This window comes from Aquarana catesbeiana, linkage group LG07, assembly GCF_042186555.1.
Source record: "Aquarana catesbeiana isolate 2022-GZ linkage group LG07, ASM4218655v1, whole genome shotgun sequence".
NCBI lineage: Eukaryota > Metazoa > Chordata > Amphibia > Anura > Ranidae > Aquarana > Aquarana catesbeiana.
In genome coordinates, this window is record NC_133330.1 from 259050798 (window position 1) to 259339155 (window position 288358).

Here is a 288358-nt window from a genome sequence, read left to right on the forward strand (position 1 = left end):
AGCTGGTGTGCTTGGGGGACAGGAGCCACACTGGGGCAGAGGTTCTGTCAGCTCTGCAGGGGCAGGTTCAGAGGTGGTTGACGCCACGACAACTTAAGGCAGGAATGGTGGTTTGTGACAATGGCACCAACCTCCTCTCTGCCCTCCGACAGGGACAATTGACCCATGTGCCCTGTTTGGCTCACGTCACGTCACGTCCTTGGTGGTGCAGCGGTTCTTGGGCAGGTACCCAGGCTTACAGGATGTCCTGAGGCAGGCCAGGAAAGTCTGTGTGCATTTCCGCCGGTCATATAATGCCAGTGCTCGGCTGACGGACCTCCAAAAGGAGTTTAACCTGCCCAAGAACCACCTAATCTGTGACATGCCCACGAGGTGGAACTCAACGTTGGCCATGCTGCAGTGGCTGCACACTTAGCAGAGGGCCATCAATGAGTACCTCTGCGACTATGGCACCAGGACAGGGTCAGGGGAGCTTGTTTTTTTTTCCCCACGCCATGATCAGGGATGCATGCACTGTCCTGTCATGATTTGAGGAGGCCACGAGGATGGTGAGCAGTGACAGTGCATGCATCAGTGACACTGTCCCCCTTGTCCACCTGTTGGAGCACACGCTGCGTGGAATAATGGACAGGGCACTTGAGGCAGAACAGAGGCAGGACGAGGAGGACTTCCTTAGCTCTCAAGGCCCCCTTTTCCCAGACAGTGTTCCTGCGTGCCCGCCGATCACACAGGAAGAGGAGGAGGAGGAGGAGGAGGAGGAAGATTGTGTCAGTATGGAGGTGGAGCCTGGCACTCAGCATCAGCAGCAGTCTTTAAGGGATCAGTCCCAAGAAACACATGGACTTGTACGTGGCTGGGAGGAGGTGGCTGCGGACCATGTCGTCCTTAGTGACCCAGAGGACTCCGGACCGAATGCCTCAGCAAACCTACGTTGCATGGCCTCCCTGATCCTGCAAAGCCTGCGTAAGGATCCTCGTATTCGTGGTATCAAGGAGAAGGACCAATACTGGCTGGCAACCCTCCTTGATCCACGTTACAAGGGTAAGGTTGCGGACCTTATCTTGCCATCGCAGAGGGAGCAGAGGATGAAACATCTTCGGGAGGCCTTGCAGAAAGGTCTGTGCAACGCGTTCCCAGAGACTGGGAGGTTACAAACTCCTGTTTCTGGACAACGTGTTGCTGAGGCTTCGGTCAGTCAAAGAAGGAGCGGTGGAGAAGGTGGCCGTCTGACCGATGCGTTCAAACAATTTTTTGGTCCGCAGCCCCAAGGTATGATCGGTTCCAGCAACCATCGCCAGCGTCTGTTTTACATGGTGCAGGAATACCTAGGGGCAAGATCTGACTTGGACACCTTTCCCACCGAAAATCCTCTGGGTTACTGGGTCTTGAGGATGGATCACTGGCCAGAGCTTGCACAGTATGCAATTGAGCTACTGGCCTGTCCTGCATCCAGCGTTCTTTCAGAACGCACATTCAGTGCTGCTGGAGGCTTTGTAACCGATCACAGGGTGCGTCTGTCCACCAACTCGGTCGATCGACTGACCTTCATAAAAATGAATCAGTCTTGGATCACCACCAGCTACCAAGCACCTGATGCTGATGTAACCGAATAATTTTTTTTGAAATCTCAGATCCCTTCAAAGACTGCCTATGCTGATGCTGAGTGACTATCCCTGAGTAATTATCCTCTTCCTCCTCAATCATCACGCTGATAGCTTGTAAGAACATTTTTGGTTCTGGGCACCACCACCAGTGCCTAAGGCCCAATTTTTCAGCCCCTGTTTAACAGGGGCGTGTAATTACAATTTTTGATGAAATACTTTGTAGCAGGGCTCATTTCTGCGTTCCAACTAGAGTATCTGTGAGAGGTTGCAGTGTTGTGTAATTTTTCAGCCCCTGTTCAACAGGGGCATGTAATTACAATTCTTGATCTAATATTTCACAGCAGGGCCCATTTCTGCACCCACCAAGAGCGAGTGAGGACTTATAGTGTTGTGGCACCACCACCACCAAAGGCCCAATTTTTCTCCCCTTGTTCAACAGGGGCATGTAATTACAATTCTTGATCTAATATTTCACAGCAGGGCCCTGTGAGGGCTTACAGTGTTGTGGCCACAACAACACCTAAGGCCCAAATTTCTGCTGAGTATATAGGGCAGACCCCTACTTTCAAATATCTAACTTACAAACGACTCCTACTTGCAAACGGAAGGAGACAACAGGAAGTGAGATGAAATCTACCCCTAGGAAGGGAAATTCTCTCCTGTAAGAGTTAATATGGGAAAAACATTTCTCCTTTCCACTGATGCTTTCCAATCCTTGTTCCACAAAAAAACCCAATTTTTCAAAAAACATTTGTCATTGGGACAAAAAGTGAGGTGAAATCTTCTGAAGAGGAGGAAAGACAGCAAAACAAATGTCACAGGGGTGATAACCCTTCCCTATGTTTTCCAAAAAGCTTAAAAAAGATTTTTTGGCTGGAGCTATACACGTTAAAAATGTACCCGTTAAAAATTACAAACAGATTCTACTTAACAACAAACCTACAGTCCCTGTCTTGTTTGCACCGCCTGTATACTGCTGTTCAGAGTATATAGGGCCTGGTGGCCCCACACCTTTCCTTATTTTAATTTGGGTGCGGGGTTCCCCTTAATATCCATACAAGACCCAAAGGGCCTGGTAATGGTCTGGGGGATACCCATGCTGTTTGTCTCACTGATTTTCATCCATATTGCCAGGACCTGACATTACATTAAACCCGCAAGCAGTTTTAAATGAGATTTTTTCCTTTAAAAATGACATTTTGTGCAGGGACTGTTCTAAACACGGGAAACACGTGCCACTTTACAGGCATACTGTAGACACACCCCAGGTACGATATTTAAAGGAATATTTCACTTTTTTTTTTTTTACTTTAAGCATCATTAAAATCACTGCTCCCGAAAAAACGGCCGTTTTTAAAAGTTTTTTTTGCATCGATACAAGTCCCCTGGGGTCGGACCCGGGTCCCCAAACCCTTTTTAGGACAATATCATGCAAATTAGCCTTTAAAATGAGCAGTTTTGATTTCGAACGTTCGAGTCCCATAGACGTCAATGGGGTTCTAATGTTCGTGCGAATTCGCAGGTTCTGGTGCGAACCGAACCGGGGGGTGTTCGGCTCATCCGTACTCCTGGAGCAGAGGGGCAGGTGAAGCTATCGGTATGCATAGTCCAGTCAAAATTCCTCATCAAGGACACAGGGCTGTTGGAAGGTCGATGAGTGTTACCACAGTGGGGCTGGAGGTGCCAAGGGCTGGAAGTGCCAAATTGTCTGTGAGGGAACTCTGCTAGTACACGGTCACTAGCGGAGTCTTCATCAAACACACGATGGATGATGGGGAGTCCTGAATCAGGAAAGAGACTGTGGGGATCTGTGTCAAGTTAATGCAGCCTGCGGGCTCATGATTTGCAAGTTGGGCTGGCTGGGAACAGTAGTCCATATTTCCTAGAAGATATGCTTTTAACCCACTAGGCCTCCGGGGAGAGGTTCTGCAGGCCTCAGGCCTAGTGGCAGCGAGCAACCAGAGCCACAGGAGGGAGGCTTATTCAGAGTAGGCCCCAACTATTCAATAGAAGAGAATGTGTCATATTTCAAGTAGTAACTTCAAGTTTGTGCAGGAGGAACCAAGTGTACAGGAGGAAACAAGTTATGGACAGGAGGTGAATGGAATTTAAGACCATCATTTGGACATGGTCCCAAGTGATGTCTCCCTCAAACACACGATGATTGGTAGAGAACTCTTAGAGACAGTAGTCTACGGGGGTTGAGCTGCAGGAGGAGCAACAGTCTGCATGGAGATGCAGGAGGAAACTAATACTAAATCCTATATGCACATTAGATCTTCTGGCTCTAACTTTATTCAAAGTGTACTCAAATCCTCACAAAAGACTGTTCATTGTGTCTGGAAAGGATGTATGAAGTCTGGCAGTGGGGTGATTTGGTGGATTGTTTGTTACTAGCTGGAACACCATGGCTACAATAGGAAGAGAAATGTATTACTGTGCTGTTTCTCCTTTTATTGTCCAGGGAAAGAGGGTTGCATAATGTTGGCCATCAGACTGCCGACATCTGGTGACAGAATCTGGCAGGATCACCATGCTACATTTACACACAACAATATGAAAACACAGAAATACACTTTAAGGTCAGTATTAAATGATATTCAAAAATTTTATTATCATCATATTTTAAAATTGGATTTATAAGTAAATATATTCTTAACACTAATGCAGCGTACACACGATCGGACATTCCGACAACAAAATCCTGGATTTATTTCCGACGGATGTTGGCTCAAACTTGTCTTGCATACACACGGTCGCACAAATGTTGTTGGAAATTCCGAACGTCAAGAACGCGGTGATGTACAACGCGTACGATGAGCCGAGAAAAATTATGTTCAATAGCCAGTGCGGCTCTTCTGCTTGATTCCGAGCATGCGTGGAACTTTGTGCGTCGGAATTGTGTACACACGATCGGAATTTCCGACAACGGATTTTGTTGTCGGAAAATTTGGGAACCAGCTCTCAAATCTTTGTTGTCGGAAATTCGGACAACAAATGTCCGATGGAGCCTACACACGGTGGGAATTTCCAACAACCAGCTCACATCGAACATTTGTTGTCGGAAATTCCGACCGTGTGTACGCGGCATAAGGTTCTCCTTAAAGGAGTTGTAAACCCTCAAGCTTTTTCACCTTAATGCATTCTATGCATTAAGGTGAAAAACCTCCTACCTTCTGTGATGCAGCATCCCCCCTTACTTACCTGAGCCTGGTCTTTCCAGTGATGGGGACGAGCACACTAGCTCCAGCTGGTGTCTCGGGTTCTGATTGGATAGATTGATAACAGTGGAGCCATTGGTTCCTGCTGCTGTCAATCAAATCCAAATGACGCGGGGGCGAGGCCGAGTCCTACTGTCTGTGTAAATGGACAGCAGGATAAGCGCTTCTCCGTCGGGGTACTTGATGCGGGAAGGAGCCAGGAGCGCCGCTGGGGGACCACAGAAGAGGAGGATCGGGTTTTAGACCAGCTAGAAAACAGCCATAGTAAATTAGAACACTTGCAGAATTGAGCGATAGTGAATTGTGGGGAAATTTATTTTATTATTATTCTTTATAATTATTTATTTATTATATTATAATTTATGATTTTGTGTTTCAAACTTCATCATACCCGGGATATCTCCTAGATTCTTGTTTGGACAGATTTAAGTGTGTTATTGCTAAGAATTACAGGCCTACAATATAAAACGCCAAAGTTCTATGCAAATAATTGCAGAGCTTTGAGACACAAAAATCTGACTTAATCATACCGCCAGGGAGGTTAAGCAAATCAGGTTTATTTTAATACAGTTTAATACAGTAGAATTTGTAAACTAATTGTACAAAATATGGACAACACATGGTACAAAAAGTTCACTCAATCTTGCATAGCTTGACATTATTAGAAAGCCTTAGTGGTAAATACAGTTAAGCATATTTGCATTTTGGCATTATGTGTGCATTGATTTAAAATGGATGGAATTGTTTTGCCATATTCAAATATAAATTTGAATGGAACTCATGTCTGTGCATAAACATTTAGCACTTACAGCGCTTTCAGCACCTGGGCGTCGGCGGTAAAGCAGCGTTATTTTTACTGCCGTTTTACTGTAGTTTTAGCGGCGCTATTCGGCCTATTGTCACTAAAGTGCAACAACTTTATCTTAAAAAAATTAGGTATAGAATGTTTTAATGATATCATCTCAACAATCCTGTAACTGGTGAAATGATCATGTGGAGCCAATCAAGTCCATTACTAACAGATTTCTGATCTAGGAAGAAACCAATGAAAAAAGGAGAGTGGTATAATATGGACTCCTCTTTCCCTCTGGTATATTCCGAGGAACCCCATCACTATCAGTATGAGGAAGAGGACAAACATGACACAAAATTTGAAAAGAAAAAAAAATCTGAAAAAAAGTCAGATTACAAAATATACACATAAGTTGCACATGCTAAACAAAACATTTAATTAAAATATCCTGTATGTATTCTATAGTGCTATTAGCAATATAATTGTTTGGCAGTCAAAATAAAAATGACTGACAGCTAAATGCAAACTCCTGGGGGCTTGCTTTAATAACTATTTCTGTTTTACAGGACTTAAAGGATTGAAAGATTTGCTTAAGAATCAGAATGAAAACAATAATATACAATATGCTATCAATCAGACATAAAAGTGGCAAGAGATTAAAAAATAGTACAACAATAATAATCCTTTTATTTTGTGTACATAGCCAAAGCTAAGAACAGAGCAAGAATACACAGTGCCCCCAGGCCATAAACTATTGACAATGATTCCTTTTCATGGGTCCCAACCACACGGGTCCTAGTAGGTTTTAGTACCCGATCAAATGTAGTCATAATTTGCTTCCTGGCCATTGGCCATTTCCCTGGTCCTCTCAAGCGGTACTGTGCTGACGTGCATGGTCCAAAGAACATTTTTAAAGCTAGAACAGGATCTGTCACAAGCAGTCCTAGAATATTAGGCTTACAGCCTATTTCTTTGGCTATTTCATCCAGATATTCAATGTAATCCAGCGAAAGACTATAGTCTTTACCAAACCTGTAATAAGCAAAAATTTACAAGATCACAAATTATATATTCATTTCACAGAATATTTCGGACAAAGTGAGCACAATACAACTTTTTGGTAAACTTGAATTTGTGAATAGCAGGGCAATCATATACATACAGTGCCTTGAAAAAGTATTCATACCCCTTGAAATTTTCCACATTTTGTCATGTTACAACCAAAACTGTAAATGTATTTTATTGGGGTTTTATGTGATAGACCAACACTAAGTGGCACATAATTGTGAAGTGGAAGGAAAATGATACATGTTTTTCAGATTTTTTTACAAATAAATATGTGAAAAGTGTGGCGTGCATTTGTATTCAGCCCCCCTGAGTCAATACTTTGTAGAACCACCTTTCAGTGCAATTACAGCTGCAAGTCTTTTTGGGGATGTCTCTACCAGCTTTGCACATCTAAAGAGTGACATTTTTTGCCCATTCATCTTTGCAAATGGAGATGGAGAGCTTCTGTGTATAGCAATTTTCAAGTCTTGCCACAGATTCTCAATTGGATTTAGGTCTGGACTTTGACTGGGCCATTCTAGCACATGAATATGCTTTGATCTAAACCATTATATTGTAGCTCTGGCTGTATGTTTAGGGTCATTGTCCTGCTTGAAGGTGAACCTCCGCCCCAGTCTCATGTCTTTTGCAGGCTCTAATGCCACGTACACACGAGCGGAATGTCCGACAGAAGCTTTTCATCGTATATACCGATCGTGTGTAGGCCTCATCGGACTTTTCTTTTCTAAAAATCTGACGGACCTAGAAATGGAACATGTTCTAAATCTTTCCGAAGGACTCAATTCCTATCGGGAAAACCGATCATCTGTATGTTGGTCCGACGGACCAAAAAAGACGCATGCTCTGAAGCAAGTACGAGACGGAAGCTATAGGCTACTGGCTATTGAACTTCCTTTTTCTAGTCCCGTCGTAAGTGTTGTACGCTTTCTGGACGGTCGGACTTTGGGTTGACTGTGTGTAGCAATATAAAAGAAAAGATATCCAGCGCTAATCCAAGAGGACACAGATAAAAAACTGCAAGCAGACACTAAAGGCTAATTCAAAAACAAAACCATAGATAAGCATAAATAAATAAAGTGCTGCGCAATTTCAGAGTCCAAATAACATATAGCATAAGATCACAGTAGTGCAGGTGTGGATGCAGCTAGGAGCCAATATGGTGCAGGTGACACACATAAGAAAACGGTCTATAATAGGTGCCAGTGATCCCTCCACCTAAATAGGATGGCCTCTCACCTCAACGACTCGACCTGAAACAGGTCACAGAGCGAGAGTCAGTAACAGCTGACAAACCAATCCAGGCAAACCGCTCCAGGATCCGTCCCAGTCAGTGTTAAAAGTGGCGTATGGAAAGAGATAAGAAGGCAATCTAGTGATCTCTGTATAACAGCTTTTATTTAGAATAAGAAAATAATGTATTGCACTTACATCAAGAGACACTCAGATCCGAGTGTCGGCAAACAGGCATGTAGGATAACAAACAAACAAGATGGCCGCGGGTGACGTCACTGCCATCTCGTTTTTTATCCTACATGCCTGTTTCAGGTCGAGTCGTTGAGGTGAGAGGCCATCCTATTTAGGTGGAGGGATCACTGGCACCTATTAGAGACCGTTTTCTTATGTGTGTCACCTGCACCATATTGGCTCCTAGCTGCAGCCACACCTGCACTACTGTGATCTTATGCTATATGTTAACTTGGACTCTGAAATTGCGCAGCACTTTATTTATTTATATTGACCGTGTATAGGCAAGACCGCTTGAATGGAATGAAGTTCCGTTGGATAATCCGAGTTTATTACGATGGCTAAACCAGTTGTGTGTACACGGAATTACATGTTTTCTTCTAAGATTGCCCTGTATTTGGCTCCATCCATCTTTCCATCAACTCTGACCAGCTTCCCGTTACCTCCTCCTGTAGAAAAGCATCCCCACAACATGATACTTGGTAGGTTTGCAGTTGTGCCATACTCTTTCCATTTTAGGATGATGGATTGAACAGTGCTCCGTGAGATGTTCAAAGCTTGGGATATTTTTTTATAACCTAACCCTGTTTTAAACGTATCCACAACTTTATCCCTGACTTGTCTGGTGTGTTCCTTGGCCTTCATGATGCTGTTTGTTCTCTAACAAACCTTTGAGGGCTTCACAGAACAGCTATATTTATACTAAGATAAAATTACACACAGGTGGACTCTATTTACCAATTAGGTGACTTCTGAAGGTAGTTGGTTTCACTAGATTTTAGTTAGGGGTATCAGAGTAAAGGGGGCTGAAAACAAATGCACGTCACACTTTTCAGATATTTATTTGTAAAAATATTTGAAAACCATTTATTATTTTCCTTTCACGTCACAATAATGTGCCACTTTGTGATGGACTATCACATTAAAAATGTCAAAGTGTATGAAGACTTTTTCAAGGCACTGTAGGCCTGTCATTATCTAAGACAATGAAATGTTTGCATAGACACAACATTGCTTACAGATCACAGTGAGGTTCATTTACTAAGACTGGGACATTCAAAATCGGCGCAGCTCTGCGTAGAAACCAATCAGCTTTGAGGTGTTTTGGTCAAAGTTTAATTGAACAAACTGAAGTTAGAAGCTGATTGGCTTGCCACATGGCTGCATCCACCCTCCTCTCCCCTCCACCTGGTTGCTCCCACCCTGCCCTTCCCTCCACCTGGCTGCTCCCACCCTGTTCTCCCATCCACCTGGCTGCTCCCACCCTGTCCTCCCCTCCACCTGGCTGCTCCCACCCTGTCTTCCCCTCCACCTGGCTGCTCCCACCCTGTCATCCCCTCCACTTAGCTGCATCCACCTTGTCCTCCCCTCCACCTGGCTGCTCCCACCCTGTCCTCCCCTCCACCTGGCTGCTCCCACCCTGTCCTCCCTCCACCTGGCTGCTCCCACTCTGTCCTCCCTTCCACCTGGCTGCTCTCTCTCTGTGCTCCCCTCCACCTGGCTGTATCCACTCTGTCCCCCATGTGCCCCCCTAAATATGAAAGCTGGAGATGCCACTGTCTCCCTGCATTTCTGCATCTGAAAGAAGACTGCCATTACTGTGCAGGCATGGGCAGCAGAGAGATGACATCATCTCTCACTGCCCGCCCTCACTCTGGGACAACAGGGACACTGTCACTGGCCACTGGCAAGTGACAATCCGCATCTGGTGGCAGGCGACGATGGCAAGTGACAAGCTGCATCTGGTGACAGGCGACGTAACAAGTGACAATCCCCATCTGGTTGCAGGTGACGGTGGCAAGTGACATGCTCAGGGCTCCCAATGATTCTGCATTATGGTGAGTTGTACTATTTCATTATACATTACAATGTAATAATAGAAATAATGCGCTTCAATCATCCTGACATCATAACAACCACGGTGCCATGATTATTGAAGCGTCAACACCAGCCATTGCCCCGACAAATCGCCCGCAAAAATTTTGGCAGTGCCCCTCCTAAGATTAGACTCTGGATCCACTCCTGCACCCACATACCTTTTCCAAGGGTCTTTTGCTGGACTAATTACTTTATGGATCCTTCTTCTTATCTCTGGAGGCAGTGGGACGTTCTTACTCCTGAACTGAACAACTCTCACATAATGATGAGAGAGCATTGTTCAGTGCAATAATTTTAATAGCCCAATCTGAGGGTTGTTGCTTTCCCAAGCAATGGGTCCAAGACAGTTTGTGGTTTAAAGAAAGTGGGTTAAATGAAGCTGACCATGATTCAAGAAGATTGAGGACATCTAGTGGCAGAAGGATTTACTCTGGGGACATCTGAATATGAAGACAGGCATTGCAACAAAAGTTCCTATTTAAAAAAAAGGATGTATACCTTTTCAAACTGACTTTCTGTGATAGTTCAATGTCCTTCTGGATTCCATCTTGTGACGGCAATTTGCACAAACCTAAAAATTATTAACATTAACAACATAAAACATTTCAAAACATTAGGACATAAATTACATTCTCCATTATTTGTTGTAGTCTTTAATCGTTGTTTTCTAATATAGATGTATCTTGCATTAGGGCTTGTTCACACCACTGCACTGCAGTAACACTAGTTATACGCGTTGGTGCAATTCAATACCATTCATTCTGAATGTATTCCTAACACACTTGTGTTGTACTACAGTGTAGCCAGTGACACTAATGTGCATTGAAGTGCGCCGATCTGCCAGAAATTCCCCATATCAGATTTTTGGTCTGTTGTGATGTGTTATAAAGCCCATTCAAATGAATGAGCTGCCCTAACACAACAGTTCAATGCTTAGCGCAAAGCAGTGGATTGGGATGATGAGGCATACGTCACCTTTACTAGCCACCTTTCAAGGATGCCTAATGTGTGCGCACTGGTACTTTGATGCCCCCAGAAACATAAGTGCAGAAATATTTGATCTTAACAGGTCGTCACTATTTGGCAAGGGTGAGCTAGGAATGGGGAAGTAATCAATGTAAGTAGCCAATTATCATTGTAGTAGAAAATCAAAGCCAATAATCTCAAATCAGCAAGATCAAAGATTAAAGGTTTAGGCAAATGGGGTCTAGAGCAGTGATCATCAACCCTGTCCTCAGGGCCCGCTAACAGGCTAGGTTTGCAAGATAACTGAAATACATCACAGGTGATATAATTTGCTGCTCAGTGATTGCAGTATTCTAGTCTGCATCTCCCCAAGGTAATACATAAAACCTGGCCTGTTAGTGGGCCCTGAGGACAGGGTTGATGACCACTGGTCTAGAGGGCAGAGAAAAAACAGGATTCAAACAAGCAAGGAGATTAAGGAAAATATACAGGAACGTGGAGACCCAAGAATACCTAGAAAACTCTGAGGACATAATAAAGCCTGGTACAAACTATTTGTTTTTTTCCGTTCAACCCAGCGGGTTAATAAAAAAAAAAAAACGTCAGCAGCTACACTAACTACGCAAATTTAGTCCAGCGATCTCCCACTGAGCTGTTGTGTTCTGACAGGGGGACAAGCCCCCCGCTAGAAAACTCTGATCAGCACTCTCTGCCATTGGCTGAGAGCACTGATTAGGAGTCAGTGGGCTGCTGGTTTTCCAGCATGCACATCCGACAGAAGCCGGCTTCTGTCGGACAGACCGACATACACACAGTTCAAATGTCAGACTTTTTTTTAACCGGCAAATGTCTCCCGACATTTGGCCCGTGTGTACCCGGGTTAAGGATTGCATAACAGTCTAAAACAGAATTACAGGAAAACAGGAGGACACACACACCCTGGTGACAGCAATTTGAGTGCTGCAACAGGAAACTATAGCATAGACTCTGGTGACCTTTTAGGAAAGTATGGACCAATAAAGATGCGATTAAGTGACCACCTAAATAATAAATGACAAGTGGGTTTCAGAAGGGAAAAACAAAAATGGTACGTGCAGTTATATAAAAATAAGCTTACAAAGCAGTGTACCAAGACTTTAATACCATTTGTGAAAATACTGGTCTATAACCTACCAACCTATAGCATTGTCATCACCTAATAACTTAATTAATGATGTTTCCACTCACTTGGAGCAGACAGCTATGATTGGAACATGGTAGTCAGTAATACTTTACCTCATTCACTAAGCTCTGTAAAAAGTTATTTTGCAAAGTGCAACTTCACTTGCAAACTGAAACGATTATTTGCCTTTTGTAAATCATCCCCTATATGTGCAGTGAAAGAAAAAGCCTGGAAGTAGAGTACATGGTCATACGTATGTGCAGGACATACAGACCTGGGAGAAAAACTAACATTAATGCTGTGTACACAAGATCGGGATTTTCCAACAACAAATGTTCGATGGGAGCTTGTTGTCGGAAATTCCGACTGTGTGTAGGCTCCATCGGACATTGTTTGTCGGAACCTCCGACAACAAAAATTTAACAGGTGGTTCTAAAATTTTCCAACAACAAAATCCATTGTCGGAAATTCTGATCGTGTGCACACAGTTCCAACGCACAAAATTCCACGCATGCTCGGAATCAAGCAGAAGAGCCGCATTGGCTATTGAACTTAATTTTTCTCAGCTCTTTGTATGTGTTGTACGTCACCGCGTTCTTGACGTTCGGAATTTCCGACAACATTTGTGTGACCGTGTGTATGCAAGACAAGTTTGAGCCAACATCCGTCGGAAATAAATCCAGGATTTTGTTGTCGGAATGTCCAATCGTGTGTACACAGCATAACAGTAATCTTGTATGCATAAAAATGTAGGTGCTGGTTTTGGCCCAGAGCACTTGAAATCTTTACCCAATTAGGAAGTACCCAGAAATACAAGCATATCAGTACTATCTACTAAAGGTGTTCTTTCATTTTTGTTGCTTGTTCATAGATCAGGACCTTCATGAAGCACAAAATGATATTTCTACAAAAGGTTAAATGTTTAGTTTGTTGTATGCATTACCTATACCTAAAAGTGAAAATCATGGGGACAGACCTGGCTTAGTACTTTTTCAACACATTTATACAGTCTTACCTTTGAAGACTCTTGTTATCCATCTAGCCTGCATTTCTGAAACTGTCATGATTCCACCAATAGGCTGAATAAGACCAATGACACCCAGTGTGGCCTTTTCCAAGTTTTTAGGGAAGACACTTTTGTACAAATGTACTTTGTCATCAACCTTTATAATGGATTCATCAAGGAATGGAAATGAGTAGTTATATCCCGTAGCAAAGACAACAACATCAATGTTTTCCTCAATGCTCCCATCATCGAATATCGCAGACGTTTCAGTGAACTCTGTCAGCATGGGCTTTACCACCACATATCCACAGATGATACGACTCGGCAGTTCATCATTAACAAAAGGTTCTTTAAAGTGATTACTTTGAAAAAATGCAACCAATAGATGATTAGTAAAAAAATCAAAAGAGATGAGACACTTTTTTTTTCTGCAGTTCAGGACCCCCATGAACACTCATCACAATTAAGTCACCTATCGCTTTGTAATCTGACCAAAATGAATCATTGATTTTCATAGCTAGAAATACTTTGCTGTACTGTGGGCCATAAAACTAACCACAGGGAAATAAAATATATTCAACAGGGCGATTACCAAGTTCTGTTGGTTCTAAAGGCGAGACATTCTTACATTAAAGCATTCTCTGCATTAAGGGTAAAAATGTCACAGTAAGTGCATCACCCCCTTAGCTCCCCTAATACCCATCACTGCTCTTGCTCCCTTTTCACACAGGCACAGAGGCAGCAGTGGAAGCCGTTGTCTCCTGATTCTGTCAATCAAATCCTGTAAGGAGGGACTGATGCCAAGCTATGCTGTTTGTGTCTATAGATGCACACACTGCTCAGCTCAGCACATGGGGGCCATATACACTCAGATTCCAGTTGTAGAAACAGAACTATATTGAAATAGAAGTTTAGTAATGACCAACAAGCCTGGGGGTGGGAGAGACCGGGCACACTCACAGGATGTACAGCAATGAATAGTAGCAATAGATCTGAGGTGTACTGACAGTGTCTGTCTTGAGGGGCGGAATGTGGCCTGGCCGGTCCATACCCAGGTGGGGAGGCTTCTAGGATGGATAGCGTGTCCCTGCACTTTCCCTACTCATTCAGAACCTCTACTTGATGCTAAGCACTGCCCCTGACAGATGGGGGACCTCTAGGACACCGCTAACGGAAATGCACGCCAAAGCCAGGGTCTTAAATAGACTCTGCCTGACCCAAGATGGCCACCAAAGTCACATGGGATGCCAGCATCCAATTGGATGCTGCCTCTTTGTGATCAAGGAGACCCTGGAGCAGTGATGGCTAACCTTGGCACCCCAGATGTTTTGGAACTACATTTCCCATGATGCTCAACTACTCTGCAGAGTGCATGGCCATCATGGGAAATATAGTTCCAAAACATCTGGGGTGCCAAGGTTCGCTATCACTGCCCTAGAGGATCTAAGTTCCTCTCAACTTCCTCCTTCACCTCCTTTGTCACTGCGGATGAGCGCCACCTGCAGTGGAGAAAATAGACTGCAGCTGCCTGCAGCCTACATTACATGTGAATTTCACATCTGCATGTAAAATATTTTGTGCACACTCCTGTTTTGCTATGTTAATATGTAAGGAAAATGTATAAGATATCTTTGTTTTGCATTAATACTTTTCTTTTCATGTCTATGCTTAGGTTTCCTTGCTGACTCAAACAGGCAAAAGCACTGAGAAATATAAAATAATAAAATTGTCCATAGAAATCTGTAATATAAATCAAATATAGTTTCAGGGCCTTAAAGTGGTATTAAACCCCAAACCAAAAATGTAATATATTGCAGCTTACCAAGCCTTAAATATGGCAGCTACATTCGTTTTTCTTTTTGTTTAGGTAAAAAGAAAGCCTAAAAAAGAAAACAAATTCAGCCATCACATTTAAGAATTGGTAAGCTACAATATAATAAATGTTTGCTTTTGGGTTCAATATTGCTTTAATAAATCAACCAGTAAAATAAACATAACTAGCAAAATGATACCTGTCTCTAAGCTGAAGACCATAGTGAGCATGGTTAAACCATTCATTGATTTTCTTCTCAGTCATCCATAAAGCAGTAGAAGTTGGCAGTTTATTCCTCAACAGAGTCTGAAACCGTGTGTCATAACAGATATCCCATGGATAACCTTGATCAAATACACGGCTCATAACCCAGCAGCCTCTCCGAGTGCTAAGATATACCTGCAAAGAGTAAAATACTGATATCTACGGTTTTAGATTATTTTATACCAAATCTACTTGTGTCCTAAAATGACCATCATGTGCAAAAAGAAAACAGATAGACTTTATGTTAAAGGGAATTCCGCCGGAAAAAAAATTAAAAGTCATCAGCTACAAATACTGCAGCTGCAGACTTTTAAAATAAGGACTCTTACCTGTCCAGGGCGCCCACAATGTCCTCACCCGAAGCCGACCCATCCCTCGGCTCTGGGTGTAGGCGCCAACATCTTCAGTAAGGGAATCAGGAAGTGAAGCCTTGCGGCTTCACAGCCTGGTTCCCTACTGCGCATGCGCAAGTTGTGCTGTGTGTTCTGACTGGTCCCTGCTGTCTTCTGGGACCTGTGTGTCTCCCAGAAGACAGCGGGGGATGGAGGAGGGGCCGGACAGGACGTAAATCGCTACGGATTCTGCAGCAACCTTTCCCCAGAAGTGGGAGCAAATACCTGTATTAGACATGTATCTGCTCCCCCCCTGAAAGGTGCCAAATGTGACAACAGAGGGGGGGGGGGGGGGGACCGGATAAGCGGAAGTTCCATTTTTGGGTGGAACTCCGTTTTGAGATATTTCAGGGACATGAACAAATAAGTGAAGGAGAGTGTACACTTAATGACTCATATTTTAAACAAAATCTTTCCTCGATATTTCCAGGCTTGCAATACTAGGAAAAGATATTCTTATAGAGTGTGATATGGGTTTTGTACTCTCTGCACTGGTAAAACCATTACTTTCTGAGAGAAAATCATTCACTAACAAATCTTAGTCGGCCGGCTTCTGTTCCTTACATTTCAAGATTTAACATTCCTGACACTGGTTTTGGAGATATTTGTTTCCTGGGTCCAACTCCTGTATAGTGCCTCCGTGGCCTCCATTAGAGAGGGGGGTAGGATTTCACAGTCATTTAGTCTAGGTAGGGGGACTAGACAGGGGTACCCTCTATCCCCATTACTCTTTGCCCTCGCTATTGAGCCCCTGGCAGCTATAGTACGGGAGAATGATAGGAATGTTGGTTTTGATTATGGAGAGCTCTGTGAAAAAATAACCCTTTATGCAGATGATATGTTTTTCTGGGGGACACAGATACTTCCCTTAGAGAGGTTATGGAGGTAATAAATACTTTCGGATCATATTCAGGTTTAACGATCAACTGGGCCAACTCTGCTCATCTTCCTATTGACGTAGAAGTCTCCCCGACTTTATCCACATTCTGTCCTGTTCCTGTAGTCCAAATGTTCAAATAATTGGGCATACATATCTCACCTACCATAACAGATTACTGCACACTTAAAGCGGTTGTATACCAGCTGAAATTTTTTTTTCTTTTACCCCTGTAAAGCAAAAGGCATAATGAGCTAGTATGCACCGCATACTAGCTCATTATGAAATACTTACCTTAGAACGAGGCATCGGTATCTTACCTGGTCCACGCCGAGGTAGCTGACATGTTGCCTCGGCGTGTCTTCCGGGTATCGCGGTTCCAGCGCTGTGAGTGGCTGGAGCCGCAATGTCATCACTCCTGTGCATGCGCGCGGGAGATTTCTTTCCCGGCAAGGTCTGGCAGTTGCCGGGCCTTCAGCCGAGAATCCCCTGTGCGCATGCGCTGCTGCAGTCAGCGGCTCATAGCAAGGGGAATATCTCCTAAACTGTACAGGCTTAGGAGATATTTTTTTTACCTACAGGTAAGCCTTATTATAGGCTTACCTGTAGGTAAAAGTTAAAAAAAAGACTATACAACCGCTTTAACATTGTCCCTATTCTACATAGGTTCAAAGCTAAGATTACCATTTGGAATAAATTGTGGCTTTCTCTGATAGGGAGAGCTAATCTTATCAAGATGATCCTTATGCCCCAGCTTCTTTACTTACTGCATGATTCCCCAGTAGTGATCCCCCTCTATATTTTTCGGCTAGTCAACACTATTTTTCGTGCTCTGCTTTGGAAAGATAAGTCCCTGAGAATTAAATTGGAGCAGCTTCAGCGACCTAAAGACCGGGGTGGAGTTGCACTTCCTAACCCGTGGTTGTATTATTTGGCATCCCAAATGCAGCACCTCATTGGGGCCTTCACGAATGGACCAAATTCCACTAGCTCATTATCCTCATCTGCACACTCCATCATGAGACACCATATGAAAGTTCAGGACATACCCGGGGGCTTGGAAGCCCCCTGCTTTGCTTCCTCATATAGGCTTTATCCTACTTACTCTTTGATCCAAAAAATCTGGTCCAAGGTACGTTCCTTGCAGGGTGTTATGGGTTTTATGGAGTATAGTCCACTCTGGGGAAATTCTGCATATGACGAATTGATTACGTTGCCCTGCGCAGGGATGTGGAAGAGATCGGGTATCACTCATTTAAGGCGGGTCTTTCAGAATGGCAATTTTTGCTCAATCGAAGATCTGCAATCCACCTTCCACCTCCCCCCCAGGATGCAATTTTACTACTTGAAACGCCGACATGCTGCTCACGCTCAGGCCACTGATTGGACTCTATCCCCTACACCCGTGTATAGGTACAGTCAGGTCCATAAATATAGAGACATCAACACAATTCTAATCTTTTTGGCTCTATACACCACCACAATGGATTTGAAATGAAATGAACAAGATGTGCTTTAACTGCAGACTTTCAGCTTTAATTTGAGGGTTTTTTTCATCCAAATCAGGTGTAGGAATTACAACAGTTTGTATATGTGCCTCCCACTTTTTAAAGGACCAAAGGTAATGGGACAGATTAACAATCATCCATCAAACTTTCACTTTTTAATATTTGTTTGCAAATTCTTTGCAGTCAATTACAGCCTGAAGTCTGGAACGCATAGACATCACCAGACGTTGGGTTCCATCCCTGGTGATGCTCTGCCAGGCCTCTACTGCAACTGTCTTCAGTTCCTGCTTGTTCTTGGGGCATTTTCCCTTCAGTTTTGTCTTCAGCAAGTGAAATGCATGCTCAATCAGATTCAGGTCAGGTGATTGACTTGGCCATTGCATAACATTCCACTTCTTTCCCTTCAAAAACTCTTTGGTTGCTTTCGCAGTATGCTTTGGGTCATTGTCCACCTGCACTGTGAAGCGCCGTCCAATGAGTTCTGAAGCATTTTGCTGAATATGAGCAGATAATATTACCCGAAACACTTCAGAATTCATCCTGCTGCTTTTGTCAGCAGTCACATCATCAATAAATACAAGAGAACCAGTTCCATTGGCAGCCATACATGCCCACCCCATGACACTACCACCACCATGCTTTACTGATGAGGTGGTAGCTCTAACGAGCAGGGCCCTCTGATCCCTCCTGTATTGATTTGTATTGTAAGTGTACTGTCTGCCCCATGTTGTAAAGCGCTGCACAAACTGTTGACGCTATATAAATCCTGTATAATAATAATAATAATCATGAGCAGTTCCTTCTCCATACTCTTCTCTTCCCATCACCCTGGTACAAGTTGATCTTGATCTCATCTGTCCATAGGATGTTGTTGTGAAGGCTTTTTTAGATGTTGTTTGGCAAACTCTAATCTGGCCTTCCTGTTTGTGAGGCTCACCAATGGTTTACATCTTGTGGTGAACCCTCTGTATTCACTCTGGTGAAGTCTTCTCTTTATTGTTGACTTTGACACACATACACCTACCTCCTGGAGAGTGTTCTTGATCTGGCCAACTATTGAGAAGTGTGTTTTCTTCACCAGGGAAAGAATTCTTCGGTCATCCACCACAGTTGTTTTCCGTGGTCTTCCGGGTCTTTTGGTGTTGCTGAGCTCACTGGTGCGTTCTTTCTTTTTAAGGATGTTCCAAACAGTTGATTTGGCCACACCTAATGTTTTTGCTATCTCTCTGATGGGTTTGTTTTGTTTTTCCAGCCTAATGATGGCTTGCTTCACTGATAGTGACAGCTCTTTGGATCTCATATTGCGAGTTGACAGCGACAGATTGCAAATGCAAATAGCACACTTGAAATGAACTCTGGACCTTTTATCTGCTCCTTGTAAATGGGATAATGAGGGAATAACACACACCTGGCCATGGAACAGCTGAGCAGCCAATTGTCCCATTACTTTTGGCCCCTTAAAAAGTGGGAGGCACATATACAAACTGTTGTAATACCTACACCGTTCACCTGATTTGGATGTAAATACACTGTAATTAAAGCTGAAAGTCTGCAGTTAAAGCACATCTTGTTCGTTTCATTTCAAATCCATTGTGGTAGTGTATAGAGCCAAAAAGATTAGAATTGTGTCGATGTCCCAATATTTATGGACCTGACTGTATATTCATTCTTTGGTGGACACAAAGTGTTTTATATCAGACTGTTATGGTATGCTACTACCCTCCTATTTGGAAGGTTACCCATGTAATGCCAAAAACAAGTGGGAGCAAGATGTGGGCCCCTTGGTGGATGAGCTCTGGGACAACGCCCTAGACCAGTGATGGCGAACCTTGGCACCCCAGATGTTTTGGAACTACATTTCCCATGATGCTCATGCACTCTGCAGTGTAGTTGAGCATAATGGGAAATGTAGTTCCAAAACATCTGGGGTGCCAAGGTTCGCTATCACTGCCCTAGACTCTGTCCTGCATATCTCTCCTAATGCTGCCCAGAGACTCTCACAACTTGATATTGTGCTTCAAGCTTATTGTGCTCCTTTATGGCTGCATGGGTATTCTACAAAACCCACTCTGTGCTAGGTGTACCACTGTGACTGGGGACCTTATCCATCTACTGTGGAGATGCCCCAAGCTGCATCACTACTAGGCAGCTTTGATAAACACTATAAATTTGGTATTTCACATTACAGTTCCTCTTGAACCTACCAGGTGTGTTTTGTTGAAATCTGCAAGGACCCCCACCCACAAAGAATAGATCCTTAAAGTGGGGTTCCACCCAGGGGGTCCATTCAAAAAACAAAAAATTAAAAGTCAGCAGCTACAAATACTGCAGCTGCTGACTTTTAATTGGACACTTATCTCTCCCAGGGTCCAGCGATGCGGGGGATCGAAGCCCCGCTCGTCCCCCCCCTCCGCTCGTTGGCGCCGACATTTCAACTGTGGGCGCCGGGCTGTGGCTTCACAGCCTGGCACCCAATGCGCATGCGCGAGCGGCGCCACACGCCGTGATTGGCCGCTCAATCACCTGGGACCTGTAATGGGTCCCAGATGATTGACAGGAGGGAGGGAGCAGAGCCGAGCCCTTCCTATGCCGAGGGGGAAGTGATGTCACCAGCCCAGGCAAAGGAAGAGGCAGACTACGAGGGACCACCTAGCAACAGACATTTAGAGGTAAGTGAAAAAAAAAATATCCACATTTTTTTGGGGTTTTTTTTTAGAATTTTTTAGGTATTTTTGTTTTTTTGGGTGGAACCCCACTTTAATATGGGTTATACCCCCCAACTGCAAAAAATAATTTTCCAGCACAGAGGGAGGACTAAATTCAACAGGTTATGGGGTGACTGGTTCGCAGTGCCAGGACTTGCCCCTGGTGAGTTGGTGCCAGATAGGATCCTGGGCTAATTTTTATTTTATTATGTTCCAAGAGGTATCTTTCACTCTTTGCAACAAGTTTCCATCTATTTTTCTTCTTTCTACGTGTTATATGGATGTGCCTATTGTGTGGGTATGGGTTTGGGGAGAGCTTATTGTATTGTAGTTGTAATGCACTTGACTCACTTGGAATCTTATTGTTGATATGAAGTTTGGTTGTACATGCTTTGTTTGCTTTTTAAAGCTTAATAAACATTATCTCCGATTTAAAAAAAAAAACATTGACATTCCTTATGGCACTAGCATTAGTAAATAGATAGCAAAATATATGATATTTACTTGTTTAAACATTTTTTTTTTTTTTTTTTTTTACATTTCTTCAGTTACTTCCTGGTTTCTTTCTTCAGGAGGGGAGGAGGGGCTTTCTCAGCTAAGCACAACCTCCTGCCTGCATGTCTGACCTAATGGCAAATGGATTCCAGGAAGTAAATGCTACATGAATCCTCTGCCCTTACTCAAGATGGCCACAGCCATAGCTGCTAGGGGGTGTTTTTCAAAGTGATTTTTCAAAAATATAAAACATGGAGATATGGATGGATGGGGAGTTTGCTCTAAACTATTAATAATGAATTAACCACTCAACTGCGTTAATTTAACTGTCAATTAAATAAATAAAATTGATGTCCTTTTTTTCCCCACAAATAGCTCTTTCTTTTGGTGGTATTTGATCACCTCTGCGGTCTTTATTTTTTGCTCTTTAAACAAAAAAAGACCGACAAAAAAAAACAAAACATTTTTTACTTTCTGCTATAAAACATATCTAATAAAAAAATGTAAAAAAAATCTAAATTTCTTCATAAATTTAGCCAATATGTATTCTGCTACATATTTTTGGTAAAAAAAATCCCAATAAGCATATATTATTTGGTTTGCGCAAAAGTTATAGCGTCTACAAACTATGGGATATACAGTGCCTTAAAAAGTATTCATACCCCTTGACATTTTCAACATTTTGTCATGTTACAACCAAAACCGTAAATGTATTTTATTGGGATTTTATGTGATAGACCAATACAAAGTGGTACATAATTGTGAAGTGGAAGGAAAATGATAAATGATTTTCCAAATTGTACAAATATGTGAAAAGTGTGGCGTGCATTTGTATTCAGTTCCCTTTACTCTTAGACCCCTTTCACACTGGGGCGGTGCAGGCGTCGGCGGTAAAGCGGCGCTATATTTAGCGGCGCTTTACCATCGTTTTAGCGGCGGTATTCGGCCGCTAGCAGGGCGGTTATAACCCCCCGCTAGCGGCCGAAAAAGGGTTAAAACCGCCTGCAAAGCATGGCTGCAGCAGCACTATGCCGGCGGTATAGCCGCGCTGCCCCAGTGATTTCAATGGGCAGGAGCGGTGAAGGAGCGGTGTATACACTGCTCCTTCACCACTCCAAAGATGCTGCTAGCAGGATTTTTCTCAGCATCCTGCCAGCGCACCGCTCCAGTGTGAAAGCCCTCGGGGCTTTCACATTGGAGAGACTGCAGCGGTTGTTTCAGGGCGCTTTGCAATCGCTATTTTTAGCGTGTAGTGCTTGCAAAGCGCCCCAGTGTGAAAGGGGTCTAATACCCCTAACTAAAATCTAGTGGGACCAATTGCCTTTAGGAGTCACCTAATTAGTAAATAGAGTCCACCTGTGTGTAATTTAAACTCAGTATAACTATGAGTCGTGCACGCCACAAATCTGGCCTTTATGGAAGAGTGGCAATCTTAAGCCCCATACAATCTTAAGCCCCATACACACTATTAGATTATTGGGCAGATTTTTGTCTTCAGAATCACCAAAACCATATAATATGAGGTCAAACCTCAATTTCAATTTGTATGCAATCAGACAGGCTCTTGCACTACATGGTTAGGGTAAATCTGAAGGCAAAAATCTGCAGAAAATCGAATAGTGTGTATGGGGTCTTAGAAGAAAACCTGTTAGAGTCTGCAAAAGACTTGAGACTGGGGCGGAGGTTTACCTTCAAGCAGGACAACAACCCTAAAGATACAGCCAGAGCTATAATGGAATGGTTTAGATCAAAGCGTATTCATGTGTTAGAATGGCCAGGTCAAAGTCCAGACCTAAATCCAATTGAGAATCTGTGGCAAGACTTGAAAATTGCTGTTCAGACGCTCTCCATCCAATCTGACAGAGCGTGAGCTCTTTTGCAAAGAAGAATGGGCAAAAATGTCACTCTATAGGATGTGCAAAGCTGGTAGACACATACCCAAAAAGACTTACAATTGTAAGTGAAGCGAAAGGTGGTTCTACAAAGTATTGACTCAGGGGGCTGAATACAAATGCACACCACACTTCACATATTTCTTAGGAAAAAATTTGAAAACCATTTATCATTTTCCTTCCACTTCACAATTATGTGCCACTTTGTCTTGGTCTAGCACATAAAATCCCAATAAAATACATTTACATTTTTGGTTGTAACATGACAAAATATGGAAAATTTCAAGGGGTGTGAATACTTTTTCAAGGCGCTGTGTTTATGGAATTTGTATTTATTTTTTACTAGTAATGGCAGTGATCTGTGACTTATAGTGGGACTGCAATATTGCGGCGCACAAATTGGACACTAGGATACTTTTGGCACTTTTTGGGGACCAGTGACATTAATACAGTGATCAGTGCTAAAAATATGCACTGTCACTGAACTAATGAAACTGGCTGGGAATGGGTTAACATCAGGGGCAATCAAAGGGTTAACTGTGTGCCTAACAATGTTTTTTCTCACTGTGGGGGAGGTGTTTTTACTATGGGAAGGCAGTGATCCATGTTCCTGCTTTGCAGGAACACAGGATCAATGCCTTACCTACTGACAGAATGGCAATCTGCCTTGTTTACAGAGGCAGATCACTGTTCTGGCTCTCTGCCTAATAAACGGCGGGTGCCAGCGGACATCGAGTTTGTGGTACCCGCAGATCACCTCCTGCTGTGTCCAATAGAAGCATGCGTGCCCAAGACCCAAAAGTGCAGAATTAGGTACTAAGTACATGATTCTGCACAGGAGAGCCGCCTTGCCACCGTATATATGTACAGTATACAGTCAGCAAGCGGTTAACATTTTTTTTTGGTTTGTGGTGCTCAGATGCAGTGTAGTTCCACTTAAAAAAAAATAGATGGACAGGGAGTGGGTTGAGGGCTAGTAATTTTTTTTCCATAACTGGAGTTCAGCTACATGCACACAGATGTTTACAGGCATAAAATATGCCTATTGTAAAATTCATAGCGTTTTCCCAAAGTGTTGCAGGTGGGAAGTACAGACAACCATAGAAGTGGATGGCTACATCAGTGCCGGGACAAGGTCATCTAGAGCCCAGGGTGAAAATGGCAAGTTGCGCCCCCCTCCCCCCCAAGATGTATGATAATTATGTGTCAGCAAATCCCCCCCCAGAAAAAGTAAAAATCAAGCACTAATCTGCAAGCTTACTCCCTAACCGTAAATTCCCCCTCCTCCCAATACAAATCCGCCTCCTACTGAAATCCCCTAGCACAAATCTTTGCACCCCAGCTCAAATCCTCTCATTCTCCATATGCCCCCAGGACAAATCCACTCCCCAACCCCGAAAAAAAATTCCCCCTCCTAGTACAAATCCTCTACCCCTCAAATTTCCCCTCTGAGCACAAATCCTCTCCCCCCACCCCAGCGCAAATTCTGCCCAATCCCCCATCGTAGCACAAATCTCCCCCAAATTTCCCCTCCTAGCACAAATACCCCCAATCATCCCCTTCCCCCCACCATATTACCTTTTCTAGCACATCTCCCCAAATTTCCACTCCTAGAACAATTCTTATCCCGTGCCGCCCCTAAATTCCCCCTCCCAACACAAATCCCCCCCCCAACCTTCTTGTGGTGCACCTCCACCTTGCATGATACCACAGTGCCCAGGGCACTTTCCCCTCCTGCCCACCCCTTGTCCTGGCCTTGAGCTACATGCCCCTATACTTGTGTAAATGCCAATGCCCCTGTGTGTCAGTGTTTCCTGTGCATGCACAAGATATTTTCCATATGCAGAAGTTTCTCATTTACATGAGTACAGGGGCATAGAGCGATTGACTTCTATGGTCGGCTGTATGCCCCACGTACAGTCCTGGGAAAATGGTGAGAATTTTATGTTAGGCAAGTGTTATGCTTGCAAATGTCCATGTGCAAGAGGCCTTATGTATATACAAGGTTCGTGAAAGAAACTAATGCAAACAACAAATACAAGTATAACATTTTTGACTTTATTTCATTTGATTCATAGAAAATATTTGATCCTACCTGAGATGCAGTACGACTAAGCTCCACAGCTATATCTGCTCCTGAATTTCCCAATCCTACAACAAGAATCCGTTTTCCTTTAAAACCGTTGGATGTTTTATACTCTCTACTGTGGAAGTATTTTCCTTTAAATGTATTTATTCCTACAAGATAAACAACTTGACAATGTTAACTTAAAACCAAATATTTGTCTATTAAATCTGGCAAATGACAAGGGGGAGATTTATTAAAACTGATGCACTCAGAATCTGGTGCAGCTGTGCATAGTAACCAATCAGCTTCTAACTTCAGCTTGTTCAATTAAGCTTTCACAATAGAAGCTGATTGGTTTCTATACACAGCTGCACCAGATTCTATGTGCACAAAATTTAGTATGTGTTTTTGCTTTTTTTTTATGTCTTTTGTAGTGACTCACTATGGGGGTCTATGTATTAAATGTTCGTTGTGTGGATGTGACAAACATTCACACGATCAGACTGAAAATTGATGTGGCTCCTATATCATCAGTACCATCTAATACAAACGTTGCACAGAGGAAAATTGTCTTAAGCCTCGTACACACTATCAGATTTTCCGCTGGGAATTGTGTGTTAACAGACTGTTGGCCTAAAATCCGACCGTTTTAAGCCAATTGTTGGAGATTTTCCACGGAAAAATGTTGGATGGCAGGCTTAGAAATTTTCCGTTGTCTGTTGTCAGATGTTCCGAGCGTGTGTACACAAGTCCGTCAGACAAAAGTCCAAAGTACAAACACGCATGCTCGGAATCAATGCTCACCAAACACAACATTAGCATCAGGTGCCCAAAGGGTGGCACTAAAGAGCTGAAGAACCACATAGTACGTCACTACGTTCGTGTTTGTTGGCCGACAGTTGTGTGCCGTTTGTATGCAAGACAAGTTCCTGGCGAACGCCCTGTGGACAAAAGTCTGACGTTTTGTCTGCGGAAAATTCGATCATGTGTACGAGGCTTTAGACTAGGGTTGCCACCTCATCCCTTTAAACCCGAACACATATGAATTACACAGGTTCTGAGACTAATTTAGTGCAGATAAGGCACCAAGTGAGTTTAATTACCACCTTAATCAGCCACAGAACTTGTGTAATCAATATGTGTTCAGGTTTAAAGGGATGAGGTGGCAACTCTACTTTAGACATGATGTCATCACACAAATTGCAGGCGTGAGTCCGGCATTGTGGAACAGCCTGGTCTGATTTATGACATAGTAGGCGAGCAGGAATTGCAACTATATATATGTGCACTTTATGTTGGAATCAAAGTTTTTAAACTACTACACTATCACTTGCATTCGTCACCTCTTTTTTGATTGCCGGCCATTAATGGCATTGATGGAGGAGCCGTGGTCCTGAGTGCCTATTGGTAGTGCATATTTAAAACGCTGTTCACTGTTTTTAACTACTTCAGCCCCTGAAGGATTTGCCCCCTTAAACCAGGCCATTTTTTGCAATATGTCACTGCATCCCTTTAACTGACAATTGCGCGGTCGTGCGACGCTATACCCAAACAAAACTCTTTTTACCCACAAATAGAGCTTTCTTTTGGTGGTATTTGATCACCTCTGCGTTTTTTATGTTTTACTGGGAACAGTAGATCTCTGTCATGTCATCTGGCACAACAGGGAATCGCCTTGTTTACATAGACAGTTCCCCGTTCTGCCTCTCCTCACTGTGATTGCGGGTCCCGCGCGAGTGCCCGCTATCCTTCTTGCACAGACCGATGTACAGGTACGTCGGTTCGAGCAGGAGAGCCGACCTGCCGCAATATATCTGCGTAAGCTGGTCGCCAAGTGGTTAAACCAAATTGTTCACATCATCTGTGATCTCACTAATCACATGGTGTTGTCACTTATGTTGGAATATATTGCTACGCTGGATGGTGGATGATCACATTTAAAGTTTAAAAAGTGCCAATGACCATTTATGTTGTGAATGATCCACACTGTCTGGTAAGAGGCTCATGTTTGCTTTACATGATGTCAGGGCTGGGCTCAGCCCTTCCTTCTCTGAGCTGGCTGCTCAGCTGTCGGCTAATTGCCAGCTCCTATCTCCCCACGGTGACTCGCCTGTTGATGATATCCTGCTCGTCAGTCCTGCCTACTTAAGCCGTCCAGCCCAGATGATCTCTGCCTTCTCCTTAGTCACATCTCTAGAGATGCTCTTTTGTGTTCCAGTTAAAGACTTGCTTGGCTGACATTCCTTCTGGCTCCAGATCCTGCTTGCTGTTCTACTATGCTCATCTCTGGCTCCCTGACGTTTTGGCTTGTCTGACTATCCCTTCCGGTTCCTGAACTCTGCCTATGTTTTGACTACGTTTACTCTGTTTACCTTTATTATTATTATTAAAACAAGTGTGATTCAACTGTACTTCTGTCTCAGTCTGATTCATGATTTCTGACAGTAGGCGAAGACCATGAATTCAGAAGATGCAGTCAATCCACTTGTTGGTAATATCCACTTGTTGGTAATATTTTAGCAGGATCACCGCATGGATCAGTTTGCCATGGCATTACAAATGCTCCTGAGTCGCATGGCTCACCTGGAATCTCCCACTGTGGCTGCTCCGGTACAACCTGTGTTGCAGGCCTTCCCTGCTGCTGCTCCAGTCTCTGTGCAGGCACCCACCTTGAGTATTACCTCTATAAGAGGTATGTCTGGTTCTGCTCCGCTTTTCCATTGATTTGGGGGCGATCCAGTCCAATGCAGAGGGTTTCTCAACCAAGTTGAGATATACTTTGAGATGCTGCCCCAGGCGTTTCCCACGGACAGAAGCAAAGTAGGTTTCGTGATATCTTTGCTTTCTGAGAGAGACTTGGCCTGGGCAAACCCTCTATGGGAGATGCAAAAACCTGTTGTCTTGAGTTACCCTGAGTTTTTGGCTTCCTTTAAAAGGGTATTTGACATTCCCGCATGCTCCGCTTCTACTGCCAAGTGCCTCATGTTCAAACAGAGTACGAGAACTGTTGCTGATTACGCCAATGAATTCCGTACTCTGGCAGCAGAGGTTGCTTGAAACAATGAGGCTCTTGTGGCTGCTTTTTCTCATGGTCTCTCGGATACCATCAAGGATGAGATAGCAGCCCGAGATATACCCACTGAGCTGGAGAAGTTGATCAGGTTTGCCATCCTCATTGACTTCAGACTCAGAGAAAGACTCTCTTTTAAGGATCGTTTGCGGAAGCCTCCTGTATATTTGTCTCCGAGCTTTGCAGTCCCACCCTTGCCTCTCTCACCTCCCATGCCTCCTTGTACCGAGTCGGTCAGTGAAGATGATCCCATGCACTTGGGCTTCATGCGTCTCTCTGCAGATGAGAGAACCCATAGGGGGAGGGAGAGATTGTGCCTTTATTGTGGCCAGGCAGGTCACTTTTTGAAGTCTTGTTCTACCCGTCCAGGGAACGCCCGAACCTTGAGGTCCTGTCACGGACAATGCAGTAAGACATGCTTCCAGTAGGTAGCCAAGGTCCTGTGCACTTCTTCTCTCTCCTCCCTGCCAGAGGAGTACCGCGATTTTAGCGATATCTTTGACAAAGTTCAAGCCAGTAGTTTGCCTCCACACCGGTCGTATAATTGCACAATTGACCTTTGCGCAATTGACCTTCAACCTGGTGCCATACCCCCTCTTGGCCAGGTTTACCCTTCGTCGGTCTTGGAGGATAAGGCCATGGAGGAGTATGTTGCAGATGCACTTTCTCGAGGTTTCATCCGCAAATCCTAGTCTCCTGCTGGTGCCCGTTTCTTCTTTGTAAAGAAGAAGAGTGGTGTATTGATTATAGAATCTAGAAAAAGAGAGAGACCATCCAGCTAAACCATGAAGGTTGCCACATCCCTGGGATCAGGAAATAAAAATTGTACAAAATATTGAACCATTAAGAACAGTGATATGAAATGGTAGTGATGCTTGTAGAGTCTTCAACACGGCCCTACACGTTTCAGGACTTGGTAAGGCGTCCCTTCATCGGGGGCAGTTTGTGGAGAAGAATCACACTATATAATGAAGTCAAATTGAAAAAAATGAGTATATCAATAACTCTTACATAAACAGTATTATACAGTTGCTATTGCGTTACAGAACAAGTGGCATAGTAATCACACAGAGGGAACACGTACCAAAACATATAAAAATTGGAGTCCCACTGCCAGAATCGTGGCGACAACTACGCCGGGAAGAACATCACCCCAATGTCCAAACGGAGACTGAGGTGAACAACTGGTCCCACCTTATCCACACTGGTCCACCCAAATAGCACCGAACAGGAAGCCTTCCAGGGGTGGTCACACCCCCAAAATATAGATCACATATAAATCTAGGGAATGGTAGAAAAATAGCACATGGTTAGGCAAAGCCTTTTTGTATTCCCATAAATAGTATCCCAAAGGTTTCAGTGTATAAACCACAACACCCAAAAAAATCAAATACCCCCCATAACCTCCTACCTCAAAGGGGTTGAGGCCAGGAAAGGAAGAGGCGGCCAAGCCGGAGGTGCAAGATATAGGGTGTAGGGTGTATAGGAAGGCTGTTCCTGACTGTTATACTGCCAACAAAGCTTTCCACATGGATAGATTCTGTAAACAAAAATAGAATAAGGTGTCTAAGACTACGGGCTTACTCAACAGTATAATCCTGCAGGGAACCTGGAATGTAACTCACTATCGTTGGGGGTCCATCTATAACATAGAACCGTCCTGTCGTACGCCGTCCCATGCAGTGACAGGATCCCGCATCGCATCGGGCTTTAAGACGGCTGAGGGCGGTGTCATATGACGCGGCGCCGCTCAATGTGCGGCGTCATCGCTTCACCACGTCACCGCCCAAGAACGAAAAGGCACCGCCCGCATCGCCCACAGCAGCTGTGACATAGCGCCACTATGCCAGCGGCGTGCTCACGTCATCACATAGCGGGGAAAGGACAAGAGGCGCAGCATGGGAAAGAGAACACCCCGCCCAGACATGCGCAGGTCGATGACAACACGTCAGGCCCAAATACAGAAAAACCCGGAAGTAAGTGGTGACAGCTGGCCAGGAAAGGTTGCGACTAGTTCCCATCCCGCAGATTCACCTAGTCAATTCTGAGGATGGGAACTAGCTTGCTCAATGTGAACTGGCTAGTTCCCATCCCACAGAATAACCTTTTTGCCCCCTAGTGGTCAGGTCATGTATAAGGATGGGAACTAGACAGTTCACTATGAATGAGCTAGTTCCCATCCCGCAGATTCACCTAGTCAATTTTGAGGATGGGATCTAGCTTGCTCAATGTGAACTGGCTAGTTCCTATCTCACAGAATAACCTGTTTGCCCCTAGTGGTCAGGTCATGTAGAAGGATGGGAACTAGACAGTTCACTATGAAGGAGCTAGTTCCCATCCTGCTAAATGACCTTTCTTCATTATTACCATACAGGTATCATAGAGGGATGGGAACTAGACAGTTCACTATGAAGAAGCTAGTTCCCATCCTGCTAAATTACCTTTCTTCATTATTACCATACAGGTCATATAGAGGGATGGGAACTAGACAGTTCACTATGAAGGAGCTAGTTCCCATCCTGCTAAATTACCTTTCTTCATTATTTTTTTTTTAAATCAGAAAATTCTTTATTGAGCCACAAAAGACAAGTTACATAGTAGACAGTCAAGCATTAAATATGACATCATATATGTTGTGAACTCAGATCATTCAATGCTTTCTTGACCATGTGTATTCAATGTAAATAAAGATTGTTACAGCAGTGGCATCAAATAGGTTTTACCTTTATATAACAACAAACCGTATTGCGTAAGAGAACAAATACTCTCCCACCCAACACAGCTACCAGATGACAAACTGGTCATCTAACCATAAACCTTGCTCCTGGTCTGCACAATTAGGTTCAGTCTCCCGGATACACAGCATAAATACACCAATTACCGCCTCTGTCAAACAAGCAGTATACACTTAAACTTGAAATATTCTGTGCATAATTAATTGTGGGGGTGCCAATCCCGGGGAGTCCAACCAAGGTCGCCATATAGAGTTAAATTTTCGAGATGCATTTCTATGCTGATATGTTAGATGTTCTCTGATAAGGATATAATTTACCTGTTCTATCCATTGTTTTTTGGTTGGAACATTTACAGATAGCCAGAATCTGGCCACCAACTTACGGGCCAGATATAATAATCTGATTATTGCTATATTATTAGGAGGGGGGTATCTTTCTTCATCAATTGCTCCCAAAATACATATCAGGGGATCCAAGGGGACCCTAATTTGGAATACTGATGAAATTGTATCGGTAACATCGCCCCAATAACGGTGTAACTTGGGGCAGCGCCACATCAAATGAATCAGTGACCCCTCTTCTCCACACCTTTTAGGGCACAAGGGAGAATCCCTTCTGCCCCATCTATGTAATTGTATTGGCGTACGATAAGCTCTATGTAGCAAGAATAAATGCGAAAGTCTATGTGTTTGTGATACTGAAGTTAATGGCCCTGTCTGAAGGCATGTGTCCCAGATATCCTCGTTCACCTCTCCCAGGTCCTCTATCCATCCACGTCTGCATGGTAAATTTGCAGTGTCTTGTATAGCAGAGAGCAAATGTGAGTAAATGTGAGATATAAGACCATTTTTTTCCCGACCATAGAAAATGTCATTTATTAGGGGATGGGTAACAAGTACAAGAGCAGCTGACCGGCTTTGAATCTGAAGGGCATGGCGTAACTGAAGATATCGGTAAAATTGATGTCTGGGAAGCCCAAATTCAGATTGCAACTCCATAAAAGGTTTTAAGATATTTTGGTGAAATAATTGGGAAATATTATGAATTCCGGCATTCCTCCACAATTGGAAACCCTCCAGTTTATAGACTTCTGCTAGGTTCGGATTGTTCCATAGAGGGGTCTCTGCTAGGAAGCCCAGAACTTGTAATTTAGATTTGACCGTAGACCATAATTTTTTGAGAAGAACTATGGTGGGGGCCGTTTGTGGCAGGTGTAACAGTCCCGCCTCCAAAATTGCCAGCACCGATGTATTTAATGTTCCAATTCGCAGCATGCATTCAACCGAGTCAAAATCGTTTAGCAATCCAAGACCACTCAAATGTTGCAATTGAGAGGCATAAAAATATAGTTTAGGGTTGGGAACCGCAGCTCCACCCCGATCTTTACCATACTGCAAGGTGGAAAGACTTATTCTAGCAACTTTTTTCCTCCAAATTAGGGATCTAAACAATGTCTCAATACGATTAAACCACTGACGGGGTATCCATTGTGGAGAATTGTGCATAATGTATAGAAGCTGAGGTCCCCAGACCATTTTGATTAAATTTATTCTACCAATTACTGATAAGGGGAGCTTACACCAAGTATTGCATGTCATTTGAAGTCTTTTGAAAAGAGGTAGTAAATTATCTTCTAAGTATTTTTTTGGGTTGACTGACACATGTATTCCTAGATATTTAAATGAAGAGACCACTTTAAGCGGTCTTGCACTAACCGGCAGATCAACCATTGGCTCATCTACCGGAAGAATGACGGATTTACTCCAATTAATGGAGAATCCCGACAATGAACCAAAATGTTGTATTATCTCCATCACATTCGTAAGTGAAGCCTCCACATCCCCTAAGTAAAGTAAAGTGTCGTCCGCATAAAGAGAGATCTTATCAGAAATTGGGCCTCTGACAAAGCCCACAATAGACTGTGAGGATCTTACCACCTCTGCCAGTGGTTCAAGGGCCAGTGCGAATAGCAGGGGTGAGAGTGGGCACCCCTGCCTCGTACCTCTAAAAAGAGGAAATGAATCTGAGAGATCACCATTTACGCGGATCCTGGCTGTGGGGGCCGAATATAGCAGCTTAACCCATTGAATAAAATTATCTCCTAAGCCAAAACGCTTCAAGGTTTCCCATAGGTACGGCCATTCAACGCTGTCGAAAGCCTTGGCAGCATCCAATGATAGTATTGCTCTTTTGCCAGGATTGTCGACAGGGATCTGGAGATTAAGAAAAAGTCTTCTTATATTGAGGGCTGTGGATCTCGACGGGATAAACCCGGATTGGTCCCTATGTACCACTTTGTGTATGACTTTAGCAAGTCTTGTGGCCAGCACCCTTGCCAACAATTTAACATCAGTTGTCAATAAAGATATGGGCCTATACGAGTCAGGTAGATGGGCCTCTTTACCAGGTTTAAGGAGAAGAACAATAATTGCTTCATTCATGGATTGGGGTAAACTTCCTATTTTTTTGGCATCTTCAAATACTTCCTTTAGGTGTACCATTAGGGTTTCAGAGTAGCGCTTATAGACCTCCACCGGCAAGCCATCCGATCCTGGAGACTTACCAGGAGAGGAAAGCGTCAACGCCTCCAGGAGCTCCTCAACCCCAAGGGGAGCGTTCAACTGTGCTACGTCCTGAGGCGGGAGCTGCGGTAATTGGCAGTGATCTAGAAAAGAATTAATTTCCAACAGGGTAGGATTGACTTTCGTGGAGTACACATCAGCATAGAAATCCCTGAACGTGGATAATATCTCAATATGGGAAGAAACCAGAGTGCCCGATGAGCTCATGATTGATTCTATGTGGGATGATCCCTTTTGGGAGCGTATCATCATAGCAAGCATATGCCCTGTGGTTTCTCCCTCCTCAAAATATTTTTGTTGAAGAAAAAACCTTTTCTTTTCCGCAGTGGTTAATATCAAATGGTTGGCCATATGCTGAGCCTCAAGAAAAGACCTCTCGGTGCTCTCCGAGGGGGATTCGATAAAAGCCGATTCAGTCCTCTTAACCTCTTTCAACACAGTTTGTTCCCAGTTCTTGGTCTCGGTCTTAATGGTGTTAATAGATCTGATAAATTGGCCTCTCAGAAATGCTTTTAATGTATCCCAAAAAATACCCGGGCTAGATGAAGGTTTGTTAAACCTAATGAAAGATTCTAAGTTATCAAAAATGGGGTCAGGCGCAGGAAACAATGACAACCAAAAAGGTTTGAGTTTCCAGTAGTTCCTCTTTAGAACACCCGATGTGGAAATCTCTATGCATAGGGGAGAATGATCAGAGACAGTTCGTGCTTCATATTTTGTAAAAGTTACTAATGGGAGCATCAACTCATTACCCAGACCGAGATCAATCCTGGAGAGACCTTTATGTGTAGCAGAGAAACATGAATAACATTTTGTCTGCGCATGACTCATCCTCCATACATCCCTCAATCCTAGTTCCGCAATGAGGCGGGCAAAGGACGTTTGTCCTCCCCTCACCCCACCCAAAGGGATCTTTGCGGTCATTTTGTCCAGCTCTGCATCTAAATAGTTGTTAAAATCCCCAACAATAATTGCTGGTATCCCTGGGTGTTGTGAGAGGAAGGAGGCCAACGTCTTAACAACCTCTATCGAAAAGGGAGGTGGTATATATATATTTCCAATAATACATTGTAACCCATCTAATGAACATACCAGAAAAACATAGCGACCGTGAGGGTCAACAATCGATAATGTATGAGTAAAACTTATATTTTTGCCTATCAGAATACTGACACCTCTAGCATATGAAGAGAAGACAGAATGAAACTGAGCGGTAAATAATTTTGTAGAGAATGGAGATTCCTGAGCAGGTAACATATGTGTCTCCTGAAGACACACTACTGAGGATTCCATGCGTTGAAGCATATGCAATACAGCTAGGCGTTTCACTCTGTCTCCCAGGCCCCTAACATTCCAACTAGTAAGCATTATCTGTTTAGCCATAAAGCATTAAAACGTAAATAGATGAGGGTGAGTTATATAGGACACACAGAGAATGCTCCAGAGAGCCGCCATTATTATGTCGAACAAGACCATAGAAATTAGACAGTCTTTGGTGTAGCTTCCTCAGGCCAGGTAAAAATCGTTGAGGCAGTACCAGGACCAATGAAGTAACTGTGTCCCTGGGGACAGAAATCAAAAAGAAAACAACAGAATAAAACAGAAACTGTAGCGTCCACGAAGGACCCGCAACTGGGGGGCTAAATTCAGTAGCCAGCTTTAAAGAGCCAAAAGGCAACAGGCCTTGATTTACTTGCGTAGATTTAGCTACCTTCAGTAAACTGTCCGTGCGGTATCCTCCGCCTTGAAGCAAATATTGCCATCTTGTGACTAGAACTATTATGAACGGATAATAATTGCACCATCATTGCTTTACTAAAAGAAATTTTCCTCTCAGATTATAGGGAAGGGTATTGATCTTCAGGTAATTCTGCGTCTTCTGCCCAGATCTTCTCGTAAGGATTTTTCCTCTCTGTCCAGCCATTGCACCGCCATCGCGGGCCTCTCAAAAAAATGCACCTCGTCCCTGGCTACTACACGAAGACGAGCCGGATAAAGCATAGAATATTGTAATTCCAGAGAGCGGAGTCTCTTTTTAATATCATTGAACTGAGCCCTCTGCTTTTGTACATCAGCCGAGAAGTCTGGAAACAGTGATATTTTGGAATTTTCAATCACCAGGGCATCTCCTAGAGTGCGGGCTTTTGATAGAATTATGTCTCTGTCTCTGTAATGAAGCATTTTGAAAAGAAATGCTCTAGGAGGATTGCCTGGGGGCAAGGGCCTAGATGGAACCCTATGCGCCCGCTCCACTGCAAACATGGGGGAGAACGAGTCTTTCCCAAATTTATCCAGCAGCCATTTTTCAATAAAATCGACCGGGTTCCTGCCCTCCATTTTTTCAGGAATGCCAATAGCTCTGACGTTATTTCTGCGTAGCCTGTTTTCTAAATCATCAAGTTTCGCAGCATGTTTAGCTACCATTATTTGTTGAGCATGTGTGTCCCTTTGCATGGGGGCCCAGTCGTCCTCTATGATGCTAATACGTCCCTCAATAGCAGAGGTCCGATCCCTTAATTTTTGCATATCCTGACGCAGGAAAGACATCTCTGTCTTCATCCCCTTAACCTCTGATGCAAGTGCCGTGATAGAGAGATTACATGAAGTGACAGCGGAGAAGATATCTCTCAATGTGGGTTCCTGTTCAGGCGAACTCGCGGTTTGGGCCTTGTGTGATCTTTGGGGCATAGGTACATTACTCACAGTGTCCCAGGGCAGCAGAGCAGCATGCGGATCCTCCAGGGGAACAGTATCATCTGCCTCCGATTGCGAGCCGCTTCGGCTCTCCGCTCCATTGCCGTTCGTTTCTGGTAAGTCCCATGCTTCAGACAGAGGGAAAAGCTTCTGCACGGCCTCCCTGTGTTTCGCTGCAGCCGACTTGAATGCCGCGCCGCCATCTTGGGCCTCGTGGTCCGGAGCGGAGCGGACTGTAGAGCCGCGTCTGGGGTGTTTAGCAGCCATGCTGGTATATCTCTGTGAGCGGGCGATCGTGGCTGGTGTACCGGGGAGTAGTCTGGTGCAAGGTTCGGTCTGTCAGCAAAGATTTGCAGGATTTTTGTGCGGATTTTCGGCGGAGCTCACAAGATGTGCGACTGACTACATCCGCTGCCAAGCCACGCCCCCCACCTTTCTTTATTATTACCATACAGGTCATATAGAGGGATGGGAACTAGACAGTTCACTATGAAGGAGCTAATTCCCATCCTGCTAAATTACCTTTCTTCATTATTACCATACAGGTCATATAGAGGGATGGGAATTAGACAGTTCACTTTGAAGGAGCTAGTTCCCATCCTGCTAAATTACCTTTCTTCATTATTACCATACAGGTCATTAGGGATGAGCCGAACACCCCCCGGTTCGGTTCGCACCAGAACCCGCGAACAGACCGAAAGTTCGCACGAACGTTAGAACCCCATTGACGTCTATGGGACTCGAACGTTCGAAATCAAAAGTGCTCATTTTAAAGGCTAATTTGCATGGTATTGTCCTAAAAAGGGTTTGGGGACCCGGGTCCTACCCCAGGGGACATGTATCAATGCAAAAAAAACTTTTAAAAACGGCCGTTTTTTCGGGAGCAGTGATTTTAATGATGCTTAAAGTAAAAAAAAAAAAAGTGAAATATTCCTTTAAATATCGTACCTGGGGGGTGTCTATAGTATGCCTGTAAAGTGACGCGTGTTTCCCATGTTTAGAACAGTCCCTGCACCAAATGTCATTTTTAAAGGAAAAAATCTCATTTAAAACTGCTTGCGGGTTTAATGTCATGTCGGGTCATGGCAATATGGATGAAAATCAGTGAGACAAACGGCATGGGTACCCCCCAGTCCATTACCAGGCCCTTTGGGTCTTGTATGGATATTAAGGGGAACCCCGCACCCAAATTAAAATAAGGAAAGGTGTGGGGTCACCAGGCCCTATATACTCTGAACAGCAGTATACAGGCGGTGCAAACAAGACAGGGACTGTAGGTTTGTTGTTAAGTAGAATCTGTTTGTAATTTTGAACATTTTTAACGTGTTTAGCTCCAGCCAAAAAATCTTTTCTAAGCTTTTTGGAAAACATAGGGAAGGGTTATCACCCCTGTGACATTTGTTTTGCTGTCTTTCCTCCTCTTCAGAAGATTTCACCTCACTTTTTTGTCCCAATGAAAAATGTTTTTTGAAAATTTGGGTTTTTTTGTGGAACAAGGATTGGAAAGCATCAGTGGAAAGGAGAAATTGTTTTCCCATATTAACTCTTACAGGAGAGAATTTCCCTTCCTAGGGGTAGATTTCATCTCACTTCCTGTTGTCTCCTTCCGTTTGCAAGTAGGAGTCGTTTGTAAGTTAGATGTTTGAAAGTAGGGTCCTGCCCTATATACTCAGCAGAAATTTGGGCCTTAGGTGTTGCTGTGGCCACAACACTGTAAGCCCTCACAGGGCCCTGCTGTGAAATATTAGATCAAGAATTGTAATTACATGCCCCTGTTGAACAGGAGCTGAAAAATTAGGCCTTAGGCACTGGTGCTGGTGCCACAACACTGCAACCCCTCACAGACACTCTAGTTGGAACGCAGGAACGAGCCCTGCTGCAAAGTATTGCTTCAAAAATTGTAATTACACGCCCCTGTTAGACAGGGGCAGAAAAATTGGGCCTTAGGCACTGGTGCTGGTGCCACAACACTGCAACCCCTCACAGACACTCTAGTTGGAACGCAGGAACGAGCCCTGCTGCAAAGTATTGCATCAAAAATTGTAATTACACGCCCCTGTTAGACAGGGGCAGAAAAATTGGGCCTTAGGCACTGGTGCTGGTGCCACAACACTGCAACCCCTCACAGACACTCTAGTTGGAACGCAGGAACGAGCCCTGCTGCAAAGTATTGCATCAAAAATTGTAATTACACGCCCCTGTTAGACAGGGGCAGAAAAATTGGGCCCTAGGCACTGGTGCTGGTGCCACAACACTGCAACCCCTCACAGACACTCTAGTTGGAATGCAGGAACGAGCCCTGCTGCAAAGTATTACATCAAAAATTGTAATTACACGCCCCTGTTAAACAGGGGCTGAAAAATTGTGCCTTAGGCACTGGTGGTGGCGCCCAGAACCAAAAATGTTCTTACAAGCTATCAGCGTGATGATTGAGGAGGAAGAGGATAATTACTCAGGGATAGTCACTCAGCATCAGCATAGGCAGTCTTTGAAGGGATCTGAGATTTCAAAAAAAATTATTCGGTTACATCAGCACCAGGTGCTTGGTAGCTGGTGGTAATCCAAGACTCATTCATTTTTATGAAGGTCAGCCGATCAACCGAGTCGGTGGACAGACGCACCCTGTGATCGGTTACCACGCCTCCAGCAGCACTGAATGTGCGTTCCGAAAGAACGCTGGATGCAGGACAGGCCAGTAGCTCAATTGCATACTGTGCAAGCTCTGGCCAGTGATCCATCCTCAAGACCCAGTAATCCAGAGGATTTTCGGTGGGAAAGGTGTCCAAGTCTGATCTTGCCCCTAGGTATTCCTGCACCATGTAAAACAGACGCTGGCGATGGTTGCTGGAACCGATCATACCTTGGGGCTGCGGACCAAAAAATTGTCTGAACGCATCGGTCAGACGGCCACCTTCTCCACCGCTCCTTCTTTGACTGACCGAAGCCTCAGCAACACGTTGTCCAGAAACAGGAGTTTGTAACCTCCCAGTCTCTGGGAACGCGTTGCACAGACCTTTCTGCAAGGCCTCCCGAAGATGTTTCATCCTCTGCTCCCTCTGCGATGGTAAGATAAGGTCCGCAACCTTACCCTTGTAACGTGGATCAAGGAGGGTTGCCAGCCAGTATTGGTCCTTCTCCTTGATACCACGAATACGAGGATCCTTACGCAGGCTTTGCAGGATCAGGGAGGCCATGCAGCGTAGGTTTGCTGAGGCATTCGGTCCGGAGTCCTCTGGGTCACTAAGAACGACATGGTCCGCAGCCACCTCCTCCCAGCCACGTACAAGTCCATGTGTTTCTTGGGACTGATCCCTTAAAGACTGCTGCTGATGCTGAGTGCCAGGCTCCACCTCCATACTGACACAATCTTCCTCCTCCTCCTCTTCCTCCTCGTCCTCTTCCTGTGTGATCGGCGGGCACGCAGGAACACTGTCTGGATAAAGGGGGCCTTGAGAGCTAAGGAAGTCCTCCTCTTCCTGCCTCTGTTCTGCCTCAAGTGCCCTGTCCATTATTCCACGCAGCGTGTGCTCCAACAGGTGGACAAGGGGGACAGTGTCACTGATGCATGCACTGTCACTGCTCACCATCCTCGTGGCCTCCTCGAATGGTGACAGGACAGTGCATGCATCCCTGATCATGGCCCACTGGCGTGGGGAAAAAAAACCAAGCTCCCCTGACCCTGTCCTGGTGCCATAGTCGCACAGGTACTCATTGATGGCCCTCTGCTGCGTGTGCAGCCGCTGCAGCATGGCCAACGTTGAGTTCCACCTGGTGGGCATGTCACAGATTAGGCGGTTCTTGGGCAGGTTAAACTCCTTTTGGAGGTCCGTCAGCCGAGCACTGGCATTATATGACCGGCGGAAATGCACACAGACTTTCCTGGCCTGCCTCAGGACATCCTGTAAGCCCGGGTACCTGCCCAAGAACCGCTGCACCACCAAGTTAAGGACGTGAGCCAAACAGGGCACATGGGTCATTTGTCCCTGTCGGAGGGCAGAGAGGAGGTTGGTGCCATTGTCGCAAACCACCATTCCTGCCTTAAGTTGGCGTGGCGTCAACCACCTCTGAACCTGCCCCTGCAGAGCTGACAGAACCTCTGCCCCAGTGTGGCTCCTGTCCCCCAAGCACACCAGCTCAAGCACCGCATGGCATCTTTTGGCCTGCGTACTTGCGTAGCCCCTTGAACGCCTACGGAGCACCGCTGGTTCCGAGGAAGAGGCCATGGAGGAAGAAGAAGAGGAGGGGGTGGAGGAGAGAGGTGTGTCACAATCAGCATTTTGGAGGCGTGGTGGTGGAACAACCTCCAACACTACTGCACCTTGTCCTGCATCCTTCCCAGCTGCCAGCAGAGTCACCCAATGCGCCGTGAAACTTAGGTAACGTCCCTGTCCATGCCTGCTGGACCATGAGTCAGTGGTAATATGCACCTTACCGCTGACCGCCCTGTCCAGCGAGGCATGGACATTGCCTTCCACATGCCGGTAGAGAGCCGGAATCGCCTTCCGTGAGAAAAAGTGGCGTTTGGGTACCTGCCACTGAGGAACCGCACATTCCACAAACTCACGGAAGGGGGCAGAGTCTACCAACTGAAAAGGCAGCAGTTGAAGTGCTAGCAATTTTGCCAAGCTAGCATTTAACCGCTGGGCATGTGGATGACTGGGAGCAAACTTCTTTCGGCGGTGCAGCAGCTGGGGCAGGGAAATTTGCCTGGTACAATCTGACGTCGGTGTACCAAAAGCAGATTGCCCACAAGTACTTGGCTGTGACACACCTAATTCTACACCTTCATTCCTCTCACTGCAGGTCTCAGAGAGGACTGAAGGTCTAGTGGGGTTGGAAATCTCAGCTGATGAGGAGCAAGGAGAGATCCTCTTTGTTCTTTGGTGTGGGTCTTTTAGATACGCTTGCCAACGAACTGCATGGCAGGTCAACATATGTCTGGTCAAGCATGTGGTACCCAAGCGGGAGATGTTTTGGCCACGCGAGATACGCTTGAGACATATGTTGCAAATAGCAGCGGTGCGATCTGATGCACTCGTCTCAAAAAAGGCCCACACCAAAGAACTTTTTGAATAACGCGCAGAGACTGCAGCGCCCTGCACATGTGGAGCTTTGGGGTGTGATGCAGTCAATGTGCTGCCCTTAGGCTGGCCCCTGGAGGGCATCCTGCCTCGTTGGTGATGTGCCACCGCCTCCTCCTCCTCCTCCTCCTCCTCCTCCTCCTCTCTCCTATCAGGCACCCACGTTGAGTCAGTGACCTCATCATCCCCTCCCTCCTCATCACTGGAGCAAACCTGGCAGTATACTGCAGCAGGGGGAGCATGACTGCCAGATTGCTGTCCTTCTTGGGCACCCCCTCTGTCCGTGCTCATGTTACTGCCTTCATCGAGCTCAGTATCGTCATCAGAGCCTTCCAAACGCTGGGCATCCTCCTGGAGCATGTACCCAACACTGTGGTCAAACAGTTCGAGGGAATCCTCATGAGGACATGGTGGAGCTAGGGAAGGAGTCACTGATGACATTGAGCTGAGGGAAGAGGCCGCTGCTTTGCCAGACAAAGCACCCTGGGCATGGGTGAGAGAGGATGAGGAGGATGAGGACGGCTTGGTCATCCACTCGACCAAGTCTTCCGCATGTTGCGGCTCAACACGGCCAGCTGCCGAAAAAAAGGCCAAGCGTGTCCCATGGCCACGTGCTGATGAGGATGCACCGTCTCCACGACCAGCACTAGACACAGAGCCTGCTTGCCCTCTCTTATTGGCTTGTGACTGTCTGCCTCTCCTTCTTGGCCTTCCAGACATACTAATGGCCTGTAGCTGCACTAAGCTGGGATAGAACACCTGTAATTTTCTTCAAGTAGCTTTATATACTGTAACCAGACAAGTGTCAGTAGGAAGATAACAGGAACGGATCTAGCTGAACACTGTGAGCAGGACGCACTGTACTAAATGTAAATAGTCTAGCTGCCTGACCGTGGTACTAATAGGATCAAATAGAACACCTGTAATTTTCTTCAGGTAGCTTTATATACTGTAACCAGACAAGCCTGCCTGTCAGTAGGAAGATAACAGGAACGGATCTAGCTGTACACTGTGAGCAGGACGCACTGTACTAAATGTAAATAGTCTAGCTGCCTGACCGTGGTACTAATAGGATCAAATAGAACACCTGTAATTTTCTTCAAGTAGCTTTATATACTGTAACCAGACAAGCCTGCCTGTCAGTAGGAAGATAACAGGAACGGATCTAGCTGAACACGGTGAGCAGGACGCACTGTACTAAATGTAAATAGTCTAGCTGCCTGACCGTGGTACTAATAGGATCAAAAAGAACACCTGTAATTTTCTTCAGGTAGCTTTATATACTGTAACCAGACAAGCCTGCCTGTCAGTAGGAAGATAACAGGAACGGATCTAGCTGTACACTGTGAGCAGGACGCACTGTACTAAATGTAAATAGTCTAGCTGCCTGACCGTGGTACTAATAGGATCAAATAGAACACCTGTAATTTTCTTCAAGTAGCTTTATATACTGTAACCAGACAAGCCTGCCTGTCAGTAGGAAGATAACAGGAACGGATCTAGCTGAACACTGTGAGCAGGACGCACTGTACTAAATGTAAATAGTCTAGCTGCCTGACCGTGGTACTAATAGGATCAAATAGAACACCTGTAATTTTCTTCAGGTAGCTTTATATACTGTAACCAGACAAGCCTGCCTGTCAGTAGGAAGATAACAGGAACGGATCTAGCTGAACACTGTGAGCAGGACGCACTGTACTAAATGTAAATAGTCTAGCTGCCTGACCGTGGTACTAATAGGATCAAATAGAACACCTGTAATTTTCTTCAGGTAGCTTTATATACTGTAACCAGACAAGCCTGCCTGTCAGTAGGAATTTAACAGGAACGGATCTAGCTGAACACTGTGAGCAGGACGCACTGCACTAAATGTAAATAGTCTAGAAGATAACAGGAACGGATCTAGCTGAACACTGTGAGCAGGACGCACTGCACTAAATGTAAATAGTCTAGAAGATAACAGGAACGGATCTAGCTGAACACTGTGAGCAGGACGCACTGCACTAAATGTAAATAGCAGGAACGGATCTAGCTGAACACTGTGAGCAGGACGCACTGCACTAAATGTAAATAGTCTAGAAGATAACAGGAACGGATCTAGCTGAACACTGTGAGCAGGACGCACTGCACTAAATGTAAATAGTCTAGAAGATAACAGGAACGGATCTAGCTGAACACTGTGAGCAGGACGCACTGCACTAAATGTAAATAGCAGGAACGGATCTAGCTGAACACTGTGAGCAGGACGCACTGCACTAAATGTAAATAGTCTAGAAGATAACAGGAATGGATCTAGCTGAACACTGTGAGCAGGACGCACTGCACTAAATGTAAATAGCAGGAACGGCTCTAGCTGAACACTGTGAGCAGGACGCACTGCATCAAATGTAAATAGCAGGAACGGATCTAGCTGAACACTGTGAGCAGGACGCACTGCACTAAATGTAAATAGCAGGAACGGATCTAGCTGAACACTGTGAGCAGGACGCACTGCACTAAATGTAAATAGCAGGAACGGATCTAGCTGAACACTGTGAGCAGGACGCACTGCACTAAATGTAAATAGCAGGAACGGATCTAGCTGAACACTGTGAGCAGGACGCACTGCACTAAATGTAAATAGCAGGAACGGATCTAGCTGAACACTGTGAGCAGGACGCACTGCACTAAATGTAAATAGCAGGAATGGATCTAGCTGAACACTGTGAGCAGGACGCACTGCACTAAATGTAAATTGCAGGAACGGATCTAGCTGAACACTGTGAGCAGGACGCACTGCACTAAATGTAAATAGTCTAGAAGATAACAGGAACGGATCTAGCTGAACACTGTGAGCAGGACGCACTGCACTAAATGTAAATAGCAGGAACGGATCTAGCTGAACACTGTGAGCAGGACGCACTGCATTAAATGTAAATAGTCTAGATAGAAGATAACAGGAACGGATCTAGCTAAACTGAATACAGTGTATATATATATATGCAACACCTGGGATGCATATATATACACAATACACTGTAAGTGCAGCTAACTGACTGACTGTTCTGCCTAATTTATCTAACTCAAATCAAATGACACTGTCTCTCTCTCTCTCTCTATCTCTCAGCACACCGGAACACACACTACACAGGGCCGCCGTGCAGGCGGCCTTATATAGTGTGGGGTGTGTACTAAATCCTCTGAGCCATAATTGGCCAAAGCCACCCTGGCTTTGGCCAATTACAGCTCTCTCTACTGACGGCGCTGTGATTGGCCAAGCATGCGGGTCATAGTGCATGCTTGGCCAATCATCAGCCAGCAATGCACTGCGATGCCGCAGTGAATTATGGGCCGTGACGCGCCACACGAATTTAGCGCGAACGGCCCATAACGTTCGCAATTCGGCGAACGATCGAACAGCCGATGTTCGAGTCGAACATGGGTTCGACTCGAACACGAAGCTCATCCCTACAGGTCATATAGAGGGATGGGAACTAGACAGTTCACTATGAAGGAGCTAGTTCCCATCCTGCTAAATGACCTTTCTCATTCGTTCATTGACAGACACAGCCCTTCCTTATTCAGAACCTTAGGGTTATATCGCCCCCTACAAGAGTAGGACACTAGGCAGAAAAACAGGGAGGTATACAGAGAAGGGTATACAGGGAGGTATACAGAGAGGGGTATACAGGGAGATATACAGAGAGGGGTATACAGGGAGATATACAGAGAGGGGTATACAGGGAGATATACAGAGAGGGGTATACAGGGAGATATACAGAGAGGGGTATACAGGGAGATATACAGAGAGAGGTGGAAAGGTATACAGGGAGATATACAGAGAGAGGTGGAAAGGTATACAGGGAGATATACAGAGAGAGGTGGAAAGGTATACAGGGAGATATACAGAGAGAGAGGTAGAAAGGTATACAGGGAGATATACAGAGAGAGGTGGAAAGGTATACAGGGAGATATACAGAGAGAGGTAGAAAGGTATACAGGGAGATATACAGAGAGAGGTGGAAAGGTATACAGGGAGATATACAGAGAGAGGTGGAAAGGTATACAGGGAGATATACAGAGAGAGGTGGAAAGGTATACAGGGAGATATACAGAGAGAGGTGGAAAGGTATACAGGGAGATATACAGAGAGGGAGATGCAGAGAAGATATAATATAAAAGAAGATGGATGGACAGAGAGAGGGAGGGAGAGACCTTCAGGGTGAAAATGTGTGCTCTCTGCTCTACTCTGCTTGCAGCCTCCTATTCACTTCTATTCAATTCACGTTCCCGCCCTCGATTTCCTGCTTCCTGGTCACATGTTTCCTGTGACATCACAAGGTTAATCTGCAGGATGGGAACTAGCCACTACCGGCCAGGAAATGATAAAAATAAAAATGTAAGGTGTAAATTTCCAAAAATGAAAACAAAAACTTTCTTTTGAAAAGCGAGTCAGTGGGATATCTGATACATCCAAGGGAAGAGGGGAGAGGAACAATATCATGTCCTCTATCCCCAAGGGGGGGGCTACAACATGAACACACAAAAAGGGAGGGCCCTGAGTCCTCACTGCACAGCGCCCACCACAGCGCAAGGAAAAACCCTGTAGGGAGCGTCATGCAGCGGGGCCCACCGACGCAGGAAAGCGACCGTGCAAGCGGGCACAGGATGGGTTTACACCTAGGCCACCCAGCGCAATGACCACCCATAGCAGGCCGCAAAAAACAAGGCCCCCCCGGGATAGGAAATCCAGAGGGGCCCACCTGCGCCGGGCGGGACCAGGGTGGACCAGTATAGGTGTCACACCGGACATCAGCCGCCAACCACGACCGCAGCAAGGGGAACTCCAAAAGCAGGGAACAAAAAAAAGGGGGGAGACAGGTGGAATACAAATCTTGGAGAATTGAGATCAAACAAATCATGGAATATAGGTGGCAGAGCGGTATTACACAAAAGGAAACATACATATTGGTTAGATAATAGATGCTGCGTAATAAAGGTAAAGGCAGACATCATAAATAGGATAGCAAGCAAAAGCAACATATGTCCAAAACCCAAAAACAAGAGAGGGTAAAGAGAGAAAGAAAAACTACTACTCCTTCTCACATCCTCCCGATGAGGACCCCTCCAAAAAGGGTCTGTAGCTGAGCTGCTCATTGAGTCCGGGGGGTGAGGTCGCACCAAGGCCCGCAATCCAGCGGGTCTCCCGCTGTAAAAGGACCTTGTTCCAATCCCCACCCCGCTGACTCGGATGAATCCTGTCTAGGATCAAAAACTCAATCCCTGGAAATTTGCCATGATGCTCATTAGCAACATGCCTCCCAAGAGGGAGATCTGGATTGGCTTTCTTCATAGACGTAATGTGTCTCGAAGCCCGTAGATGAAATTTCAACTTGGTCTTGCTGACATAAAATTGTTGACACTGACAGGAAAGGAGGTATACCACCCCCTCAGTTTTGCAATTGAAAAAGTGGTGGGGTCTATATGGTCGTCCATTGGGAGGAATGGTATCAAGTATAGTATTCATATACCGACATATAGGGCATCCACCACAAGTAAACATTCCCCTTCTCTTACAAGGATCGCCTCGAAAATCGCCCCTAAATTCACTTTGGACCAACTGGTCCTTTAGTGAACTAGCACGCCGATAAGTGATCATCGGGTGCTCAGATAAGTAAGGGCGCGATGTGGAATCTGCATATAACAGGTGCCAGAATTTGTTGAAAATAGACTTAACTGATTGATGTTGATTACTGAATCTTGTAATCATCCTGACCACTGGAGAATCATCAGTTCTCCCTCGATGACCGAATAATAACTCACGTCTTGTCTGCGTTGGCTCGCTTAAATGCTTTTTTTAAAATTGAGAGAGAATAACCTCTCAATAGGAGTCAATCTCTGAGGGCAGCAGCTTCCTGTAAAAAGGACTCTTGGTTTGAGCAGTTGCGTTTTAGCCTCAAATATTGGCTATATGGGATAGCACGAATGAGAGGCTGAGGGTGTGCGCTGGAGGCGGGCAGTATTGTGTTTCCTGCTGTGGACTTTTGAAAAAGTCCACTGGAAAGACTGCCATCCTGATTTTTGGTTATAATGGAGCCGTCTTAAAGCCCGATGTGATGTGATCCTGTCACTGCATGGGACGGCGTACGAAGGGACGGTTCGATGTTCTAGATGGATCCCCAGCGATAGTGAGTTACATTCCAGGTTCCCTGCAGGATTATACTGTTGAGTAAGCCCGTAGTCTTAGACACCTTATTCTATTTTTGTTTACAGAATCTATCCATGTGGAAAGCTTTGTTGGCAGTATAACAGTCAGGAACAGCCTTTCTATACACCCTACACCCTATATCTTGCACCTCCGGCTTGGCCGCCTCTTACTCTTCTGGCCTCAACCCCTTTGAGGTAGGAGGTTATGGGGGGTATTTGATGTTTTTGGGTGTTGTGGTTTATACACTGAAACCTTTGGGATACTATTTATGGGAATACAAAAAGGCTTTGCCTAACCATGTGCTATTTTTCTACCATTCCCTAGATTAATATGTGATCTATATTTTGGGGGTGTGTCCACCCCTGGGAGGCTTCCTGTTCGGTGCTATTTGGGTGGACCAGTGTGGATAAGGTGGGACCAGTTGTTCACCTCAGTCTCCGTTTGGACATTGGGGTGATGTTCTTCCCAGCATAGTTGTTGCCACAATTCTGGCAGTGGGAATCCAATTTTTATATGTTTTGGTACGTGTTCCCTCTGTGTGATTACTATGCCACTTGTTCTGTAACGCAATAGCAACTGTATAATACTGTTTATGTAAGAGTTATTGATATACTCCTTTTTTTCAATTTGACTTCATTATATAGTGTGATTCTTCTCCACAAACTGCCCCTGATGAAGGGACGCCTTACCAAGTCCTGAAACGCATAGGGCTGTGTTGAAGACTCTACAAGCATCACTACCATTTCATATCATTGTTCTTAATGGTTCAATATTTTGTACAATTTATTGTCTTCTATATATATTGCTTTTTCTGTATAGTTTTGTCAATAAATTTGCTTTTATAAAATTCTTAGCGTTGCCTTTAAAATCCCATTGACCTTTGGGGGTATTTTTAATTCTTGTATTGATTAAAGAGGTCTCAATCGTTTCATGATTAAAAATGCCTATCCGATTGATTATGGAGTTATTTGACCGCCTCAAGGAAGCAAGCTTGATTTGAGAGGGGCATACAATCTCGTGAGGATTAAAGAGGGCGACGAGTGGAAAACTGTGTTTAATACCAGAACAGGCCATTATGAGTACCTCGTAATGCCCTTTGGCCTTTGTAAAGCCCCAGCAGTTTTCCGGGAATTTATTAACAATGTCCTCCGAGATTTGTTGCAGTTATGTGTGGTGGTTTATCTCGATGATATCCTCATATTTTCCAAGTCCCTGGAGAGCCACCACACAGATGTCTGTCGTGTGCTTTAGAAACTAAGAGAGAACAATCTCTATTGTAAATTGGAATTCCATCGTGAACAGGTTAAATTCCTGGGTTATGTAATTTCCACTGCTGGTTTTTCAATGGACCAAGAGAAACTTTCAGAAGTCCTACAGTGGCCCCAACCCATGGGTTTACAACCTCTGTAGCGTTTTCTTGGCTTTGCCAACTATTATCGGAAGTTTTTTCGTAGCTTCTTGTCTCTGGTCAAGCCCCTGACTGAATGGAGACATCTGCTTGAAGGTACCACTGTGCCGGTTCTCATTCTTACTGACCATAAGAATCTCACATTCTTGTCTGAGGCTAAACGCCTCTCTCCCAGAAGGGCACGATGGGCTCTTTTCTTGTCTAGTTTCAATTACATTGTCTCATTCTTATCGGTACTAAGAATGTAAGGGCTGACGCTTTGTCATGACAATTTTCCTCCACTTCCAAGATGGAGTTGATTCCAGTTCCTGTGATTCCTCCTGATCGTATTCTGGCTACGGTTCGTGCTAGTCTCACTTCTTCTTTGGGTGACAAAATTCTTGCTGCTCAGGTTCATGCTCCTCCTGAGAAACCTTGTGACTGCTGCTTTGTCCCAGAGAGTCTCCGTACTGTCGTGCTCCAGACTTACCATTCTCCCAAGGCTGCTGGCCACCTTGGGAAGAATCATCTCTTTTGGGCCATTTCCCAACAATTCTGGTGGCCTAGTCTACGTGCTGATGTAACTGCCTTCGTAGCTGCCTGTTCCTTGTGTGCTCAGAGTAAGTGTCAGAGAGCGTACCTTGGCAGGCAGGGTGCTCGCGGTGGTGTGCGTCGGGGCGCGTCGGCGGGCGTTGACTCGGCGTTCCTGCGGGTCCCGCAGCGCGCGTTCCTCACAGTGCTGGCATTCGTGTCCCGGTCAGGTCTGTTGTGTGTACCGGTGTGCGAGGGCACGCGCGCGGCCGTGGGCGGGTGTGCGCGCCTGTGCGCGCCGGTGCACGCACGTGCACGTCGTTTGGCGCCAAACGCCCCATTTAAGCCGGCTTCCCTCTGTGATCAGTGCTGCCTGATCAACAGCTCTGCCGTCCTTAGTGCCTGACCCTTGTACCTGTATTGTTCCTGATCTCCTGACGACCCGGCTTGTTACCTGTACCTCCCTCTGAACTCTGCCTACACCCGACCTCTGCCTGTCTGACCATCCGTTTGCCTGCTCCACTGTACCTCAACTGCCTGCCTGTTGCCGAACCCAGCCTGTCTCCTGACCATCCTGCTCAGTCTTGTTGCCTGTGTTCCAGCCAGCACCAGCCATCATAGCCTGCTCTTCCATCTGTATCTGGACTCCTGCATACAGGCTCTCATACCACTCCGCACTCCTGTGCCTCCTGTTCACCTTACCAGGGGCCGCGAGTCGGAAGCGTAAGGGAGCCTACCTTCTGCCCAAGCGGACTCATCGGTCTGGTAAGTAGGAGCGGGATTAACCCAAGCGGTGAAAAGTTTACAAGAGGGCTATACCAGACTGGAAGAGCGTGTTCAGGCCCTGTCTGCACCCACTAGTCCCCAGGGGGCCTCAGCCGCAACCGCAGCACCCTCCATAGTCATGCTCCCTCCAGAGCCCAAAGTACCTATACCAGAAAGGTTCTCCAGAGACCGTAGCAAGTATCGTGCATTCCAGAATGCATGTGGACTCTATTTCACTTTACAGCCTCGCACCTTCTCCCTACAGGCCACTAAGGTGGGTTTCGTCATTTCCTTGTTATCCGGTGAACCACAAACCTGGGCCCACCGACTCTTGGAGCAAAAGTCTGATGACTTGGAGAGTCTGATTGCCTTCTTCTTGGCAATGTCACAACTTTACGAAGACCCTCAGCTAACTGCCACTGCCAAAGCTACCCTGCACTCCCTCCATCAAGGCTGTAAAGCGGCAGAGTACTACACTGTCGAATTCAGGCGTTGGAGCTCAGATACAGCGTGGAACGACGCAGCCTTGCGCCACCAGTTTAGGATGGGCTTGTCCGACCCACTCAAGGATGAGCTGGCACGGGTGGGGGTGCCTCAAACTTTGGAAGAGTTGATTAACCTGTCAATTCAGATTGACCATCGGCTGAGAGAACGACGCACCGAAAGATCTACCAGTACCTTTCGGCCCACCTGGATGCTTCCACAAGTTCCCAGTCCTCCCAGTAGGCCCTCCGCTCCACCACCTGCTCCAGCTTTTGACGTCCCAGAACCCATGCAGCTTGGCCTGCTCCGTCCCTTCTTGACTCCTGAAGAGAAGTTACGCAGACGTGCCCATAATCTGTCTCTACTGTGGGGAACCTGGGCACTACGCCAGCGTCTGCCCCAACAAGACGTGTAAGTGTCGTTCCACTGTTCGTACATGTGCAACTATCATGCCAAAACCAAGTACGCATCTAACTATCTCTGTCACTTTGCAGCTTCCCGGAAAGGCTATCCAAGTCCCATTCATCATTGCCTCCGGAGCCTGCAGCTGCTTCGTCGACTTGACCTTTGCAGCTCAGCATGACATACCCCTTCGACCCAAGACGCAAAGCCTGGCAGTTCATCTTGCAGACGGTTCCGCCCTCCGTTCCGGCCCGGTCATTCAAGAGACCGTTCCCTTAGAAGCTATTATGGACTCCCAGCACCGGGACTACCTCTGTTTGGATGTCATCTCCTCTCCCCTTTTTCCAGTCATTCTTGGAATGCCATGGCTGCAGGTTCACAGTTCCCAAATCAACTGGGCTTCCGGAAGAGTAGAGTTTCTTTCAGAGTACTGTTAGCAACACTGTCTGCAACGAGACAACCATGAGCTTCCCCAGCTTCTCTGCTTACATCCTGATGCCAACTTGCTCCAAACTATCCCAGAACCCTACCGAGACTTCTCGGACGTATTCAGCAAGAAAGGTGCAGGGATACTACCCCCATACAGGCCCTATGATTGTCCTATAGAGCTGCTACCCGGAACCGAGGTACCTTTCGGCAGGATCTTCCCGTTGACTGAGCAGGAACTGGACACGTTAAAACAATACCTTGATGAGAATCTAAAGAAAAAGTTTATCCGCCCGTCCACATCTCCGGCCGGTGCCGGCCTATTCTTCGTAGAGAAAAATGCATCGATTATCGAGACTTGAACAGGATAACGATTAAAAATTGCTACCACTGGTGCCTGAGTTATTCCAGAGGCTGGGAACTGCAAGGGTCTTCACGAAATTGGATCTTCGCGAAGCCTATAACCTAATCCGCATCAGAGAGGGAGACGAGTGGAAGACTGCTTTTCGTACTCATTTTGGGTATTTCGAGTATCTCGTTATGCCCTTCGGTCTTTGTAGCGCCCCAGCCACATTCCAACATTTTGTGAATGACATTTTCCGGGAACTCTTAGATCTCTACGTCATCATTTACCTTGATGACATCCTCATTTTTTCCTCTTCCTTGGCTGATCATCGCAGGCACGTTCGGAATGTCCTTGCTCGGCTCAGGCAACACGGACTGTACGCTAAACTCGACAAATGAGAGTTTGAACTTCAATGCATCCAATTCCTGGGGCTCATCATTTCAGTTGAAGGTATTAAGATGGACCCTCAAAAGGTGTCCGCCATCTTGGAGTGGCCCGCACCTACAGACAGAAAAGGGGTCCAACGCTTCGTAAGATTTTCCAATTTTTACAGGAAATTCATCAGAGACTTCTCTAAAATCATTGCTCCCATTACAGAACTAACAAAGCAGGGAACCCGATTCTGCTGGACGTCCAGGGCACAATCGGCCTTTGAAAAATTAAAGAGTCTATTCACTTCAGCCTCTATCCTCAAACACCCTAACCCTGCCCTGCCTTTTGTGCTAGAGGTCGATGCCTCGGAAATCGCAGTAGGGGCAGTACTCTCTCAACGCCAGGGCCCCAAGTCTCTTCTGTTTCCAATAGCGTTCTTCTCTCGCAAACTCTCTGTGTCTGAAAGGAACTACGATGTGGGAGACCGGGAGCTTTTGGCCAACAAGACGGCTCTGGAGGAGTGGCGCTATCTTCTGGAGGGTGCTGTACATCCTATTCTAATCTATACGGACCACAAAAACTTGGAATATCTGAGATCTGCCAAGAGACTAAAACCATGTCAGGCCAGATGGGCACTCTTCTTCTCCCGCTTCTTATTTCACATCACTTACAGACCTGGCTCTAAAAATGTAAAACCAGATGCACTGTCACGAATGTTCCATGACTCCAAAGAAACCGCCCCTCCGGACACTATCCTGCCTACGGGAAATTTTTTACTTCTTCAGGGAGATTTAATCTCCAGAATAAGGCAAGCCTCCTCATAAATTTCCCAGCCTACTGGGACCAGCCTAAGCGATGGGTTGCTTTGGCACGAAGGCAAGATCATGGTTCCTGAGAAACTTAGGGTGCCGGTACTGGAGCTGTGCCATGACCACAAGCTGGCAGGTCATTTCGGGGCCCGGAAGACAACCGAACTGGTGCAGCGCACCTCTTGGTGGCCACAATTGGCCGAAGACTGTAGGAATTATGTCAGTTCCTGCCACACTTGTGCCCGAAGCAAGAGTAACCGGACGAAGACCTGGGGCTTATTGAAACCCTTGCCCATTCCTGACAGGCCCTGGAAGATGATCTCGATGGATTTCATCGTGGAACTATCCCCATCCGAAGGCTTTTCTACTATCTTTGTTATAATTGATAGACTGTCTAAAATGGCACATTTCCTTCCCATGAAAGGTACACCCTCAGCCGTAGAAACGGCGAAGATCTTTGTTAAGGAAATCGTGAGACTACATGGGGTGCCCTCTAATATTGTGTCGGATCGTGGTGTCCAGTTCACCTCCCGGTTCTGGAAAGCACTGTGCGGTTCTCTTGAAATTGAACTAGCGTTCTCTTCGGCCTATCACCCCCCAGACAAACGGCCAGACGGAGAGAACCAACCAAACTTTGGAGCAATACCTCCGCTGCTTCTCGCCCTTTTCCCAAGATGACTGGGTTTCCCTGTTACCAGTCGCAGAATTCTCATATAATAACTCTCTGCACTCAGCCATCAACCAAACGCCATTCTTTGCCAACTATGGATTCAATCCCTCCTTCCTACCCAGCTCTATACCGGAATGTGTCCTCCCTGCAGTGACCGAAACAATGGAGTTCTTCTCTACCAATTGTAAGCTTCTGCAGGAGACCATGGCCAAGTCCCAGACATCTTATAAAAGGATGTTTGACAAGAAGAGACGTGGGGAACTCATCCTAGAGCCTGGCAACCAAGTGTGGTTATCCACAACTAATTTGAAGATGGCTTGTCCCTCTAGGAAACTGGGGCCTAAGTTTATGGGTCCTTTCCCGGTAAAAAGGAAAGTAAATGACGTCGCGTATGAACTGAACCTGCCGGATTCCTTTAGAATACACCCGGTTTTCCATGTGTCCCTACTGAAACCAGTCGTTCCTAATTCTTTCTCTGACCGCAATGCCAAGCCTCCTGAGCCTGTTATGATTAATAACGAGGAGGAATTTGAAATTGAGGCAATCCTGGATTGCAGAAAAAGGCGTAATCAAATCCAGTACCTCATCAAGTGGAGGGGGTATGGACCCGAGGATAACTCCTGGGAGCCGGAAAGTAATCTTCATGCTGAGGAACTGTTACAAGCCTTTAAAGATTCCCACACAACCAGGTTGGCCCAGCTGGGCATCCGGAGGCTGCCCTTGAGGAGGGGGCACTGTCAGAGAGCGTACCTCGGCGGGCAGAGTGCTCGCGGTGGTGTGCATTGGGGCGCGTCGGCGTGCGCGTTCCTGCGGGTCCCGCTGCGCGCGTTCCTTGCAGTGCTGGCATTCGTGTCCCGGTCAGGACTGTTGTGTGTGCAGGGGCGCGCGCGCGGCCATGGGCGGGTGTGCGCGCCTGTGCGCGCACGTGCACGTCGTTTGGCGCCAAACGCCCCATTTAAGCCGGCTTCCCTCTGTGATCAGTGCTGCCTGATCAACAGCTCTGCCGTCCTTAGTGCCTGACCCTTGTACCTGTATTGTTCCTGATCTCCTGACGACCCGGCTTGTTACCTGTACCTCCCTCTGAACTCTGCCTGCACCCGACCTCTGCCTGTCTGACCATCCGTTTGCCTGCTCCACTGTACCTCGACTGCCTGCCTGTTGCCAAACCCAGCCTGTCTCCTGACCATCCTGCTCAGTCTTATTGCCTGTGTTCCAGCCAGCACCAGCCATCATAGCCTGCTCTTCCATCTGTATCTGGACTCCTGCATACAGGCTCTCATACCACTCCGCACTCCTGTGCCTCCTGTTCACCTTACCAGGGGCCGCTAGTCGGACGCATAAGGGAGCCTACCTTCTGCCCAAGCGGACTCATCGGTCTGGTAAGTAGGAGCTTGATAGTAAGACTCCACGACACCTTCCAGTAGGCCTCCTACAACCCATTCCCAATGCTGAGAGGCCCTGGACCCACCTGTCTATGGATTTCATTGTGAAGCTACCCAACTCCCAGGGAACACAGTTATCTTTATGGTGGTTGACCGGTTCTCGAAAATGTCTCATTATATTCCACTTAAGAAGTTGCCCGCTTCTAAGGAACTGGCTTCCGTTTTTGCTCGGGAGATCTTTCGCTTACATGGGCTACCCAAGGCGATTGTCTCGGACGGGGTAGTCAGTTTGTGTCCCGGTTCTGGCGAGCCTTTTGTGCACAGTTGTGGGAATTCAGCTTGCTTTCTGCTCTGCGTATCAACCGCAGTCTAATGGGGCCGCAGAATGAGCCAATCAGTTCTTGGAGCAATTCCTATGTTGCTATATTTCTGACCATCACAACAACTGGTCAGACCTATTACCGTGGGCAGAGTTTGCTCACAACAATGCCTTGAATTCTGCTTTCTGATTGTCCCTGTTTATGGCAAACTATGGTTTCCAACCTTCCATGTTGCCTGACTCATTTGTTCCGCAGAGTATTCATGCGTTAGAGGAGCATCTCAGTGGTCTTCGTTCCACTTGGTTACAAGTCCAGGAGGCTTTGCGACATGCTAATGATAGGTACTGACTCCATGCTGATGCCTTCCTACCAGGTTGGGGACAGGTTCTGGCTGTTATCTCGCAACCTCCAACTTGGTGTTCCCTCTCTGAATTTCGCACCTCGGTTTATTGGGCCTTTCCGTATTCTTCGTAGGATTAACCCAGTGGCTTGCGCATTAGACCTTCTTTCTAATATGCGTATCTCAAATGTATTTCACGTCTCCTTATTAAAACCTTTGGTCTGCAACCGCTTTACCACCTCGGTGCCTCGTCCTCACTCTGTACAGGTGGAGAACCATGAGGAGTATGAAGTACAGTCCATTGTTGACACCCGTAGGTTCCGTGGGCGCATACAGTACCAGGTGCATTGTAAAGGGTACGGTCCGGAGGAACGCTCTAGGGGTCTCATCCTCGGACGTACATGCCCCTGTCTTTCTCCGTGATTTCCATAGACGTTTTCCCCTCAAGTCTCGTGGTCCTCCGAGGGGGAGGGGTCATTGAGGAGGGGGTACTGTCAGCTCAGCCCTTCCTTCTCTGATCTGGCTGCTCAGCTGTCGGCTAATTGCCAGCTCCTATCTCTGCACAGTAACTCACCTGTTGATGATATCATGCTTGTCAGTCCTGCCTACTTAAGCTGTCCAGCCCAGATGATCTCTGCCTTCACCTTGGTCACATCTCTAGACACGCTCTCCTGTGTTCCTGTTAAAGACTTGCTTGGCTAACATTCCTTCTGGCTCCAGATCCTGCTTGCTTTTCTACTACGCTCATCTCTGGTTCCCTGATGTTTTTGGCTTGTCTGACTATCCGTTCTGGTTCCTGAACTCTGGCTATGTTTTGACTACGTTTACTCTGTTTACCGTTTTTTTATTATTATTAAACAAGTGAGATTTAACTGTACTTCTGTCTCAGTCTGATTCATGGTTTGTGACACTTGCATGATGAAATGAAACATGCATACTGTATGTGGTGAAACTTCCATATTCGGAAGAGGCTTTATAACATTGAAAAGATTTACTGTATATTTCTGTGACACACACACACATTATATATATATATATATATATATATATATATATATATATATATATATATATATATATATATATAAAATAAAAGTGGTGCATGAGGTACCCCAGGAATTTCAAACAGACCCTTAAAGTGGTTGTAAATGCTGAAGTTTTTTTTTTTATCTTATTATCTTATTATATGCATTAAGATAAAAAGCCTTCTGTGTGTAGCAGCCCCCCTCAGCCCCCCTAATACTTACCCGAGGACCCTCTAATCCAGCCATGTTGCAAGAGTCTTGACCGTCCAGGAATCTCCCTCCTCATTGGCTGAGACAGCAGAGCGACGCCATTGCCTCCCGTTGCTGTCAAAGTCAGTCAGCCAATGAGGAGAGAAAGGGGCAGGGCCGGGCCACGGCTCCATGTCTGAATGGACACAGGGAGCTGTGGCTTGGCTCGGGTGCCCCCATAGCAAGCTGCTTGCTGTGGTGGCACTCAACAGGAGGGAGGGGCCAGAAGCACTGAAAGAGGGACCTGAGAAGAAGAGGATCCAGGCTGCTCTGTGCAAAACCACTGCACAGAGCAGGTAAGTATAACATGTTTGTTATTTTAACTTAACTAAAAACAAGACTAATCCAAATATGCAGCCTGGCTGCACAGGAAAGGGCCCTGGTCCTGAACCATACCGGGCCACTTCCCTCAACATGGGGGTGCCTGTGTTAATGAGGACAAGAGTCTCTTTCCTACAACCCTGGCTGGTGGTTGTAGGGGTCTGGGGGCATATCAGAATCTGGAAGCCCTCTTTAATATTAAGGGGCCCCCAGATACCGACCCCACCACCCTACAGGATTGAGTATGGAGTACTCATTCACAAACTCACACATACACCTCACACAGGCAAATAACTCACATACACCAATTGCACAGGTTGGACTGGATAGACTAGTGTCTTTATTCAATCTTACCAACTATGAAACTCATTCACAAAAAAAAAAATAAAAAATGGTAACCTAGTAATAAAGACACCCAAATGTCCTTTATTAAAAAAAAAAAAAAAAAAAAGAATGTAAATCCCCATAAAAATCTTCCCAATGTAAATCCTTCATCAATCACAATGCCCATTGCCTCTTAAAAAAAAAAAAAAACAGACGACCTTCCCGCACACAACCTTTTCCATTGCTACACAAAGCTGAGTGACAGCTTCTCAAGACATCATCAGTTATATAAAGGAAGAGGCAGGAATAGTGATGACATCATTGCTCAAATTTAGATGACAATGTAACCCACTTCATTCCCCACCCATGCTTATGTGACCAGGGATACACGGCCATATACTGTATGTACAGTGGGGACTGAAAGTATTCAGACCCCCTTAAATTTTTCACTCTTTGTTATATTGCAGCCATTTGCTAAAATCATTTAATTTAAGTCTCTCCAGAGATGCTCAATTGGGTTTAAGTCAGGGCTCTGGCTGGGCCATTCAAGAACAGGCCCGGAGTTGTTGTGAAGCCACTCCTTCGTTATCTTTCCCTCAATTGCAACCAGTCGTCCTATCCCTGCAGCTAAAAAACACCCCCACAGCATGATGCTGCCACCACCATGCTTCACTGTTGGGACTGTATTGCCTGGTTTTCTCCACACATACTGCTTAGAATTAAGGCCAAAAAAGTTCTCTCTTGGTCTCATCAGACCAAAGAATCTTATTTCTCACTTTCTACAACTTCCTCCCATCTCCCGACTGCATCTCTGGAGCTTAGCCACAGTGATCTTTGGGTTCTTCTTTACCTCTCTCACCAAGGCTCTTCTCCCCAGATAGCTCAGTTTGGCCGGACGGCCAGCTTTAGGAAGGGTTCTGGTTGTCCCAAACGTCTTCCATTTAAGGATTATGGAGGCCACTGTGCTCTTAGGAACCTTAAGTGCAGTATTATTTTGTAACCTTGGCCAGATCTGTGCCTTGCCACAATTCTGTCTCTGAGCTCTTTAGGCAGTTCCTGACATGTACTGTGAGCTGTAAGGTCTTATATAGACAGGTGTGTGGCTTTCCTAATCAAGTCCAATCAGTATAATCAAACACATATATATATTGAAGTGCATGCAAACAATCTTATTTGCTCCTTTTAATCCGTTAAACATACAATCAAAAGCATGTTCTAATATCTGTTGAATAAGTGCAAAAAACTTATCTGCTGATTTTGCCACAAATCCATTGAGCTCCAAACCTCCCATCACTCTGCAGTGTCATCTCAGGTAGTGCTATCAGCTCTGCTCAGGTCACCTCTAAACTACAGAACACCTCCCTGTTCTGTTATAATACGTGACCTTTATTCGACCCTTACTTGTGCTGGATGACATAGTCCAGAGAGTCTAAAATTATTTCAAGGGTCTTTCATATTGGTGAAAAAGTGGAGCTTCTAGTGGATTATAGAAGCGCTGTTCCTATTTGTATACATTTATTTTATTGCAGATGGGAATATTGCATGTCTCTTATGCAATAAAGAGCCTCCCTGCTCACAGTTTTGTTACTGGAGACTAGGGTAGCCGATATTAAGCATTTGCACAAGTACTTGTACTCATGCAAATTCCCCGATACCTGAAACCGATTTGAGTCCAATTGAGTCGATACAAAATGAATAGGCTCATGTCGCACTGCAAAGAATCGCATGTGATTTAAACAGGAATGCAGTGCGATTCCTGTCCGAATCACATGTGGTTTTCTCCACCACTTCTGTGTGAACCTAGGTTTGTTATAGTGACTTCAGCCTGGGTTCCCACAGGAGTGGTGCAGGAAACCACATACAATTCTGACAGGAATCGCACTGCATTCCTGTTCAAATCACATACGATTCTTTGCAGTGCAATTTGAGCCAATTCATTTTGTATGGGCTCAAATCGCACCACAGAGATATTGTACTCCATATTGGGCGAGTACTTGACCGAAAGTATTAGTACTTGTACTCGCTGGCAAAATCCCATATTGGTGCAACCCTACTGGAGATTTTGGTTCTACTATAAAGCCTCGTACACACGATCGGATTGTTGGCCAACAAAACCGTGGACTTTTGTCAGAAGGGCGTTGGCCCAAACTTGTCTTGCATACAAACATCACACAATTGTTGGCCAACAAATACGAACGTAGTGACGTACTATGTTGTTTTTCAGCTCTTTAGCGCCACCCTTTGCGAATTTCGTGTTAGTAGAAGTTTGGCGAGTGTTGATTCACGCTTTTCATTTCGCACTTTTGATTTCGCACTTTTCATTTCACGCTTTTCATTTCACGCTTTTCAGTTCATTTCTGAATGGCTGTTCGTCAACCAGCCATGTTTTGGAATCGGAGGAGATAATGTGTTATTTATTATTGGCCTTGGAGTTATTGCTTTGACCCAAGTCCAGTCCAGAAACAGGAGGAGGAGGAGTTCTTGGACCAAAAATTGGTTGCTTTATTATTGGTGACCAATTATGTCATATGCCTTTGCTACGGGAGCTCCAGGAGAATAATCCAGATGTTTTTCGGAATTATCTCCGCATGACAGACCCCTGCTTTCACCAACTCTTGGCATTGTTGACCCCCTATATTAAGAAGCAGGACACATGCATGAGGCTTTTATTTTATTTTTTGGTTGAAGAATAATAATTTGATTTGGTATATTTTCTATATTTTTGGATGCATAGAATGCACTTTTTGGTTAAGTTCTATTGCCAGATAGCATGTCTAATTTTGTTTTCTTTTTTTAAATGCACAATTAAAAAATTGTGGAGAATAATACTTGGCTATGTATTTTACTTCAAATGACAGTTTGGGAGTAGGCAGTTACCTTTACAAAAATACAATGTAAAATTGACAAGGGACACCATCATAGTTGTAACTTTGATCTTAAAAACTACGGGATAATGGTGTTATGGTAACTTGCTCAAATAAAAAAAATAAAAACGCATAATAATATTATTCTTGATATCACTAGAAAAAAAAGCCTTTGGAAATTAGTTTGCAATAACTCCATCAGTATCACCAGCAAAGCAGCTTCATAATTATCCCATTAAAGAAGAAGAGAATTGTGTGCTGCATTTCGAGATTTCATAATTTGCCACATCACGAATGTTAATTCTCCAGTACGAACGCTAGTTTACAAGACCGACCGCTTCTGGCTCGTCCTTGCTTCTGAGCATGCGTGTTTGTACTTTGGACTTTTGTCCGACGGACTTGTGTACACACCCTTGGAAAATCCAACAACAGACATTTGTCCACGGAAAATTTTAAAACCTGCTATTCAACATTTGTCCGCAAAAAATCCGACAACAATTGTCCGATGGAGCATACAAACGGTCGGATTTTCCGCCAACAGCCTGTCATCACACATTTCCCGTCAGAAAATCCGATCGTGTGTACGAGGCTTAAGGATTCAATGGATAGCCTGCTGAAATGATTGAATTATCTGTTTCTCAGAATACATATATTATACATCTGTGTAAGTTACCAATGCAGACATTTGTGTTGATCTACTCATCTGTATTTTATAGGTTCAGACCTTAACTCTTCCTTCTCATAAAAAATAAATGATAACATTTTTGAACTTGAAGGATTGCCCAGTAGTTCTTAAAGTAGGACTGATAGAAATATTGCTCACCAGGATAAACTTCCAATGGATAGTGTGGGTCTGTATGGTGTCCAATGCAGACCATGATGGCCTCAAAAGTGCTTGTCTGTTTCTTTCCATCTTTTTCGGTCACAACTTCCCACTGACCAGTCCTGGGAAAATCAGGATGTTTTTTCACACTGCAAACCAATGTCTAAAAACATAATCAAAACACGGTACTGTAGGATTTAGTAAGAAAACTAGTAACATTTGATCAATTTTATGTTAGGCTGGGTTCACACTAGTTCAAATTGGATGTGGGTTTCCTTGCATTCCAATTCGAAATACAGGAGATTGTGTTTGCATTACAACAGATTGTGACCAGCTCTCAATGGAGCCGGTTCACACATCTCCGTGGCGGCTGCGGAGCGAATTGCACAGGTGGCCTGTGCATCTTTTGGCTATGTTTCAGGTCTGATTTCAGGCAACAAAGGAACATGTAGAGCTATGGTCTGATTAGATAAGCTGTGTGCTGAGCTCTCCTCCCCAACATAAATTTATCTCATATGTCAGGAAAACTTCTCAGAAGTGACTCTGCTGATAACAGAGGAACAAAGTACCAGAAACAACATTTAGAGCTTTGGAGACAAATAAACACTAATTGTGAGTATAGCCTCAAATAATAAGGGTAATAAAATTTAAACCGTACCATCATCCAAATTAATATGTACAAGGAAAAGAGAGTGGGACATAGGGGACAGTGGCTGATGTTGGCCCCATAATGTTCACACCCTAAAATGGCTGGACTATACCGGTACAGGTAAACGATGATAGACAGAATGTATAAAAGGAATTTATTACAAACAGTAAATACATGGTACACAGATTAAAATGCAAAAACAGAAATTCAAAGATCACCAAAGAATATCTGTAAATTACAAAATATTGACTGGTCTGGTTCTCGACTAGTTTCGCGATATTATCGCTTCCTCAGGAGGACCAATCTATAAGACAAATAATATGATGCAATACAAGCAAAAACAATGTACAGTACACTACAAGTAGTGATCTTAAAAACAGCATGTAGAAAGGGGAAAGAATAAAACATGATTACTAGTTCGGCTTACCCTATAATTGGGTGATCGTGTGCGGCACCGGGCCACCCAAACCACTCTCCCCCGCGGCGGACAAGGGGGATAGTTTAGAGCCCTCTAAGTAAAAAGCATAGCGTAAGTGGGGGGTTACAAAGATAGCTGGTGAAAGAATACAATGGATTTAGCCAACCACATATTGAGGGAGCGGAAAGAGAGGGGAGGGAGGGCCAAGGGAAAAGGGGGAAGGAAACTGGGGGGAAGGGGAAGGGGAGGGGGGGAAGGGGAGGGGGGGAAAAGGAGGGAGAAAGGGGGAGCGGGAAGGAAGGAGGGAAGGAGGGTAAGGGTAATGGAACATGGGAAGGGGAAGGGGGGAGAGGAGAAAGGGGGGGGGGGAGGGGGGGGGGGACTGGGAGGGACACCAGGGGAGGGGGGTAGTGGAGGGAAGGGCAAAAAAGGGGGGAGGGGGGGTAGGGGACAGGGTGAGGAGGAGCAGACAATGCACAGGAACAGGGAGGGTAGAAGGAGGAAGGGAAGGGGAACAAAACAAAAGGGATTACACTGGGCTAATAAACAATAGAAGCGTGTGATGTGGCTTACCATAATGGTTGGGACGAAGGGTAATACATATGCTAGCCACGAAAAGACTTGCGATGGCGTGGGGGTCGGGTGGCCCGTAATGAGCAGGAGAACCAACCAATTCCAAGCACTGGGGCATCATGAAGGGTACAATGTGTGGAGGTCCACCACTAAGGGTAGATAACCACAGGGTTGCATGGCAGTCTGTCAATAGATAGTATCAAATGTAACATGAGATACAGGATAAAATCCAAGTGGAGGTATCTAAAATAGATAGCGTCGGGTAGAGGATAGTATCCAAGGTAAAAGAACATAACGTACCTATAGATGTACACCAGTGAGGTGTTGAAGGCCTCCGTTCCATCCCAGCCCCACGTCAGCAGTCTATCATGGGGAGAGCTCAGATGTTCACTCACAGGCCCGAGGGCCCATTAAGTGAGCTCCCCAACCCGGAGACGCCCACGACGCCGCCAGCCGGCAAGCGTCTGACGTCACCGGGTCAGTTTCTCCGCACTGCGCAGGTGCGCGGACCGCGCTACTGCGCAAGCGCGTTCAAGGCGAGCCCGTGGGTAGGGAACCCTGGGCTCCGCAAGGACAAGCAGGAGACGAACACCAGGGCGCTGTGCATTGTCTGCTCCTCCTCACCCTGTCCCCTACCCCCCCTCCCCCCCTTTTTTGCCCTTCCCTCCACTACCCCCTCCCCTGGTGTCCCTCCCAGTCCCCCCCCCTCCCCCCCCCTTTCTCCTCTCCCCCCTTCCCCTTCCCATGTTCCATTACCCTTACCCTCCTTCCCTCCTTCCTTCCCGCTCCCCCTTTCTCCCTCCTTTTCCCCCCCTCCCCTTCCCCCCTCCCCTTCCCCTTCCCCCCAGTTTCCTTCCCCCTTTTCCCTTGGCCCTCCCTCCCCTCTCTTTCCGCTCCCTCAATATGTGGTTGGCTAAATCCATTGTATTCTTTCACCAGCTATCTTTGTAGCCCCCCACTTACGCTATGCTTTTTACTTAGAGGGCTCTAAACTATCCCCCTTGTCCGCCGCGGGGGAGAGTTGTTTGGGTGGCCCGGTGCCGCACACGATCACCCAATTATAGGGTAAGCCGAACTAGTAATCATGTTTTATTCTTTCCCCTTTCTACATGCTGTTTTTAAGATCACTACTTGTAGTGTACTGTACATTGTTTTTGCTTGTATTGCATCATATTATTTGTCTTATAGATTGGTCCTCCTGAGGAAGCGATAATATCGCGAAACTAGTCGAGAACCAGACCAGTCAATATTTTGTAATTTACAGATATTCTTTGGTGATCTTTGAATTTCTGTTTTTGCATTTTAATCTGTGTACCATGTATTTACTGTTTGTAATAAATTCCTTTTATACATTCTGTCTATCATCGTTTACCTGTACCGGTATAGTCCAGCCATTTTAGGGTGTGAACATTATGGGGCCAACATCAGCCACTGTCCCCTATGTCCCACTCTCTTTTCCTTGTACAAATAAACACTACAGATATATGTGCTTTGTTCAGATTTCATGACTGGGGTTTACAACCACTTTAACTCTAAAGCCGGCCATATGTGCAGCAATTCCAGTCAATTTCAATCACTTTCTATCCACCTGTAATCACAAATACAATTGTAAGTTATCGTCAAAAACAAAACAGTCTACCACTCACAAGTTTGATCAACCACCAAATTTCAGGCTCACTTGTGATAATGACACCGAGCAGTAAATGAACTTCTTTAAAGGTTATTGAGGTAAAAGCTATGGCAATGTCTTTAAAAGCAAATATTTTTCTCTACTGGGTTAGATCAGAGCACTTTCAATCTTATCTCCTTGTGGTTGACTAAAGTCACTATTTTATGTCTTCTCAAATTTGACAGAAAAAAGGAATTGAAAGTTTGATTGCTTCATTCAATAAATTATCTCATGTACTGTATGTCCAGCTTTAATTTCAAGATAACCCACAAATCTAGACCTTGCATTTGACCTAGTCCCTCACAAGAACCCTAAAACTCAGGTGAATTGTATACTATCAAGTGACTATATTTTCATTGTAATAAATGCTGTCATGATAATACTGGCAAAAAAATCATATCATACCAAAAATGCCTTGCGTTGAAAGTTTAACAGCTATTTACAATGCCCAAATTATTTGCATTAAAATAAACCTGTACCAAAATCCAACAGACTGCATTGCAAGTGGTAAGAGAAGCTCCCCCACCCATTATGTTTGGACCATGAGCAAAAAAAAATTTCCAATTACAGCTTGCAGTGAAAACCCCAGTTCATTAAAATATGCAAAAGGAAAATTGACTTAGTAGTAATTTACATAACATGTAATGATAGTAGTTGTGCTTTTACAGCAAGGCTTTTGGGGTGCACATAGCAATAGACTGACCACGGAGGGTCAGCGGAGTGATTTAGGGGAAACTGATATTGCTAAGCACCCTTGGAATTCCACCAAAAACACCTTAATATTTCAGCTTACTGACTGTCTTCAATTCAATTTCTGACAAAAATAAACACAGGCAGTGTTTCTACAGAAAAGAAAAATTACAACAAAATGTAAAATCATTCCTAACCTATCCATACACATTTCAAGTATTATTCTACCAGGGAAATGGACCTTGTGTCCAGCTCCACAAAATATTTATATATTTTATATATATATATATCTGTCACAAAACCTCACAAAACCTCCGGTAGCACTGAATGCCCGTTCGGAAAGCACGCTGGATGCAGGACAGCTCAGCAGCTCAATTGCACACTGGGCAAATTCTGGCCAGTGGTCTATTCTCATGACCCAGTAACCCAGTGGATCATCTACTGGAAAGCTCACCATGTCGATTTTATCCCCTAGATAATCTCCCACAGTTTGAAGCAGATGCTGCCGATGGGATTTGGACGCTGACAGCCCTGAGTGCCAAGGATTAAAAATGTTTTAGATGCATCACTTAGGCAGCCCCCTTCTTCACCGCTCCTCCTTTAACCAACAGAAGCCTCAAAACTACCTTTTCCATAAGCCTGTAACCTACCAAAGTCTGGAAAGGTGTTACATAAACTCCTCTTTAAGGTGTCCTCAAGATATTTCATCTTATGCTCCCTCTGTGAGGGCAGGATGAGTTCAGAGACTTTCCCCTTGTAACGGTGGTCAAGAAAAGTTGCCAACCAATATTGATCCTTCTCCTTGATGCTGCAAATTCTCGGGTCCTTTTACAGGCTTTGAAGAATAAAGGATCCCATGCACCGCAAATTTGTGGAGGTATGAGAATCGGAGCCCTTGGGGCCACTGAGGAGTACATTATCTGGAACTGCCTCCTCCCAGCCACGTACTACTCCCAAGAGGTCTGGGGACTGAAAACCCTCTCCTGAGGTTTGACATATGTCTTCCTCTGCCTCCATGCCTCTAAAACTGTCATAATACTCCTCCTCCTCCTCCCCCTCTCCTCTTGTGTGTTCTGTGGCGTCGCAAGAATGGGGTCTGCATAAAGTGGGCTTTGAGAGTAAAGGAAGTCCTCCTCTTCCTCCCACTGCTCTGCCTTGAGTGCCCTGTCCATAATGCCATGCAGAGTATGCTCCAGCAGGAACAGAAGAGGGATAGTGTCATGCATTGTCACGACTCACCATCCTTGTCACCTCCTTAAATGGTGACATTACCATGCATGCATCCTTTATCAGCAGGCATTGGCTTAGGGAAAAAAAAGCCAAGCTCCCCTGAGCCTGCCCTTGTGCCCTACTCACACAGGTACTCGTTGATGGCCCTCTGCTGCATACGCAGCCACTGCAACATTGCCAAAGTTGAGTTCCACTTGGTGGGGCATGTCACGAATCAAGCAATTTGCGGGCAGGTGGAATTCCCGCTGAATTTCAGCACCGAACACTGGCTGTGTATGACCGCCTGAAATGGCTACAGACTCTACTGGCCTGCCTTGGAAGATCTTGCAAACCTGGGTACCAGCTTGAGAAACACTGCACCACCAAATTGAGGACATGTGCCAGGCATGGCACATGTGTCAACTTTCCCTGTCGAAGGGCGGACAGAAGGTTAGTGCCATTATCGCACCAAGGCGACCTCAGTCGGAAGTTTGTCTCCCCTCCTCTTTCCCCCCGCTGGGCCTTACACAAAGCGCAGCACGCTTGCATGCGCAATAGTGAACTGACTGTGAACCTGCAAGGCTTCCATGCTGGTTTCCAGCAGCACCACCGAGAACCGATTAAAAAAAATCGGCTCTGGTGAAGACACTGCTGGATTTGTGGATAGGTAGGTGTCATAATATTAAAAGTCAGCAGCTACAGTATTTGTAGCTGCTGACTTTTCTGTTTCAATATATTTATTGGATTTTTGGGAAACAAACAAGAGGTTAATAAACAAGCTTGTCAATCGCCTGTGCAGGGGCTAGAAAATGGGTAAACAATACCAAGGAACAATAATGTTCATAATTATACTTAACCAAAGTGAGTATAGGGGATATTGCCAGAAGGATAAACAAAGTAGAAAATGCCATGTCCCAAAACTCTACTGTACATACAGTATCGTCACCAGAGGGGAGGCTCTTCACCTGCAACCTTCCCTCCCCGTAGGAGGCAATGGTGTGTACAGAAATTGTGAGAAACTAGAGAGAAGGCAAGGAAAGCAAAAAAGCAGCAAGAAAGGGTCGTAGGTAAGAAAGAGGGAGAAAAGGGGGGAGAAGGAGGAGGGGGGGATAACCGGACTCGGGAGCCCCACAGGTAGAAATCAGACATGACCCAAACAGGATGATTAGAGTGTGGGAAACTCATAAGAGATCCATGGTTCCAAAACTTTGAGAAATTTAACGTGCGAGTCATTCACAATACTGGACATTCGTTCCTGAAGCATCATAGTGGTCATTCCTGTCTTCACCCCTTGGAAAGCCACACGTAGGGTCTTCCAGGCTTGAGCTATGGTCCGCTTAGCTGCAATGAAGAGGTATGTGGCTAGTTTTTGCTGTGGAGCATATAACCCAGGTTTTGCACAATGTAATAGGGCTAAATTAGCGTGCCTATGGACGGTGAGATGGAAAAGGGTCTGAAGTAAGCCAAAAACCCTGGACCAGAACCCCGCTAGTCTTGGGCAAGACTACCAGGTATGTATGACATCCCCCCGCAGTCCACAGTTGCGGAAACAACTGTCACTATTCCCCTGGAAGGTGGGGGCTGTACGAGCCGGGACCCAATACCATCGGAATAGGACCTTATATGCTGCTTCTAGTGTATTTATATTAAAGGAGCATTGGGCCACTATTTTCCAGACCTTACTCCAGTCTTCTAGGTCTATTGGAGAATGGAGGTCCCTTTCCCATTGAGCCATGTAGGAGAGAGATGCTGATGTCGGGCGTCCATTCAGAAATGTATAAATAGCTGAGATGAGGCCAGGGGCCTCGGGATCCTGACATGCATGCTCAAAAAAAGTATTTTGAAATGGGTAAGTGGATGTGTGGCGCAGGGCAACAATCCAGCGTTTCAATTGAAGGAAGCGGTAGTGTTCATTGAACGGTGCATCATGTGTTTCCCGAATGGCCTCCCAGGATAGGAAGGAAAGAGAGGAGAAAAAGTTTTGAATGGTGAGAAAGCCACCAAGAGGATGCCTGAGGCTCTTCAAGGCCTGGGAGAAAAAAAGGATTGTGAGTAATAGGAAGTATCGGCAAAAAGGAGGACATCAAATTCCCAGAATATTGGACGGAATCCCATATCTGCAGACCATGCAGCAGCACGTGGCTCAGTAATGGGGGATGCAACTTATGAGGGAGACAGACTAGAGCTTGAAGTGATGACGGATTGCAGTTGGGTACTTCAAGTAACACCCAAAGAAGGACATCCATAGAAAAGTGAAGCAAAGTCAACGGGGAAATCTGCGCCGCTATATAATACTTAAAGACATTGGGGACCCTCAGACCTCCCTGTAGCCTATGGGTATAAAGAGTAGATCTAGGGACTCTAGGACGTTTCTGCGCCCAGATAAATTGGAGAATTCGGTTTTGCAAAAGTCGAAGAAAAAAAGGAGGGTACTCTAACTGTAGTGTGCGAAAGAAATTGAGGGCTTTAGGTAAGATTGTCATTTTGACTGCAAAGATCGTTCCTATCCACGAAAGGGTGGGAAATTGCCAAGAGTGCATAAGGGAGGTCAAGGCGCGCAATAAGGGGTAGTAGTTGGCGGAAAACAAAGAGGAATAGGAAGGCGTCAATTTTATACCTTAGTATTCAATTGATTGAGACGCCCAACGATATGGAATATGTTCTTGTAAATGCTCCACCACTTCAGCAGGGAGGTTGACGTTCGGGGCTGTGGTATTAAGGGGTTCATTTGAAGGCTGGAGAAGGCTGAAAATTGATCTAATACGAGTTGCAAATTTGGAAGGGAGATAAGTGGTTTTGTCAAAATCAAAAGAGCGTTGCCTCCAAAAAATATGGCTTTGTACTGGGCTCCAGCATACGACAATCCTGAAATGTCAATGTTGGCCCTAATCGCCGCTGCCAATGGCTCCAGTGCGCAACCCCATCAAGTACCCCGAAATATAGGAAACAGGTCGGAAAAAAAGCCTGCATATTTTACCGAGGAGATGAATATAGGGCTTGTAGCCATGATAAGAAGTGTGCCCCAAATCCCCACGTTTAAGAACATATAGGAAGTAATCCCAAGAGAGCGAATCGATTACTTTGTAAGTAGCTGCTGACTTTTAATTTTTTTCTGAAGGGGCCTGGAGCTCCGCTTTAAGTCCAATGAGATTTAAAAATTACAGTCACATGACTAAAATAAAGATACTTATTCTTGTGTTCCTATATCAATAGGAGCTGAGCCACTGCCTCTGCAAGATTTGTACAAGCTTGTTGATGATGGCAGGGAGCAATAAAAGTTGTTTCTCACTAGAGGAACAAGGTAAAATTAAAAAAAATAATAATGCTGGGACATGATATAGAGGGGGAGAAAGAGGGTTGGGGGTAAATTTGAAAACTGTTTGGACATATGCTTTAACTTACAGGGTTGCCATAACCCAATCTCTTTTTGCAGACCAAAAACTAAACACTTTGGTCTGCCATCAAAACATTTGCAATATTTTGTAAGGTAGAAATACACCTTCCATAGGCCGCGGTCAATAATAATATATGCTATCTACAGACAAACCAGTTTCAGCAAGATTTAAGAGAGTGAAATAGCTCCAACTATTTAGAACAGACACACCTTTTGAATAATAAATCCCTATTTGCACAGTTATTAGGAAATATACTGTAGTAGTGCCAATAGGCAATTTCACCACCAGACTAGTTCTTCCAATGCCTTCCACATATGATTTAATTTAAATCTTTACCACAAACAGTTCCCAAACTGTCTTTAGAGAATGGCAGGCTAGAAATAAGCGCCATGGTAAAAGTAGCTCACATCAGCTTTATACAGAATTTTAAGTTACTATAAAGCCTGACAACTAATTTCATTTGTTTGGTCCTTTTTGTCCTGGCAAATATAGCATTAAAAGTATTTTGGCATATTTGTTTGACAAGTGAAAGAAAAACTTGTTGATCTACTCAATTATCTTGTCAGCTTATAACTTCCTGTGCTCTTGGTACGTGCTGCAATCCTTTTGGTTATATTCTTCCTAGTAACATTTAGGGACTACAGAACCTTGCCCCTCTATATTATGACAAAAAGGATAGGCTTCTATAGTCTTTTCCAGGATAACAATGCTGCTTCTCTCCATAAATACAGTAGGGTGAGTGTATTCATTTCAGGACTGGTATTGGCAGAATCATTAGGTGAAAAATTAGGAAAAAAAGAAACTTGTAAAAAGGAAGTTAATGCGGCCATGACATCTAAGGACTAGCTGCAACACTTTAAATGTCATTCTTGGCTTCAAATCGGGACTAACATTTTCCCCAGCCCATTTTTTTCAACCTTTCCAACCAACTCTATTCTTGAAAGTAACCTGCAACAAAAGTGGTTGCTAGACTCATTTAACATCTGTTCTAGGCAACAATAGGTAAGAAGACATGGAGACTTATTTACTAAAACTGGAGCATGCAAAATCAGGCTCACTTCTGCAAAAACAAACAATCAGCTTCCAGGTTTTATTGCCAAAGCTTAATTGAACAAGCTGAGGTTAGAAGCTGATTGGCTACCATGCAAAAGCTGCACCAGCTGCTGGTTACACCATCTTTAGTAAATCCATGTAATGGTGTTTTAATTGGTGCAATGGATCCTAATTGGTGCGTTAGATTAGCTAATTTTAACTATCCTAGACCTGTTCATATGTTAAAAAAGGGGCCACACATTATCTGGAGATGTGAGATTAGATATTCAAAAACAGAAGAACCCCAACTCTACCCTTTCATGCAAATGGACAAAAAAAAAGAAAAAAAAAAGTCTCTTATTGTAACAATTATTTTTATCAGTTTTGCCTTTTTTTTTATAAGAAATCCATTTTGAAAATACAGTGACAGCTGTCCTTGACATGGCTTCATTTATAAAAAAAAAAGCCAATTACTGCTCATCAACAATGCTACGCGATCATCTTACAGGGCAGACATAGTAATTAATGGCTTTGGTGATCATCAAAACATGTAATCTCTATCTTAGCACAGACATGGTGACCACAGGGCTTTGTTGCTAAACAAATATGTGCTCATATGATCAAGGAAGTGTGCTCAGGCACAACTTTGGATTGGCGGAATGTTTCATTGTTAAGACATTGGAAGGCAGCAAGGGTGAAAATGGAAACTTATTTCTGCTTTATGTAAGGAGGGTGAGCAATATATGGGAATAACAATTAAAATCCACATTATGCGGCATAATATCAGACATATTTTAATTAACTCTCTGAAAAAGAGAAATTATTTTAAGGGGCATAACAAAAGTAGATAGTAATTGGCTTTGAAATTGCATTTGGTTTTATGTTATATGAATTTGTATACAATGTATATTACTTACATACCTTGAATTGTATGTATTTTAGTAGGCCAAACCTCTCAGCATATTGTCTGTGGTACGCCACCACCTTAGTGTTGTGCAAAAAGTTGGGATAATCTTCTGGGAAGGGAAAATCACTGTAACACATCATCTCTTTACTGGTGTTGGTAACAACAGACTCATAAATGCTGGCTCTGCCATCTTCCACCTCTGGCTAAAGTAAAATAAATGACAACATTGAACTCTCCAGTAATAGATATAGATAAGTAGAACTCTGGGCACATCTTAGAATCAAACAGTGAAAATGAAACAATTGCATATACTTTTACATAATATTCTTTCCTGTCACATCATGGCAGCATACACTTTGGGTTGTGACTCCGCGCCCACAACCTGATAGGATTGAATAGCTATAAATCTTAGAGAGGACCCCACTGCAGTATTCTTTTTTTCCTCACCTGTCCAGGACCGAATGGATCAGCACCCCTTACTGCTCTCGCCACAGCCAGGTTCAAGCCTCTCCTGGGTGGAAGTCCTTGCCTGTACAGCCTCTAAATGAGCTAGATGGAAGGAACCCCACTTTGGTGGTCTCAGGGGTATGTTGCCTGGTATTGCACAAGCCTTAAACAGGCTTAGTTTATCCACAGCTGCCTTCATTTTCATTTCTGCACACTGTTTCTTTCTTTCACAGGTCCTCTGAGCCCTGTAGTCCCACAGCAGCTTGTTACCCTCAGCAAAATGGCACCCGAGCGTTCGGACGCATCTGTGCATGCGTGGGTGGTAGTGGTGCCACCGAAAGCTTGTTATGCCAGTCTCCAAGATGGCGCCAGTCTCCTCACCACGTGAGTGTGCATGCACAGACGTGACGTCATCTCCGCCGTGACGGCGGTAGATTTAAAAAGCTGGCACATTCTCCATTCATATACTGTGTCAGCAGAGTGCACATCTGCACTCTATTTCCCTCACGATCCTTGCTATCGGCTCCTCCTCTGCCTGCACTTCCCTATACTGCTCTTCTCCACTAAGGTAAGCAGATCTCTCTTCTGGAGCTATTCTTGGGTATTAACTTACTATCTGCATGTGACCTGCTTTCACCATACACTTTCAGGTGGAAGTTTTCTATCACTACTCATGGAGGCCGCTGCCCCAGCAGACCATCCACAGCCTAATAGGCAAGGGGACGGATTGGTAGGTAGAGAAGGTAGAAAAAGAGAGCCTGCCACTAATGCTGCCTTATTGGACAGCCCTATTAGGTCCACGAGGTCTTCAAACTCAAGACGCAGAGAACGATCATTCAGAAAAAGCCACTCAGGTCATAGATAAAGCCGCTCAGATTGCAGAAGAAGCCACTCGGGCCACATAGGGAGCCGCTCAAGTCGCAGAAGAAGTAGCTCAAAATCAACCTCATTCCTACCATAGGAGATCCTTCATACACAGGCCATCATCGCCCAGCCATCGTTCGCGTCCAACCGCAAATTACTGCTGGGTCTGCGGCGCCATAGCGCTACCAGAAAAATTGGCCTGCTGTACCTTCTTTGAGGAAGCTACTAGGGAAGGGAGAAAGAGACGGACACCAGGGAAGTGACAGACATAATCAGAGAATCTGTCAGAGAATCGATCATGCAAGTATCAGTAACTGAAACAGATAAGCCTGTTCAGAGTACTTCGCAAGCTGCACCCAACACATCAAAGAAGTCAGAGGCCCCATCTGACAGCGAAGACTGGGAGGTTTCAGCAGGATTTGACTTTGCGCTGATAGAACCATTCGTAAAATCAGTGAAGGAAGCAATCAGATGGGGGGAGCCTAAAGAAGCTCCATGGAAAATGAAAAAATACTTTCCAAACCTCAAAAAGGACCCAGAAGCATTTCCGTTTATTGATGAATTGGAAGACCTGATCAAAGAAGAGTGGCAAAAACCAGAGAAAAAGACCAGTCTTAACTATAGACTAGCAAAGCTATACCCACTTAAAGAACCTAACGTGAATCCGTTAGTGTCACCTCCAGTGGTAGACGCATCGCTAATGCGTTTGGCCAGGCACATAGCACTACCTATCGAGGATGCAGTAACATTCAGAGATGTGTTAGACAGGAAAATCGATCTTGATTTAAAAAGAGCTTATTTGGCCGCAGGCGGTGCTTGTAGACCAGCCGTTGCACTAGCAGCGGTAGGGAAGGTAATCTCCAGCTGGACATCCAATATTGAAAAGCTAATTCTAGAAGCGGCAGAACAAGAGAAGGTAATCACAGCCCTTCGGGAACTTAGTCTCACCGGAGATTTTGTTGCGGAGGCTTCAGTGGATACAATCAGATCTTCCTCAAGAGCAATGCTGGCTTCCTAATCGCCAGAAGAGCCTTATGGCTTAATCCCTGGGCAGTGGATGCTACTTTGAAGACCAACTGGTGTAAAATTCCATATAACGGAACAAACCTTTTTGGGGCAAAATTGGACACAGCCATATCAAAAGTTACCGGTGGAAAATCAGGGCTTATCCCCTCAGACGAGATCAAAACAACAAAAACCAACTCCAATCAGACGTAATTTTCTAGAAAGATATAGGGAAGCAAAGTCCTATAGACCTAGGAAGGAGTATAGGAGAAACTGGAGGAACACCCGGACATCCTTCTTCCATCAACAGAAGTCTTTTTGAAGGTGTGCCCGTCCAGCCTGCTTTGGTAGGAGCTAGACATGTGCACACTGAAATATTTTGTTTCGGAATTTCGTTTTCGTCCGAAAAATAAATTTATTTAGTTACTCCCGAAATTCGTTTTTATTTATTTCGTTTTTCGTTAAAAATTGCATTTGTCCGAAAATCCAAATTAAGGTCGAATCTGTCATTGAAGGCTTATGGTGTCTGTCGAATGTGCAAAGAAGATTCGACGGAGCAGCTAAACTGTACGACGCCGTATAGTTTACCTGCTCCGTCGAATCTTCTTAGAACTTTCAACAGACACTAGGCATGTGCAATTTGTTTCGCTCCGAATTCGTTTTTTAACGAATTTCGACAAATTCGTTAATTCGGGAATATCTGAATTAACGAAAACTTGTTTTTAAGGAATTTTTTCAGAATATTCGTAAATTCGATAAAATTGGACATTCGTAAATTCGGGCATTTGTACATTCGTAATTTACGAATGTACATTCATACATCCGTACATTAGTAAATTAGTGAATTTGTAAATTTGTAAATTCGAAAATTCGGAAATCTGAAATAATAGTTAACTAATAATAACTTAACTATTAGTAATTACTAGTAACTTTTAAATTATAGGTATTGTAATTTCCTTTAAAATTTGGCTGTTAGTGAACGTAACACATACAAATTTATCCGAAGTTATGAATGATCCGAAAAAATGGAATGGAACATAATGAATTAATAATAATAAATAACAATAATAATAATAACAACGTTTTATTATTATTATTTATTATTAATTTGTTCAGTTCCAATTGTTTAGATGCAGCATTCGTTTTGGATAATTCGTAACTTCGGATAAATTCGTATTTGTTACGTTCACTGACAGTCAAAATTAAAAGGAAATTACAATACCTATAATTTAATAGTTAGTTACTATTTCAGATTTTTGAATTTTCGGGTTTTTGGATTTTCAAACTTCGAATTTACAAATTTCCAAATTTTCTAATTTACAAATGTACGATTTTACGAATTTACGAATGTATGAATTTACAAATGAACAAATGTAAAAATGTACGAATGAACGAATGTTCGAATTTACGAATGTACGAATGTACGAACGAACGCATTTACGAATTTATGAAATGAACGAATTTACAAATCGCGATCATAACGAATTACCCGAAAAACGAAAAAAAAAAAAATAAACGAATGAAACGAAAACGAAAATGAACGAATTTTTTGGCTGTGCACATGTCTAACAGACACCATAAGCCAAAGTACGTGTGTACTTAGTTATTTTGGCTATTTTACTGCTCCTCCTCTTTGGTTACAATCAGCCAATAACATTCATCATCATTATTATTTTTATTTATCTTTTCTCCCCTATGTCGAATCTTTTCTCCCTTACGTCAAATCTTTTCTCCTCTACATCGAATCTTTTCTCCCCTACGTCGAATCTTTTCTCTCCATGTAGAATAATCTTGGACTAATAGAGTTAAGGTTAGGCACATTCGACCACAGGTTTGATGGACACAGATTGTTATTGTCATCATCATGTCGAATCTCCTATCTATATCGAACTGTTGTAGCAACGAAAACGAAAATAAAGCATTTGTTTATGTCGGATCTTTCGTTTTTCGGATTCTGCACTTTCGTTATCGTTTGTTAAAACGATAATGAAAATGCCTGAAATTCGGACGAAAATGCATTCGGACGAAAATGAATGCACATGTCTAGTAGGAGCCAGACTCAAGAAATTCATGCAGGTTTGGGTGGAAAGCATAAAAGATCCTTGGGCGATGGCCACCGTCCAATTTGGTCACAGGTGAAAATTCAAAAATCTAATTCCGAGGGACCAGTTTCATGCAACCAGGTTACCAGCATTGGTGAGAATTAGTAAAATACGTCCAGGATCTACTTCAGAAATGGGCAATAGTGGAAGTACCATTGCTCCAGAGAGGGAAAGGCTTCTACTCCCCACTATTTTTGGTAAAGAAAAAAACGGGGGATTTGCGTCCAGTATTAGACCTAAAAAATCTCAACAAGAGAATTCTGGTAGAAACATTCAAGAGGGAAAGTTTACAGTCAATCCTTCGTGTGATAAATCTAGGAGACTGGATGCTACCTATAGATTTGTCAGACGCATACCTTCATTTCCCCATACACGTTACGTTTCAGAAGTTTCTTCAGTTTACAGTAAACTGTCAGCATTTTCAGATCCAAAGTCTTCCATTCGGAATTTCCACCGCCCCCAGAACATTCACGAAAGTCCTGTTACCAGTGATAGCCTTTCTAAGGGAGAGGGGTCTAAGAGTCCATCACTACCTGGACGACATCCTCCTACTATCAGACAGCCAGAAATCCCTTATTTATCATCGGAAGACGCTGATTTCAACTCAGCAGCATTTCGGTTGGCTGATAAATTGGAGACAGAGCAATCTCCAAATCACACAAAGAATGATCTTCCTGGGAGCAGAGCTGGACACCCGGATGAACACAACAGAACTTCCTCAAGAAAAGATAGCCCCTTTAATCCAAAAAATGCTGAAAGTTTTACTAGCAGTGGTGCTACCGGCCAGAGCATGCCTCAGCACTCTGAGGTTAATGTCGGCAATCATTCCAATGGTTCAATGGGCACAGTGGCACACAAGGGCATTTCAGAACTCATTTCTGGGACAGTGGGACAGAGTGTCTATGCTTCAACCAATTCTTATCACCAAAGAAGTCAAACGGTCAATACGGTGGTGGACTCGGGTGCAAAATCTAAAGAAATTCAGGCACATAGTTCCCCCTCTACAGGAAGTGGTCTTAACAGGAATATAGTTCCCCCTCTACAGGAATATTCTTAACAAGCAGTAAAAAAAGGTTGCCTTCACATCTGTAACCACTGGTACTTTAAAAAAAGTAATCATCAAAGTTAACAGCAGAGGCATAGAGGAATGAAGAATTCCTGCACTCGGGGGATAAATAACTGAAGGCCTATTATCCGCTCGATACAGCGTCCAGCTGCATCAAGCTGCCATGTACTATATTTCAGCCTGTCATAGGCTTTAAAACTTGCCAGCAGTGGAACTGGATGCTGCATCTGTGCTCCCTGGGGCTCCCATGATTGTCAGGATTGAATGCCGACAAGCCAAACTGTCCATGTACATGTGGCCTTAGTCTCTGTTGTGATCTTGAGGATGAACTACTCCATTATACCTGCAGCTACAGAGGTCAGTGATGGCTTGTTGTGATTTTTTTACTGCTTGTAAAGAGTATGTAAATACTTTAATGTTCATAATCTAGGTACAGGTGCACTATAAAAAAGAAAATGTGTTTGTTCAGTTGAAAAACAGAAGAAGGATTAGAACCAGTGTTGGGTTTTTACAGCTATCCGGTGCTCTGTTAGAGAAATTTACCTTTGTATATTCTTATTGTATCAAACAAAGTGTGGGTACATTTCTAATAACAGCCCAGACAGAAAAATTGATATTTTTTTGTAGAATAAGAGATGGCTAGAACTCCTTTCAGCTTTTAATTGATGCTTGTGTCTCTGTTGCAGATGTTCCCTTAATTCTTGCTTGGTGAATTCATTGTCACAAAGGGGTTGATTCACTAAAACTGGAGAGTGCAAAATCTGGTGCAGCTCAGCATAGAAACCAATCAGCTTCCATTTTTTTTTTTTGGTCAAAGCATAATTGAACAAACTGAAGTTAAAAGCTGATTGGTTACCATGCATAGATGCTCCAGATTTCGCACTCTCTAGTTTTAGTAAATCAACAAAACATTGCATAGCTCAACTCACCAACCAGTCTGCCAACCGACCAAATTAACCTGTCCAACAATCTGCGTAAAAAACAGGGGTTTAGTTGAGCCACAGAATGTTCTGTTATTTGTCTTTCATGCGTTTGCCCTTCCATGTGCTCCTTGCTGTGAAGGCCTGTTATAGGTGTGGGCAGGGGCCATTTGTTTGTTTTTAGTAAAGTGAGGGGAAGATCTCTCTAATTAAGCCCTTCATAGCAGAAAAACTAAACACTTTAAAAGCCCAAAAAAGTTTAAGTTACTCTTTTTTTTCAATAAAAAATCTCTTGTGTTTAACCTCTAATTATTCTCTTGTTATCCCTGCCAAGCCTTAAGTAACTACTCCCTCTCTCTGCTCTCCTTGGCAACAAGTGTAAAACAAGTGTTTATATGAAAAAAAGGTTTATGTATTTATTAGTATTTGTTGTTCTATTGCATTATTAATATTCTGGAAACAAATGTAAAATGAAAAAAAAAACAAAAAAACACACAACAGAGCACCTTACAGTCAGTGATCACTATCACTAATCACAGGCTTGAATATGATCATGGCTACCAATGAAAAACTTCTCAACATTTGCGCTGTGTTTAAGAATCACAAGCATGTGTATTCCAGGATCACTCGATTACCATCAAAAGGAAGAGAGGTGCTATAGATGAAGCACGGAAGCAATTATCATTTGAAAAATGCTACTACTCTATTGTCACTTTAAAGTGCAAGTAACATATTTTATCCTAAAATCCTTTTCATATTAAATCTAGAACTTACTGTGTATCTCCAAAGTCCACCAATGTCATCACTTCTTTCAAAACAAACAGGTTCCAGTTCTTCATCTAAGCAGCATTTGATGGATGCAAGACCACTGGTCCCTGCTCCAATCACAGCAACCTTCATGTTAATGGTTACCTGTAAAAGACATTTGGCTCCACATTTCTCTTATATTAAAGGTCAATGGCAAGACATCAAACTACCAAACTGGGGTTGATTTACTAAAGGCAAACAGACTGTACACTTTCCAAGTGCAATTGCACACTGCAAGAGTATTTGCTCCAGGGCTTAAAAAATGAGGGGTGTTGTGCTTGTAGGCAGGTGCAGTTCATCCTCCCCGCTGTAGGTGGCGCTATTCAGCTGGCCGCTGTGCAGAGGGAATGGCAGTTGAGAGGAGCTTTGTTCCATCATCCAATCATGCCCAAGCAAAAATGCTGTTTTCAGTGGTGTATTTTCGTTTTGTGCTGCCCCAGGCAAGACTAAAATCGGCACCCCTCTCAAGCAGTGGTTGAGGGGGGAGGGGGGGTTGTGACAGTGGTGGAGGTAGTGGTGGTGGGACGGGATGAGTGGCAGCAGTGGCGGAGTGGTGCAATCAGTGGCAGGGGTGGTGGTGGGGGATGAGATGAGTGGCAGCAGAGGTGGGGGGAATGGGATGGGATGAGAGGCAGTGGCGGTGGGGATGGGATCAGTGGCAGCTGTGGTGGTGGGGGGGTTGGGGGTGGGATTAGTGACAGAGGGATGGTGTTGGGGGGAATGGGATGGCATACCTCCCAACTTTCTGAGATGGGAATGAGGGACACCTATTAGCAAAAGTATGCAGGCATAGGACACACCTCCTGCCACGCTCCCCATAAAGGAGAATTGTACTAAAGAATGATTGGCTAAACCCACAAGTGATTTTTTACCACTACTATTCCTTTATATTGGCTTTTGAAATTTACAAATGCAGCAATTTAGACCCTAAATGAAAAGTTTAGCACTCTGAAACACTTTTTGATAGATAGTGCATTTTATATACAACTATATAGATCAGACCAAAATGAGGGACAAATGAGGAGGAAAGAGGGACAGAGGGACATTCTTCAGAATGAGGGACAGTCCCTCGAAATCAGGGACAGTTGGGAGCTATGGGATGGTAACACTGGCACTCACTTGCTATGAGTGTCAGTCGATTCCCCCTCCTTGCTCAGTGCTCTCTCAGTCTGGCTTCATGAGCCTCCAGAAACTTCTCTCCTGACATGGAGTCTCTGTCTCCGTGTCTCCTCACAAAGGGGACATCTGTCCTCCTTCATTCTACTGGGCCACCAGCTAATCAGCGGACTTTCACATAAACTCCAGTTTCCTCCTCCCGACATGACATCTGCTTGCAGAAATGAGCGGAGAGGATAGGCTGACGGTGCGCTGTGCCAGTGAGTGAGTGCTCAGCAACAGTGTACTACTATGTTGTGACTCCGATGAGCGGAGGCGGCTGCGGCAGAGCACCCCCCCATCCCACAGTGTACTGCTATATTTAGATCATTGCCTCTAACTAGAATTGGTGGGCGGGCCCCCTTCTAACAAGAACCGGAACAAAGTCGTGGTGACCCTTCTCTCTGGAGGCAGCACTGTCCCCCTGAAAAATGCAGCCCAAGGCAAATACCTTTCTTTGCCTCGTGGTAGATATGCCCATGGCTGTTTTTTATTTTCCTTGCACGTTACGTAGTATTCTTTGCAAAGTGAAGCTTCAAATACCGTACTGGTGACCCCACAATTGGGATAAAACTTTTTCGCAGAAGAGAGTTTAACAAGACTCGTGGCCACTCATTAAAATTAGAAGAAAAGAGGTTTAACCTTAAACTACGTAGAGGGTTCTTCACTGTAAGAGCGGCAAGGATGTGGAATTCCCTTTCACAGGCGGTGGTCTCAGTGGGGAACATTGATAGCTTCAAGAAACTATTAGATAAGCACCTGAATGACCGCAACATACAGGGATATATAATGTAATACTGACACATAATCACATACATAGGTTGGACTTGATGGACTTGTGTCTTTTTTCAAACTCACCTACTATGTAACTATGTAACTCATTAATTAAGCTCTGGAGCAAATGCCTTTATGGAGTGCATCTGCATGTCTATTTGAATTTAGTAAACAAACCCCTATGACCCCAGTTTTCTAAAAGGAGTACAGCATATTAACTTTGCAAAGTGAGCTTGCAGTTATCCTAGTGAATGGAATTAAAAATTCACTTTGCAAAGAATACCCAATCATTTGTAGGAAAAAGTCTGAATAGATTATTGCTCGCACATTTTTGGATGTTTCAAGTCAGCAGACATTTCATTCACATTTCATTTATTCAACCCCATTCACTAAGCTAGGTGCAATTAACTTATCTTGAAGTAAAGCTGTGATTTTAATCATCCAATCACAAGCAAGTAAACATCCTGTTTTTTTCTACACATGATTGCTTATTTGGGTATTTTTTACAAAGTACATTTTCACTTCCTTTCATCGTATTCACTAAGTCAAAATTAACTTTGTAAAATGAATGGTATCACCCTTAATCCAAACGTCTACTTTGCAAATTGAAAATCCACTTTGAAAAGTGAGTATGTTCTATGTCTTTAGTAAATCAACTCCAGCATTTGCACACACATATACAAACAGATAAAGGGTGTAAAAAACAAATATGCAATTCTTAAAATATTTCCAAAACAAAATAAAATCATGCAAACATCCTTTCTATACTTATTTATAGAATATATATATATATATATATATATATATATATATATATATATATATATATATATATATATATATATATATATATATATATATATATATATATATATATATATATATATATATATATACACTATACTTGAATAAAACAAATAAAATGTATACATTTGTCAACTATATAAGCAGACCCAGTTTTGCTACCCACTAAGCTATTTTCTATATTCTGATTTTCAGTATTACAATTCCCAATATGGCTGTTTTGTAATATACAAAGAATTACTGATATAGTGTAACTAAAAGTGATTTATATAAAGACAACATGATGTAGTCAGTAGCATAAAATAGTAAAGCTGTAGAAGTCATCAGAGCATTTGTAAAAAGTATAGAATTCTAAATGTGAAATGTACATAGCACTATAGTAATTAAGTAGCCTCAAATTTTGTTTTCTAAAACATCTGATCCAGAGAGCTGTTACACAATGTACTTACTTCAAACACTCAATCGCATACACTCAAGTGAAGCTTACGGATCCTCTTTTAAAAGTTACATCATGCTCCAGCTCCTCCCTTTAAAATTGAAAGTCTTTAGATCTGGGTGTGTTGAGAACAAGAAAAAAGAATCATGTGGTTTCATAGTGCTATTTTTTCTTACTATACGACTTTTCCCAAGCAAGGAGATGAAGCTGAAGATGAACATAAAAAACACAACTAAAAGCAGTTGTGTAATGTTTTAGAAACAATTTAATGCATCTTCACATACAACTATCACAGGTACCTGAATTGATCTTAATAGCAAAGGGAAACATTTGGTATTCCTACAGTGCAAGAAAGAGGAAAAAGAACGTTGAAAACAAAGTTGCAGCAGCATACCCAACAAGTCCAGTAACAAAATGGGAAAATAAATTTCCATCAGTGCTTGTAAAAATGCATAAATGTTTGTAAACCTAAAAAAAAAAATAAAAAAAAAAAAAACATGTTCCTGTCTCTTCAAGGCAGGATAAACTATATTGTGATCTTGCAATGTTTTGTTTTCAATCTTGTACAATGCCTGAATGATCCTGCCTGTTCCTATCTATAAGCTGACCACACTCATCATGACTGCCGATCCATGATAGTGTGGTCAGTTTACGTCCCTCCATCATCGGCATCTCTGTACAGTGTCTGTATTTCTCCCTCCCTCATTGCTTCCTGTCATTTCTCTTTTGTGCTCTGTCTAGAGAGCCCCTCTTCTCCCTTCCAAGCTTGAATGACTGAGCATTTTTGCATGCATGCGTGTATCTATACATGAGTTTATGTGTGTGTGTACATGTCCATGCTTGTATGTATCCATGCATGTATGTGTTTATGTGTATGTGTGTTTGCATGTATGTATGTGCATGTGTGTATGTATATGTGCATTTATGTGTGCATGCATGTTTGTATCCGTGTGTATGTGTACATGTATGTATCTATGAATGCATGTTTGTATGTGTGTATGCATTTATGCACATGCGTGTATGTATGCGTACATGTGTACATGTGTGTATGTGCATCTATGCATGTCTGTATGTGTGTATGCATGTATGTGTTTATGTACGTGTGTGTGCATGCATGTATGTATGTGTGTATGTATGGGTGCATGTCCATGCGTGTATGTATATATGCATTTATGTGTGAAACGACAGGTTGAAAATAAGTAGGGAGCTTCAAATAGTGGCTGCTGGTTACATAGTGAAGCCATTGAGGGGTTAATAGTTATCCTTCTGCTCGCCTCCCTCCCCAGCAGCTGTGGGGTTAAATTTGTGTGTTGTCTTGATGGTGCTGTTGATAACAATGACTGTAAAAGTCCTATGCCCCCCTCCTCTTCCCCTCTTATTAGAGATAAGCACCACCTGTTGGTAATGATTTCTCTGTATTGATTTCTGTCAGACAGTTACTCCTGCATAGGCTCCCTCCTGCCTATGAAATGCTGCATCCCTTACGCCTCAAATGCTACTCGGCAGTTGCCTGCTTTTGCGTTCTATACAGGCTGGAGCTCATGATGCAGAATCTCCTGCTATATCGGCATCGGTGTTAATTTCGTAGACAAAAAAAATTCCGTTCTAAGTTTCATCAGTGGCATGCTTCCAGTGATGAGAACGAAATTAAAGTATCCCACATTTTCGTCAATTGACAAAAACTATGATGAAAATCAATTCCATTTTTGTCAGCAAACGAAAATGAGACGAAAATGTGAGGGAGGGACGTTTACCCATGTGGACTTCTGGTTTCCTTGGAGCTTCACCTGTACAGCCCGTGAGTGCTTAGCACTGTGCACCATTACAGGTCTTCTCAGATGACTGTCCAGAGCATTGTGCATTACAGGCCTCCTCAGATCGCCCACAGCACTGTGCACATTACAGGCTTCCCCTCAGACCACCATCCAGAGCACTGTGCAGCATTACAGGCCTCTCAGATCACCATCCAGTCTAGAGCACTGACTGTGCAGCATTTACAGGCCTCTCAGACCACTGTCCCAGAGCACTGTGCATTCCAGGCCTCCTCAGACCACCCAGAGCACTGTAAGTGTGTACATTTCAGGCCTCCTCTCAGACCACCATCCAGAGTACTGTGCACAGTACTGTCACTACTCCCCCATCTGCAGCACTATCTGCTTGGAGCACTGCAATTGTCACAAAGATCCTGCCAGTAACCGGCGTCCCAGGTGCACGGGAACCCGGCCACGGGTCCCATTGCGCATGCGCGCGCGTTCACGGGTGCGGTCACGCACGGGCACGCGCGCACCCCCGCTGGTGTCAGGCGGGCTATTTAAACCTGCCTGTCACACTCCATCCCCGCTGTCTGCTCTACAGCGTTCTGTGAGTGTTACCTGATCTGATCTGTGTTTCCTGTTATCTGACCCGGCTTCCTGTTTGACGATCCTGCTATCTGCCTGCACCAGACCCTCTTGGCTTGCCTGACCATCCCTCTGCATTACCCCTGGTACCTCTGCTGTCCGAACGTTACTGACCACCGGCTTGTTGACCCTCCGCTGTGTTCATCAGCTTCCAGTCTGCTATTACCTGCTGTTGTTCCTGGTTCCAGTCCAGCTTCCAGTTTTCTATTACCTGCTGTTGTTCCTGGTTCCAGTCCAGCGTTCCAGGCTACCTTCTGCTGGTTCCAGTCCAGCGTTCCAGGCTACCTTCTGCTGTGTTCCAGCCCAGCGTTCCAGGCTATCTTCTGCTGTGTTCCAGTCCAGCGTTCCAGTCTATTACCTGCTGTTGTTCCTGGTTTCAGTCCAGCGTTCCAGGCTACCTTCTGCTGTGTTCCAGCCCAGCGTTCCAGGCTATCTTCTGCTGTGTTCCAGTCCAGCGTTCCAGTCTATTACCTGCTGTTGTTCCTGGTTCCAGTCCAGCGTTCCAGGCTACCTTCTGCTGTGTTCCAGCCCAGCGTTCCAGGCTATCTTCTGCTGTGTTCCAGTCCAGCGTTCCAGTCTATTACCTGCTGTTGTTCCTGGTTCCAGTCCAGTGTTCCAGGCTATCTTCTGCTGTTGTTCCAATCCAGCTTCCAGTCTGCTATTACCTGCTGTTGTTCCTGGTTCCAGTCCTGCATTGCAGTCTCTGTCCTCAGTCTACTCCTCAGACTACTGACTCCAGAGGGTGCCACCACTACTGGACTTTCAGCAACTGTTGATCCTGCCAGGCACCCATACCACTCTTCACTCCTGGCCCTCTGTCTCCATTCCAGGGGAACGGGAGTGGGAGCTGTAAGGGAGGTCTTTTCCTGCACTTCAGGCTCACAACCTACCAGGTACGTGACAGTAGCAGACAGCCATGTCTGAGCCTGAGCAGGGAACGTCTCCCATGGAGGAACTCGGTGCACACCTGGCAGGATTGACTGAAGCAGTCAAAAATCTGCAGCAAGGATACACCAGACTGGAGGAACGAGTGTTAACCCTGTCTAACCCCATTGGGGCCCAGGGAGCTTCCTGTGCTCCTGCTCCTTCAGTTGGGCTTTCCTCAACGGTGGTGATGCTCCCTCCGGAACCTAAGGTTCCCACACCTGAACGTTTCTTTGGAAATCGCCATAAGTTCAGAGCCTTCCGCAACTCCTGCGAACTATTTTTTGCTCTTCAGCCACGTACCTTTTCCCTGGAGGCTACAAAGGTGGGCTACGTGATTTCTCTACTCTCTGGTGACCCCCAAACCTGGGCCCATCGCCTCTTAGAGCAAAAGGACATATCTCTGACCAACCTCTCCACTTTCTTTGACGCACTAGGCCAGTTATATGATGACCCCCAGCTATCTGTAACTGCAGAGGCGGCTCTACACTCCCTTCAACAAGGTCGCAGAGCAGCAGAGGATTATGTGGCTGAATTCAGGAAGTGGAGTGCGGATACTAACTGGAACGATGCGGCTCTCCGTTATCAATTTCGGTTGGGACTTTCTGATCCTCTGAAGGATGAACTGGCCAGGGTGGGTACACCACAGACTTTAAATGCTTTAATCGATCTAGCTATCCAGATCGATCGATGCCTACGAGAGGGCAGGTCTGAGAGAGCTATGGGGTCTTCTCGTCCAACTTGGGTTACCCCTAAGGTTCCCCATCACCCATCATCAACACCACCTACCTCCACGCTTAACTTACCTGAGCCAATGCAATTAGGAGTCCTGCGGCCTTCACTCACCCCAGAGGAACGACAACGTCGTCGAGCAAATAACTTGTGCCTGTATTGTGGGGAACCCAGGCACTATGTCAGGAACTGTCCCCTCAAACTCCGTAAGTGTTTATCCCTATCTAATGACTATGTGACATCTCTGGTTAAAAATACCACTCACCTTGCTCTTCCTCTTCTGCTACAGCTTCCAGGGAAGGATCTACAAATCACCGCCATTATTGACTCAGGAGCTTGCAGCTGTTTCATGGATTCTCGTTTTGCCATCCAACACCAAATACCCTTGTCACCTAAAGCCCATGGACTTTCTATCCATCTAGCTGATGGAACCGCTATCAAGTCTGGACCTGTCACCCAAGAGACTATGCCAATACCCGTTTTCGTTTCCAACGTCCATCAGGAACAGCTGCGCCTGGACATTATCGCTTTACCCCTGTTCCCCATAATACTTGGCATGCCATGGTTACAGGCCCATAATCCGGACATAAATTGGATCACGGGTGAGGTGACCTTTCCCTCTCCTTACTGCCAACAGTTTTGCAGAACCCAGAACATCCAGGAGAACTCTACTCTGTTATGCCTAGATACAGATCCTAGTGTACTTCAATCCATTCCTTCCGCCTATCATGATTTCCTGGACGTATTTAGTAAACAGTGGGCAGAGGTGTTACCCCCTCACCGGGCCTATGACTGTCCCATTGAGTTACTTCCTGGTGCTGAAATTCCTTTTGGAAGAATATTTCCCCTGACTGAGGTGGAGCAAGTGGCATTGAAGGAATACATTGACGAAAACCTCAAAAGAGGCTTCATTCGTCCATCCACGTCCCCCGCAGGTGCAGGCATCTTCTTCGTGCAGAAAAAAGATAAAACCCTCAGGCCGTGTGTGGATTACCGCGAACTAAACAAAATTACTGTGAAGAATCGGTACCCTCTCCCCTTAGTACCAGAGTTGTTTCAGAGACTGGGGACGGCTACCATATTCACCAAACTTGATCTCCGTGGGGCCTACAATTTAGTTCGTATCAGGGATGGAGATGAATGGAAGACCGCTTTTCGTACACGTTATGGACATTTTCAGTACCTCGTGATGCCTTTCGGCCTGTGTAATGCCCCTGCCACATTTCAATACTTTATTAATAATGTGTTACGTGACTTTCTAGACCTGTTTATCATCGTCTATTTAGACGACATATTGATTTTCTCTTGTTCCCTTGAATCCCATCGCAGGCACGTCAGAAGTGTATTGGGCCGACTTCGACAACACGGTCTATATGCAAAGGCTGAAAAATGTGAATTCGAACAGGAAAGTATTCCATTTTTAGGGTTAGTCATCTCCAGTAAGGGCATTAAAATGGACCCCCAGAAGGTCATGGCTGTTCTAGATTGGCCAGTCCCGACTGATAAGAAAGGAATCCAGCGATTCGTTGGATTCGCTAATTTTTACCGCAAATTTATTAAAGGGTTCTCAGCCATCATTGCACCCATCACACAGCTTACCAAACAGGGTACACGCTTCCATTGGTCGGCCGAGGCTCAAAAGGCTTTTGAGACTCTCAAGGGCCTTTTTACCTGCGCCTCTGTACTGAAGCATCCAGATTCCTCTCTGCCATTTATTCTAGAAGTGGATGCATCTGAAATTGCTGTAGGAGCAGTATTATCCCAAAGACAGGGAACCAAAGCCCTGCTGCATCCTGTGGCTTTCTTTTCTCGTAAATTATCCACGGCAGAGAGAAATTATGATGTAGGTGACAGAGAGTTGTTGGCAATCAAGTCAGCATTGGAGGAGTGGCGCTATCTGTTGGAGGGTGCCGCTCATCCAGTTTTAATCTTTACAGATCATAAGAACCTGGAGTATTTGAGGTCTGCAAAGAGGTTGAAACCACGTCAGGCCAGGTGGGCTCTCTTTTTCTCCAGGTTCTCCTTCCATGTCACTTACCGTCCTGGCTCCAAGAATACCAAACCTGACGCCCTGTCTAGGATGTTTCACAAACCTCAAGAGATTTCCCCTCCAGACACCATTTTGTCTCCAGGGAACTTTCTTCTACTTCAGGGAAACCTGCTTTCCCAGATTAAACAGGCCTCCGCAGAAATAGAATCTTCCATTAAGACAGAGCTCCAGGTTAAGGATGGGTTATTGTGGCATGAGAGTAGGATCTTTATACCTGAAACACTACGAGTTCCAGTACTAGAGCTTTGTCACGATCATGCGCTGGCTGGGCATTTCGGTGTGGCTAAGACCACTGATTTGGTTCAGCGCACCTTCTGGTGGCCTCAGTTTCGCAAAGATTGTAAAGAGTTTGTAGAGTCCTGTACCACCTGCCTTAGGAACAAAGGGCACAAAACAAAGGCATGGGGTCTACTAAAACCCTTGCCTGTCCCAGATAGACCCTGGAAAATGCTCTCAATAGATTTTATTGTAGAACTACCCCCGGCCGGGGGCTTCACTTCAATCTTTGTCATAGTGGACCGGTTGTGGAAGATGGCGCACTTTGTCCCAATGAAGGGTACCCCTTCAGCTACAGAAACAGCACAAGCATTCATTAAAGAGGTCGTCAGGCTCCATGGGGTACCAGTTAACATCGTTTCAGATCGAGGGGTACAATTTACCTCTCGATTCTGGAGGGCTTTGTGTAAAACCTTGGACATTGAACTCTCATTTTCATCGGCTTATCACCCCCAGACTAATGGGCAAACAGAAAGAACAAACCAGACCCTTGAACAATATTTGCGCTGTTTTTCTTCCTTTGCCCAAGATAATTGGATTGCTGTTTTACCATTGGCCGAATTCACTTATAACAATTCTATTCATTCTGCTATCAAGCAAACTCCGTTTTTTGCGAAATATGGTTTCCACCCCTCATTTTTACCAAACTCTCTTCCAGAATGCACAGTACCCGCAGTCCAGGAGAAATTGGATTTCTTTACCTCTAACAACCAAGTTCTACAGGACACCATGACCAGAACCCAGGAGTACAACAAAGCAACCTTCAATAAAAAGAGGCGAGGTGAGCTCTTACTTGCACCTGGGGATCAGGTATGGTTGTCCACCATAAACCTCAGGTTGGCCTGCCCTTCCAAGAAATTGGGTCCCAAATTTCTTGGACCATTCCCTGTTAAACGGAGAATTAATGAAGTTGCATATGAACTTGAACTCCCGGATTCACTAAAGGTCCATCCAGTTTTTCATGTGTCCTTGCTTAAACCATCTATTACTAACCCATTTCCAGGTCGAAGTACGGATCCTCCTGGTAGATGGGGAAGAGGAATTCGAGGTGGAGGCTATCATGGACCACAGGAAAAGAGGTAACCAAAATCAATTCTTAATAAAGTGGAAGGGGTTTGGCCCAGAGGAGAATTCTTGGGAACCAGAGGATAATATCCATGCTGAAGACCTGTTACAAGCCTTTAAGACAGCTCATCCAGAGAAATTTTTTCAAAGGGGCATCCGGAGGCTGCCCCTTGGGGGGGCAATGTCACGAAGATCCTGCCAGTAACCGGCGTCCCAGGCGCACGGGAACCCGGCCACGGGTCCCATTGCGCATGCGCGCGCGTTCACGGGTGCGGTCACGCACGGGCACGCGCGCGCGCACTCCCGCTGGTGTCAGGCGGGCTATTTAAACCTGCCTGTCACACTCCATCCCCGCTGTCTGCTCTACAGCGTTCTGTGAGTGTTACCTGATCTGATCTGTGTTTCCTGTTATCTGACCCGGCTTCCTGTTTGACGATCCTGCTATCTGCCTGCACCAGACCCTCTTGGCTTGCCTGACCATCCCTCTGCATTACCCCTGGTACCTCTGCTGTCCGAACGTTACTGACCACCGGCTTGTTGAATCTCCGCTGTGTTCATCAGCTTCCAGTCTGCTATTACCTGCTGTTGTTCCTGGTTCCAGTCCAGCTTCCAGTTGGCTATTACCTGCTGTTGTTCCTGGTTCCAGTCCAGCGTTCCAGGCTACCTTCTGCTGGTTCCAGTCCAGCGTTCCAGGCTACCTTCTGCTGTGTTCCAGCCCAGCATTCCAGGCTATCTTCTGCTGTGTTCCAGTCCAGCGTTCCAGTCTATTACCTGCTGTTATTCCTGGTTCCAGTCCAGTGTTCCAGGCTATCTTCTGCTGTTGTTCCAGTCCAGCTTCCAGTCTGCTATTACCTGCTGTTGTTCCTGGTTCCAGTCCTGCATTCCAGTCTCTGTCCTCAGTCTACTCCTCAGACTACTGACTCCAGAGGGTGCCACCACTACTGGACTTTCAGCAACTGTTGATCCTGCCAGGCACCCATACCACTCTTCACTCCTGGCCCTCTGTCTCCATTCCAGGGGAACGGGAGTGGGAGCTGTAAGGGAGGTCTTTTCCTGCACTTCAGGCTCACAACCTACCAGGTACGTGACAGTAATTGCTTGCAGGATTCCAATGAATGGCCACTACTCCAGTCCAACCTAATTCAATGCTTGCTGATCCAGTCCAGTCTGATCCGATGCCTGCTGCTCCAACCAGCCTGTTGAGCATTTCATGTGATTACTGCCGGTGGCTATAGCCGATAGCAATAATCACTGTTGGGTTTATTTACTAAAGCTAGAGAGTGCAAAATCAGGCTTACTTCTGCATAGAAACCAATCAGCTTCTATTTTTTTTGCCAAAGTTTAAAGTGATTGTAAAGGCTCGTTTTTTTTTGTTTTTTAAAAATAACAAACATGTTATACTTACCTCCTCTATGCAGTTGGTTTTGCACAGAGCAGCCTGGATCCTCCTCTTCTCGGGTCCCTCTTCGCTGCTCCTGGCCCCTCCCTCCTCTAAGTGCCCCTCAGCCAGCAGCTTGCTACAGCTGAGCAAGCTGAGTCAGAGCTCCCTGTATCCATCCAGACACGGAGCCCGCCCTGGCCCCGCCCCCTCTCCACTGATTTAATTAGGGGGGTACTGCTACACACAGAAGTTTTTTATCTTAATGCATTAAGATAAGAAAACTTTCTACCTTTACAGATCCTTTAATTACACAAGCTGAAGTTAAAAGCTGATTGGCTACCATGCACAGCTACCACTGTGTGTTCTCCTGGCCAAAAAAGCACCCCCACTGGGGTAACACCCATGGTTACAGGAAAGAAAATTTTACCATCTATGGGCAGCTTTACTTATTCGGTGTGTAGCATTTTAAAAAGATGATGCATAAGCTGCCTATTACCAGGGCATTTTGGCACCAGTCAACTTGCTGTGTGAGAGCGAGGTGTGGTGCGGCCGTGCGGATAATTGTTGGATCGTGTGGGTAGGTAACCTGTCCTCCCCAGCCTCCTGTTAACTGTTGTGTGATGTGGAGACAGCTTTTTAGTTTTCTGGTGACAATGCTGCTGAATGGAATGTGCTGTGCCTGCTAAAACTGTTTCCTTGATGCACTGGGCTGTCTCTCTGTTGCACTTGGTTGTCTTTTTGATGCACTGGGCTCCTTTTGCTGGACTGGGCTGTCTCTTTGCTGTATTTGGATTGTGGAGTACTTGCAACACCATCTGAGCTAGTTGGCAGAATGACACCACCGCTAGAGATATCATTCATGCTGAAATTTTTTAACCTCTATGTAAGTTTATCTATATAATTTTTTCAATAAAATTGCCTGATTTACACTATGAAGCTTCTTCCTTTTCATATATGATCTTTAAACATATGGAGCTCATCCCTGCAAGTGTATCAAGACATGCGATCATTCCGTCACAAGCTTCCTTAATCTCTGTAATGCCCTGTACACATGACCGGTTTTGCCGTCCGAATAAACTCTGAAGGTTTATACAACGGAGTTCCGACGGAATTCCACTCAAGCTGTCTTGCATACACACAGTCACACCAAATTCCGACCGTCCAGAACACGGTGACATACAACACGTACCACGGGGCTAGAAAACGGAAGTTCAATAGCCAGTAGCCAATAGCTTCCGTCTCGTACTTGCTTCAGTGAACAGTGAGTAAAGCCTCAATTAAATCATTGGTGAAAGTCAAATGTCAGTGCCATCATCCCGATTAGATAGACTTGAAGGGATATAGGGGTGAAGGCGCGAAGGCAGTTGCTGCCACTTGCCTATCCGCGCATGCACACCTAAAGGTTGGAGGTTGGGACTATCTCGGCACTTGTTAGTAACTCACAGTTGAGAGGAAATATATAAAAAGTATACATTTTTAATAATTACAATACAAATTTACAGAGTAATATGTACATACAATGCTAAAACAAATTGTATACACCGCACTGAACACGATAACTGACGGGTGAACCCGTAGAGTTTCTTGTAGAGGGGGGTATATAAGATTGTTTCCTCAACCGGTTTTGCGGTTAAAACTTCAGGAGGGATAGGTCTATAAAACATTTTAATAGACTTTAATTTTAAACAAACATAGAGAAAATACAGCAAAAATGAAATAATCCGCATAATACAAAAATAGTAACAAAATTGAAGACTGGCTCACCCAGTCAGACGGATTCAATGGGATGGCGGGACTCCACACAAATCCCCCCACAGCAGACACGGGGGATTGTGGACAAATTCTGGTTGAATAAATAATAAACCATAGACCATAAACAGATGGAAACTGGAGTGTTAGAGGGGTGCACACCCGGGTGAGATAAAATGGAAGTCTAGGCGGGGAAGGTAGAGTGAGGAACAAGAGCAAAGAACGAAAGAAGAGGAACAGGGAGTGGAATTAAGGCAGGGGGGAAGTGTGTGCAGGGGGAAAAAAGAGAGGAAAAGGGGGGGGGAGGGAAGAGGGGGGAGAGGAGAGAAAGGGGGGTGAGAGGGGAAAGGGGGGGAGAGGAGGTTATTGTGTTCAGTGCGGTGTATACAATTTGTTTTAGCATTGTATGTACATATTACTCTGTAAATTTGTATTGTAATTATTAAAAATGTATACTTTTTATATATTTCCTCTCAACTGTGAGTTACTAACAAGTGCCGAGATAGTCCCAACCTCCAACCTTTAGGTGTGCATGTGCGGATAGGCAAGTGGCAGCAACCTCCTTCGCGCCTTCACCCGTATATCCCTTCAAGTCGTACTTGCTTCAGAGCATGCGTTGTTTTTGGTGCGTCGGAACAGCATACAGATGAGCATTTTTTCCGATAGTAATTTGTTCCGTCGGGAAAATATAGAACATGTTCTCTATCTAAGTCCGTCTGAATTTTCAACAGAAAAAGTCCGATGGGGCATACATACGGTCGGAATATACGATGAAAAGCTCCCATCGGACTCTTTCTGTCGGAAATTCCGCTCGTGTGTACACGGTATAATAGGGATCCATCAGATCAGTCAGAGGCCACTCTCTTTTCTTTTGGATGGAACACTTTGCCATTTTTCTTGAACACTGGTAGTTACGGAGTGGAACATAATTTTCACTTGTCACACTTTTTATTAAGTGTATGGATTCACTTATGGACTTTAACGTTTCAATATTATTAATATATTTTTTTGCATATGGACATTTTGAATAATGCACTTGTTATGGTAATCTGTTAATTTGTATCACCAATTTGTTATTATAATTTGTTCGCACACACACATATTCTATGTTTGAACACTCAGGTAGAATTCTTGATTTATTTACTTTATTTTGTTCATCGCATCCGTTCACCATTTAAAGCAGGGGTCTTCAAACTATGGCCCTCCAGTTGTTCATGAACTACAATTCCCATCATGCATAGTCATGTCTGTGAATGTCAGAGTTTTACAATGCCTCATGGGATGTATAGTTCCACAACAGCTGGAGGGCCGTAGTTTGAGGATCCCTGATTTAAAGGAACAGCACACCAATAGCCATTTTCTATTACTTTATCCCCTCCAAGATTTGATTTGCAGCAGTTCCATACCAGACCAGCGCAGAGATATATATTTACTCATTTAATCTTGTTAGATATGGGCCTGTCTCTTTGCTGGATATGAGGGATATCTCTTGCTGGATATAGGCCTGTTTCTTTGCTGGATATGAGGGATGTCTCTTGCTGAATATGGGCCTGTCTCTTTGCTGGATATGGGGATGTCTCTTTGCTGGATATGGGCCTGTCTCTTTGCTGGATATGGGCCTGTCTCTTTGCTGGATATGGGGATGTCTCTTTGGTGGATATGGGGATGTCTCTTTGGTGGATATGGGCCTGTCTCTTTGCTGGATATGGGCCTGTCTCTTTGCTGGATATGGGCCTGTCTCTTTGCTGGATATGAGGGATGTCTCTTGCTGGATATGGGCCTGTCTCTTTATTGGACATAGGCCTGTCTCTTTATTGGACATAGGCCTGTCTCTTTATTGGATATGGGCCAGTCTCTTTGCTGGATATGGACCTGTCTCTTTGCTGGATATGAGGGATGTCTCTTGTTGGATATGGGCCCGTCTCTTTGCTGGATATGGGTCTGTCTCTTTGCTGGATATGGGCATGTCTCTTGCTGGATATGGGCATGTCTCTTGCTGGATATGGGCATGTCTCTTGCTGGATATGGGCATATCTCTTTGCTGGATATGCGTATGTCTCTTGCTGGATATGGGGCTATACTTTTTTCCATTTTAATTTCAGTGGGGCAGGTACTCCTTCGATATGCTTTGTCAGCATGATCATATATCCTTTACTAAATTATATATATATTAGTGCAGCGCTAAATTCTTAAAGTCGAAGAAATATAAATTAAGTGAAAACCATACTGAACCAGAAAACTAAAGCAGACAATAATAAATTGTGCTAATATTAGGAAAAATAAATCACCCAGGTGACATTTAAAATCACATATACATAGTTGATAAACGCACAAACAAAATGTCATTGGTGATCCTCAGATGTGGATCAGTGTAATCCACAATGGCAGTATTCAAAGTTCCAATACATTTGCAAAAGGAAAAAAGGGGGTAGTCAGTGAAAGTGCAATCAGCACTGTGATGAAAAAGGAGTCCCTTATCCAATGAAGCGAAACACCCAGATGAGTAAGTTGTCTTCTTACCAGCTGTAAAGACCAATATGTTGGTCTCACCGAGCCCAGGGAATTATGGTCTCCCAAAAACCTTAACCACTTGAGCCCCGGACCATTATGCTGCCTAAGGACCAGAGGTCTTTTTCCAATTTGGCACTGCGTCGCTTTAACTGCTAATTGCGCGGTCATGCAATGCTGTACCCAAACGAAATTTGCGTCCTTTTCTTCCCACAAATAGAGCTTTCTTTTGATGGTATTTGATCACCTCTGCAGTTTTTATTTTTTGCGCTATAAACTGAAAAAGACCGAAAATTTTGAAAAAAAATGATATTTTCTACTTTTTGTTATAAAAAAAATCCAATAAACTAAATTTTAGTCATACATTTAGGCCAAAATGTATTCGGCCACATGTCTTTGGTAAAAAAAATGTCAATAAGCGTATATTTATTGGTTTGCGCAAAAGTTATAGCGTCTACAAACTAGGGTACATTTTCTGTAATTTACACAGCTTTTAGTTTATGACTGCCTATGTCATTTCTTGAGGTGCTAAAATGGCAGGGCAGTACAAAACCCCCCCAAATGACCCCATTTTGGAAAGTAGACACCCCAAGGAAATTGCTGAGAGGCATGTTGAACCCATTGAATATTTATTTTTTTTGTCCCAAGTGATTGAATAATGACAAAAAAAAAAAAAAAAATATTTACAAAAAGTTGTCACTAAATGATATATTGCTCACACAGGCCATGGGCCTATGTGGAATTGCACCCCAAAATACATTCAGCTGCTTCTCCTGAGTATGGGGATACCACATGTGTGGGACTTTTTGGGAGCTTAGCCGCGTACGGGGCCCCGAAAACCAAGCACCGCCTTCAGGATTTCTAAGGGTGTAAATTTTTGATTTCACTCTTCACTGCCTATCACAGTTTCGGAGGCCATGGAATGCCCAGGTGGCACAAAACCCCCCCCCCAAATGACCCCATTTTGGAAAGTAGACACCCCAAGCTATTTGCTGAGAGGCATATTGAGTCCATGGAATATTTTATATTTTGACACAAGTTGCGGGAAAGTGACACTTTTTTTTTTTTTTTTGCACAAAGTTGTCACTAAATGATATATTGCTCACACAGGCCATGGGCATATGTGGAATTGCACCCCAAAATACATTTAGCTGCTTCTCCTGAGTATGGGGATACCACATGTGTGGGACTTTTTGGGAGCCTAGCCGCGTACGGGGCCCCGAAAACCAAGCACCGCCTTCAGGATTGATAAGGGTGAAAATTTTTGATTTCACTCTTCACTGCCTATCACAGTTTCGGAGGCCATGGAATGCCCAGGTGGCACAAAACCCCCCCAAATGACCACATTTTGGAAAGTAGACACCCCAAGCTATTTGCTGAGAGGCATGGTGAGTATTTTGCAGCTCTCATTTGTTTTTGAAAATGAAGAAAGACAAGAAAAAACTTTGTGACAAAAAGTGAGGTCTGCAAAATACTCACTATACCTCTCAGCAAATAGCTTTGGGTGTCTACTTTCCAAAATGGGGTCATTTGGGGGGGTTTTGTGCCACCTGGGCTTTCCATGGCCTCCGAAACTGTGATAGGCAGTGAAGAGTGAAATCAAAAATTCACGCCCTTAGAAAGCCTGAAGGCGGTGCTTGGTTTTCGGGGTCCCGTACTCGGCTATGCTCCCAAAAAGTCTCACACATGTGGTATCCCCGTACTCAGGAGAAGCAGCAGAATGTATTTTGGGGTGTAATTTCACATATTCCCATGGCATGTTTGAGCAATATATCATTTAGTGACAACTTTGTGCAAAAAAAAAAAAAAATTGTCTCTTTCCCGCAACTTGTGTCGCAATATAAAATATTCCATGGACTCGACATGCCTCTCAGCAAATAGCTTGGGGTGTCTACTTTCCAAAATGGGGTCATTTGGGGGGGTTTTGAACTGTCCTGGCATTTTATGCACAACATTTAGAAGCTTATGTCACACATCACCAACTCTTCTAAGCCCTTTTTGACACTCATTGTTTACATGAAAAAGTTATTTTTTTTTGCAAAAAAATTACTTTGAACCCCCAAACATTATATATTTTTTTAAAGCAAATGCCCTACAGATTAAAATGGTGGGTGTTTAATTTTTTTTTTTCACACAGTATTTGCGCAGCGATTTTTCAAACGCATTTTTTGGGGAAAAAACACACTTTTTAAAATTAATTTTAATGCACTAAAACACACTATATTGCCCAAATGTTTGATGAAATAAAAAAGATGATCTTAGGCCGAGTACATGGATACCAAACATGACATGCTTTAAAATTGCGCACAAACGTGCAGTGGCAACAAAATAAATACATTTTTAAAAGCCTTTAAAAGCCTTTACAGGTTACCACTTTAGATTTACAGAGGAGGTCTACTGCAAAAATTACTGCACTCGATCTGACCTTCGCGGCGATACCTCACATGCATGGTGCAATTGCTGTTTACGTTTGACGACAGACCGCTGCTTGCGTTCGCCTTAGCGCGAGAGCAGGGGGCGACAGGGGTGCTTTTTTTTTTTTTTTTTCTTTATTATTTTTTTGCTTTTTTATCTTATTTTTAAACTGTTCCTTTCATTTTTTTTTTTTTTTTTTTTTTAATCATTTTTGTTGTTATCTCGGGGAATGTAAATATCCCCTATGATAGCAATAGGTAGTGACAGGTACTCTTTTTTGAAAAAATTGGGGTCTATTAGACCCTAGATCTCTCCTCTGCCCTCAAAGCATCTGACCACACCAAGATCGGTGTGATAAAATGCTTCCCCAATTTCCCAATGGCGCTATTTACATCCGGCGAAATCTAAGTCATAAAATGCTCGTAGCTTCCGGTTTCTTAGGCCATAGAGATGTTTGGAGCCACTCTGGTCTCTGATCAGCTCTATGGTCAGCTGGCTGAATCACCGGCTGCATTCTCAGGTTCCCTGTTGAGACAGGAGAGCCAGAGAAAAACACGGAAGACGGTGGGGGGGGGGGTCATTCCCTCCCACGGCTTGTAAAAGCAGTCTAGAGGCTAATTAGCCACTAGGATTGCTTTTACATGAAAGCCGACCGCTGGCTGAAAAGAATGATACCAAGATGATACCTAAACCTGCAGGCATCATTCTGGTATAACCATTCAAAGTCGTGAATGGCGTACCTGAAGACAAAAAAATGGTTAACAATAAAGCACAGTAAACGGTAAAGTATAAAAAATTGCATACCTGAAAAGCAAACATGATAAAACATAATAACAATAAAACATTGCAGAATAGAATACAGTAAAAAAGAGCAGAACAAGAGAGAGAGAATAGAGAGAGAGAGAACAATAAAACGACAACTATTTTTTTTTATTTTATATATATATTTTTTTTTTTCACACTTTTTTTGTAACTAACTTTTATAACGGTAACCGGTTCCAGGTTCGGGTCTCTCAAAATGCGATGGCATCTTGGGAGACTCTGTGAAAGTGTGCCTAGTCTGTACAATGCTGTACCCTACGCTAATACTCAACTAATGAATGGTAGCGTTCAAAACATTCACCAATGCAAAGACCAGGATTGTCAGGACAGGAGGGACAATAATGGCGGGTGTCACGCCTATATTCACGCTTGCTGCAGACACGACATCTTTTTTGGGGGTTCGTTGGGTAGGGGTACTCGGGAGGACATAAAGAAAATGCCTCTCATGCAGCCGATTGCATTTGGTTGGGGATGTGAATGGGGGAAGTACGGGCGCTGCAGAAGTGGTGGGTTCCCAATTAGGATTGGCGAATGCAGCAGGAAGGGCACTATGGGCACGACGGGCCTGTGTTTGTCTTCTTGGTGGCAGCGGGACACTACTTGTGCTTGCCACCTCACCAGCTTGAACTGCACTTATGGGACTCGCCACGTCACCAAGTGTTACTGCAGTGCTGGTTTGACTACGACCGGGGTGTACTAGGCCGCTGGCGCTTGCCAGTTCAATAAAAAGCTACCAAAAAAACTGTTAGCGATCGCAGGGATCAGGCCTGACTCTGCGAATGCTGCTGTTATGCGTTAAGTGTTTTGTAAGTGACAGTGATCGATCGATACTGCACTTGGGTGGGCTGGGCCAGGCGGAGGGGCAAAATGCAGGTGCTAGCAGGTATCTGGGCTGATCCCGCTAACACTGCGTTTTTGGGAACCCTAAACTGCTGGGGACGCCAGTATAGATCTGATCGGATCAGATATTGATCCGTTCAGATACTATACCACTAAGGGAGGTGTACGGTGCGTGCGTGGGTGTTAGCGGTACTGGCGCTAATCTGACGCTGCTTGGGGCTGGTGCTTGCCAGTTCACCAAAATACTACCAAAAAAACTGTTAGCGATCGCAGGGATCAGGCCTGACTCTGCGAATGCTGCAGTTATGCATTTAGTGTTTTGTAAGTGTCAGTGATCGATCGATACTGCACTTGGGTGGGCTGGGCTGGGCCGGGCGGAGGGGCAAAACGCAGGTGCTAGCAGGTATCTGGGCTGATCCCGCTAACACTGCGTTTTTGGGAACCCTAAACTGCTGGGGACGCTAGTATAGATCTGATCGGATCAGATATTGATCCGATCAGATACTATACCACTAAGGGAGCTGTACGGTGCGTGCGTGGGTGTTAGCGCTACTGGCGCTAACCTGACGCTGCCTGGGGCTGGTACTTGCCAGTTCACCAAAATGCTACCAAAAAAACTGTTAGCGATCGCAGGGATCAGGCCTGACTCTGCGAACGCTGCAGTTATGCGTTTAGTGTTTTGTAAGTGACAGTGATCGATCGATACTGCACTTGGGCTGGGCCGGGCGGAGGGGCAAAACGCAGGTGCTAGCAGGTATCTGGGCTGATCCCGCTAACACTGTGTTTTTGGGAACCCTAAACTGCTGGGGACGCTAGTATAGATCTGATCGGATCAGATATTGATCCGATCAGATACTATACCACTAAGGGAGGCGTATGCTGCGTGCGTGGGTGTTAGCGGTACTGGCGCTAATCTGACGCTGCCTGGGGCGACGCATATCACCGCCGGGCGATCAGGGGACTAAACCTTTATTCGGTAATAAACGGCGGGTGCCCTGACACTATAAAAAATAAACAAACTAACCAGCGTCACCCGTAACAGTTATACGGTGATCAGTGGTGAAAGGGTTAACTAGGGGGCCATCAAGGGGTTAAAACATTTATTCGGTAGTATATGGGGGTCCCTGTCGCTATAAAACGCTGACGGCGAACCTAAATGTTTAGGTCCCTAACTAGCGTCACCAGCGACACTAATACAGCGATCAGAAAAATGATCGCTTAGCGACACTGGTGACAGGGGGTGATCAAGGGGTTAAAACTTTATTAGGGGAGGTTAGGGGGGTATCCTAGACCTACAGGGGGCTAATACTCACTGTCCCAACACTGTAACTGTCACAAACTGACACCAATGCAGTAATCAGAAAAAAAAACAAAAAAACTGCTGGTGTCAGTTTGTGACAGGGGGGGGTGATTGGGGGGGGATCGGGGGGCCATCGGGGGGGGGATCGGGGTGTTTTGTGTGCCTGGCATGTTCTACTGTGTGTGTGTGTGTTGGTGCACTCACATACCTGTCTTCTCTCCTCGGGCCGGAACGGAAATTACCGAGCCGAGGAGAGATGACATCATTTCCTTTGCTGCTGTTTAGCATACAGCAGCAAAGGAATGATGTGATTGGCCGGCGGCGATCGCGAGGGGGGGGCCACGAACGGATGGCCTCCCCCTCATCTCCGATCGCCGTGGGACAAAAGACGACCGCCTCGGGCACCGGGGGGGGGTCCGATCGGACCCCCCCACCCGCGGAAGGCAAATCACGTATATGTACGTGATTTTGCCTTTCCGTGCCACCTTGCCGACGTAAATCGGCGTGAGGCGGTCGTCAAGTGGTTAAAGGAACTCCAGGGCTCTGGCATCTGTGTCACCAGAAAAGGATGAGAGGGACCAGGGGCTGCTCCGTCTGTGGTCGGCAGTATCACTCAAAATATAAAGCAGAGAGGGCTCCCATAGTGCAGTACATATATAAAATGTATTGAACTCAAACAGATTTGCACTTACTTAATTTGGAGCGGCAATTATCCCATGTGTCCATGCACACATAGGCTGTTATCAGCAGTTTTTGGCAGGGGCGTTTTCTGGCTGGAAAAAAAACCCAGAATTAGTGGGTTTGAGGAGGAGTTTTCAGCTGTAAAAACGCTCTAACTCTGAAAAACTATTCGGCTTTCATGAGCGTTTTTGAGCCATAAGCTTTTGTGGGAGTATAGTTTTGCTAAGAAACGCAAAGGTTGAAAAACGCTAAAGCAAAAATGCCGCAAAACTCACTCTACAATGCAAGCCGTGATTTGTCATAATTGTGGTGATTATGGCTTACAGCTCATGAAAACCCCAAATCCCCAATCTCAGAAAATTAGAATATTGTGAAAAGGTGCGATATTCTAGGCTCAAAGTGTCCCACTCTAATCAGGTAATTAAGCCATAACACCTGCAAAGGGTTCATGAGCCTTTAAATGGTCTATCAGTCTGGTTTAGTAGGAATCACAATCTTGGTTAAGACTGCTGACCTGAAGGTTGTGCAGAAACCCATCATTGACGCCCTCCATAAGGAGGGAAAGCCTCAAAAGGTAATTGCAAAGGAAGTTGGATGTTCCCAAAGTGCTGTATCAAAGCACATTAATAGAAAGTTATGTGGAAGGGAAAAGTGTGGAAGAAAAAGGTGCACAAGCAGCAGGGATGACCGCAGCCTGGAGAGGATTGTCAGGAAAGGCCATTCAAAAGTGTTGGGGAATTTCACAAGGAGTGGGGGGGAGAACCTCTGGGGGAATCTAGGATGGAAAAGGACCTGGGGGTCCTAGTAGATGATAGGCTCAGCAATGGCAGGCAATGCCAAGCTGCTGCTAACAAAGCAAACAGAATATTGGCATGCATTAAAAGGGGGATCAACTCCGGAAATAAAACGATAATTCTCCCGCTCTACAAGACTCTTGTCCGGCCGCACCTAGAGTATGCGGTCCAGTTCTGGGCACCAGTCCTCAGGAAGGATGTACTGGAAATGGAGCGAGTACAAAGAAGGGCAACAAAGCTAATAAAGGGTCTGGAGGATCTTAGTTATGAGGAAAGGTTGCGAGCACTGAACTTATTCTCTCTGGAGAAGAGACGCTTGAGAGGGGATATGATTTCAATTTACAAATACCGGACTGGTGACCCCACAATAGGGAAAAAACTTTTTCGCAGAAGAGAGTTTAACAAGACTCGTGGCCACTCATTAAAATTAGAAGAAAAGAGGTTTAACCTTAAACTATGTAGAGGGTTCTTTACTGTAAGAGCGGCAAGGATGTGGAATTCCCTTCCACAGGCGGTGGTCTCAGCGGGGAGCATTGATAGCTTCAAGAAACTATTAGATAAGCACCTGAATGACCACAACATACAGGGATATACAATGCAATACTGACACATAATCACACACATAGGTTGGACTTGATGGACTTGTGTCTTTTTTCAACCTCACCTACTATGTAACTATGTAACTATGAGTGAACTGAGGCTGGAGTCAGTGAGTCACCACACACACAGACGGATCCTGGACATGGGCTTCAAATGTCGTATTCCTCTTGTCAAGCCACTCCTGAACAACAAACAACATCAGAAGCGTCTTACCTGGGCTAAAGAAAAACAGACCTGGTCTGTTGCTCAGTGGTCCAAAGTTCTCTTTTCTGATGAGAGCAAATTTTGTATCTCATTCAGAAACCAAGGACCCAGAGTATGGAGGAAGAATGGAGAGGCACACACTGCAAGATGCTTGAAGTCCAGTGTGACTTTCTACAGTCTGTGTTGATTTGGGGGGCCATGTCATCTGCTGCTATTGGTCCACTGTGCTTCATTAAGTCCAGGGTCAACGTAGCCGTCTACCAGGAGATTTTGGAGCACTTCATGCTTCCTTCCGCAGACAAGCTCTATGGGGATGCTGACTTCATTTTACAGCAGGACTTGGCACCTGTCCACACTGCCAAAAGCACCAAAACCTGGTTCAATGACCGTGGGATTACTGTGCTTGATTGGCAAACTCGCCTGACCTGAACCCCATAGAGAATCTATGGGGCATTGCCAAGAGAAAGATGAGAGACATGAGACCGAACAATGCAGAAGAGCTGAAGGCCACTATTGAAGCATCCAGGTCTTCCATAACACCTCAGCAGTGCCACAGGCTGATAGCTTCCATGCCATGCCGCATTGAGGCAGTAATTGCTGCAAAAGGGGCCCAAACCAAGTACTGAGTACATATGCATGCTTATACTTTTCAGAGATCCGATATTGTTCTATGTACAATCCTTGTTTTTTTGATTGCATGTAATATTCTAATTTTCTGAGATTGTGGACTTGGGGTTTTCATGAGCTGTAAGCCATAATCACAATTATGACAAATCACGGCTTGAACTATCTTGCTTTGCATGTAATGAGTCTATCTCATATATTAGTTTCACCTTTTAAGTTGCATTAGTGAAATAAATGAACTATTGCACGATATTCTAATTTTTCGAGTATCACCCGTATTAATTATACTACAGTAGATATATTTTTTTTTCTTATTTTTTAAGAAGTTTAAAAACTCAAACTCTGAAAATAAAAAGGTGCCAATTTTAATTACAAGCATATCCAATTAAAAATGTAATAAATTGTTATTAATCGTATAACTGAGCTTCACATATTAAATTCCTAAAAAGTGTTTCAGCTTGAAATATGCTATTTGTATTTGCTGCCTGAAAACTTTCCTTTGTCTAAGCAGCATCACTATCTCACCCATCTATATTCAGCCTCTGGGAGCAACCCTTTCACAATGACAGGTATTGAATATACTAGACGGTAGGGGCCCAGCTTGATAGAAGTATTTATTGGGACAAATAGAAGAATTAGGCATTTGAACACAATTCCCAGAGCTGCCATATCTCAAGAGAGACTATTTCTTTTTTTTTCCCAATTTTTTTATTGAGGTTTTTCAAAGAGAAAAGGTTTACAAACAGTCAGGGCATAATCCATTTTGTGAAAACATAAAGAGATGACATTGATGCTTAGCTAAAGATACTCCCAAACCACCAAACACCTCTATTGGGCGCAAACTGTGTCCGGTGGGGGCAGTGCCAACTCTAAAGCCCCATACACACGATCGGATTTTCCATTGGGAAATGTTGGATGTCAGGCTGTTGGCGGAAAACCCGACCGTGTGTATGCTCCATCGGACAATTGTTATCAGATTTTCCACTAACAAATGTTGGCTAGCATGTTTTCAAATTTTCCACCAACAAATGTGTTGTTGGATTTTCCGATCATGTGTACACAAGTCAGTCGGACAAAAGTCCAAAGTACAAACACGCATGCTCGGAAGCAGAAGCAGTCGGTCTTGTAAACTAGCGTTTGTAATGGAGCATTAACATTCATGACCTGGCAAATTATGAAATCTCCTTTTTTTTTCTAGGGATATCAAGAATAATATTATTATGTATTTTTTTTCTTTATTTGTGCAAGTTACCACAACACAATTATCCCCTAGTTTTTAAGATCAAATGTATAATTATGTTGGTGTCCCTTGTCAATTTTACATTGTATTTTTTAAAATGCAACTGCCTACTCCCAAACTGTCATTTGAAGTAAAACACATAGCCAACAATCCGATCGTGTGTACGAGGCATAAGAGAGACTATTTCAATGGGTCATGTTTTTCACTCCTGTCCAATTGTTTTTTGTATCAGAGAGTGAGTTGCTACGTTTGCGGAACGTAGCCCCATCAGGGTTGCGAACTGTCAGTAAATGTATGAACAGTTAGTAAAATCTGTAATTTTTGCAACTGTCCACGAATATCCATTGCGGACAGCAGTCTGCCTGTCCATAACGGACATTCATGGACAGATGCAAAAATTATGGATTTTACAAACTGTTTGTAAATTTACTGACAGTTGGCAACCCTGAGCCCCATCGTTAATGGTCAGTGTAAGGAATGTAGCACAGTCTCCGGTGGTTGGTGTAAAGAATGTAGCCCCATCATTGATGGTCAGTAGGAGGAATGTAGCCCCAACGTTGGTGTTCAGTGGCACCTACCTTGCAAACTCTGTGTCCTGCACTGCTCCTCATGATGACATCACAGCCAACAATAAGCTGTAACCTGCCCAAATGCTGTAGTTTGGGGAACACTGTTTTAGACTGACCAGATGAATACTGTATGTACTACAGGTATGTGACATCACTAAAGGATGCATTTTTTTTCATATTTAAAAGAATAAATGCCAGTTCTTTAAACAAATTTGAACATGTTGTTTTATTATAAATTAATAATATCACAGCATGGATGTACATTTAAAAATAAAATAGAGGTACTTAGACAATGTATAGATTCAAAGTTAAGAGTTATACCTTATCTGAAAGATTCTTAATAATAATTGATATTTTATATACTAAGTATAGCAGTATGTGATAACTGTTGTTAAAATGTAATGTATGATGTAATGCAATAAATTACATTAGATCCAGATGACAGGAGTTGTACAAATAGTTACAGTCCAGACAGATCCCAAACTAAAATATTAAAGCAAGATAAAGTAACATTTCATCAAAACTGATATATACCTATATATTTTTATAACATTTATGTGTAAATCTCTATTCTTCGCTCAAGGTAATATTGAGGTTCTATCTAAGCAAGGCATGTTTTATTCATTATTTATTAGTTTTAATATAATATACAGCTTCTAACTCTCCTAAAGAGTTTAATAAACTACAATAACATGTAAATCTGCTATTTTTCCTTTGAGTGCTTAATAACATGTGGAACCTTTTACTTGCTTATCCTTCATATTGTTCTTGCATACTATACTTAAATATAAGCAACATATATGTTGTCCTTTCAGATTTGAATATCTTTTTTTGTTCATTTTGTTATGCTTTAAGGAACAACTATTGATAACCGTTACTTAACAAAACTGAATGCTGTTATATGTATTAATTATTCTTGATAAAATCAATAAAAACCTTAAAGTTTAAAAAAGAAAAGATAGAATTAAAAAAATATATTTTCACTGTTAGTACATTTAACACTTATGGGGGGGGGGGCGGTTTACTAAAACTGGTGCGTACAAAATCTGGTGCAGGTCTGCATTGAATCAGCTTCCAGGATTTATTGTCAAAGCTTAAGTGCTCCAGTTTTAGCAAATCTCCCCCTTAGTCTCGGTTCCCACTGGGGCGGCTTCAAAGTCGCCCGACTCTAAAGCCGCCCCGCTCAGCGCGGCTTGCAAAATACTTCCTCAATAGAAGTATGCAATGCAAGGCGCTCCGAAGTCGCCCCCAAATAGTGCAAGAACATTTTTCTAAGGCAGATCGACTTGAGTCGCTCCAATTAGAATGGCTCTGTTGCACTGAATGGAGCGCAAATTGTAAGGCGACCAAGTTGCCTGACAAGTCGCCCCAGTGTGAACCATCACTCAGTTTTTTAAAATAGTCTTAATTTGTAGTCATTAGGATTCTATGTTTCCCAACAGACAACAACCTTAAGAAAATGTGGTTTAGAATGTTTTAAAAATATCTTCTTGATCAGCCTGTAACTGATGGAATGCTTGAATGGATACACCAATCCCACACTCCCCCTCCACAGCTCTATACTTACTGAGATCCAATGCCCTTTGGTTTTGGGGATTGTTTACATTGTTTACATCCAGAAGGCTTACTGCCAACCAGCACCACAGACCATGGGGAATGGAGCTTGGTAAGCATGTATCTCTAGTGGGGGATGGTGGGTTAAATTAAGGCAAAGGTGCAAAAAAGAATAAGTGTACTTTGAAAGAATGAGACTGAAGATCATAATACACACACAGTATGCTATCGCATAAATGAGACATGAAAGTCACAGTATACTTATAAATGAATAAACTATATTAATATCTATCATAGGTAACATTGGTGTGCAGTTACAAATGCAATGTACAGTATATTAACACTTTATATCTGTAATACCCTTCTAAAATCCAGTCTGATCTCACAGTACATATAATGTATGCACAGCACTAGAATTGCTATTAATGGAGAAGTTTGGTAAAGCTCTTTTGGCCATACTTCTCCTATGGATCACAGGAGTACGGTTTGTTCTGCACTCCTTTGACCCAGGTACAATAAAGCCTGCTGTCAGCTGATATCACTAAGCCTGTCCAGGCTCTCGAAAGATCATGACCATATTGTCAGAATCCACCCAAATACCTGGGCTGGCACCTGGCTCAAACTCTTAGCTGAGAGGCTGAGCCAGTCCCTCCTGCCCCCTCCACAGCCCAGCACTCCAGTGAACGTTGTAGGGGAGAGCAGACAGCCACTGACTGACAGTCACGGCTCTCTGCGCCGAGGGGTAAACTGAGCGATCAGCAGTGTTTGATTGCTCAATTCTCTCTGCAGATGCAGATGCAGCATCCACCTAGGTGAGTATAATTGTTTTTTTTTTTAAGTCCTGAACTTCTCCTAACTTATAGTTCATTCTATGTGCACTTCCTATAGCAGTCTCAGTGAAGTATGATATTCCAAATAGACACATTTTTTTCTCAGTTTTTAAGTTGGGATTGTATGTGTTCTGACCGATTTATGACATAACTTACTTGCCCACGATGTTACCACTAAATAATTTTTTCTTAGTATTTTAATAGTATATACAGTTGGTCAAATTTCGCAAAAGCTAGTGATTAAATACAGTAATTTCGTTCACACCAAATTGTAGAATTAGCTAAGTGACAGGCTTTGTATATTAAGGGTATTCCCTCATGATTCATTCATTTCGTTGGCATTTTCCACTATCTTGCAATTCTAATTTTTGTACATAGCCAAAGCTAAGAGCAGAGCAAGAATACACAGTGCACACAATCCGTAAACCATTGACCTTTTCTCTTTGTGGGTCCGAACCACGCGGGTCTTAGTAGGCTTTAGTATACGATCAAATGTAGTCATAATTTGCTTCCTGGCCATTGGCCATTGCCCTGGTCCTCTCAAACGGTACTGTGCTGGCGTGCATGGTCCAAAGACTACTTTTAATGCTAGAAAAGGATCTGTCACAAGCAGTCCTAGAATATTTGGTTTACAGCCTATTTCTTGGGCTATTTCATCCAGATATTCAATGTAATCCAGCTGAAGACTGTATTCTTTACCAAACCTGTAATAAGCAAAAATTTACAAGATCACTGGTTATATTTTTACTTTACAGACCATTTAAAGTAACATTAAACCCAGCAGTTAAAAAAAATCTCTCCACTCTCTTTCTCCTACCTGCTCATGGAGGCAGCATCAGGAGCCATTAGCTTCTGCTGCTGGCAATCACAGCCTGTGAGGAGAGAGTGGGGATGGCACGGAGTGGAGTTGTGTGTGTCAATAGACACACACATCATGGCTTGGGATTGAGCCCACATTAGTGCCCCCATAGCAAACGGTTTGCTATGGAGGCATTCAGTGGGGGGGGGGGGGGGGGGGCAGGAGTGCCAACAGGAGATCCCAGGAGAGGGGGATTGGGGGCTGGTTTGTGCAAAACAAATGCAGAAAGTAGGTATCAGATCCTTTGGTATGGCCACTGCCACCTGTACGCATACTTGTTTTTCTGTGAGCATGAAAGCTGTTCACTTTCTAGGTAGTCCTGATCTAGGCTGACCATGTGACTAAAGAGTCACCTTTGTGGGCATTTGCTTAGTGATAAGTCATAAGCCCCTCACTCCCTCCTCCCCGCGCCTTTTTATAATAACTAGCAGGGGGATCTAACAGGGAATGCGTAATGGAGGCATCATCTCCCTGTAAGCCCCCCCCGCATATATTATCGAATACTAGCGATCCTCCCACAGATCTTTCCCTGCGGACAGGAACGAGCAGGGAAAGATTACGTATTCATTTTAGTACGAGAATAAAATAAGGTATTTAGATATTTATTTCAATTAGGTCCTGTACAAACAATCTATGCCGCCTAACCCTTGTGTTTTTAATATCACGGTAAGAGATATGAGTATAGTTCCACTTTCCTCCTTATTTTCTATAAACTTGAAATCAGTTGATGTTAACTACGATAGTGAAATGTTTGAATAGACACAACGTTTCCCACAGATCAAAGAGGAAACTTCAATCTCATGCACAAAAATAATAATTCCTGTTTGCAGACTATACAATTTCACTGTCACGTTGTGTTTTTTTTTCACACTAAAGGGGTAATTTAATAAATCTGACAACTAGATTAACTGTGTTTAAGTCAAACACCCAATCAGGCTAAAGCTAAGACTTGTTTTTTTTTTCCTTTTGGGTTAAAGGCTTTACATAAATGAATAAAAACTGATCTTTGTGAGCACCCCTGTCAGTGTTAAATGGTTTGTGTCAACCTCTTAGCTGACACTTTTGCTGGACAGCTTGGTCTGTTAAATTAAGTTGAATAACAAACTTAGTGACTGGATCATCAGTTTAAAATAAAGGAAAATGGCCTGAAAAAAGGAAACTAATGCAGCTAAGAGTTGGTATGTGATGACATAAACAGTTTTTTGTTTTTGGTTTAATACCACCTAAAGTGGGTCATTAAGAAGAATACAGAATAGCCATTATGGTTACATAGTTACATAGTAGGTGAGGTTGAAAAGAGACACAAGTCCATCAAGTCCAACCTATGTATGTGATTATATGTCAGTATTACATTGTATATCACTGTATGTTGCAGTCGTTCAGGTGCTTATCTAATAGTTTTTTGAAACTATCAATCCCCCCCCCCCCCCCCCCCCGCTGAAACCACCGCCTGTGGAAGGGGATTCCACATCTTTGCCGCTCTTACAGTAAAGAACCCTCTATGTAGTTTAAGGTTAAACCTCTTTTCTTCTAATTTTAATGAGTGGCCACGTGGCTTATAAAACTCTCTTCCGCGAAAAAGTTTTATCCCTATTGTGGGGTCACCAGTACGGTATTTGGAAATTGAAAACATATCCCCTCTCAAGTGTCTCTTCTCCAGAGAGAATAAGTTCAGTGCTCGCAACCTTTCCTCATAACTAAGATCCTCCAGACCCTTTATTAGCTTAGTTGCCCTTCTTTGTACTTGCTCCATTTCCAGTACATCCTTCCTGAGGACTGGTGCCCAGAACTGGACAGCATACTCTAGGTGCGGCCGGACCAGAGTCTTGTAGAGTGGGAGAATTATCGTTTTATCTCTGGAGTTAATCCCCTTTTTAATGCATGCCAGTATTCTGTTTGCTTTGTTATCAGCAGCTTGGCATTGCATGCCATTGCTGAGCCGATCATCTACTAGGACCCCCAGGTCCTTTTCCATCCTAGATTTCCCCAGAGGTTCACCCCCTAGTGAGTAGATTGCAGTCATATTTTTGCCACCAAAATGCATTATTTTACATTTTTCTACATTAAACCTCATTTGCCATGTAGTTGCTCACCCCATTAATTTGTTTAGATCTGCTTGCAAGGTTTCCACCAGGGATGGGCTGAACACCCCCGGTTCGGTTCGCATCCAGAACATGCGAACAGACCGAAAGTTTGCGCGAACATTCGAACACCGTTAAAGTCTATGGGACTCGAACGTGAGAAATCAAAAGTGCGAATTTTAAAGGCTAATATGCAAGTTAGGCTAGGTTTCCACTAGTGCGTCCCCAAAGTCGCGCGATTTTGCCGCGATTTTTTACCGCGATTTTACCGCGTCTTTTTACCGCGATTTGAAGCAATGCCTGTATCTATAGACCTCAAGTCGCATCAAAGTGGGACCAAAGTAGTGCAGGGACTACTTTGAAGTCGCTGCGACTTGAAGTCGCACAGATATGAACGGTACTCATTGGAAATCATGGGAAACAATTTGTCATGCGACTTTTCAGTCCCAAGTCGCATGAAAAGTCGCACTAGTGGAAACAGAGCCTTATTGTCCTAAAAAGGGTTTGGGGACCCGGGTGCTGCCCCAGGGGACATGTATCAATGGAAAAAAAAGTTTTAAAAACGGATGTTTTTTCGGGAGCAGTGATTTTAATGATACTTAAAGTGAAAAAATAAAAGTTAAATATTCCTTTAAATATCGTACCTGGGGGGTGTCAATAGTATTCCTATAAAGTGGCGCTTGTTTCCCGTGCTTAGAACAGTCCCTGCACAAAATTACATTTCTAAAGGAATAAAAGTAATTTAAAACTGCTTGAGGCTTTAATGTAATGTCGGGTCCCCCAGGCCATTACCAGGCCCTTTGGGTCTTGTATGGATATTAAGGGGAACCCCGCACCCAAATTGAAAAAAAAAAAAGGCGTTGGGCCCCCAGGCCCTATATACTCTGAACAGCAGTATATAGGCGGTGCAAACAAGACAGGGACTGTAGGTTTGTTCTTATATAGAATCTGTTTGTAATTTGGAACAGGTACATTTTGTAAGTGTAGCTCCAGCCAAAAAATCTCTTTTAAAGCTTTTTGGAAAACATAGGGAAGGATTATCACCCCTGTAACATTTGTGTTGCTGTCTGTGCCCCTGTTCAGAAGATTTCACCTCACTTTCTGTTGCAATGACAATTGGATTTTGAAAATTTGGGGTTTTTAAGGGAAACAAGTATTGGTGATAAATCAGTGGAGGAGACACCTTTTTGCCATATTATATATATACTCTTACAGGAGAGAATTTCCCTTCCTAGGAGTAGATTTCAACTCACTTATTGTTGTCTCCTTCCATTTGTAAGTACAGTAGGAGTCGTTTGTAAGTTGGATGTTTGAAAGTAGGGGCCTGCCCTATATACTCTGCAGAAATTGGGGCCATAGGTGTTGGTGTTGCCACAACACTGTAAGCCCTCACAGTTACTCTTGGTGGGCTCAGGAACAGGCCCTGCTGTGAAATATTAGATCAAGAATTGTAATTACATGCCATTGTTGAACAGTGGTAGAAAAATTGGGGCTTTGGTGGTGGTGGTGGAGGTGCTGGTGCCACAACACTGTTAGTCCTCACAGTTACTCTTGGTGGGCGCTGTAATGGGCCCTGCTGTGAAATATTATATCAAGAATTGTAATTACATCCACCTGTTGAACAGTGGCAGAAAAATTGGGCCTTGGGCACTGGTGCTGGTGCCACAACACTGAAACCCCTCACAGATTCTCTTGTTGAGTGCAGGAACAAGCCCTGCTGCAAAGTATTGCATCAAAAATTGTACTTACACTCCCCTGTTAAACAGGGGCTGAAAAATTGGGCCTTAGGCACTGGTGCTGGTGCCACAACACTGCAACCCCTCACAGATACTCTAGTTGAGTGCAGCAACAAACCCTCCTGCAAAATATTGCATCAAAAATTGTAATTACACGCCCCCGTTAAACAGGGGCTGAAAAATTGGACTTTAGCCACTGGTGGCGGCGCTCAGAAACAAAAATGTTCTTACAAGCTCTCAGCATAATCATTGAGGAGGAAGAGGATAATCACTCAGCATAACAGGATAGTCACTCAGCATCAGCATAGGCATTCTTGAAGGGATCTGACATTTTTAAAAAATTTATTCGGTTACATCAGCATCAGGTGCCTGGTAGCTGGTGGTGATCAAAGACTAATTCATTTTTATGAAGGTCAGTCGATTGACCGAGTCGGTGGACAGGCGCACCCTGTGATCAGTTACAAAGCCTCCAGCAGCACTGAATGTGCGTTCTGAAAGAACGCTGGATGCAGGACAGGCCAGCAGCTTATTTGCATACTGTGCAAGCTCTGGCCAGTGATCCATCCTCAAGACCCAGTAACCCAGAGGATTTTCGGTGGGAAAGGTGTCCAAGTCAGATCTTGCCCTTAGGTATTCCTGCACCATGTAAAACAGACACTGGCGATGGTTGCTGGAACTGATCATACCTTGGGGCTGCGGACTAAAAAATTGTCTGAACGCATCGGTCAAACGGCCACCTTCTCCACCTCTCCTTCTTTGACTGGCCGAAGCCTCAGCAACACGTTGTCCAGGAACAGGAGTTTGTAACCTCCCAGTCTCTGGGAACACATTGCACAGACCTTTCTGCAAAGCCTCCCGAAGATGTTCCATCCTTTGCTCCCTCTGCGACGGCAAGATAAGGTCCGCAACCTTACCCTTGTAATGTGGATCAAGGAGGGTTGCCAGCCAGTATTGATCCCTCTCCTTGATACCACGAATACGAGGATCCTTCTGCAGGCTTTGCAGGATCAGGGAGGCCATGCAACGTAGGTTTGCTGAGGCATTCGGTCCGGAGTCCTCTGGGTCACTAGGGATGACATGATCCGCAGCCACCTCCTCCCAGCCACGTACAAGTCCATGGGTTGCTTGGGACGGTATATGATCCCTTGAAGACTGCTGCTGATGCTGAGTGCCAGGCTCCACTTCCATGCTGACACAATCCTCCTCCTCCTCATCCTCTTCCTGTGTGATCGGCGGGCACGCAGGAACACTGTCTGGATAAAGGGGGCCTTGAGAGGTAAGGAAGTCATCCTCTTCCTCCCTCTGTTCTGCCTCAAGTGCCCTGTCCATTATTCAACGCAGTGTGTACTCCAACAGGTGGACAAGAGGTACAGTGTCACTGATGTATGCACTGTCACTGCTCACCATCCTCGTGGCCTCCTCAAATGGAGGCAGGACAGTGCATGCATCCCTGATCATAGCCCACTAGCGTGGGGAAAAAAAACAAGGTCCCCTGACCCTGTCCTGGTGCCATAGTCGCATAGGTACTCATTGATGGCCCTCTGCTGCGTGTGCAGCCGCTGCAGCATGGCCAATGTTGAGTTCCACCTGGTTGGCATGTCACAGATTAGGCGGTTCTTGGGCAGGTTAAATTCCTTTTGGAGGTCTGTCAGCCAAGCACTGGCATTATATGACCTGCGGAAATGCACACAGACTTTCCTGGCCTGCCCCAGGACATCCTGTAAGCCCGGGTACCTGCCCAAGAACCGCTGCACCACCAAGTTAAGGACGTGAGCCAAACAGGGCACATGGGTCAGTTGTCCCTGTCGGAGGGTGGAGAGGAGGTTGATGCCATTGTCGCAAACCACCATACCTGCCTTAACCTGGCGTGTCATCAACCACCACCTGGCTCCTGTCCCCCAAGCACACCAGCTCAAGCACCGCATGGCATCTTTTGGCCTGCGTGCTTGTGTAGCCCCTTGAATGCCTACGGAGCACCGCTGGTTCCGAGGACAAATCAGCACAGGAAGAGGCCATGGAGGAAGAAGAGGAGGAGGGGGTGGAGGAGAGAGGTGTGGCAGAATCACCACTAGTAGAATTTTGGAGACGTGGTGGCGGAACAACCTCCAGTACTACTGCACCCTGTCCTGCATCCTTCCCAGCTGCCAGAAGAGTCACCCAGTGCACAGTGAAAGATAGGTAATGTCCCTGTCCATGCCTGCAGGACCATGAGTCAGCGGTAATATGCACCTTACCGCTGACCGCACCTGTCCAGCAAGGCCAAGACACTTCCGCCTTCCGTGAGAAAAAGTGGCGTTTGGGAACCTGACACTGAGGAACTGCACATTCCACAAACTCACGGAAGGGGGCAGAGTCTACCAACTGAAAAGGCAGCAGTTGAAGTGTTAGTAATTTAGCCAAGCTAGCATTCAACCGCTAGGCATGTGGATGGCTGGGACCGAACTTCTTTCGGCGGTGCAGCAGCTGGGGCAGGGAAATTTGCCTGGTACAATCTGACGTTGGTGTACTGATAGCAGATTACCCCCAAGTACTTGGCTGTGACACACCTAATTCTACACCTTCATTCCTCTCAGTGCAGGTCTCAGAGAGTACTGAAGGTATAGTGGGGTTGGAGATCCCATCTGATGAGGAGCAAGGAGAGGTCCTCTTTGTTCTTTGGTGTGGGTCTTTTAGGTACGCTTGCCAACAAACTGCATGGCAGGTCGACATATGTCTGGTCAAGCATGTGGTGCCCAAGCGGGTGATGTTGTGACCACGCGAGATACGCTTGAGACATATGTTGCAAATAGCAGCAATGGGATCTGATGCACTTGTCTCAAAAAAGGCCCACACCAAAGAACTGTTGGAATAACGTGCAGAGACAGCAGTGCCCTGCACATGCGGAGCTCTGCCGCGTGCTGCAGTCGGTGTGCTGCCCTTAAGCTGGCCCCTGGAGGGCATCCTGCCTTGTTGGTGATGTGCCTCCTCCTCCTCCTCTATCCTATCTGGCACCCACGTGGAGTCAGTGACCTCATTATCCCCTCCCTCCTCATCACCGGAGCAAAGCTGGCAGTATGCTGCAGCTGGGGGAACATGACTGCCAGATTTCTGTCCTTCTTGGGCACCCCCTCTCTCTGGGCTCACGTTACTGCCTTCCTCTAGCTGGGTACAATCATCGGAGCATTCAAAACGCTGGGCATTCTCCTGGAGCATTTACCCAACACTGTGGTCAAACAGTTCAGGGGACTCCTCAGGAGGACATGGTGGGGGCTAGGGAAGGAGAGACTGATGCCATTGAGCCGAGGGAAGAGGCCGCGTTGGCAGCTGCTTTGCCAGACAAAGTACCCTGAGTCTGGGTGAGAGAGGATGAGGAGGATGAGGACGGCTTGGTCATCCACTCTACCAAGTCTTCCGCATGTTGTGGCTCAACATGGCCAGCTGCTGAAAAAAAGGACAAGCGTGTCCCACGTGAGGATGCACGTGTCTCCACGACCAGTACAGTTGTCTCTAGACACAGAGCCTGCTTGCCCTCTTTAATTGGCTTGTGACTGTCTGCCTCTCCTTGTTGGCCTTCCAGACATACTAATGGCCTGTAGTGAGATGTAGCTGCACAAAGCTGGGATATATATATATATATATACTGATACTGCAGCTAGCAGAATCAGCTGCCTGCCTGTAATATTATTAGTATGAGAACACCAGCAATTGTCTTCAGGTAGCTTTAGGTGCACACTGTGCAGAGGACACAGTACACCAACTGAAAATACTGTAGCTGCCTGCCTGTGGTATTAATAGGAGCAGAACAACAGCAATTGTCTTCAGGTAGCTTTAGGTGCACACTGTGCAGAGGATGCAGTACACTAACTGTAAATACTGTAGCTGCCTGCCTGTGGTATTAATAGGATCAGAAGAACACCACCAATTTTATTCAGGTAGCTTTAGGTGCACACTGTGCAGAGGACACAGTACACTAACTGTAAATACTGTAGCTGCCTGCCTGTGGTATTAATATGAGCAGAACAACAGCAATTGTCTTCAGGTAGCTTTAGGTGCACACTGTGCGGAGGACACAGTACACTAACTGTAAATACTGTAGCTGCCTGCCTGCGGTATTAATAGGAGCAGAACAACAGCAATTGTCTTCAGGTAGCTTTAGGTGCACACTGTGCAGGGGACACAGTACACTAACTGTAAATACTGTAGATGCCTGCCTGTGGTATTATTAGGATCAGAAGAACACCACCAATTTTCTTCAGGTAGCTTTAGGTGCACACTGTGCAGAGGACGCACTACACTAACTTGTAAATACTGCAGCTGCCTGCCTGTGGTATTAATATGAGCAGAACAACAGCAATTGTCTTCAGGTAGCTTTAGGTGCACAATGTGCAGAGGACACAGTACACTAACTGTAAATACTGTAGCTGCCTGCCTGCGGTATTAATAGCAGCAGAACAACAGCAATTGTCTTCAGGTAGCTTTAGGTGCACACTGTGCAGGGGACACAGTACACTAACTGTAAATACTGTAGCTGCCTGCCTGTGGTATTAATAGGATCAGAAGAACACCACCAATTTTATTCAGGTAGCTTTAGGTGCACACTGTGCAGAGGACACAGTACACTAACTGTAAATACTGTAGCTGCCTGCCTGTGGTATTAATAGGATCAGAAGAACACCACCAATTTTCTTCAGGTAGCTTTAGGTGCACACTGTGCAGAGGATGCACTACACTAACTTGTAAATACTGCAGCTGCCTGCAGTACTAATAGGATCAGAAGAACAACAGCAATTGTCTTCAGGTAGCTTTCGGTGCACACTGTGCAGAGGATGCACTACACTAACTGTAAATACTGCAGCTGCCTGCGGTACTAATAGGATCGGAAGAACACCACCAATTTTCTTCAGGCAGCTTTAGGTGCACACTGTGCAGAGGACGCACTACACTAACTTGTAAATACTGCAGCTGCCTGCAGTACTAATAGGATCAGAAGAACACCATCAATTTTCTTCAGGTAGCTTTAGGTGCACACTGTGCAGAGGACGCACTACACTAACTGTAAATACTGTAGCTAATAGGACTAATAGGATCAGAAGAACACCATCAATTTTCTTCAGGTAGCTGTAAATACTGTAAAAACACCTGCCTGCCTGTCAGTAGGAAGAGAATAACAGGTACGGATCTAGCTAAACTGAATACAGTGTGTATATATATATATATATATATATATATATATATATATATATATATATATATATATGTGTGTATATATATATATATATATACACAACACCTAGAATGCATATATATACACAATACACTGTAAGTGCAGCTAACTGACTCGCCTGCCTACTCTGTCTAACTTAAATCAAATGACACTGTCTCTCTATCTCTCTCTCTCAATGCCGAAACACACTACACAGGGCCGACGTGCAGGTGGCCTTATATAGTGTGAGGCATGTACTAAACCCCCTGAGCCATAATTGGCCAAAGCCAATTATGGCTCTCTGTACAGACGGCGCTGTGAATGGCCAAGCATGCGGGTCATAGTGCATGCTTGGCCAATCATCAGCCAGCAATGCAGTGCAGTGGATTATGGGCCGTGATGCGCCATTTGAATTTGGTGCGAACGGCCCATATCGTTCGTAATTCGACGAATGGTCGAACATGGGTTCGACTCGAACACGAAGCTCATGCCTACTCACAGATACTCTTGTTGCGTGCAGGAACGAGCCCTGCTGTGAAATATTAGATCATAAATTGTAATTATACGCCCCTGTTAAACAGGGGCAGAAAAATTGGGCCTTAGGCAGTGGTGGTGGTGCCACAACACTGCAACCCCTCACAGATAGGTGTGAAAAAGTGTAGCTCTATTATACCAAATAAAAATTAAATTTAACCATGAAAGGTAAAGAACTCCTAGAAGAGTACCCTACCATGCAAAAAGGTATGCATAAAGGTGCACGAAGGGTCTACCTTAGTGAAAAAAGTGACTTATGCTTAGATAAATGACTCATGCTAAAAAAACAACATGATATGTGAAAAATCAATCAGTAAATGATCTACTATAAACGTGAATAAAATCAATAAAAAGTGACTGAATACATTAATAAAAACAATCGTACCACAATAAATATTATAATGTGAATATGAAGACCAAAGCTAGCAAGTATGTTTTAAGATTTAGCAAGTAGCAAGTACATATAATTATGACAAGTCCAAGGATGATCCAAAACACACTTAGACAGGTAATCGCACAGCGTTGATACTCCAAAGAACTGTGATAACAAATGGGCCACCACCAGTGAACAAAAGGAGGCTTACCAGATGTCGATGACCTGGAGAGGCTTACGCCCCCCAAGTCATACAGGCTTGTGAGTCAACTGACTTGATGGATACACCGGGCTAAGATTGCACGACAGATCTTGGGTCAAACCACCGACTTGGCACAGACGTTTACAGACATCAAATTGGAGATAGTATTCCAATAGGGCAAAGGCTCGGTGTTCAAAAACCATGCAGAGATAAATAAAAAATTCCCATAGCATGATACCATTTGAATAGGGTTTATTAAAAGAAAAAAGTTGTAAACTCACATGTTAGAGCATCATCAAACAGGCCTAGTAAATACAGAAACAAGAGCGGTATATGTGTGTGGGTCCACCCGATGCGCGTTTCAACTAAAAAGCTGTAATCTGATCTCATAGATACTCTTGTTGAGCACAGGAATGAGCCCTGCTGTGAAATATTAGATCAAAAATTGTAATTACACACCCCTGTTAAACAGGGGCAGAAAAATCGGGCCTTAGGCAGTGGTGGTGATGCCACAACACTGCAACCCCTCACAGATACTCTTGTTGAGTGCAGGAACGAGCCCTGCTGTTAAATATTTGATCAAAAATTGTAATTACACCCCCCCTGTTAAACAGGGGCAGAAAAATTGGGCCTTAGGCAGTGGTGGTGGTGCCACAACACTGCAACTCCTCACAGATACTCTTGTTGAGTGCAGGAACGAGCCCTGCTGTTAAATATTTGATCAAATATTGTAATTAATAGCCCCTGTTAAACAGGGACAAAAAAATTGGGCCCTAGGCAGTGGTGGTGGTGCCACAACACTGCAACCCCTCACAGATACTCTTGTTGAGCGTAGGAATGAGCCCTGCTGCAAAATATTACAGCAAAAATTGTAATTACACGCCCCTGTTAAACAGGGGCAGAAAAATTGGGCCTTAGCCACTGGTGGTGGTGCCCAGAACCAAAAATGTTCTTAGAAGCTATCAACATGAACATTGAGGAGGAATAGGATAGTCACCCAGCATAACAGGATAGTCACTCAGCATCAGCATAGGCAGTCTTAAAGGGATCTCACATTCATAAAAAAAGAATCGGTTACATCAGGTGCTTGGTAGCTGGTGATCCAAGACTGATTCATTTTTATGAAGGTGAGCCAATCAACCGAATCGGCGGACAGGCGCACACTGTGATCGGTTACAAAGCCTCCAGCAGCACCGAATGTGCATTCCGAAGGAACGCTGGATGCAGGACAGGCCAGTAGCTCAATTGCATATTGTGCAAGCTCTGGCCAGTGATCCATCATCAAGACCCAGTAACCCAGTGGATTTTCGGTTGGAAAGGTCTCTAAGTGTGATCTTGTCCCTAGGTATTCCTGCACCATGTACAACAGACGCTGGCGATGGTTGCTGGAACCGATCAGACCTTGGGGCTGCGGACTAAATTGTCTGAAAGCATTGGTCAGATGGCCACCTTCTCCACCGCTCCTTCTGTGACTGATGGAAGCCTCAGCAACACGCTGTCCAGGATGACCAGGAAATTGTAACCTCCCAGGCTCTGGAAACACATTGCACAAACCTTTCTGCAAGGCCTCCCGGAGATTTCATAATCTGCTCCCTCTGCGACGGCTGGATAAGTTCCGCCACCTTACCCTTGTAACGTGGGTCAAGAAGGGTTGCCAGCCAGTACTGATCAATGGCGACCCTAGGGGGGGGCAGAGGGGGCCCTGACCCCCCCCCCCCAACATTATGCTGTGCCCCACCATGTGCCCCCCCCCCCCCAAAAAAAAAAAATTTTTTTTTTTTTTTTACAAAAAATCAATGTCTAAGAGGGAGAGAGTCCCCAGTCAGCTCCTGCGGGTGATTCCTCCCCCCTCCCCTGCTCGCTGACACTGCATAATGCGAGCGTTCACACAACCACGGCCGCCTGATCTGCTCCTTCACCTGCATCCTCATTGGCAGGGAGAAGAGCGAGTTGCAGGAAGGACTCCGCCAGGACTTTCAGTTACTGAAAAAACAGACTGATTTCTCCCGTCCTTAGGACAGGAGGACCAGCCTGTAAATTCCAAGAGATGCCAGACCAGAGCTGTCAATAGCAGGGGCAGGACAGCAAGAGGAGGCTGGGGAACCCCACAGTGGCAGAACACCAGGGCCCGGAGGCAAGACAACCTTTGCAACCCTGATAGTTCTCCCACTGCTTTGGATCCTTATATTTTCTTGATATGCTGGTGACATATATCTCTTGTTTTCTGCCACCCTGGGGGACCCCAATACAGTAGGAAGGGAGCTCACTGCAGAACATGTGAAAGGGCCCATTGTGGGGTCGTAGTAAAGGGCCCCAGAATATATATATATCCCCCCATGTGCCCCCCCTAAATTTGAAAGCTGGAGACACCACTGGTACTGATCCCTCTCCTTGATACCACGAATCCGAGGGTCCTTTTGCAGGCTTTGCAGGATCAGGGAGGCCATGCAGTGTAGGTTTGCTGAGGCATTCGGTCCGGAGTCCTCTGGGTCACTAAGGATGACCTGATCCGCAGCCACCTCCTGCCAGCCACGTACAAGTCCATGGGTTTCTGGGGACTGGAAACGATCGCTTGAAGCTGCAGATACTGAGTGCCAGGCTCCACCTCCATGCTGACACAATCCTCCTCCTTCTCTTCCCATGTGATAGGCGGGCACGCAGGAATACTGTCTGGATAAAGGGGGCCTTGAGAGGTAAGGAAGTCCTCCTCTTCCTCCCTCTGTTCTGCCTCAAGTGCCCTATCCATTATTCCACGCAGCGTGTGCTCCAACAGGTAGACAAGAGGGACAGTATCACTGATGCATGCACTGTCACAGCTCACCATCCTCATGGCCTCCTCAAATGGTGACAGGACAGTACATGCATCCTTAATCATGAGCCACTGGCGTGGCGAAAAAAAGCCAAGCTGCCCTGACCCTGTCCTGGTGCCATACTCGCACAGGTACTCATTGATGGCCCTCTGCTGTGTCTGCGGCTGCTGCAGCATTGCCAACGTTGAGACAGCCGGGCACTCGCACCAGCTCCGGGGGTGAGGAGCCGATGTAACATGATATTGCGAACCAAATTCGCGTGGCGCGTCACGGCCCATAATTCACTGCGGCATTGCAGTGCATTGTTTGCTGATGATTGGCCAAGCATGCACTATGACCTGCATGCTTGGCCAATCACAGCGCCGCCTTAACAGAGAGCCATAATTGGCCAAAGCCAAGGAGGCTTTGGCCAATTATGGCTCAGGGGATTTAGTACACGCCCCACACTATATAAGGCCGCCTGCACGGCGGCCCTGTGCAGTGTGTTCCGGTGTGCTTAGAGAGAGAGAGAGATGGTGTCATTTCATTTGAGTTAGCTAGATTAGGCAGGACAGTCAGTCAGTTAGCTGCACTTAAAGTGTATTGTGTATATATATGCATCCCAGGTGTTGCATATATATATATATATATACACTGTATTCAGTTTAGCTAGATCCGTTCCTGTTATCTTCTAGACTATTTACATTTAGTGTAGTGCGTCCTGCTCACAGTGTTCAGCTAGATCCGTTCCTGTTATATTCCTACTGACAGGCAGGCTTGTCTTGTTACAGTATTTTGAAGAAAATTACCGGTGTTCTTTTGATCCTATTAGTACCACAGTCAGGCAGCTAGACTATTTACATTTAGTGCAGTGTGTCCTGCTCACAGTGTTCAGCTAGATCCGTTCCTGTTATCTTCTTACTGACAGGCAGGCTTGTCTTGTTACAGTATTTTAAAGAAAATTACTGGTGTTCTTTTGATCCTATTAGTACCACAGTCAGGCAGCTAGACTATTTACAGTTAGTGCAATGCGTCCTGCCCACAGTGTTCTGCTAAACCTACAAGTAAGTGGGGTGCGTCCTGCTCACAGTGTTCAGCTAAACCTACAAGTTAGTGGGGTGCGTCCACCTCACAGTGTTCAGCTAAACCTACAAGCTAGTGGGGTGCGTCCTGCTCACAGTGTTCAGCTAGATCCGTTTCTGTTATCTTCTTACTAACAGGCAGGCTTGTCTTGTTACAGTAAATACAGCTACCTGAAGAAAATTGCTGGTGTTCTTTTGATCCTATTAGTACCACAGTCAGGCAGCTAGACTATTTACAGTTAGTGCAGTGCATCCTGCTCACAGTGTTCTGCTAAACCTACAAGTTAGTGGGGTGCGTCCTGCTCACAGTGTTCAGCTAAACCTACAAGTTAGTGGGGTGCGTCCACCTCACAGTGTTCAGCTAAACCTACAAGCTAGTGGGGTGCGTCCTGCTCACAGTGTTCAGCTAGATCCGTTTCTGTTATCTTCTTACTGACAGGCAGGCTTGTCTTGTTACAGTAAATACAGCTACCTGAAGAAAATTGCTGGTGTTCTTTTGATCCTATTAGTACCACAGTCAGGCAGCTAGACTATTTACAGTTAGTGCAGTGCGTCCTGCTCACAGTGTTCTGCTAAACCTACAAGTTAGTGGGGTGCGTCCTGCTCACAGTGTTCAGCTAAACCTACAAGTTAGTGGGGTGCGTCCACCTCACAGTGTTCAGCTAAACCTACAAGCTAGTGGGGTGCGTCCTGCTCACAGTGTTCAGCTAAACCTACAAGCTAGTTGGGTGCGTCCTGCTCACAGTGTTCAGCTAGATCCGTTCTTGTTATCTTCTTACTGACAGGCAGGCTTGTCTTGTTACAGTATTTTAAAGAAAATTGCTGGTGTTCTTTTGATCCTATTAGTACCACAGTCAGGCAGCTAGACTATTTACAGTTAGTGCAGTGCGTCCTGCTCACAGTGTTCAGCTAAACCTACAAGTTAGTGGGGTGCGTCCACCTCATAGTGTTCAGCTAAAGCTACCTGTAGAAGGTTGGTGGTGTTCTCATACTACAGGCAGGCAGTTGATTTTGCTAGCTGCAGTATCAGTACATATATATATATATATATATATATATATATATATATCCCAGCTTAGTGCAGCTACAGGCCATTAGTATGTCTGGAAGGCCAAGAAGGAGAGGCAGACAGTCACAAGCCAATAAGAGAGGGCAAGCAGGCTCTGTGTCTAGTGCTGGTCGTGGAGACGGTGCATCCTCATCAGCACGTGGCCATGGGACACGCTTGGCCTTTTTTTCAGCAGCTGGCCATGTTGAGCCGCAACATGCGGAAGACTTGGTCGAGTGGATGACCAAGCCGTCCTCATCCTCCTCATCCTCTCTCAACCATGCCCAGGGTACTTTGTCTGGCAAAGCAGCGGCCTCTTCCCTTGGCTCAATGTCATCAGTGACTCCTTCCCTAGCCCCACCATGTCCTCCTGAGGAGTCCCTCGAACTGTTTGACCACAGTGTTGGGTACATGCTCCAGGAGGATGCCCAGCGTTTGGAAGGCTCTGATGATGATACTGAGCTCGATGAAGGCAGTAACACGAGCACGGACAGAGGGGGTGCCCAAGAAGGACAGCAATCTGGCAGTCATGCTCCCCCTGCTGCAGCATACTGCCAGGTTTGCTCCAGTGATGAGGAGGGAGGGGATGATGAGGTCACTGACTCAACGTGGGTGCCTGATAGGAGAGAGGAGGAGGAGGAGGAGGAGGAGGCGGCACATCACCAACGAGGCAGGATGCCCTCCAGGGGCCAGCCTAAGGGCAGCACATTGACTGCATCACACCCCAAAGCTCCACATGTGCAGAGCGCTGCAGCCTCTGCGCGTTATTCAAAAAGTTCTTTGGTGTGGGCCTTTTTTGAGACGAGTGCATCAGATCGCACCGCTGCTATTTGCAACATATGTCTCAAGCGTATCTCGCGTGGCCAAAACATCTCCCGCTTGGGTACCACATGCTTGACCAGACATATGTTGACCTGCCATGCAGTTTGTTGGCAAGCGTATCTAAAAGACCCACACCAAAGAACAAAGAGGACCTCTGCTTGCTCCTCATCAGCTGAGATTTCCAACCCCACTAGACCTTCAGTCCTCTCTGAGACCTGCACTGAGAGGAATGAAGGTGTAGAATTAGGTGTGTCACAGCCACGTACTTGTGGGCAATCTGATTTTGGTACACCGACGTCAGATTGTACCAGGCAAATTTCCCTGCCCCAGCTGCTGCACCGCCGAAAGAAGTTTGCTCCCAGCCATCCACATGCCCAACGGTTGAATGCTAGCTTGGCAAAATTGCTAGCACTTCAACTGCTGCCTTTTCAGTTGGTAGACTCTGCCCCCTTCCGTGAGTTTGTGGAATGTGCGGTTCCTCAGTGGCAGGTACCCAAACGCCACTTTTTCTCACGGAAGGCGATTCCGGCTCTCTACCAGCATGTGGAAGGCAATGTCCATGCCTCGCTGGACAGGGCGGTCAGCGGTAAGGTGCATATTACCGCTGACTCATGGTCCAGCAGGCATGGACAGGGACGTTACCTAAGTTTCACCGCGCATTGGGTGACTCTGCTGGCAGCTGGGAAGGATGCAGGACAAGGTGCAGTAGTGTTGGAGGTTGTTCCGCCACCACGCCTCCAAAATGCTAATGATTGTGACACACCTCTCTCCTCCACCCCCTCCTCTTCTTCTTCCTCCATGGCCTCTTCCTCGGAACCAGCGGTGCTCCGTAGTCGTTCAAGGGGCTACGCAAGTACGCAGGCCAAAAGATGCCATGCGGTGCTTGAGCTGGTGTGCTTGGGGGACAGGAGCCACACTGGGGCAGAGGTTCTATCAGCTCTGCAGGGGCAGGTTCAGAGGTGGTTGACGCCACGCCAACTTAAGGCAGGAATGGTGGTTTGCGACAATGGCACCAACCTCCTCTCTGCCCTCCGACAGGGACAAATGACCCATGTGCCCTGTTTGGCTCACGTCCTTAACTTGGTGGTGCAGCGGTTCTTGGGCAGGTACCCGGGCTTACAGGATGTCCTGAGGCAGGCCAGGAAAGTCTGTGTGCATTTCCGCCGGTCATATAATGCCAGTGCTCGGCTGACGGACCTCCAAAAGGAGTTTAACCTGCCCAAGAACCGCCTAATCTGTGACATGCCCACCAGGTGGAACTCAACGTTGGCCATGCTGCAGCGGCTGCACACGCAGCAGAGGGCCATCAATGAGTACCTGTGCGACTATGGCACCAGGACAGGGTCAGGGGAGCTTGGTTTTTTTTCCCCACGTCAGTGGGCCATGATCAGGGATGCATGCACTGTCCTGTCACCATTTGAGGAGGCCACGAGGATGGTGAGCAGTGACAGTGCATGCATCAGTGACACTGTCCCCCTTGTCCACCTGTTGGAGCACACGCTGCGTGGAATAATGGACAGGGCACTTGAGGCAGAACAGAGGCAGGAAGAGGAGGACTTCCTTAGCTCTCAAGGCCCCCTTTATCCAGACAGTGTTCCTGCGTGCCCGCCGATCACACAGGAAGAGGACGAGGAGGAAGAGGAGGAGGAGGAAGATTGTGTCAGTATGGAGGTGGAGCCTGGCACTCAGCATCAGCAGCAGTCTTTAAGGGATCAGTCCCAAGAAACACATGGACTTGTACGTGGCTGGGAGGAGGTGGCTGCGGACCATGTCGTCCTTAGTGACCCAGAGGACTCCGGACCGAATGCCTCAGCAAACCTACGCTGCATGGCCACCCTGATCCTGCAAAGCCTGCGTAAGGATCCTCGTATTCGTGGTATCAAGGAGAAGGACCAATACTGGCTGGCAACCCTCCTTGATCCACGTTACAAGGGTAAGGTTGCGGACCTTATCTTGCCATCGCAGAGGGAGCAGAGGATGAAACATCTTCGGGAGGCCTTGCAGAAAGGTCTGTGCAACGCGTTCCCAGAGACTGGGAGGTTACAATCTCCTGTTTCTGGACAACGTGTTGCTGAGGCTTCGGTCAGTCAAAGAAGGAGCGGTGGAGAAGGTGGCCGTCTGACCGATGCGTTCAGACAATTTTTTGGTCCGCAGCCCCAAGGTATGATCGGTTCCAGCAACCATCGCCAGCGTCTGTTTTACATGGTGCAGGAATACCTAGGGGCAAGATCAGACTTGGACACCTTTCCCACCGAAAATCCTCTGGATTACTGGGTCTTGAGGATGGATCACTGGCCAGAGCTTGCACAGTATGCAATTGAGCTACTGGCCTGTCCTGCATCCAGCGTTCTTTCGGAACGCACATTCAGTGCTGCTGGAGGCGTGGTAACCGATCACAGGGTGCATCTGTCCACTGACTCGGTCGATCGACTGACCTTCATAAAAATGAATGAGTCTTGGATCACCACCAGCTACCAAGCACCTGATGCTGATGTAACCGAATAATTTTTTTTGAAATCTCAGATCCCTTCAAAGACTGCCTATGCTGATGCTGAGTGACTATCCCTGAGTAATTATCCTCTTCCTCCTCAATCATCACGCTGATAGCTTGTAAGAACATTTTTGGTTCTGGGTGCCACCACCAGTGCCTAAGGCACAATTTTTCAGCCCCTGTTTAACAGGGGCGTGTAATTACGATTTTTGATGTAATACTTTGCAGCAGGGCTAGTTCCTGCATTCCAACTAGAGTGTCTGTGAGGGGTTGCAGTGTTGTGGCACCAGCACCAGTGCCTAAGGCCCAATTTTTCAGCCCTTGTTTAACAGGGGCGTGTAATTACAATTTTTGATGCAATACTTTGCAGCAGGGCTCGTTCCTGCATTCCAACTAGAGTGTCTGTGAGGGGTTGCAGTGTTGTGGCACCAGCACCAGTGCCTAAGGCCTAATTTTTCAGCTCCTGTTCAACAGGGGCATGTAATTACAATTCTTGATCTAATATTTCACAGCAGAGCCCTGTGAAGGCTTACAGTGTTGTGGCCACAGCAACACCTAAGGCCCAAATTTCTGCTGAGTATATAGGGCAGGACCCTACTTTCAAACAACTAACTTACAAACAACTCCTACTTGCAAATGGAAGGAGACAACAGGAAGTGAAATCTACCCCTAGGAAGGGAAATTCTCTCCTGTAAGAGTTAATATGGGAAAAACATTTCTCCTTTCCACTGATGCTTTCCAATCCATTGGGACAAAAAGTGAGGTGAAATCTTCTGAAGAGGAGGAAAGACAGCAAAACAAATGTCACAGGGGTGATAACCCTTTCCTATGTTTTCCAAAAAGCTTAAAAAAGATTTTTTGGCTGGAGCTAAACACGTTAAAAATGTACCCGTTCAAAATTACAAAGAGATTCTACTTAACAACAAACCTACAGCCTGTATACTGCTGTTCAGAGTATATAGGGCCTGGTGGCCCCACACCTTTCCTTATTTTAATTTGGGTGCGGGGTTCCCCTTAATATCCATACAAGACCCAAAGGGCCTGGTAATGGACTGGGGGGTACCCATGCCGTTTGTCTCACTGATTTTCATCTATATTGCCAGGACCGGACTTTACATTAAACCCGCAAGCAGTTTTAAATGAGATTTTTTCCTTTAAAAATGACATTTGGTGCAGGGACTGTTCTAAACACGGGAAACACACGTCACTTTACAGGCATACTATAGACACCCCTCAGGTACGATATTTAAAGGAATATTTCACTTTTTTTTTTACTTTAAGCATCATTAAAATCACTGCTCCCGAAAAAACGGCCGTTTTTAAAAGTTTTTTTTGCATTGATACATGTCCCCTGGGGTAGGACCCAGGTCCCCAAACCCTTTTTAGGACAATACCATGCAAATTAGCCTTTAAAATGAGCACTTTTGATTTCGAACGTTCGAGTCCCATAGACGTCAATGGGGTTCTAACGTTCGTGCGAACTTTCGGTCCGTTCGCAGGTTCTGGTGTGAACCGAACCGGGGGTGTTCGGCTCATCCCTAATTCTGAGCATGCGTGGCACTTTGTCCGTCGGATTTGTGTACACACGATCGGAATTTTATCTTAAATTTTATCTCCTGCTCTCCAACTTTGTGTGTCGGATTTTCCGATGGAAAATGTCCGATGGAGCCCACACACGGTCGGAATTTCCGACAACACGCTCCGATCGGACATTTTCCATCGGAAAATCCGACCGTGTGTACGGGGTAATAGTGTGTACCAGGCTTAAAGTGATACTAAAGTCTAATTTTTTTATTTAAAAATAACAAACATGTTATACTTACCTCCTATGTGCAAAGGTTTTGCACAGAGCAGCCAAGATCCTCCTCTTGTAGGGTCCCTCGCCAGCGCTCTTGGTCCCTCCCCCCTGTCGAGTTCCCCCATGGCAAGCAGCTTGCTATGGGGGCACCCGAGCCAAGCCGCTGCTCCGTGCTTCCATTCAGACATGGAGCCGTGGTTTGGCCCTGCCCGCTCTCTTTCCTCATTGGCTCGCTGACTTTGACAGCAGCAGGAGCCAATGGCGCCCCGCTACTGTCTCAGTCAACGAGGAGGGAGAGTTCCGGGCAGCCGAGTTTCTCCTGCAAGATCACTGGATCGAGATGGGCTCAGGTTCGTATTAGGGGGGCTGCTACACACAGAAGGTTTTTATCGTAATGCATAGAATGCATTACGATAAAAACATTCTGACTTTAGAACCACTTAAATTCCTTCCTTGTACTGTACATTGTATTGAAAATATGCTTTTTTGTGTAATTGTAAATATTATGTAACCCAATATACTTATACTTTACATTATGTTGTAAATGCTGTTTGGTGTGCTATTTGTAAATATTATATAACCCTATCAATAAATGTATACTGCAAATTGAATTACCGTACTTCTTTTGTCAAAGAATCCTCAGATCTAGCTGTGTATATGTAAATACTCTTATAGTGATTGGAGTTCACTTATATTTACACTTAAGCTAGTTAACATAACATCCCCCTATCTCAAGCGCCCCACATGCCTTTTATCCAAGGGTTATTTAGACAGTCCTTCTTTTTCCTCCTGGGGTGGTGGAGCAGTGCACTGAATAGCACTCACGTAGTGACTGGTGGGTCTTGTTCAATGCAATATTTTTCTCAGCCAGGCTGTGTGATGATATTTCTCCAGCAGACGGGTCCATGACAGCCTGGGCTCAGAAAAAGTGGGTTGAATAAAGCTGGCCATCATTCAGCCCAAAATACTGAGAACATCTAGTGGTGGAAGGAATTACTGCAGGGGACAGCTGATTATGATGGCCAGTATTATTTTATGACCATACTCAGTAAAAGATTCTTTTTTTCCTATTATTTGCCTATTTATTTCACTTTTTTTAAGCTGCAGTTCAGATTCAAATTAACCCTGAATCCAGAAAGAATGAAGGCATACCTTGTTAATAAGATTTTCTGTTTCAGTTCAATGTCCTTCTGGATTTCATCTTGTGATGGAAATTTGCACAAACCTAGAAAGAATTAACATTAACAACGTAAAACATTCGAATATAAGCTAGACATGTGCATGACAAAAAAATTGTTTTGTTTTGATTTGTTAAACTAGTTATTTTGTTTTGTTAAATTTGGTTGATTCGTTCAATTCGGGATTCGTATTCGGAATTCGTATTCATAATTCTTCGAATTTTCTTTGAATTCATCTATTTTTTTCGATTAGAAACGTTTGAATCAATAAATTTGGAATCGGTCGAGTCGAATGTGGCAAAGTGAACAAACAAAATAAAAATCTTCATCAAATGATTACAATGACTCTAATAACACACACAGTCTTTGATTTCAGCAATACGTGTACAGTTAGAATTCGACTGGAGTTCAGAGCGAAACGAACCGCACATGTCTAATATAAGCATACATTGATTTTTCCATGCTATGTTTCACTGAGATAATATAGAAAAAAATCTTCTGTTTGGGTTTATTTACACCACTGTGCTGCATTATCATATGGTACATGTTATGGGGTGTGATGCAATGCCATTCATTCTGAATAGCACCTAAGTGCACCGAGCCAGTGTTCTTGCATTGCAACGCAGCACAATACATGACGACCCAATAACAGCCACTGTACATTGGCCTACTTCACCTTAAGTAGCCACCTTTTGAGGATGCCTAATTTGCCTTGGTCATTTGGGTGCCTCCAGACACTTACTGTAAGTGCCAGATTATTTGTTCTTAAAAAGAGTGCACTCTTTGAAAGGGGCATGATAGAAACCATAGCATTGTCAATGTGAACAGCCAATGGCCATTGCAGAGAACAACTAAAGCTAAACATCTCAAGTCAGCAGGATCAGAGATGATAGTGTTAGGAAGGTAACAGAGTCTAGACAGACTTTAGGAAGGTAACAGAGTCTAGACAGACTGAGAGCAGACAAGAACTAGGAGTAAAACAAGCTAAGAGACAAAGTCAAAGATACAGAACCTTGGCAATTAAGAGTACTAAGAATGCTCTGAAGGCAGCCTAAATACTGCACAGTAAAAGCAGACCATGATTACAGGGAAACAGGATAGACGCAACCTAGTGGCAATAATCTGATTGCTGCAACAGGAAATTAGAGCATAGACTGAAAGGGTTATTGACCAATCAGGATGCATGACAACCTAACTAATAAAAGTGGGGTTTAGTAGTGGAAATTGGGTACTTAAAGGGTAAGTGCAGTTATATATAAATAAGCTTATCAATTAGTGTATAAAGATAAGAATAAGACATTAAAACCACTTTTGAAAATATTGGTTTATAACTCACTAACCTACAGCACTTTACTAATAACCAAATAACACTCTTTCCAACAACTAGAGTGTGATCTCCTGGCTCACATTGGTCCCTAATGCATGAACTAAATTATGACATTTTGAGTCTTGGAGAAGAGCATCATCATCACATGTTGTGCACTAGACATGGGCCGCCTAAGGAGCACAGATCACTGCTTTTATTCTATGTAATACAGACCACACTGGAGACCATGTTATATTCCAGCATTTCTACTGATGATGACATTGTGGTATTTTTAATCTTTATAGCTTATTTAGCTTATTTATTTGCCCAAATATCAATGCCTTTCAGGCAAAAAGATCCCATATTTTGGATAGGAAAGTACATAATAATCTTTCATTTTTTGTGCCTAAATATATTGTTGTTGATGATCAAATTCAGTTACTAATTTTTTAAAGTTCATTATGTGGTCCTTATGCAAGAAAATATGTCACTCATTTTCTGTTCACAATTCTATATTGTTTTTGTGGTAATCGTGTGGTTACGTGGTCTGTTTTGTTCTGTAAGGATATTCCCCATCACTCAAGTGTGTTTAGAGCACCACAAACCACAAATACAGCCCTAGTCATTTAATGGTTTTAACAAAGTTACAATTTTCTTTAAAAATAATGGTCCAACAAACATCAATTTAGCAAGGTACTGTACATGCTAACATTATGTAGCCTTAGAAACAACCAGGTACTGTTTGTCAGCCAACATGGAATCTTGTTAACATGCCAGGCAGCTAAAGAAACAGCACAGAATTGTGTGTCTGTTTCCCAGACCATACTATTAAAGTGTACCCATATGTGTATTACTCACTATAGCAATATTACTATTTATGCAAAAAATAGAAAAATGCGATCAAGACTTTGTGTATATAATCAATTTTTTTTGTTAAGGAAAGTTTTCAAACCAATATTTTGATCAAAGAAAAGTTTAGCCTTCGGACAACATTTGCACTATAATGTAATGACATAACACATTAAAGTCCCTGGGCTGCTTCTCTAAATATGTGCAGTGAAAGAACAGTACAAACATATGGCAACTGCCCCAACCTATAACTGGCCTTAACAGCAAGGAAAACATGGAAGGGCGACGTATGTCAAAGAAAAATTTCTAGCTTAACTTACCAGCCTGCATGCAACAAACTAAATTGTCCTGTCTTACAGTTCATGTTAAAAACAGGAGTTTCATTTGCACACATTTGCAAATGTGTGCAAACAAAACTCCTGTTTTTAATGTGAACTGTGAGACAGGACAATTCGGTTTGTTGCAGGCTGGCTGGTAAGTTGAGCTGGGAATTTTTTGTTGTTTTTGTTTAACAATGAAAGAACAGGCCTGGAAGCACAGTACACGATTAAATGTATTTGCAGATCACAGGGACCTGTGAGTAAACTAGCAGGAACACCTGGAATAGCCTTTTCTGGCATGAACACAAACGCAGATGGATTTGGACCAATAATTCAAAGCAACCCAGAATTATATGCAGGTCAATAAGATCTCTCGAATTTGGCCCTGAATTTATTTTGCTTGTCTACAAATTAGGACCTTTCCTTCGTGAGCTCATAGGCCAAGCACAATTATTATCTTCTAAAAAATAATATTTTTTTAGTTTTTTACAATTTTTACCTATACCTAAAACTGAAAACCATAGGAAGAAACCTGATGTAGTACATTTCCAGTATAGTCATAAAATCTTACCTTTGAAGACTCTTGTTATCCATCGAGCCTGCATTTCTGAAGCTGCCATAATTGGACCAAGGGGCTGAATAAGACCAACCACACCCAGTGTGGCCTTTTCCAAGTTTTTAGGGAAGACACTTTTGTATAAAAATATTTTGTTTTCAACCTTTAAAATTGATTCATCGAGGAATGGAAACGAGTAGCGATATCCCGTAGCAAAGACAACAACATCAATATTTTCCTCAATGGTCCCATCATTGAACTTCACAGACGTTTCAGTGAACTCTGTCAGATTGGGTTTCACTATAACATATCCGCAGATGATACGACTTGGTAGTTCATCATTAAACAAAGGTTCTTTAAATTGAGTACTATGAAAAAATGGAGCCAAGACATGCTTAATATAAAAACCAAAAGAGTTAAGACACTTTTTTGGGAAATTCAAAAATAATCTAGATCAATCACAATTTATCTCATCATAATCCAAACTAAACTTAATACTAATACTTTGCTGCACTGTGCTGGTAAAAAAATATTGTTAAAAAAATAAAATGGAATAAAATTAAGCCGAATACAAAAAAAATCATGTTTTACCAAGTGTGAATAGTAGGTAACATCTTTAAAATTAAAAGAGTACAATTGTAGTTTAATTCTTTTTCTGCCACAGACATATGCATACATGCTGGCCAGGACAGTATGCCTTAAGTCAGTTGCATCCAACCTGCTATAAGCTCATGGTTGAATTGCAATAAAACATTGCAATAAAATGTATAGCTGCATAATTGTATCAAAATACACACCAATGTGATTGGACATTAGCACAATGCATAGGTGGGAAGCCAACCTTCCGATTGCTTATTTGCAAAAAAGCACAATTTAAATTATGTTATTTTTGTGAGTTGTAATAATGATTTGAGTGTATTTTTTATCAAAAATTGTGATAAAATGTGCACAACTATCACAGGACCTACAAAATGAATGGCACCATTTTGTTCCCCCCGAATCTATGCGTTCAGAAAATGCGTGGCTTGGAGGGTCTTTTACAAACTTTGAAAGCTGTAAGTGAAAAATAATAACCTCCAAATGCTTAGCATAAGTTGCTCACTTAGAAATTTTGCATACCTTTGCTTTTCACAGTTTGCCAAAAAGAGACAATGTAAAAAAAGGCACAATGTAAAATTGAAAAACGTTTGTTATATATTAACTTGATACAGTTTTATATTTCACATTTAGTAGGGATTTTTCTGTTATGCTGTGTTTGTAAGCGCTAATAATTATTTTAGTATATTTTTATCAAAAATATCCCTGTTTGATAAACATAATTATCATGGGACCTAAAAGTCAGCTTTTAATTCTACCAGTCTTATGCTTTCAGAAAATGTATGGTTTGGTGGGGAAGTCTTTTACAGACTCTGAAAGCTGTAAGTTAAAAATAAATAAAAGTGAAACCTTGCAACAATGATCTGGCTACATGAGGTTTAAAGTGGAGAAGAGGGACTGGCAGTGAAAGGGTTAATGTACTAAAGTGCTAACTAGTTAATCAGTATGAAAAAGTCCATCTGAAACCTCTAATTCTTTCCTTTATGAAATATAAATTAGTATTTCCACTACAAGGTGTCATGGTAATTGTCTTAAAAGAAATGTAATTTATCTCCTTTTTAATGGTAAATGTAGATGGGAAAGCTGGATTTTCCACACCCTGCTAGATATTTATGGAGGGGAGGGACGGAATAACCAGGGTATTTACATTATTTTTCTAAGTCCCTGCAGACTGTAAAGCCTAGTACACAAGATCAGAAAATCGTATGAAAAATACTGCTTTCGTATTAATCATACGATAATCTGATCGTTAGTACACAGTTTTCCTGAGCTGATCAAGGACAGGTCATGCAAAATTATCTGATGGGACAAGCATGAACGTTTTTATTGCACAATACCAGATTGTATGATTTCCATTTAATCGGTACAGTTTTCGTCCGAAAATACAATACAAATACAATACAATACATTACATCACTTCCAATTTATAATTCTTTTGTACGAGAATGTTTGTAATTTTAGTAACCTCTTCATTTTCGATATGGAGTCTAACATGCAAAAAAAAAAATGGATGATCTGATAATCTCATCATTAAGCAGAGCTAGACATGCCTATTCCCTGATAACATTATTATGATGGCATCTAAGCAGCTATACCAGCAAGTAGGAAGAGCATTATCATCCTATCAAAGTAAGTGCTTATCCTATGGTTCTATTATAATAATGTCAGGAGCATCTAGTTCTCCTGCCCCTTATTCCAGCATCCAGGATTTGCCTATGGCATTCTCCCTGTCTTTGTTCACCTGCAGGCTGATCAATATGGTCAGTCTCTGGGTGGAAACCTGTTATAAGCCAACTAAGCCTTCATTTAGATGCTTGTGATAGACAGTGATACGTGTGTTGTTCCTCATCAGCTCCCTGTCTGTCTGCCCTGCTCTGCTAGATTGGATTTCCCTGTGTATGATCTTGGAGCGGATTTTGGACTATTCTCTGAACTCAGCCTGCCTTTTACCTGGACTGTCTTAGAACCACGCTACCTGTCTGCTTACCGCAAATACCTGTTTGCTTTGCTTAGTTCGTGCCTGCACTGATGTGGTGGCCAGGCACTATAGCATTGTGTATAAGTCCTGGGGGGCAACCAAGTAACGGTAAAACATTTTTAAATGACCATTTTTTTTTTTCTTATTGCATTTAAGTGTAAATATGAGATCTGAGGTCATGCTTTTTTTCTATTACAAGGGATGTTTACTTTCCTTGTAAAAGGAATAAAAGTGACAATTTTTTTTTTTTTTAAACAGTGTAAAAATAAAAGGTAAAATAAATAAGAAAAAAAATAAAAAATTTTAAATGAAATAGGAAAAAAGTGACACAATTTTTTAAAAAACAGTGTAAAAATAAAAAATAAAAGGTAAAATAAATAATAATTTTTTTTTTTAAACGAGCCCCGTCCCGCCCAGCTCGTGTGCAGTATGAAAACAGTGTTCAAACCACACATGTGAGGTATCGCCATGATCTTTAGAGTGAGAGCAATAATTCTAGCCCTAGACCTCCTCTGTAGCTTAAAACATGCAACCTGTAGAATTTTTTAAATGTTGCCTATGGAGATTTTTAAGGATAAAAGTTTGTCGCCATTCTACGAGCAGGCGCAATTTTAAAGCGTGACATGTTGGGTATCAATTTACTCGGCGTAACATTATCTTTCACAATATAAAAAAAACTGGGCTAACTTTACTGTTGTCTTATTACTTAATTCAAAAAAGTGTATTTTTTCCCAAAAAAGTGCGCTTGTAAGACCGTTGCGCAAATATGGTGTGACAGAAAGTATTGCAATGACGCCATTTTATTCTCTAGGGTGTTAGAAAAAAAAATTATAATGTTTGGGGGTTCTAAGTAATTTTCTAGCAAAAAAAAATGTTTTTAACTTGTAAACAACACATCTCAAAAAGAGGCTTGGTCCCTAAGTGGTTAACAAAAAAAAAAATTGTTCTGTAAAGATGGACTCTACACGGGCTCATTTATTTGCTGAGGAAATTTGCAAACTGACACAACAAGTCCAGGAACTGTCTTTGCGTGTAAACACACCTCCAGTAATGCAGGAGCCAGAGCCCAAAGTTAACCCGCCTGATCATTTTTCTGGTGACTCCCATATGTTTTCCAACTTTAAAAATAGTTGTTGCTATACTTTAAGCATAAGCCATGCTCCTCTGGTTCTGAAACACAGCAGGTTGACCTAATTATTACATGGTTGCAGGGGGATCCCCAGTCTTGGGCGTTTAGTCTCCCCGCAGATAACCCAGCCAGAGGGTCAGTTGAAGCTTTTTTCAAAGCCTTAGGTTTACTCTATGATGATCCTGAATGTGCCATTCAGCTTAAAATTAACCTTAGGTCATTACGTCAGGATCTCTCCTGGAGGATGAGCCCGTGTAAAGTCTAGTGCGGGTGGGGGTCTGCTTCTATAGACTATACTGTGTCATTTTCCCTTAGAAATAAACTATTTGTTCCTGAACAACTTAGCTCGGCCAAGTTTTCTCATCAACTCTCAGCTTTCATAGATTCTGGTGCTGCCAGCAATTTCATTGATAGGGACCTAGCACACCGTCTACAGATTCCTGTGACTAAGGTGCACAGACCCTTTTCAGTCTTAGCTGTTGATAACTCTACCTTGTCCATGGGCCTGGCCACCTTGTGCACTGTACCTATTACCCTTGGGGAATTTCATAGGGAGACAATCAGCTTCTACTTGATTTCATCTCCTGCTTATCCCCTTATCTTAGGGTATCCCTGGCTTAAACTTCATAACCCACACATAGATTGGGCTAGAGAATAGGTTAGGTCCTGGTCTCAGACCTGCATCCAGAACTGCATTAAAACTGCTGACCAGTGGCCCATTCACAGTGCCTTGAAAAAGTGTTCATACCCATTGGAATTTTCTACATTTTGTCATGTTACAACCAAAAATGTAAATGTATTTTATTGGGATTTTATGTGATGGACCAACACAAAGTGGCACATAAATGTGAAGTGAAAGGAAAATAATAAATGGTTTTCAATTTTTTAAACAAATAAATATGTGAAAAATGCATTTGTATTCAGCCCCCTTTACTCTGATACCCCTAACTAAGATCTAATGGAACCAATTGCCTTCAGAAGTCACCTAATTAGTAAATAGAGTACACCTGTGTGTAATTTAATTTCAGTAAACATACAGCTGTTCTGTGAAGCCCTCAGAGGTTTGTTAGAGAACCTTAATGAACAAACAGCATCATGAAGGCCAAGGAACACACCAGACAGGTCAGGGATAACGCTGTGGAGAAGTTTAAAGCAGGGTTAAGTTATAAAAAAAATCCCAAGCTTTGAACATCTCACAGAGCATCTCACAGAGCACTGTTCAATCCATCATCCAATAATGGAAAGAGTATGGCACAACTGCAAACCTACCAAGATATGGCCGTCCACCTAAACTGACAAGCTGGGCAAGGAGAGCATTAATCAGAGAAGCAGCCAAGAGGCCCATGGTAACTCTGGAGAAGCTGCAGAGATCCACAGCTCAGGTGGGAGAATTTGTCCACAGGACAACTATTAGTCGTGCACTCCACAAATCTGGTCTGTATGGAAGAGTGGCAAGAAGGAAGCCATTGTTGAAAGAAAGCCATAAGAAGTCCCGGTTTGGGAGAAGCCATGTGGAGGACACAGCAAACATGTGGAAGAAATGGCTCTGGTCAAATGAGACCAAAATTTTACTTTTTGGCCTAAAAACGCTATGTTTGGCAAAAAACTAACACTGCACGTCACCATGAACACACCATCTCCACCGTAAAACATGGTGGTGGTAGCATCATGTTGTGCGGATGCTTTTCTTCAGCAGGGATAGGGAAGCTGGTCAGAGTGGTTGGGAAAATGGATGAAGCCAAATATAGGGCAATCTTCAAAGAAAACCTGTTATGCCGCATACACACGATTGGACATTGATCGGACATTCCGACAACAAAATCCATGGATTTTTTCCGACAGATGTTGGCTGAAACTTGTCTTGCATACACACGGTCACACAAAGTTGTCGGAAATTCCGATCGCCAAGAACGCGGTGACGTACAACACGTACGACGAGCCGAGAAAAATGAAGTTCAATAGCCGGCTCTTCTGCTTGATTCTGAGCATGCGTGGAACTTTGTGTGTCGGAATTGTGTACACACGATCGGAATTTGCGCGAACGGATTTTGTTGTCGGAAAATTTGAGAACCAGATCTCAAATTTTGTGCGACGGAAATTCCGATGGAAACTGTCTAATGGAGCCTACACATGGTCGGAATTTCCGACAACAAGCTCCGATCGCACATTTTACGTCGGAAAGTCCGACCGGGTGTACGGGGCATTAGAGTCTGCAAAAGACATGAAACTGGGGTGGAGGTTCACCTTACAGCAGGACAACGACCCTAAACATACAGCCAGAGCTTAAACCATAAAATATAAAACCAGTTCAATATATATAAATTGTGAAACAAATATCAATATATATAAATTGTGAAACAAATATAGATGGGTGTGTTTCTTCTGTGTAGGTGAAATCTCCAACACCGTGCCTTCATAAAGTGCAGTGTGCTAGTTTCTTGTGAAAAAAACAAAAAATGCTTCACCCGAAGTGACAAATAAATCTGCTTACCAGTTATCTCTGGCCACAAAGTGACCACCAGGCATAAAGTATGGAAAAACTTCCTCAGCAAGTTAGGATCCTCCAAGCCAATTTGAACTTCAATCAACCATCTCCAATATCGATCAAACCTCATTCAATCATAGATGGTGAATGGTAATTCTCTGATAATTACACTCACAGTGCAAATCCCAATGCTCCTTATCCTTATCTTTAATTTGTAAAGATTGTCTCTCCCAAGAACTAACCACAGAACTGCAATATAGTGTAATACTGTTTTTATTGTGGAAGCACTTACATGCCTTAAAACGTACAGCAGATGGCAGCTCAGCTGTGGGATGAGGCAGGGGCTGGTCCATCACTTGAATGTGAAACAGGGAAGCACGGCATGTGTCTCAGCTGGGAGTGGAAGAGATAGCTCCTGTGTCAAGCATCTACAGCCTCGTTTTCAATGCATTTTGTGCCCAGGCGCACATCATCAGTAAAATGGAAGCCAACGCCATGATACCGGAGCCTAAATGCTGTACAATACAGCGCTATTGGTCAGTGGCAGTCACATGGGATGAAATGTGTGTTTCCATAAAGTTTCCAAGGTACAAACAACCAAGCCTCTGTCTCATCCGTACTGGCCTCATAATTCCAAAATAACATAACAGATAGTACATTTAATGTGAAAAATATTTTTAAAATCACAAATAAGAGATAACAAAAATAAAAATTATTTCATTACAAAAATGGCATATTTAAAACCCCATTACTGTACATGACTGGGAATCTTATATCCAGTCAAACAGATGTGAGGCAAGAAACCCCTGTTGCTAGGCAGTCATCCTAATCTGCCTCTTCCTATTCTGCGGCACTGTTTGGTCAATTCCTCCTCCTCGGGGAGTGGCCCCGTTGTCTTCTTGGACATGTGTGTGTCCCAGGAAACAACGGGGCCATTCACAAAGCACTGCTGCACAGGTAAGTGTCCTTATTAAAAGTCAGCAGCTACAGTGTTTGTAGCTGCTGACTTTTAAAAAAGAAAAAAAACAGCCGAAACACCCCTTTAAGCTTAAAGTGCTTTCAGAAGCACATGTCGCTAAGATGGTCAGGCACCCAGGGATTACTAAAACTTTTTCTCGTGGGCTGTGGTGGCCCTCTCTCTATAAGGACTCCTGTTTCTATGTAAAAGCTTGCAAAACCTGTGCTCACTCTAAGCTCTCAGAAGTCAAGCCTTCTAGATTACCCCTACTGTTGCCTGTCCCTAAACTCCCTTGGACGCACAGCCAGGCTAACTTGTCCGCAAGTTGCACTGTCGTTACACCTGGCGATACAATTCAGTCAGTCGCTACACCTGGCAATGCGATTCAGTCGGTCTCTGCACCAGTTATGGCAGTCCAGCTCATCTTTAACGGTCCGGGGGCCCCTCCTCAGAGGGGGGGGTAATGTCAGGAGCATCTAGCACTCCTGCTCCTCATTCCAGCATCTGGGATTTGGCTATGGCATTCTCCCGGTCTTTGTCCACCTGCAGGCTGATTTATGTGGTCAGTCTCTGGGTGGAAACTCAAGCCAGTCATAAGCCAGCTAAACCCTCATTTGGATGCTTGTGATAGACAGTGATATGTGTGTTGTTCCTGATCAGTTACCTGTCTGTCTGCCCTGCTCTGCTAGATTGGATTTCCCTGTGTATGATCTTGGACCAGATTTTGGATTATTCTCTGAACTCAGCCTGCCTTTTACCTGGACTGTCATAGAACCACGCTACCTGTCTGCTTACTGCAAGTACCTGTTTGCTTTGTTTAGTTTGTGTCTGCACTGATGTGGTGGCCAGGCACTATAGCATTGTGTATAAGTCCTGGGGGCAACTGAGTACCGGTAGGCCTGCTTGCCTTATGGGAAAACAGGCTGCTAGAGGTGAAAAACACAGTAGCCAGCTATAGTGTCTGACTACCTGTGTTGGGGTAGACGTGACAAATATACAGTGAACTGTGCAAAAATTTCAAATCCCAAGCTGCTGGATAATATTACCCCCTGGAAAAAATCAACAGGCAGTTTTATACACTTTCTCACTATCTGTGCAGTACTTACCGGTAATTCTAGAAAACTTACCATCCATACATATTTTACAATGTGATAAATCTCTAAATAAAGCACAGCAAAGTGCCAAGTGAATCAGAATTTCTCATCACAAGTAAGTTGTTTACCTTTTCTTATTTCAATAAAGCACTTTATACGTTATGCTATGAAGATATTCTTGGGTTTGATACATGGCATATGGTGTTAAACTGAGGAGTGTTCATGCAGACTGGAGGAAAGAACTATAGGGGAAAGCATTGAGTGGTGTTAAATAAGCCTTTAATGACCTTAAGATAAGTGGCCATGAGAATCTGTCAAGTGAGCTGTACCGCAAGCACAGTTTGGCACAGAGGTGGATTGTGGGATTGTGTTGTGAAGAGGATAGCAGTTTGTATGACACATGGAGGATAAATGGTTCTATTGGCATGATCAACAGGTATTGCCAAATGTTCCAAGGGGTAATACCAAGGGATAATACAGAGAGCCCAATATTACTGTAAAGGACAGGCCTCATCACATGTGATTGAATAGTTTAAACAGTAAAGTTCTTCTTTAAATTGTACAGGTTGTTTTTACATTAATCTAATGTGTATGTATATCTTTTGTTTTGTCTGCATGGAAAATTAGGTTTCTCTGTTGGCCCAACTAGGCTAAATCATTGAGAAATCTAGTCATTGAGTTCATAACAACTGTAATATAAATGAAATATAGTTTTAGGGCCTTAATAAATCACCAGTAAAATAAGCATAACTAGCAAAATGATACCTGTCTCTAGGCTGAAGACCATAGTGAGCATGGTCAAACCATTCATTCATTTTCTTCTCAGTCAGCCATGTGACAATAGGGGTTGGCAGTGTGTTCCTCAGCAGAGTCTGAAACCGTGTGTCAAAACAGATATCGCATGGATAACCTTGGTCAAATACTCTGCTCATAACCCAGCAGCCTCTCCGAGTGCTAAGATATACCTGCAAAGGGTAAAATTCTTAAAACTTTGCTTTGGCTTCTTTTGACCTTCACATTTTTGTTAATATATTTTAATGTAAGTACAAAACATAGCCGTTCGAGCTTTACCTTGGCTTAAAATACAATAAAGATAAACAATTACACCATGCAAGGTCACAAAATATTTGAATTCTTGGTACATTGTATTCACATCTTGCATGGAGGGACATATAATGGCAATCCCTCTCTCCCTCACACCCAGTTACTACAGATAAAGATACCTCCCCTTCCAATATGGAGACCACATTTTTTCAGTATTGATTTCAATATTTGTCATCAGTGTGCAGTAATGCCCCAAGATGTATTAGTAAAATCTTAGGTGAGCCAGGCATCCCATAACATGGTAAATTTGTTTCGGAAACCTCTGGATTCATACATGGTCTTATCCAGAGGTTGGTCATACATGGTCTTATATAACAAAATCACTGAGTTTACAAGAGATTTCCAGAACTCAAGGGATGGAGCCACAGCTGACTTCCATTTCAATGACCTTTACATTTTAAACAAAATCTTTCCTCCATGTTACCAAGACTTGCCTGTCTAGGAAAATATATTCTTATGTTCATTGTGGTTTTTGTAACAAATATTTTTTCCGGGGGCAAAGCATTTTACTGACAAATTTGAGTAGGCTAAGGTCAGACCAATGCATTAGATGATTTGACTCAGGAATGTTGGCTCCGTTACAGTCTCCCTTCCCCGAGATGCAACACCGTAGGGCTATAGGGACAGATAGCACCTGGCGGCATTTCACCAGCTGTATCGAGGGGGGTGGTGAGCTAGTCACAGCCCTTTCTCTACATACAGCTTAAAAGAGTTGCAGTCAGTGAAATGAGCCGGGTGGTAATGACAGGTTGTTCTCCAGTGTGAGGGACAGTTTTAAGAAAATACGCATTTCAAGGGGGGACTGTAATGGAATGTGATTATGAGTGTTATGGTGAAATGCTCATTTCCTGGTATAACCATATAGATGTAAGTGCTTATTTTCTTATAACCAGCTATTAGCCTTAATCATGCTCAAATTAGATGTCTGCCAGCTTCTCCCTTCATGTGAAACAGAACTGCAAGAGTTAAAGAACAAAGAACAAAGTTAAGAAGAAGATTGCACCTATTTTCAGGCCTATGAGACTACACTCAAGAGAAACAGGAACTGAAAATAAGACACCATATTTAGCTATGATAGTCTGCTATCTCCTTATACAGATATAACCTAGCAAAGCTTACATTTCGTCACAATAATGAATATGTATAATTTGTGGTTTGTACACGCTTGTTTTATTTGATATTTGATTTGATAACTAAATATCCGGCTCTCGGTATATCATCCTGAGCCCAGGAAGTAAACGTCAGAAGTACCAAACTTACTGAACGTGTCTGTGTCAGTGATTTGTGGTTGAATGTGAACATTTTTACATCGAAGGTTAATTTGGCCAGGGGGACAGAAACAAGAGTACCGAGCGGTTCTGTTCGATCCAAAACATTTTGGCGCCCAGAAGTGGGGCTCGAGATCGATTGGCCCAAAAGGAAGCCGTACTAAGAGGACACTGAGAGACCAAATACGGGCGGAGCAGAGCCTGATCAACTCTGGAGAAAACGGTAAGACATTTTCCTTAATAATTTGTCTGCTGTTTGATCCGCATCCGTATTTGGTTAATTTCTGTCTCTGCATCGGCTTCCCGCAGTCCACAAAGACAGGTATATATCTTGTCTCGAGCCTATTTATATAGTACGAACCTGCAATTGTTTCTGACCCGCCTGTATTTGGAGTATATTGTGTTTTGTTTTGTCGATCAATCGTGTTGTGTGACGGCTGTTGTGAATGAGGGATTGATTATGTGTTCACGGATGGAATTGACGTGGTTAAACTTCTCTTGAGGATTGATATCAAGAGAGGGCGTCAGGACGCTGTAAACTCCTCCTGGGGCAAATAATTGTGCGGTAAAGCACGGGTGCGGTAAAGCACGGGTTACCAGGAAAGAGGACGTCAAATTACGCCCAGCGGTGGCGTGGGGATCCTGTGAGGATCTGATTAAGTCCAGAATTCACTCCAGTTGTCACATCAATTGTTGTTGGTAATGTCATATCCTAGATGTGTCTGTGGACTGTTATTTGGCATTAATGAGGAGGCCTGGGGCTTGGTCACAAAGGTAGAGCCATGTTATAAGAGATCTATTCTCGGTTACAAACCTCTAGTGCCAGAGGTCCCCCAAGTAATGGTATTCAGATTGAATGTACATTATCCAGTGAAATTTTCATTTGGTAAGAAATTGGAAGTTTTTGAGGCTGAGGCTAGGATAATAGGACAGGGAAGTAAAAAGTTGTCCCCTGCAACCTCAGCAGCCAGAAGATTACGAGGAGGCAGAGAAAGCCAGGGTGAGGAGTTTGGGTTTTGAGTTGGGACGTGTAGAAGATGTTTAAAATGGTTCACTGAATACCAGCTGTTGATTTACATTCTGTGTTTTGTCTGGTTTGTTTCATGTCTCCCCTTTTGCAGATTTAACAGAGATCTCTTCACTTTCTCATCCTCCACATCACCCTGTCACTGCATATCTTTACTTATTTTCTGTTTTGCCTCAACCTTTCTTGCTTTCCTCTCCTCCTATTCAATCCAAGAGTTGTGTGAAATGGGAAATAAGTTGATTAGGCCCACAGAGGGCAGTCTGGCCTGTGATTTGGTACTAGAATGGGAGGGAGAGGATGCTGTGAAAGAAGGAAAGAAATTAGCAAAAGTAGATGAATGGCGTACTGTTTTTTGAAACGTAAATAAGGTCTGTTGTCAGATTATAGGTTGCTACGGGCAGCAGATGCTTGGTTTAGAGTTGCTAATGCTATTCATAAAGAAGAGGGTGGATGGAACCAAAATGGTTGCATCGTGTACAAGAAAACTAGAAAAGAGGAAGCTAAGTAGTCAGCCACCGCCCTATAATGGCGTCTGGTCCCCAGGAAGTAGACACTGCCCTTCGTCTACCGCCCCTCTGTTTTAAGTGACACCTCCCCCTGTGGCAACACGCCCTATGCAACCGCCCACACCGAAACCCACCCACATGTTTCCAGTGATGGTGCATAGTAGCAACCAATTTAGCATTTTAATTAAATAAATAATTTATGTATAGGATGTATTGAATATTTCTGAATATTTCAGTCAGAGTTTGAATTTAGTTGTAATTGTGTTTAAGCTGTATTAGCAAAAGAGGAAGTGCTTTCTTTGCTTAAATTTATGCACTAGTTTTACTCACATCTGAGCGTTTTGTATTCTAAAAAAAAAAAAAAAAAAAGACTCAGTATCTAATTAGAATGTTTAGAAAGGAAAATAAATATGTATGTTGTGGAGATCGGCTGGACCGAGGCTCCCTATAAAAAATTATTTGGTATGGAGATGGTTCACATCTCTACTCTAAAACGCATGAAGTCAATATGTGTACAAGAAGTTTACTGATTTGGGTTTTAGCATGCTGAACAGAGCGCATAGACACATGTTAGCTGCCGCATTTATTTCAGGTCTTAAAGAGTCAATATGAAAGGGTTTGAGTATAGAGAACCCACAACCTTAGAGCTTGAGGCGCTGTTATTAGTAGTTATTAGGTCCAGAATCCTCACAGAACAGTAGAGAGTAGCTCCTCTCATGATGGCCTCTGACACACCCTATCTGCGCCCACCAGTACCAACTCCATGTGTCTGCTTTCTACAACTGCGAAAGACCCAGCCACTCCAGAAGGGAATACCGAAGCCCATGGAAATTCACCCACAGTCCCCCAAACCCCAATCACAGTCAAACTGGGCCGTACGGAACCACTCCTACTCGTTGCCAAGAATCTCAGGACCCACTTCACCAACCGCCACACCCCACTCCGGAACACATGGACCTTCTCCGCTAGGATTCCGGCAAGCCTTTGTCACCTGTCCCGGTCATGATGTCTTCGGGAGATTCGGGAGGACCTTTAGCGAAGATAACCCTCCCCATTGAAGGACATCCCACCACATTTTCATGTGACACAGGTGCAGCCCGGTCCGTTATCAGGGCAGAAGAATTACCCGACACCTCATTCCTATTGGACATTAACATAGCATGTGTAGGGGTTGATGGAACGCCCAGAAAGAGCCCGTTGACCCGCCCTCTGCAAGTCGGCAACTTTCCTGACTTATTAGCGAGATTTGTGGTCTCATCCACATGCCCCCTGAACCTACTAGGAACTGAGGTTTTGTCCAGGCTCCAAGCCTCTATCTCCTTCCAACCTGATGGTGGTGTTCTGATCACCTCACCACTGGCCATCGATGATGCATGGGCACTTTGCTCCATCCCATTCCTGTTATCCCTGGGGGAACCAGAAAAGTACAGGATGGTACAAGACCTCAGAGCAGTGAATGAAGCTACCATTCTGGAGACCCCCACCTTCCCCAATCCCCACACGTTGCTAGCAGGAATACCACTCACAGCAAAATACTTCACAGTGGTGGACCTGGCAAACGCCTTCTTTAGTGTACCGCTTAGTCCCTGTTGCCAGTACCTTTTCGCTTTCACCCATGAGGGGCGGAGCTACACTTGGACTGTCATGCCCCAAGGGGCCCAGAACTCCCCTACTCAATTTGCCAAAGCAATGACTCTCATCCTGGACACATGGATGAGACTACACCCAGATGTTGTACTTCTCCAATATGTAGATGACCTCCTGCTGTGTGCAGATTCCTTCAGTGACGCCTCTATATTCTCAGAAAGTCTCCTCCACTACCTGGTTGAGCAAGGTTGCAAGGCCTTAAAAAGCAAAAAGTCCAGAAAGATGGTGATTTTTCCAGGCCTCTGCATCTCCCAAGGCACCTGACATCTCACTGAAGAAAGAGTTGCTGCAATCAAGGGCATCCCTTTGCCTCAAGGTCAAGCAATCCCTTTAGGATGCCCTGAAATCTGACCCTTTCCTGCTTTCTTTCTTTCAAACTGTTTATCTCAGAGAGGCAAGGCCATGCCACAGGAGTTTTGGCTTCTCGAGGGGGGGGGGGACCCTCCTGCCTTAAAGCCCAATGCCCCTCATGACATAACTGCCATACTGAACCAAGTACAGCCCAAACACCTGTCCTCAGCAAGACACCTCAGACTCCAGTGTGCCTTACTTCTCCCTGACAACATCACCATTCTCTGATGTGATACCCTCAACCCATCCACTCTACTTCCCTTTCTCGAGGGGGGAACCTCTGTGGAAGATGATTACCACTATACCACCCATGACTGTTTTGAAGTAATGAAGATGGAGACATCACACCTGCCGACAGTCAGTGAAACTGCCCTTGAAAATCCTGACCTGACAATCTTTGTGGATGGTTCCAGATATGCAGATGATGCTGGGCGGTACCATACAGGATATGCAGTTACCACAGAAGATACGGTCCTCCAAGCCTCAGCGTTACCCCCCTCCATGTCTGCACAAGAAGCAGAGTTGCAGGCCCTAACTATGGCATGCAAGTTGGCAGAAGGAAAACGAGCTAACATCTACACAGACTCAAGATATGCTCTGGGAGTGGCCTGCGATTTTGGGATCATCTGGAAAACTAGAGGATTCCTGACAGCAGCAGGGACTCCTGTAAAACACAGCACAGCTATCAAGAACCTGATGGATGCCTTACTGCTCCCAATGCAGGTGGCCATACTTAAGGTGAAAGCACACGGCAAACTGTTTTCCCAGGAAGCACGAGGCAATTATCTGGCAGATACTGCCGCAAAGCAAGCTGCAAATGGAACGCGAGAAGTGGTCAGCAGAGTGAATGCACCTATCCTGGATGACCCAATAGACAGCCCTGAAGAGACAACACAAATGACCATGATTCTACAAACCCCTCCTGTGAGCAGAACTCACCTCAAGGAGCAACAAGAGACAGCTGACAAAGAAGAAAAGGAAATGTGGGTCAAGAAAGGAGCCATAGAAGTTGAAGGAATCATGGAGTTAAACAAAAGACCGTGCCTACCACGATCAATGTTTCCTGCAGTGGTACAGTGGGCCTATGGGGCCTCCCACCTGTCAAAGACTCTGATGAATGCCCTCATCAACAAGTACTACCTAGCCCCAGGTATCACCCCACTTACCAACAACTTCTGCAGATCATGCGCTATCTGTGCCAAATGCAATCCTGGAAAGACAGAAAAGATACCTTTGAAGCACCTGGCAAAGGCCCAGTACCCCTTCCAAAGGATACAGATTGACCACATCCAGATGCCGAAGAGTGGCTGGTATGAATATGCATTGGTCATCGTCTGCATGTTCTCCGGATGGCCAGAAGCTTACCCTGTCACCAACATGACAGCCAAGACTATAGCAAAAAGACTTTTAACAGAAATAGTGTGCAGATATGGTGTTCCAGAGGTTATAGAGAGCGATCAGGGGCCGGCTTTCATGGCCTCAGTAACCAAGGAGATATGGACAGCCTTAGGGGTCACACTAGCTTTCCACACTCCATACCATCCTCAGAGTAGTGGGAAGGTGGAAAGGCTAGATGGCACAATAAAGTCTAGAATGCTGAAAATGTCTCAGGAAACGGGAATGAGTTGGCCAGGCAGCCTACCCATTGCCTTGTTCAGTGTTAGGTACACCCCAAGGGGAAATCATGGTTTGTCACCCTATGAGATATTGTTTGGTTCAGCCCCCAGACTGGGTTGTTATTTTCCACAACAGTTGCAACTGCAATCTGATGTATTACCTGATTATGTGACAGCTTTATCTCGAGAATTAACCCGTATCCATGCACAAGTGTTTTCTTCCATTCCAGATCCTGAGTTAGACACAGGATCGCACAAGTTGGTCCCTGGTGACTGGGTCCTGATAAAGAAGTTTTTGAGGAAAGACACCCTTGAACCCAGATATGATGGTCCTTTCCAAGTCCTTCTGACAACTACCACATCAGTAAAAGTGGCCGGAAGGAACTCGTGGATACACGCCTCTCATCTCAAGTCCCGTGCCCGAAGAAGAGGCTGAGGAGACCAAGCCATGATCCTGTTTATCCTTTTTGTTATAATCTTTGCTCAAGCCCAAGAGGTGGCCATCAAACAGGAAAATGGTATAACTCAGTTCTGGTACAACTCATCCAACACACATGTTGCCACGTTTATATCCCCTTATAGTAAGATACTTCCAGGTACAGATTACAGAATCCGATCCTATGAAGGAACAGTAGGTCCCATGACTGTGTATGTATGTGTTACCAACGACTACTGGGGCGACAACTGTGATTACTGGGGAGCAGTGGGTTGGAACACTGGGGACACAAACTGGGGGTATAAGCCTGAAATTGCCCGAAATAAGAAAGACAAGAATGGGAAATCACTCCTAGACAGAATGACAATCAACAAGCACACAGATCAATACTTCACAAAAGAGTTTAGACTAACCATTGAGAATCCCAGCCCAGGGGACAGTGGGACCTATGTATTGGGTCTGTGGTGGGCAAATGGGTATCCCAGCTTTAGGAAACCTTTTCAACTGAAAGACATGTTCAATAACCCAGAGTGGACAGTTCCCCAATCTACATCCAATTCGAACCCCCTAAAGCCTCACATGCAAACATTAGGAGACATGGTAGCCATAGCAGACCCTACCTTTGAGGACAACATGGCTGCTGAGACCGGTTTTTCAGATGTCAACTTATGGCTCGAATGGATGAGGTACAATGCAGGGAAACATAACAAGATTAATTGCTACATGCGTCGGGGGGCTAAACCACATCTAGGAACAGTCCCCCTTAACATACCCCCAGTACATGAGACCTGTGTCCTTAGTTTGTTTACCAACACAGCTACAAACCACTCTCTATGCGAGCATTGGAAAAAGGAGTACCCCATAGTCACGAAAGCCCCTAAACCAGCAGAAGGTATTACCATATATCCTGGCAATTATACATGTTATGGGAAGTACCATGGGGTGGGAAAACCCCTTGGGAACTTCACTGAGGGTTACTGCGAGTCTTATAGTAAGGTGTCTGCAGGTCTAGTGCAGAATCAAGTCCAGTCTCTAGGAGATGTGTACTGGATTTGTGCGGACATGAAAGTTAGAAGTAGAATGACAGGACAGTGGACAGGAGAATGTGCACTGGCTAAAGCCATAATGCACCTGCATATTCTCCCACAAACCCCAGAGCCGAAAGCCAGTGATGCACACAAATCAAACAGGAAATGTAGGAGTGCCCCAGCAGGAAGCTTTGACCCCCATGTATACATAGACGCCATAGGGGTCCTAAGGGGGGTCCCAGACGAATTCAAAACAAGAGACCAAGTAGCAGCAGGTTTTGAGTCGCTGATTCCCATTATCACTGTAAACAAGAATGTAGACTGGATAAATTACATCTACTACAACCAGCAAAGATTTGTCAATTACACCAGGGACGCACTCCAAGGTCTGGCCGAACATCTAGAGGCAGCATCACACATGACTTTCCAAAACCGTATGGTCCTAGACATGCTCCTAGCTGAGAAGGGGGGTATATGCAAGATGATCCCTGAGACAAGTACATGCTGCACCTACATCCCAGACAACACCGGCCCAAATGGTAAGGTGACCTTAGCCATCCAGAAACTTGAGGACTTATCCAAAGAACTGAAACAGAACTCAGGGCTCACCAACCCATGGGACCAGTATTTTGCCTGGATAAAGGGAGGGTGGCAGGGACTACTGACCCAGATAGGGATAGCCGCCCTGACAATAGCTGCCATAATTTGCTGTGTCTTCCCCTGTATTAAGAAGTGTGTAGAAAAAGTTGTTGACCAAAATACCCCCCATTTGTGAACCAAGAGATCCCAGATGACGACGATGTCTATGTAAGGCTTGATGAAATCCATGATAATAGTTATGCAGTACGCTCCGTTACAGTCTCCCTTCCCCGAGATGCAACACCGTAGGGCTATAGGGACAGATAGCACCTGGCGGCATTTCACCAGCTGTATCGAGGGGGGTGGTGAGCTAATCACAGCCCTTTCTCTACATACAGCTTAAAAGATTTGCAGTCAGTGAAATGAGCCGGGTGGTAATGACAGGTTGTTCTCCAGTGTGAGGGACAGTTTTAAGAAAATACGCATTTCAAGGGGGGACTGTAATGGAATGTGATTATGAGTGTTATGGTGAAATGCTCATTTCCTGGTATAACCATATAGATGTAAGTGCTTATTTTCTTATAACCAGCTATTAGCCTTAATCATGCTCAAATTAGATGTCTGCCAGCTTCTCCCTTCATGTGAAACAGAACTGCAAGAGTTAAAGAACAAAGAACAAAGTTAAGAAGAAGATTGCACCTATTTTCAGGCCTATGAGACTACACTCAAGAGAAACAGGAACTGAAAATAAGACACCATATTTAGCTATGATAGTCTGCTAACTCCTTATACAGATATAACCCAGCAAAGCTTACATTTCGTCACAATAATGAATATGTATAATTTGTGGTTTGTACACGCTTGTTTTATTTGATATTTGATTTGATAACTAAATATCCGGCTCTCGGTATATCATCCTGAGCCCAGGAAGTAAACGTCAGAAGTACCAAACTTACTGAACGTGTCTGTGTCAGTGATTTGTGGTTGAATGTGAACATTTTTACATCGAAGGTTAATTTGGCCAGAGGGACAGAAACAAGAGTACCGATCGGTTCTGTTCGGTCCAAAACAGTGTTAAATCTCTCTATATTTTACTTAAAGTAGTAAACCTCAGTCATGAAATCTAAACAGAGCACATACAGTGCCTTGCAAAAGTATTCACCCCTTGGCATTTTTAGTGTTTTGTTGCCTCACAACCTGGAACTAACATGGATTGTTTGGGGATTTGCATAATTTAATTTACAGAACATGCCCACAACTTTGAAGATGTTTTTTTTTAATTGTGAGCCAAACAACAAATAGAACAAAATAACAGAAAAGGGCAATGTGCATAACTATTCACCCCCCTAAAGTCAATACTTTGTAGAGCCACCTTTTGCGGCTATCACAGCTCCAAGTCACTTTGGATAAGTCTCTATGAGCTTGCCACATCTTACCACTGGGATTTTTGCCTATTCCTCCTTGCAAAACTGCTCCAGCTCCTTCAAGTTGGATGGTTTGCGCTTGTGAACAGCAATCTTTAAGTCTGGCCACAGATTTTCTAATGGATTGAGGTCTGGGCTTTGACTAGGCCATTCCAACACATTTACATGTTTCCCCTTAAACCACTCAAGTGTTGTCCTGCTGGAAGGTGAACCTCCGTCCTAGCCTCAAATCACACACAGAGTGGTACAGGTTTTGCTCAAGAATATCACTGCATTTAGCACCGTCCATCTTTCCCTCAACTCTGACCAATTTCCCAGTCCCGACTACTGAAAAACATCCCCTCAGCATGATGCTGCCACCACCATGTTTCACTGTGGGGATGGTGTTCTTTGGGTGATGTGATGTGTTGAGTTTGCGCCAGACATAGCGTTTTCTTTGATGGCCAAGAAGTTCAATTTTAGTCTCATCAGACCAGAGCACCTTCCTCCATACATTTTGGGTGTTTCCCACATACCTTTTCACAAACTCAAAATGTGCCATTTTGTTTTTTGCTGAAAGTAATGGCTTTCTTCTGGCCACTCTACCATAAAGCCCAACTCTATGGAGCGTACGGCTTATTGTCGTCCTATGTACAGATACTCCAGTCTCTGCTGTGGAACTCTGCAGCTCCTCCAGGGTTACCTTAGGTCTCTGTGCTGCCTCTCTGATTAATGCCCTCCTTGCCCGGGCCGTGAGTTTTGGTGTGCGGCCGTCTCTTGGCAGGTTTGCTGTTGTGCCATGTTCTTTCCATTTGGTTATGATAGATTTGATGGTGCTCCTAGGGATCATCAAAGATTTGGATATTTTTTTATAACCTAACCCTGACTTGTACTTAACAACATTGTCCCTTACTTGTTTGGAGAGTTCCTTGGTCTTCATGGCAGTGTTTGGTTAGTAGTGCCTCTTGCTTAGGTGTTGCAGCCTCTGGGGCATTTCAAAAAGGTGTGTATATGTAATGACAGATCATGTGAAACTTAGATTGCACACAGGTGGAGATAATTTCACTAATTATGTGACTTCTGAAGGTAATTGGTTGCACTAGAGCTTTTTATGGGCTTTATAACAAAGGGGGTGAATGCATACGCACATGCCAATTATCAGTTTTTTATTTCTAAAAAATAGTTTTATGTATATATTTTTCTAATTGTACTTCACCAACTTAGACTATTGTGTTCTGATCCATCACATATAATTCAGATTAAAAAAAACAATGAACTAAAGGCTGTAATGTAACAAAATAGGTAAAAAGCCAAGGGTGGGGGGGGGGGGTGAATACTTTTGCAAGGCACTGTATATCTGTATTGTTTACTTGTCTCTCTCCAAAGCTCTGAGTGTCGATTCTCTCTCATGCTTCATTCCTCTTTTATCAGCATAAATCACTTCTGACAAGCTCTCCTGACACGTGAGATAAAATTTGTGATAGTGAGGGAGATAAGCACACAGCTTGTCTATTCAGAATACAGCTCTGCATGTTCCTTCGCCTATGTTTGGGCGGGCGGGGGGTGTCCCTTTCTTCCAATCAGGTCTCACACAGTGTGTAAGAGCTGTAACTGCAGCTCCCCACCCCCCTCCTCTGCACTTCTCACAGATGAAGAAGGATTTTATCACAAATCTTCACTTGTGAAGGGTTGTAGACATGAGAAGGCTGCAGATAAACAAGAAAAACTTATTTAGGAGGATGTGTTTCATCTTTGTGTATCATCTGAGGCCAGTCACTTCACTGGGTATATGTAAGGGTTTACAACCACTTTAAAGCTGAACTCCAGCCACAGAAAAAAAAAGTTCAACGCTTTAACCACGCCTAGCCAATCAATAACTTTGTTTTACATAATGTTTCATAGACCCAGGTGTACTTACCTTCATCCAGGGTCTCATGATCTTCTGATGCACCTATTCCAAAGAAGACGACCGATCAGCTGCAGCTGCTATGTATGCAGCTGATCTGTCTTGTTGCTGCTTCCCTCACACCAATGTCATCATGCACTGTAATCAGTTCAGTACCATTTGAATGATATTTTTTCCAGCAAAAGGACAGTGTCTATGTCACCAGGTTGAGATGACAGCCTTCCCAGTAGTACCCATTTTGCAGCACTGAAGACTGGAGGGCTAAGACACTGGACAGTGGATAAGGTAGGTATAGATGGATCATAGAAAACATATAAACAATTGTCTGACAGTGGGATGAGGGCCAAACACTAGCGTTTTTTCCCTAGACTTGGTTCAGCTTTTATTCACACTTATGCCGCGTACACACGGTCGGACTTTTCGTCTACAAAAGTCCGACAGCCTGTCCGACAGACTTTCTACGGACTTTTGTCAGACTTTTGGCGGACTTGCGGCAGACTTTCTTACGAACGGACTTGCCTACATACAATCACACAAAGGTCCGACGGATTCGTACGTGATGACGTACACCGGACTAAAATAAGGAAGTTGATAGCCAGTAGCCAATAGCTGCCCTAGCGTGGGTTTTTGTCCGTCGGACTAGCACACAGACGAGCGGATTTCTGGGTCCGGTGTAGTTACGACGTAAAGATTTGAAGCATGTTTCAAATCTAAAGTCCGTCAGATTTGAGGCTGGAAAAGTCCACTGAAAGTCCGGGGAAGCCCACACACGATCGGATTGTCAGCCAGCTTAAGTCCGTCGGCGTCCGTCGGACTTTTGTAGACGAAAAGTCCGACCGTGTGTACGCGGCATTATACTAATAAAAAGGTTTAGAGAGGAAGTTACTGCAAACAACAAATATAATATTTCTTTGTAGCCTTGTCATTCATTTGATACATAGAAAAAATGTTATCATACCTGAGATGCAGTACGACTTAGTTCTACAGCTATATCTGTTCCTGTGTTTCCCATTCCTACAACAAGAACCCGTTTCCCTTCAAATCCTTTGGTGCTTTTATACTCTCTACTGTGGAAGTATTGACCTTTAAATTTGTTCAATCCTACAAGATAATCAAATTGACAATAGTAACCTAAAAATGCAAACAAAACCGTGTCTTGTATCTATACAGGATAAATTGATAGACTCCAGTAAAATCACTTTCTTGTTTATGTTTGTTCGGCCTCCACCTTGTGATACAAATAGATGTTCCTCCCAGATGCTACCAATTGAAGATAGAATTCACATATAGTGATCAGAAGCATTACTAAATCAATTTGCCTGACCTCAGATTCAAACTGGATCAGGCTATTGTGTTGGAGGAAAAACAAGGAACATTTCAGGCAGTTTACATCTGAACGATTTACACTGTTTTAGTTTTGCAGGTTCCCATTTTCTGTGGTTGACAGAGCTTCCAGAACGACTCAGATGCAATGCCAACCTCTAAGCCAGGGTTCACACCTATGCGAATTAGAGGTGCGTTTCCGCACCTCTAATTCGCATAGCAGGAGAATGTGACTGGCTCCCTATGGAGCCAGTTCACATATCTCCGGGGCGGCTGCGGTGCGCACTGCACAAAAACGCTGTGCGTCTTTGGCTGCGTTTCAGGGCCGAATTCAGGCATAGAATCGGCCCTGATTCGTCCCTGAAACGGTGAACAGGGACGCACAGCGCTTCTGTGCGATTCGCAGCCCGTTGTGGTGTGAACCCGGGCTTAAACATCCTCTTGCCATTTACAGCAAGCTATTTCAATGTAGTGACGCTTAGACATCACCCATGTACTGTAAGACAAGCTTCAGCTGCCATTTTTAAGTATATTGCAAGGAAACAGAGTGGTGTTTTTTGCTATCACCGAATATTCTCCCATGTGACAGGCCTCTATTTGCATACATTGATATATCGATGCTTAATATAATATGGCTTCATGTAGATAAGGAACAATTTTAATTAGATCAAGTAAATGCATCCTTTCGGGGGGGGGATACCTGGGTTTTATTGAAACAAATGGCCATGAGCTATCCTATACAGTTTCTAGCAGCCTGAAGCCAGTGGCGTACCTGATGGGGTGCAGCCCACACCGGGTCCTACAAGTCTGAGGGTGCCACAGTCAGTTGATTACCTTAAATGCCATCTCAGTTTTGCTAGTGCTGGCACTGCAGCTGCTCACATTACACTTCACACTGGCAGCTAGGCTACAGTAGCTGCAGTGAGTGGTGGGCAGGAGGAGAAGAGTGATTCAGCGCTGGTGCACTGTGACGTCCCTGTCCTCCTTTAAAATCCCATCCATCCAGGCACAATAGGTCGCCTTTATAAGTCGCTCCCCAACAGCATCACACACAGACAAGCTCCAGGTAAGTCACCACCAGCGCCTTACATTGGCATGGAAATTCTGCCTGAAAGCCCTCAATAAGGGGAGGGGGGTGGAGAAGGTCCCTCAACTAGGAGTAGGAGGTTGTTTAAAGAAGTACCTGGACTAGGAGAGGGGGTTGTTGTGAAGAAGGTCCTGGACTAGGAGAGGTTGGTTGTGTGGAAAAGGTCCTGGACTAGTAGAGGTGGTGTACGGAGGAGGTCCTGGACTAGGAGGGGGGGTTATGAGAAGGAGGCCCTGGACTAGGAGCAGGGGGTATGGGGAGGAGGCCCAGGACTAAGAGAGGGGGATGTGGAGCGGAGTGCATGGACTAGGAGAGTGAGTGAGCAAAGAAGTACTTGGAATAGGAGAGGGGGTGTGCAGAGGGGTGTCACTGAAGCACCGTGTGGATTTGGCTTGGGGTGCTGTGTGCTGACATTTTTTTTTTTGAGTTGTACAGCGCTGCATCACTATCTCTACTACCACATTCTCTTCCCTTCTCTGCTCATATGACAGAGCATAGAGTGAGACTTCCACTTACTGTGAGCTCATTTGGTGAGTGCATGGGGGTGGTTTGGGGGGGAAATGGTTTGTACTGAGGATTCTATATGGGATGGGGTGTATGGGGGGGGGGTGTGTCTGTACTGAGAATATTGTTTGGTATGGGGGGAAGTGTCTGTACACAGGATTCTGGCAGGAACAGGGGGGCACCAGACTAAGAGCAGCATATAAAAACAATGGTTTAATTAAAATTACAAATGACAACTCACGAGATAGTAGAAATATACAGGCATTTTGTATGTAAAAGCGTCCGTCTCCCAGGTTCTCCGGACCGTCAAATGCTTTTGGTGGCCTCGCATGCAAGCTGTATTGCCTGGATGTAAGCAGAAAGTGTCTGAACGCTGCCATGACCAGCGTGGAATGCAAAATGGCCAGACGCGATGTCACATGGAGGGTGTGTAGGGCATGCTGACGTGAAGTGGGCGGTAACACGTTCCGCAACAAAAAAAAATTTTGTGGCCCCGTGTCCTCTTACATTCTCTGAGACTGAATATTTTTTTTCCTATGCTGGGATCCCCATTACGATATTTGTAATTCACCATCATGTCCCCTCTCAAGCATTGATAAATTTAGTGCTTGTAGTCGTTCCTCGTAAGTGATATCCTCCACATCCCCTTATTAATTTCGTTGCCCTTCTTTGGACTCTCTCCAGTTCCAGCACATTCCTTCTGAGGACTGGTTGCCAGAACTGGACAGAATACTCCAGATGTGGCCTAACCAGAGTTTTATAAAGTGGCAGGATTATCGTTTTATCCCTGAAGTATATCCCCTTTTTTATGCATGCTAAAATTCTGCCAGCTTTGGTAGCTGCAGCTTGACATTGCATGCTATTACTCAGTGTGTCGTCCACTAGGACCCCCAGATCTTTCTTCATCCTTGATTCCCCCAGTGGTTTTCCCTTTAGTGAGTAGTGTGCATATATGTTTTTTTCCCCCCAAGTGCATTACTTTACATTACTCCACATTATACCTAATTTGCCACTCCATTATTTTCAGGTTTCTCTGTGAAATTTCTATATATTGATGTGAAGTTATTGCTCTGCTTATTTTTGTGTCATCCGCAAAAACTGAGATTGAGCTATTTATCCTCTATGAATAAGTTGAATAGAATTGGTTTGTTGTATAACAATTTTTGTGGTGTCATTATCCAAAATCAAAATGTGCATTTTATAGAAAACAGGCCTGTGTAAAACCCACAAGAAAGACACAAATCTTGATCTTACAAAGTTCACATTTGGTAGAACTTGAAGGCAATATCAGACATGAGTATTTAGGAACTGTGTTTGATATTGCGTTCAGATGGGGGGAAATCACCCCAGGAAAAGCCAAATTTGGAAGATGCACACAAATTTCCCAATGTCAATTTCCCGACGTGTTTTGGGGGAGAAAGCCCTTCCTCACAGCTACTTTATTATTGAGGAAGGGGTTGCAACCCCAAAACGCGTGCATTGATCTCCCGTGATGGCAGATAGCACATGTTGACACACTGTGTGCATCCTCCAGATTTGGCTTTGGGAAAAATCACAAAAACATTTCGCACATTGTAGCACACAAAAGAAGAAAGTGATTTGGAGGGGCTTTAAACTCGCCCCAAAACATAAATGATGTTTTTATATTTTGGAATAACATGTTTTGCTTGATGTTTTCCAATTGTAAATTACACCCCATGATCTCCCCGATCAGGATCTGGGCACTTTCGGATGTGAAAGGATCTTCATCCACAACCTCACGATCACCTAAAAAGAGAGGAAACCCTAAATAAATTAGGTCTAAAAAATATGCCGCCATCCATCTCTTATCTGAGCCTGTGGTCGCAGACACTCACCTGTTGTGGTGACTAGTTCCACCACGTCTTCATCCTCCTGCTCAGCTTGTGTTGGGGGGATTTCCCCTTCTTCCAGAGGGGGGGGGGCTCTGGTCTCCTCGGATGAGGGGTGTCCTCCGAGTCTTTTCTCCCCTATGTAAAACAAAAATGGTATAATTAGCACACAGATATTTGATGGCAGAACTATAAAGATGAAACATTGCTTGGAAGTGGGGTACAATTGTCTATTTTAGCCGAGTTCCAAGATGTAGCTTTTTTAGTGTCCTTTGTCAAGCTGCAATACTTTACCTGTTTGGTACAAGCTTCACAGATGTAGCCCCCCCCTATAGTATACACTGGAGCACCTGTGTGGCCCCCTAATAAAAATGGTGTTCTGGGGTCCCACACTAGTGCTCCAGTGTCCAGATGTGAAAACAGCTGCTCAGTGTCCTCTCCTTACACACAATCTAGTTTGCATTTCATTCTAGTAACAAAGCCATCTACACAACCAAATTCTTTGAAGACAAGTATAGGGCCTCAAAATGGTGGCCAAATGCATATGGCCTAAACAATGGTATTTTATCGTCCGAAATAAAAATGTTTGATCCGAACGAATAATGAACATGAAAGTTGCCATTTTAAACTGTACAACAGTTCCTAAAAGCACATGGAGCAGCACGAACGTAATAAACACAAGAACAATAGGAACACAGCACAACTACTTACTTTTTTGCAGCACTCTCCGGATCTTTCTGTACCGCTCATGTTTTCGTAATTTCAGGTCCGACCACCGCTTCCTGAGTTGATCTTTCGATCGTCGTACCCTGAATTTCTGGTGCAGACTTCTGACCACTTTCGCCATGATCTTGGCCTTTCGGACATTGTGGTTGGGGTAAGGCCCATACTTTCCATCATAGTCGGCCTTCTTCAGGATGTCCACCATCTCCAACATCTCCCCAAAGGACATATTTGAGTCCTTTAATCTCTTTCTGGATCGGGACGTTTCAGGCTCCGGCCTTTCCTCCTCCTCCTCCTCCTCATTGCTGTAATTAGCACGATCCTGCTGTCTATCCGCCATGTGCTCTTCCTCCACTGCGCCGAACGAAAAGGGGTGGGGAATAGAATAGAAAGAACATCAGGGGTGGGCGGAGTTATACGCATGCGCAGTGTGTATAAATCGTAATGCGTGCGTCTTACGTACGATCTGTGAGCGGAGGAAGGAGCATCGGAGACGCCGATCGTGCTAACGAAGGTAGGATCTAAACTTGGGCCTATACTGCTTCGAAATGGAAGCCTATATTGTAACAAGATTAGGGGAGTTTGGCCTGACATTAGGGTTTGTCTTGTGTTGTGACTGCAGAGAAAATGGATGGGTTCAACGACCACAATTTCCTGCCCCTGTTCATAGACAAGTACAGGGAGCTGCCCTGTCTGTGGCAAGTGAGACACCCCCACTATAACCATAAACAAAAGAGGCAGGCAGCGCTGGAGAAACTGCTGGAGTTGGTGAAGCCGGTGGTCCCCACAGCAACCATCCCTTATTTAAAAGCTAAAATTGGTGGCCTGAGGAGCACTTATCTTAGGGAGCGCAAGAAGGTCACAGATTTCCAGAGGCCCGGAGCTGCAGCAGATGACATTTATGTCCCCAGGCTGTGGTACTATGAGAGACTGCGATTTCTGTCAGACCACACTGAAGTCAGGGAATCCCTCTCTACTCTTCCTTCCACTCTTCCTTCCACCCCAGCTGAGGCTTCCGATGTCCAACCTGGGCCTTCCAGCCAGGAAGAAGTGGAGGAGCCCAGCTGGAGTCAGGTATAGCATTCTTCTACAGATTTCTGGGCAATAAATAAATTATGTTTACTAGATGTTATTATTGATCACTAATTGCTGATTAAAAAAAGTGTTTTACATATCAATAGACAGTAGTGGTCACCCAAAATTGGGACAAGAATGCAAAATGCTGGGCTCAGAAGGATAGTCTGTTATATTTGTTAACATTGAATTTGCAGCAGTCAGGAGGTGAAAATTGTGTGTGATTGATGTAAAAAAACTAAAACTATGTCCCTTTTTCATACACAGGAAGACCTCAGCCAGGAGGAGGCTGTGGAATGTGGCAGTCAGGAGGAGGCGGGGATTATTAGTGTCTGCCAGGAGGAGGCGGGGATTAGTGGCAGCCAGGAGGAGGCGGGGCTAAGTGTCAGCCAAGAGAAGCCTGGGACAAGTCGCAGCCTGACTGAGTCTCAGGTTCCTCCCCTCCACCTGCCACATGAACGAGCCAGGAAGGCCACTCCCAGTCCTGTGCAGGATTCAGCATACAGGCTGATCCAGGAGGCTTCGGCGTCCCTCAGAGCCTTCCCCAGTCCTGAAGAGGCCTTTGCCTTCATGGCTGCCACCAAATTGCTGGGCATGCAGGAGGGCCAACGCAAGATCTCTGAGGACCTGATTTATAAAGTCTTACGTAAGGGGGAGAGTGGGGAACTGACACACAAGACGGATGTCATTGAGATCGACGATCCTCCTCCTCCTCCTGCTGCCACAACTCCACCACCACAGCCACAGCGTGGAAGGAGGCGTGGAAGGAAGACCAAAGAGTGATGACCCTGGGTTCAGTCTGGTCTGACAGAAGATGCAGTCTCTCGTATGACCACAGCCTGGGGACACAGATGTCATCTGCTGCTTTCCGGATCTCTGGGACTTCTGGACCAGACTGCCCTCCCTTAGATATGGACTCCTCAGGCCACCAATTTTGCTTTTAAATAATTGATGTCTGCCCTGGGGGTCCAAGGCTTCGCCCACTTGTTTCTCCAGCGTTGCCTCCCTCTTTGTTTATAGTTGTGACCCCTTAATAAAATATTTTTAGGTAAATTCTACTCTCCTGTGTGTGTTTTCATCCAAAAAGGACAATTTGTTGGTGACGATTCAGGTACATTTCTAACATAAAATGTGAAATTAACAAGGGACAACAACACCAAGCAATCTCCTACAGATTAAATAGAACAACATATCAATGGTGTTGTGGGAACTTGTCATAAAAAACACACAAACATTTTCGGGAGTACAAATCAAAATCAAAAAAAAAAAATTAAAAAAGAGAAACACAAAAAAAGATTCTACATTAAAGTCAAAAAAAAAAAAAATATGTTGTCAGATGTGAGAAATCAAAATATATTGAGGGAATCCCGATAAATAGTAACGAAAGAAGTTTGTGAGAAGTGTGTGTGAATATGAGCAGCAAAACTACTTAATTCTTGTCACATTATAAAGAAGAAGAGAGTGCGCTGTATTAAACCATTTTGAACATTGCAGCGTGACGAAAGTGCTGTATCCATTGCGAACGCTAAGTTTACCAGAACGAGCTGTCCCGTGTCGGAATTTCTTCTGAGCATGCGTGGCACTTTGTGCGTCGGAACAGGCCACACACGGTTGGAATTGACGCGATCGGATTTTGTTGTTGGAAAATTTTATCTCCTGCTGTCCAACTTTGTATGTCGGAAAATCCGATGGAAAATGTCCGCTGGAGCCCACACACGGTCGGAATTTCCGACAACACGCTCCGATCAGACAATGTCCATCGGAAAATCCGACCGTGTGTACGGGGCATTACACTCCTTGTTGCATTCCACTCACTAATGAGGCTTTTTACATTACGGTTTAGCCACCCAGGTTTAACTATCCACCCATTGGAATGCACTGTGCAATACTTTTGTTTAATATGTTCCTAAAGCATTCCCATTTTTCTTCCATGTTCAATGTTTCTAGCATTTGGTCCCAATTGATTTCATGTAGAAATGACCGAAAAATTGGCTAGTTTGAAATGTAGTGTTCTTGTGCTACCCTCGTGTCTCCTTTTTCTATGATCTACACTAAGTGATCATCCTATGATCACTTGATCCCAAGTTGTCCCGTATTGCCACATCTGAGATCAGACTTGGATCGTTCATAATTAATAGATCTAGCAGGGCATTCTTTCTAGTTGGGGAATCCACGAATTGGGACATGAAGTTGGCCTGTAAGACATTCATGAAATGACGAGCCTTTAATGAGTGAGCTTTCCCCTCTGCCCAGTCAATATAGGGATAATTGAACCCCCCCTCTTTCTTCTTCAGGTTGGGGGGCTTTTAACCTACCCCACTATTAATTTCCCACTTACTTATTTTCTTTGAAGTTCTACCCACATGGATTCCACCTCCCCCTTGTTCCATTTCCAATGTCACTCCTCCCTACCACCCTTGCATCATTTTTGACATATAGACACACCCTTCCCCCTCTTCTACCTTCCTATACAAGGAATACCCCTGCATATTTGCCAGCCAGTCGTGTGAGCTGTCAAACTAAGTTTCAGTTATTCCCACAGTCTAAGTCCTCCTCGTGTAATAGCAGCTCCAGTTCCTGTATTTTGTTAGCTAGGCTCCTAGCATTTGTGTATAGGCCTCTCGGTGTTGTATGAGTGCATATTATTTCTTCCTTATGTATACTCGGGCATTGTTTTTGAATTGTCCACGCATTCACCCCAGGATTAGATTATTATCATTGCTGACTCTACTATTACCCTCTGTCCTTTGCTCACTGCCGGCTATTGCTTCCTCTGACCCCCCCCCCCCCGCCCCCCAATACCTAGTTTAAAAGCCTCTCCACCTTTGTTGCCATCTTTCTTGCCAATAGAGCTGCACCATCTCCATTAAGGTGCAGCCCATCCTTACTAAAGAGCCCGTAACCGACTGAGAAGTCAGCCCAGTTCTCCAGGAACCCGAACCCCTCTTTCCTATACCAGTTCCTCAGCCACTTGTTCAGTTCCCTAAGCTCCTTCTGCCTCTCTGGTGTGGCTTGAGGTACATGTAGTATTTATGAGAAAACTACCTTGGAGGTCCTTCTCCTCAATCTATTCCCTAAGTCTCTGAAATCATTTTTAGGACTCTGCACCTTTCTCTCACTTTGTCATTGGTACAAACATCTACCATGTACTGATTGCTATTTTTTTTCCTCGAAAGTGGAGTTACCCTTTAAAATAAACTTAGCCATGCTATATGCTCCTAGCTCCCACCAGGACCAGTTTTTCTGCTCCAATAAAGAAACCCTTACATTATTTACAGAAGGCATACTCCTCCTGGTTAGGGATTTTAACTTGCCACTAAACCCAAGGGAGGATGGACATTTTCATGGGCGTGTCCAGGGCCGGTCCCAGGCGGGTGCACGGGGTGCAGTGCACCCAGGCGCCACAGAGGTGGGGGCGCTGAAGCGCCAGAGTGCTCCCCTCCCTCCTCCTCCTCCCCTCCGTGTCCAGAAGTAGCTCTGTCCGCAATAGCTCACCGCTGCCGCTGTGCTTTACATTGCTAGAGCCTGTCCCCCCTCCCTCCTCCTCCTGTCAGAGGAGGGCAGCCGCCAGAGATCAGAGCGGCTGGTCTCTGTGTTGAGAGAGACCAGCCGCGCAGTGACTTCGCTGGGGGGAGGGGGGGCGGCCCGTGCCTGCAGCCTGACACAGGTTCTCTCTCTCCTCCGCTGTCTCTCACTCCCGCCTAAGCTGCTGCCTGCAGCCTGTCTCGATCTTTTCTTCACCCGGGCAGCGCGGCTGCACACTGTCCTCTCTAGCTGCTGCCCGGGTGTTAATGTGTCTATCTGTACTGATAGAGGGAGATTTGTCCCTGGGGCGGTCTGTACTAATGGAGGGGTTGTCCTGGGGGGGCGGTCTGTACTAATGGGGGGGTTGTCCTGGGGGGGCGGTCTGTACTAATGGGGGGGTTGTCCTGGGGGGGCGGTCTGTACTAATGGGGGGTTGTCCTGGGGGGGCGGTCTGTACTAATGGGGGGTTGTCCTGGGGGGGCTGTACTAATGGGGGGGTTGTCCTTGGGGGTCTGTACTAATGGGGGGGTTGTCCTGGGGGTCTGTACTAATGGGGGGGTTGTCCTGGGGGTCTGTACTAATGGGGGGGTTGTCCTGGGGGTCTGTATTAATGGGGGGGTTGTCCTGGGGGGTCTGTACTAATGGGGGGGTTGTCCTGGGGGTCTGTACTAATGGGGGGTTGTCCTGGGGGGTCTGTACTAATGGAGGGGGAGTTGTCTTGGGGAGGGTCTGTACTAATGGAGGGGGGATTTGTCCTGGGGGGGTCTGTACTAATGGAGGGGGGATTTGTCCTGGGGGGTCTGTACTAATGGAGGGGGGATTTGTCCTGGGGGTCTGTACTAATGGAGGGGGGGTTTGTCCTGGGGGGTCTGTACTAATGGAGGGGGGGTGTTTGTCCGGGGGGTCTGTACTAATGGAGGGGGGGTCCTGGGGGGGTCTGTACTAATGGAGGGGGGTTTGTCCTGGTGGGGGGTCTGTACTAATGAAGGGGGGATTTGTCCTGGGGGGTCTGTACTAATGGGGGGGTTGTCCTGGGGGGTCTGTACTAATGGAGGGGGAGTTGTCTTGGGGGGTCTGTACTAATGGAGGGGGGATTTGTCCTGGGGGGTCTGTACTAATGGAGGGGGGATTTGTCCTGGGGGGTCTGTACTAATGGAGGGGGGGGTGTTTGTCCGGGGGGTCTGTACTAATGGAGGGGGGGTCCTGGGGGGGTCTGTACTAATGGAGGGGGGTTTGTCCTGGTGGGGGGGTCTGTACTAATGAAGGGGGGATTTGTCCTGTGGGGGTCTGTACTAGTGGAGGGGGGGTTCTCCTGGGGGGTCTGTAGTAATGGAGGGGGTTTGTCCTGGGGGGTCTGTACTAATGGAGGGGGGGTTTGTACTAATGGAGGGGGGGTTGTCCTGGGGGGTCTGTACTAATGAAGGGGGGATTTGTCCTGTGGGGGTCTGTACTAGTGGAGGGGGGTTCTCCTAGGGGGTCTGTACTAATGGAGGGGGTTTGTCCTGGGGGTCTGTACTAATAGAGGGGGTTGTCCTGGGGGGGTCTGTACTAATGAAGGGGGGCTTTGTCCTGGGGGGGATCTGTACTAATGGAGGGGGGTTGTCCTGGTGGGGGTCTACTAATGGAGGAGGGGGGTTTGTCCTGGGGGGGTCTATACTGATGAAGGGGGGTCTGTACTGAGAGAGGGGTTTATACTTAGTGGGGGTCTATACTTAGTGGAGGAAGGTCTGTACTGAGGGGCGACTAAAGTTGGTGGAAGGAGGGTGACACCATGTTATACCGCACCTGGTGACACCAACCCTAGTGACGTCACTGCAGCTGCAGGCTCTTCTTTCGCCCCTTCCCCTCCCTCTCCTCCGCACGTGCACTGCTATACTAGTGAGCGGCGCTGGCCAGCACAGCCTCCCACTATGTTTCTTCCCCCGCCTTCATATCAGCCAGGGAAAAATAGAATAGAAAAAGGAGAAGAGGATTGTGGGACATGTAGTCCCGAGGACTGGCAGCCCCACTGTAACACGGAAACTGCAGTCCACACAGCAGGCTCAGCTGAATGGGAGAGAGAGAGATACAGGAGCCTGGGAAAGCTTTCAGGGAAGTGCACCCAGGACTCCAGAGGGAGAGGGCAGTGCTCAGGGAACACCATCAGAGAGGAAACCCCGCTGCCCTGCGCCACCAGAGGGAAAGCCACACAGCCTGGTGCCATCCCTGGCGGAGAAAGGAATGAAGAATACAGATCTGGGTGCTACCCAGCGGAGTCACCACGGGCAATTCAGAGTGAGCTTACTCCTGATCAGAGGAACCATCGCTGGGTCAGGTGAGAGGGCCAATCGGCCATTATCTACTAATGTCCATAGGAACTGCAGTCTCTGACCATCTCCTCTATTATATCTGCAGTCTCTGACCTTCTCTTGTATCATGTCTGCAGTCTCTGACCATCTCCTGTATCATGTCTGCAGTCTCTGATCATCTCCTGTACTATGTCTGCAGTCTCTGATCATCTCCTGTACTATGTCTGCAGTCTCTGACCATGTCCTGTATTATATCTGCAGTCTCTGACCTTCTCTTGTACCATGTCTACAGTCTCTGACCATGTCCTCTACTATGTCTGCAGTCTCTGATCATCTCCTGTACCATGTCTGCAGTCTCTGATCATCTCCTGTACTATGTCTACAGTCTCTGATCATCTCCTGTACCATGTCTACAGCCTCTGATCATCTCCTGTATTATGTCTACAGTCTCTGATCATCTCCTGTACCATGTCTGCAGTCTCTGATCATCTCCTGTACCATGTCTGCAGTCTCTGATCATCTCCTGTACCATGTCTGCAGTCTCTGATCATCTCCTGTACCAGGTCTACAGTCTCTGATCATTTCCTGTACCATGTCTGCAGTCTCTGATCATCTCCTGTACCGTGTCTGCAGTCTCTGATCATCTCCTGTACCATGTCTGCAGTCTCTGATCATCTCCTGTACCATGTCTGCAGTCTCTGATCATCTCCTGTACCATGTCTGCAGTCTCTGATCATCTCCTGTACCAAGTCTGCAGTCTCTGATCATCTCCTGTACTATGTCTACAGTCTCTGATCATCTCCTGTACCATGTCTGCAGTCTCTGATCATCTCCTGTACCATGTCTGCAGTCTCTGATTATCTCCTGTACCATGTCTGCAGTCTCTGATCATCTCCTGTACCATGTCTGCAGTCTCTGATCATCTCCTGTACCATGTCTGCAGTCTCTGATCATCTCCTGTACCATGTCTGCAGTCTCTGATCATCTCCTGTACCATGTCTGCAGTCTCTGATCATCTCCTGTACCATGTCTGCAGTCTCTGATTATCTCCTGTACCATGTCTGCAGTCTCTGATCATCTCCTGTACCATGTCTGCAGTCTCTGATCATCTCCTGTACCATGTCTGCAGTCTCTGATCATCTCCTGTACCATGTCTGCAGTCTCTGATCATCTCCTGTACCATGTCTGCAGTCTCTGATCATCTCCTGTACCATGTCTGCAGTCTCTGACCAACTCCTGTACCATGTCTGCAGTCTCTGACCATCTCCTGTACTATGTCTGCAGTCTCTGACTGTCTCTTGTATCATGTCTGCAGTCTCTGATCATCTCCTGTACTATGTCTACAGTCTCTGATCATCTCCTGTACTATGTCTACAGTCTCTGATCATCTCCTGTACCATGTCTGCAGTCTCTGATCATCTCCTGTACCATGTCTGCAGTCTCTGATCATCTCCTGTATCATGTCTGCAGTCTCTGACCAACTCCTGTACCATGTCTGCAGTCTCTGACCAACTCCTGTACCATGTGTGCAGTCTCTGACCATCTCCTGTACCATGTGTGCAGTCTCTGACTGTCTCTTGTATCATGTCTACAGTCTCTGACTGTCTCTTGTATCATGTCTGCAGTCTCTGATCATCTCCTGTACTATGTCTGCAGTCTCTGACCATCTCTTGTATCATGTCTGCAATCTCTGACCAGCTTCTGTACCATGTCTGCAGTGTCTGACTGTCTCTTGTATCATGTCTGCAGTCTCTGACCATCTATTCTATCTTGTCTGTAGTCTCCGACCATCTCCTGTATTATGTTTGCAGTTTCTGACCATCTTTTGTATCATGTCTGCAGTCTCTGATCATCTCCTGTACTATGTCTGCAGTCTCTGACCATCTCCTGTACTATGTCTGCAGTCTCTGATCATCTCCTGTACCATGTCTGCAGTCTCTGACTGTCTCTTGTATCATGTCTACAGTCTCTGATCATCTCCTGTACTATGTCTGCAGTCTCTGACCATCTCCTGTACTATGTCTGCAGTCTCTGATCATCTCCTGTACCATGTCTGCAGTCTCTGACCATCTCCTGTACTATGTCTGCAGTCTCTGACTGTCTCTTGTATCATGTCTGCAGTCTCTGATCATCTCCTGTACTATGTCTACAGTCTCTGATCATCTCCTGTACTATGTCTACAGTCTCTGATCATCTCCTGTACTATGTCTACAGTCTCTGATCATCTCCTGTACTATGTCTGCAGTCTCTGATCATCTCCTGTACCATGTCTGCAGTCTCTGACCAACTCCTGTACCATGTCTGCAGTCTCTGACCAACTCCTGTACCATGTCTGCAGTCTCTGACCATCTCCTGTACCATGTGTGCAGTCTCTGACTGTCTCTTGTATCATGTCTACAGTCTCTGACTGTCTCTTGTATCATGTCTGCAGTCTCTGATCATCTCCTGTACTATGTCTGCAGTCTCTGACCATCTCTTGTATCATGTCTGCAATCTCTGACCAGCTTCTGTACCATGTCTGCAGTGTCTGACTGTCTCTTGTATCATGTCTGCAGTCTCTGACCATCTATTCTATCTTGTCTGTAGTCTCCGACCATCTCCTGTATTATGTTTGCAGTTTCTGACCATCTTTTGTATCATGTCTGCAGTCTCTGATCATCTCCTGTACTATGTCTGCAGTCTCTGACCATCTCCTGTACTATGTCTGCAGTCTCTGATCATCTCCTGTACCATGTCTGCAGTCTCTGACTGTCTCTTGTATCATGTCTACAGTCTCTGATCATCTCCTGTACTATGTCTGCAGTCTCTGATCATCTCCTGTACCATGTCTGCAGTCTCTGATCATCTCCTGTACCATGTCTGCAGTCTCTGATCGTCTCCTGCACTATGTCTGCAGTCTCTGATCATCTCCTACACCATGTCTGCAGTCTCTGATCGTCTCCTGTACTATGTCTACAGTCTCTGATCATCTCCTGTACCATGTCTGCAGTCTCTGACCAACTCCTGTACCATGTCTACAGTCTCTGTCCAGCTCTTGTATCATGTCTGCAGTCTCTGACCGTATCCTGTATTATGTCTGGGGACTCTTTCTAACAGAAGCCCTCTCTGTGTGGATCAGAGAGACTCCCCTCCAGGTCTCATTAGTGTTCTCTCTTCCTGTATTTTCTTTATTGTTAAGAGATCATGGGAGGATTTCAGGGTAACAAAGACTTCTTAGGGGAGCAGCTCTGTGTTTGAGTCGTTGCCATAGAATCATTTGTAAAGGGGTGGAGTTGGTAAGATGACCACACCCACATGGGGCGCCAGAAATATTTCTGCACCCAGGCACCGGTGACCCTAGGATCGGCCCTGGGCGTGTCATTCATTCCTCCTGGCTCCTGCAAGTAAGTCCTACATATCTCAGCTGACTGTTCTTTGGTGGCTGCTCCATCTTCATGAAAAAGACTACACGTTCTACTCCCTCTTGCATAAAGCGTATCGACTTTACATTCACAGCGCCTACTCCATCTAATCAAAGATGTCAACATAGGAAATGTAGCGGTCTCCCCAATCTCCAGAGGCCTGGTGGTGACCCCCAGAGTCAAGGAGAGCTGACATTCCTCCTCAGGGTGCAGGTTACTAGGCATGGTGGGTGTTGTGCAAGATGGAAAAATGAGCACCAATCACTTTGAAAAATGAACAAAGAGGTCTTTATTTCTCTAACCAGGAACGGTGGGAGAGAGGGATAGGGCACAGGACACCCTTAGGCAAATGCAATAGCAAAATCGGCAGACTCCTTGGACAAAAATAGAACCAGGCAGGCAGCAATACAGAAAAAGGGCCTTTAAGCTGAATGCAGATATCTGTATCCTGTAGCAACTTCTGTCTTCTATACGAACAACTTCACTCAAAGTATCTCACTGTAGATCCTCAGGCTTAGCTCCCCGCTACCTGCTGGACTTCTCAAGCTTCACTCACAGCTACCAGCTGTATTCTTCAGGCTTCACCCACTGCTACCACCTGGTTTTCTCAGACTCACAGCTAACCTCTGGATCCCTCAAGCTTTACTCACAGCTACCCTCTGTACTTCTGTTCAAGCTTTACTTACAGCTACCCGCTGTACTCCTTCAAGCTTTACTTACAGCTACCCGCTGTACATCTTGGATGAGTTATTTCCTGAAGCTTTCCCAACACTTCACAGTCCCCGGCTGATGAAGAGTCTGCTCTGGTACTCCTTCAAAACTTCATCCTTTAGACACCTGCCTCTGGCAACAAGGGTGGTTGACCCTCTGGCAACTGCTTCTCCTATGCCTCCTGGCAACAATCAGGCTCCCCTCAGGCTGAGCCCCTTTACACGTGGTTAGGCCTCAGGCTTCAGGCGTACACCTCTACAACTGCTCCACACACATCCACCCAGGCCATAGCCCAGGTGGAAAGAACCCCGATCACTTGACTCTCTCCAAATAAATAGTCTATCCCAGCAGCCTCAGCGGCCAACAAATGAATACCATTACTGTATATTGTCACATGTAACAAAAAAAAAAATGTGTATATATATATATATATATATACTGTATATACAATATACACTGTATATATAAAAAGCATTACAATGAAAAAGAATCAAAGGACACCCTCTCCCACACATACATACCCAACACAAGAGATCTCTTAATAACCTTTTACGTTTTTACACAACACATACTGCATTATGTATTCCAACACATTCTAGAGGTAAAAGAACAAAATCAAGGCCATCATTTTGCTTTAAAGTTGGACTACACTGTATCTGAGCACCACAACAAAAAACGCTATTTAATTATTTTTTATTATTCAAAGCAAACTAAACTGACAAAATTATATCTGCGCTAGGTTGATTCGTGTGAACAAGCAGCCACTTAAAAACAGTGATAGCAGCCAAACAAATATTGTGCAAGGAAAGCAGCTCTAATTCAAACAATAGTATTGTTGGCAATTATAAGATATAATAACTGTGACAATATAAATGCAAAAGTATCAGAAATAAATCTGTTCAAAGAAAAGTGTCCAGAAAGAAAGTCCTAATAATCAGAAAGTCGTCACTCATAAGTGATCCACATTTTATTGTTTTGCACAAAATCCTTCCGATCCAATGTGCAGGAAAACTCCACCACCGAGTGAAACTAATCAGGTGCCCCTCTTACCAGATTGGTTGGACCATTAAGTTATAAATAGTCATACAAGCTCAACATAGGGTTAAATAAGATTTCTCCAATCTATGAAAAAGAGATTGCTGCTCCAAACAGCTCCAGATCTCTTAAAGACACCCGCCCTATTTGGAACTCACAGGTGCTGGCTCTGCACAAAATTTAGAAAAAATCTTGGACAGCCGCACTCTGCTGAATCCTCCAATCCTCCTCCAATCTATGTCAGCAACTTCCAGCCTCGAGGTTACCAATTTAAAAAAATTATATTCAAGCTCACATGATGAAGTACTGTATGTAGCAAACTTGGTCCATTTATTGAATTACAACTCCAACATGACATTAAAAGTAGATCAATCGATCTGTGCATAAGAAAGTCTTGTAGCAGGCTGATGGCTTGACGAAGAGATGCTGAGTCAGACCGACAAGCAGCACCGACCCTCACCACCATGTGATATAGTCACAGACAGGCCACGCCCTACATGTTTTGTCAAAATGACGTCTTTGGGGGACAGGCCGAAGGGGACTGAGGTAATGTTGAGGACTGTAGAAGCATTGGTCGGCTAAGGGAACTTCATTCCCTTTCGACATTAGAAGATGTCCAGCAGTGCCAACAGAACAGAACTGGAGGAAACAAGTGGGACCTAGGTACACCCATCTACTGTTCAGAGAAGTCTGGCTAGAAGTGGTCTTCCTGGAAATATTAAGGCCAAAAAGCCATACCTTTGATGTGGAAACAAGGTTATGCAACTCAACTATGCACAAAAACTTAGGTACTGGGGTGCAGAATAAGAGCAGCAGGTGCTCTGGACTGATGAGTCAAAATCTGAAATATTTGACTGTAGCAGGAAGCAATTTGTTCACCAAAGTGCTGGAGAGAAGTACAATAATGAGTATCTGAAGGCAACAGTGAAGCATGGTAGAGGTGGGGCTGCATTTCTGCAAATGGAGTTGGAAATTTGGTTAAGATTAATGGTGTCCTCAATGCTGTGAAATACAGGCATAACTCATCTATCATGCATTACCAATTTTAATCTGCAGCAATGGCTCTAATTTTATTCTGCAGCAGGTTAATGACCCCAAATAAACAGTCAATGTTTTTAAGATCTATCTTCAGCATAAAGGTAAAGATACAGAGTCCTGGAAGTAATGGTTTGGCCCCAATCTAAACATCATCAAGTCTGTCTGGGATTACATGAAGAGATAGAAGGATTTGAAAGCATTCTTAACTTACTGCATTTTTTCACACCTGCCTAAAACTTTTGCACAGTAGTGTGCATCATTTGCCCAGGCCTGGAAACTAGGAAGTAACTTAAGAAATGGAAAAAAAAAGTTTAAAGCAAGTACATTTTACATACTGTAATTTTCTATGCTAGCAGCATAAGAATTAAAACTAGGCAATGTTGATTGAGAGAGTGAAGTTCCACTTTATTCTACTGTAAACAGGTGCGCCGTTAAGTTTTTAATGTAGAACCTATTTACAATTTTGTGCATCAAAGCTTTCCACTGTTTTGCAAGGGCATGCAATTTTGAAGGTGAATATATCTGGTGTGACCTCTAATCCAGTGATCAGCAGGGCTACTCCAAAGCAGGTAAAGTGATTGTAAAAGAAATATAATACTGCGCTAACAATAAAAAAATGTGTAAGCAGCGACTAAAGTGTTATACAGCACAATCAGATAAATAATATAAAAAGTCGCGCTAATAATGTGATGAAGGCAACATATATATGCCTCAAAACCTCATGAAGGCATAAATAAATTATGAACAGGTGATATTCAATGTGCAAAATGGATTACAAACAAGTGATATTTAATATACAAAAACCAATCTTAAAGGGCGCAAAAAATGTCCATGTGATCCCTATGTCCATATGACCCTTCAGGTCTGGTATGGATTTTAAGGGGAACCCCGCACCAAAATGTAAAAAAAAAATTGCGTGGGGGTCCCCCTCAAAATCCATACCAGACCGTTATCTGAGCACGCAACCTGGCAGGCCGCAGGGAAAGAGGGGGGGCGAGAGAGCGCCCCCCTTCCTGAACCGTACCAGGCCACATGCCCTCAACATGGGGAGGATGTCCCCATATTGATGGGGACAAGGGCCTCATCCCCACAACCCTTGGCCGATGGTTGTGGGGGTCTATGGGCGGGGGGCTTATCGGAATCTGGAAGCCCCCCTTAACAAAGGGGACCCCCAGATCCCGCCCCCCTGTGTGAAATTGTAATGGGGTACAAATGTACAGTTGATCAGGTGGAGTCTCTGGTGTGACTGTTAGAGGATGATTCCGCATGCTTTTTTGAGCACTATTCCATTTGTCCTCAGCAGAAGCTTATGGAATGTATTCACTCAGTACAGACCCTTGTTAGACAGGCAGCATGTGATCCGTTCTTTGTCCAACCAATACTCTCAGCATGGTCTGATATGTTACAACCAGCCCCAACCAACCCACAACAAACCACTTCTGCCATCAGACACCTGCCTGCCCAAAAGTCTGTTTCCCCATCACCCATGACAAATTCAGTTGCAGCCCAGTATACGTTGCTCCCAACCAAATACTCATATCCAGTCTCTGCTCCCTGTACCTATCCTGCATTCAACCCACCTGCCTCTTCTCAGCTGCCTACTAATCCACAAGAACTTCCCCCAGCTACTGTTACCTCTTCCCTGCCATATCCCAATCCTCCTTTCCAGTCTGCTGCACCCCCCACCTACAGAGCTTCAGTGACTAAGCCAAAGAAAAAAAAGAAAGTTTTTCCCAACCAAGACGATCCTGCCATTAACCAAACCTGCCTCCACACCCACCAATCTGTCCCAGCCTGGAGTGCCAGAGTCCCAGCCTGCAGTGCCAGAGTTCCAGCCGGAGGTGCCAGAGTTCCAGCCAGAGGTGCCAGTGTTCCAGCCGGAGGTGCCAGTGTTCCAGCCTGAAGAGCCAGTGCCTACCTTTCAGTCTGATGTGCTCTCTTTCCAGTCTGATGTGCCCGCTTTCCAGTCTGATGTGCTCGCTTTCCAGTCCGATGTGCCCGCTTTGCAGTCTGATGTCTCGTTGCCTGCTGCCCAGCTCGACGACCTGCTGCCCAGCCTGATGAGCCTCTGTCTTCTGCCCAGCCTGATTTGTTCCTGTCTGCTGCCCAGCCTGATGCATTCCTGTCTGCTGCCCAGCCTGATGCATTCCTGTCTGCTGCCCAGCTTGATGCGTTCCTGTCTGCTGCCCAGCCTGATGCATTCCTGTCTGCTGCCCAGCCTGATGTGTTCCTGTCTGCTGCCCAGCCTGATGTGTTCCTGTTTGCTGCCCAGCCTGATGTGTTCCTGTCTGCTGCCCAGCCTGATGTGTTCCTGTCTGCTGTCCAGTCTGATGTGTTCCTGTCCGCTGCCCAGCCTGGTGTGTTCCTGTCTGCTGCCCAGCCTGATGTGTTCCTGTCCGCTGCCCAGCCTGATGTGCCACTGTCTGCTGCCCAGCTTGAAGTGCCCGTGCCTGCTGCCCAGCTTAAAGTGCCCGCTGCCCAGCTTGAAGTGCCCGCTGCCCAGCTTGAAGTGCCCTCTGCCCAGCTTGAAGTGCCCGCTGCCTCGTTTGATGCGCCTGCTGCCCAGCTTGAAGTGCCCGCTGCCCAGCTTGATGCGCCTGCTGCTCAGCTTGATGTACCCATGCCTGCTGCCCTGCTAGATGTGCCCGTGCTGGCTGCCCAGCCTGATGTGCCTGTTTCCCAGTTCAAGGTGCTTGCCGCTCAGCTCGCTGTGCCTGCTACTCAGCTTGAGGTTCCTGTGCCTGCTATTCAGCTTGACGAACTTATTGTCCAACCTGATGTGACTTTGCCCCCTCCGCTGGTAATATTGATCATTTGGCGTGCAGTACTGAGGTCCACCAGCAGGTGTCTCCTGGCAGTTTGGAGCTGTCAGAAGAGCTTTTTCCTGCTGGTATTTTGTCATCTTTGGGCCACAGTACTGGCGTCCACCAGCGGAGGGTTCCTGGCAGTATGGAGCAGGTATTACCCTCTGCAGACACCTGACTTTAATTAGCGGCTTTAGTATAAATACCCGGCAAGTGCACACACACCTTGTTCTGGTATTGTCCTTGAGCCCTGACCTGCAGCCTGCATCCTGTTACCCTGATCCTGAAACCTGATTCCTGAACCTGAAACCCGATTCCTGGAACCTGTTGTACCTGATCCTGTCTATTCCTGCATCCCTGGATCCTTGTCCTGCAACCTGATCCCTTCCTCCTTGTCCCTGTCTGTTACTCCTTGTTTCCCCACCTGCTGACCTCCCGTTTATGACCCTGGCCTGGCTTGACTACGATTCTGGAATCCCCTTTTGTTATGCATACTGGTTGGTTTGTTATCACTGTTTTAGTTATTTGGTTTTCTCTCTCTGTTTTGTATTGGTGGTGTATTCACATTTATATGCATTTATTTTAATAAATCACTTACTTTCACCTACTTATGTTTGGTTTACTCTGTCGCAGTCACACAGTTCTGGTCACATCCGGTTTATGACACACGGGGACTTCACGGGGACTTCCCTATTGGTTTCCTGTGATGTCAGAGGGGGGCGGGGTCACCGGGTGGCCCTGCCCTCAGTTATATAAGAAATGTCAGAAGAATAGAAGCGTCACACAGCGGGAACCTCTCATGGATGCGGATCATCCGAAGAACGAAGGGGGAAGAAGAAGCCATGGAGGAAGATGCCAGACAAGCAGATCAAAGGAAGAAGCAGAGGACCGGAGGAAGAAGAGGAAGAAGCAGAGGAAGAAGCTGGGGAAGAACAAGATGGAGGAAGAAAATCGAATGAATACCAGAAGAAGATGGAAGAAGAAGGGGTTAATAAAGGAATTGTCAAAAACCGTCTCTTGTCATTTTTAACATCTTTGACACTTTTTTGTACCCCATTACCATTTCACACAGGGGGGACCGGGATCTGGGGGTCCCCTTTGTTAAAGGGGGCTTCCAGATTCCGATAAGCTCCTCGCCCGCAGGCATCCTCCCCATATTTAGGGCATGTGGCCTGGTACGGTTCAGGAGGGGGGGCGCTCTCTCGTCCCCTCCTCTTTTCCTGTGGCCTGCCAAGTTGCGTGCTTGGATAAGGGTCTGGTATGGATTTTTAGGGGGACCCCCACGCCATTTTTTTTAAATGTTGGTGCGGGATTCCCCTTAAAATCCAAACCAGACCAGAAGGGCCTGGTAATGCACTGTGGAGGAATCCCAGGCTGTTTTTTTCAATGACTTTTATGTGTATTGCAGAGACCCGACAATTCATTAATACCCGGCACTAGCGCTAGTACTAGTTATAAATGATTTTTTTTTTCCTTTAGAAATGTCATTTTCCTCTGGAATGTTCTAAACACGGGAAACATGCACCACTCTACAGGCATACTATAGACACCCCCAGGTACAAAATTTAAAGGAATGTTTCACTTTTGTTGTTTCACTTTAAGCATTATTAAAATCACTGCTCCCGAAAAAATGGCTGGTTTTAAAACTTTTTTTTGCATTGATGCATGTCCCCTGGGGCAGGACCCGGGTCCCCAAACACTTTTTATGACAATAACTTGCATATTAAGCCTTAAAATTATCACTTTTGATTTTTCACGTTCGTGTCCCATAGACTTTAACAGTGTTAGCGTGTTTGAAGAAATTTTTTGCCTGTTCGCATGTTCTGCTGCAAACCGAACAGGGGGGTGTTCAGCCCATCCCTACTCCTGATCACAAGCCACTGTTTCCTCCTGGCTATCAGCAATCTCCTCCATATATCTCACATGTGAAAGACAATAGAAACTTGCAATGGTGTGATAACGTTTTAAAACAGGTTGATTAAACTTAATATCCCACATAGATGTACTCACGTTTAGCACAATAAAAACACGCCTTTATATGCTTATGGACAGTAAAAGGGGAGGTGATAATGTCACCTGGAGACCGAATCTGCAGCCAAGGTTCCCAGCGTTCTCCCCGCCCTAAGCCTGTAGTACAAAAGACACCTCACTTCCTTCCTCGTCAGCCGATCAAGCTCCTCCTACCGGTTTTGTCACAGCCTGGTGACTTCCTCTGGGAATTTATTTTTATCTTTATTTTCATTTTTATTTTTATCTTTATTTTCATTTTTTTTATTTCTATTTTTTTTTATTTCTATTTTTATTGTTTTTTTGTTTTTAGTTTTTTATTTCTTTACATTTTTATTTTATTTTTTTTTTTATCTTTATTTCTTCAGTTTTTGATTTTAGGGTAGGAGTGTGGCAGCTCACAAGGTTATATCTACTCATTCATAATGTAATATTTACAGTCAGTACTCACCAGGAAAACTTTCCAGTGGATAGTATGGGTCTGTATGGTGACCGTTGCAGACCATAACAGCATCAAAAATGCTAGTCTCTTTCTTTCCATCTTTTTCTGTGGTGACTTCCCACTGACCAGTCCTGGAAAAATTGGGATGCTTTTTCACACTGCAAACCAATGTCTAAAATGTAATCACAACATGTAAGTTTTATTAAAGGAGAATGACAATAGTTTATTCAATTTTGTTGCTCTGGTGAGTCCTCCAAACCCACCCCACAAGGAATTTAACCTAAAATCTTTCCCCAGTCTGTTTTTTCATCTCTCCCACACCCATGGCTCACCTGAACATTAACCTGCATTGGCTTATATACACTCTCTCTAGGCTTAGGCCAACTGCATAATATCTTGGTTTTCTCCAGAGCTGGAGGTCTACATTGGTCAGGATAATATGTTCAGGCAGAGCCTGTAACTGGCTAGATGGCTCATTGTTAGAATAGAGGAGGGTATTACAAAGATAACAACAACATTTGGGGGCAACGTTAGAGCAACGTTTAATAAACAGCATACTGTCTGCATTATATGGTATCATAAATATCTGCATTATTTGTCATAGTCAAAATCCACATGATGCCTCATAATAAATTAGACCCCCTGTTACATTTTCACTACTTGAGGAAAGTGAAAAGATAGAGTTGGACCCATAGGGTTATCCTGCTGGTATTGTTATATTAATCTTAGGCTATTATTGTTGATTTCTAGGCAGGCGGCTTTAACACCTCAGAGGATCACCGGAGTCTCCTTGGCTTATATTGTAACATAACGAGAATTGAAATTGAGGCACCACACCACTTCTAAAAGGTCCAGAAACAACTTTATTCCATTAAAGGCAGGGGTACAATCCAAAAAGTATCCAATGTGTTGGCTACTAAACAAGCCGCTGAAAAACCTGTGCTTATAATTCGCACCAGAAAATATACCATTGTAGGTCCAGTTCAATTCTGGATTGTTCACATTGTAGTCAGTCAAGCCCTGATGAAGGGGGCGCTGTTAGACCCCTGAAACGCATTGGCAACTTTTTGGATTGTACCCATCACTTTTAATGGATTAAAGTTGTATCTGGACCTCCTAGCAGTAGTGTGGCATTTCAATTCTCGTTACATTTACACTACTGTGTGCATCCCTGTTAGGAAGATTTGCCCTGGTGACCACTGTCAATGGACCTGAAAGTCAGAGAAAATTCAAAATTGTAAGCTGTGGCCAAAAAAGGAATAGAAAATCTTCTAATAGTGACACCTTCTGGTGACAGCTATCAAAGAGGACATTTCCCTTACTTTGGAGATATTTATTTCCCCTCACTTTCTGCTGTGTTTACAAGACAAATATGAAATTAAATCTCACCAGTGGGACACAGATGGCAAAAAAACCCCACCAAGTGTTTTAACAATTGCATCCGCTCTCTACAATTAAAAAAAAAAAATGGCTTTAGATATACTTATTTTCTCTTCGTTGAAAGGGTTTAAGATGCATATCTGAAGTAGACAACAGTATAGTTTGCAATTGCAATTATTAAATTTTTTAAAATGTATATAACATGTGTATTTACTTACATTAAACTGGATATATTTTAGCAGGCTAAACCGCTCAGCATATTGTTTGTAGTACTCCATCATTTTGGTGTTGTGCAAAAAGTTAGGATAGCCTTCTGGAATGGGGAAATCGCTGTAGCACATCATTTCTTTACTGGTGTTGGTAACAACAGACTCATAAATGCTGGCTCTACCATCTTCTACCTCTGGCTAAAGAACAAATAAAATAGAACAAAGATGTGTAAACTGCGCTCAGTGAAATCAAAATGGCTGGCCACAAAACTTTTTTTTACCAAGAATCTTTAAAAAACAACAGTTTTATAATAAAACATGAGTATGGACAGATATACGTGTGCCAAATGCCAGATATATAGAGCCTTGAAAAAGTATTCATACCCCTAAAATTTTCCACATTTTGTCATGTTACAACCAAAAACGTAAATGTATTTTATTGGGATAGACCAAAACAAAGTGGCACGTACTGTAATTGTGAAGTGGAAGGAAAATGGTAAAATTTTTCAACATTTTTTACAAATAAATATGTGAAAAGTGTGGCGTGCATTTGTATTCAGCCCCCCTGAGTGAATGCTTTGTAGAATCACCTTTCGTTGCAATTACAGCTGAAAGTCTATTCTGGGGATGTCTCTACCAGCTTTGCACATCTAGAGAGTGACATTTTTGCCCATTCTTCTTTGCAAAATAGCTCAAGCTCTGGCAGATTGGATGGAGAGCTTCTGTGAACAGCAATTTTCAAGTCTTGCCACAGATTCTCAATTAAATTTAGGTCTGGACTTTGACTGGGCCATTCTAACACATGAATATGCTTTGATCTAAATCATTTCATTGTAGCTCTGGCTGTATACTTAGGGTCGTTGTCCTTCTGTAAGGTGAACCTCCGCCCCAGTTTGCTTCTAAGATTGCTCTGTATTTGGTTCCATCCATCTTCTCATCAACTCTGACTGGCTTTCCTGTCCCTGCTGAAGAAAAGCATCCCCACAACATGATGCTGCCTCCACCATGTTTCACGGTTCAGGGTGATGTGCAACGCTAGTTTTTCACCACACATAGCATTTTGCTTTTAGGCCAAAAAGTTCAATTTTAGTCTTATCTGACCAGAGCACCTTCTTCCACATGTTTTCTGAGTCCCCCACATGGCTTTTTGCAAACAGGATTTCTTTCAGCAATGGCTGTCTTCTTGCCACTCTTCCATAAAGGCCAGATTTGTTGAGTGCACGGCTAATAGTTGCCCTGTGGACATATACTCCCACCTCAGCTGTGGATCTCTGCAGCTTCTCCAGAGTTACCATGGGCCTCTTGGTTGCTTCTCTGATTAATTCTCTCCTTGCCCAGCCTGTCAGTTTAGGTGGACGGCCATGTCTTGGTAGGTTTGCAGTTGTGCCATACTCTTTAAATTTTCCAAAGATGGATTGAACAGTGCTCCTTGAGATGTTCAAAGCTTGGGATTTTTTTTATAACCTAACCCTGCTTTAAACTTCTTCACAACTTATCCATGACCTGTCTGGTGTGTTCCTTGGCCTACATGAGGCTGTTGTTAACAAAGGTTCTCTAACAAACCTCTGAAGGCTTCTTAGAACAGCTATGTGAACATACTGAGATTAAATTACACACAGGTGGACTCTATTTACTAATTAGGTGACTTCTGAAGGCAATTGGTTCCACTAGATTTTTGTTAGGGGTATCAGAGGGGGCTGAAAACAAATGCACGCCACACTTTTCAGCTATTTATTTGTAAAAAGAAATTCAAAACCATTTATCATTTCCTTTCACGTCACAACAGGAATGGTCCAAATGACCCCCAGTTTGGTTTGCACCAGAACTTTCGAACATTGCGAAAGTTTGGAACCAAATAACGAACCCCATTGAAGTCTATGGGACCCGAACATGACAAATTAAAAGTGCCAATTTTGAAGGCTTACATGCAAGTAATTGGGCATACAATGGTTATGGGGGTCCGGGTACTGCTCTGGAGGACCAGTATCAATAAAAAAAAGTTTGTAAAAAACGTAATTTCTTAATGAGCAGTGATTTATTGATGCGTAAAGTGAAAGCATAAAAATGAAAAATTCCTTTCAATATGGTGCCTGGAGGGTCCACTTAGTTTACCCGTAAAGTGGCACATCTGTACTGTGTATAGAAGCTGCGGCAGAAACTAATAGCATTTATAAAGCCAAAAAAATGACGTTTTCCCTGCAAGCATTCTTTATTTTGTAAGCAACTGCTTGCGGAGCCAGTCTGTATGATGAGGCTACAATGTAGTGCCCTGGGAACTAGATTTTTTTGGATAAATTCTGGTGTTTCTTCAACAGACTTTGGATAGAAGTAACATAATCACACACATAGGTTGGACTTGATGGACTTGTGTCTTTTTTCAACCTCACCTATTATGTAACTATGTAACTATGTATGAAAAAATTGGTCTTTGGGTGTCGGTGGTGCCTTCACACCGTAACCTTATAGGGGTACTCTTGATGAAAGCAAGAATTGGCCTTGCTGTCAAAAATTAAAGTGATATGCACTTGTCAAACAAGTGTGGAAAAATTGGTCTTTGGGTTTCGGTGGCGACTTCACACACCGTAACCTTATAAAGGTACTCTTGATGAAAGTAAGAATTGGTCTTGCTGTCAAAAATTGCAATGATATGCAATTGTCAAACAGGTGCGGAAAATCAAACAGGTGCGGAAAAATTGGTCTTTGGGTGTCGTTAGCGCCTTCACACCATAACCCTATAGGGGTGATCTTGATGAATGCAAGAATTGGCCTTGCTGTCAAAATTAAAATGATATGCACCTGCCAAACAGGTGCGGAAAAATTGGTCTTTCTTTGGGTGTTAATTGTGCCCATGAAACCTACACCAAACAAATTCTTCCAGATGAAATCAACACCCACAACGCTGGGCAGCCTAGAAGTCCTGCAGAGATTCCACATCCCAAAAACACTTAATCTGCGGCATCGGCACCAGGGGCTTCATAGCTGCTGGTAATGCAGGGCTGATTCATTTTGATAAATGTCAGACGGTCCACCGAGTCCGTGGAAAGACGCGTTCTATCATCAGTGACAAAACTTCCAGCAGCACCAAATGCCGTTTGGAAAGCACGCTGGATGCAGGACAGCCCAGCAGTTCAATTGCATATTGGGCAAGTTCTGGCTAGTGGTCTATTCTCATGACCCAGCAAGCCAGTGGATCGCTGACTGTTGAACTCTCCCTAGATAATCGTCCATTGCGTGATGCCGATGGGATGTGGATGCTGACAGCCCTGGGCAGTGAGAACTAAAAAAATAGTGAAATGCATCACTTAGGTTGCCGCCTTCTCCACTGCTCCTCTCTTGACCAACAAAAGCCTCAAAACCATGGCACTGTAACCTACCAGAGTCAGGAAAAGCAGATTAGATAAACTCCTCTTTAAGGTGTACTCAAGAGATTTTATCTTCTGCACTTTCTGTGGGGACAGGATAGGTTCTGAGACTTTCCCCTTGTAACGGTGGTCAAGGAGGGTTGCCAACCAATAGTGATCCTTTTCCTTTACGGCACGTATTCTTGGGTCCTTTTGCAGGCTTTGAAACATGAGGGAGCCCATGCACCGCAAATTTGCAGAGGCATGAGAAGCAGACTCATTGGGGTCACTGAGGATTACAGTATCTGAACTGTTTCCTCCCGGCCACGTACTACTCCCAAGGGTTTTCTTACTGTTTGAACGTATTTCTTACTCTGGTCAATGCCTCCAAAACCGCCAGAATCCTGCTCTTCCTCCTCCCTCTCTTCTTGTGTGTTCTGTGGCATAGGAACAATGGTGTCTGCATAAAGTGGGCCTTGAGAGGAAAGGAAGTCCTCCTCTTCCTCTCGCTGCTCTGCCTCGAGTGCCCTGTCCATAATGCCATGCAGAGTCTGCTCCAGCAGGAACACAACAGGGATCATGTCACTGATGCATGCATTGCCATGGCTCACCATCCTTGTGGCCTCCTCAAATGGTGACAGTACAGTGCATGCATCCATTATGAGCAGCCATTGGCGTGGCGAAAAAAAGCCGAGTCTCGAGCTTGTCATTGTGCCATACTCGCACAGGTACTCGTTGATAGCCCTCTGCTGAATGTACAGCCATTGCAGCATCGCCAAAGTCAAGTTCCACCTGGTGGGCATGTTACAAATCAGGCGGTTTATGGGCAGGTGGAATTTCCACTGAATTTCAGCCAACCGAGCACTGGATGTGTATGACCACCTGAAATGGCTACAGACTCTGTTGGCCTGCTTTAGCAGATCTTCCAACCCAACTGGCGTGGCGTGAACCACCTGTGGGCCTGTCCCTGCAGAGCTGCAAGAATCTCTGCTCCAGTGTGATTCCTGTCCCCTAGACACACCAGCTGAAGCACTGCATGTCACCTTTTAGCCTGACTCATTGAATTGGCCCTTGAACGCTTAGGTGGTACTTGTGGTTCATAGGGCAATTCAGCAGAGGTGGGCATGGAGGCACAGGAAGAGGAGGAGGGGGTAAAGCTGACAAACCTGGCATGATCATCACTAGCTGTATGGAGACGTGGAGGCAAAACAAGCTGCAGCACTGAGCCCTGTCTTACATGAAAAGAAATAGCGACTGGGAACCTGCAATTGTAGTACAGCACATTCTGAAAATTCATGGAAGGGGGCAGAATCCACCAGACGAAAAGGCAGAAGTTGTAGAGCCAGCAGCTTTCATTTAGACGCTGGGCATGTGGGTGGCAGTTACTATTTTTTCCCTACAGCAGATGGGGCAGAGAATTTTGCCAGCAATAGTCTACAGCTTGTGGTGAGCTGCTGGCAGATGTGCTGCAAGGACCTTAGACACCCTGCGCTTTACCATCATTCCTGTCAGTGGAGGCTGCTGAGAGGTCATGAGGTATAGCGTGGGCAGACTGAGGTGAGTAAGGAGGAGGAACAGATTTGCGGCCCTTTAGTGTGGCTTTCAACGGGCTGAGTGGTGGGAGGTTAAATGCCTTGTCAAGCTTTTGGTACCCAAATGGCTGGTGTTTTTTCCACACTTGATATGCTTGAGACAAAGTTTGCAAATTGCAACTGTGCGATCAGCTGCACATGTGCTAAAAAAGGCCCAGTCAGCTGAGCTCTGAGTAGTGGGCCAGGAGATAGCAGCTCCACAATGTGATGGAATAGGGTGGCTGCTCTCTACTCTTCCATAACTCAGCTGACTGCTCCATGCCTGATGCTGGGGCTATGGCAGTAATAGCTGTGGACAAGGAGGCAGGTTTAGCCACTCTGGCAGCTGCAGTGGACTGTGCACCAGTCTCTGCTTGGGTGACGGAGGATGAGGAGGATGAGGATGGTTTAGTAAGCCAGTCCACCACCTCCTCTGCATGCTGTGGATGGATAGCATGGGCAACAACACTTAACAGAGGAAATGATGCCCTACCTGAGGACTGACCACGTCCACCTTTGCCTGTGGACACATATGCTGCTGGCCCCATCACAGTGACATTGAAATATCTGCCTCTTCTTGTCCTCCCAGATATGATGGGGGGGTTCTTATTAACACAATGTAATATAGATGTGGAAATGTACACATACTACAATATACGGCGTTAAACTTACAGTAACGCACCGAACTGTACTGCGTTAAACAGAAGATAATGCACTGAAATATATGGCGTTAAACTTGAAGTAACATGCTGAACTGTACGGAATTAAAGTTGCAGTAACGCACTGAAATATGCTGCGTTAAGCGTGCACTAACGCATAGAAATGTACTGCGTTAAACGGCACGTAATGCACTGCAATATACGGCGTTAAACTTGCAGTAACGCACTGAACTGTACTGCATTAAATGGAAAATAAAGCACTGAAATATACGGCATTAAACTTGCAGTAATACACTGAAATATACTGCGTTAAGCGTACACTAATGCACGGAAATATACTGAGTTAAACAGAATGCATTGAAATATACGGCATTAAACTTGCAGTAACACACTGAAATGTACGGCGTTAAACGGCATGTAACACACTGCAATATACGGCGTTAAACTTGCAGTAACACACTGAAATGTACTGCATTAAACGGAAAATAACGCACTGAAATATACGGCGTTAAACTTGCAGTAATACACTGGAATATACTGCGTTAAGAGTACACTAATGCACAGAAATATACTGCGTTAAACGGAACGCACTGAAATATATGGCGTTAAACTTGCAGTAATACACTGAAATATACTGCGTTAAGCGTACACTAATGCACTGAAATATATTGCGTTAAGCGTGCAGTAACGCACAGAAATGTACTGCGTTAAATGACACTGAAATATATGGAGTTAAACTTTACAGTAACGCAATGAAATATACTGTGTTAAACGGTCACTACACTCACACTGACTGAACTATCCCTACATTTACACTAATGTAAAGATAAATGGTGGTCGCACTATACTCACACTGACTGAACTATCCCTACTAGGGATGAGCCGAACACCCCCCGGTTCGGTTCGCACCAGAACCTGCGAACGGACCAAAAATTTGCACGAACGTTAGAACCCCATTGACGTCTATGGGACTCGAACGTTCAAAATCAAAAGTGCTCATTTTAAAGGCTAATTTGCATGATATTGTCCTAAAAAGGGTTTGGCGACCCGGGTCCTGCTCCAGGGGACATGTATCAATGCAAAAAATAACGTTTCGGGAGCAGTGATTTTAATGATGCTTAAAGTAAAAAAAAAAAAAGTGAAATATTCCTTTAAATATCGTACCTAGGGGGAGTCTATAGTATGCCTGTAAAGTGGCGCATGTTTCCCGGGCTTAGAACAGTCCCTGCACAAAATGTCATTTTTAAAGGAAAAAAAGTAATTTAAAACTGCTTGCGGCTTTAATGTAATGTCGGGTCCTGGCAATATGGATGAAAATCAGTGAGACAAACGGCATGGGTACCCCCCAGTACATTGGGGGGGGGGGGTATGGATATTAAGGGGAACCCCGCACCCAAATTAAAAAAGGAAACAGCAGTATACAGGCTCTGTACTCTGAACAGCAGTATACAGGCGGTGCAAACAAGATAGGGACTGTAGGTTTGTTGCTAAGTAGAATCTGTTTGTAATTTTGAACTGGTACATTTTTAACGTGTTTAGCTCCAGCCAAAAAATCTATTTTAAGCTTTTTGGAAAACATAGGGAAGGGTTATCACCCCTGTGGCATTTGTTTTGCTGCCTGTGCTCCTCTTCAGAAGATTTCACCTCACTTTTTGTCCCAATGACAAATGTTTTTTGAAAATTTGGGTGTTTTTGTGAAACAAGGATTGGTGATAAAGCATCAGTGGAAAGGAGAAATGTTTTTCCCATATTTACTCTTACAGGAGAGAATTTCTCTTCCTAGGGGTAGTTTTTATCTCACTTCCTGTTGTCTCCTTCTGTTTGCAAGTAGGAGTCGTTTGTAAGTTGGATGTTTGAAAGTAGGGGCCTGCCCTATATACTCAGCAGAAATTTGGGCCACAACACTGTAAGCCCTCACAGGGCCCTGCTGTGAAATATTAGATCAAGAATTGTAATTACATGCCCAACAGGGGCAGAAAAATTGGGCCTTTGGTGGTGGTGGTGGTGCTGGTGCCACAACACTGTAAGTCCTCACTCGCTCTAGGTGGGTGCAGAAACGGGCCCTGCTGTGAAATATTAGATCAAGAATTGTAATTACATGCCCCTGTTGAACAGGGGCTGAAAAATTGGGCCTTAGGCACTGGTGCTGGTGCCACAACACTGCAACTCCTCACAGATACTCTAGTTGGAATGCATGAACAAGCCCTGCTGCAAAGTATTGCATCAAAAATTGTAATTACACGCCCCTATTAGACAGGGGCTGAAAAATTGGGCCTTAGGCACTGGTGCTGGTGCCACAACACTGCAACCCCTCACAGATACTCTAGTTGGAATGCAGGAACGAGCCCTGCTGCAAAGTATTGCATCAAAAATTGTAATTACACGCCCTTGTTAAACAGGGGCTGAAAAATTGGGCCTTAGGCACTGGTGCTGGTGCCACAATACTGCAACCCCTCACAGATACTCTAGCTGGAATGCAGGAACGAGCCCTGCTGCAAAGTATTTGGGTCACAACATGAACACGCATGCGCGATTTCAATTTAAAATAGCGGTGGAGTTTTTTTACTGTTTCCCTGCTTGTTTCGTTTGGGCATTGTATATGCGATTTTAATGCAGTGTATCTGTTATTTTATCTGCCTTTTTTGAAATAAATGGAACTTGATTCTCTGCACTATGGGAGTTCCTTTTTCTTTTATATGATTCACCCTTGCTGGAGTGTCTGCTGCTTGAACCACCTTGTGACCATATTCTCCTCAGTGCTTCTGGCTGTTGCTCATAAGCCATCGCGAAGGGAGGTCGGAGGAACTACAGACTCAACCCTAACAGGACATCAACAGTGATCTTCTAAGCCTGTTTTGACCCCCCTGAGTAAGGGCGGTCGCAGGCTTTCTGGTAAGCCTCCATTTCTTGTCTCCTGGTGGTGGGCGTCACTTTCAAGTGGATCATTGGATTTGGATCCTTTATTCTTTATCCTACACCCTCTTTGGACATTTTTTTGGACTTTATCACTTTATTTGAAAATTTTTTGAATATATATATTTAGTTTTTATGAACACTTATTTTTCACTGATGGGTATTTTTTATACTGGTGGCTAATCATTCTAGATTGTTAACATTATCTTATTAGCACATTGTCACTCATAGTGTTGCAATATTATCACTTTTATTTTATTATCATTGGTTGGTATAACAATTTATTTAGATTCATGTCCAGCGCTGCATTGTTTATTATCTTCTGCAAAGTATTGCATCAAAAATTGTAATTACACGCACCTGTTAGATAGGGGCTGAAAAATTGGGCCTTAGGCACTGGTGCTGGTGCCACAACACTGCAATCCCTCACAGATACTCTAGTTGGAATGCAGGAACGAGCCCTGCTGCAAAGTATTGCATCAAAAATTGTAATACACGCCCCTGTTAAACAGGGGCTGAAAAATTGGGCCTTAGGCACCGGTGGTGGCGCCCAGAACCAAAAATGTTCTTACAAGCTATCAGCATGATCATTGAGGAGGAAGAGCATAATTACTCAGGATAGTCACTCAGCATCAGCATAGGCAGTCTTTGAAGGGATCTGAGATTTCAAAAAAAATTATTCGGTTACATCAGCATCAGGTGCTTGGTAGCTGGTGGTGATTCAAGACTGATTCATTTTTATGAAGGTCAGTGGATCGACCGAGTCGGTGGACAGACGCACCCTGTGATCGGTTGCAAAGCCTCCAGCAGCACTGAATGTGCGTTCCGAAAGAACGCTGGACGCAGGACAGGCCAGTAGCTCAATTGCATACTGTGCAAGCTCTGGCCAGTGATCCATCCTCAAGACCCAGTAACCCAGAGGATTTTCAGTGGGAAAGGTGTCCAAGTCAGATCTTGCCCCTAGGTATTCCTGCACCATGTAAAACAGACACTGGCGATGGTTGCTGGAACCGATCATACCTTGGGGCTGCGAACTAAAAAATTGTCTGATGAACGCATCGGTCAGACGGCTACCTTCTCCACCGCTCCCTCTTTGACTGACCGAAGCCTCAGCAACACGTTGTCCAGAAACAAGAGTTTGTTACCTCCCAGTCTCTGGGAACGCGTTGCACAGACCTTTCTGCAAGACCTCCTGAAGATGTTTCATCCTCTGTTCCCTCTGCGATGGCAAGATAAGGTCCGCAACCTTACCCTTGTAACGTGGATCAAGGAGGGTTGCCAGCCAGTATTGGTCTTTCTCCTTGATACCACGAATACGAGGATCCTTACGCAGGCTTTGCAGGATCAGGGAGGCCATGCAGCGTAGGTTTGCTGAGGCATTCGGTCCGGAGTCCTCTGGGTCACTAAGGACGACATGGTCCGCAGCCACCTCCTCCCAGCCACCTACAAGTCCATGTGTTTCTTGGGACTGATCCCTTAAAGACTGCTGCTGATGCTGAGTGCCAGGCTCCACCTCCATACTGACACAATCCTCCTCCTCTTCCTGTGTGATTGGCGGGCACGCAGGAACACTGTCTGGATAAAGGGGGCCTTGAGAGCTAAGGAAGTCCTCCTCTTCCTGCCTCTGTTCTGCCTCAAGTGCCCTGTCCATTATTCCACGCAGCGTGTGCTCCAACAGGTGGACAAGGGGGACAGTGTAACTGATGCATGCACTGTCACTGCTCACCATTCTCGTGGCCTCCTCAAATGGTGACAGGACAGTGCATGCATCCCTGATCATGGCCCACTGGCGTGGGGAAAAAAAAACAAGCTCCCCTGACCCTGTCCTGGTGCCATAGTTGCACAGGTACTCATTGATGGCCCCTTTGCTGCATGTGTAGCCGCTGCAGCATGGCCAATGTTGAGTTCCACCTGGTGGGCATGTCACAGATTAGGCGGTTCTTGGGCAGGTTAAACTACTTTTGGAAGTCTGCCAGCTGAGCACTGGCATTATATGACCGGCAGAAATGCACACAGACTTTCCTGGCCTGCCTCAGGACATCCTGTAAGCCCGGGTACCTGCCCAAGAACCGCTGCACCACCAAGTTAAGGATGTGAGCCAAACAGGGCACATGGGTCATTTGTCCCTGTCGGAGGCCTAGAGGAGGTTGATGCCATTGTTGCAAACCACCATTTTAGCCTTAAGTTGGCGTGACGTCAACCACCTCTGAACCTGCCCCTGCAGAGCTGACAGAACCTCTGCCCCAATGTGGCTCCTGTCCCCCAAGCACACCAGCTCAAGCACCGCATGGCATCTTTTGGCCTGCATACTTGCGTAGCCCCTTGAACGGCTACGGAGCACCGCTGGTTCCGAGGACAAAGCACAGGAAGAGGCCATGGAGAAAGAAGAAGAGGAGGGGGTGGAGGAGAGAGGTGTGTCATAATCATTAGTAGTGGCATTTTGGAGGCGTGGTGGCGGAACAACCTCCAACATTACTTCACCTTGTCCTGCATCCTTCCCAGCTGCCAGCAGAGTCACCCAATGTGCAGTGAAACTTAGGTAACGTCCCTGTCCATGCCTGCTGGACCATGAGTCAGCGGTAATATGCACCTTACCGCTGACCACCCTGTCCAGCGAGGCAGGAACATTGCCTTCCACATGCCGGTAGAGAGCTGGAATCGCCTTCCATGAGAAAAAGTGGCGTTTGGGTACCTGCCACTGAGAAACCGCACATTCAACAAACTCACGGAAGGGGGCAGAGTCTACCAACTGAAAAGGCAGCAGTTGAAGTGCTAGCAATTTTGCCAAGCTAGCATTCAACTGCTGGGCATGTGGATGGCTTGGAGTGAACTTCTTTTATCGGTGTACCGAAAGCAGATTGCCCACAAGTACTTGGCTGTGACACACCTAATTTTACACCTTCATTCCTCTCAGTGCAGGTCTCAGAGAGGACTGAAGGTATAGTGGGGTTGGAGATCTCAGCTGATGAGGAGCAAGGAGAGGTCCTCTTTGTTCTTTGGTGTGGGTCTTTTAGATACGCTTGTCAACGAACTGCATGGCAGGTCAACATATGTCTGGTCAAGCATGTGGTGCCCAAGTGGGTGATGTTTTGGCCACGCGAGATATACGCTTGAGACATATGTTGCAAATAGCAGCAGTGCGATCTGATGCACTCGTCTCAAAAAAGGCCCACACCAAAGAACTTTTGGAATAACGCACGGAGACAGCAGCGCCCTGCACATGCGGAGCTTTGGGGTGTGATGCAGTCAGTGTGCTGCCCTTAGGCTGGCCCCTGGAGGGCATCCTGCCTCATTAGTGATGTGCCTCCTCCTCCTCTGTCCTATCAGGCACCCACGTTGAGTCAGTGACCTCATCATCCCCTCCCTCCTCATCACTGGAGCAAACCTGGCAATATGCTGCAGCAGGGGGAGCATGACTGCCAGATTGCTGTCCTTCTTGGGCACCCCCTCTGTCCGTGATCACGTTACTGCCTTTATCTAGCTCAGTATCATCATCAGAGCCTTCTAAACACTGGGCATCCTCCTGGAGCATATACCCAACACTGTGGTCAAACAGTTCGAGGGACTCCTCAGGAGGACATGGTGGGGCTAGGGAAGGAGTCACTGATGCCATTGAGCCGAGGGAAGAGGCCGCGTTGGCAGCTGCTTTGCCAGACAAAGTACCCTGAGCATGGGTGAGAGAGGATGGGGAGGATGAGGAGGGCTTGGTCATCCACTCGACCAAGTCTTCCGCATGTTGCGGCTCAACACGGCCAGCTGCCGAAAAAAAGGCCAAGCGTGTCCCACGGCCACGTGCTGATGAGGATGCACCGTCTCCATGACCAGCACTGTTGCCTCTAGACACAGAGCCTGCTTGCCCTCTATTATTGGCTTGTGACTGTCTGCCTCTCCTCGTTGGCCTTCCAGACATACTAATGGCCTGTAGCTGCACTAAGCTGGGATATATATATATATATATATATATATATATATATATATATATATATATACTGATACTGTAGCTAGCAAAATCAACTGCCTGCCTGTAGTATGAGAACACCACCAACAGGTAGCTTTAGCTGAACACTGTGCAGAGCTCGCAAAAAACTAACTTTTAGTTTTAGCTGAACACTGTTCAGAGGACGCACTACACTAACTTGTAGCTTTAGCTGAACACTGTGCAGAGGTCGCACTACACTAACTTGTAGCTTTAGCTGAACACTGTTCAGAGGACGCACTACACTAACTTGTAGCTTTAGCTGAACACTGTGCAGAGGTCGCACTACACTAACTTGTAGTTTTAGCTGAACACTGTGAGGAGGACGCTGTCAGGAAAAGCCCTCTTGCAGATATCCCAGCAGATTGAAGGTTAAACGAATGGCTGTGCATAGAAGGGGCATTCGGCGCTCGCTCGCGCGCGCGCAATAGCGCCAATAGCTGAATTCCGGGCTCCACCTACCAGGTACATGACAGACGCACTACACTAACTTGTAGCTTTAGCTGAACACTGTGAGGAGGACGCACTACCCTAACTTGTAGCTTTAGCTGAACACTGTGCAGAGGTCACACTAAACTAACTTGTAGCTTTAGCTGAACACTGTGAGGAGGACGCACTACCCTAACTTGTAGCTTTAGCTGACCACTGTGCAGAGGTCACACTAAACTAACTTGTAGCTTTAGCTGAACACTGTGAGGAGGACGCACTACACTAACTTGTAGATTTAGCTGAACACTGTGCAGAGGTTGCACTACACTAACTTGTAGTTTTAGCTGAACACTGTGAGGAGGACGCACTACACTAACTTGTAGCTTTAGCTGAACACTGTGCAGAGGTCACCCTGTAACAACACTTGGCGCCAAAGATAGGCTATTTAAAGAGGACTGTTCCAATGCTGCCTTGCTGTCCGGTCTACAGCATTTCCTGAGACCCCTGCTACCTTGTTACCAGTTTTCCTGTATCCAGTACTTACTTGGCTTGCTCCTGACTTACCTGTTTGCTGCCCGCCCAGATCTCGGCTTGGACTCTGACTATTCTCTTGGTTTGCCCTTCTGTACCTGATCTGCCCGCCAGCACCTTGACCCGGCTTGTCTGCACCTCCCTGCTGTTTGCAACCTGCTACAGGACTACAATGCACCTCCCTGCTATCTGCAACCTGCTACAATACTACAGTGCCCCTCCCTGCTGTCTGCAACCTGCTACAGGACTACAGTGCACCTCCCTGCTGTCTGCATCCTGCTACGGGACTACAGTGCACCTCCCTGCTGACTACAGGATCCTGCCTTCTACTCCAGTGTTCCAGTCAGGCACTTGTGCCCCTCTGTACTCCCGAGCCCCTGTTCACACCTTCAGGGGTTCCTGAGTCAGAGGTATACGAGAGGCCGTTCTCTGAATTCCGGGCTCCACCTACCAGGTACATGACAGACGCACTACACTAACTTGTAGCTTTAGCTGAACACTGTGAGGAGGACGCACTACCCTAACTTGTAGCTTTAGCTGAACACTGTGCAGAGGTCACACTAAACTAACTTGTAGCTTTAGCTGAACACTGTGAGGAGGACGCACTACCCTAACTTGTAGCTTTAGCTGACCACTGTGCAGAGGTCACACTAAACTAACTTGTAGCTTTAGCTGAACACTGTGAGGAGGACGCACTACACTAACTTGTAGATTTAGCTGAACACTGTGCAGAGGTTGCACTACACTAACTTGTAGTTTTAGCTGAACACTGTGAGGAGGACGCACTACACTAACTTGTAGCTTTAGCTGAACACTGTGCAGAGGTCGCACTACACTAACTTGTAGTTTTAGCTGAACACTGTTCAGAGGACGCATTACACTAACTTGTAGCTTTAGCTGAACACTGTGCACAGGTCGCACTACACTAACTTGTAGTTTTAGCTGAACACTGTTCAGAGGACGCACTACACTAACTTGTAGCTTTAGCTGAACACTGTGCACAGGTCGCACTACACTAACTTGTAGTTTTAGCTGAACACTGTTCAGAGGACGCACTACACTAACTTGTAGCTTTAGCTGAACACTGTTCAGAGGACACACTACACTAACTTGTAGCTTTAGCTGAACACTGTGCAGAGGTCACACTAAACTAACTTGTAGCTTTAACTGAACACTGTGAGGAGGACGCACTACCCTAACTTGTAGCTTTAGCTGAACACTGTGCAGAGGACACACTAAACTAACTTATAGCTTTAGCTGAACACTGTGAGGAGGACGCACTACACTAACTTTTCGTTTTAGCTGAACACTGTGCAGAGGTCACACTAAACTAACTTGTAGCTTTAACTGAACACTGTGAGGAGGACGCACTACACTAACTGTAAATAGTCTAGCTGCCTGACTGTGGTACTAATAGGATCAAAAGAACACCAGCAATTTTCTTCAGGTAGCTGTAAATACTGTAACAAGACAAGCCTGCCTGTCAGTAGGAAGATAACAGGAACGGATCTAGCTAAACTGAATACAGTGTATATATATATATATATATATAATACAACACCTGGGATGCATATATATATATATACACAATACACTGTAAGTGCAGCTAACTCACTGACTGTCCTGCCTAATCTAGCTAACTCAAATGAAATGACACGGTCTCTCTCTCTCTCTAAGCACGCCGGAACACACTACACAGGGCCGCCGTGCAGGTGGCTTTATATAGTGTGGGGCGTGTTCTAAACCCCCTGAGCCATAATTGGCCAAAGCCACCCTGGCTTTGGCCAATTACAGCTCTCTCTACTGATGGTGCTATGATTGGCCAAGCATGCGGGTCATAGTGCATGCTTGGGCAATCATCAGCCAGCAATGCACTGCGATGCCGCAGTGAATTATGGGCCGTGATGCGCCACATGAATTTGGCAGGAACAGCCCATATCGTTCGCAATTCGGCGAACGATCGAACAGACGGTGTTCGAGTCGAACGTGGGTTCGACTCGAACGCGAAGCTCATCCCTAATCCCTATATTCACAGTAATGTAAAGATGAATGGTCACACTACACTCACACTGAACTAGCCCTAAATTCACACTAAACTGGTATACTACACTGACAATAGAATCAGAATAGCACACTATAGCACACTAACTGTCTAATAGCACTGAACAGAGCCCTGTTCTATCTCTCTGCACGCCGATATCAAACTGAAAATGGCCGCCATTGAAAGAATACTTTTATAGAGCGGGGCGGGAGTAACAACAATGAGCCATGATTGGATAGAGTCATCATGGCGTCCAGTCATGGCTTTGACAGTGCTCTGTGCCCTGATTGGGCAAAGCTTTAATTGATTCAGCCAATCAGGGCTTTCAATGCACTGTGCTGAGGCACAGTGCATTGTGGTCGTTCGGTGGACTGAAAAAACGGTTGTATGCCCTGATAATTAGGTTGTTCGGCGAACGGGGGAACAGCCAATGTTCGGCCCGAACTCATGCTCAGGCCGAACCGCTCACCCATCACTACTTCACAATTATTTGCCTCTTTGTGTTGGTCTATCAAATAGAATACCTTGGGGCGTGGCTAGCCGGCGCTGAAGATGGCTGCTTGATCTCACAGCTCCACAGCGAGGGAGAATACCAGATCGAATAACGCCCGACAGACCGGAGCGATTTGCCCCAAAATCGCCTCACAGCTGCCCGCAGTGCCGACTGACAATGTCCCACAAACGGATGGGAGAACGAGGCCTCAGAAAACTCACCACGTTCCTGTTTCCCCAGGACAAGGTCAGTGCTTTCCAAGATGGCGCCGGCAGCCTGACAGAAACAAGAGAGGCTTACACAGACCTCCCTGATGACATCCATACTGAAATGGGCACAGCTCCTCTGCCTATATCCCCTACTCATGACCCTGGATCTGATCCCCTAACTTCCAGCCCTTCTAAGGCTCGGATGCGGATGGATACACTGCAACTTCATTCTCCTCATGTCAGCGCTGCAGCCCAGGCCCAAGCCTTCAACCCCTTTCAGTCTAATCAGGCCCTGCACAATTCCATGGCATCTTTCCCCACCTCAGGCCAGCCAGTAATAGACACAACCCTAAAAGAGATGCTGATGTCCCTGCAAACCTCTCTGATGACAGATTTATCATCCCTATTCAGTAAAATCTCCACAGAGATGCACTCTATGGACAATAGACTCTCTAATATGGAAAGGGGAATGACAGAGTGTTCAGCCACAGTGAATGACATTATAGACGCGGTAGATGACATTAAAGATGAGCAACACTGGGTCCGGGCCAAGCTGGCCGATTTGGAAGATCGCTCTCGACGTAACAACGTCAAACTGCGAGGGGTCCCTGAATCCATACCCCCAAATGATCTCCCTAAATATGCCAAAGACCTCATACACACTATTCTACCTGACGCGGCCCCCAGAGATATGGTTATCGATAGAATTCATAGGATTGCCAAACCGTCTCATCTAGCAGCATCAGTACCAAGAGACGTCCTCATGCGAATCCATTTTTTCCACATTAAAGAAAAAATGATGACAGAAGCCAGAGCCAAAGCTCCCCTGCCCAGACCCTACAGGCGATACAGATCTTTCCAGATCTTTCCAAGTTCACTCTACAAATGAGGAGGAAGCTGAACCCCATCACAAAAGGCCTCTCTAACCATAAAATCCTGTACAAATGGAGATACCCGGCGACCATCCTCATCACGAAAAATGGCACCACCCATGCTATCAACGACCTGATGAAGGGGCTGCGCCTTCTGCATGAATGGGGCATCATTTTAGAACCCCCAACAGATGGGATCCCCCCTCTGCCACAACAAAATTCTTCCCACAGGCGCAACAACCAGAACCCCAAGATACACCATACCCACATGAATACCTGAATAAGTTGGGCCACAACCTCTACAGCTCAGTTCTCCCTCGCTGCCTTGAGCAATGCTCCTAGTTGTTCTATTTTTCTCTTTTTGAACACTAACTGTTTTCCCCCACCTGCGGCATAGCTTCTTATAAGCTCTCTGATATTTACGCCGCCACGTTTCTTATACAGCGAGATTGCAGTAGAAAGATAAATCTAATATCAGTTCTTGTTCTTACTGTTGGCTCTTCCAGCCTTTTAACTTGTTGCTTCCCTTCAGCTCCCTCCTGCGGCTTCCGATCCAGATCTCCAACAACACGCAAGTGACCGACCATCCAGCAACTTCATCACCGACACCACCACCAGCAGCCCGCACGCTACAAGCAACTAACTGTAAGTGACACTTCTACACTCAACGCACCTCACCCACTATCCTCTAAACATGCCCTGCAACATTGTGTCCCTCAATGCCAAGGGCCTCAACCACCACCAAAACGCCACTCTCTCTGGCACACTGCTGTAAAATTGGACTGTGACATCCTCTGTGTCCAGGAAACTCACCTGCTCCCCGTGGCAACAACCCTATGCCGCCACCGGCAGTACCCCCAAATATACCATGCCACCTATAGTTCCAAGAAAAGAGGAGTTCTCATAGCTATCAAACAAGGGCTGGACTTCCAACTACTACAACAAATCCCTGACCCCAACGGTAGATACCTCATTCTATCCTTCACCCTCAACAAAGTTAATTATACCTTAATGAATATCTACGCCCCCAACACTCGCCAGATCAGTTTCCTGAAGAAAGCCTTCACTAAGGCTCGAGCAGTCTGCAAAGGTCATTTGATAGTTTGCGGAGACTTCAATATGGTTCCTGATATCCACATGGACTCTACTTCTCCTGCGAAAAGGAGAGAGTCACCCCTGAGGCAGCTCCTCACGTCACATGAAATTTTTGACGTGTGGAGATGCCATCATGGGTCCGAAAAAGACTATACCTATTTCTCACCCCGCCACAATTCCTATTCCAGAATTGATTTGTTCCTTACAGACAAATGGTTACTACAAAACATCAGCGCATCTGTAATCCACACCGTGACGTGGTCAGACCACGCCCCAATCTCTATTTCCATTAACGACACGCCACCCCAGCGGAATACGTTCCTCTGGCGAGCGAACAATTATATCTTGCAACACCCCACCTACTCCCTAGATATAGAAAAACATATAAGCGATTATTTTGATTTAAATAAAGGGTCAGTGGGGGATCCCGTGACGGTGTGGAACGCGCACAAAGCGGTTATTAGAGACATTATGATGAAGTTGAGTTCCGTGTGTAAAAAGAGGAGGACGCAGCAAATAGACACCCTTACCTCCCAAATTGCGACTCTTGAATCCCAACATAAGACTAACCCAGACCCAAACACCCAAGCCCAACTATTGACCTTATTCTTATGAACTGATCCAGCGCAAGCTCAAAGCTACCACATACTCCACATCCAATAAAGCAGGTAAAAGACTAGCGCAACGCCTCAAGGGACAAAGGATCAAATCCAAAATTCCAACTTTATCCTACCCACACTCAACAGACACTCTGACTAACCCCCAGGACATAGCGAACGCCTTCAGCGACTACTATAGTAAACTTTACAACATCAAGCATGACCACACTACTTACCAACCATCTCACGAAGATATCAACAATTTTCTTCAACAAATTAAACTACCAAAGCTGACAGACTCTCAATTGACCTCCCTCAATGAACCATTTTCGGACAGGGAAATTCTCGACATGATATCCTCCTTGCCAACGGGCAAAGCCCCAGGACCGGATGGTCTCACGGGGGAATACTATAAAAGGTTCTCTAGACACTTACTTCCCCAGCTGACAGAATTCTTCAACATTGCTGCCTCCTCTTCAACATTTCCTGATGAATCACTAAACGCTCTTATCATTACTATTCCGAAACCAGGCAAAGTTCCTACCTCCCCCCAAAACTTCCGCCCTATCTCCCTATTGAATCTTGACGTAAAAATATATGCCAAAACGATTGCCAGACGCCTTATGGTTGTTATGCCAGATCTAATACACACAGACCAAGCAGGGTTCATTAGAGGCAGACAAGCCCCTGATGCCACAAGAAGAATGGTAAACATAATACACCATATTGAATCTAGCGGAACGCCTTCTCTGCTCCTCTCTTTGGACGCAGAGAAGGCGTTCGATAGGGTACACTGGTCCTACCTCAGAGCAGTACTAACTAAACTTGGATTCAAAGACCTCATATACAACGCAATCTTGGCTCTATATACTGTCCCATCTGCGAAGGTGTACTCTGCAGATATGCTTTCACAAACATTTTACATCACAAATGGCACTCGCCAGGGATGTCCACTGTCCCCGCTGATTTTCAACATGCTCATAGAACCACTCGCGGAACATGTTCGCTCAAACCCCCTACTCACAGGACTGACGATAGGAAAAATATCACATAAAATCAGTCTCTTTGCTGATGATGATATACTAGTGCTCACCAATCCAAATTCCTCCCTTCCTGAAGCCCAAAAATTACTAGACTGGTTCGGTCGCGTATCGTATTACAAACTTAACGTAACTAAGTCTCATATATTAGACCTTAAACTAGACGCCACTTCTCGAAACCTGCTACAAGCACAAATCCCCTTTGCTTGGGCTGACCAAAGCATCCCATACTTAGGAATCCACCTTACAAAATCAGTTAAACACCTTTTTGCAGCCAATTTCAAACCTCTCCTCGCCAATTTAAAGATAGAATCACAAGCCATAACCAAACACAACCTTTCTTGGTCAGGTAGACTGGCAGCATTCAAAATGCTACACCTACCCCAAATTCTATATCTATTCAGAACTCTCCCCATACCCCTGCCTAAATACTATTTTAAATCATTGCAATCCATGTTTACCAAAACCATATGGAATGGAACCAAACCTAGATGCGCACACTCGACACTTAGGAATCACAGATTGGCGGGGGGTTCAGGGACAATAGACTTCGAAGACTATCACACAGCAGCGATACTGGACCAGCTCAATGAGTGGTTCCGCACAAATCCTAACAAGCTTTGGAGCTCAATAGAACATTCACACCTGCTTCGTCCAAACCTACAATCTTGGCTAATGAGCTCACCCTGGGGTCCAAAACTATCGGCGGCAACACCTCCCACCATGGTGGCGTCAATCTCAGCATGGAAAAAACTAATACACAACAGCATCGGCACACCCGACACTCCTCCCATTCCTATCCCTATTGAATCTCTTCACCACCTCTCTCCAGACTTGAATTTAAACCAATGGGCCAAGAAAGGCATCCGAACCATCCAAAATATTCTACTCCTAGACAAACCCAAATCTTTCACCCTCCTGAAACAAGAGTATAACTTACCTCAAACAGAACTCTTCACCTACCTGCGAGTCACGCACTGCCTTAGAGACTCCCACCTTCAGATGTACACTATACATCCTAAAGCATGGGATTATCTAACGTCCTCCATCCCCAAACGCAAGGGAATATCCCTATTTTATAATATCTTACACCACAAACTGCAGTTTACCAAGAAACCCCCCCATATTCACTGGGAACATGACTTAGGTCAGACCTACACGGAACACCAATGGCAAAAAGCGATCCAGTCAATTTATAAATCCACAAAATGCGTCACGCTTTGGGAAAACACCCAAAAACTCCATCTCAGATGGTACCTAACCCCATCCAGAATTGCTAAATTTAATCCTTCTACAAGTGATCAATGCTGGCGCGGTTGTTCAATCAGGGGGGACTTACTCCACATCTTTTGGACATGCCCACGATTGCGTAACTACTGGAACACGATCTTCCAAATACTCTCAGACGTTACACACCAAGATTTACACCCAACACCTGATCTAGCTGTTCTGAACCTCACTATTGAAACAGTACCAACACCATACAGATACATAGTGACCCATATTTTACTGGCTGCAAGATTATGTATCGCAAGACTATGGAAAACGGATACTACCCCCTCCGTTGAACATACTCTAGATACGGTAAACCTTCACTACAGTTTTGAAATGATGATGGCCTCTAGTACAGGCCTCATACACACTGTGAAATATAAGTGGAAGCCGTGGGAGTTGTGGTCTGGAGCTGCATCATTCCTCTCATAACCGAACACCTGACGATCTAGAAACCCTTTCTTATGTTCTTGACAAGCAACATATCGTTACCGTTCTTTCTTGATAAGTTTTTATTTTGAATATTGCTACTGCATTTGTCTATAGGCTCTATTTAACTTCTGATCTCTTCAAGTCAGAGACTGTCCTCATAGAGTGCCACCCCCCCAGGTGAAAAAGTGTTCCCATTAGGGTACCTGGGGCAGTGCTACTCATACAACAATTAACTTCCGATATCGAAATTGGTAATATGACAGTTCTTTGCTATATGTTATAGTGTTAACCAGCTAATCTGTTTATTTGTATACATCTAAACGATTGTACTGTATCTACTATACAATGTGCACATTGTATTGATATATGTTCTTCACAAAAATCAATAAAAATCTATGATGGAAAAAAAAATAGAATACCTTTACTTTTTTGGTTGTAACATGACAAAATGTGGAAAATTTCAAGGGGTAGGAATACTTTTTCAAGGCACTGTATATTAAATGGTAATAGGTTCAGTATAATGACAGCTTCGCTTTAAAGCTGAACTTGGTTGAAAATTCTCTCCTTGATATTTTGTTTAGCTACTTTGTAACAAAAATCCTTAAGTGTTTCCAAGGAAAATATTCACCCAATATTTACCCTATGTTCACACCTATGTGCTTTTTTGTACATTTTGCAGAAATGCACTACAGTCCATTAACCACTTCAGCCCCGGAAGGATTTACCCCCTTCCTGACCAGAGCACTTTTTGCGATTCGGCACTGCGTCGCTTTAACTGACAATTGCACGGTCATGCGACGTGGCTCCAAAACAAAATTGACGTCCTTTTTTTCCCACAAATAGAGCTATCTTTTGGTGGTATTTGATCACCTCTGCGATTTTTATTTTTTGCGCTATAAACAAAATAAGAGCGGCAATTTTGAAAAAATTGCATTAATTTTTACTTTTTGCTATAATAAATTTCCCCAAAAAATATATAAAAAAATGTTTTTTTCCTCAGTTTAGTTCGATACGTATTCTTCTACATATTTTTGGTAAAAAAAAAAAAATCGCAATAAGCGTGTGTTCATTGGTTTGCGCAAAAGTTATAGCGTTTACAAAATAGGGGATAGTTTTATGGCATTTTTATTAATAATTTTTTTTTTTACTAGACTTATCGGGACTGCGACATTATGGCAGACACATCAGACATTTTTGACACATTTTTGGGATCATTGTCATTTATACAGCAATCAGTGCTATAAAAATGCTGATTCCTGTGTAAATGACACTGGCAGTGAAGGGGTTAACCACTAGGGGGCGGGGAGGGGTTAAGTATGTCCTAGGGGAGTGATTCTAACTGTGGGGGGGATGGGCTGTGTGTGTCACTACACTGATCTCTGCTCCCGATGATAGAGAACAGTGACACCGTCACTAGGCAGAACGGGGAGATGCTGTTTACAATGGCCTCTCCCCGTTCGTCCTCTCCATGAGGCGATCGCAGGTATCCCCACGGTGATCGAGTCCGCGGGACCCGCGACTCGACTCACGGAGACCCCGGCAGGCGCGTGCGCGCGCACACAGTGGCAGATTCAAAGTAAAGTACGGGTACGTTACTTAGCGCAGCCGTGCCATTCTGCTGACGCATATCTACAGGAGTCGGGAACCGGTTAAACATGGTTTCCTATGGTACACGTTCACATCTATGCGTTTTTTAGCTGGTGTATTTTTGGAAAGGGTTGGGGACTTTTTTCCCACAGCAGATTGCATTTTGCATGTAATAGACTTCAATGGAGCCATACAAGAAAGCAATTGTTGAGTTTTTATGCGTATTTTGATGCCTTTTGCATTTTTCTTTTTACTTTAATACACTGTGTATAGCTGGTTGCTAAGGAGCGGGCTGGGAAGCCGCCCGCCGCGTCCTTAACAACCGATGGGTCATCTGCTGTCAGTGGGATTCCCCACTGACAACTGAATGTAAAAAAAAGAATTGCTCGCAAAAAAAAATTATGTAGCGCTACCCCCGTAGAAGCCACTGGTGAATATGGGTATCTCCCACCCTGCACAGCCAGGCACACACATTTTCCACACACACTGGAGTCAGGAATCAGTCCCCGCAGCTTTGTTTTTGTATTTTAGTAGGGGGATTGAACTTGGATGGAGATAGGGTTATTATGGGATGCCCACTTGATCAACAAGGAATTCTTCATGGACATAGCTATATACATCCAGTACATATACACGTCTCCTCTTCTACCTCCAGCACAATCTTGCTTGCAGAACTACATTTCCCAGGACCAGCTAGCACTGACAAATTGATCCAACACAAACTCAGTCAGATCCAGAGCAAAATGCCCTTTGCAGGCAGGGACCAGGGACCCTTTGGTAGTGTAGCAGAAAAAAAGAGGTCTTAGTACTTAACTGTCCTATTCCTGTGGCTACTGATCCCAGCACCACCTCTTCAGGCACTGCCTGCACACCTGGCTGTAGCTGCCCCTTTCTCCTGCCCGTTCCACCACAGTCTTCCTAACTGACACCGCATCCATCCCAGACTGCTCTCTCCCAGTCCTCTCAGGCATGCCTCTCACTCATCCTGACTGTGTGTCACTCACCAGCCCTCCTGACTGTCTTTCTCCCTGGAGATTTGCCTGGCAGTGATCTCCCACTCCCCTTGCTCCCATGCCTCCTGGTCAGGATCCCACCGTGTGTCATGAGAAGGGGTCCCTTCTACACCTAAGCCCAGGCCCGAGTTCACCCCCCCCGACTAGGGGGCTACTCTCAAAGGCCTCCAACAGCCTAACACTCCATCTCCATCTTCCCCCCGAACTTCACACTGCCCCAGCTGGGCTGGCCGGGCCCTAAGCATTTGAGGGGGCCTGCCCCCTGCCAACCCATCTGTTGGGGATTGGTCAGGGCCCTCAGAATACTCCAGACAGCTCCTCCTCCCCTCCCATCCTTCTAGAACCTTCTGCATGGTTCTAGAAGTAGGGGGAGGTCTGCCTGTGAGTCATACCAGCCCTCCCTGAGTCACTCAACCCTGACCCAGAAAAACACACAGGCTTGGCTGGGAATTTTAAAATAAAATGGCATGGGGTCCCCCCCAAATCAATACCAGACCCTTATCCAAGCAAAAAGCAGCCTGGCAGGCTTGTTTTTTTATTTTTTAATAAAGGAATTGTCAAAAACTTGTGTACTGTCTTTTTTTACTTTGTAAAATGAGAACCTCACTCACCCTGTAGGTAGTGAGGTTCTCATCCTCCTGTTTCCTTATGATGAAACTTTGCTGCAGTTCTGACAACAGTAGTTTCTCCCCAAATATGCCCTCCAGTTGTGCCACAATCTGTTACAAAGTGGCCCATTTGTGTTCTGGGAGTCCCAACACCACGTGGCGAGCATGGCCCTCCAAGACGTTAATGGCCAGCTCCACCACCAGCTGGGCAGGGACCTGGTACAGGCGCGAAGCACTCTGCAGTCTCTTCCCCCATTCTGCCAGCGGGATGTTGGAGCCATTGAAGTTTGGTATTAGGGCTAAGGCCAAATTCCAAGGGGGCCACACTGTAGCCTGATCCTTCTTCCACACCCGTTACCTAGGACATAGCCTGCCGATTGCTGCCAAAGGTATTTGGGGTGCAGCGTGGTGCAGGGGACAGTAATTTGCATGGGCAGGTGCAATGACAACTTGTATTGAAGTAATTCAGTAACAGTTTACAATGAAAATCCGAAAATTCGAAAACCCGAAAATCTGAAATAATAACTAACTAATAATAACTATTAAATTATAGGTATTGGAATTTCCTTTCAAGTTTGGCTGTTAGTGAACTTAACAAGTATGAATTTATCCGAAGTTACGAATTATCTGAAATGACGAATGCCGTATCTAAATGAATGGAATGTAACGATCTAATAATAATAAATAATAATAAAACTTTATTTATATTATTTATTATTAATTTGTTCCATTCCATTTGTTTAGATGTGGCATTCATTATTTCGGATAATTCGTAACTTCAGATAAATTTGTGTGTGTTACATTCACATGTAACAGCCAAATTTGAAAGGAAATTCCAATACCTATAATTTAATAGTTAGTTATTATTAGTTATTATTTCGAATTTCACTGATTTTCTTTCTTTTTTTCAGATTTTCGAATTTTCAGATTTTCTCATTTTTGAATTTCCGAATTTTCGAATTCCGAAAATTTGAAAATTCGGAATTGGAAAATTCGGAAATTTGAAATTCGAAATTTGGAAATTTGGAAATTGGATATCCGGAAATTTGGAAATTCAGAAATTCGAAATTTGTAAATTTGAAAATTCGAAATTCGTAAATTTGAAAATTCGAAATTCGTAAATTTGAAAATTCGAAATTCGTAAATTTGAAAATTCGTAAATCCGAAAATTTGAAATTCAGAAATTCAAAAATCTGGAAATTTGAAAATCCGAATTTTCGGATTTCCAAATCTCCGAATTCCGAATTTTAGAATTTCCAAATGTTTGAATTTCCGAAAAAAGCAAAAAAAGAATGAGATGAAAACTAACACATTTTTTGTCAGTGCACATGTCTAGTGTCTGTTGAGAGGCAGGACTGGCTGTGTAGTGCCCAATTGGGAAGATGTCCAGAGAAGCAATGACCATACACTTCCCCTCTTCTTCAGGAACCTTTCCCTTATGATAGTACTGTCCCTCACAGACGTGGCACCTGTCCCTACTCTCTCTACTCACGAAATGCATGCAAAACCCAGGAGCAAGGGAATTAGGTAGGCTCTGCCTGACCCAATATGACTGCTCAAGTCACATGGGGTGGCAACATCCAATAGGATAGCTTCCCCGGTGACCCAGGAAACCATAGAGGAACCTTGTTCCTCCTGACTTCCTCTCCAGGAACGGTGCTGATGCACAGAGTCCCAACAGACTGCCTCTTGCCCTCTCCACCATAATACTATTCTCTCACTATGCAGAACCTTCTGTGAACAGAGGAGGGTCAGATGAATAACACAATCTCCACCACCCATTCACAGATTGAAAAAGCATTGTTGGAGAATATTAGTATGAAGACTCTGTATAGCTGAGAGGGCAGAAAGGGGTGGATGAATGGTACAATTCTTCACACTAGCAGTGGTTGCTGTTAACCACTTAAGCCCCAGACCATTTGGCTGGCAAAAGACTAGAGCACTTTTTGCGATTAGGCACTGCGTCGCTTTAACTGACAATTGCGCAGTCGTGCAACGTGGCTCCCAAACAAAATTGATGTCCTTTTTCCCCCACAAATAGAGCTTTCTTTTGGTGGTATTTGATCACCTCTGCGGTTTTTATCTTTTGTGCTATAAACAAAAAAATAGCGACAATTTTGAAAAAAACGCATTATTTTTTACTTTTTGCTATAATAAATATCTCCAAAAAATATATAAAAAAACATTTTTTTCCTCAGTTTAGGCCGATACGTATTCTTCTACATATTTTTGGTAAAAAAATTGCAATAAGCGTTTATTGATTGGTTTGCACAAAAGTTATAGTGTCTACAAAATAGGGGATAGTTTTATGGCATTTTTATTAATATATATTTTTTTAACTAGTAATGGTGGCAATCAGCAATTTTTAACGTGACTGCGACATTATGGCGGAGAGATCGGACACTTTTGGCGCTATTTTGGGACCATTCACATTTATACAACGATCAGTGCAATTAAAAATGCATTGATTACTGTGTAAATGTGACTGGCAGTGAAGGGGTTAACCACTAGGGGGCAGTGAAGGGGTTAAGTGTGTCCTAAGTGTGTCCTAGGGAGTGATTCTAACTGGGGGGAGGGGCTACGTGTCACACGACAGGGAGCTGTGATCAGTGTTCTGTCACTAGGCAGAATGGGGAAATGCTTGTTTACATCAGCATTTCCCCGTTCTTCCTCTCCATGAGATGATCATGGGTATCCCTGCGGACATGGAGTCCGCTGGACCCGCGGTCACAGTCACGGAGCGTGCCCGCAAACCGCTTCTTAAAGGGCAATGTACAGGTACGTTAGTATGCCTGTACATGCCCTTCTGCCGATGTATATCGGAAATCGGTTAACCCATACAGCACTTGAAGATAACCACTTGAGCTAATATCCGATGAAGAATGTAGCATGACGCAGCAGCCTGCATGACAAGGGATACACACCACAACATGTAACTTATTTGTTTGGTTCTGTATTCCAAAATGACTAAACTTCAGCTTTAACTAGTATGACAACAGTAAAATTAAATTTGTTTGATTGCAGTACATGCTTATAAATGCTTCTTAAAATGCTTTATTAAAGAAGTCTAATCACATCCTGCACATACAAACTTCCAAAGTGTCGACAATGAGGGTCAAGTAGTTACTTGAAAGTGGAGATGACCGGGAGAAATATTTCTATTTATAGCAAGTCTACATCAGATGAAATAAATTAGAAAAGCAAAGAACCAAACATTACATTTATTAAAATATCACTGTTTTTCTGCTGCATAGAAGTAAAAATGCATTTTATAATAAACATCTTTTGATTTGTCATACTAATATTGAAACTTACTATGTAATTCCAAAGGCCTCCAATGTCATTTGTTTTTTCAAAACAAACCGGTTCCAGTTCTTCATCCAAGCAGCATTTAATGGATGTCAGTCCACTTTCCCCTGCTCCAATCACAGCAACCTTCATGCTGATGTTTACCTGTAACAGTAGAAAACTTGTCTCCATTAACCACTTTATTTGAGGTGGTAAGCTGTAATTTGGATAGAGAAAGGCCTCTGGACGTTGTATATCTGGACTTTACCAAAGCATTTGATACAATACAGCATAAATGCTTAATTTACAACTTGGGGACTGTTGGGATTGACGATAATGCATATACCTCTATTGAAAATTGTGACCAGAAGCTCATCCAAGGGGTGTTGATAAATAGCTTATCTTCGGAATGGTCTTTAGTTGTGAACGAGGTGCCCGAGGGCTCTGTCCTGGGATCAATTCTGTTTAATTTGTAAATAAATGATACGGAGATTGGAATAAAAAGCTCAGTGTTTGCTGACGATACAAAGCTAAGCAGGGAAATTCTTTACAAGAAGACCTCAATAAAATAAAGGGGTAGATAACTATATGGCAAATGAGGTTTAATATTGATAAATCTAAAGTAATGCACTTGGCGGCAAAAAATATGAATGCAAGTTGCTCCCTGGAGTGAGAACCTCTGGGGGAATCAAGGATGGAAAAGGATCTTGGAGTTCCAGTAGATCATAGGCTCAGCAATAGCATGCAATGTCAAGCTGCAGCAAGCAAGGCCAGCAGACTATTACATGCATTAAAAATTGTATTTATTCAAGAGACAAGACTTTATTGTATTTCTACCACTTTACAAATGTGTGGAGAGAGTCTAGAGAAAGGCAACAAAGCTAATAAGGGGACTGGATGACCTCAGTTATGAGGAATGACTACAAACATTAAACTTATTCCCCCTGGAGAGGAGACTCCTATAGATATACTGTAATAGCGATAACAAATATCTAATTGTTAATTCTAGCATAAGGAGAAAACTATTCAGTCTCAGGTTGCTTAAAAAGGCAAGTGGCCACTCAATGAAGTTGGATGAGAAGCGGTTTAACCTTAAACTGCGTAAGGGGTTCTATACTGTTATGCCCTGTACACACGGTCGGACATTGATCGGACATTCCGACAACAAAATCCTAGGATTTTTTCCGACGGATGTTGGCTCAAACTTGTTTTGCGTACACACGGTCGCACAAAATTGTCAGAATTTCCGATCGCCAAGAAGAGACTATAAAAGGCCATTTCAGAACCAAGCGCGGCACCCTTTGGGCTCCTTTTGCTAATCTCGTGTTAGTAAAAGTTTGGTGAGAGATGATTCGCGCTTTTTCGTGGTTTTCAGATCGTTTTCTGCTGTTCAGTTTGTGCTTGTGGGTTTGTATCTGCTCTTCCGTGCGTGCAGTGAGTTCGTATTTGATTATTCATTGCGTTCTTGTCCGCTCGTTGCTGTTTTTCAGGTCGCCCTTCACAGGCCTTGCTGTTCTTCAGTGCGTTCTGTTACTTCGTTCTGAGCAGCCGACCGTTTTCTAGCCATGTTGCGTATACGTACTCCTCGTAGAGTTCGTGCTGTGCGGGGGCTTGGTGTTGGGGTCCTGACCTTGACACAAGTCCAGTCCATGAACAGGGTGGGGAGGAGTTCATGGACCAAGAATTGGTTGCTTCAGCGTGACCAGTTCTGCCATATGCCTTTGCTCCGTTAGATCCGTGAGAATAATCCTGATGATTTCAGGAACTTTCTCCGGATGACGGACCCTGTATTTCACCGTTTGTTGGCTTTGCTGACCCCCTATATTAGCAGGCAGGATACCTGCATGAGGCAAGCCATCATCCCGGAGCAGAGGCTAGTCGCCACCGTGCGGTACTTGGCGACGGGCAGAAGCCTGCAGGACTTGAAGTTCTCGACAGGCATCTCCCCCCAGGCTCTGGGGATCATTATCCCAGAGACCTGTTCTGCCATCACCCAGGTCCTGCAGAAGGAGTATATTAAGGTAAGATTTTTATCCTTTAATATCACATTTTAGTGTATTTAATGTTTGTTAATGTATTGTATTTCTTTCCTCATTCCCTAATTACCATGATTGTAATGTGCTGTGAATGTCCCCTTTGTCCTCATGCATGCTGGATTTTTATGTAATTATTTTTTTTGTCCTTCATACATATTTGCCTTCACTTACCTCTACAGCATGCTCTCCTGGCCCTATATTCACCTCATGTATTCACTTAACAATGTATTTTATCAGCTCCATAGTAGTGCTTTACCCCAAACACCCCCTAAAATGTTTAGAAATGTGATTTGTGCTTTAAATTCAGGCAGAGTGCCAGAGGCATTTTTTGGGTGTCCCGAAATCATTTGGAACCCTCCTTCCCCCAAACTGCTAAGTCAGCTGATACCAATTCTCTATCTATCCTCAATCATCTATCTGCTGACTTTGCCAAACCCATACACACTATACCCATCTCTTTTGTGCTCGGATTTATGGAGGAATTCCCCAAAGCATGTAGTGCAAGGGCCTGCCTGTATACTTTCAAATGGCACTGTTTAAAGTTTTTGTATACTATTATTATCTTGATAGGTAATAGCAGAATGTCCAAATGTGCAAAAATGTGTACAGTGTGTATTTATATCTTTGGACTATGAAACTTCTTACCTGTCCAGTGGACTGCCAATAGTGTAACTAAGGAGGGGCTGTTCAAAGTAATACCCATTATTTAGGCATTTATTTAGGCATTCATCTCTCAATGAAGTGGAGAGGGTTACCTGTCCCAGAGTTTCCCCCCCCATAATGTTAGAAATGGCCCAGGAGAGGGGCGGGGGAGGGAATCTGATAGGTGTACCTTATACTTTGGTCTTAAAAAATTCCCTCATAAAAATGTTAGCTTGATGTTGGGCAAGAATGTTTGTGTCTAATCTGCTTTCCATGTTTATGTGCAAAATGACTAATTTTTGATTTTGTTTTGACTCCACAGTTTCCTTCCACGCCACAGGAATGGCAGACTGTGGCCTCCCACTTTGCCCAGCGGTGGGACTTTCCTAACTGCGGAGGGCCAATTGATGGGAAACACGTCCACATCATCCCACCACCCAACTCGGGGTCCTACTATTACAACTACAAGGGGTTCAATAGTATTGTGATGTTGGCGGTGGTGTCGGCTAATTATGAGTTCCTGTATGTGGACGTGGGGAAGAATGGCCGGATGTCCGATGGTGGAGTCATCGCCCAGACAGAGTTTTACAGGCGTCTCCAGAATGGCAGCTTGGACTTGCCACCTCCAGAAGACAATGTGGAAGGACTCCCATTCGTCTTCGTTGCGGGTGAAGCATTTGCGCTGGGGGACCATCTTATGGGGCCATTCCCGATGAGTACCCTCAACCCGGACCAGAGGGTTTTTAATTACCAGCTGGCAAGAGCCAGAAGAGTGGTGGAGAACACGTTTGGAATCATGGTCAGCTGGTTCCGCCTATTTCTTACACCCATACATATGGCGGAGTACAAACTGAATCACATTATCCTGGCATGCTGTGTTCTACACAACTTTTTACGGAAACATTCTGTCAACTATGCTGGCTCAGTTGGGCCTGAGGCCGGAATTTCGAATGAACCAACCCTGACGGCGCTTGAAAGTGGCCGTCCTGGCTTGCCCCCACTGAGTGCCCGTGATGTCCGGCTAAGACACCTTGAATTCTTTGCGGGTAGGGGGGCCATCAATATGCCAGACAATGTCTAAAACATTTTTTAAATAAAAAAAAAAAAAAACAAGGTTTGGTGACATCTCCTGCTTGTGTTTGTTTTAGCTGACCCTGAGAGAAATGTGGTGAGTCCTGAAATTGGCGTGATTGTGTAACCTTACAAAGCACTGTTGGGTGTTATTTCCTAAAGGCAAAGATACTTTGCACTACAGGTGCACTTGAAACTGCACTGAAACTGCACTTGTAGTGCAAAGTGGATTTTCCCTCAGGAAATAACACCCATTGTCACAGAAAACACCCATTACAGCACAACAAAAGTTTTGTAGCGTTGAGACTAGGGTTGAGCCGAACACCCCCTATTTCGGTTCGCACCAGAACCTGCGAACAGACCGAAAATTTGCACGAACGTTAGAACCCCATCGACGTCTATGGGACTCGAATGTTCGAAATCAACAGTGCTCATTTTAAAGGCTAATTTTCATGGTATTGTCCTAAAAAGGGTTTGGGGACCCGGGTCCTGCCCCAGGGGACATGTATCAATGCAAAAAAAAACGTTTCGGGAGCAGTGATTTTAATGATGCTTAAAGTAAAAAAAAGTGAAATATTCCTTTAAATATCGTACCTGGGGGGTGTCTATAGTATACCTGTAAAGTGGCACGTGTCTCCCATGCTTAGAACAGTCCCTGCACAAAATGTAATTTTTAAAGGAATAAAAGTCTTTTAAAACTGCTTGCGGCTTTAATGTAATGTCGGGTCCTGGCAATATGGATGAAAATCAGTGAGACAAACGGCATGGGTACCCCCCAGTCCATTACCAGGCCCTTTGGGTCTTGTATGGATATTAAGGGGTACCCCGCACCCAAATTAAAAAAGGAAACAGCAGTATACAGGCTCTGTACTCTGAACAGCAGTATACAGGCGGTGCAAACAAGAAAGGGACTGTAGGTTTGTTGTTAAGTAGAATCTGTTTGTAATTTTGAACTGGTACATTTTTAACGTGTTTAGCTCCAGCCAAAAAATCTATTTTAAGCTTTTTGGAAAACATAGGGAAGGGTTATCACCCCTGTGACATTTGTTTTTCTGTCTGTGCTCCTCTTCAGAAGATTTCACCTCCCAATGACAAATGTTTTTTGAAAATTTGGGGTTTTTGTGAAACAAGGATTGGTGATAAAGCATCAGTGGAAAGGAGAAAAGTTATTCCCATATTAACTCTTACAGGAGAGAATTTCCCTTCCTAGGGGTAGATTTCATCTCACTTCCTGTTGTCTCCTTCCGTTTGCAAGTAGGAGTCGTTTGTAAGTTAGATGTTTGAAAGTAGGGGCCTGCCCTATATACTCAGCAGAAATTTGGGCCTTAGGTGTTGTTGTGGCCACAACACTGTAAGCCCTCACAGGGCCCTGCTGTCAAATATTAGATCAAGAATTGTAATTACATGCCCCTGTTGAACAGGGGCAGAAAAATTGGGCCTTTGGTGGTGGTGCTGGTGCTGGTGCCACAACACTGTAAGTCCTCACTCGCTCTTGGTGGGCGCAGAAATGGGCCCTGCTGTGAAATATTAGATCAAGAATTGTAATTACATGCCCCTGTTGAACAAGGGCAGAAAAATTGGGCCTTTGGTGGTGGTGGTGGTGCTGGTGCAACAACACTGTAAGTCCTCACTCGCTCTTGGTGGGTGCAGAAATGGGCCCTGCTGTGAAATATTAGATCAAGAATTGTAATTACATGCCCCTGTTGAACAAGGGCAGAAAAATTGGCCCTTTGGTGGTGGTGCTGGTGCCACAACACTGTAAGTCCTCACTCGCTCTTGGTGGGCGCAGAAATGGGCCCTGCTGTGAAATATTAGATCAAGAATTGTAATTACATGCCCCTGTTGAACAGTGGCTGAAAAATTAGGCCTTAGGCACTGGTGCTGGTGCCACAACACTGCAACCCCTCACTGATACTCTAGTTGGAACGCAGGAACGAGCCCTGCTGCAAAGTATTGCATCAAAAATTGTAATTACACACCCCTGTTAAACAGGGGCTGAAAAATTGGGCCTTAGGCACTGGTGGTGGCACCCAGAACCAAAAATGTTCTTACAAGCTATCAGCGTGATGATTGAGGAGGAAGAGGATAATTACTCAGGATAGTCACTCAGCATCAGCATAGGCAGACTTTGAAGGGATCTGAGATTTCAAAAAAAATTATTCGGTTACATCAGCATCAGGTGCTTGGTAGCTGGTGGTGATCCAAGACTGATTCATTTTTATGAAGGTCAGTCGATCGACCGAGTCGGTGGACAGATGCACCCTGTGATCGGTTACAAAGCCTCCAGCAGCACTGAATGTGCGTTCTGAAAGAACGCTGGATGCAGGACAGGCCAGTAGCTCAATTGCATACTGTGCAAGCTCTGGCCAGTGATCCATCCTCAAGACCCAGTAACCCAGAGGATTTTCAGTGGGAAAGGTGTCCAAGTCAGATCTTGCCCCTAGGTTGTCACGTACCTGGTAGGAGTCTGAAATGACGAGTTCAGCCTCTCTTGTATCTCCAATCCAAGCCCCACTGGAGATGGAACAGATGGTGGCAAGGATCAGGAGGAACACGAGTGCCTGTGAATGCTGCGTGCAGAACTTGCCGGAAGTGTTGCAGACTGGGAAGTGCAGGCAAGGTTTCTGGTGAAAAGCTGGAACCAGCACAGCTGAGAGGATGGACGGCCAGCACAGGTACTCGGAAACAGCGTGGAGCCAAACAGGAGACAGGAGCGAGGAGCACAGGTACTCGGAAACAGCGTGGAGTCAAACAGGAGACAGGAGCGAGGTCATCAAGTAAGCCGGGTTCAGTAACGGGCGGGCAGCGAGGTACCAAGGTATAAACAGGAGCAAGGTCAAACAGGAAGCCAGGATCATGAACCAGTAATCAGAGTAATCAGAGTCCAGAAACAGGGTCAGGAAGGCCAGGGTTTCAGCAACAGGAAGTCAAGTCAAACAAACAGGGTTTCAGAATCTCAGGACACAGCTGAAGATCAAGCAGCACCTGTCAGATATCAGAGCAACCCTTAAATAGGCTGTCAGGTGCCAATTGTGGTCAGATGTGTGTTCCTGCGCAAGGAAATCTGCCGAATTCCCGTGAATGCGCGCATGCGCACGTGTGCGTGCCGGGCGCATCCTGACAGTTCTCTTACATAGGTATTCCTGCACCATGTAAAACAGACGCTGGCGATGGTTGCTGGAACCGATCATACCTTGGGGCTGCGGACCAAAAAATTGTCTGAACGCATCGGTCAGATGGCCACCTTCTCCACCGCTCCTTCTTTGACTGACCGAAGCCTCAGTAACACGTTGTCCGGAAACAGGAGTTTGTAACCTCCCAGTCTCTGGGAACGCATTGCACAGACCTTTCTGCAAGGCCTCCCGCAGATGTTTCATCCTCTGCTCCCTCTGCGATGGCAAGATAAGGTCCGCAACCTTACCCTTGTAACGTGGATCAAGGAGGCTTGCCAGCCAGTATTGGTCCTTCTCCTTGATACCACGAATACGAGGATCCTTACGCAGGCTTTGCAGGATCAGGGAAGCCATGCAGCGTAGGTTTGCTGAGGCATTCGGTCCGGAGTCCTCTGGGTCACTAAGGACGACATGGTCCGCAGCCACCTCCTCCCAGCCACGTACAAGTCCATGTGTTTCTTGGGACTGATCCCTTAAAGACTGCTGCTGATGCTGAGTGCCAGGCTCCACCTCCATACTGACACAATCTTCCTCCTCCTCGTCCTCTTCCTGTGTGATTGGCGGGCACGCAGGAACACTGTCTGGATAAAGGGGGCCTTGAGAGCTAAGGAAGTAATCCTCTTCCTGCCTCTGTTCTGCCTCAAGTGCCCTGTCCATTATTCCACGCAGCGTGTGCTCCTCAAATGGTGACAGGACAGTGCATGCATCCCTGATCATGGCCCACTGCCGTGGGGAAAAAAAAACAAGCTCCCCTGACCCTGTCCTGGTGCCATAGTGGCACAGGTACTCATTGGTGGCCCTCTGCTGCGTGTGCAGCCGCTGCAGCATGGCCAACGTTGAGTTCCACCTGGTGGGCATGTCTCAGATTAGGCAGTTCTTGGGCAGGTTAAACTCCTTTTGGAGGTCCGCCAGCCGAGCACTGGCATTATATGACAGGCAGAAATGCACACAGACTTTCCTGGCCTGCCTCAGGACATCCTGTAAGCTCGGGTACCTGCCCAAGAACCGCTGCACCACCAAGTTAAGGACTTGAGCCAAACAGGGCACATGGGTCATTTGTCCCTGTTGGAGGGCAGAGAGGAGGTTGGTGCCATTGTCGCAAACCACCATTCCTGCCTTAAGTTGGTGTGGCGTCAACCACCTCTGAACCTGCCCCTGCAGAGCTGACAGAACCTCTCCCCCAGTGTGGCTCCTGTCCCCCAAGCACACCAGCTCAAGCACCGCATGGCATCTTTTGGCCTGCATACTTGCGTAGCCCCTTGAACGCCTACGGAGCACCGCTGGTTCCGAGGACAAAGCACAGGAAGAGGCCATGGAGGAAGAGGAAGAGGAGGGGGTGGAGGAGAGAGGTGTGTCACAATCATTAGTAGTGGCATTTTGGAGGTGTGGTGGCGGAACAACCTCCAACACTACTGCACCTTGTCCTGCATCCTTCCCAGCTGCCAGCAGAGTCACCCAATGCGCCGTGAAACTTAGGTAACGTCCCTGTCCATGCCTGCTGGACCATGAGTCAGCGGTAATATGCACCTTACCGCTGACCGCCCTGTCCAGCGAGGCATGGACATTGCCTTCCACATGCCGGTAGAGAGCCGGAATTGCCTTCCGTGAGAAAAAGTGGCGTTTGGTTACCTGCCACTGAGGAACCGCACATTCCACAAACTCACAGAAGGGGGCAGAGTCTACCAACTGAAAAGGCAGCAGTTGAAGTGCTAGCAATTTTGCCAAACTAGCATTAAACCGCCTGGCATGTGGATGGCTGGGAGCAAACTTCTTTCAGCGGTGCAGCAGCTGGGGCAGGGAAATTTGCCTGGTACAATCTGATGTCGGTGTACCGAAAGCAGATTGCCCACAAGTACTTGGCTGTGACACACCTAATTCTACACCTTCATTCCTCTCAGTGCAGGTCTCAGAGAGGACTGAAGGTATAGTGGGGTTGGAGATCTCAGCTGATGAGGAGCAAGGAGAGGTCCTCTTTGTTCTTTGGTGTGGGTCTTTTAGATACGCTTGCCAACGAACTGCATGGCAGGTCAACATATGTCTGGTCAAGCATGTGGTACCCAAGTGGGAGATGTTTTGGCCACGCGAGATACGCTTGAGACATATGTTGCAAATAGCAGCGGTGCGATCTGATGCACTTGTCTCAAAAAAGGCCCACACCAAAGAACTTTTTGAATAATGCGCAGAGACTGCAGCGCCCTGCACATGTGGAGCTTTGGGGTGTGATGCAGTCAGTGTGCTGCCCTTAGGCTGGCCCCTGGAGGGCATCCTGCCTCGTTGGTGACTCCAACGTTGTGAATCCTCGTTGGTGTGCCGCCTCCTCCTCCTCCTCCTCTCTCCTATCAGGCACCCACGTTGAGTCAGTGACCTCATCATCCCCTCCCTCCTCATCACTGGAGCAAACCTGGCAGTATGCTGCAGCAGGGGGAGCATGACTAACAGATTGCTGTCCTTCTTGGACACCCCCTCTGTCCGTGCTCACGTTACTGCCTTCATCTAGCTCAGTATCATCATCAGAGCCTTCCAAACGCTAGGCATCCTCCTGGAGTATGTACCCAACACTGTGTTCAAACAGTTCGAGGGACTCCTCAGGAGGACATGGTGGGGCTAGGGAAGGAGTCACTGATGACATTGAGCCAAGGGAAGAGGCCGCTGCTTTGCCAAAGTACCCTGAGCATGGGTGAGAGAGGATGAGGAGGATGAGGACAGCCTGGTTATCCACTCGATCAAGTCTTCCACATGTTGCAGCTCAACACGGACAGCTGCCGAAAAAAAGGCCAAGCGTGTCCCACGGCCACGTGCTGATGAGAATGCACCGTCTCCACGACCAGCACTAGACACAGAGCCTGCTTGCCCTCTTTTATTGCATTGTGACTGTCTGCCTTTCCTTCTTGGCCTTCCAGACATACTAATGGCCTGTAGCTGCACTAAGCTGGGATATATATATATATATATATATATATATATATGTACTGATACTGCAGCTAGCAAAATCAACTGCCTGCCTGTAGTATGAGAACACCACCAACCTTCTACAGGTAGCTTTAGCTGAACATTGTGCAGAGCATGCAAAAAACTAACTTGTAGCTTTTTTAGCTGCCTGCGGTAGTGATAGGATCAGGAAAACACCACCAACCTTCTACAGGTAGCTTTAGCTGAACACTGTGCAGAGCTCGCAAAAAAATAACTTGCAGCTTATTTAGCTGCCTGTGGTAGTGATAGGATCAGGAAAACACCACCAACCTTCTACAGGTAGCTTTAGCTGAACACTGTGCAGAGCTCGCAAAAAAATAACTTGTAGGTTTAGCTGAACACTGTGAGGAGGACGCACCACACTAACTTGTAGTTTTAGCTGAACACTGTGAGCAGGACGCACTACACTAACTTGTAGCTTTAGATGAACACGGTGCAGAGGTCTCACTACACTAACTTGTAGTTTTAGCTGAACACTGTGAGCAGGAAGCACTACACTAACTTGTAGCTTTAGATGAACACGGTGCAGAGGTCTCACTACACTAACTTGTAGTTTTAGCTGAACACTGTGAGCAGGAAGCACTACACTAACTTGTAGCTTTAGATGAACACGGTGCAGAGGTCTCACTACACTAACTTGTAGTTTTAGCTGAACACTGTGAGCAGGACGCACTACACGAACTTGTAGCTTTAGATGAACACGGTGCAGAGGTCTCACTACACTAACTTGTAGTTTTAGCTGAACACTGTGAGCAGGACGCACTACACTAACTTGTAGCTTTAGATGAACACGGTGCAGAGGTCTCACTACACTAACTTGTAGTTTTAGCTGAACACTGTGAGCAGGACGCACTACACTAACTTGTAGCTTTAGATGAACACGGTGCAGAGGTCTCACTACACTAACTTGTAGTTTTAGCTGAACACTGTGAGCAGGACGCACTACACTAACTTGTAGCTTTAGATGAACACGGTGCAGAGGTCTCACTACACTAACTTGTAGTTTTAGCTGAACACTGTGAGCAGGACGCACTACACTAACTTGTAGCTTTAGATGAACACGGTGCAGAGGTCTCACTACACTAACTTGTAGTTTTAGCTGAACACTGTGAGCAGGACGCACTACACTAACTTGTAACTTTAGATGAACACTGTGCAGAGGTCTCACTACACTAACTTGTAGTTTTAGCTGAACACTGTGAGGAGGACGCACCACACTAACTTGTAGTTTCAGCTGAACACTGTGAGCAGGACGCACTACACTAACTTGTAGCTTTAGATGAACACGGTGCAGAGGTCTCACTACATTAACTTGTAGTTTTAGCTGAACACTGTGAGCAGGACGCACTACACTAACTTGTAGCTTTAGATGAACACGGTCCAGAGGTCTCACTTAGACATGTGCATTTCGTTTCGTTCCGAATCGAAATTCGGACAAATTTTTCATTATTCGGAAATTCGGATGCATCCGAATTTCCGAATTAGAAAAGTAAAGAATTTAAACGAATCCGAAAAAAAACGAACGAATTCGAAAACATATTCGAATCGAATTCGAAAACAAATTCGAATCGAATTCGAAAAAAATAGAAAAAGTTTTTCTAAAAAAACCAATAAGATAGAATATAAAATAATAAAGCAATAGAATGAATATATGAATATATATATATATATATATATATATATATATATATATATATATATATATATATATATATATATATATTTATTTATATATATATATATATATATATATATATATATATATATATATATATATATATATATATATATATATATATATATATATATATAATTTTTTTATTCTCTTCTATTTTTTTAATGCTTTTTTTTTCTATTATTTTATATTCTATAATAGTCTTTTCAATTCAAATTCGAATTTCGGAACATGGCTTCTGAAGTTTGAATTTCGTATAGAATGAATTTGAATTTGAATAGAAAAGATTAGAACAGAAGATAATAGAAAAGAAGACTAGAAAAACAATAGAACAGAATAGAAGAAAATATAATATATGTATGTAATATATGTATAATATATACATATATATCAATAAAAACAGAATAGAAAAAAATGAAATAGAATGAAATAGAATGAAATCGAATTCTAATAGAAAAGACTAGAACAGAAAAACAATAGAACAGAATAGAAAAAAATATATATAAAAAAATATATAAAACCATCTTCCAAAATTGGAATTTGGTACAGAATGAATTCAAATAGAAAAGATTAGAATAAGAATAGAACAGAAAATAATATAAAAGAATAGCATAGAAAAACAATAGAACAGAATAGGAAAAAAAAAATATTCTATTCTAATCTTTTCTATTCAAATTCATTCTGTACCAAATTCCAATTTCGGAAGATAGTTTTATATATATATATATATATATATATATATATATATATATATATATATATATATATATATATATATATATATATATATATATATATATATATATATAATATTTCTTTCTATTCTGTTCTACTGTTCTATTGTTTTTCTATTCTATTCTTTTCTATTAGAATTTGATTTCATTCTATTTCTATATAACCATCTTCCGAAATTCAAATTTCGTATAAAATGAATTTGAATTCAAATAGAAAAGATTAGAATAGAACAGAAAATAATATAAAAGAATAGCATAGAAAAACAATAGAACAGAATAGGAAAAAAAATATTCTATTCTAATCTTTTCTATTCAAATTCATTCTGTACCAAATTCCAATTTCGGAAGATGGTTTTTTATATATATATATATATATATATATATATATATATATATATATATAATATTTCTTTCTATTCTGTTCTACTGTTCTATTGTTTTTCTATTCTATTCTTTTCTATTAGAATTTGATTTCATTCTATATAACCATCTTCCGAAATTTGAATTTCGTATAAAATGAATTTGAAGTTGAATAGAAAAGATTAGAATAGAGTAGAAAGAATAGACTAGAAAAACAATAGAACAGAATAGAATAAGATATAATATATATATTATATTTTATTCTGTTCTGTTCTATTGTTTTTCTAGTCTATTCTTTACTATTATTTTCTATTCAAATTCAAATTCATTCTATACGAAATTCGAATTTCAGAAGCCATCTTCCGAAATTCGAATTTCGTATAGAATGAATTCAAGTTTGAATAGAAAAGTTTAGAATAGAATAAAAAAGAATAGCCTAGAAAAACAATGATACAGAATAGAAAAAAATATAATATATATATTATATTTTATTCTCTTCTGTTCTATTGTTTTTCTAGTCTATTCAATTTCCATTATTTTCTATTCTAATCTTTTCTATTCAAATTCAAATTCACTCTATACGAAAATCTAATTTTAGAAGCCATCTTCCGAAATTCGAATTTCGCATGGAATTAATTCAAATTCGAATAGAAAAGTTTAGAATAGAATAGAAAAGAATAGTATAGAAAAATAATGGAACAGAATAGAAAAAAATACATAATACATATATAACCATCTTCCGAAATTGGAATTTAGTACAGAATGAATTCGAATTCGAATAGAAAAGATTAGAATAGAATATATTATATTTTTTTCTATTCTGTTCTATTGTTTTTCTATGCTATTCTTTTATATTTTCTATTCTATCCTAATCTTTTCTATTGGAATTCAATTTCATTCTATACGAATTTCAAATTTCGCAAAATGGTTATATATAGTTTATTTTTTCAAATTCAGTTAATGTTTTTTTCGAATGTGGTAGAATTTTTTCGAATTTGATAGTTTTTTCGAATGTGGTAGAATTTTTTCGAATTTGACAGTTTTTTTCGAATGTGGTAGAATTTTTTCGAATTTGATAGTTTTTTTCGAATGTGGTAGAATTTTTTCGAATTTGACAGTTTTTTCGAATGTGGTAGAATTTTTTCGAATTTGATAGTTTTTTTTCGAATGTGGCAGAATTTTTTCGAATTTGATAGTTTTTTATCGAATGTGGTAGAATTTTTTCGAATTTGATAGTTTTTTTTTGAATGTGGTAGAATTTTTTCAAATATGATAGTTTTTTTCGAATACGGTCGAATTTTTTCGAATGCGGTCGCATTTTTTCGAATTCGAATACGAAACGAAACGAATTCCGAAAACGAATGTAACGAATGCAACGAATTTAACTAAACGAATTTAGTTAAATAACGAATTGAAACGAAACTAAACTAAACGAATTTTTTCATCCTGCACATGTCTAGTCTCACTACACTTACTTGTAGTTTTAGCTGAACACTGTGAGCAGGACGCACTACACTAACTTGTAGCTTTAGATGAACACGGTGCAGAGGTCTCACTACACTAACTTTTAGTTTTAGCTGAACACTGTGAGCAGGACGCACCACACTAACTTGTAGCTTTAGATGAACATGGTGCAGAGGTCTCACTACACTAACTTGTAGTTTTAGCTGAACACTGTGAGCAGGACGCACCACACTAACTTGTAGCTTTAGATGAACACGGTGCAGAGGTCACACTACACTAACTTGTAGTTTTATCTGAACACTGTGAGCAGGACGCACTACACTAACTTGTAGCTTTAGATGAACACGGTGTAGAGGTCTCACTACACTAACTTGTAGTTTTAGCTGAACACTGTGAGCAGGACGCACCACACTAACTTGTAGCTTTAGATGAACACGGTGCAGAGGTCTCACTACACTAACTTGTAGTTTTAGCTGAACACTGTGAGCAGGACACACTACACTAACTTGCAGCTTTAGATGAACACGGTGCAGAGGTCTCACTTCACTAACTTGTAGTTTTAGCTGAACACTGTGAGCAGGATGCACTACACTAACTTGTAGCTTTAGATGAACACTGTGCAGAGGTCTCACTACACTAACTTGTAGTTTTAGCTGAACACTGTGAGCAGGACGCACTACACTAACTTGTAGCTTTAGATGAACACTGTGCAGAGGTCTCACTACACTAACTTGTAGTTTTAGCTGAACACTGTGAGCAGGACGCACTACACTAACTTGTAGCTTTAGATGAACACTGTGCAGAGGTCTCACTACACTAACTTGTAGTTTTAGCTGAACACTGTGAGCAGGACGCACTACACTAACTTGTAGCTTTAGATGAACACTGTGCAGAGCTCGTAAAAAAAAAACTTGTAGGTTTAGCTGAACACTGTGAGGAGGACGCACCACACTAACTTTTAGTTTTAGCTGAACACTGTGAGCAGGACGCACTACACTAACTTGTAGCTTTAGATGAACACTGTGCAGAGGTCTCACTACACTAACTTGTAGTTTTAGCTGAACACTGTGAGCAGTACATACTACACTAACTTGTAGCTTTAGCTGAACACTGTGCAGAGGTCTCACTACACTAACTTGTAGTTTTAGCTGAACACTGTGAGCAGGACGCACTACACTAACTGTAAATAGTCTAGCTGCCTGACTGTGGTACTAATAGGATCAAAAGAACACCAGCAATTTTCTTCAGGTAGCTGTAAATACTGTAACAAGACAAGTCTGCCTGTCAGTAGGAAGATAACAGGAACGGATCTAGCTAAACTGAATACAGTGTACATATATATATATATATATATATATATATATATATATATATATATATATATGCAACACCTGGGATGCATATATGTACACAATACACTGTAAGTGCAGCTAACTCACTGACTGTCCTGCCTAATCTAGCTAACTCAAATGAAATGACACTGTCTCTCTGTCTATCTATGTATCTCAACGCCGGAACACACACTACACAGGGCCGCCGTGCAGGCGGCCTTATATAGTGTGGGGCGTGTTCTAAACCCCCTGAGCCATAATTGGCCAAAGCCACCCTGGCTTTGGCCAATTACAGCTCCCTCTACTGACGATGCTGTGATTGGCCAAACATGCGGGTCATAGCGCATTCTTAGCCAATCATCAGCCAGCAATGCACTGCGATGCCGCAGTGAATTATGGGCCGTGACGCGCCACACGAATTTGTCGCGAATGGCCCATAATGTTCGGAATTCGGCAAACGACGGAACAGCCGATGTTCGAGTCGAACATGGGTTCGACTCGAACACGAAGCTCATCCCTAGTTGAGACAATAATCCACACAATCTTGATTAACAATCTTTTTAATACCAGCACAATCACATGTGCATTTAGAAAAGGTTTTTTAAAACAAACCAACATGTTTGTTGTATAACAATTTTTGGGGTCACATTAAAAAAAATAGAAATGTCCATTTTAGATCAAACAGGCATGTTTAAAACCAACAAGAAAGACACAAATCTTGAACTTACAAAGTTCACATTTGGTAGAACTTGAAGGCAATATCAGACATGAGTATTTACAAACTGAGTTTGATATTGCGTTCAGATGGGGTGAAGTCACCCCAGGAAAAGCCAAATTTTGAAGATGCAAACAAATTTAAGAATTTCAACATGTGCTACCTGCCATCATGGGGGATCAAGGGACGTGTTTTGGGGGTGCAACCCCTTCCTCACAGCTACTTTATTATTGAGGAAGGGGTTGCACCCCCAAAACGCGTCCATTGATCTCCCGTGATGGCAGATAGCACATGTTGACACACTGTGTGCATCTTCAAAATTTGTCTTTTCTAATATTTGTCAAAAAATTTTCACAAATTTTTGCACACCAAAAAACAAAGGGATTTGATGTTTGATGTTTTTCTTGATGTTTTCCAATGCAACATTACACCCCATGATCTCCCCGATCAGGATCTGGGCACTTTCAGAGGTGAAAGGATCAGGATCCACAACATCACGATCACCTAAAAAGAGAAAAACCAAAAAAAAAACCAGGTATTATAAATATGCCGGCATCCATCTCTTACCTGAGCCTGTGGTCGCAGACACTCACCTGTTGTGGTGACAATTTCCACCACGTCTTCCTCCTCCTGCTCTGCTTGGCTTTAGGGGATTTCACCTTCTTCCAGAGGTGGGGGGTCTGTGGTTTCCTCGGATGAGGGGTGTCCTCCGAGTCTTTTATCCCCTATGTAAAAAAAAATAGGTATACTTAGCACACAGATATTTAATGTCAGAACTATAAATATGAAGCATTGCTTGGAAGTGGGGTACAATTGTCTATTTTGGCAGAGTTCCAAAATGTAGCATTTTTATTGTCCTTTGTCAAGCTTCAATACTTTACCTGTCTTGTACAAGCTTCACAGATGGAGACCCCCCTATAGTATACACTGGAGCACCTGTGTGGGCCCCCTAATAAAAAGGGTGTTCTTGTGTCCCACACTAGTGCTCCAGCGTCCAGATGTGAAAGCTGCTGCTGAGTGTCCTCTCCTTACACAGAATCTAGTTGGCATTTCATTCTAGTAACAAACACATCTACACCACCCAATTCTTTTCACACAAGTAGGCCCCAAAAAATGATGGCAATTGCATATGGCCAAACGAACTATGTTTGATATGAACGAATAATGTGCCCATGAACATGAAAGTTGCCATTTTAAACTGGAGAACAGTTATTAAGAAAAGCACATGGAGCAGCACGAACGTAATAAACATAAAGAATAGGAACACAGCACAACTACTTACTTTTTTTGCAGCACTCTCCGGATCTTTCTGTACTGCTCATGTTCTCTTAATTTGAGGTCTGACCACTGCTTCCTGAGCTGATCTTTTGATTGTCGTACCCCGAAATTCCGGTGCAGACTCTTGACTACTTTCGCCATTATCTTGGCCTTTCTGACATTGGGGTTGGGGTAAGGTCCATACTTTCCATCATAGTCGGCCTTCTTCAGGATGTCGACCATCTCCAACATCTCCCCAAAGGACATATTTGATGCCTTATATCGTCTCCTTCTGGATCGGGACGTTTCAGGCTCCGGGCTTTCCTCCTCCTGCTCCTCGTTGGTGTAATTATAAGACACCTGCTGTGTTTCCGCCATGTGCTCTTCCCCCACTGCGCCGAAGGAGAAGGGGCGGGGAATACACTAGAAAGAACGTCAGGGGAGGGCGGAGTTTCACGCATGCGCAGCGTCTATAAAGCATAACACGCGTGCGTAGTACTACGATCTGTGAGCGGAGGAAGGAGTAACGGAGGCGCCGATCGTGATTGCGAAGGTAAGATTTTACATTGGGCCTATACTGCTTCTAGATTGAGGCCTGTATTTGCACAAGTTTGATAGACTTTAGGCTGACATTAGGGTTTGTCTTGTGTTGTGTCTTGCAGTGAAAATGGATATCTTTAGAGAGGATGAATTTATGGCCATATTCATTGATATGTACAGGGAGCTGCCTTGTCTGTGGCAGATAAACCACCCACATTATAAGAACCAAACAAAGAGGAAGGCCGCGCTGGATAGTTTGTTGGCATTTGTGAAGACGGTGATCCCCACAGCAGACATCATCTATTTAAAGGTTCTAATTGGTGGCCTGAGGAGCACTTATCTAAGGGAGCGCAAGAAGGTCCAGGATTCCCAGAGATCAGGAGCAGCAGATGACATTTATGTCCCCAGGCTGTGGTACTATGACAGACTGCATTTTCTGGCAGGTCAGACTGAACCCGGCCCATCACTCTCCAGTCTTCCTTCCACGCTTCCTTCCCCCCCAGCTGAGGCTTCTGGCGCCCAACCTGGGCCCTCCAGGCAGCAACATGTGGAGGAGCCCAGATTGAGCCAGGTATAGCATTCCTCTAAATATTTCTGGTTGTCCAATCAATGATGTTAACTAGATGTTAGTTTGGAGTACTACTAATTTACGATTGTGATTGATGAAGCAAAAACTAAAACCATGTACCTTTTTCATACACAGGGAAGTCTCAGCCAGGAGGTGGCCGGGCCGAGCAGGCTGCCTAATATCCAGGTCCCTCCCCTACACCTGCAAAGAGAAAGTGCAAGGAAGAGGAGTACCCTGGAGGAGGCTGCCATAGGCCTCTTTTGGAAGGCTACAGAGGCCCTGAGAACCCCCCACACTGTGGAGGAGGACTTTGCTGGCAGAACTGTCTGCAAAATGATGCGGATGGAGGAGGTCCAACGACACCTGTGTGAGTTCCTAATTTTGGAAGCTCTCAATAAGGGGTTGAGGGACAAAATAACATGTGCTACCCACATTTGTGACCTCACACATGGTCCTCCTCCTCCTGGTCCTGCTCCTCCTCCTCCTGTTCCTCAAGGTCCTACTCCTCCTCCTGGCACATCTCCCACACCAGAGCCACAGCGTGGAAGGAAGCGTGGAAGGAAGACCAGAGAGTGATGGCCCTGGGTCCAGTCTGGTCTGGCAAAATATGCAGCCTCTTGTGGTACCACAGCCTGGGGACACAGATGTCATGTGCTGCTTTCCGGATCTCTGCGACTTCTGGACCAGACTGCACTCCCTTAGATATGGACTCCTCAGGCCACCAATTTTGCTGGTAAAGAATTGATGTCTGCCTTGGGGGTCCAAGGCTTCGCCAATTTCAACTGTTTATCCAGCGTTGCCTCCCTCTTTGTTTGGTTGTGAGCCCTTAATAAAGGAATTTTTGTTTCAATTATACTTGCCTATGTGTGTTTTCCTTAAAGGACAGTTTGTTTTGAGGAGGCAGGTACATTTCAAAAATACAATGTGAAATTAACAAGGGACACCAACACCAAACAATCTCCTTGAGATTAAATAATACAAGATAATGATGGTGTTGTGGTAACTTGACACACAAAACACACACACAAATATTCTGGAGTAAAACACAAAATAAAAACCAATAATAACACAGCCTTGAAAAAAAGACAAAAACCAAAAAAATAAAAAAAACAGCCTTGAAAAAAACATTTAAATATTTAAAAACAACCCCAAAAAAATTTGGTCAGATGTGACAAATGTAAATATATTGAGGGAATCCCAATTAATAATAAAGAAATAAGTTTGTGAGAAGTCTGTGTGAATATGAGCAGCAAAACTACTTCATTCTTCTCACATTATAAAGAAGAAGAGAGTGCGCTGCATTAAACTATTTCTGACATTGCAGCGTGACGAAAGTGCTGTATCCATTCCGAATGCTAATTTTACCAGACCGAGCTGTTCCGTCTCGGAATTTCTTCTGAGCATGCGTGGCACTGGCGTCGGAAATGGCCACACACGGTCGGAATTGACGCAATCGGATTTTGTTGCCGGAAAATTTTATAGCCTGCTCTCAAACTTTGTGTGTCGGAAAATCCGATGGAAAATGTTCGATGGAGCCCACACATGGTTGGAATGTCCGACAACACGCTCCGATCGCACATTTTCCATCGGAAAATCCGACCGTGTGTACGGGGCATTAGAGTGGTAAGGATATGGAACTCCCTTCCACAATTGGTGGTATCAGTGGGGAGTGTCAATAATTAAAAAAAAAACTTTTAGATGTGCGAATGCAATATACAGGGAAATGGTGGAGACATAAATACTGTACATACATACACATACACCCACACAGGTTGAACTGGATAGACTGGTGTCTATTCCACCATACCAACTATGTAATTGTGTAACTTTTGTGTTATATTAAAGGAGATAATCATAAAGTATTTTTTGTTATCAATAGTTTATGATTATCTAATCACTAGTGATGAGCTCAAAATTCAGTCCAAACACAAGTTTGGACCAAAACTTTGGCTGTTCAAGCATTCAGAAGAACACCCAAACATTTACTCATTTGGCAAGAGCCAAATGTTATGCATAATAACGATATTACTACCACTTTCTATTCGGAGAGTGACAAGTGAACAAGTGATTACCCATCTGGCATCATGACTCATGTGGATCTGCATTGCTGGACGACACGATTGACGTTTGGATGTGATTTACAACAAGGAGTATTTTTTTAAATTTTTATAAGGACTTGTCTAATAAGTCTTTATTTCTAGGTTGCAACTTTTTTTTGTGACTGAGTAGGGGTACTATGTACTCCTACTCATTCACATACGGAACCAGTATCTGGATACCCTCTTTTTGTTAAAGGGGGCTTCTAGATTCTGATAAGCCTCCCACCTGAGATGCTTGTCCTTATCATCATGGGGTCAAGGTGCTTTGCTATGGGCAAGCATGTGGCCTGGATCAAGGGTCTGATATTGATTTTTGTGCTCACCTCAAAGGCTATGGTATGGATTCCCTGGGGGACCTCACACATTTTTTTAAAATGTTTTAATAAGTTTTAACAGAAAACATGTGAAAGATGATATCCAGTTAGATCCAACATAGAAGCAAAAAAAATTGTAACAAGGTAACATGGTAAACTATGAAATGGTAACCAATACAAACAAAACACAGTTCATCTTTACAACATAGAATAATAGCATCATAAATTGACAGTTCAGTCTTAATGTATTGAACTATGCGTAATGGTGATGGGGTAAGTCAAGTAAAAAAAGTATTGTAATGTAGAATCAAAAGGTGTTTTGCCATAAACAGTATCACCCTACATATAGTCTATGTGAAGTCCAGCAACTCCAAGAGGCCATAAACTTAGTCAGGTTTTCATTTTTCAAGGCATATAGACATCCACGTGAACAATTTGATTCAGATCACTAAATACATCAGCGATATTAGGTACATTTAGGGATTTCCAATTTTGCATAATATTAGGTTTACCCAAGAGAAGAAATGTTGAGATGTAGAAGAGCATATTCTGTCAATGCGGGTATTGGTGAAGAGTATGATCAAACTGATACAAAAATATATGCGAGCCTACAGCCTGCAGTAAACCTACTGATCCGCAATTGTGCCAGCAGTCCACTGAGGAATTAGGATAGATTTAAGAGAGCTTGAAGGGGGTGATGTACCACCTATGCAATACTTTATGAAACAACTTCCAGTGGTCCATGCATAAGGTTGATTTGTAAGTCGCACTTATTGGCAATATCTAGGGTTGTCCCGATACCACTTTTTTAGGACCGAGTACAAGTACCGATACTTTTTTTCAAGTACTCGCCGATACCGATTACCGATACTTTTTTTTTAATGTCACGTGACAGTTTTTTTTTTTTGCTATTTTTGGGGGGGGGGGGGGGGTGAACGTTGTATGTGTATGTGTTTTTTTTGTTTTTTTTTTTAGAATTTTTATTTTTTGCAATAATATTTTTTTATTCTTTATTGTTTTTTTTTTTTGTGTTTTTTAATCAGCCCTTTTGGGGGGCTTTGGTGAGATATCAGGGGTCTTAACAGACCTCTGATATCTCCCCCTTGAGACAGAGAAAGAGACAGAGGATAGAGATTCCCAGCGGCTCCTCTCCATTCATAAACTGACACATCGTAATCACAGGAGATTACAATGTTTCAGTTATGTGAATAGACAGAGTCAGCTGACTCTATCAATACACAAAGGAAGGAGGAGGGGAACGGAGGAACTGAGGGGGAGAACGGAGGGGACAGATAAGGAGAGAGGAACGGAGGGGGAGAACGGAGGGGACAGATAAGGAGAGAGGAATGGAGGGGGAGAACGGAGGGGACAGATAAGGAGAGAGGAACAGAGGGGGAGAACGGAGGGGGACAGATAAGGAGAGAGGAATGCAGGGGACAGCGGAGAGGCACAGAGGAACGGAGGGGGCACGGAGGAGGATGCAGTGACAGTCAGCTGTGAGATCACCGCTGTATGTCACTAAAGCTGGTGAAAGCCGCTGGGGGAGAATCTTGTAACTCCCCCACGCGCCGATCACAGCTGTCTTCTAGGCATCGGGGAAGCATCGGGAGCATTTGCCCGAGTACAAGTACTTGGGCAAATGCTCGGTATCGGTGCCGATAACGATACTAGTATTGGTATCGGGACAACCCTAGCAATATCCAAGTGGAATCAAGAAAGGTTAGGCCAAGGTCTTTTTTTCCATTTCTATATATAGACTTGGTAAAAATGTGGGAGTTACTGTTTGTTTTAAAAAAGAGGAAGATTGTGCTCTGACAATGGCTAATAAAACCTGAAGCCCCGATCACACCCAGTTGTGTGACGATACTGAATGAATATTCGCTATTTTCACACTAAATCTGCGCCCCGTCGTTTCCAGATTGGCCAGAACGTCAGGCGATCCTATTGGATCCCTAGCGCCTAGGAGGAGGAGAGAGGAGACCCATGGTGGCTTGTACGGCGGAAGCCGCCATGCTGGAGGAGAGGACACGCGAGCCGCTGTCCACAGCCTGCCACCTAAATGGGGTCCGCCGTGCTCGACGACATCAGAGCCACTGCCCACAGCCCTCCATCCGCCACCAAAATGGGGTAAGTGCCAGAATCGATTGGCAAGCGGGTGGGGGTTAGTGCTTCCGCCCCTCCCAAAAAGAACCCACCAGGCACCACTGGTGGTCCGTCTGTTGTCGGTGCTCCCTCCTCTCCCATGCATTCACACTGGCTGACACAGGGGAGATCTGGTCCGGACAGGAGTGAATTCACATGCACTTTAAGACAGGGTGGGGTCAGGGGCGGATCCGAGGGGGGGGCAACGGGGCAATTGCTCCCCTGAGAAAATATTACAGACTCTGAGGCCAAGCGCGCCCCAGGTAACCTGAGCTGCGGTCGGAACAACTCACAGCCATTCTCAGCATGAATTACTGCTCAGTCACATCTGGACTGCACTCTCCGCCCCCTGTACCTCCCCCAGCAAATTTTCAGCCTCTCTCCTGCAGGCTGCTGCTTGACTGGGTGGGAAAGGGATGTGCCCGTCTCGAAGAGGGAGGTGTGAGCAACTGAGCAGAGGGAGCCAAGTGAATGTTCCTGGAGGTGAGCTCTGCTAGCAGTACATTGTGGATTAGTTTATAGGCACCTCTATGGTGAGTCTGCTGAGTTACCACAGCTTAGCATAGAGGTGCTGTTAGCTGACAAATGGGATTGCATCTCCTATTCATATAGACCAGTGAAAGCATTATGACTGCCCCCTGGTGTATGCCCTCTCGATCCCCCCAGTGTATGCTCTCCCGACCTCCCCCCACCTCAGCGTGTGCTGCTCTGACCTCCCAGCGTGTGCCGTTCTGACCCCCCCCCCCGGTGACACATAGTCCTTTGCTCTACTGATCCCTGTACACTGCTCTTCATCCTACTGATCCCTGTTTATTGTCCTGTTGCCCCCATCTTTCACCCTACTTACCCCTTATCCTCTGTCCTGTCAACTCCTGTCCTCTGCCCTGCTGACCCCCTGTTCTCTGCCTTACTCTTCCCTGTACACTGCCCTACATACTACTGACCTCTGTACACTGCCGTCCATAATACTGACCTCTGTACACTTCTCTACATAATACTGACCTCTGTACACTACCCTACATATTACTGACCTCTGTACACTACCCTACATACTACTGACCTCTGTACACTACCCTACATATTACTGACCTCTGTACACTACCCTACATACTACTGACCTCTGTACACTGCCCTACATACTACTGACCTCTGTACACTGCCCTACATACTACTGACCTCTGTACACTGCCCTACATACTACTGAGCTCTGTACCAGTGGCGGCCCATCCATAGCTGTCTGTGTAAGGTAAGTATGCAGCCTGCAATCCCATTAGAGATGTTGTATGGAACGGCTGTGTATTCCCATATATACACACATAAAGCTGGGAGTTCGGTGTTAGTGACATATCTCATCACATGTACTATAGATGCAGCTTGGCTGTGAAATGCTTGGGCTGGGCTCTGGGGAGATGTCATACTAGACAAGATAGAAGGTGATCTCACTACTGTATGAGTCAAAGAAACTTTCCAGGGGTGATATTCTCTCTGCACACACTTTCAGCCATCAGTGTGTGGACGCTGGTCACATACTGACTTCACTCATTGGAGTCATTGAGAGTGAAATATACAGGACATAATCAAATAAAGATGACTGCTCTGACTGCAGGGGTGTCCATTGCTGAATAAATAGATGCATAATCAATGGGCCTCTATAAGATGTCAAAAAGAAGTCATTACTATGCCTTCATTTTTTAACCTGTACAGCACACCTCCTCTACACTGCACAGCACACCTCCACTACACTGCACAGCACACCTCCACTACACTGCACAGCACACCTCCACTACACTGCACAGCACACGTCCACTGCACAGCACACCTCCTCTACACTGCACAGCACACCTCCACTACACTGCACAGCACACCTCCTCTACACTGCACAGCACACCTCCACTACACTGCACAGCACACCTCCTCTACACTGCACAGCACACCTCCACTGCACAGCACACCTCCTCTACACTGCACAGCACACCTCCACTACACTGCACAGCACACCTCCACTACACTGCACAGCACACCTCCTCTACACTGCACAGCACACCTCCACTACACTGCACAGCACACCTCCTCTACACTGCACAGCACACCTCCACTGCACAGCACACCTCCTCTACACTGCACAGCACACCTCCACTACACTGCACAGCACACCTCCACTACACTGCACAGCACGCCTCCACTGCACAGCACACCTCCTCTACACTGCACAGCACACCTCCACTACACTGCACAGCACACCTCCTCTACACTGCACAGCACACCTCCACTGCATAGCACACCTCCTCTACACTGCACAGCACACCTCCACTACACTGCACAGCACACCTCCACTGCACAGCACACCTCCTCTACACTGCACAGAACACCTCCACTGCACAGCACACCTCCTCTACACTGCACAGCACACCTCCACTACACTGCACAGCACACCTCCACTACACTGCACAGCACACCTCCACTGCACAGCACACCTCCTCTACACTGCACAGCACACCTCCACTGCACAGCACACCTCCTCTACACTGCACAGCACACCTCCACTGCACAGCACACCTCCTCTACACTGCACAGCACACCTCCACTACACTGCACAGCACACCTCCACTACACTGCACAGCACACCTCCACTGCACAGCACACCTCCTCTACACTGCACAGCACACCTCCTCTACACTGCACAGCACACCTCCACTACACTGCACAGCACACCTCCACTACACTGCACAGCACACCTCCACTGCACAGCACACCTCCTCTACACTGCACAGCACACCTCCACTACACCACACTGCACAGCACACCTCCACTACACTGCACAGCACACCTCCACTACACCACACTGCACACCTCCACTACACTGCATAGCACACCTCCACTACACCACACTGCACAGCACACCTCCACTACACTGCACAGCACACCTCTACGACACCACTATGCAAAGCACACCTCCACTACACCACACAGCACACCTCCACTACACCGCATAGCACACCTCCACTACACCACACTGCACAGCACACCTCCACTACACCACACTGCACAGCACACCTCCACTACACCGCACAGCACACCTCCACTACACTGCACAGCACGCCTCCACTACACCACACTGCACAGCACACCTCCACTACACCGCACAGCACATCACTACACCGCACAGCACAGCACAGCACACCTCCACTACACAGCACACCTCCACTAAACTGCCCAGCACACCTTCACTACACAGCACACCTACACTACACAGCACACCTCCACTACACCACACTGCACAGCACACCTCCACTACACTACAAAGCACACCTCCACTACACCACACTGCACAGCACACCTCCACTACACCGCACAGCACACCTCCACTACACAGCACACCTCCACTACACCACACTGCACAGCACACCTCCACTACACTACAAAGCACACCTCCACTACACCACACTGCACAGCACACCTCCACTACACCACACTGCACAGCACACCTCCACTACACTGCACAGCACACCTCCACTACACCGCACAGCACACCTCCACTACACCACACTGCACAGCACTCCTCCACTACACCGCACAGCACACCTCCACTACACCGCATAGCATAGCACACCTCCACTACACAGCACACCTCCACTACACTGCCCAGCACACCTCCACTACACCACACTGCAAAGCACACCTCCACTACACCACACTGCACAGCACACCTCCACTACACCACACTGCACAGCACACCTCCACTACACCACACTGCACAGCACACCTCCACTACACCACACAGCACATCACTACACCGCACAGCACAGCACACCTCCACTACACAGCACACCTCCACTACACTGCCCAGCACACTTTCACTACACCACACTGCACAGCACACCTCCACTACACCGCACAGCACACCTCCACTACACCGCACAGCACATCACTACACTGCACAGCACAGCACACCTCCACTACACAGCACACCTCCACTACACTGCCCAGCACACCTTCACTACACCACACTGCACAACACACCTTCACTACACCGCACAGCACACCTCCACTACACAGCACACCTACACTACACAGCACACCTCCACTACACCACACTGCACAGCACACCTCCACTACACTACAAAGCACACCTCCACTACACCACACTGCACAGCACACCTCCACTACACCGCACAGCACACCTCCACTACACCGCACAGCACACCTCCACTACACCACACTGCACAGCACTCCTCCACTACACCGCACAGCACACCTCCACTACACCGCACAGCACAGCACACCTCCACTACACAGCACACCTCCACTACACTGCCCAGCACACCTCCACTACACCATACCACACTGCAAAGCACACCTCCACTACACCACACTGCACAGCACACCTCCACTACACCATACTGCACAGCACACCTCCACTACACCACACACCACATCACTACACCACACAGCACAGCACACCTCCACTACACAGCACACCTCCACTACACTGCCCAGCACACCTTCACTACACCACACTGCACAGCACACCTCCACTACACCGCACAGCACACCTCCACTACACCGCACAGCACATCACTACACCGCACAGCACAGCACACCTCCACTACACAGCACACCTCCACTACACTGCCCAGCACACCTTCACTACACCACACTGCACAACACACCTCCACTACACCGCACAGCACACCTCCACTACACAGCACACCTCCACTACACAGCACACCTCCACTACACCACACTGCACAGCACACCTCCACTACACTACAAAGCACACCTTCACTACACCGCACAGCACAGTACACCTCCACTACACTGCACAGCAAACCTCCACTACACCACACAGCACAACACAGCACACCTCCACTACACTGCACAGCACACCTCCACTACACCACACAGCACAACACAGCACACCTCCACTACACTGCACAGCACACCTCCACTACAATGCGCAGCACACCTACACTACACTGCACAGCACAGCACACCTCCACTACACCGCACAGCACACCTCCACTACACCGCACAGCACACTGTTGGATTTGATGGCACAGTGGCTGTATTTGATGGGCACAGTGGCTGCACATGATGGGCACAGAGGCTGCATATGATGGGCACAGTGGCTGCAATTGATGGCACAGTGGCTGCAATTGATGACACAGTGGATGCATATGATGGGCACAGTGGCTGTATTTGATGGGCACAGTGGCTGCATTTGATGGGCACAGTGGCTGCATTTGATGGCACAGTGACTGCATTTGATGGCACAGTGGCTGCAATTGATGGCACAGTGACTGCAATTGATGGCACAGCGGCTGTATTTGATGGGCACAGCGGCTGTATTTGCTGGGCACAGTGGCCGTATTTGCTGGGCACAGTGGCTGTATTTGATGGGCACAGTGGCTGCATATGATGGCACAGTGGCTGCAATTGATGGCACAGTGGCTGCATTTGATGGGCAAAGTGGCTGCATTTGATAGGCACAGTGAGGCTGCAATTGATGTTTTCTTTTAAGTATTTTTCAGAATTTTTCAGTTTGTTTGCGCCCGCCAAAAAAATATTTGAGCACCAGCCGCCACTGCTCTTTACGCTGCCCTACATACTTCAGACCTCTGTACACTGCCCTACATACTACTGACCTCTGTACACTGCCCTACATATTACTGATCTCTGTACACTACCCTACATTCTACTGACCTCTGTACACTGTCCTACATCCTACTGACCTCTGTACACTCCACTACATACTACTGACCACTGTACACGACCCTACATACTACTGACCTCTGTACACTGCCCTACATACTACTAACCCCTGTACACTGCCCTCCATACTACTGACCTCTGTACACTGCCCTCCATACTACTGACCTCTGTAAACTGCCCTACATACTACTGACCTCTGTACACTGCCCTACATACTACTGGCCTCTGTACACTACCCTACATACTACTGACCTCTGTACACTGACCTACATACTACTGACCTCTGTACACTGTCCTACATACTACTGACCTCTGTACACTGCCCTACATACTACTGACCTCTGTACACTGCCCTACATACTACTGACCTCTGTACACTGCCCTACATACTACTGACCCCTGTACACTACCCTACATACTACTGACATCTGTACACTACCTTACATACTACTGACCTCTGTACACTGTCCTACATACTACTGACCTCTGTACACTGCCCTACATACTACTGACCTCTGTACACTACCCTATATACTACTGACCTCTGTACACTACCCTACATACTGCTGACCTCTGTACACTGCCCTACATACTACTGACCGCTGTACACTGCCCTACATACTACTGACCTCTGTACACTACCCTACATACTACTGACCTCTGTACACTACCCTACATACTACTGACCTCTGTACACTGCCCTACATACTACTGACCCCTGTACACTGCCCTACATACTACTGACTTCTGTACACTGCCCTACATACTACTGACCTCTGTACACTGTCCTACCTACTACTGACCTCTGTACACTGCCCTACATACGACTGACCTCTGTACACTGCCCTATATACTACTGACCTCTGTGCACTACCCTACATACTACTGACCTCTGTACACTGACCTACATACTACTGACCTCTGTACACTGTCCTACATATTACTGACCTCTGTACACTGCCCTACATACTACTGACCTCTGTACACTGCCCTACATACTACTGACCTCTGTACACTGACCTACATACTACTGACCCCTGTACACTACCCTACATACTACTGACCTCTACACTACCCTACATACTACTGACCTCTGTACGCTGTCCTACATACTACTGACCTCTGTACACTGCCCTACATACTACTGATCTCTGTACACTGACCTACATACTACTGACCCCTGTACACTGCCCTACATACTACTGACCTCTACACTACCCTTCATACTACTGACCTCTGTACACTGTCCTACATACTACTGACCTCTGTACACTGCCCTACATACTACTGACCTCTGTACACTGCCCTACATACTACTGACCTCTGTACACTGACCTACATACTACTGACCCCTGTACACTACCCTACATATTACTGACCTCTGTACACTACCCTACATACTACTGACCTCTGTACACTGTCCTACATACTACTGACCTCTGTACACTGCCCTACATACTAATGACCTCTGTACACTGCCCTACATACTACTGACCTCTGTACACTGACCTACATACTACTGACCCCTGTACACTGCCCTACATACTACTGACCTCTGTACACTACCCTATATACTACTGACCTCTGTACACTACCCTACATACTACTGACCTCTGTACACTGCCCTACATACTACTGACCACTGTACACTACCCTACATACTACGGACCTCTGTACACTACTCTACATACTACTGACCTCTGTACACTACCCTACATACTACTGACCTCTGTACACTGCCCTACATACTACTGACCTCTGTACACTACCCTACATACTACTGACCTCTGTACACTGTCCTACATACTACTGACCTCTGTACACTACTCTACATACTACTGACCTCTGTACACTGCCCTACATACTACTGACCGCTGTACACTGCCCTACATACTACTGACCTCTGTACACTGTACACTGTATTATACATTAAATATCAGTTTCGTAAGCAACACCTAATTTTCTGGCAGTGCCCCTCCCGAGGCTAGACTCTGGATTTGCCCCTGGGTGGGGTAGCCTTGATATAATGCTAAAAATCGAAGTCAGTAACATTGATAATTGACTCATTGTTTGAACATGTTTTAAATAAACTATAGGAATTATTTAAACACTAACAAATTAAAATATACATTATACATATTTTTATATATACAGTGCTACTATGTTTTAGCAACAACATACATTACAAAGGACATTCATGTTTTAACTATATAAGCAAACATGATCTGATTTTATCTTTAACTATTTTCTAGCAAATTAATTTGTTTTAGACTTCCATAAATTGACAAAATATAAAATACATAAATACTAAATGACAAGTTTTAGCAAATACTGGGCATATAAAAGTAATTAAGATCAAATAAAATGATTCAGCTAAATCATACCAATGTTTATAGCACTGTAAAATAATATTAAATATCACAATAATAATTACATATTTAAAATATGTTTCTCTTATAGTTTGTTAACTGGATATGTGCTACAGAGACTTACTTGATGCAGCTGCAGATGTCACTTTCATGCAGATTCCAGCCCGGTCAGTATCAAGTGAAGTTTACTGATTCTCATTTGAATGTCTTGTTCTGCTCCTCCCTCAAACATAAAGACCTGAAATATGGGTGTGCTGAAAAAGACAGGAGGAAAGGGCAGTAAATCAGTATCTAATGTGGTTTTAAATCTGTAATGTTTTAAAATTTTCTTAAAGTTTAGTATTATTCTTTTTGGCTAAAATCCAAACTTTCAAATGTAAAATAAAGTAATGATTAGCAGAACAGTGTTGTGCTAATCAATGCCACTTACAAACAGCAATTGATGAAAAAGTCAAATACAAATATTTCCTAATGATAAGAAGAGTTAAAGAAACAGTCCACTATGAGGAATAACTGGGAATGCCACCAACAAAAAAAGTGAGAGCCTTATTGATGTGGAAATGTGAGGCCTATGATTTTTACCTTCAATGATAATCAGGATTAATAAATGGACATACAATATGGCTTAAACAGTGTGTCAGAAAACTGCCTGGACATTCTGAGAACAGCTGACATCATAAAACAGCTAGAGTTAGTATCTAGGAAGCTCCACTATACTACCTGGTTTATAGATGTATCGTAACTAAGTGTCACAAGGGCCACGAACCTGATGTGAGACCGAAGTAGTGGGGAGGCCTCCCTTGCACCTTGGGTCTTTAAAGCGTCTGGTGATGGAGACAGAGACTTGAACTAGGAATACAGGCTGTTTTGCCTATGGGGGGGAGGGGAAAAAGGATTTTTTTTCCCCCCAAGGGACTTTTAAGGTGCTTTTTAAATCAATAGTTTAATCAAACAATTTTCTGTACAATTATATAAAAAAGATTTTTTATTATATTAAATCAAGATTAAAACATCTGTGCCTCACATGAAAAACTGAGACATGATTCTAAAAATACTTAGACATGAACAATTTCACCTAAATTCATTCACATTATACAGTGCAACATAAAGCAACTACTTAAAGGTGCCATGACAATCTGCCGCTTGCTCGACATGTTTCGCTCTAGTATGAGCTTCTTCAGGAGTTTTTAAAGGCAATGATTGTAGTGGACTCTAGATAATGAGAAAATAGGCAATAATCAATACATCAATAGTTTAAATATATACAGAATACATCCAATGATATTGGATTCAATTAGTGGAATAGAGGTTAGTACAGAACATTCCAATGCATATACGTAAATTTGAAACCAAATAATCCAACCAATTGTATATAGAAGAATTGAATTTACATATCTTACCAGGCTGTAGTACACCAATGTAACGTAAATGCTTGAATAGAATAAAACTGCTGCCAATTTCAAACCGGGGGGTTCTCATATAAGAGGGACCTCGCTGCCAAAAAGTAACCACAGGGGAATATAAAGTACTTAAAAAAGGCCCTTTAAGAAAGACAGATAAACTGTAGATTAGAAAAGAGGGATCTCATTTAATATCATTCACCTTTAATTTAGGGAGTGTATTACCTTTAATAGAACCAATTATAAATCCTGGCCTGGAACATGAAAGTCTCACAGCCTAGACAGATTCTATGAATAGAGATGACACCTAAATCTGGTGAACTGATCGCTGGTAAATGCACAATTTAATTGTCCAAAGGGAGCGATTCCCATCAGAACAGTTTTCTAAACAAAAGGAAGAAAAAGTACAAAGAAAGGACCATTAGAGTTTAAAGAGTGCAGCTTGCTGTCAATGATGACAGGGCTGCAAAGAGACAACTTACTTTGAAGACATTGATACAGCACATGGGCTTGAGAAAGCTTCACGCATCCTCTGTGGAACGGCACCGGTAACAGAACTATGAGCGGTGTATAACCGCCTTTATATACCCCCATCACGGCGGCGTCTGATTTCACCGCCGGGATGCGGACGCTCACTGAGATTACCTGCGTCATGACGTGGGGGGACGTAGCGGCGTCATTCCGACGTCAGCGGCGTCCATACAGCTCAGTGCGCATGTTAGTATAGTTTTAGAGCCTGTAAAACGTATAGGCGCCGACGACGCCATCTTGGCTAAGGGAAAAAGTAAGGGAAAGGCAAATAATTTCGCCTTAAAACAAAATGCCCGTCAAGAGTACTATTGCTAACCTAAAACCTTCAGGGAGATGTTTCCTAGGATAGCATTAAAGGCTCATAAGAATAGTTATTTAGCCTAAAGACCCCAACATGACATGACCGGACTCAATTGTATAGGGCCACCACCATGGGGGTGATTGGTTCTTCACCTCCAACGGTGGGTGCCCCGGGCGTCCGTGTGGTCTGGATTGACTGGGATGGCCCCAATATGAGAATCTTTTCGGGAAATTTTTGCCAAACAGTTGAAAATGGGATCAAAATTTGTAAATATATACTAGCAGCTACAGCCTGCAAGATAAATGACAGCAACCCAGTGGAAGTTCAATGATATCACAAACAAAATACAAAATATACATGGTCATATTGCAACTATTAATATCCGTTTTATACAACTTATATATGCAAGTAATGCCAACTCAATTTAGAGTTGGAAGTGTTGGATATAGTTAATGACCTAAAGAAAAAAAGGGAGAGGAGAGGGAAAACCTAGATATGAAAAATGAAAAAAGAAGAAGAAAAAGAAGAAAAAGAAAAACGGAAAAAAGGGGAGAAAGAGGGAGAGGCCAAACCCAGGCTGAAGATGCCTCAGTTTTCAAAGAAAGGGCTTGAAACTGAACGCATCATTCATGCCTGGATATTTGAGGGCCGACAACTCGTGTATCCAGCGTGCCTCCTTTTGAAGGAGGAGCCTATCGTAATCTCCCCCTCTATCTCCAGGAGGAATATGTTCCAGAGCAAAAAAATGTAAGCAGTTAGTGTCAAAATTATGCTGTAGACCCACATGGTGGCTGATCGGAGTCTCCATTCTTTTTTTCCGTATCAGGGAGACATGATCCCTGATTCGACAGAAAAAGGGTCTCTTAGTCTTTCCGATATAAAACATCTTACATTCGCATAGCATAACGTACACAATGCCAATTGATTGACACGTTACTGCAAATCTTGGTTTATATAGATGCCCATTGGGCAATAGAAGGTTTTGGGTCGCCAAAATATACCTACAATAGGAGCAATGATGGCAAGGTCTGCTGCCCCTATCAGTTTCTCTAACCTTAATAGTGTGGCTTTCATAATGACTATGTACCAACGAATCCCTCAGAGATCGACATCGTCTAAACGTAATCTCCGGATATGGGTTTAAATGTTTGGCCACTTTTTCGTCCCCCATCAATAAGTACCAATACTTGCTGAGGATTTCACGTGTTTGTTTATGCTGACTAGAGTAAGTAGTGATGAGTCTGACTCCAGGATTCGCTTTTTTGGGTCTAATGTTGTGTAGAAGAGAAGCCCTATTTTGATTTTTAGCTCTGAGGTATGCTTTTTTAAGGCATTTTTTGCTATAACCTCGATTAAGGAAGCGTAAACGTAAACATTTAGCCTCCTTTTCAAAGTCAGACTCATCACTACAATTACGTCTTGCTCGCAAGTATTGCCCATAGGGCACACTCGTGATAAGGGGAACTGGATGAGAACTAGAAGCATGCAACAGGGAATTTGCTGCGGAAGATTTACGGTATAAGGTTGTTCTAATGCTACCATCTGGTTTAACTCTGATTTGAGTGTCCAAAAAAGTCAGACTGGATTGACTAAATTCAACCGTGAACTTGAGGTTGAACCTATTGATTTTTAAATTTTCCAAAAAGGACAGAAGAAGGTCTTTAGGGCCCACCCATATGAAAAAAACGTCGTCAATAAATCTCCTCCATAAGGGGATTTGTTCCATATATTGCTGCATATCGTCTCTGGAAAATAATTCCCATTCCCACCCCCCCAGATACAGGTTGGCATAGGAGGGGGCACACTTGGTCCCCATGGCCACCCCCTGTATCTGGAGGTAGTGGGATCCCCCAAATAGGAAGATGTTGTTAGAGAGGATAAACAGCAATAGGTCCAAGATGAACCCATTATACTCAGGGGGTATCTCATGGTTTTGAGAAATGAAATCTTTGATAATCTCCACCCCCTGCTGATGGGGAATGGAGTTGTATAAGGCCTCCACGTCGAGGGCTACCAGCCACGCGCCCGCGGGAAGGGAAATCCCATCGAGGGCGCGTAGCAGGTCATTGGTGTCCTGAAGATAGGACACCAAACCCTCGACGTGGGGCCTAAGAAAGTCATCAATTAATTGGCTGGCTGTCTCCGTGAGACTGCCATTACCGGAGACAATTGGGCGACCTGGGGGTTTAGTCTGGCTTTTATGAATCTTAGGAAGTGCGTATAATGTGGGTATTCGCGGAGATGTAACATTTAGGAATTCCCAAGTGGACTTGTTAATAAGGCCGCTACGGTAGGCAGAGCCAATTAGGTATTGGTAGCGGTTAATAGTTAGAGTAACGTGAGTTGGTGATACTTTGCGGTACCATTCCTGGTTCTGGACAATGGCCAGAACCATGGACTCGTATTGGCCCCTGTCCATCACCACCAGGTTACCACCCTTATCGGCAGGTTTGATAATAATGTTTTGATTTAATTGTAAAGATTTTAAGGCTCTGGTTTGAGAAGGGGTTAAGTTGGTTTCGGAAGTATTCCTCCATTTAGTTTCCATAATCTCTTTAGTGACTTGGTTTGTGAATGCCCATACATTGGGATTGCCTTGCAGGGCAGGGAATTTGGAGGATTTGGGTTTGTAGTTACGAGGTATGGCAATATCCGGAGGGTGAGGATGGACCAATGGGGGTGGGGAAGGGGGCGGGGGATCAGCAGCCGTTTCAAGGGCAGAAGCCTCGAGCAGGTCTGTTTCATTGATCCCCCCCTCCTCCCACAGCTCCATTAGGTCCTCCATAGCCTTGATGTCATTAATGGACATGTCCTTCCAAAGGGGGTTGTCCAGAGATGAACTCTGGACAGATGGCGGTGGCCTATCATAGAGGATTTTAAACATAAGTTTCCTTGAAAATAAATTAAGGTCTTTTATCAGTTCAAAGGGGTCCACCTTTCGCGTAGGGCAGAAGGTAAGTTTTAACACAGAGATTTGTTCTGCCGAAAGGGGACAAGAGGAGATGTTGATCACCTCGAATTGAGTTTCTGGGGCTTGGGATTCCCCAAATCTGAACTCATAGGTCTTTTGGGATCCGACATCATCTGTGTGAAAATCGGGGCTGGACGAAAATCCTGCTGCGAAGGGAAAGTATTAGCATTACTTACCGAGGTGCTCAGACCAGTTATGGGTGCACAAGTGGTTATACAGGTGTTAGGAAGTGGTTCAAAGTGTACCGGTGCGCTAGTGAGTGAACTTTTGTTCGCTCGAGTAACCATGGGTGTCTTAGGGTTAGGAGTGCGTCTAACTGAACCCGTAAGTGCATTTTCTTTGGAGTGTTTGGAATTCGATGGATCCTGAGTTTTTGTGAATCGCGTGAAGTCTTGTGCCTGTAGTGAAGAAACAGAGGAGACGGATGAGTCAGAATCACTAGGTTCACTATTCGCCTGTTTAAATTGTCGTGTTTGATTATTACGTTTTTTTCTTTTATGGTTATTTTGTGACCAATTATACGCTTGTTTGTTGTCATACGCTAGTTTGTCTCTGATATATTTTTTTTCTTTTGTTTTTAAAATTTCTGTTACATATGATTCTAAATTTGATTTAAGTTCGTTTTCACGTGTGGGAAAAAGAGAATCTGCAATGATTACTGGATTATCATAGTATAGCTTCTCAATTTCCTTATCTACAAGGGATAACTCAGTCATATAGTGTTTGCATAGGAGCTCCATCATTTTTTTGGAGCAACTCTGCAAATTCTCTTCCCATTCAAGTCTAAATTCTGGCTCTAATTGGGTAATAGTGGGGAAGATCTGAATTCTCAAACCCCAGGGAGAGATATTCTCTTCAGTATATTTCAGAAAATACCATTTATTCCAGAATAGTCTTGATTTTTTCTCAAGCATGCGTTGCAGTCTCAAGAAAAAACGTTCCATAGATAGGCCTCCATTTGAGGTATTTTGCGATTTATGAATGTGGTCCATTAAGCCATCAAAGGCATTTCCACAATAGTTGGCCATTGTTTGAAGTTGATAATTCTCAATGATCAGACCCAATGAGGCGACCAGAGGAAAACACACCACCGAAACAAACCAGAAGCTAACCCCTACCCTCTAAAAAAATGTATACTGGTTAGAAAAAAGCAACAACAATATGCATTGGAATGTTCTGTACTAACCTCTATTCCACTAATTGAATCCAATATCATTGGATGTATTCTGTATATATTTAAACTATTGATGTATTGATTATTGCCTATTTTCTCATTATCTAGAGTCCACTACAATCATTGCCTTTAAAAACTCCTGAAGAAGCTCATACTAGAGCGAAACATGTCGAGCAAGCGGCAGATTGTCATGGCACCTTTAAGTAGTTGCTTTATGTTGCACTGTATAATGTGAATGAATTTAGGTGAAATTGTTCATGTCTAAGTATTTTTAGAATCATGTCTCAGTTTTTCATGTGAGGCACAGATGTTTTAATCTTGATTTAATATAATAAAAAATCTTTTTTATATAATTGTACAGAAAATTGTTTGATTAAACTATTGATTTAAAAAGCACCTTAAAAGTCCCTTGGGGGGAAAAAAAATCCTTTTTTCCCCTCCCCCCCTATAGGCAAAACAGCCTGTATTCCTAGTTCATAGTCGATTATGGGATGTGGTGCTTTCAGTTGACTATCTTTGTCCTTTCCAAATTCTGGAGACAGAGACTTGGTGGGGACTAGGGATGAGCTTGATGTTCGGGTGGAACATGAGTTCGACTCGAACATTGGGTGTTCGCCTGTACACCGAATATGAACATTATGGGAAGTTTGCGGGAAATTTGAGTGCCTGCGGAACGCTCCATAATGCACTGCGAGATCGCAGTGCATTGCTGTATGATGATTGGCTAAAGCATGCACCTGACCTGCATGCTTTGGCCAATCCCAGCGCCCTCTGCTAAGAGAGCCATAATTGGCCAAAGGGAGGGTGCCTTTGGCCATTCATGGCTCAGGGGAACTAAGTCCACGCCCCACACTATATAAGGCTGCCTACACGGCGGCCCTGTGTAGTGTTGTTGGCGTGGACGGAGAGATAGAGTAGCCTAGATCTGCATTCTACAGTGCATTCCGTGGTGTAATATTTCTAATCTACTTTAGGCAGTGTATTTGATATATATATTATTATTATTATTCAGGATTTATATAGCGCCAACAGTTTATGCAGCGCTTTACAATATAAAAGGGAGACAATACAGTTATAATACAATAAAATACAAGAGGATTAAGAGGGCCCTGCTCAGAAGAGCTTACAATCTAATAGGGTGGGGCAGGTGGTACAAAAGGTTGTAACTGTGGGGAATGAGCTGGTGGAAGTGGTAGGAGATTAGTTGGAGACGTGATAGGCTTTCCTGAAGAGATGAGTTTTCAGGGATCACCTGAAGGGGATAGCCAGATAGATGGAGGTAGCGAGCTCCCAGAGGATGGGAGAGGCTCTGGAAAAATCCTGGAGACGAGCATGGGAGGAGGAGATGAGAGAGCTTGAAAGCAGGAGGTCTTGAGAGGAGCGGAGAGGTCGATTTGGTTGATATTTGAAGACAAGATTAGCGATGTAGCTCGGGGCAGAGTTGTGAATGGCTTTGTATGTTGTGGTTAGTATTTTGAAATTAATTCGCTGGTTGATTGGGAGTCAGTGTAGGGATTGGAGTAGAGGGTTGGCAGACACTGAGCGGTTGGTAAGGTGGATAAGTCTGGCAGCAGCATTCATGATAGACTGAAGGGGGGATAGCCTATGGAGAGGTAAGCCAATGAGAAGGGAGTTGCAATAGTCAAGGCGAGAGATAACAAGTGAGTGAATGAGGAGCTTGGTGGTTTCATTTGTTAAAAAGGGGCGAATTTTAAAGATGTTACGGAGGTGAATTCTACAAACTTTTGACAACGATTGGATTTGAGGCTGAAATGACAAGTCAGAGTCTAGGATTACACCTAGTACCCTGGCGTGAGGGGAGGGACTGATGGTTGCATTGTTGATTTTGATGGAAAAGTCATGGAGGGGTGCACGGGCGGGGGGAATATTAATGTACACATAGCACCCCACATTGACAGAAAAACACAGAATTGTTGACATTTTTGCAGATTTATTAAAAAAGAAAAACTGAATTATCACATGGTCCTAAGTATTCAAACCCTTTGCTCGGTATTTAGTAGAAGCATCCTTTTGATCTAATACAGCCATGAGTCTTTTTGGGAAAGATGCAACAAGCTTTTCACACCTGGATTTGGGGATCCTCTGCCATTCCTCTTTGCAGATCCTCTCCAGTTCTGTCAGGTTGGATGGTAAACGTTGGTGGACAGCCATTTTTAGGTCTCTCCAGAGATGCTCAATTGGGTTTAAGTCAGGGCTCTGGCTGGGCCATTCAAGAACAGTCACAGAGTTGTTGTGAAGACACTCCTTTGTTATTTTATCTGTGTGGTTAGGGTCATTGTCTTGTTGGAAGGTAAACCTTCGGCCCAGTCTGAGGTCCTGAGCACTCTGGAGAAGGTTTTCGTCCAGGATATCTCTGTACTTGGCCGCATTCATCTTTCCTTCAATTGCAACCAGTCGTCCTGTCCCTGCAGCTGAAAAACACCCCCACAGCATGATGCTGCCACCACCATGCTTCACTGTTGGGACTGTATTGGACAGGTGATGAGCAGTGCCTGGTTTTCTCCACACATACCGCTTAGAATTAAGGCCAACAGGGGGGCAGGAGGAGGAGCCTAGCAGAGCAGACATGCATTGTTAGAGCTCCACACCGCTGAGGAGAGAAGAGAAGGACAAAGCGGAGCCTGCAGGCTCAAAAGGTATCCATTTGAACCTTTTTGCCCCAGGGAACAAACTGTGAAAGTTTGGGCAGGAAATATGGTACTGGGAGGAAATCGTGGCAGAAATAAAAATCACCTCACAAAGAGCTCACAGGCACTCACTGCAGCTGAAGCAGCTCCAGTCACCTCACAAGATACAGCATCAGGGCGCTCTCACAGACAGAAAATGTCACAGCAAGACTCTCCATTTGAGTCAGATACAGAACAAATCCTCTCACAAACTTCTCCACAAGCCTCCTCAGTATCCCCAGTAATATTATTACAATTTGAAAAGATGCTTCATAAGGCTTTAAAACAAACCTCAGACCAAATAACAAAAAGCCTAACCAAAGAAATAAGAGAGCTGGGAAACCGCACCGCAGCCTTAGAAATAAAAATGGATGAAATTGAAATTACAACCCAAGAAAATATAACAGAATTGGAACAATTAAAAAAAGAAAATTTAATACTTCAAACTAAGCTCGAAGATTACGAAAATAGAGCCAGACGTTCAAACTTGCGCATAAGGGGAATACCTGAAACTGTGACAGACCTGCAATCTACTATTACTGCTCTATTACAAGAACTAAAGCCAGATATCCCTATTGAACGTTTAGAACTGGACAGAGTACACAGAGCCCTCACAGCCAAAAAGAAAGATGGACCCCCACGTGATATAATCACAAAATTTCATTATTACAGAACAAAAGAACAAATACTAATTGCTGCAAGAGAAAAAAAGGAACTTAATTTTCAAGGACACAATTATCAAATTTTTGCTGACCTATCCCAACTTACTATTACTAAAAGACGATCCATGAAACCCCAACTAATGGAACTGCAACGCCACAACATTATGTATCAATGGGGCTTCCCCTTTTCAGTCAGATTTAACTACCAAGGTACAATTTACAGAAGCAGATCAGCAGATGAACTACAACAAACCCTTTTAAAATTAAATCTGACAGAACCCACAAGCAGCAACACCCCCACACGCAGAAGAATGGCGTCATCTTCACCTTCAGGCAGCACCCAGAAAATGTCAGAACAAAATGGGAATCATCATTCTCACAAAAGAGGCCGTTATGCCACATCATCCATGGACCAAGAAGGTTCAATGGACTGACATCCTAATTCCTGATATCTCTTCATTTATTATACTAAGAGATGGTTCTCTATAAAAAAACTATATTTATAACTGAATGTAACTGCATTCTGATAGTCACACACTGTGTGGGATCATGTTACATTCCAGTTATATTTCCTATTACTTCTGATTCATATAGCCTTAGAATATATAAGTAAAATAAGGAAATTCTTGTTCAGTTATATATTATCAGGTAATAACAATAGATTTATTACTCTTTAGGACAAATATGTTCAATAATCCAGAAGTAATGGAAGCTTTTTCTTTCTTTTCTTAAAACAAATATATTATTACCTAACTAGTTCCTAGAATTATGTTTTTGTTTATTCTAATCTAAAGCAATACAACCTCAATTTTATGAGTTAACATATCTAAACAGTTACATATGAATAAAATATGTAATTGTTTACTCTAAAAGGGTTAAAATCCCAAAATAATTCAAACTATCTTCATCAATACCAAAGTTATTAACAGTACCTTTCTAACTGAATTATTTAGCCTAGGGCAAGACTAACCATATACAACCACCCTGGAATAAATCATTTCAACAAAAACTATATTCTGCACTCCAATTAATGAAACATCATTTTGATGTCTTTTGACATAGCACTTCTCTCCTGTAAGCGGAAGATCCGTGTACCCCCATTAGCCCTCCTCATTCTCCCAACCATATTATGTGGGAGTGTGACGAAGGCACTTATTCCCCTGAGAGAGATATTTATTCTCTTTCACGGGTAAATTGTGATTACTTGCAAAAAATAATTTATACAATGTATCATCTAATCTCATATGTTTTTTGTTTACTCTTTACTCCAGAATTCACTGGTTTCTTTTCTATCTATTCATCTCTTCAGTCCACACAGGTTGATCTGCGCAGTCAGCTCTGCATAACAAAAAGTAAGTCAAAACTATTTGATCTATTGCCATGGCACCACTGAATATACTTTCCCTGAATGTTCAGGGAATAAATGTCCCTCAAAAAAGGACCAAAGCCTTCCGTACTTTCCATAACAAGAAGGCTCACATAGTATGCCTCCAAGAAACACACTTCACCAAAGATTCTACTCCAAAATATATTTCTCCTTTTTATCAACAAATTTACACGGCTTCTGCCTGTACCAAGCAAAGGGGAACTCTAATTGCATTTCACCGATCCACACCATTCACCTTATCATCAGAAATTAAAGACCCAGAAGGTAGATACCTGATACTCATGGGTTATATAATGGATACAGCTATCACGGTGATTTCCTACTACGCTCCTAACAAACAACCTACACCATTCCTCTCACATATATTACAAGTGATTAATACACACAAAATAGGAACAGTGATAATGTGTGGGGATTCGAACCAGGTCCTCCTCCCATTTCTAGATAAATCACCTTTTACACCATCCAAAATAACCTCTAGATTACCTTTTTCTCAACTTCTTTCCAAATACAATCTGATAGATTCATGGAGAGAAAGTAACCCAATGAAAAAGAAATTCACTTATTTCTCGTACCCTCATCAAACCTTCACCAGAATAGATCATATTTTTCTAACAATAGGAATGATACCAGAAATTATTGCATCAGATATAATTCCGATTCCGTGGTCTGACCATAATGCAGTATACACTACTATAGCCTCAGCCATACCAAAAGCGCATGACCCAACGTGGTACTTACCGGACATAATGCTCAAACACCCACTACATCAGATGGCCATTGAACAAGCTTTAAAGGAATACATATCAATTAATAATACAACAGACATCTCCCCAATAACACTGTGGGAAGCTCATAAGCCTGTCTTGTGTGGTACAATACAAAGACAAATGGCACTATTTAAACGGGAACGCAAAAATCTAGCAAAAAAACTAGAACTCAATTTTAATGCAGTCTACATATCATTTCAAGATAATCCATCTCAGAGTACAAAATCTCATCTGGAAAAATCTAGATTCGAATACGATCTATTTCTCACTGAGTCAGTTGATAAATCCTTCAAACGCTCCAAACACAATTTCTACATGAATACAAACAAACCAGGTACATAATTGGCTCGGGCATTAAATTCAACTAACAAATCTTTCAAACCAATACGTTTGAAATTATCAAAAAATGTTTATACTTGTAATCCAGTTAAAATAGTCCATAAATTTCACTCACATCTCGCAACTTTATACAAGACAAACAATGAATTTAATCCTACAGAAGCTGAATCCTTCTTCTCAAAAATAACCTTACCTGAGTTATCTCAGAATCAAAAAAGCAGTTTGGATGAGCCTATAACTATAGATGAAGTTGCTAATGCCATAAAAGACCTAAAACTTAACAAAAGACCAGGCCCAGACGGCTACTCGGCTTTATACTATAAAACATTCTCAGAAATACTCTCTCCCATTCTCACTGAAACTTTTAACAAACTTCTAGATGGACATTCTTTTCGGCAAGAAACCCTAATGGCAATTGTTTGTATGATCCCAAAACCCCTTTCTGATGATACTTCCTGTGTGAATTATCGGCCTATCTCTCTGTTAAACCTCGATATTAAATTATTAGCAAAAATAATAGCAAAACGCCTCAATAGCATTATAGGAAAATTAATACATAGAGATCAAGTAGGCTTCATGCCAAATAGACAGGCAGGCGATAATATACGCAGGGCAGTGTTATTGGCACATATTGCTAAAAAAGGGAAAATCCCTTTATGTTTTCTATCTCTCGATATTAAGAGGGCACTTGACACAGTATCCTGGCAATATATGCAATATTCATTACAAAAATGGGGTTTTGGACCCCACTTTTTAACATGGATCAAAGCATTATATAATAAACCCAAAGCCTATATAAAATATGCTGGATACAAATCTGAAGCCTTTAATATCGAAAGAGGTACCCGACAGGGTTGCCCATTATCTCCCTTATTATTTGCCCTTATACTCGAACCCATGGCCCAATACATCAGAACAAACCAAACTATAACTGGCATTGAAGTAGGAGGTATTACACACAAATTATGTATATTTGCAGACGATATATTACTTTTTCTATCATCACCACAGGTCTCTGGTCCTAACTTAATACCAGCTCTTGATGGATTAGCAGCCCTATCCGGCCTTATGATTAATCCTAAGAAATGCCTAGTGCTTAATATTTCACTCACAAACATGGAATTGATCCCGGCTAGGGCTGCACTCCCATTCACATGGGCAGAAAAATCAATCCCATATCTTGGAATTCATTTAACAGCATCTCATTCTGACTTATTCTCAACCAATTATCCTCCTGTATTAAGACAGATCACAAATCTAATAAAACAATGGTCGCAACTTCCTTTATCCTGGATAGGGAAGATTAATGCAATCAAAATGACTATTCTACCCAAATTGCTTTATCTATTCAGAGTCCTCCCTATTCCATTTCCTTCCTATTTTTTGAGAATAGTACAAAAAAGAGCAACTTCGTTTATATGGGGCTCTTCTAAACCACGTATACCTATACACACACTACATCTTCCCAAAAATAAAGGAGGCCTGGGATACCCTAATTTTACTAACTACTACAGAGCAGCACATTTGGCCAGTCTGTCCAAATACCATGCAAAACAGGAAATCCCATTATGGGTATTTATAGAGGCTTCAGAAAATGACCCTCTATTAATATCAAATTTATTATGGCTTGATCCTAAAGACCACTTTAAAATTCATAATCCCATAACTAAACACTTCTTATCTCTCTGGGATAAACTAAAAACCAAATATCAGTTACAATCTCCACACAATCCTCTCCTTTCTTTTATCAGAAATCCGGCCTTTTATCCGGCATGGATCTACCCAAATTCTTTTAAAGCTTGGACAACATCAGGCATTCAGACACTAAATGACTTCATAGCATCTAAATCATTCCTTTCATTCCCATCGCTTAGAGAAAAATATGATCTACCAAACTCTGAGATATTTAGATATCTCCAAATCAAAAATTTCTATACACCATTCCTAAAGGGGGATACACCATTATCCCAATTCTCCATTTTTGAATCAATCTGTACAAAAGATCCATTTGCTAAAGGTACAATTTCATCACTTTATAATCAATTATATGGAGTAGCAAATCTTAATAGACCCTCTTACGTTCAGAGGTGGGAGGAGGACCTGGGATGAACTTTAGAAGACACGGACTGGTCTAACATATGGCTCACATCTAAGTCATCTTCACCCAACATCTTAGCACTGGAGACAAATTATAAAGTCCTAACTCGCTGGTACCTTGTACCCGCTAGAGTGGCAAAATATTCACCTAATAACTCAGCTCTTTGTTTTCGAGGATGCCCAGAAATAGGCACATATTTACACATATGGTGGACGTGCCCAGTAATCCAAACCTTCTGGAAGGAAGTCTTCGTGATTGCATCTAAAATATTTAAAAAAATAATACAACCAGATCCATATTTAACTTTACTTAATCTAAAACCGGAATGGTTAACATTCTCTCAATTCAAACTTATGATCCAACTAATAACGGCTGCAAAACAAACAGTGGCCAAGGCATGGAAATCTCCTACATTGGTACTAGCAGAAACAATTCACAGAATGAATAATACAATGTCCCATGCTAAGATGGTAGCCATCGATCAAAATCAAATTCCAAAATTTGAAAAACTTTGGCATCCTTGGATAAAACAACAGTTCCTGTCAAACTTCAATGACTCTGTCCTGTTGCCATGGCAACAGATTAAATGACTTACAGAGACACCCATTCTAAGGCTTCAAAGAGAACTAAAAAGAATAATAAACTGACAAGCGGGACAACCTTGTGGACCATACCTCTACCTTTCAACCCTTTTTCTTCTTTCTCTTTCCTTTTCTCCACCTTACGATTAAAGCTCATTATCAGAATTTATTTGACCTATATACACTCTACTTGTAAACAATATGTATAGTAGGTATAAATCATTTAAATACCTACAAAAGTAACTAAGGAAATGATACATATCTTTAATTTAGGTTTACGTTAACCCAATGTTTAATATTTGAAATTTCATGATATTTACCTATATAAACCCTACTGTAAAACAATGAGCTTACTTTATAGATCCTTGTAAACTTACTTTATGTATCATTATAACATCCCATTATTATTGTATACTCAATAAACTTCTTTTGACAAGAATTAAGGCCAACAAGTTCTATCTTGGTCTCATCAGACCAGAGAATCTTATTTCTCACCATCTTAGAGTCCTTCAGGTGTTTTTTAGCAAACTCCATGCAGGCTTTCATGTGTCTTGCACTGAGGAGCCAGCTCTAGGAAGGGTTTTAGTCATCCCAAACGTCTTCCATTTAAGGATTATGGAGGCCACTGTGCTCTTAGGAACCTTAAGTGCAGCAGAAATTTTTTTGTAACCTTGGCCAGATCTGTGCCTTGCCATAATTCTGTCTCTGAGCTCTTCAGGCAGTTCCTTTGACCTCATGATTCTCATTTGCTCTGACATGCACTGTGAGCTGTAAGGTCTTATAGACAGGTGTTTGGCTTTCCTAATCAAGTCCAATCAGTATAATCAAACACAGCTGGACTCAAATGAAGGTGTAGAACCATCTCAAGGATGATCAGAAGAAATAGACAGCACCTGAGTTAAATATATGAGTGTCACAGCAAAGGGTCTGAATACTTAAGACCATGTGATATTTCAGTTTTTCTTTTTTTAATAAATCTTCAAAAATGTCGTTTTTCTGTCAATATGGGGTGCTGTGTGTACATTAATGAGGAAAAAAAATGAACTTAAATGATTTTAGCAAATGGCTGCAATATAACAAAGAGTGAAAAATTTAGGGGGGGCTGAATACTTTCAGTCTCCATTGTATATAGCGACAGTCTGTGGATTCGCTGTCAGAAGGTATATCCTTGAAATGTTTCCTAAGCATTAGATTTTTTACAAAACGATTGATATCCAGTATGGTGGATATGGTCGCCCCATAGTTGCCGGCATAGGATCGCTATTGGGGAGATTATGAGAATGGGGTGATCAATTTCTTCAACCGCTTGTTGTCCGTCTACCTGGGTTTATAAAGGACACTCGACATTTGTTAGCCCACATGCAGGACATTTTTTGGTCCACAGAATGTATTTGGATCACCATAGATGTTAGATCTCTGTATTCCTGCATTCCTCACTCTCTAGCACTGTTAGCCATTAAACATAATCTTTCATACTGCAGTGGTTACAGTCCTAATGTATGTGAGTTTATTTGTAGAGCAGTAGAGTTCCTCCTGACATACAATTTCTTCATGTTTGATGAACGATACTACATTCAGAGCCAAGGTGCATCCATGGGGGCAAAAATTTCCCCCTCTTTGGCGAATCTTTACATGGGCTGGTGGGAAGAATCTACTTTATTTGCCCATGGTAACCCATTTAAAACCAACATCGCCTGGTATGGTCGTTTCATTGATGACCTGATTGTAGTATGGCATGGATCGAGTGGTGACATAGGTGACTTTATGAAATATATTAATACCAACTCCCTAAACCTGGAGTTCACCTGTGTGCACCACCCAGCCAAAATAGACTATTTGGATTTGACCTTGATGGGGCATCTAGATAGCAACACAGTGACTTCCAGAACTTTTAGAAAGCCCTGTGCAGGGATTCCCTTTTATTGGCCAACAGCTGTCACCCCAGTCACACCATCAAGTCTTTGCCCACTGGTGAATTCATCAGGGTCAGGAGAAACTGCTCTACAGACAAAAATTTCTTGCAAGAATGCACATCAATTCAAAAGCGACTCAAAGGAAGGGCTATAATACACAAACAATAGCTAGAAGTAAAAATATAGCATTTCATAGAGATCGGGTGGAGATGAATCAGAATAGTAGCACAAATAAACACAAACAGTGTAGGGATTACAATAGAAATAAAGTTAATTTTGTCACTACATTTCCTTTAGAATACAACAAAATCGTTGCGATTCTTAAAGCACATCTCCCCATTTTGTATGCTGACAAGGATCTTTACTCTGTTATCCAGGGCGGTTGCCAATTTTCCAGTAGAAGGGCCCCCAGTAGGGATGAGCCGAACACCCCCCTGTTCGGTTCGCACCAGAACATGCGAACAGGAAAAAAGTTCGCTCGAACACGCGAACACCGTTAAAGTCTATGGGACACGAACATGAATAATCAAAAGTGCTAATTTTAAAGGCTTATATGCAAGTTATTGTCATAAAAAGTGTTTGGGGACCTGGGTCCTGCCCCAGGGGACATGGATCAATGCAAAAAAAAGTTTTAAAAACGGCCGTTTTTTCAGGAGCAGTGATTTTAATAATGCTTAAAGTCAAACAATAAAAGTGTAATATCCCTTTAAATTTCGTACCTGGGGGGTGTCTATAGTATGCCTGTAAAGGGGCGCATGTTTCCTGTGTTTAGAACAGTCTGACAGCAAAATGACATTTGGAAGGAAAAAACACATTTAAAACTACCCGCGGCTATTGCATTGCCGACAATACACATAGAAGTTCATTGATAAAAACGGCATGGGAATTCCCCCCAGGGAAACCCCGAACCAAAATAAAAAAAAAAAAAAATGACGTGGGGGGGTCCCCCTAAATTCCATACCAGGCCCTTCAGGTCTGGTATGGATATTAAGAGGAACCCCGGCCAAAAAAGACCCTTCAGGTCTGGTATGGATTTTAAGGGGAACCCCACGCCAAAAAAAAAAAAAAAAAACGGCGTGGGGTTCCCCCAAAAATCCATACCAGACCCTTATCCGAGCACGCAACCTGGCAGGCCGCAGGAAAAGAGGGGGGGACGAGAGTGCGGCCCCCCCCCCTCCTGAACCGTACCAGGCCACATGCCCTCAACATTGGGAGGGTGCTTTGGGGTAGCCCCCCAAAACACCTTGTCCCCATGTTGATGAGGACAAGGGCCTCATCCCCACAACCGTGGCCGGTGGTTGTGGGGGTCTGCGGGCGGGGGGCTTATCGGAATCTGGAAGCCCCCTTTAACAACGGGACCCCCAGATCCCGGCCCCCCCCCTGTGTGAAATGGTAAGGGGGTACTTACCCCTACCATTTCACTAAAAAACTGTCAAAATAGTTAAAAATGACAAGAGGCAGTTTTTGACAATTCCTTTATTTAAATGCTTCTTCTATCTTCCTTCATCTTCTTCTTCTTCTGGTTCTTCTGACTCTTCTGGTTCTTCCTCCGGCGTTCTCGTCCAGCATCTTCTCCGCGGCGTCTTCTATCTTCTTCTCCTCGGGCCGCTCCGCACCCATGGCATGAGGGGAGGCTCCCGCTCTTCTCTTCATCTTCTTCTTCATCCTCTTCTCTTCTTCATCTTCTTCATCTTCTTCATCTTCATCTTCTCTTCTTTTCTTCTCCGGGCCGCTCCGCATCCATGCATGAAGGGAGGCTCCCGCTGTGTGACGGCGTCTCCTCGTCTGACGGTTCTTAAATAACGGGGGGCGGGGCCACCCGGTGACCCCGCCCCCCTCTGACGCACGGTGACTTGACGGGACTTCCCTGTGACGTCACGGGGAATGCCACAGGGAAGTCCCGTCATGTCCCGTGCATCAGAGGGGGGCGGGGTCACCGGGTGGCCCCGCCCCCCGTTATTTAAGAACCGTCAGACGAGGAGACGCCGTCACACAGCGGGAGCCTCCCTCCATGCATGGATGCGGAGCGGCCCACAGAAGAAAAGAAGAGAAGATGAAGATGAAGAAGATGAAGAAGAGAAGAGGATGAAGAAGAAGATGAAGAGAAGAGCGGGAGCCTCCCCTCATGCCATGGGTGCGGAGCGGCCCGAGGAGAAGAAGATAGAAGACGCCGCAGAGAAGATGCTGGACGAGAACGCCAGAGGAAGAACCAGAAGAGCCAGAAGAACCAGAAGAAGAAGAAGATGAAGGAAGATAGAAGAAGCATTTAAATAAAGGAATTGTCAAAAACCGTCTCTTGTCATTTTTAACTATTTTGACAGTTTTTTAGTGAAATGGTAGGGGTAAGTACCCCCTTACCATTTCACACAGGGGGGGGGCCGGGATCTGGGGGTCCCCTTGTTAAAGGGGGCTTCCAGATTCCTATAAGCCCCCCGCCCGCAGACCCCCACAACCACCGGCCACGGTTGTGGGGATGAGGCCCTTGTCCTCATCAACATGGGGACAAGGTGTTTTGGGGGGCTACCCCAAAGCACCCTCCCAATGTTGAGGGCATGTGGCCTGGTACGGTTCAGGAGGGGGGGGCCGCACTCTCGTCCCCCCCTCTTTTCCTGCGGCCTGCCAGGTTGCGTGCTCGGATAAGGGTCTGGTATGGATTTTTGGGGGAACCCCACGCCGTTTTTTTTTTTTTTTTTTTGGCGCGGGGTTCCCCTTAAAATCCATACCAGACCGGAAGGGTCTGGTATGGAATTTAGGGGGAACCCCACGTCATTTTTTTTTTAAAATTTTGGCCGGGGTTCCCCTTAATATCCATACCAGACCTGAAGGGCCTGGTATGGAATTTAGGGGGACCCCCCCACGTCATTTTTTTTTTTTTTTAATTTTGGTTCGGGGTTTCCCTGGGGGGAATTCCCATGCCATTTTTATCAATGAACTTCTATGTGTATTGTCGGCAATGCAATAGCCGCGGGTAGTTTTAAATGTGTTTTTTCCTTCCAAATGTCATTTTGCTGTCAGACTGTTCTAAACACGGGAAACATGCGCCCCTTTACAGGCATACTATAGACACCCCCCAGGTACGAAATTTAAAGGGATATTACACTTTTATTGTTTGACTTTAAGCATTATTAAAATCACTGCTCCTGAAAAAACGGCCGTTTTTAAAACTTTTTTTTGCATTGATACATGTCCCCTGGGGCAGGACCCGGGTCCCCAAACACTTTTTATGACAATAACTTGCATATAAGCCTTTAAAATTATATGCATTATATTTTGATTTCTCCCATAGACTTTTAAAGGGTGTTCCGCGGCATTCGAATTTGCCGCGAACACCCCAAATTGTTCGGTGTTCGGCGAACTTGCGAACAGCTAATGTTCGAGTCGAACATGAGTTCGACTCGAACTCGAAGCTCATCCCTAGCCCCCAGTCTGTTCAGTATGTTGTCACCCAGCTTGTTTTGCTCTCAGAAGTCAAACAAATCACAGACCGCTTTCCACTGTTTCTACATGTGTGGCCACAACACCTGTAGGCAGTGTCATAGACATAAAAAAAGCACCTCAGTTTTTTCTTTTTCTACCAAGAAAACATATACCATCAAACAGTAGGTAAACTGCAACTCTAAATCGATGGTATATGTTATTCAGTGTAGTGCCTGCAGTCTACAATACGTTGGGTGCACTATACGCCCGTTGAGAGTAATGCCGCGTACACACGGGAGGACTTTTCTGTCGGACTGGTCCGACAGACTTTCCAGTGTACTTTCGACTGACTTTTGACGGACTTCCGATGGACTTTTTAATGAACGGATTTACCTACACACGATCACACCAAAGTCCGACGGATTCGTACATGATGATGTACACCGGACTATATAAGGAAGTTGATAGCCAGTAGCCAATAGCTGCCCTAGCATCGTTTTTTGTCCGTCGGACTAGCATACAGACAAGCGGATTTCTGGGTCCAGGGGAGATACGATGTAAAGATTTGTAGCATGTTCCAAACCTAAAGTTCGTCAGATTTGCGACTGGAAGAGTCCGCTGAAGCCCACACACGATCGGATTTGGTCCGTCGGACCAGTCCGGTCGAAAAGTCTCCCCGTGTGTACACAGCATTAGAATCTCGGAACATGTGAATGATACTACAAATATTAATGCTAAAAATATCTTCATGTGCAAATCATTGAAGACATCTGAAGAGACGTATTATCCAGACCTGTTGGTTATCAAGCCTTTTTGACTTGTATGGCGTACAGTATGTCCTTTCAAGTCAATAATTTCTGGTAAGCCTCTCGATGCCCTCGGTGACGGCTCTTGAATCACCAACAGTTCTCCTGCTCACCTTTGGTGTTTCCACACTTCCACTTACCTGCCTGATTTAGTTGATCCCTTTATTGTAACGTTTGGGTGGACTTCAGTCCTCTGCCTTCGGTAAGCCTCCATAGACCCCTGGTGGCGGTCTTTTTCACTTTTCTTTACCACTTCTGCAATCAACATTGGTGGACTTTCTTGATAAGAACTCTTAATGGTGTTAATTCCATTTGGACTTTTTTGGACTTTATCTTTATTCTTTACAAACATTTTTTCCAAACGTATTTTATTTTGCTACACAATGTAATAGATCTGGTTCACAGCATATCACTTTGTGTAACTTTGTACTCTATAGAGTACAGCATAGCTCTTGATATTAGTTTATTATGCACTTCATATTGTTTTATTTATAAGGATATTTTAGGGTTTATAGCGCTACACTTTTTTGTATATTAAAAATATCAAATGTGTCAAAACATTTTCGGGAATTCCATCATGGTTATCTTGACACTTTTCCTTTTTTGGTGCTGAACAGGTTAAAAAAACCCAAGAGGAGGTGACACTCATCGTATTTTGCTCAAACGTGAAGTGTGGTGGATACATACCCTCAATACTAGAAAACCGTATGGTTTGAATGATAGGATGGACATAAATCTTTTTTTTAATATTTTTTAACATAGTTGCGTTGGTGCGTTTGATCCCTCCTGTGCTTCTCTCTTCCTTTTCTCCATGTGGTTTTTTTTTTTTTAAAGATATTTTTATTGATTTTAGGTTCAGCACAAACCAACAAACACAAAACAGTCACAAATAAAAATATAAAAACAAAACACACACGAGTATCTGATCCATTAAGCATACAAAAGTGGTATCCAATTGGTAATTAGATCACACAAGTCATTGTAGGCATTTCATTTCAAGAGGGTTGAGATATTGGTAATAATAACAGTCAGATATAGGCACTTTTGCACGACATAACCATATTAAAGGACCTGGTATTGAAGGTCCCTGTGGCACGGCCCATCAATGATCAATTGTGTTCAATTTTTAGAAAGAGTTAGCGGACTAGCCAACCATTTTCCCCAAATTTTATGAAAGGTTTTATTTCGTTTGCGAATTTCAAAGGTTAATTTGTATAATGGAATGGAGTCATTGATAAGTTTTAACCAGAGGGACTTCAAAGAGGTCTGTGCACCTTTCCAGGACAGTAGAATAGATTTTTTAACATAAAAATAAAGTATACGGAGCAATCTCTTGGCATGTGATGGTATATGTAAATCTCCAAATACTCCCAACAGACAGTTCTTAGGGTGAATTATGTTAGGAAGGCCCAGCACAGTCGAAATAAAGGCACCCACTTCCTCCCAGAAGTCACTAACTATCGGGCACGACCAAAAGCAATGTAAGAAGTCTGCCTCCTGGCCACAGCCTCGGAAACAGACAGCTGATGGCAAGAGACCCATTTTATGCAGTCTGGCTGGAGTGAGGTGGGTCTGATGAAAAATTTTTACTTGTATGATACGGTCTCGGGAGGAAATGACAGAGGTTTTATATGTGTCACTAAATTCTGACTAGTCGTCATTTACCATAGAAATATCCAATGAATCCCACTTCTCCTGTGCTCTGTGAAACCTAGGGTTAAAGTCAGTCATTAAGGCTGCATAGTAAGTAGAAACTAATTTAGAGGGTTCTGGTTGCCTAAGTAATCTTTCCAGTGGAGGCAGATCAGTGATATCATCTAAGGTACCAAATTGGGCATGTATGGCATGTCTTAGCTGATAATAATAAAATAAGTGTGATCTTGGTAAATCAAAGTCCCTGCTCAACTGAGAGAAAGTTTTAAAGCCTTGGGTAGTATATAAATGACATAGATATTTAACCCCCTTTGAATACCAGCGATTGGCATCTGGAAAAGAGTATAATTCTTGCAGATTGAGATTAAACCACAAGGGGTTGTTAGGGGATTTCAGCCAGAAATGTTTTGATATTTTGGTGGTAATGTATTTAAACAGTGAAAGGGAGACTGAGAGCAGAGAGGTTCCAGGGCGGTCTGGGACCTGGCCTCTATATATTATGTTATGCAAGGTTTCATGGGAAGATGCGATAGCCCCCTCTGTGGCTGTTTAGGCATTAGCTGGATCTGGGTTCATCCAGTCATGTATGTGCATATGTGCACCAGTTCAGATGCCATATAGTAAAGAAAAAAGTTAGCGAATGCTAGACCTGCCAGATGGGCTGGTAGTTTCAGAGTCTCAAGTGCCAGTTTGGGGGATCCACCTTTTCACAGGAAAGAAGTACATATCATATCTATGCGTTTGAAAGTAGCTTTTGATATTTTACATGGGGAGTTAGTAAGGATATAAAGCAATCTGGGTAAATAAATCATTTTAAGAATATTGGCCCTCCCCATGAGGTCTAACGGCAAATCCATCCATTGTTTAGTTTGTTCCTGGAGGCGGGTCAGCAAAGGATCAAGATTATTAGTAGCATATAGAGATAAGGGAGCCTGAACCAACACTCCAAGTTATCTAAAAGAAGACACCACCTGAAGCTTGGAGTCCGGGTGCACCTGAGGAGGGTCATTCACATCCAAGGGAAAAAGGCTGGACTTGTCCCAATTAACCCGGAATCCAGAGTAGTCCCCAAAGGTGTTGACCTCCTCCAGCAAAGCCTGCAGAGACTCATTTGCATCTGCCAGGTACACCAGTGTGTCATCTGCGTAAAGAGAAATGCGCTCCTCTATATTTGCAATTGGGAGACCTTTAATTGTAGGGGAGGAGCGAATGCGAACTGCAAGCGGCTCCATGGCCAGGGCAAACAACAGGGGCGACAATGGGCACCACTGTCGAGTGCCCCTAGTGATTGGGAAGGGATCAGTGATAGATGAATTAACCCTTATCCTAGCCGTTGGGAAGGTGTACAGAAGTTTTATCCATGCTATCACACGGGGACCGAAACCATACTTCTGTAACACCTGAAAAAGGTACGGCCATTCCACACTGTCAAATGCTTTACAGGTGTCTAAGGACACAATGACACGTGTAGAAGGGCAGTCATGTGGATATTGCAAGTTGTGGAACAGTCTGCGTATGTTCATTCTAGTAGACCTGCCAGGGATAAATCCACCCTGGTCACTATTAACCAAGGATGTAACCACAGTATTTAGACGGTTTGCTAATATTTTGGCCAGAATCTTAACGTCCACATTTATAAGAGAAATTGGACGATAAGATTCACAGTTAAGTGGGTCCTTTCGGGGTTTTAATAGGAGTACTATCAAAGCTTCCCTCTTCGACGGGGGAGGATCCCAGTCTTTAGGGCTTTGTTATAGTTCCGGAGAAGAAAGGGGGATAGAAGGTCCTTGAACTTAGCATACCATTCAGTTGGGAAACCATCAGGTCCAGGAGTCTTATGTGCAGGCATTTGGGAGACCGCTACTGCAATCTCCTCGACCGTGATAGGCTCCTCCAACATGTCCCATCCCTCATCTGACAAGGAGGGAAGAGATATGTCAGCCAAATAGTCAGACAACTGGGAATCATCATAGTCAACCCTGGAAGTGTACAGTTTTCTGTAAAAGCTTAGAAAGGAGTCTAGGATATCTCCTGGGTTGTCACTAATAGTACCTTGAGTAGTAAGGATACGTGGTATAGAAATGGGGGAATGGTCAGGTCTGGTCAGATATGCCAAGAGACAACCTGCTTTATTACCATATTCAAACGACTTTTGGGAAACATACAACATGCGTTTTTGTGTGAGATCTAGCAGACGGATTTCATATTCCCTACGGCTCTGTAACCATGTCTCTCTAGTGTCAGAGGCAGGGTTAGAGGCATAAGCAGATTCCGCACATACCATAGCATTTTCTAATTCCTCAGTGCGCATCTTGTTATTTTTACGTAAAATCCCCGTAATAGACATAAAGGTACCTCTCAATGTAGACTTGAATGCGTCCCATTCCGTGGAGGGGTCTACTTTATCTAAATTATGTTTCCAGTAATTAGAAATACTCATCCTACACTCACCCTGTACCATCTCGTCTTCCAGCCAGTACGAGTTCAGGCGCCATAAAGCAGGTCCCGATCCTGGAAGAAGGAGGAGGGACACAGACAAAGGGGCATGATCTGAAACTCCCCTGGGCAGATATGAGACGGCGGAGACAACGGGAAGGGTCTCCGTCGACGCAAATGCCATATCCAGCCTAGACATAGTATGGAAGGAATCTGAATGACAGGAGAATTGGCGTTCATCCGGATGTTTCCATCGCCATACCTCGGTCAGACCATGGACCTGGGCCCAGTCTACAAAGGAGGGAAAAGATCTGCCTCCCCCACCCAAGCGGTCCACTGTTGGGTCCAGGACTGCGTTAAAATCCCCTACATAAAGCAAAGGGCCAGGAGGCCTATTCAGTAGTTGAAGGGATAATTTAGAGAGTACGTCCACTGAGAATGGGGGGGAATATAAATGTTCACCAACGTGAAGATTATAGTAGAAATTCGTAATATAAGAACAATAAACCTCCCCTCTGGGTCTGTTTTAACGCTGATCAACTCAGCTGGAAGGGATTTAGCCAGGAGTATAGATACACCTCTTGAATAATTAGTGTGAGTAGCATGGTATAGCTTAGAGGCCCTTGTCTTAGAACCTGTCAGGTGAGTCTCCTGGAGGCAAATAATGTGAGGGTGACATTTTTTTAACACAGAAAAAGGATCTTTTCTGAGGTGCATTCAGGCCTCTAGTGTTCCAGGAAACTATCCTAAGGGATTGTGCCATAATAAAACATGTAATAATAAAGATGCATAAGTAAACCTCTGAATTAGTATCAATATAAGTGGATAGGCCGCGCCACCTGAAGCACACATAAGCACATGACAAAAAAGTGCGTGGGTCTGCCTGTAGGGTAATATGGACCAGAAAAAATTTTTTGTTTTAGAAAAAAAAATAAGAAATATAAATGACAACAGAGGCATTAATGAACCACTATAAGTGGTGACCTGGTATGCTTTTGATGACTCTCCATTAGCAAATGGTATAGGTGTGTTGAAAAAGACATAAAAAGTAAAAAAAGAAGGAAAAAAACAAAAAACAGAAAACATGAAAAAAAAAAACAACAACCGCTTTCTTTAAACCTTTGTGCCCCCCACCCCACTCAGCCTTCCCAAACATAGCAAGCTTTGGATCCCTAAACTGAAAGTCCTTCCTAACTAGAAAACTGCGGAAGTCAAAAACTGTACCGTGGCCTCGCCACAAGCTGGTAAGGGGGTAACGTGGGGTCTGGCGAGGCTCCCAACTATTGACCGAGGAAAGAGGGAAAAAAAACAAACATTTCCCCCAGTAGACATGTCCTGTTGGAGGGTACATGAGCTGTTTGTTCACATGGAAAAAGTTGTCCGGATGATTGTTCTGGTATGCAGGTTACCATGAGCTGTAAACCGTAACAATGCAGGGTGGAATGTAAAGATGAAGGTCAGGGAAAAAAAATAAGAAAGAGACATGTAGAATGTTGACACTGTAGCTTGCCTAGCAGGGTGTAGATCTTTCCTTGCAGGTTAATGGTGACTTCAGTCTCCTCTGCTTCTGTGTGCTGCACCATAGTGATCATTCAGCCACTTCATGGCCTCCTTAGGGTTGGTATAGAAATGGGCCTTACCATCATGGATAATGCGCAATTTAGCAGGGAAGAGCATGGCGTAGGAGAGGCCTTCCGTGCGCAATCTAGACTTCCCTGCTGAGAAGGAGATCCGCTGGCGTTGAACTTCAGCAGAAAAGTCCGGATAAACAGAAATATTATTGCCATTAAATGTGAGCGGGCCTTTTTCTTGTGCCAGACGTAGGATGGCCACTTTATCTTGAAAATTGAGGATACGTGCAATGATGGAGCGTGGTGGGGCACCCACTGGAGGGGGACGAGGAGGAGTGCGATGCGCACGCTCTATAACATGTGAGAATGAGGGTGCGTCTTTACCAAAAATGTCCCGCAGCCATGAATAAAGAAATTTTTCAGGATAGGAACCTTCCGTGCCTTCCGGAAATCCCACAAATCTAAGATTATTCCTGTGAGAGCGATTTTCCAAATCGTCGATTTTGGCGCGCAGTGCCGCTATCTCGCTTGTAGTATCACGTATGGTAACAGACATGGGGTGTACAGTATCTTCTAATGTACTGATCCATTCCTCAGCATCTCCTGTGCGGTCTCTGAGGTTCTGGACATCTTGTTTCAATAAAGAAAAGTCCATACGGATAGAAGCCATTTGAGTGGAGAGGGAGGCCTTGCAATCCCGGATAGCCAGCATAATAGTAGATAATGTAGGCTCAGCAGGAGGAGAATCCACAGCCTGGCTAAACTCAGCAGATTGCTGTGATTCTTGTGTCTGCAGGGGTTCTGTATGTGTGAGGAATATAGCAGGAATTGATGCACTCACCCCTGTTACAGAGTCCTGGATGGTGGAGGAGGAGGGCGGCAGCGTGTCTGAGTACCCTGCATGTGTCTCGGCGCCATTTTGCCTCCGGAACCGCGCCACTTGTTCCGCCGTGTGTGAGGGCTGCAGCAGCCCGTATTTAACCATGTCAGCCAGTCTGGTGGGTGCCCACAGCCGTGGGGAACAGAATGATACCTTCCAAGAGGATTTAGGACCAAGGATAGATGCAGGATGGTCGTTGAGAGCCGGAGCTGTGTGTCTATGCGACTGCTCTCTTCACCATCCGGCCACGCCCCCCCCCTCTCCATGTGTTTTTAATTATTTTGATTGCTCTGATTAGGATGCACCCATCCCATGCACCTGTCCCATATGGAGTGCTTACTCTGTTATAAATATCAGTTTTTAAATGAAACATGTATGCTTTGATGCCAGTATTCCTCATGGTGGCGCCCTTGTGCCCTGTGTTCCTTGTGCCTGTTGTGATACCTGCTTCCTGTTACTACTCGGCTTGCCTGACTGCTCCAGTGTTCCGCCTGCATTGACCCGGCTTGGACCTGACTATTCTTCGGCTCCGCATCTGTACCTTGATCGTCCTCCTGTGTTTGACCCCTGGCTCGGCTACCTTCTCTGTTCCTGATTATCCTGCTGTACCTCACCTTGGACTGATTCCTGTGCTGAATGACCATTGGCATGGCTCTGACTCCGCTCCTGGTTGCTCCACGGCTCCATACCTGGAATCCCTCTTTTCACGGTTGCCCTTCAACCTTACCAGTGCACCCCAGCAGCTCCCTGCTATCTGCTACTCAGCAACAGCGCTCTGGCAACCTGTGCACCTTTGGGCACCGTACTCCCTGTCTCACTCCCAGGGTTACGCTGCACTTAGCCGCAAGGGGCGCCCCCTCTGCAATCTGGCATCACATCCAGGACTCGGACAGTATAATCCAGCCATGACTGAGGCCGGCGGAGGTGCGTCCCCAATAGAGACTTTATGCCAACAGGCCGCTACCCTTACACGAGTGGTCCAAGTTCTTCAGGAAGGATACCTTCAATTAGAAGGAAAACTCCAACATTTTATGCTTCCATCTGCCTTTTTGGATCCTGGTTCTTCCTCCACCAATCTCCCTAGTACGGCCTCTTCAGTACTGACTTTGCCCCCAGAACCGCGGGTACCTACCCCTGAACGTTTCTGTGGAGACCGGCAGAAATTCAGATCCTTCAAGAATGCCTGCCTGTTATATCTGGCTCTGCAACCCCGTACCTTTTCCACTGAGACTGTTAAAGTTGGCTTTCTTATCTCCCTGCTGACCAATGAACCCCAGGCATGGGCCCACAGGTTATGGGAACGGAAGGACTCAGCTACTAGTTCAGTGGAAACGCTGTTTACGGCCTTGTTGCAATTGTATGAAGACCCCCGGCGTACAGCCACCGCTGAGGCCGATCTGCATTCTCTTCAACAGAAACGGCGCCCGGTGGAAGACTATACTGTAGACTTCCGTTGGTGGTCTGCCGATACAGACTGGAATGAGGCTGTGTTGAAATACCAGTTTCGCCTGGGGCTTTCTGAATCCCTTAAGGACGAGTTGGCCAGGGTCGGCATCCCTGCTACCCTCGAGGGGCTCATTCAACTATCCATCCAGTTAGATAGATGCCTTCGGGAGCACCAGGCTGAACGTTCTCAGACTCCCAAAGTACTGGTACCAGAGATCGGCGCTATGCCCATTGGTTTGGTGTGATCCGCACTGACTCCTGAGGAAAAACAGCGTCGGCGTCAAGCCAATCTCTGTCTCTATTGTGGTCGAAAGGGACATTTCCTGAGCAACTGCCCCATAAGGCCCAGCAAGGTACCCAAGAACTCTCCAGTGTACTTCCAGATGTCCGGAACTTCCACTTCTCACCTTATCCTTTCCATCACGCTACAGTTGGCCGACAAGGGGGTTCAGCTTCAGGCCATAGTCGACTCCGGGGCATGCAGTTGTTTCTTGGACTTAGCAGTAAAGCTCGGTCTGGCCCTACTTCCCAAGAAATGTAGATTGGAAGTTCTCCTGGCTGATGGCACCCTGCCTAGTTCTGGTCCTGTGACACAAGAGACCGTTCCTCTTTTGGTTACTACTCCTGAAAAAGCAGAGAAGTGTGATTTCGAAAAGGAGTCAATACAATTCCTGGGGCTAATTATCTCCACTGGTGGTGTTGCTATGGACCCGCAAAAGGTACAGGCAATCTTGGACTGGCCAACTCCATCGGATAAACAGGGAGTACAAAGATTTGTGGGGTTTGCAAACTTTTATAGGAAGTTTATAAAGAACTTTTCCTCCATCATCTCACCAATCACCCAAGTTACCCGTTTACATACTCGGTTCCTGTGGTCTTCAGAAGCCCAATCAGCTTTTGATAAGCTCAAATCCCTCTTTACCTCCGCACCTATCCTGCAACATCCTGATCCAGTCCTCCCTTACATCTTAGAGGTTGACGCCTCTGAAGTTGCCACAGGGGCAGTCTTATCCCAACGTCAGGGTCCTAAGTCATTACTCCATCCTGTTGCCTTCTCCTCGCGGAAGATGAGTCCGTCTGAAAGGAATTATGACGTGGGAGATCGAGAGCTCTTGGCTATTAAAACTGCCCTGGAGGAATGGCGGTACCTCCTTGAAGGTGCTTAGCATCCCATCATGATATTCACGGATCAGAAACCTGGAGTATCTTTGCACTGCTGAACGCTTGAGACCCCGACAAGCTCGATGGGCCTTGTCTTTTGCCACATTCAATTTTCATATCTCCTTCCGCCCGGGGTCTAAGAACGGGAAGGCCGATGCCTTGTCCCGGATGTTTCCTGACACTCCCGAAGAAATCACTCCTAGCACTATATTGTCTCCACAGAATTTTCTCATGATTAAAACCGACCTGAGTTTCTCACTGAAACAAGCTTCTTCCCAATGCTCTGAACCAGAAGCACTGTCTTTAAGAAACCAGGAAGGTTTTCTTTGGTATCAGAACAAAATTTTTGTTCCGTAGCAAGCCAGAGCCCAGGTCCTAAAGACTTTACATGACCACCAACTTGCTGGTCACTTCGGGGTACGAAAGACTTTGGAGCTTGTTCAGCGATCTTTTTGGTGGTCCACTCTGAAGCCTGACTGCAGGGAATAAGTCAGTTCCTGCACCATTTGTCAACGTAACAATGTTTCTTTATTAAAATCTGTTGTCTCCAGTCCTTTTCCAGGGAGAGAAGAAGCTCCGCCGCCTCCAATCTTGGTGGACAATGAAACAGAATACAAAGTAGAAGCCATTCTGGACTGCCGTCGGAGAGGTAGGACTGTTCAATATCTTGTTAAATGGAAAGGTTACTCTGTAGAAGATAATTCTTGGGAACCAGCAGATAACATTCATGCCCCTAGACTGTTGCAGAGGTTTCAAGCCCGATACCCTGAAAAATGGGCCAGATTGGGCATCTGGAGGCTGCCCCTAGAGGGGGGCACTGTCAGGGTGTCAGGGAGGACGGGTAATTCTGCCAGTATTTCTCATGGTGGCGCCCTTCTGCCTATTTAAGCCTGCTGCTGGTGCATGCTGGTTGCTGGATTATCATCAGCTTCCTGTGTTCCTTATGCCTGTTGTGATACCTGCTTCCTGTTACTACTCGGCTTGCCTGACTGCTCCAGTGTTCCGCCTGCATTGACCCCGGCTTGGACCTGACTATTCTTCGGCTCCGCATCTGTACCTTGATCGTCCTCCTGTGTTTGACCCCTGGCTCGGCTACCTTCTCTGTTCCTGATTATCCTGCTGTACCTCACCTTGGACTGATTCCTGTGCTGAATGACCATTGGCCTGGCTCTGACTCCGCTCCTGGTTGCTCCACGCCTCCATACCTGGAATCCCTTCTTTCACGGTTGCCCTTCAACCTTACCAGCGCACCCCAGCAGCTCCCTGCTATCTGCTACTCAGAAACAGCGCTCTGGCAACCCGTGCACCTTTGGGCACCGTACTCCCAGTCTCACTCCCAGGGTTACGCTGCACTTAGCCGCAAGGGGCGCCCAGTCTGCAATCCGGCCTCACATCCAGGACTCTGACAGTACCCGTGTAACCAAATAAAGGACTTTTATTCAAGAGCATCCGAGTCACCAGCCCTTTTCTGATTCAAGTACTGCGTTTTGGGGCCTGAACGTCCTGGCTAGAGCACCGGTTCACAGTTCATAGATCGTCATATTGGCAGTGGAGCTGGGGTATCATTATGCTTCTCATATATATATATATATATATATATATATATATATATGTATATATATATACTCTGCATCCAGTCAGTGTAGCCTAGATCTACATTCTACAGTGCATTTCGTGGTGTACTATTTCTAATCTACTTCAGGCAGTGTATTTGATATATATATATATATATATATATATATATATATACAGACAGTCTAGTACATATATATATATATATATATATACAGACAGTCTAATATATATACATATATATATATATATATATATATATATATATATATATATATATATTCTGCAGCATACAGTGTAGCCTATATCCACAGTCCATTCCGTGCTACTACACTTCTGGTGGTGTACACTGTAGTGCAGTTGCTACTACTTTTCTGGTGGTGTACACAGTACAGTGCAATCGTAGTGCAGTTGCTACTACTTTTCTGGTGGTGTACACATTACACAGTACAGTGCAACCGTAGTACAGTTGCTACTACTTTTCTGGTGGTGTACACAGTACAGTGCAACCATAGTGCAGTTGCTACTACTTTTCAGGTGGTGTACACATTACACAATACAGTGCAGCCGTAGTGCAGTTGCTACTACTTTTCTGGTGGTGTACACAGTACAGTGCAACCATAGTGCAGTTGCTACTACTTTTCAGGTGGTGTACACATTACACAATACAGTGCAGCCGTAGTGCAGTTGCTACTACTTTTCTGGTGGTGTACACAGCACACAATACAGTGCAACCGTAGTGCAGTTGCTACTACTTTTCTGGTGGTGTACACAGTACACAATACAGTGCAACCGTAGTGCAGTTGCTACTACACTTCTGGTGGTGTATACAGTACACAATACAGTGCAACCGTAGTACAGTTGCTACTACTTTTCTGGTGGTGTACACAGTACACAATACAGTGAAACTGTAGTGCAGTTGCTACTACACTTCTGGTGGTGCACACAGTACACAATACAGCGCAACCGTAGTGCAGTTGCTACTACCTTTCTGGTGGTGTAAATAGTACACAATACAGTGCAGCGTGTGTAAACAGTACAGAATACAGTGCAGCGTGGTGTTGCAAAGCAAAATATACATCATGTCCGGAAGGCCATCAAGGCTCTGTGTCTACAGTCAACAGTGCTGGTCGTGGACATGGTGCATCCGCAGGTGACCCTGGGGCACGCTTGTCCTTTTTTTCTGCAGCTGCCACAGCGGCCTATTCCACCTGCTCCTTGTCCACAGTCACTCTTTCCGTAGCCCCACCATCATGCACAGAGGGGTCCCCCGAACTATTCGACCACAGTGTCGGGTACATGCTGCTGGAAGATGCGCAACGATTAGAAGGCTCCGATGTTGGTTCCCAGGTTGAGGAAGGGAGTAACATGAGCCTAGAGAGGGGGTGCCCAAGAAAGACAAGAAACTGGCAGTCATGTTCCCCCAGCTGCAGCATACTGCCAAGTTTTCTCCAGCGATGAGGAGGGAGGGGATGATGAGGTCACTGACTCTACTTGGGTGCCTGATAGAAGAGAGGAGGAGGAGGAGGCACAACTCCAATGAGGCAGGATGTCCTCTAGGGGGCAGCTTAAGGGCAGCCACCCTACTGCATCACACCTCAGAGCTCCGCAGGTGCAGGGCGCTGCTGATTTTGAAAAGTTCCTTGGTGGTCTTCTGAAGCGGATCAAGCGTGGCCAGAACAGCAGCCGCTTTGGCACCACATGCTTGACCAGACATATGATGACCTCCCATGCAGTCCGTTGGAAACAGCACTTGAAAGACCCACATCAAAGAAAAAGGCAGACTTCTCCTTGCTCCTCATCTGGGATCTCCAACCCCACTATACCTCCAGTCCTCTCAAAAACCTGCACTGAGAGGAATGAAGGTATAGCAATAGGTGTCCCAAGTACTTGCAGCCAATATGCTATCTGTACATCTCCATCTGATTTTAGCAGGCAAATTTCCCTACAAATCAAAATAAATAAAGTGATTTCACGCAAATATTAATAATAATAGGTAAATAGTGTCAAATTCATACGTTTAAGTATTTCAGGAGAGTAATTAGTTGTTGCTGTAAATATTAAAACAAGTGATGCATCCAGTGTCTATCTACAATAATAAAATAAAATAAGTATTTTTGCGGTAATGGTAACCTTATATAAAATCACAGTGTTCTTCATCAATCAATGACAGTGATGAGTAAATAAATATAACTTAGTGAAGAAATAATATATATAAGTGAAATAATAAATAACCTTATGTGACTGTGCTCAATGCAGGTTCACTTTAAATGGTATAAAACCTATACAAAATTAAGGAACAATAATAGGAAGTCCAAAGGATAGTTTTGAATGGGGGATTATCAAGTTCTGTGTGTATTAGACCAGGTATAGGTAGTTGTTCTCAATATTCCTATTGTGGCTCCTTTAGCTGTCAGGTCTCACAGGACTCTTACCTCAATTCTAGCTATGACATGCAGTACCCACCATAACCGCTGGGTGGATCCTATAGTTTTCTTACATCGTGGTCATACCTCCTCTGATTGTTATATTCCAGCTCTGTTTCCTCGATGCTGGCTGTGACATGCAGTACCCGCCGTCTCCACTGGGGGGATCCTTTAGTTTCTCTGTATTCTGATTGTGTCTCCTCTGGATGATGTAATACAACTCTGTTGTCTTTCCAATGATTCCAATCTGTACTTATGTAGTGTGGGGCGGTACCTCAATGGAGAGGGGACAGAAAGAAGAAGGGACCTCCGATAGTGCAGTATATTAAGTGATTTCAAAAACGTGTTTATTAAAAAGCATATACTCTTACACAAGGCAAAGTTTAAAATCACAAGGAACAAATTAGGCATTGTTCCTCGCCTTCTCACGTCACTTCCGGTCGTGGTTCTATCCGGCCAATCCCTACGCGTTATGTTGTTTCACACAACTTCATCTGGGGCCCCAATTATTTAATTTGTTTCTCAGAATTGTGTGGGGGCAGGTCTTGAGATATAAGCCCAAGGTGGAGAAGTAAGTGCTCGCCCGTTTGGAAATTCGAGAAACTGTAGGATTTTTCTCTGTAATGGAATTGCAGACGGAAGGGAAAGGCCCATCTATACTTGATCATCTTCTGTGAGAGAATGTCCAGAAGTGGTCTGAGTGATCTTCTTTTCTGAATCGTGGTTGGTGAGATGTCAGCAAAAATTTGGATTTTGTTACCAAATAAAGTGATGTCATCCTTATAGCGAGATCTTTTCATGATCTCTTCTTTTACTCCGTAAAAGTGTGGCTTGACTACTATATCCCGGGGGAGTCCATTCTGGCGGGGGGGTTGTAGCACTCTGTGGGCCCTGTCCAATTCGAGCTTATGGTCCGGGATGTCAGGGATAATTTCCTTGATTAAAGATTTGATGGTGCTAGGGATATCAGTATTAGCTTCAGGAATGCCTTGTACTCGGAAGTTATAGCGACTGCTTCTATTCTCTAAATCTTCAATTTTTGATAGAGCATTTTCGAGTTGATCCTGTAAAGATTGGATACAGGAAGCATGTTGGTTGGTGCGTGCCACAGATTCATCTACAGCCTGTTCAATAGCATCCATTCTGGCTCCTAGACTCTGAAGATCTGCCTTAATTGAAGAGGTGATTTGCAATGCATTTTGTGCTGGCCCTGCAGCCAGCATATCAAAAAAGCTGTTGAGAATTTGAGCCATTTCTGGTGGATGATTATTAGTAATGGGGGAAACCTGTGGGGAGTCTGCAATGCTATCAGGGGAATTGAGTAGGGGAGAGTATGGGTTGCTGTTCTGCATTCTGCTTAGGAGAGATTCAGTAGAAGCAGGGGATGCTAAGTAGCCTTGGGCACCCAGGAGATTACTTACATGTGCTGTGGCTGGTGGAGATAGAGCCAGAGGGTTCGCTGGGCCCTGCTGGATCATAGTGTCTCCGCATGGAGAAGTTGCGGCCGCCATCTTGGAAAGCACAGGGGGAGCTAGGCCAAAGTTCAATTGCCGGTTTACGTCCTTCTTCGGCTGGGTTCCGGACATTTAGGCTGGTGCCCAGGACTGTTAGGGTGTGCTGAGCTCTGGAGGGCCGGAGCGGTGCGGAGCTCTCGGTTAGCGTGACGCTCCGGAGATCCCACGCATGCGCACTCTGATCATTGCAATTTTTTACAGCAAGGCCAATTCTTGCTTTTATCAAGAATACCTCTATAAGGGAAGGCGCCACCGACACCCAAAGACCAATTTTTACGCGCCGGTTCCGTCTATACAAAGTCAAAGTGACACCAGAATGTATCCAAAAAAATCTCTAATCTTGTTCCCATTGCACTACATTGTGGCCTCATCATACACACTGGTTCCCCAGCTGTTGCTGAGAAAAATAGAGGCAGCTTGCAGGGAAAATGTCATTTTTTTGGCTTTATAAATGCAATTATTGCTGCAGCAGATTCTAGACATGGTACAGATTTGACACTTTACAGTTAGACTAAGGGGACCCCCCCCCCCCGGCACTATATTGGAAGGAATTTTTCATTTTTAGGCTTTCACTTTAAAAATAAAAAAATCACTGCTCATTTAAAAATGATGTTTTTCACAAACTTTTTTTTTATTGATTCGTGTCCCCCAGGGCAGAAGCCAGACCCCTATAACCTTTGTATGCCAAATTACTTGCATATAAGCCTTCAAAATGGGCACTTTTGATTTTTGATTTTCGGGTCCCATTGACTTCAATGGGGTTCGTTATTTGGGTCCCAACTTTCGCAGTGTTCAAAAGTTCTGATGCGAACCGAACAGGGGTTTGGCCCATCCCTACTCCCAGCTTCCCAATTGGTGTTACTGTGAATATTTCTACCTCAAAGACCTTGCCATTATTTTTCCTTATCTCATCTCACATGGGTTGTACAGCAGCTTTATTTGAATCCCCCAATCAGGCTGGGTCAAATATACATTTGCTAGATTTAGTGACCAATTAGGGTGCATTATACTAGCCACTGTACAGAAAGGAGAGGGAGATATAATACATTTTTTCCAAGTTAAACTTAAGTCCCATATACAAGGGCTGAATTCCGGATGTCATCGGCCGTTTCAATAAAAAACAGCCGGCATTTGGCCCGTGTGTATGGCAGCTGGTCCGACAGAGTAATGGCTTCTGTCGGACGAGCATCCTGGAAAACCAGCAGCCGATTGGTTCCCGATCAATGCTCTCAGCCAATGGCTGAAAGCGCAGACTGGAGTGTTCTGGCGGGGGGCTGTCCCTCAGCGGAGGAGATCGTTAGTGCAGCCGCTCCGACCTGAGCTGACAGTTTTTTTTCGTTCAACCCACTGGGTTGAATGGAAAAAACTCATAGTGTGTACCAGGCATAAAGTGATACTAAAGTCTATTTTTTTAATTTAAAAATTACAAACATGTTATACTTACCTCCTATGTGCAGTGGTTTTGCACAGAGCAGCCAAGATCCTCCTCTTCTGGGGTCCCTCGCCAGCGCTCCTGGCCCCCCCCTCCTGTCAAGTTCCCCCATGACAAGCAGCTTGCAATGGGGGCAGCCGAGCCAAGCCGCTGCTCCGTGTGTCCATTCAGACATGGAGCCACGGTTTGGCCCTGCACGCTCTCTTTCCTCATTGGCTCGCTGACTTTGACAGCAGCAGGAGCCAATGGCGCCCCGCTACTGTCTCAGTCAATGAGGAGGGAGAGTTAAGGGGCAGCCGAGTCTTTTGTGCAAGAACACTGGATCGAGATGGGCTCAGGTAAGTATTAGGGGGGCTGCTACACACAGAAGGTTTTTATTTTAAGGCATAGAATGCATTACGATAAAAACATTCTGACTTTAGAACCACTTAAACTCCTTCCTTGTACTGTACATCAGGGCTTTTTTTCTCAAACAATAGGTGCTGGAACTTTAACCACGGCCCCACAAAACCCCTCCCCCTACACACACCCTCCAAATCACATCAAATAGTGTGTGTGTTCAGTCAAATTTCATGAAAACAGTAAGAGGGTCTTAAAGGGGCATTAAATACCAGGATTGCATTACATACAGAGTGCAGACTTCTGTGTTTACAAGTGATTGTGGTAAGCAGGCATCAAAGGGTCTGAGCCAGAGGTGGTGGAACTGAGTTCCACCAAGTTCCCCCTGAAAAAAAGCCCTGCTGTACATTGTATTGAAAATGTGCTTTTTTGTGTAATTGTAAATATCATGTAACCCAATATATTTATACTTTACATTATGTTGTAAATCCTGTTTGGTGTGCTATTTGTAAATATTATGTAACCCTATCAATAAATGTATACTGCAAACTGAATTACCGTACTTCTTTTGTCAAAGAATCCTCAGATCTAGCTGTGTATATGTAAATACTCTTATAGTGATTGGAGTTCACTTATATTTACACTTAAGCTAGTTAACATAACATCCCCCTATCTCAAGCGCCCCACGTGCCTTTTATCCAAGGGTTAGTTAGACAGTCCTTCTTTTTCCTCCTGGGGTGGTAGAGCAGTGCACTGAATAGCACTCACGTAGTGACTGGTGGGTCTTGTTCAATGCAATATTTTTCTTAGCCAGGCTGTGTGATGATATTTCTCCAGAGGACGGGTCCATGACAGCCTGGGCTCAGAGAAAGTGGGTTGAATAAAGCTGGCCATCATTCAGCCCAAAATACTGAGAACATCTAGTGGTGGAAGGAATTACTGCAGGGGACAGCTGATTATGATGGCCAGTATTATTTTATGACCATACTCAGTAAAAGATTATTTTTTTGCTATTATTTGGCTATTTATTTCACTTTTTTTAAGCTGCAGTTCAGATTCAAATTAACCCTGAATCCAGAAAGAATGAAGGCATACCTTGTTAATAAGATTTTCTGTTTCTGTTCAATGTCCTTCTGGATTTCATCTTGTGATGGAAATTTGCACAAACCTAAAAAGAATTAACCTTAACAACGTAAAACATTAGAATATAAGCTAGACTTGCATGACGAAAAAAAATGTTTTATTTCGATTTGTTAATCTAGTTATTTAGTTTTGTTAAATATGGTTGATTCGTTCAATTCGTATTCAGGATTCGTATTGGTAATTGTTCAAAATTTTCTTTGAATTCATCTATTTTTTTCGATTAGAAACGTTTGAGTCGATAAATTTGGAATCAGTCGAGTCAAAAACTTTAGATTGTTTTCGATTCAAATGTGGCAAAGTGAACAAACAAAATAAAAATCTTCATCAAATGATTACAATGACTCTTTAAATCCCCATGGGCCTAACTCCCGTGACCACGTCCGCTAGTGACAAAACAACGTAGGGAGGAGGAGCCACGTCCTGACGTCACCGCTGCACGTCCAGTCCCAGAAGCTACGGGCTGATCTGAAGCCGGCCGGCTTTCCCATTTTGTTTGCTGTTATTATTTCGCCGATCTGTAAGTGTTCATTTGGCTTTTATTATTCAATTAAATGTGAAAGGATGTGGAGCACTTTGTGTTTTTTTCTGGTAAACATATCAACTCTGCCGTGATTCATGGTGACGATCCCCACTGATGCTGTGGTATCCAGTGCCTGCCTGTGAGATCCCGGGCTGGGGTTACAGCCATCTGCTTAGCATGGTCCCCTGTAATAAGGGACCATCGCTTTCCGGTAAGCGGCAGTGTGTTTCTGAGGTGGAGGTCCCATCAATGCACTTGTCACTTTAACGTGAATCTACACTACTCATCACTCTGGGATTTGTTTTTCACTATATGGACTTTCTTATGTATTAATCATTATACATTTAACTTCACCCTTCTGTGCATTCTTTTTATGGATACTTTCCTATGTCCATACGTTTGTTTGATTACTATTGTTTTGATTTTTATTTTTGCATTTTAACTATATTATTCATTATTATCATTATTATTTGTGGCACTTAATTTTGCAGTTTTCACCACACTTTTACTAGCGCGACTTTATTTTTTTATTACTTTGATTGGTGTCGTATAACACTCCTTGTTTGCAACTTCACTTATCTCCTTGATTGTTAGCGCAGTATTCTATATACACTAACTAAAACAGCATTATTTCAAAATGGTACTCTAATACCCCGTACACACGGTCGGATTTTCCAACGGAAAATGTGTGATAGGACCTTGTTGTCGGAAATTCCGACTGTGTGTGGGCTCCATCACACATTTTCCATTGGAACTTCTGACACACAAAGTTTGAGAGCTTGTTATAAAATTTTCCGACAACAAAATCCATTGTCGGAAATTCCGATCGTGTATACACAAATCTGACGCACAAAGTGCCACGCATGCTCAGAATAAATTAAGAGACAAAAGCTATTGGCTACTGCCCCGTTTATAGTCCCGACGTACGTGTTTTACGTCACCGCTTTCAGAACGATCAGATTTTCCGACAACTTTGTGTGACTGTGTGCAGTGGCGTCACTAGGGGGTGGCTTTTGGGGCTAAAGCCCCGAATCTGGGGCCCATAGCCCAGAGTCTCTGCAGGGGGCCTCAAGGGGAAGGGAAGGCTCTCTGGGGACCCTGATGCAAGGGGGAGTCTCTCTGGGGACCCTGGTTTTAAGGGGGAGGCTCTCTGGGGACCCTGATTTTAAGGGGGAGGCTCTCTGGGGACCCTGATTTAAGGGGGGGTGTCTGGGGACCCTGATTTAAGGGAGGGTGTCTGGGGACCCTGATGTAAGGGGGGGCTCTCTGGGGACCCTGATGTAAGGGGGGGCTCTCTGGGGACCCTGATATAAGGGGGGGCTCTCTGGGGACCCTGATATAAGGGGGGGCTCTGTGGGGATATATATACACACACACGTATATTACTGTATATACATGTGTATGCCCGCCCAAGTGTATGGCTTTCTTTACTACGCTGCTATGGGCTCTAGCCCAAGACCTTTTGTAGACCTAGCAACGCCCCTGACCGTGTGTATGCAGGACAAGTTTGAGCCAACATCCATCGGAAAAAATCCATGGATTTTGTTGTCGGAATGTCCGATCAATGTCCGACCGTGTGTACAGGGCATAATAACACACACACAGTCTTTGATTTCAGCAATATGTGTACAGTTAGAATTTGACTGGAGTTCGATGTAAAATTTGATTCGAATGTCAGTCTGAATTTAATTTCGTTATTCAGAGCATTCGGTAAAATTAGTTTATGTTGTAATTCGGGTATTCGGATATATCCGAATCTTTGAATAATGAAAAATTTGTCCGTATATTATTCAGAACGAAATGAATCGCACATGTCTAATATAAGCATACATTGAATTTTCCATGCTATGTTTCACTGAGATAATATAGAAAAAAATCTTCTGTTTGGGTTTATTTACACCACTGTGCTGCTTTATCATATGGTACATGTTATGGGGTGTGATGCAATGCCATTCATTCTGAATTGCAACTAAGTGCACCGTGCCAGTGTTCTTGCATTGCAACGCAGCACAATACATGACGACCCAATAATAGCACTGTACATTGGCCTACTTCACCTTAAGTAGCCACCTTTTGAGGATGCCTTATGTGTTTGCCTTGGTCATTGGGTGCCTCCAGACACTTAAGTGCCAGATTATTTGTTCTTAAAAAGAGTGCACTCTTTGGAAAGGGCACGATAGAAACCATAGCATTGTCAATGTGTATAGCCAATGGCCATTGCAGAGAACAACTAAGCTGAACATCTCAAGTCAGCAGGATCAGCGATGATAGGGTTAGGAAGGTAACAGAGTCTAGAAAGACTTTAGGAAGGTAACAGAGTCTAGGCAGACTGAGAGCAGACAAGAACTAGGAGTAAAACAAGCTAAGAGACAAAGGCAAAGATACAGAACCTTGGCAATTAAAGAGTACTAAGAATGCTCTGAAGGCAGCCTAAATACTGCATAGTAAAACCTACCATGATTACAGGGAAACAGGACACAAGTAACCTAGTGGCAATAATCTGAATGCTGCAACAGGAAATTAGAGCTGAAAAGGGTATGGACCAATCAGTATGTTTGACAACCTAACTAATAAAAGTGGGGTTTAGTAGTGGAAATTGGGTACTTAAAGGCAGTTATATATAAATAAGCTTATCAATTAGTGTATAAAGATAAGAATAAGACATTAAAACCATTTTTGAAAATATTGGTTTATAACTCACTAACCTACAGCACTTTACTAATAACCAAATAACGCTCTTTCCAACAACTAGAGTGTGATCTCCTGGCTCACATTGGTCCCTAATGCATGAACTAAATTATGACATCCTGAGTCTTGGAGAAGAGCATCATCATCACATGTTGTGCACTAGACATGGGCCGCCTAAGGAGCACAGATTACTGCTTTGATTCTATGTAATACAGACCACACAGCAGTGGCGGAATTACCAGAGTCGCAACAGTCGCACTTGCAACTGGGCCCTGGCAAATCCCGCCACTGTAAGGGGGCCCCACGACCGCACAAAAGACTTCCGGTCCGGCACCTGGTGTAGCGCCTCCTTGTTCTCTCACCTGCGATGGCTCCAGTGACTGGCCTTGCAGCGTGTGCGGGGTGTTTCTGTTCCCACGCGCTGCGATTACACTGTAAGGCATCCCTCCCTCTCTCCCCCCTTCCTCCCCCCTCTTGCCCACCTCACACTAACACACAGACTGAAGTCCCCTCCCCCTTTTCCTCGGGTCGGATGTCAGAGACAGGAGAAGGAGGGGGAGGAGAATGAACACAGCAATCAGCATCAACAGAACGGGACATGCTGATGTGAGGTTTGTACTGAATCTTAATGCTTGGCACTTGCAGGGGAAGGAGACAGTGAAGGGGATTTAGAGAAGGGGGCAAGTTGTCAAAGAAGAATACTTGCAGTGATTTGGGGGGATAGGAGGAAGCTTTATGTGTTAGGGGGCACTTTGGGGGGGGGGGAGAAAACTTGTGATTGGGGGGGGCAGATTTTTTAATTAACCTCCCTTCCAGCACAATTTCTCTCCCCTCCTAAAGTGCCCCCTAACACTTAAAGCATCCTCTTATTCCCCCAAATCACTGCATGTATTCATCTTTGATAACTTGCCCCCTTCCCCCCTTCTTAAAAGACAAACGTGCTGCTATTGAGGGGACAATCATGGTGTCTGGGATCCTGGGCACCTTGCTAGAGATTCAGGGCAATTGCTCCAGGTACCTATGCTAGTGCCCCCTTGTCAGGCAAGTTAGTGGAGCCACGTTCCTGAACTTTTTTTTGGCACTGGGCACCAAGACTCAGGGCCGGTTCACACCACAAATCACATAGGAACGCACCGTGAGTTAATTTGCAATTCACATGCCTTCCAGGTGCAGTGCGATTTCAGCCTCTTCATTTTAATGGGCTGAAACCGTGTCGGTCTGCACTAAGACCTGTGCATGCGCTGCTTTATAAAACACACAGCAACTGGATCGCATGGTACTGCTGATCAAACATTCTTGTGCAGGCAAACACTGCTTTTACGACCTGCATTTGGGTTGTCATTACCCCCTTGCCACACACAAATATGCAGCCTCTCGGCGCCTGGCCCTTGGCACAGAGAGGCCGCATATTTGCATGAATTGTGATCAGTAGCAATGTGCACGCCTTGAGCACCCCCTTATCAGTTACTGGTGTCTAACTGAAAGCTCCCGATCACTGCAAGCGATCAGGAGTTTTTGGATCACATGACTGCCAGGAGGCATAGTGTGAAGAGGTTAAGTTGACACCCATTACAGATTGCTATGGCAGTGCATTTTGAATGCAGTGTGGGAAATGTACACAAAAATATGACACAGTTCCCCATAAACGTTTACTGTACAAAATAAGGTCTGTTGGCATGGACCATAGGGTGAGTACCTGGATTGAAAACTGGCTACAAGGGCGAGTTCAGAGGGTGGTGATAAATGGGGAGTACTCGGAATGGTCAGGTGTGGGTAGTGGGGTCCCCCAGGGTTCTGTGCTGGGACCAATCCTATTTAATTTGTTCATAAACGACCTGGAGGATGGGATAAACAGTTCAATCTCTGCATTTGCAGATGATACTAAGCTAAGCAGGGCAATAACTTCTCAGCAGGATGTGGTAACCTTGCAAAAAGATCTGCACAAATTAATGGGGTGGGCAACTACATGGCAGATGAGGTTCAATGTAGAAAAATGTAAAATAATGCATTTGGGTAGCAAAAATATGAATGCAATCTATACACTGGGGGGAGAACCTCTGAGGAAATCTAGGATGGAAAAGGACCTGGGGGTCCTAGTAGATGATAGGCTCAGCAATGGCATGCAATGCCAAGCTGCTGCTAACAAAGCAAACAGAATATTGGCATGCATTAAAAAGGGGATCCACTCCAGAGATAAAACGATAATTCTACCACTCTACAAGACTCTGGTTCGGCCGCGCCTAGAGTATGCTGTCCAGTTCTGGGCACCAGTCCTCAGGAAGGATGTACTGGAAATGGAGCGAGTACAAAGAAGGGCAACAAAGCTAATAAAGGGTCTGGAGGATCTTAGTTATGAGGAAAGGTTGCGAGCACTGAACTTATTCTCTCTGGAGAAGAGACACTTGAGAGGGGATATGATTTCAATATACAAATACCGTACTGGTGACCCTACAATAGAAATAAAACTTTTTCGCAGAAGAGAGTTTAACAAGACTCGTGGCCACTCATTAAAATTAGAAGAAAAGAGGTTTAACCTTAAACTACGCAGAGGGTTCTTTACTGTAAGAGCGGCAAGGATGTGGAATTCCCTTCCACAGGCGGTGGTCTCAGCGGGGAGCATCGATAGCTTCAAGAAACTATTAGATAAGCACCTAATGACTGCAACATACAGGGATATACAATGTAATACTGACACATAATCACACATAGGTTGGACTTGATGGACTTGGATCTTTTTTCAACCTCGCCTACTATGTAACTATGTAACGCAGGTTTCCCTCACAGCATTCTGGTATAAACAGACCCTTAATTCGGATACACAGGATTTCACTATTTTTAATGATATAGCACCTGCAAAACGCTCCTGTGTGAAAGGAGTCTTACTGATAACCACCTCCTGACTTGGCCCCCCACCACTCCCCACCGCTGCTAGCCCAATGCTGCCAGTCTGACATTCCAACCTCCATCAGTGTCCCCAATGTGAGCCACTTGCTGTCATAGCTTTCCTCCTGCACCACTGCTGCTCATATTCCTGGGGTTGGCTCAGGGTCCGCTCACTGAGCCTGTCAGTAACATCCGGTTTAAAAGCCTTTCAGATGCTGGGAGTGCAGGTCTTACATGCCGGTAAAATCTATCACATTTAAGGCAGTGCCTAAATGCAGGTGGAACACAGTGGCGGAACTACCAGGGTCACAAAGGTTGCACTTGGGACTGGACCCTGGTGTTCTACCACCGTGATGGCAAAAAGGAGGCCGCTGTGAGACCTTAATAAAGGGCCCCACAATGAGAGTAAAGGGATCCAGGCCCAGGATCAGAGGTTAAGAAGGCCCTTCATGGTTTCTTGCACCGGGGCCCTGAAAGTTGTAGTTACTCCTCTGCCACACAGGAGACCATGTTATATTCCAGCATTTATACTGATGGTATATCAATGCCTTTCAGGCAAAAAGATCCCATATTTTGGATAGGAAAGTACATAATAATCTTTCATTTTTTGTGCCTAAATATATTGTTGTTGTTGTTGATGATCCAATTCAATTACTACATTTTTAACGTCCATTTTGTGGTCCTTATGCAAGAAAATATGCCACTCATTTTCTGTTCACAATTCTATATTGGTTTTGTGGTAATGGTGTGGTTACAAAGTTACGTGGTCTGTTTTGTCCTATAAGGATATTCCCCATCACTCAAGTGTGTTTAGAGCACCACAAACCACAAATACAGCTCTAGTCATTTAATGTTTTTAACAAAGTTACAGTTTTCTTTAAAAATAAAGGTCCAACAAACATCAATTTAGCAAGGTATTGTACACTGTACATAATGCTTACATTATGTAGCCTTAGATACAATCAGGTACTGTTTGTTAGCCAACATGGAATCTTGTTAACATGTCAGGCAGCTAAAGAAACAGCACAGAATTGTGCGTCTGTTTCCAAGACCATACTATTAAAGGGTACCCATATGTGTATTACTCACTATAGCAATATTACTCTTTGTGCAATAAATACAAAAATGCGATCAAGACTTTGTGTAAATACTCAATTATTGTTTTGTTGAGGAAAGTTTTTAAACCAATATTTTGATCAAAGAAAAGTTTAGCCTTCGGACAACGTTTGCACTATAATGTAATGACATAACACTTTAAAGTCCTTGGGCTTTTTGATAAGTCTGCTTCTCTCACTATGTGCAGTGAAAGAACAGTACAAACAAATGGCAACTGCCCCAACCTATAACTGGCCTTAACAGCAAGGAACACATGGAAGGGCGACGTAAGTCAAAGAAAAATTTCCAGCTTAAAGTGGAGTTCCACCCAGAAGTGGAACTTCCACTCATTAGATTCCTCCCCCCCTCCGGTGACACAGTTGCCACCTTTCAGGGGGGAGGGGGTACAGATACCTGTATATTACAGGTATCTGTACCCACTTCCGGCATAGATAGCTGCAGAATCTGCGGTTATTTACGCCACTTCCTGCTCCCTCCCCGCTGCCTGCTGGGAAACACACGGGTCCCAGAGACAGCAGGGACCATCCGTATTGCGCTGCGCGACTCGCGCATGCACAGTAGGGAACCGGGAAGTGAAGCCGCACGGCTTCACTTCCTGATTCCCTTACCGAAGATGGAGGCGGCAGCACCCGAGGACGGAGAGACGCTTCGGCCTCGGGTGCCGACATTGCGGGCACCCTGGACAGGTAAGTGTCCATGTTTTAAAAGTCAGCAGCTGCAGTATTTGTAGCTGCTGACTTTTAAAAAAAAATTTTTCGGCGGCGCTCCGCTTTAACTTACCAGCCTGCTTGCAACAAACCAAATTGTCCTGTCTTACAGTTCATGTTAAAAACAGGAGTTTCGTTTGCACAAATGTGTGTAAACGAAACTCCTGTTTTTAATGTTAACCGTGAGGCAGGACAATCGGTTTGTTGCAGGCAGGTTGGTAAGATGAGCTGGGAATTTTCTGTTGCTTTTGTTTGACAGTGAAAGAACAGGCCTGGAAGCACAGTACATGATTAAATGTATTTGCAGAACACAGAGACCTGCGAGTAAACTAGCAGGAAGACCTGGAATAGGCTTTATGGCATGAACACAAATGCAGATGCTAGCTTTGGACCAAAGCAATCTAGTTTTGAAGTACCCAAAATTACAAGCAAGTACCCAGAATTACATGCAGGTCAATAAGATCTCTCAAATTTTGCCCTGAATTTATTTTGCTTGTCTACAAATTAGGACCTTTCCTCCGTGAGCTCATAGGCCAAGCACAATTATTATCTTCTAAAAAATAATATTTTTTTCGTTTTTTTAAATTTTTACCTATACCTAAAACTGAAAACCATAGGAAGAAACCTGATGTAGTACATTTCCAGTATAGTCATAAAATCTTACCTTTGAAGACTCTTGTTATCCACCGAGCCTGCATTTCTGAAGCTGCCATAATTGGACCAAGGGTCTGAATAAGACCAACAACACCCAGTGTGGCCTTTTCCAAGTTTTTAGGGAAGACACTTTTGTACAAATATATTTTGTTTACAACTTTTAAAATGGATTCATCGAGGAATGGAAATGAGTAGCGATATCCTGTAGCAAAGACAACAACATCAATATTTTCCTCAATGGTCCCATCATCAAACTTCACAGACGTTTCAGTGAACTCCGTCATATTGGGTTTCACTATAACATATCCGCAGATGATACGACTTGGTAGTTCATCATTAAATAAAGGTTCTTTAAATTGAGTACTATAAAAAAAATGGAGCCAAGACATGCTTAGTATAAAAACCAAAAGAGGTAAGACACTTTTTTGGGAAATTCAAGAATAATCTAGATCAATCACAATTTATCTCATCATAATCCAAACTAAACTTAATTCTAATACTTTGCTGCACTGTGCGGTAAAAAAATATTGTTAAGAAAATAAAATGGAATAAAATTAAGCAAAATACAATGAAGAAATCATGTTTTACCTAGTGTGACTAGTAGGTAACATCTTAAAAATTAAAAGAGTACAATTGTAGTTTAATCCTTTTTTCGCCACAGACATATGCATACATGCTGGCCAGGACACTGTGCCTTAAGTCAGTTGCATCCAACCTGCTATAAGCTCATGGTTGAATTGCAATAAAACATTGGAATAAAATGTATAGCTGCATAATTGTATCAAAATGCACACCAATGGTAAATGTAGATGGGAAAGCTGGATTTTCCACACCCTGATAGATATTTCTGGAGAGGAGGGAGGGACTAACCAGGGTATTTACATTATTTTTCTAAGTCCCTGCAGACTGTAAAGCCTAGTACACAAGATCAGAAGATTGTATGAAAAATACCACTTTCGAATCGATCGTACAATAATCTGATCATTGGTACACAGTTTTCCTGGGCTGATCAAGGACAGGTCATGCAAAATTATCTGATTGAACAAGCATGAACGTTTTTATTGCACAATACCAGATTAGTGTTTTAACCACTTGCTTACTGGGCACTTAAACCCCCCTCCTGTCCAGACCAATTTTCAGCTTTTAGCACTGTCGCACTTTGGATGACAATTGCGCGGTCATACAACATTGTACCCAAATGAAATTTTTATCATTTTTTTCCTACAAATAGAGCTTTCTTTTGATGGTATTTGATCACCTCTGCGGTTTTTAGTTTTTGTTAAAAAAAATGAAAAATACAGAATTTAAAAAAAAAAAAAAAAAAAATTTTTTTTTATATTTTGTTATAAAATTTTGCAAACAGGTAATTTTTCTCCTTCGTTGATGTACGCTGATGAGGCGGCAGTGATGGGCACCGATAGGTGGCAGTGATGGGCACTGATGTGTGGCAGTGATGGGCACTGATGGGTGGCGGTGATGGGCACTGATTGATGGCAGCACTGCTAGGTAGCACTGATTGGCACCACTGGTGGGCATTGATAGGTGGCACTTGTGGGCATTGATAGGTGGTACTTGTGGGCATTGATAGGTGGCACTTGTGGGCATTGACAGGTGGCACTTGTGGGCACTGGCAGGTGGCAATGACAGATGGCACCTGTTGGTACAGATGAGGCATATGTGCCTCCTTCCTCTTCGGGACCGATGTCCCTTTGACATAAGCCGGTGATCGGCTTGTTTTTCCTCCTCACGCTGTCAGCGTGAGGAGAAAACGAAACTGATCACCGAGGTTTTGTTTACATCATGTGATCAGCTGTCATTGGCTGACAGCTGATCACATGGTAAGGGGCCGGGACCGGCCCCTTACTCGGATCTGTGATCATCCGATTCTCTGTGACTCGGTGATCACAGCGCGCACACCGCGCGCCCTGCAGGGTGCACGCGGTGCGCATACAGAGGGGAGGACGTCCCATGACGGCCTCCCGGAAATCGAGGTCCGCGCTGTAGCCGTCATTCGGCTATGGCCCGGACCTCAAGTGGTTAAACATAGGAAGCACAATGAGTATAATGAATCACATCCAAAGTGTCTAGTGCTATATTCCCTCAAAAGGAAAAAACAGTGTTAACCACTACTAGGAGCATAAAGTGATCTGTGTCTAAATCATTAGAAAACACAAAATGCAATAAATACATCACACGTGACATGCATACATTCTAAGGTGTCTAGTGCTATATGACAAAAAGTGCCTAGTGATAAATAAATAAATATTAAATGTTGCTCTGCAAACGTTGCAAATAACAAAGTGGCAAGTGCCCTAATGAAAAAGGCACTCTGAAAGGTAATTAACACACGTGTCATGAAAATGGTTTTATAGTAGTAAACAGTCCATATGAGTAACTGTGCCTGGTGCACTATAAGTGAAAAAAGGCGTCCGTTGTAGGATTCCTCAAAGCACACAACAAGTGTTAATCCAGTGCTG

The 288358-nt window shown here is 44.4% G+C and overlaps 2 protein-coding genes across 5 annotated transcripts; both read right to left on the bottom strand.

The window, feature by feature from the left end:
* Nucleotides 1-5379: 5379 nt before the first annotated feature.
* LOC141103548 (dimethylaniline monooxygenase [N-oxide-forming] 2-like) lies at nucleotides 5380-82435 on the bottom strand. 2 transcript variants are annotated; one of them, XM_073593247.1, is made up of 9 exons: nucleotides 82300-82435; nucleotides 79085-79222; nucleotides 71921-72109; nucleotides 61365-61527; nucleotides 25204-25346; nucleotides 15175-15374; nucleotides 13172-13524; nucleotides 10527-10599; nucleotides 5382-6650 (listed from the first exon to the last, which is right to left on the bottom strand). In XM_073593247.1, the coding sequence occupies exons 2-9, from the start codon at nucleotides 79208-79210 to the stop codon at nucleotides 6305-6307; spliced, it is 1593 nt and encodes a 530-aa protein (XP_073449348.1). In that variant the 5' UTR covers nucleotides 79211-79222; nucleotides 82300-82435; the 3' UTR covers nucleotides 5382-6304. The 2 variants fall into 2 exon arrangements, with proteins under 2 accessions (XP_073449349.1, XP_073449348.1); XM_073593248.1 differs by lacking the exon at nucleotides 82300-82435 and having other exon boundaries at nucleotides 5380-6650; nucleotides 79085-79219.
* Nucleotides 82436-105657: 23222 nt separating this feature from the next.
* Nucleotides 105658-239640, bottom strand: LOC141103549 (dimethylaniline monooxygenase [N-oxide-forming] 2-like). Of its 3 annotated transcripts, XM_073593250.1 has the most exons (10): nucleotides 239470-239640; nucleotides 238828-238957; nucleotides 207559-207696; nucleotides 179572-179760; nucleotides 177983-178145; nucleotides 155120-155262; nucleotides 142056-142255; nucleotides 133065-133417; nucleotides 129993-130065; nucleotides 105658-108547 (listed from the first exon to the last, which is right to left on the bottom strand). In XM_073593250.1, exons 3-10 carry the CDS (start codon nucleotides 207682-207684, stop codon nucleotides 108205-108207), a joined length of 1590 nt encoding a protein of 529 aa, XP_073449351.1. In that variant the 5' UTR covers nucleotides 207685-207696; nucleotides 238828-238957; nucleotides 239470-239640; the 3' UTR covers nucleotides 105658-108204. The 3 variants fall into 3 exon arrangements, with proteins under 3 accessions (XP_073449351.1, XP_073449350.1, XP_073449352.1); XM_073593249.1 differs by lacking the exon at nucleotides 239470-239640 and having other exon boundaries at nucleotides 238828-239231; XM_073593251.1 differs by lacking the exons at nucleotides 207559-207696; nucleotides 239470-239640 and having other exon boundaries at nucleotides 238828-239235.
* Nucleotides 239641-288358: the final 48718 nt, after the last annotated feature.

Coding starts and splice junctions, on each gene's coding strand:
- LOC141103549 (XM_073593250.1), bottom strand. CDS start 207,684: ATGAAGGTTGCTGTGATTGGAGCAGGGGAAAGTGGACTGACATCCATT. Junction 179,761..207,558: donor GAGGCCTTTGGAATTACATA/GTAAGTTTCAAT, acceptor TTTGTTCTTTAG/CCAGAGGTAGAAGATGGTAG. Junction 130,066..133,064: donor GATAACAAGAGTCTTCAAAG/GTAAGATTTTAT, acceptor AATTCTTTCTAG/GTTTGTGCAAATTTCCATCA.
- LOC141103548 (XM_073593248.1), bottom strand. CDS start 79,210: ATGAAGGTTGCTGTGATTGGAGCAGGGACCAGTGGTCTTGCATCCATC. Junction 61,528..71,920: donor TAAAATACATACAATTCAAG/GTATGTAAGTAA, acceptor TTATGTTTTTAG/ACATTGGTTTGCAGTGTGAA. Junction 6,651..10,526: donor CAGAAAGTCAGTTTGAAAAG/GTATACATCCTT, acceptor TGCTTATTACAG/GTTTGGTAAAGACTATAGTC.